General features: G+C 44.1%; 7 protein-coding genes and 1 long non-coding RNA gene across 13 annotated transcripts in view; 2 read left to right on the top strand and 6 right to left on the bottom strand.

Annotated features, from left to right (window-relative positions):
* Positions 1–30,638: 30,638 nt before the first annotated feature.
* eml4 (EMAP like 4) lies at positions 30,639–84,616 on the bottom strand. Of its 4 annotated transcripts, none has more exons than XM_018766239.2 (24): positions 84,278–84,616; positions 56,182–56,361; positions 54,087–54,225; positions 52,128–52,313; positions 48,816–48,956; positions 48,323–48,348; positions 47,704–47,736; positions 45,786–45,909; positions 44,982–45,131; positions 44,437–44,506; positions 43,909–44,019; positions 43,261–43,356; positions 42,974–43,108; positions 42,650–42,785; positions 40,881–41,032; positions 40,669–40,794; positions 39,891–40,022; positions 39,419–39,486; positions 39,147–39,235; positions 38,921–39,018; positions 37,044–37,131; positions 36,454–36,552; positions 33,803–33,933; positions 30,639–33,656 (listed from the first exon to the last, which is right to left on the bottom strand). In XM_018766239.2, the coding sequence occupies exons 1-24, from the start codon at positions 84,300–84,302 to the stop codon at positions 33,204–33,206; spliced, it is 2,988 nt and encodes a 995-aa protein (XP_018621755.1). In that variant the 5' UTR covers positions 84,303–84,616; the 3' UTR covers positions 30,639–33,203. The 4 variants fall into 4 exon arrangements, with proteins under 4 accessions (XP_018621755.1, XP_018621754.1, XP_018621753.1 ...); XM_018766238.2 differs by lacking the exon at positions 84,278–84,616 and adding an exon at positions 65,669–66,027 and having other exon boundaries at positions 54,087–54,222; XM_018766237.2 differs by lacking the exon at positions 84,278–84,616 and adding an exon at positions 65,669–66,027.
* A 102-nt stretch (positions 84,617–84,718) lies between these two features.
* On the top strand, positions 84,719–129,034 carry LOC108942757 (uncharacterized). Of its 2 annotated transcripts, none has more exons than XR_001966740.2 (5): positions 84,719–84,984; positions 85,117–85,248; positions 114,088–114,312; positions 115,717–115,757; positions 128,564–129,034. It is a non-coding gene; the product is annotated as an uncharacterized LOC108942757 (long non-coding RNA). The 2 variants fall into 2 exon arrangements; XR_001966741.2 differs by having other exon boundaries at positions 84,719–84,785.
* Positions 122,238–144,043, bottom strand: pkdcca (protein kinase domain containing, cytoplasmic a). Its single transcript, XM_018766243.2, has 7 exons — positions 142,981–144,043; positions 134,201–134,323; positions 129,698–129,966; positions 129,164–129,243; positions 128,533–128,640; positions 124,200–124,376; positions 122,238–123,483 (listed from the first exon to the last, which is right to left on the bottom strand). The coding sequence occupies exons 1-7, from the start codon at positions 143,737–143,739 to the stop codon at positions 123,398–123,400; spliced, it is 1,602 nt and encodes a 533-aa protein (XP_018621759.1). The 5' UTR covers positions 143,740–144,043; the 3' UTR covers positions 122,238–123,397.
* Positions 144,044–193,671: 49,628 nt separating this feature from the next.
* On the bottom strand, positions 193,672–204,097 carry LOC108942574 (BRD4-interacting chromatin-remodeling complex-associated protein-like). The gene is made up of 12 exons (XM_018765997.2): positions 204,001–204,097; positions 200,003–200,048; positions 199,723–199,771; positions 199,308–199,370; positions 197,702–199,213; positions 197,279–197,360; positions 197,026–197,105; positions 196,886–196,935; positions 196,406–196,551; positions 196,226–196,320; positions 195,492–195,594; positions 193,672–194,668 (listed from the first exon to the last, which is right to left on the bottom strand). The coding sequence occupies exons 2-12, from the start codon at positions 200,041–200,043 to the stop codon at positions 194,157–194,159; spliced, it is 2,733 nt and encodes a 910-aa protein (XP_018621513.1). The 5' UTR covers positions 200,044–200,048; positions 204,001–204,097; the 3' UTR covers positions 193,672–194,156.
* Positions 204,098–207,270: 3,173 nt separating this feature from the next.
* On the top strand, positions 207,271–212,198 carry prph2b (peripherin 2b (retinal degeneration, slow)). Its single transcript, XM_018766175.2, has 3 exons — positions 207,271–207,851; positions 209,728–209,974; positions 210,690–212,198. Exons 1-3 carry the CDS (start codon positions 207,271–207,273, stop codon positions 210,903–210,905), a joined length of 1,044 nt encoding a protein of 347 aa, XP_018621691.1. The 3' UTR covers positions 210,906–212,198.
* Positions 212,199–214,126: 1,928 nt separating this feature from the next.
* Positions 214,127–237,717, bottom strand: ubr2 (ubiquitin protein ligase E3 component n-recognin 2). 2 transcript variants are annotated; one of them, XM_029254221.1, is made up of 47 exons: positions 237,599–237,717; positions 233,653–233,912; positions 232,841–232,919; positions 231,737–231,847; positions 231,139–231,269; positions 230,857–230,995; positions 230,628–230,690; positions 230,398–230,518; positions 230,140–230,247; positions 229,839–229,927; positions 229,078–229,176; positions 228,492–228,655; positions 228,223–228,322; positions 228,012–228,140; positions 227,594–227,777; positions 226,721–226,782; positions 226,465–226,575; positions 226,247–226,312; positions 226,029–226,151; positions 225,766–225,829; positions 225,383–225,507; positions 225,044–225,096; positions 224,847–224,949; positions 224,688–224,736; positions 224,284–224,438; positions 224,084–224,186; positions 223,709–223,818; positions 223,075–223,155; positions 222,792–222,973; positions 222,312–222,511; positions 222,050–222,143; positions 221,626–221,784; positions 221,325–221,416; positions 221,093–221,171; positions 220,777–220,925; positions 220,524–220,579; positions 220,266–220,362; positions 219,031–219,098; positions 218,688–218,823; positions 218,461–218,557; positions 217,986–218,116; positions 217,765–217,873; positions 217,596–217,652; positions 217,401–217,478; positions 217,101–217,271; positions 216,891–216,992; positions 214,127–215,937 (listed from the first exon to the last, which is right to left on the bottom strand). In XM_029254221.1, exons 1-47 carry the CDS (start codon positions 237,680–237,682, stop codon positions 215,796–215,798), a joined length of 5,265 nt encoding a protein of 1,754 aa, XP_029110054.1. In that variant the 5' UTR covers positions 237,683–237,717; the 3' UTR covers positions 214,127–215,795. The 2 variants fall into 2 exon arrangements, with proteins under 2 accessions (XP_029110054.1, XP_018580611.2); XM_018725095.2 differs by lacking the exon at positions 229,078–229,176 and adding an exon at positions 229,243–229,341.
* Positions 237,718–240,279: 2,562 nt separating this feature from the next.
* Positions 240,280–247,874, bottom strand: LOC114909054 (transient receptor potential channel pyrexia-like; the record flags this gene model as incomplete). The annotated part of the gene is made up of 14 exons (XM_029254094.1): positions 247,740–247,874; positions 247,512–247,598; positions 246,476–246,626; positions 246,046–246,207; positions 245,794–245,903; positions 245,449–245,563; positions 243,974–244,070; positions 243,018–243,132; positions 242,583–242,753; positions 242,086–242,156; positions 241,683–241,850; positions 241,248–241,366; positions 240,892–241,096; positions 240,280–240,460 (listed from the first exon to the last, which is right to left on the bottom strand). Coding segments are annotated over exons 1-14 (1,887 nt in total), but the record flags the coding sequence as incomplete, so codon positions are not given.
* A 3,342-nt stretch (positions 247,875–251,216) lies between these two features.
* The window catches only part of prkn (parkin RBR E3 ubiquitin protein ligase), a 54,796-nt gene continuing 17,654 nt past the window's right edge, over positions 251,217–288,358 (bottom strand). Inside the window, exons 3-12 of the mRNA XM_018766189.2 lie at positions 287,915–288,134; positions 285,989–286,107; positions 283,160–283,243; positions 282,682–282,797; positions 281,082–281,218; positions 262,948–263,009; positions 260,523–260,672; positions 252,563–252,649; positions 252,059–252,179; positions 251,217–251,713 (exon numbers count right to left, since the gene is read on the bottom strand). Coding sequence (XP_018621705.1) covers positions 251,604–251,713; positions 252,059–252,179; positions 252,563–252,649; positions 260,523–260,672; positions 262,948–263,009; positions 281,082–281,218; positions 282,682–282,797; positions 283,160–283,243; positions 285,989–286,107; positions 287,915–288,134 — 1,206 coding nt within the window. The 3' untranslated portion in view covers positions 251,217–251,603. The remainder of the gene's footprint in view (positions 251,714–252,058; positions 252,180–252,562; positions 252,650–260,522; positions 260,673–262,947; positions 263,010–281,081; positions 281,219–282,681; positions 282,798–283,159; positions 283,244–285,988; positions 286,108–287,914; positions 288,135–288,358) is intronic.

Consider the following 288,358-nt stretch of genomic DNA (forward strand, 5'->3'; position numbering starts at 1 on the left):
AGAGTTCGCTGGAAGTCACTTTGGGGAAAAGTGTCTGCTAAATAAATGTAAATGTAAACCTGATGGAGAGATTAATGTGGCTGGAGCAGCGTCAGTCGTCACGCTGAGAAGTGGGGGACAGCTGCCATATTTGAGATAAGTTCCATGTTTGCAGAGATCTGTCTTTCACTTCTGACACCTGAGGGACAGGTAACCTCACACAGACTAATCTTCAGCTTTGAACACAGGCCGTCCCAACTGGCCAAGCGTGACCACTTTTTGAGAATGTTTTTGTGAGAAGTACATTTTGTTCAATCTCCCATTCACTTTTTTGACATAGAATTTGATTTCGGTTACATTGTTAGACATGCTTGATAAGCTTGCATATTTCTCAGATTAAGACAGTGTTTATTAATCAAATCACTGCTCAGGACTTCCAGTAGTTCACTTTGCATTGCTGGAAAAGCCAAAAGTCATATTTAAACATATTCGAATGGTGCGATAATGTAGCTTTGAACTTCGTACCCTGTTATTTAAAAGCAGTAATGTCGGGGGTTGAAACAACAACCATTATTTTCTGCAAGCAAACAGTAATAATTTCAAGATTTCCCTAATGATTAACAAATAAATTCCTCTCCCAGTTAGAAAAGGAATTCAAAATAGGGAGGAAATACAGGCTTTTCCAGCAGCATTCTACCAAATGCTGGTAAAAAAAAAAAAAAGAGAAAAAACGTGAACCACAGTGCATATCTTTCCACGGAGAGCAGCTCTGCTTTACAGTTCAATTCATTTGACGTAAATTTGTTTGGACGTGACGATGCCAGGTAATTGACTGATGCTTCGTCCGCGCTGACCTCGAGAGTCTGCCAAACATGTCTTGGATACGCAATTCCCATGACGCCCCCTTCCCGCCGTCATGCCCCCACCAGGGAACTTGGTGTCCCCTGTTCAACTCACACGCATGTCACTCTCAGCCTGTTTTGTGAAAAGGACGTCTGATCCGAGAAAAAGCCGTTCTGTAGTAAACAAAGGCACTGGACAAAACAATACGAGTCATTAATGCCTTACAGTGAGGTGTATTCTCCTTTTCCACCTCGCCTCCATTTCAACTGCGGAGGACCCTGGCACCATCCCTAGGTCGGAATGAGGCACCTAGGAATGGTAAGTAAGAAGAAGCTTTGCACTTTATAGGTTCCACCCCCACAAGCCCATGCAGGTTTGGTGCTCCTCTGTTGTCCAGCATTCAACATCCTAGAGATAATTTGCCAAGTTGCCTTTTCCTGAGGTTAACAAAGGGCCCTTTTAATCCTACCATGTTTATTAAACAGGGATGGAGTTCTGGCAATGTCCTGAAAAAGTGAAAATGTGCACATTAATAGCAAACTCCGAGTGCCACTTGGGTTGATGAAGAAGAAGGGAGCAGAAAAATGGGATGAGGTATGAGGGTCTTGAGGGAAGCAAAGCTGGAGGCAGTGGGGAGGTAAGAAAAGCAGGGTTATATCACACTTATAGTATAGGCAAGGAGAAGAGGGGGGTCAGGCTAATTCCGACGAGCAGATTTTCCACGTCATCACATTAGTCACATTGTCAACTATTTAGATTTTGATCTCATCCAATAATCGTAGCGCTTATTGGCAAACGCCAAGTCTTGTTCGCTCATGACCCTCCAACCAGACTGCTTTGCTCCTCCAGCTCTGCCCGGTTGGTGGTTCCACACACAAGAGTTCCAAAATCAAAAGCACAAAGGTTTTCGGTTCCGACTCCCGTGTGGCGGAACGACCTCCCCCCTCTCACTCAGAACTGCTGAATCTCTCTCTACATTTAAGGAGGGTGTCAAAACGCTCCTCTTTCAGATTCACTTCTCCCCTGATCTTGTAAGTTCTTGATGAATATATACGCGTTTGCTATGTTTCATCATTTTTAAGAAGTCGTTTAGCAATGGAAAGGCGTATATGCAGCTAGTCATGTGATGTATAGTGGGTCATGCGATGTTATGTGATCCAAATCTCTCCTTCTGTTGCTATAATGCACCTTTTTGTCTTCTTCTCTGTCATGCGGGTCGCTTTGGAGAAAAGCGTCTGCAGAACGAATGAATGTAAATGTAAATGAAGTTTCTTCAAAAGCATCTAGACCGCAATGCAGCTCTCGCACAAACTCCACAGCTATAGTTCTGACGGATACATGGTTGCAACGGAAGTTATGATCACATTTTTACGGTTGAAACGAGGTTGTCGCACAGAAGCAAAACGTTACTGCATGATTTTAAAGACTTTAGGGGAACGTTAAGAGTCAATGAAATTTCCCCGCCCTGAGATACTTTCTTCTCGGTTTCACAGTACATAGCGGTGGCCTCTTATAAAGAAATAACTTTCTCTGCACATCTCCTGGGATCTTGAGTGACCTGCAGTGTGTGCCTTTCAGTAATTTGTACCTCCCACGTGTGTGCCTATATTTCGTAGCTGCCGTATATTTCCGCTTGGAACGACGCGTTAGAAGAAAAAGAAAATTCCCCACTCAGACTGAGTGGGACTCAAAATGCAGAGTGAAATTCAAATGTGAAATGTTTTGTGGCTGTAAGAAACCTTCAGTGATTTACTTTTTTGCGGGTGGAAGGAAGAAACGGCCATAAAATATACCATGAAACTGCTGACTGTAGGTTTTATCCATTGTTTCGTACCCTGCCTGGTATATGGAGGGATGACTTGCGCATTTCGCTGTGCTCAGCACAATGTGAGGAAACGCTCTGCGTGGTGTACAGCACAATCAAATGCAATTTCTAGTAAATTATTTTATACTTTAGAAGACGGTGGGAATTGCTGCCAGCTTTGCTCGTGTGATAAATGTTGGCGAAAACTAGGAGGCTCTGATGTTGGCCTTGGTGCCAAACCCCTGCTTGTCTTATCTGTTGGGTTGTTGCAGTTTTCGCACTGTGCTTCTCAGTAAAAGCGTTCCCTGGAAAATAATTATGAGGCTTTTTATTCAAAACCGCATTGAAAAATCAGCTAAATGAGCTCTTGCTTGCTGTAGAGGCCCCGGTTGCCTTCCTCCTTTCTTTGCCAGGCTGGACGCAAATGCACAGTGAATTTACATTGGTTTATGTGCTGCAGCGGTGATGCCGTAGCATGACCGAGGAGTTTTGGAGGGAAATATTAGCCTGACATCAGCAAAGGGAAAGCACTCGAACTCCAGTGTGAATTGCACTGGAATAAAGAAATAAATGAATTCATCTACAAATTCAGAAGTATGACCGGTGCAGGAGCTCCAAGCACATGAGTGAGAAATAGAAAATGTTGGCTATTCAATCTTTTCTTCATGAAGCGCCACTCTTTTCTTTATAAAGCCGGGAGCCCCGCGGTTCGCGCCACACATGATGTCCTGGAGTCACAGAACACAGACAACGTCATCTCAGATGTAAAATAATTAATACTGGCCGTCTTCTTTGAGAGGCAGAGATGGAATGAGAGAGGTGAGCAAAAAACTAGCAGACTGGAGAAAAGGGATTATTGAAAACACAGGGAATCCTGATCATCTATCCGTTCGACACAGCACCGTAGATAGGCCAGAGCCATTCTAAGACGAGTTGGGAATTATATAAAAGCATTTCCGTTATTTTTTGGGGTCCGGAATATAGTTTCAGGTTGGGGCCTGAGCATGTTCTCTACACTCGCTCCCATAACACCTGTGCTGCTATGAAAGGGGCTTCTCACAATTACTGCCCTTATAGTTACCTGGAATATATATCCTGTATATAAGGTTTGGTGAGTGCAGTGGGTTTGGCTTGTGCCTGCTCTCTGGCGGGTCTGGGGTTCGAGTCCCATTTGGGGTGCCTTGTGATGGACTGGTGTCCCGTCCTGGGTGTGTCCCCTCCCCATCCAGCTCTATGCCCTGTGTTGAAGGGTTAGGCTCCAGTTCAGCGGTTTCAGTCAGTGTGTGTGTGTGTGTGTGAGTGTGAGTACAGTCGGAACAACGGGGCCGGATGGTCCGTAGGACTAAGCAGCTGAGAAAGGGCAGGTTGCACACAGCTTTATTCTCCAAGCATGTCTGAAAATTATTACCATCAACACGAAATATATTCTTGAAAAGAGTAACACATGCATCAGATTAGGCAGTGTTATATTAAAACCATAAGGTAGAGAGAAATTAAAAAGCACAAATATAAGACCTGAAGTGTTTTCTCAGCCAACTAATGTGCACTAGGGTCAAATCAGCCATGAAAAGCCACCCCCCAAAATAAAAGAGAACCTCATCTATGCCCCCAGCCCATTTAAAATAAATTTACATGAAAATTTCTAAGGATACTTTACTTCTCCAGCGTATTTGTAAACTAACATGTATGGTTGCCGATATATATCACTGATTGGAGATCATCGAGAAGATTGGCGGTCTTCGTAGCTCGGGTTGTTGATTGGGGCGTTCGGCAATTCGCCGAGCTTGGCATTTAGATTGCAGACGTTTCATCGCTAGTCGAGGCGACATCATCAGCGCACACGAATATGAACAGCTAGGAGTCAAACATAGAACCAAGGTTTACTGCTGCAATCTGGATAGAGGTCAGGTTGTGAACTGAAACTAAGTGAACATGTTACCCGAGCATGTTTCCAAAAAATCTGAAATCGATAATAAGACTGAACCTTACTTCTTAAATGACAATGACAATCAAGGGATGCGACAGAAAACGGCATACAGGTGGTCCCTGACTTACGATGGGGTTACGTTCCGCGAAACCCGTCGTAAGTCGAAAATGCATTTAACACACCTAATACACACCTCCGCATGACAGGCTGGGAGATGCGGATCGCTGTCACCGCCAAGCATCGCGAGAGAGTATCGCTCCGCGTATCGCTTGAAAAGATCAAAATTCAAAATTCGAAGTAGAGTCTCTAATGAATGTCTGTCGCCAGCTCACCATCGTAAAGTCAAAAAGAATCATAAGTCGAACCGTCTAAGTCCAGGAGCATCTGTATTTTTAAGAGTAAAAGTGTTAAGGTTGTTGCTGATGGGAGATAAGTGAAAAAGAATGACATTTAATATTCATATTTTTTAGAAGAGGACATGGAATATTAATGAATCTTTCCAGTGGTATACGACCATTCACATGTGAAAATGTGCTATGCATTTTTCCTAGTTCTGCATACTGTTTAACCCGGTTATATTTATTTATTGATCAGACACTTTACTCCAAGCAACTTACAATGAACTCTGTGTAGTGTTATGAGCCCACACACCTTAATCACCATGGTGACTTACACTGCTAGATACACTACTTACACTGGGTTAGTCATCCATACATCAGTGGAACACTCTTTCTGTCACTCACACACTATGGGTGAATCTGAACAGCATGTCTTTGGAGTGTGGGAGGAAACCAGAGCACCCAGAGATAACCCATGCAGACACAGGGAGAACATGCAAACTCCAAACAGGCTGAGCGGGGATCAAACTCATGTTCTGTTGCACCACCCCGGCACTATGAGACAGAAGCGTTACTTGTTGTGCCATCACCCTTATGCCCATACTTCCAGCATAAAGAGACTGCTGGGTCTTATAAGAAGTGTGCTGAATATTATGCCACTAGGACTAAAAAGAAACGCCCAGATGAGAAGTTTTGAGACAACACCCATATTTCTGTTTCCCGTCAGCTCTTTGTTCTTTTTTTAACCACTGGAAAGTGATGGATACATATCCAGGGCTCCATTTATTGCTTTCAGTAAGCTACGACTTCATAATTCAGAATGAATAATTCATTACCACTCTTTATAAGATCTGGAGTGTGCTGTTCAGCTTGTCAGATATTAAAATGGCCTCCCTCTCCATTGTGTCTCGCTGTCGTAGGTTATTCATCCTGGAGAAAACTTCTGGCAAGTCCATCACAAACAGCACTCAGAGTTCCAGTTTTCTACATTATTATTTATCTCAAGCCGGCAGCGGCACGGGCAATTTTTGTAGCAAAGATCAAAGTGTTCCGATAAATGACAAGTATATTATTCAAATGTTCGGAGAGAGGTGTTCGCTCCCAAATTGATTTTTTGCAAATTGAACACGAATTTGTGCTGTACACTTTGATATGTTTCAAGCGTGTTATTGATCACTATGGAATATATCTGAATGATACATATATCTGATACACAGTGTCTGCTGCTGAAGGGCGCTGAAAGACTGATCCGATCCACTTAGCGCTGCACATAAATTGTGTACTCAGAATCCGCAGATGTTGTCAACGTTATCAGTATCGCATCAGATATGTCAGAAAAATGCATGTTCATGCATTTCTTGCTTGGTAGATGTGTGTATATAAGATGTTACTGTATCTGCATCCGTTTAGGCAGAGAAACGTTTGAATTAACGACGAATATAATGACGTTGAAGCAATCCACATAAGGCAATTTGCTGCTTCAGCCACAGAAAGTAATTAAAGCAGAAATATTCATCACAAACATTGCTTTGCCCACAGCTGCCTCAGAAGGACAGGCAGCAGAAGAATTGAGCATCCTCGAGTTGCGCCTGGAGAACTGACCGCGGTCGAAAAGCGGAGGGAACGAGGGCGTCTCTCGATCAGAGCTGCTCATCTTTACAGGATGCAAAGGACCGTCCGGGTACTTTAACTGCTGTGTGGCCAAACACCCACGGGGAATTTCAGCTGGAGAGAAATGACAGAACAAAGTGCCGTGGATGAGAAATTGATGTCTCGGGTCAGACGTTTGTTGAGTTTGCAGACAGAGCGCTGCCGTCGTGAACGAGATACCGAAGAGGTAGCAAGGGGACCGAGTGTCCGCACCGCACCCTAAATAATAAGAGCGTGTTGGTGCCAAGAGGGATGCTCCTCTTTCAGTAGAGGGTCAGGAAGAGGCCGCTACGTAAAACACTTTCCTCCGATGAGAGGTTTTCTTTCTCCTCGTGAGACTGCCGCTGGAACTCAGGGCCTCCGGGTGTGGCCTCCACCTCACCTCTTAGGCAGCTACCTGAAGGTATCATTCAGGAAAAAAAAAATCACCTTTCTCTCTGTTGAGCGACTTATCGAGTGACGTCAGGAACCACAAAGAAGAAAAGAAACCGGCAAATTTCGAGGACCCTGAGCGCCACGTGCCTGCCTCGGGCGATGAGCACGTCGCTTTGCTTCTTTACTTCGAAAACATTGCGTCGAACCTTTCGGAAAACGAACAAATAAATAAGGGGACGATCTAGCCCTAATCCTCGCCGAATCCCGATCGCAGCTCTTTTCCACGAGGTTGAAGGTTACCAGACTCGGAGCGCGCAACTCCGCAAACAAGGCGCCGGCTGCCGTCGATGGGACCGAGCACCTGCAGCTCGGCTCGCCCCTCCTCAGGGAGCTTTCATCACACGGAGCATTTGTCTCCCTCTTCTCCCGGAGAGACAAGAGGAGCTGCGCCAGTCTCTGAGCCCGCTCTCCAGCTCCGGGAGACAGCACGACATCCGGAAGCAGGATCGCCGTGGGAAGGAGCCGGAGAGGATCGCTAGTTTTGCTCTCTTGCATGTTAGCTGAAAATAGCTTCTCCGACTCTTGAGGACAAAGCCCTCCGCTCACCTCTCTTCAGCCCATTTGCCTGATTTAGCTTTTCTGTTATACATATATGTGCTCCTTGTTAAATACAGAGTAGAAGAAGCAGATTTCTGACTGGTAGGGGGTGCGGTGGCGCCGGGGGTTTGACCAGGTCCTCCTCTCTGGTGGGTCTGGGGTTCGAGTCCTGCTCGGGGTGCCTTGTGATAGACTGTTGTCCCATCCTGGGTGTGTCCCCTCCAGCCCTATGCCCTGTGTTGCCAGGTTAGGCTCAGGCTTGCTGCGACCCCACTTAGAACAAGCGGTTTCAGACAGCGTGTGTGATTTCTGACTGATGACACATATTAAACACCTTATGTGAAGGCATTATATCTCTGAAGCACATAGCTGTATGGCTACCATGAACAAAGGACTGGAATTTGAATAATACTTCTTTAACATTCTCCTGCAGTTACTGTTTCAAAGTCAGAAAAGAATGCAATTTTTTTCCCTACAGCAAGGTATATTCTGTTTTCCCCATGCCTAAACACCCACCGTTCTCTCAACTCTCGACACGCGGACGCTCTTCTAGGATCGAGATGATCCGTTTTATCGAGGTTTCATTAGCTTTTAACAAGCACAGTCAGGGGTGCGTTAGTCTTAATGATTTTTCTCCAGACATGGCCCCTTGGTGAGATCTTCTGAGAAGGCAGCCCTTCGCAGCAGATTTACAAGAAGAAGGCAGGAATTAAATTGAGCCCCCCGTGTTTACAGTGAGAAAGAAGCGACTCCCTGTTGAGATGTGGGCCATAAATCAGGCTGATGTATGAGTAGAGGCTGGTCCAATGGCTTTAAAGACTCGCCAAACTCTCTTCATAAATGAATAAATGATTTCCTTCAGTTGCCACTCCTTCAAGCTGAGGGATACATTAAAGAAGAGAGAAAGCATGTGAGACTAGAATGAAAAAATCTGAAGGGGGATGTAATGTGAAAGAAGAAAGAACTAAATCAAGATGGGGGGGGGGGGGTGGTCAGAGAATATCCCAAATACTGCTTGAGAAAGCTGGGAACTGCCATATGTGGTAAGACACACGTGGACTCAGAATTATGACTACAAATCTGTGAGGGGGATGTATTACACATCCCACTGACTGGACATGATTCACGAGGTCAGGAAAGATGCTCTCGGAAAAACTGTGCATGTTTCCACCTAATATTAGCTCTCGTTCACTTACATTCAGATCACAATAAATTAATACTGCTGTTCCAGCGCGTGAAACATCAGGGCCTGTTTCATCCAGCCAGTAATGCGTGGAATTTACTGGTGTAATATGTCAATACTACAGACACAGAGCAAACACCAGTGAACACCAAATAACCAAATTGACATGAACTGAAACAAATACTAAGAAAGAAGAATAAAAGGATCTATCAGATCCTGTAAAATGCAATATCAACTTCAGCACAATGCAATATCACTCTTGGGAGCCTACGAATAACCAGTGGAGATTCTCCAAAGTCCATCCCAAGCTTAAACCATTGTTTCTAAGCAGGACCCTTTAATTGGTGCATTTTGTGCTTCCTTCCTCCAGGCTTCCTTCAGGATCCATCAACATATCAGCTGCCAGACATGCGGTAAAAAACAGAAAGGAAAAAGGAGTAACCTTACATAACAGTGACGGTTGCACATCTCAAGCACCCGGCAACTTCCGCAATTTCGATGTTTTCCAGAGAAGGCCTCCCCTAGCAGATGGCGATAGTATCTTCTTACATTCAAGGTGACAGATTTAAAGGAGGAAGGTCGGGGAAGCTAAGGAGGGTAATTCAGATTCAGAGGTGGAGCCCTGGGTGCCACTAAGTCAGGCTTTGAATAAAGCGATAGAGTAACCAGTATCCCATGAGAGGAGAAAGGAGCGAGATACTGGAAGAATAAGAAGATCAGAGGTCACTGTCGTTTTATTAACCTCTTCTTTGGCAGAAACTTTGAACCAAACTGTTGGTTTACAGTTTCCATTACTATGCATTCTTCCAACACTTAGTTTTGCCGTTGGTCCAATAGAGGGAATGGATGCGATGGCATGACTAGTTCTAGAATTTTGAATCGGTAGATTGCAGGCCACTGCGCCACCTTCCACTAGAACAAGAGCAAGGGTGGGGTTTCCAGGAAAGAGATGATGAAAAAGAAGAGAAGGTGGGGAAAGGGTCTGTTGCTTGGAAGGCTTGCATTAGTGGCCTGAATGCTGTTGTCTAGGAACCCAGGTCCTCTCTCCCATTACCGCCCTTTCCAGGAAATGACCTCTTGCCCCCGTATTTATATCTATTTACAGTCTCTTCAGGGCTCACGTGGGGAGCTATAGTTCCCAAAGCAAAAGTCACAATAATGGAAAGTGCTCTTGGACAGCAATTCTGATCTGCCTGGCAAAGGCTCTCTGGGACTTTTTCTATTGCCTGGCAACCAAGAGTGTTCTGCAATAGCTCTGTCAGTGCTGAATGCTGGACTGGCTACGTGATGCTTCTTTTTGAATGTTTGACAGAAGGCATGAAGTATCAAAGCAAAATTCATCAATGCCCCTGCGATGTATTGCTTTGTGATCGTACAGAGCACGAAATATGATACTAAGGCATTACCGCAAATGATCTCAACGATGAAAGATATCGTTTTTAGTGATGTAATGACCTCATGACAGGAGCTGTAGTCGGTGCAGACAAATATTTGCTTTAGGAAAAATTACACATAGCGCTGTGTCATGTTTTAAATTCTTTTGTGTCTCAATCGACCGGACGTTCCGCTGTTCCGTTGGTTTAGGGGATGTTTGCTACCTCACTTATGGCACAAAGCAAATAGCATAGTGGGTAAGCTACAGTATTCGTGATCACATAGACCTGAAGGTCCGATTAACCTTTGAGGAAAGAATTTTAACTGCATTAAACTTCCAGTAAAGAATTCCCTAAAGTGGAATTCAGCGTAATAATCAAACCGAACCAAATGTAGTTCAGATTGACGAGGTTGGGAAAAACATTTAATGAGCAGCTAACAAAACAAGAAGAGCAAACATGAAATCTTTCCCATATACTGTTGACCGTCTCTTTGTCTGATTGTCCTGATGACTTGCTTTGGGGGAACCACATATTTCTGAGGGATGTGCTTCTCTCTTCTGCCACGATTCAGGCCACCATCTTCTCCCTACCATTCAACTCATCGTCTGGACTGAACCGTTTCTGGTCCCCTTTCGAGTTGTCGGTGGCTAAAGAAGATCTGGAAGCTATTGGATTTGGTTCTTCTGGAGTATGATAGAAACAGTCCTGCCCAAGGCAGCGTCAGAAAAACGGTTAGAACCGGCCAGGTTTCTGTTTGTCTGTTCACCACTCCGCCTCATGGGCCAGGAAAAAGTGTTGAGATGCTCCCACGTAGTTGTATTGCCCTCCAGAAATGAATGAAACTTGGGTTTCTCATTGGCTTTGCAGCAGGTTGTTCAGGTTTCACAAGGGTCCGACACCTGGTAGAAAACCACTAAGGGGATTCTGGAAAAGAGAGCTCAGAAAAGAGACGGTTTGAGAGAAAGGGAGAGCATTACGACTGGTTCATGGTTTTATGCACTAACTGTGCTCAGCTGCCGCACAGAGCAGACCGAAGGGTCAATGTGGACCCAACTGCGGGACCGGGTTTTAGAAAGATACTCGGGGCTAGGCAGCGCTCTGAGTCGGGGGCAAGCGTGGTTCAATCCGAGGCGCGAGGGGAGAATCCGAAGACGTGGTCAATGGCGCGAAGCGAGGTTGGTTGCCGTAGGAAACAGGAACAGGGACAAGGAGACGGCTGAGGGGTGAGGGAATGAGGAACTCAGAGGAAGATTGGTAAGGGACTCAGAAAGAGTCATGACTGCTGGAGGGACAGTTGTCTCAAAGAGATTCCACAAGTGGGAAGGAGCTGGGGATGGTTTTCATGACTGACCGCTCCGATCGGCTTCAGATGCTTAACTGGAGTCAGGTGCTGCTGGTTTGTGATGCAGGCGTGGTCGTGACATCAGCTACGCACAGTACAGAAGAACTGGTCCGTGGCACAGACTCTGAGCAAAATATTTTTTCATCATTTAGGAGACACAAATAATGCTCTCAGACACATACCACCGACGAGCTTTCCGGAATAAACAAACTTTTAATGAATATATTTCACTATTCACTCGACACATGGCATTTTATATTACACGTCAGTCCCTGCTCACTGGTCTTTTCATAACTCCTTACTGCTTAAATACATCATGTGTCAGTGTTTTGTTCGCATCGCGCTGGATGAGGCTTTTTGCAGGGAAACGTGAACAACATGGTTAATAATTAAATAACCCTGACTTGGCTGACACCTGACATTTTAAAGGGGCCTGGCATGACCCCCAGGGGCTGCCTGAGGCCATCAGTGTCCCCCTCCTAGGGAGGAGAGAACGTGTCAGTTGGCAGGATGATGAGGGAGACTTCACGGCGGCAGACAGAGCGACCAATGTCACGTGATCCAAATTTCCTCGGCGCTGCGGTCGATGTTTCAGGAGCTGCAGCAGAAACCAAGAGCGAATTCAACAGTAGCCTCCGTCCGCATTCGGCCTAATTCAGTTCAGTTTATTCTGGGACGTGCTAACATCGCACAGCTAATGACACAAATAACTACATGTGATTTTGAAGCACGTATCAGAATATGCTGAAACTCTGCTGACATTCAAGAAGGGTCTGAAAACTCACCTTTTCCGGACCCGCTTCGCCTAAGATCTCTCCAGCTCATGCATGGTGTAAATGTTCATGCACCGTAACGTCATGATCGTCCCCAGATAAGCCTTTACACAGCTACCCCTGCGTTGTATGTGAATGTTTGTTTGTTTACCTTATTATAAAAAAAAAATTGCAGAAGGTTATCAGGATTCATCTATCCTGCGTTGTATGCACCTACTCGAGCGATGAGCACAGGTGCATCGAGTGGGAAGTAACAAACTAGGTTTATTTAAGAGTCACATGTCTGGAGCCATGTCTCTTTCTCTTAATGTAAAGCACAAATTGTATTTTCTATGAGATGTACATCGCTTTGGAGAAAAGCATCTGCTAAATGAATAAATGTAAATGCAGTAAGAGTAAATGTAGTGTCTCTGGAGGGGATCTCCGTATTTACGCATCGTGAATACAAAGCCCTCCCGGTTCACTTGTTGTCGAACCCGCTTCTGGTGTGATCTTTTTGGCCTTCGCAGCTCATGTGTTATACCACTGAATCTAATGAGCGCTCCTCATACGACCTGGTCAGCGGCTGTAGAGAGCTGGAGGTCACTGGCTCACAGCAGGTAATTGTTGCACCGCTTCAGGTCTTGGACCAAATGACAATTTAAAGCATTTTTTTAAAAAAATCAGCTTTCAACGACATGCAGAAACACTCAGCTCTTTCGCCTTGTAAAAATTACCCAGAGTTCCAAGCTGCTTTAGTTCAAGGGAATCAACATGAATGGAAAGTAAAGACCTCATGAGGGTTAAAGTGGACCAACGGTCCAATTCCTCTTTCAATAAGAGGTAGAGTGTGAATATAAAGCAAGGTGGGCCCTTTTTCTAAAGACCTATTTAACTTAATCGCTTGACTCGCTCGCCGAAGAGAAACATAAATTAAATTTAAACTGGCCAAAATTACTTTAAATGTGGGGTTTTTATAAACTTTTGTGGCTTTGTCTCTACTGAGTGAATTCTTTAGCTTAGTGAATAGGAACAAGAGACAATATCATTTCAATATTATGATATGCAAAAAAATTGCGGGATAAAAAAAAATCACAGTCCACCAAAAGATTTGATCTAAAGTTGTCTTCTCACAAGAATGCATCTAAAAGAACTGTTCATTTGTAAAGTTAAGAGCTTAAGGGGCAGGAGTGTTGCTTTCAGCAATTCAGGTTCCACTCAACTAAAGCAGAAAATCACAACGTTCTTACAAGTCTAGAGTATCAGGCGGTGGTTCAATATTCGACCCATGTGCTGGACTGATGTCTCACCTCTAGGGAGGGTTCATTCAAAACACACAGTATCTGAAACCACTCATCCTGAGCAGGGTCATAACAAACCAGAGCCTAACCCAGCATTTCGGGGCATAGGGCTGGAGAGGGAGGGGACAGACCCGGGATGGGATGCCAGTCCGTCACAAGGCACCCCAAGCGGGACTCAAACCCGATGCCCGCCAGAGAGCAGGCACAGGCAAACCCACTGCACCACCGCACCCCCTCATTCAGTACAAATGGGGCCATTTAACCCTAATGGAGATTCCTAGTTAAACAACATTTTGGGATGAAGAAGAGGAAGGGGTTTTGAAGAAGGTTGATTCAAACTTGCCTGGTTCAGAGGCATTAGAAACACAATCGGCTTTCTTTCTTTACCAGTTGAACTGCTGTTTTGTGTTTCGTGTCTCAACTAGAAATGCTAAAGCTGTAAATGGGACCGGAAGCGGCCCACTGTGTCACATTTTATTAGTACAGTCGCACCTCAAGATATGCCCATTTGAGTTAAGAGATCACGAGGACTTTTATTTAAAATCCATCTTAGGCTTATGAGACATCCAGGCCGAATTTGGATTTCGCGTGCCTCTCAGTAGCTGACTGGCACAAGACATTTGCACTTATCGAGTTGGCTTTCGCTTTTCTTCTGAGCGATCTACAGCGATTATCACGTAGTATTTATTCCAGGTGACTTACGATGCGAGACGCAAAGCAGTAAAATCCTTCCAGTGGTTCACCCATCTATACACCAGAACCATGTGACACAGACATACGTACACACTATAGGCCATTCAGAGTCACAAATTCACCTGAAATACACGTCTTTGCAGTGTTAAAGGGGCCCGGAAAGCCAAGGGGAGAACATGCAAACTCTACACAGATGGAGCAGGGATAAAAGCCACTGTAAATCCCACAGCCCAGCGCTGTGAGACACCAGCATTACTTGCTATATCACCGCACAGCCCAGACCAGTGAAGAATGCCACCCTCTTTTTTCCTTTGTTTCTCTTCACTAGTTTGGCTCATGCCGCACTGAAGTTCTTAACTCTTCATGATCCCCCTATTGGCTGGATTCACTTGTTATAATCTCAGAAAATACGGTCCCTGTTCGACTATCCAAATTTTGTCAAATTTTAGTGTGTGACTTAATATGTATTGTTTTCATTGACTGATTCTTCACAGGTTTTTTTTTTTTGCATTAAAGGTTGAATGTCCAACACAAGGTGGGTGAGGTGGTGCAGTGGGTTTGGTCAAGTCCTGCTCTCTGAGAGGCCTGGGGTTTGAGTCCCGTTGGAGGTGTCTTGCGGCGGACTGGTGTCCCGCCCTGGCTGTGTCCCCTCTGGCCTTGCACCCTGTGTTGTGGGGTTAGGCACCGGCTCACCCCGACCCCCACTTGGGACAAGTGATTTCAGTCAATGTGCGTGTGTGTCTTTAACACAAACACCAAGTATCATATGTTTAGTGTGTGTTAATTGGATAGCACATTTTGATCATGATAGCTTAGAAGTGTATGTTCTTGTGATAATATGCCAGTTTTATTTTATTTTTACAATTCTACACATGAGACCTGCACTTATTAGTTAGTCATTGACAGCAAGATTAGTAGCCAATAAAAAAACACTGTAATCATGATACCTATTCTATGTAACATCACTTGAGTTAGCTTGCTGAGCTGCTGTTAATAACCTTATTAATAACAAAAAGTGGATATGATGAGGAGATACGTGGTTCTTTCTGGCTCTTGAAATCCAACGTCAACTGGAAACCACTGGGGGAGAGGAGAGGGTCAAGAGAATAGGAGACACTACTTGTCAACGGTGGGAAAAAAAGTTATTAAAATGTATTTAATGTGATGACATTATACTGCATGCTTCAGTAGGAAACAAAAGTGGTTTACAGTTAGAAAAATAAAAACAAATTCAAGAATCACCAGTTGCCTCTCAGCATGTGAACTGGCACAGATAAACTGTGTGCAAAATAAAACCAGCTAAGTGATTTACTGCAATTACCCACATGTCTGACATCAACCGTTGAAGTGGCAAGGCAGGGTTGGCAGGAAGAATTTTTGTAAGTTCTTATGTAAGTAAGAGGTGATGTTTAAAAATCAACAGTTTCTCTCTCTGTGATTAAAAACTGGTTCTAGGAGAGAACTTTGACATGAGATAGCAAAGGGATAAATGTTGAAGCATTGTTGGAGTACTGATGGAGCACTGATGGAGCGCTGGTGGAGCGCTGATGGAGCGCTGATGAAGCATTGGTGGAGCACTGATGGAGCACTGGTGGAGCATTGATGGAGCACTGTTGGTGCACTGATGGAGTGCTGATGGAGCACTAGTGGAGCACTGATGGAGCACTGGTGAAGCATTGATGGAGCACTGATGGAGGACTGATGGAGCACCGATGGAGCACTGGTGGAGCACTGATGGAGTACTGGTGGAGCACTGATGGAGCACTGGTGGAGCACTGATGGAGCACTGATGGAGCGCTGGTGGAGCACTGGTGGTGCACTGATGGAGCATTGATGAAGCATTGGTGGAGCACTGATGGAGCACTGGTGGAACGCTGGTGGAGCACTGATGGAGCACTGATGGAGCGCTGGTGGAGCACTGGTGGTGCACTGATGGAGCATTGATGAAGCATTGGTGGAGCACTGATGGAGCACTGGTGGAACGCTGGTGGAGCACTGATGGAGCACTGATGGAGCACTAGTGGTGCACTGATGGAGCACTGGTGGAGCACTGTTGGTGCACTGATGGAGTGCTGATGAAGCACTGGTGGAGCACTGATGGAGCACTGGTGAAGCATTGATGAAGCACTGATGGAGCACCGATGGAGCACTGATGGAGCACTGGTGGAGCATTGATGGAGCACTGATGGTGCACTGATGGAGCACTGATGGAGCACTGGTGGAGCATTGATGGAGCACTGATGGAGCACTGATGGAGTGCTGGTGGAGCACTGGTGGAACGCTGGTGGTGCGCTGATGGAGTGCTGATGGAGCACTGATGGAGCACTGATTGAGCACTGGTGGTGCACTGATGGAGCACTGGTGGAGCACTGTTGGTGCACTGATGGAGTGCTGATGGAGCACTAGTGGAGCACTGATGGAGCACTGGTGAAGCATTGATGGAGCACTGATGGAGCACCGATGGAGCACTGATGGAGCACTGGTGGAGCATTGATGGAGCACTGATGGAGCACTGATGGAGTGCTGGTGGAGCACTGGTGGAACGCTGGTGGTGCGCTGATGGAGTGCTGATGGAGCACTGATGGAGCACTGATTGAGCACTGGTGGTGCACTGATGGAGCACTGGTGGAGCACTGTTGGTGCACTGATGGAGTGCTGATGGAGCACTAGTGGAGCACTGATGGAGCACTGGTGAAGCATTGATGGAGCACCGATGGAGCACCGATGGAGCACTGGTGGAGCACTGATGGAGTACTGGTGGAGCACTGATGGAGCACTGGTGGAGCATTGATGGAGCACTGATGGAGCGCTGGTGGAGCACTGGTGGTGCACTGATGGAGCATTGATGAAGCATTGGTGGAGCACTGATGGAGCACTGATGGAGCACTAGTGGTGCACTGATGGAGCACTGGTGGAGCACTGTTGGTGCACTGATGGAGTGCTGATGAAGCACTGGTGGAGCACTGATGGAGCACTGGTGAAGCATTGATGAAGCACTGGTGGAACGCTGGTGGTGCGCTGATGGAGTGCTGATGGAGCACTGATGGAGCACTGATTGAGCACTGGTGGTGCACTGATGGAGCACTGGTGGAGCACTGTTTTTGCACTGATGGAGTGCTGATGGAGCACTGGTGGAGCACTGATGCAGCCCTCTATGCCCACATGCCTGGCCGTAAGGGACAAACCACTTTGGAGTGACCTGTTGTCTCTTGGCATCATGATGCACCATTAACCAGCAAGTTTAACGCACTCCCCACTTCTGACCTCAAACTGCAAGAGAGTGCGTTCAGTGACCACACTGCCAGACTGATGAGCAAACGGACTGCGCATTAATGCAGGAGAGAGACACCGAATGAACATGTGAGAGAGAAAATGATCACCCACATTATTTGGAACTGACCCGGGCTGTCACGATGAGCGGACCAGCGCGGATCCCCTGCTTCTCATCGATTGCTTCCCACCAAGATCCCAAATAAGGGACTCAAAAAATATTACTCAGACAAAGCCATTTAAAGAATCCTCTTGTGAATTATTGATCACAGTTGGATCTTTAAAAAAAAAAGATCAAATATGACTTTGCATGAGGGATCTATGTTGCTGAGCAGCACTCTGATGCCACCTACTGAATGATCCAGCCACTTCCCATTTCTCATTAATAAGATTCTTTTCAGGAAGAATGTCAAAATTACCATAATATAGTGTTCTAACACAGAGTTACTATGGAAAACACCGGAGGGGGTTGAATCACAGTCTTTTGAGATGGCCCTCTGTGTGATTCATTCTGACCTGAAATGCACCCGAAAATAACAACAAAAAACATTGTTTTGTACAAAAACATCTTTTGGGAGCTTCAGTCCGCTGTGATTTAACAAAATGTAAAGAACTAGGAAAACTTGAACATGTTTTGAGCTAAGGAAATATAGCAATTAATGTTACTTTCAAGAGGGGCTGTGGTGGTGCAGTGGTGCAGTGGGTTGGACCAGGTCCTGCTCTCCAGTGGGTCTGGGGTTCGAGTCCCACTTGGGGTGCCTTGCGGTGGACTGGCGTCCTGTCCTGGGTGTGTCCCCTCCCCCTCCGGCCTTACGCCCTGTGTCACCGGGTAGGCTCCGATTCCCCACGACCCCGTATGGGACAAGCGGTTCAGAAAAGGTGTGTGTGTTACTTTCTGAAGAGGGATTGAGATCATCTTTAGCTTTACAGGTGGTCCCCGACCTACGGTGGTGTTACGTTCCGCGAAGCCCATCGTTAGTCGAAAAAATATTTAACCACCTAACACATACCGTCACGTGACAGAACGGGAGATGGGGATCGCTGCCAGTGCCCAGCATCGCGAGAGAGTATTGCTCCACATATCGCTTGAGAAAAATCAAAATTCGAAGTACGGTTTCTACTGACTGTCTATCGCCACCTCACCATCGTAAAGTCGAACCGTTGTAAGTCGAAGAGCATCTGTAATTGGGTTAAGATTTTGGTGCTGCAGAACCCAAAGCCAGTGGATGCAAATGATGCCACACAGACTTCACAGGAGTTTGGGAGTTGTTGTCCCTGGTAGTGTCATGGTTAGAGCTGCTGCCTTTAGACCCAATGGTTATGGGTTTGATGCCCACCTCCAGCTGTAGTACCCTTGGACAATCTCCAACCCTTAACTTACTCCAGTAAAATTACCCAGCTGTATAGATGGGTAAATAATTGAAAGCTTGTAATAATTGCAACCTTTAGAGAAAAGCATCAGCTAAATGAATAAATGTAAATATAGTCCAGGTGTCCAAGAGTTATACCTAAACTATACTGTATACAACAGTTGTATATGGTGCCAGTATTCAATGGTGAGTTTCAGAACCATTTTGTTCCAAACATTGTCACTGAAGACACCAGTAAGGTGACACAGAAGCAGGAGTTCTTGGTTCAGAAGGATTTAAAAGTATTACAGATGTTACAGAGGATGACCCCTCTTGTACATAATAAAATTACGGCAAACATTTCAACTGCGTATTTCTCGAGGTCGCCTTCTGCCGCGGTGCATTTCGCAGCATAACTGCAGCGAGGAACAGGAAACCAATGATTAATTTCTGCTGCTTAAATCTGCCAAGGTCAGATTTACCAGAATATGGGCAAAAAAAAGTGAGGGTAGGTCTCGATCACAGGCGGATGTGAACCGGTGACGTGATGATGGACTGTGATGAGGAGAGAGGAGTGGAATAAGGGGGCAAGCAGACGATGGGATTCCTGCAACCAAGAAACAGGACGGTGCAGTGAATGGATGCCCTGGAGGACCACTTGTACCCCAACGACTTTTTCTGCTTCTTCCAGTATGTGAGTCTTGCGTGGAGACGAAACTGCACGAAACTGCACGCCCACCACGCACATATGCTTCTGGAACAGGCTCGGCAGGAGCGCAAGGTAGAGACACCGAACGGCTTTCGCCTCTCGGAGGATCTGCCTCTCCCAGCAGATACGTAGTCTCAGCTCATTGTCACATTTTCCACTGCCTTTTAAATCTAGATTATATACTTTTATCCATCGTGAACAGCTTACCTGTATGTAAAGCAGAACAGCTGCAGCTGTACCGCTGCAAACATTCGCTGCAGTTACCGTGCTTCGAGATACAGCAGCAGGGCTCCTCCTAGAACATTAATCCTTCTCATTGTTCAGTCAGAAAACCCGTCTCCAAACTATTATGAGAGCAGCTGCACCACCGTTTTCTCTCACTACACACAGACTCGACATTGTTTACGCTTCTGCACGGAAAACATTCAGCATAAATGGAACTGCTCCCAGATATCTACAAGACCCGATCATCCGCTACAAGCCCAACCCGACTGCTGTGCTCCTCCACCTCTGCCCGCTCGGTGGTCCTGAAGCAAAAGCACGGTTCTGGCTCCGATGTGGTGCATGGACTGACCTCCCCCTCTCACTCAGAACTGCTGAATCTCTGTCCACATTTAGAAAGGGTCTTAAACTCACCTCTTCCAGACTCACTTCTCCCATCATCTCTTAACTTCATGTAATGTGTAAATGTTCATGCTCTTTTACATTGAGATCATACCTGTTGAACAATAGATGAACTTCATGCAGCTGCTCCTGTAATGTAACGTAAATGTTTTAAAAAAAATTCCTAGGAATGTAATTTGGATGTTCAGATAACCCTTTACGCAGCTACTCGTGTGATGTACGTTGGTTCGCATGGTGGGAAGTAACTGTGATTTAGAATCACGCGTCTGCATCTAAGTTTCTCTTGCCTGCTAATGTAATGCACACATTGTATTTTCCCTGAGATGTACACCGCATTGGAGAAAAGCGTCTGCTAAACGAATAAATGTAAATGTAAATGTCAAACTGGTCTCCAGTTATACACGAATCGCAGTTTCCTGTCTTCTTTTCTCCTTCCTTCGCCTGTCAAATTCTGACATTTCCTCCTCCCCTCTCTTCTGCTTCTCATCTGAGCTATAAAACAGTTGTAAATTCAGCTCACTGAGGTGAATTAGAAATGAAATGCCATTTAATGATCAGGAGTGTAAAAGAGGTCACGTCATGTCGCACAACAAGGTGAGCGCTGAAACACTCATAAAACTGGGTTCATCACCCAGTCCAAAAAGACTGAAAATGATTCCCATAACCAATACAATGCAGTTTCAGTGCAATTCTCAGTCACCGACCAATCACACCCGTTGTCTGAAACCACTTCTCCCATGCAGGCTCACGGGGAGCTGTAGCCTACCCCGGCAACCCAGGACACAAGGCTGGAGAGGGAAGGAACACACTCAGGATGGGACGCCAGTCTGTCGCAAGGCACCCTAAGCGGGACTCCAACCTCAGACCCAGCGGAGAGCAGGACCCGGTCAAACCCACTGCATCATCGCAACTCCCTGACCAAACACCCAGAGAGCTCTATAAAGCAGGAATCCCAGACAGTTTAGCACTTTCACCAGGAGGAAGAAGAAAGCAGACTGTGCATGCAGAGGGATGAAGAGAAGCAGAAAAATTCAATGGCTATAACCCAACAACTCTTTGATGGAACATTCATTTTGGCAGAGAAGCATGTCAAATGGAAATGATCAACATCTCATTGTTACAATGCAGCATTGCTGTGGTCTTGTAAGAGAGAGCTCCGACTTAGGTACTGTGGTACAGCGGTTCCTAACTGAAAAGAAACATACGGCGTTCAAAAACACCACTGAGAAGCTCTCTCTTTACTGAATTTACATTTATTTATTTTGCAGACCCTTTTGTCCAAAGCGACTTCCAATGAACTCTATGTAGTGTTATCAGCCCACACACCTTATTCACTGCGGTGGCTTACACTGCTAGATACACTACTTACACGGGGTCACTCATCCATACATCAGTGGAACACACACTATGGATGAACCTGAAAAGCATGTATTTGGAGTGTGGGAGGAAACCAGAGCACCCAGAGGAGCCCTGTGCAGACACGGCTGTTCTATAGGCAAAAAAGTGAGACCCAATGCTAGCTTGGCGTATCTAATAATGTGGCCAATGCAGTTTCATATATATATATATTTTCAAAAGACTCAACTCATTATTTTTGAGAAGTTCTGTTTTCAATTATTTCAGTTTTCATGGCCAGAACATCAACTTTGTACACCACAATAGGATATGTTCAGTGCAACATAAACACACAAATAATGACAGTCATTAATTCTCAAGATACTTCAACACACACACCATCTACAACCACTTGTCTCAAGTGGGGTTGCAGTGAACCAGAGTGTAACCCAGCAACACAGGGCACAAAGCTGGGGAGGGAGGGGACACACCCCGGACAGGATGCCAGTCCATCGCAGGGCACCCCAAGCAGGACTCGAACCCCATGCCCACCACACAGCAGGCCCTGACCAAAACTGCCGTACCACCTCCCTGTTCCCTAATTCATAATATGTACAAGTTAATATATTTTTACATTCGCTCATTTAGCAGATGCTTTTCTCCAAAGCGACATACATCTCAAAAACAGAGTGCATCACATCAGAGAAGGAGAGAAATGGATAGAGACACATGATTCTAGAGTACAGTACAGTCAATTTGTCACAATCCACAATATGAAGAGGTATAAATCACACGAGTAGTTGCATAAAGGCATGCATTTTTCACGCAGTACTCTCGGTGGCTCCAGCTGAATAATAAATCATCACAATAATTGTTCTGGTGCATTTAGAAAATAGAGGGAGACATGTCAATACATCACTGGGTTCGGCGCATGACGAACACGCCCACACATCCATGCAGATCGCAGGCTGCATGCAAATAGCTTGTGCCGAACGATGGAAAAGCCCGAAAACCCATCGGAATTGGAAAAGCGGCCCAAGGCGATGCAATTTGACAGACGAGCTTTTGCACCAGGGTGTACCAGTGTCTGCAAAAACATTTCTTTTGACCAAGCATGAACTGGAGACCAACTTTTATTTGCAAACACATGCAAAGCTTGCTGGCTTTGAAGAGGCGGTCTGTTCCTTTGCGATTTTTTTGGCAGTTTCACTTATTTTACTGTTTTTTTCTACTACTTGTGTGTATCTTGGGAATTAAATAATATGTGTTTTATGTGACATGAGCGCCCTGCGCGGCACATCCCCACGACCCCGGGTATGATCCGTGAGTCCTCGGCCTCGGGCAGGCACCACCGGGACGGGGCGGTGGGCACCAAGGAGGCCTAAATCAAGGGCTTTGCACTCATTTCCATTGCCAAGAAGCACATGGATCCTCTGAGGACGCAGGGCGGGCCGCGAGCAGCCGTCTTACGGAAGGGGATGAAGTATGATGTGGACACCGGTCCCCTGGGCATGTCTCTTGCACTGAGCAGGAAATCCCAAAGCGACACAATATAACTGGACAGTGACAAAGGGGAGATGTTTATTTTAACACCAATGACAGGACACACTTTGAAGGATACTTTACCAACAGATACCCACATACAGACTGAAGTCGCTTGTCTCGAGCACGGTCGAGCACAAGGCCGGAAAGGGAGGGGACGCACCCAGGACGGGACGCCAGTCCACCGCAAGGCACGCCAAGCGGGACTCAAACCCCAGACCCACCGGAGAGCAAACACAGGCCAAATCCGCTGCGCCACCGCGCACCCTACCGGCAGATATCTTTCCCATATTTCTTTCCAAGATACTAAATCAAACTAAATCAAAAACATAAATATTGGCTATTATTTTTGGGAGCATAGTAAGAACAGTTACATCTGGAGATTTCCGTTGACACTTCTGCGCTGTTTAGGACCTGAAATTATGGGTTTAAAACGACCGGGCTATAAAACAAGGAAATTGGACTGTCAGCCTATGCAGTTACATTATCACCGCCGTACTGTACGCAGGATTGAAAGTATATTTTCAAACACACTCCAGGCACTGGTGTGCTGAGAGAGCAGAGATGGATGAGCTGATGGTTCCCTCGGAGGATGACCTCCACTGTAGTCTGGTAGCTCATGGGGAGGAGGCAGCCTCTAAACTCAGCCAGCCTAACTATCCCATCTGCCAGCGTCAGGTCCCTTGCCTTCTACACACACATCAACCTGACCCTGAGGAACATGGTGGAGATGCTGCAAACCTGCCAGAAAGAGCAGTGGGAGGAGGTGGGCATGAAGCACACTTGAGGAGAATTCCAGGGCTTGAAGATCCTGAACAGGGAGATGCTGCTGCTCTTCCAAAAAGTTCAGCAGTATCTGTGTGAGGCAAAAACATACCGAACTCCTACTGTGGCCCCTGGCCAAAGATGTGGTCCGAATATACGTGGGCGCTGTACTCTGTCGGATTTCTATATCTTTAGCTAGTTCAGTTGCTTAGAAGATGTCCTAGTCCAGAGTTACTTACACTTACAGACAGCTATACATTCTTACAGTTATACATTATAATAATTTATGCAGGATCATATATTGTTTTCTATTCGGTCTGTATGGAGTTTGTATGTTTTCTGCATGGGTTTCCTCTGGGTGCTCTGGTTTCCTCCCACACTCCAAAGACATGCTCTTCAGGTTCACCCCTGGTGTGTGAGTGACAGAGACAGTGTGTTCCACTGATGTACGGATGAGTGACCCATTGCAAGGAGTGTATCTAGCAGTGTAAGTCACCGCGGTGAATAAGGTGCGTGGGCTCATAACACTACATAGAGTTCATTGGAAGTCGTTTTGGAGAAAATTGTCTGATACGTGAATAAATGTAATGAAAACGTAGATATGCCGAAGTCAGTCATGTAAAACTGAACGTACAGATCTAGCAGCACTACGGTACAGCAGGTAAAACCAAGATGTTCCTGCTCGTTGAGGTAGGGGTTCCCATCCAAGTGAGAGTGTGCAGAATTTGTTCGTTATACCCATGTTTGGAACCCAAAGACTCCCTGTAAGCCCACATATGTTCCCTGAATCAGATGAGACCAAAGAAGTCCGGGGAGCTATGCGACCTCCTTCGGGTGGAAACGAGCACCAGGTTTTGCTTCCTGACAGATGAAATGGAACTGCGAAGTGGCACATGGAAAAGAGGCTTTGAGCTTGTTAGGTGGCAAAAGACTTTTCCTTTCTGCAGGTAATGCCTACACATTACAATGTCCTGTTGCTCTTGGTGTCATTCCTCCAGATGATCGACCACATGCGACTGTTGCTCTGTGTTCTGAGATGAATGCGTAGCCGTGAGAGGCGTTTGCTTCGTCACTTGGTAAAAGCTTCACGCAGACCACTTTTTCTGGAAAAATTCTCCAGTAAATCGGGAAAGTTCTGAACAACACAACTCTAGTAATTGGCTTCGGTTCCCAATGGCTCGTAGCGTTGAGTATATTTACATTTATTCATTTAGCTGATGCTCTTCCCCAAAGCAATTTACAATGTTAATTTATTTACAATTATTTACCCATTTATACACACACACACACACATTGTCTGAACCGCTTGTCCCATACAGGGTCACGGGGAGCCAGAGCCTAACCCTGCAACACAGGGCATAAGGCTGGAGGGGAGAGGGGACACACCCAGGACGGGACGCCAGTCCATCGCAAGGCACCCCAAGCGGGACTCGAACCCCAGACCCACTGGAGAGCACCATCACGCCCCCCCTCTGGGTAATTCTACTGGAGCAATTTTAGGGCAAGTACCTTGCTCAAGGGTACTACAGCCGGAGGTTAAATTTGAACCTGCGACCTTTGGGTCCGAAGGCAGCCGCTCTAATCACTACCAGCTGTTCCGTACAGTAGACACACACACACACACAAAAAAAAACATTATACACACATATACATACATACATACAGTGCCGGGGAATAAGAGAGAATAATGAGGGATGGAATAAATAAATAATGAGTGGGGGGGGAGATTATGAGACGATAATTCATATTTTCAACTCGATTGTGACCACAGCCACTTTTGTATGAATAGTTTTGTGCACAAGGGATGTCAGCTTTCTGTTTTTGTGCATTTAGGTGTTTTAAGTTCATCTGTGCAGGATGAAACCATACATTTGAAGGATCGCATTGCATTTGTTAGTACGAAAATCTTTCCGTGCTTTTGCGTTATGAATAGTTGGATTTTTTTTTTTTTTTTTTTTTTTTTTTAACGTCGACATCATATTTGTTACCCATTTAAGTGCTCTTTATGTTACTTGGACTGAAGGTTTTTTTTGGAATAATGAGAGAAGCGCTTACCTTCTGTGGACTGAGCACATGGTCCTTTATGCAAATTATGTTTGTTGTGCAAATAGAGCTGGTTTATGTTTATTTTTTGCTGTAACTATTTATGTGAGTTCCTTGTGGGTATGTGTTCTGTTTGTGTTTTTGGGCGGAGCACTACCGTATTTTATTTTGTTTTGTTCTACTTTATTCTAGCGGACTGTACTCTGCTCTACCAGGTTGGACACAACACTGTTTTGATTTCTCTTCCATTGCACTTTGTCCCAGGTGTTTTTTTTTTTTTTTTTTATGATTTTGTGGATGAGCTGAATTTTGCTTTTGTTTTATAGCATTAAAATACACACACACACACATTTTCAGAACCGCTTGTCCCATACGGGGTCACGGGGAACCGGAGCCTACCCGGCAACACAGGGCGTAAGGCCGGAGGGGGAAGGGGACACACCCAGGACGGGACGCCAGTCCGTCGCAAGGCACCCTAAGCGGGACTCGAACCCCAGACCCACCGGACAGCAGGACCGTGGTCCAACCCACTGCGCCACCGCACCCCCCAGCATTAAAATATTATATTTTATATTATTTTATAGATTCAACATTTCTTAATATTTAATAATTTCATTAAATTTAATTTACATAGTAAGTTAAATGTTTAAAAACTGCCTTTCTTATATAAAAGTTTTTTAAAAAAATCATGTTTAAATACACAATGCATGAGTGGCTGGAGCAGACTTTTTTTTTGGATGTTAACTTTATTTCATTTGGTGAATTACTTCTCTTTCCTCAGAAGTGGTTGCACCCAAGTTGTACCCAGAGGTGGGTAGTAATGTGTCGTGCTTTACTCCATTACTTGTTCTTGAGTAAATTTTTGGAGAAATTGATCTTTTCAGAGTGTATTTAGACTGATGCTCTATACTTTTATTCAGGGAAAAAAAGGTACTTTTACTTCATTATGTTTTTCAGTCTGATTTTTTTTTTTAATTTTCCACTTTTAACATTTATCCTTAAAATTAATCAAGTTAGGACTGCTGTGACCCATGACATCTCTAGTGGCTCACTCTGGTTTTCAATCTTGGATGAATACTTTCATTTGTTTTTTAATTTATTTTTATTTATTTATTTATTTATTTTTTTTTTTTTAAGTATTTTAGAATTTGCGTGTCTTAATCTAGCCAAAAACTACAAGAATCAATGACATTGCGATGACGGATCTTTGTACACAGTGACATGGAAAAGCGGGGACACCACGTCTCTTACCATAAACACGCAGTACGTTGGGAACGTAGCTGAAGAAAAGGACACAATTTCATGTCAATACCCTCTCTGACTCATTCGGATAACGCAAGCAGTGCACCTTCGGTGCCCCCCTGACACAGCAATCCTCATATTTGCTTTGTTCCTGCGTGAACCTGCGTGAGCACGTCAGAGGCACCTTTCCCTATATAAACAGAGTTAATCTCACAGCGCACCACGCACTGCTCCAAAAACCTGCTCTGTCTGCTGGAGACGTCGCAGTAGCTCTTCTACGCGCCACCATGAGATCCTGGATGCTGCTCCTGCTGCTGGTGGTGCCTCTGTGCGCAGGTATGTGTTGCGGCAGAACGCAGGCTGGGCCAGCATGGGACGCACTTCAACGCTTTTACACTCCACACCTTCTTCACAGATACGTATTTACCTTTATTCATTTAGCTGATGCTTTCCTCCAAAGCGACTTACAACGTTAAGGTCACAATTATTACATGCTTACAATCATTCCACCGATTTATACAGCTGGGTAGTTTACTGGAGCGATTTAGGGTAAGTGCCTTGCTCAAGAGTACTACAGCCAGAGGTGGGGATCGAACCTGGGACCTTTGGGTCCGAAGGCAGTAGCGCTAATCGCTACGGTACCAGCTGCCGCGCAACACTGACTCCACTATGTTGGAATGAAACTCTGTTGTACCATAAGGTAGACAAGGCTGTTTGGAAGGTAGGAAAAAAAAAGTGCTCATAACAGAGGCGGAGGATACTCATCAGAGATGGAGGGATGAGCGAAACTGAAGGGCCTCTCTGCGTTTTACAGCTGGCTACAAGATCGAGTGCTATGGAGAGGACTTCCTGATGGTGAGGAACCAGCTCTTGCAGTGCTCCAGCCGAGTGCCGCAGGCCTGCTATAGCAGGGGTGAGTCTCTCTGTACGTATCTCCCCACCTCAGGTGGTGCGTTGGAGACAAACAAAGGTGGGACAGCGGTGATCGGTGTCAAAACGAGCACCGGTCGGGAGTTCGTCGTGCCGGAAAATACAGTCAGACATTCATTTATTTACAATCTATCTATGCTCGCTGTTATCACAACACACTTTTGAAGGAGGAAAAATACTGGGAAAGAGGCTGGAATCTAAAATATCGATTCGTTTTGTGTGGTCTAAATAATGCAGTTCATCGAAGATCATGTCGATTAACTGTACGTAAGGTCTGTACTATTGTTGTACCCAGTTGCGCCACTTTAAACATGCAGGAGATGGTTTACTTTGGCATTTTCAATTTTCTTATGGTTCGGGTGTTGTTATATTGTATAATGCAATCTCCGAGAGTGAAGAGTGCGTTTCCTGGTGTGCTCTGTCCTCAACGCAGCGACTGGAGAGAAGGGCTGTGCCACCCTGGAGTTCTGCAAGAGGGAAGGCTGGAAGTGCTGCCATGAGGACCACTGTAATGCCTGATCTGGACCACTTGGGGAAGCCACCATCAATGTGGTCGCTCGACTGTTCAACACCTTGTGTTCTTCTTCTCGAACCTCAGTTACAGCTGGCCTGAGAGGCAGCAGCAGCAGCTTGTATTCCTTACAACAATTAAAAGTCTTTTACAAGTCTTACCAAACTGAGTCCTTCTTCGGCTTCTGTCTCTATCAGGCGTTGAGAAATTCTGGGTGTCGAGCCGCCTTCAGCGCATCGGCTAGACGTAGAATTAACGGAGCATGAGGGACAAACTGTGTGTTGCAAAACCAAGCACTGGCAAACAGGGGAAACAAAATATGCGAGACAGGGCCTTGCGCCATAGCTCTCAAAGCACTCCCACAGATCCTGCTGATTCATGCAGGCTGGGGCAGTTATGTTGGTGGTGGTAAACAAGCTGCGGTCTTTGCCCCATGCCAGGTTGCTTCGTGCTGGGACAGGCCAACTATGGAAGACCTTGCGTAGGGTTCACAGACCTCTGTGACGCATGGGAACACCCTGGTGGCAGAGAGTAACACACAGAGCGAGCAAGGCCTTGGGTATAAGCTCCCTACACTTAAAAAAAAAATTAGTTTGTTCTAACATAACTACCTGGTGTAATCAAACCTAAAAACGTTATCCCAAAGGAAACTGCAAATGATGTTTGACAAAGAAAAACAACAGGCATACTTTTGAAAATGTTTATTTTTTTTTCTTCTTCTTCAAATCTTCATTACTTTTCTGCCCTTTTGACAGGAATGCATGAGAAACATATTGGCTCAAACATCTTCACGTTAAACAGATTCCCCCCATATTACACAGATACTTGGGTTTGTTGTCTTCATCGCCAACATCCCCACCGTTTAATCATCAACATTGTTACTGTCTTTGCAGACTCTGCGGCAGCCTGCTGTCCCAGCTCTTGTCAATTCCCGCAACTGCAGTCACGTTCAGGCTGCTGTTCACATGACGCAGGCTGGTACAAGTCATTCATTTGAAACAGTCTGCAATTTGGACCCAGGGACCTAAAGGGAGGCCTCTGAATGCTGGGCTTGCTCCATGGTGTTCGTGATTCCCCTGTGCCCCCCTCCCCAATCCTCCCCCTCTCCTGTGTGCTGTGATTTGGATACTAGCCCATCTGGCCCCAAAGCAGCAGCAGCGCTGCAAGCCCTTAAGCTCCAAATATATTAAAGACAAAGGAAACAGTGACATGGTCTGACCTGGGGGAAGACTTGTGGGACACCAGAACCGTGCATCTGCCACATGCCGGGGCCTGCCGCGCCAATGGGGTTATATGACTAGGCGGGTGGCCTGTTCCAGAGGCTACAGGACTTCAGATGTTGTGCACTGGCTACAAACTGGCAACAGTATCAAATCCCACTTCCAGTTTTGTCTGGTGATGAAGCCAATTACGGGACCTAAAGACCCACCGCCCTTCTTTGCGAAGGCAATTCACTTTGGACACATTCAATTGAGGCCTCTGAGGACCAACTGGAAGGGCATCCAGAGGGCCAAAGGTCACTTATGAATTCTGAAACAAGGTATCTCACCCCCCACCCCCCGTAAGCGTGACGAGGGTGTTCAGCCTTCCTGTTGAGCGGACGAACGCCCGTTACAGGCCTACCCCATTCCACACTTACACAAGACCGACAAGAGTGCTCTTATTCAGATCTGTGCTCCTCCTCAGTCCGCTCCACTTGTCCCAAAGATAGTTTACCACAGCGCTCTGCTAAGACGTGCAGGAACATAAGATCGATGCCAGTTCCAGCTTTTCGAATGAGACGGCCACAGACCAGTGCGGTTCAGTGCCGAATTTTAATGGTGCTCTGCAGTGAATAAAGATCCGAGCTGCAGGCTGTCTCCCCCATGCTTCACCTGACATCTGCATGGGAATTGCACCTTCCAGAAATGTACTCGGGGAGCAAACAAGTGGATCTGCAGACCGCTGATAAACATATATATACAGACAGGCATACCATTATATACATAAAGTTGTCACACCTGAATGTGTTTCTGGAGAGACAATGAAGAGCAGCTGGACATCTCACTTATGGAGTAAGATGGCCACTTATAATGAGGCAGCGCCCCCTTGAGGGTGGGAGGAGGCACACAGGCAAGATGTAGGCTCTGCAAGTGGAACAGGATGATGGCTAAGCGTCTTTTTTTTTTTTTTGTAAAGAACAACATTCTTGGTCTATAAACCTACCCAACAAAACTACTGGAAACTAGTGAAAACATTCCCCTTGGAACAAAAACAGATATATAAAAAATTATTTTGGCTGAAACAATTTGAAATGTGTGTTGTACAAAGAAAATAAAAAGGTTCTTTGCCCACCAGCTGGAAGCTGGCATTTTGAAGGTGACAAGAGTGAATCTACAGCACTGACATCCCCAAAGTGCTATGCTGAAAATGTCACTTCACTGAACGCATCATATGCAGTTAATTCATCACGTTATCAATCTTCCTCAAAACTTGCCGGAGCACTGTTGAGATAGCCATGTCAAATTACTCACAACACTAACCCCATGCATGTACCCAACCTACAACACCCCTCCATCTAACTGTCCATGCAAAAAAAGAAAAAAAAAAAAAAAAAGAAAAAAAAGAAATTCTTACTGTAAATCTCATGCCTTTGTACAATGTACACATCATGTCAAAGCAACCCATGAGATAAAATGGGAGTGAACAAAACTGCCTCAGTCTTCCTCTTTTTTTTTTTTTTAAATCCATTAATTTTCCAGATTTTCTCTTGGTTAATCACATGTCGTCTTTATAAGGCCTGGACCAAAGCGGCTGGTGCTTCAGTTATAGGTTAAAAATGAAGCACTGAAACTATAAAAGAGAGTGGATAAACACCAACCAGAGTAAGGACATTACTTCCAGCTGTAGCCCAAAAAATAAAAAACCCTTTCCAAATCGCTACGCAAATTGCATTAGATGCCAGGGCATTTCTGCAGGTTTGAGGGGTTGTACTTAGGGGCGGAGCTGGGGATGGTGGGCTGGACAAAACAGTTGTCCCTCTGTCCATGTTAGCTGCGTTGGTTGTATCCCTGGCGGATCCATCCTGAGTTTGTTCAGTAGGGAATGACAGCGCAGATGCCTTTCTGGAATGAAACAAGTCATGCAAGCAGCAGCTCACATACTTTAAGACTTAAAAACAAATCAGTCCAGACAGAGAAAACAGAACTCGATCACCTTTAAAACAGTCCAGTCCAAAGAAAAGAGCATCTCTAATTGAGTCTAAAAAATGCTAAACATTACCAAAAACAACACAAGTCTTGATTTCTGGAGACATGAGTAACTCCAAAGCAAATGCAAACAGAGAGGATTCAATCTCTCCCTCTTACATCCAATAAAGAAGTTCTGTGCTCTTGCACACTTGCCCTCTGGCAACTGCCAAGGGTCTTGTTTAAAAAGCCATTTTGAACATTATTGTCTCTAGTTTATTAAAAAAAAAAAAAAAAAACTTGAGGGTTAACATCATGCAGATATTAAACCAGAAAAGTAACGCAAACATCCTATTCTTAACAGGAAACCTGCTGAAATTACATTTATTGCCACTTGTACTGTTTCTTGAAACTCACTGAGTCTGTTAACGTGTTGCTGGACCACGCTGAATGAATCTGAGACAAATAGAGAATCCAGTGACCATGGCAACACTTGCATGTGGAGAGAGCAGTCCAGATTGTCAGCTGAGACATTTTTGATAACAGAAGTTCCACTGTACTATCACAATAACAATCAGCACTTACAGGTTGAACTCATGTCTGAATTCACGCTGCACCCAGAAAACATTTGTAAAACAGTGTAACTAGAGCAATGACAAAGACAGCGGCTATCTAAGTGGTAGAATGTACACGATGTCAATCCAGACAATGGTCAAAGTGAATCCACAGATCTCACACCTAGGGTTACAAGTCCACAGGAGGCAAGATCAGCCAGACCATGACTGTGAAGCATTGAGCCACACTGCTCCAGCCACGGCTACCGAAAGGCAGGTCTATTGATGCTTGATACCCTGCTGCATCTTGTATCTTTTACGGTAAACAGTGGCGTTTACACGGATTCCATCGTCATAAGATTGTGGACATGGGAGTGTGTGTGTATGTCGACTCCTTTGAAAGCAGAGTTTGTGTTGCAGCTACTTGTCTTCCCAAAAACATCAACAGAAATGCACCTCAAAACTTTTACGAGATTAAAAGGAGCTGCATTTCCTCTAATAAAGCAGGGAATCGCATTTTTCCCATTGTGGACCCGGACATCCACCTGGAGAAGGTATGAGCGTGCTTGGTTCTGTGTGTGCGCGTGTTAGTGTTCGTGTGTTAGTGTGTCTGTCTGCGTCAGTGTGCTTTCAAGTGTGTTAGTGTCTGAGTGATAATATCTTTCCATCTGCCTTTTGCTCATGCTTTGCTGGACAGCTCAATATATGTCAGCAGCCCCCACCCACCCTCAAACAACCAGGATTACTCTCTCCTCAAAGCTTTCACTTCTTTAGTGAAATTTTAAAACAATAATGAACTCTTTTTTTCTTTTTTTTTTCTTTTTTTTTTTTTAAACGATGCCCCACCATGACTTCAATGAGAAAGAAAAAAAAAATATAAAAAAAAAATATCAGGAACAACAACACATGTGCACTCCCCTGGAAGGCTAATTGTCACCCAGCAGCCTGGAGGAGGATCTTGGAGGAGGACAGGGAGCGAACTCTACGCTCAAGCTTCCATCCTTATGACGGCGTGGATGGTGCATACTCATCACTCGGCGTAGCCGTGTCATCGCTGGGTTCTAAGCTGTCCTTGGGGCTCAGTGTGCTATCAGATGAGGGCAGGGTGGCATCAGAGGGAGGCGGACTGTCGGGGGAACTCTGCTGTTCTCCATTGGGAGTGGCCTCCTCAGCAACTACAGGAGGGACCGTGGCCACGGTGGCAAGTGGAATGGGCTCAGTAGGTGTGGGCATCTGGACAGGTGCTGGGGCCATGGCCCGGGGGGTGGAGTTGAGGTGCAGCCCTTCACCTAGGGAGAGGCTCTCACTAGGAACCAGTGAGGGGGTCTTCTCCACAAGGCGCCACTGCATGATGCTAGTGTCCTTCCCTCCTGTGGATAACAGGTGGCTGTCGCTGTGCAAGAAGCTCACGTTGGTCACGTGACTGCTGTGGGCACTGTATTTGTGGCTTGGGGCCTGGATAACAACATAGCAGCACGACAGCGACAAATCAGTACCGCTATTCCAGCATTCATATTAATGTTCATCAACATACTCCAGGGTCTGATAAATGGCACTAGGTACAGACACCTTCTTCCCATCACCGACCAGTCCTGACTCACCTTGGGCCGGGAACAGGGGTACTGGAAAAGATGCACTTTGCAGAAGTCGTCAGCCAGCGCTATGACCTTCCGGTTGTGAGAGCGGATCAGGGCATTGATGTCTGTACCGTCTGACCCCTCAGGCCAAACCCCTGTAAGGAAAAATGAATATATGGGAAGACTGGACACACACACAAACAGTCACAGAGGTCATGTATATATTGCTGACAAGTGTGCTTGTGCATACTGGTGCATGTGCTTGTAACCACAGCACTGCCACATGGCAGCCAGTCTTAGAAGATACTGACTGTACCACGTAGGCGTAATTCAGACATCAGTTAGTATGTATGAAAGGACACATGGCATTCAGTTCAGAGAATTCAGTCTTCAGCACAAGCTACCGAATTAAGTAAACAAAAAGTTTCAGAGAAAAAAATTCGGTGAACTTCTGTACCCCTGTATCGGAAATCTTTTGTTTTATACAAAAAAAAAAAAAGGACTGCATATCCAAACATGTAATCTAGTTTATACATTTGAGCCTTTATGTTTGTTCACCGAGACCCTACTGACAATTTTAGGTCAGTCTGAGTCTAATGCTACCACTCATAATGAAAATGAAACTAATGGGTGACATATAATGTGCTGGCGGTCATAACGCTAAGAAAACCCAACTGTAGCAACACAATCAGTGTGCAGCTCCAATATACTATACTTTGCCCAACCCACCGGCAGGGGGCAGGCCAGCACTGACAAGTAACCTCCAGCCACTGATAACTTTGCACCCCAGAAATCCCCCAAAAAGTTCTCTGGAGGGTCAGTCGCACTTTTGTTTCACTTTCCACCTTATTGCACAGCAAATGAGCTCCTGCACATCAAGAGTTAACTAGTTTTCCAGTCTCATAAAGCCATGAAGGAATGCAGGCATACGGGTACAATCTGCAGCCCTGTATTCCAGTCCGTGTGTGTGTATAACACTTAATCAGACGTAGTAAGCAACAGATGAGAGAGATATTTGTTTACTGAAGTAGGGTGTCATTCCTGGAGGCCTATTTAACTTCCTTCTTTGCTGTGGCTTCACTACCCAGCTATGGTGGCAGAAGAAAACCATTATCGCTGTATCTGAGAATAACCGGAGTATATGCGCATTGTGTACTGTGCGCTACTTTATTTTAGATGGTCTGGCAACGAGGAATCACGGCCAAGACAGAAAATCCTGTTTTGGAATTGACTTGGAGAGAAGACAAAGAGACAGAGAGAGAGTAGAAGTGAGGAAAAAGAAAGAAAGGGGGAGGGAAGGAGGGGGTGCAAAAATTCCAGGGAGTGTTTTATTTAGTGCAATGGCCCCGACAGAACCTAACCACAGACTGACTGGCACGAAGGGTCGCAAAGAAAGGCGGAAACCCTAGCCAGATATGTGGAGGAAAACACAACCCCCACAAATGGGACAGCGATTCAGTGTGAGCACAACTGAACAGATGACAGAAGATGAGAAAAACTTTATTCAGAGAGAACCTTATAAAAATGAATCAATACACAAAGCCCAAGGTCTCTTTGGTGTGGAGATCCCCAAGTTTTACCATTTGCATTTACACTTATTCATTTAGCAGATGCTTTTCTCCAAAGCGAATACTGAGCATACCGTGGACTGCCAGAAGAACAAATAAATCAGTGTTATAAGAGATACAACCAAAATTTTCCTTAAAGGTGAAGATGACTACTTAGATTCTCATACTTTGGGCACACTGTCAGAAAAAAGCAATCACGTGAAGAGGACATCGTGCTTGGTAAAGTCGAGGGCCAACGAGGAAGAGGCAGACCTTCAATGTGATGGATTGATAGAATTGCCGCAGCAATGAATGCAAATGTTTGAATGACCAGACATGCGGCGCAAGATTGGGCAACATTTCGCCCTGTTACACATAGGGTTGCCATGAGTCGTAAACAACTCGACGGCAACTAACTTTCGCCAAAACAACGTACACCTTAGAGAAAAATACAGTGAGTGCATTACATTTGCACCCTTCCAAAAAAGAACCTTGACTTTGCACTTCAGCTTTTGGAACTTTGCGATTTCATAAAGCCCTTTAGGAAACTGGAGCTTTTATCTGGCATCCTTTTTTGAGACTTACTTTAATGAAATCAGTTACGTGGAATATTTTAAATTGTGTTCCAAAGGCTGCAAGAACATGTTTAACTGAACAAGATGACACAGCAAGTGTGAACAGAAATAAATATTCATCACTGCTTATAACTAGCAGGGCCCTCTGAATGCAAATCACTGCTACGGATATGATTCTGTACAAAATTTCTTACATTTAAGTCTTTTACATGCATTATATGCTCAGTGTTTTTGTTTTTTTTTTTTTTTTTTTTTTTTAAAAAGATGCTAGTATATTGTGTAAAGGACATGCTTTACTATTATCTGTTATTAATTTTTATTACAAAGCCTTACTGCGAAAGCTGATCACCATAGTTCTGTCACCATTAAGCATGTAGATCTCCCATTCAAGAGCACAATTACTGCCAAAGAATCACTGAGCCTTCTCAACAAACTGGAACCTCTTCAGGAGGACTAAAATACCGGCAATAAAACCAGGCCTTTACAATTGACAAGAGCCCCAGTGACAACACAGGCCTTCAGCATGGAGCACAGAACACTCACGAGTACTTACCGAAGACATGGAATCCCAGCACACACGTGTACGTGGCCCAGTCGATGTCCTTGCACTCGGAGCGGTTCCGGATCAGCTTACAGCCGTTTGGAATGTCCCCTAAAGTGAGGACATGCGGACAGGATGGGATATTTAGTGACATGACCTTTGCAGCCAACTGTAGCTGTGTGCATTTGCAATTCCTGGTGTGTACTCTTAACAACGGAATGTGTGCGTGCGCGCACGCTAGACCTTTGTTGCTTGGGGTGAGTGGAAGGGTGGGCGTGCATATGTGCGCATGTGTGTTTGTGCATACAAATAATCATTTACTGTTGCAAGAATTATAAACTACCAACCAAGCACTAATACTGTATGTGATCTATAATAGAAATCTAACAATCTGTTGATGCAATTATGTCTAGTCAGAGGAGCTAATAACTCAAATGTGTGCACTGATGTGAAGCAACAGTACGTTATTATTAAAAGACACACACACACACACACACACACACACACACACACACACACACACACACACCAGTTGTCTGAACCCCTCAAAGCATCTGCTGTGGTACAAATGTCACGAGTGAGTGTGCCGGTCAGCTACTCACAGTAAAGGATTTCATAGTCGCCTGAGTTGGACATGATGAACTTATTGTCGGGGGACCAGTCAAGATGTGTAATGTAGCTGGAATGTCCCTGGGAAATTGAGCAAGGGAAAGAGATGACACAAAGTTCACACACAAGTAGCGAGCGTGCAGAGATGCTTTTGACGTTATTGAAAGAAATGATCTTCGGTGTTTTAGGATCAGGCATAAGAGACAAACTCATCTCCCTGCTCGTCCCTGTGCTTCCCCCCTTTCCCTTCCACCCAAATGTCGCACCTCCCTCAGTCAGGGTCAGAACAGGAGTCTCTTTTGTCTCTCTTGGCACTTTTTAGAGTTGATACACACACATACACACACACAAACCTATGACACGGCACCAGGACCGATCCAGATGCTTAACAGCTGGCTTTTTTTCTTTTTTAAATGAATATACTTTGCTTCCAGCTCATATTCGCATACACTTGGAGGAATTACAAACAGGCATGATACAACAGAACTATTGTCCACAATACCTATAAAAGACAGACAGACACACGCAGTCCCCTGCTGCATCCATGCCACCTCCCTCCCTCAGGGCTGACCGTAACACACAGCTGCACCTTTCATCTGGTGCTGCTTCACTCACTCCAGGCCCAGAACCCTCCTGGGGCCGAGCCTGAGCACCGTCTGCCAACACCAATAAAACCAGAAACCAACATTCCCACAACATTCCCTTTTAATTACATCTTTTCTCTTTCCAGTTCTCTCTATACCTTTCAAGGTCAACCGAGAGTAAAAAGAGAATGCAAGTCTACTGTCTCTCCTGTAATTGTTTCCCCCCCATTTTAGGTGTAACTTCTAGGTAATTGAACCCTCCTAAAAAACAAATCCCAATGAGCAAATATGTAAACACTAACAAGGACACTGAAGAGTCCAGCTCACCAAAAAAAAAAAAAAACCTGGAATTTACTGCAACTAAATACTCTGATAGCCTGAACCTGCAGACTACAGGGAGATGAAAATGGAAGGGATTGGGAAAAGACGGAGGAGAAAAACCACAGACTGTGCAGCAGCCAAACAGTCAGTCCAGAAAAAAAAATTTTGAAAACCAACGCAGTTGACAATAGAGCAAATGGGACCACTCCGTAGGCTCTGGACTAGGTCAGGTCAGGTCAGGCCGGCACATGCCCTTAGCCTCCTTGTCATGGTCTGTGACTGTCCCCGTTTACTGAACAGAAGCCTTTAATCAGCATCTCAGGGAATAAATAAGCCTTTTTACACAGGAGACGTCTCAAAAAGCCCCGTCGTGTTTGATTGAATCACCATGAAAAAGATCTCCACAGTGCAAAAACCGCATTCCTTCTGGGCTTCGGACATAAATTAAACCTCAGAGCATCGGCGTGCCAGCTGTGGTAATGGTTCTGCTTTCATGGTGAATTCTGAATTCGGCCTCAGACGCACCTCTGTCTATCTAAAACTACTTCCTCTGAGGACTCAATACCCGCTACTCATTACTACCACACACTCACTGCCGGCATGCTAATCATACAACTCAATTAGAAACTGAATGAAGATAGGTAGAATGAGTCCGGAAAATTTTCCAAGAGATCCAGGCCATCCAAGTCTGACTGTTTATAGACTGCATCAAACCTGTTTTCCTTCTAAACCCTGAAATCCTGGGAAACACCAGTCCTCTAGGTGGACAGAACGCCTCAGCTAATGTTAATGGGGCATAAATCAGTGGAACCCGCAAGCCTCCATGTTTGAGGCCGTTTCTTGCTTCCAAAAAAAATGGGAGAGGTAGGGTCTTCAAAGCTATAGCGACAGTTTTACAAGGACTTTAACCCTCTCATAGTGGATGGAAAAAAAGTATTATAAGGAAGCAGAAACTGGCCACTCACAGTGCACTTGCCATATCTGCTGTACTTCCTGCCTTTTTCTGACACAGTATAGAGGTAAATGAAGTTATCATGTGATCCCACTGCCAGCAGGGAGCCATCTGAGGAAGAAAGCAGAGAATTGTGGGCATTTTTCTTGTCACATTCCAACGCCAGGTCTCAATACACATACATGGAGAGGACAAGGGTGAGGCACTGGTCACTTGCATGACACCCCAACTACACCTACCTACAGAGTAGCGCATGACAGACAGCTGCTCATTCCCATCTGTGTGGATGGCGATCAGGTCCCTCGACTCAGCATCGAGAACGTACCACCTAGACCACACGTAGGGAGGGTGGATGGTGATCAGCAGAAGTGCCACACAACAGTTGAAGTCAGGTGAAGTTTGGAATGAATCCTGCCCTCTTTTATAATATTACATTTCTTCCGGAGATCTACAGAAATCCACAGTGCTGTATTAGCAGGACAGCATGTAGTGAGGGTGGGTGAGGACATACTTTCCTGAGTGGGTCCCGATGGCCACAACTGCACCACTAGGGTGGAAGTCTGCACAGTGTCCATGCTCCTGTGGGCAACAAATGAGACAAGAAGAAGGTGGAATGAACATTACAGGAGAAGATTTACAAAAAAAAAAAAAAAAAAAGGTAGATAGAAGTAGGACAAATGCCGTACAGTCACATCTGATTCTTGGCACCCGCTCTTAGGGTTTTTATTGCTAATGAAGGGCATATAAAAGGATTACCATTGCCTTCTCTCATGCCTGTCTTTGGACTGTGAACAGGGAAAGCACACGCAAAAAAAATAAGCACAGCCTGATTTGGATTCAAAACTATGCTCGAAGGCACAGCCCAAGTACTGTGAAACACCGACATTACCTGCTGTGCCATTGTGCTGTAGGAGAAGCATAAGGTGAAATCCTGCATGACAAAACACATGGCTCCCAGAATGCAGTTCATCAAAGACACTTACATCCAGAAGCCTGGTCCATTCCAAGGAGTGGTCCACTGAGTTCCAGAGGCACACCTGTCTGTCTTGAGCACAGGTGAGAAAGAGGTCCTTGAAGGGGTGTGTGGCTAAGCCCCACAGCTCATCTGTGTGCCCCTGTAGGAGAACAAAGCAGTCAGACACCTTAAACCCGAATCCCCTGAGCTGCTCTAGAGGGGAACATTGATCTATTCCACATGATCAAACAGGAAGAAAACATCTTCTCAGAGATGGCTGAACATTAAGTGGTAAGAAGCGTAGTTCACGGCAGGAAACATTTGCTTTGAAAATGGAGGACAGGAAAGGGCCATATCTGATTCTTAGAAAGCAGAACATCTAGAGAAGTTCACTGAATAGACAGACTGAGAAATATTCTCGCCTGCACACAGATACTGCAGTATAGGAAGGAACCATCCCTAAAGACCACTGCCCATTCAAGAGATGAGAAAATTCCTCCACCATTGTTTATTTAGGCTCAAGAATGGAAGATGACTCTCATTCCCACAATGGCCGTGACAGTCCGTCTCCAGAAAGACGCAGTCTCACCTACGTTCCTTAAAGACCAAGATAATCAGGAAGGGTTGTAGAACAGACAGAGGGTGTGATCTGACCACAGTAGCGCCCCATGTGCTGCATTTACCTGTTCTCTTACAGCGTATAAAGAACCAGTATGTGTAAAGTAGCTCTCACTACACACCCTCATATGGGGGAAAAACTGAAGAGTGAAAAGAGGGATAGACATAGAATTGTGCTGCTCTCTTACCTGTACTTCCACCTGGAATCCATCGTTAAATGTCCCCCTTAGGATGAAGTTGCGTGATGTACCCACCAAGAACTGCTCCCCTTTGCCCTCAGCCACTGCTCGAATGGATCCATATTGGTCAGGGACCTGTGCGATAATTCACAAGTCTTACTGCCTTGGCTAAAGAAGACCTTAACAGTAGAGCGTACTATCACATGGTCAGAGCCTCCTACCTCTATCTCCCTCTCTGGGTTCAAATCGTGGTCCCAAAGAATGATCTTGTGGTCCTTTGCCCCGCCAGTCAGCAGTGTGCCATTCCGCATCTGACATAGGGTGAAGACACTGCCATCGTGGCCTTTGATCTGACGAGTGATCTGGTACACACCTGTGTGCGGAATTGCAGGTGAGGAAACAAAGGGGGAAGCAAAGGAATGACACAGTGTGTTGGGTTGCGGGACTGAGGACAGTTAAGGTAGGTCACTGATAGGGAAGACACAGCAGGAATACAGGTGCTAAAGAGGTTTGGGGAAGGTCATGCAAGGGGATGGTGGAGTGGTCCTAAAATTAAAAGGACAAGGTAGAGATAGACCTACACCTCAGCCAGCTCATAGCCCACTAGAGGATTAAGACAGAGCAAGTGAGAAAAACCAAATCGATGCTACAGAACAACCAGCAGCCTGGATTTCTGGGAAGGGAATACTGCAAATACTTCTCCATCCTTAATGTGGTTTACTGCAGAAATTAAACACAGACAACCATTGTGTGTTCAGAGGAGTGATATGTGGTTTTGGGGTTGGTGTGTGTGCATTTGTGTGTGGTGGATGTATGTTTTCGAGAGAGTCTAAATGTCTAAATGTATGCAACTGTGTGTGCGAGCATGTGGTTCTTGAGTCTGCATTTCCTGCACTGCTGCAAATTATCACTCCCACTGTAATAACACAACAGGCTCTTGTGATGCTGCACAGGCACTGAAAGGGAAAAACCAGCCTTCTGCAACTGGAGTGGGAAAACAAAGCTGGAAAAGTCCAATCCCCCACCCAACACCCACCCATGAGGCACATCTGAGTCTCGCCAAAATCACAGGTACAAGTCACAAGTACTGGGGGAAGACAAAGTGAGACGGTTGAACAACCAGTACTTCATAGTGTGGTGAGAACACAGCTGGTATTCCAGAGTGAGCAGGGGGCAGACGTCCCCTCTTAGGACAGGAAAGAGGGTTTCTCTCACAGACAACAAGAAATGATGGAGCCCTGGTAGAGCACATACAATTTGCTTATTCAGCAGTGTTTTTTTTTTTTTTTAACCATTAAATCTCAGTCCATCTCATAGCTGCCTGCCCATACGAAGCTCTTTCCAATGTAACACTGCGTATGTGTTGAACTCTAAATTGAAGATCCTATAGCAGGACTATAATCAAGTCTGTCTCACTGGTCACAACTCAGTAAAGAGATGAAAGCTGGGAATACAGATTGAGAACTGTAGTTCTGTGTGTTCTGACCTGTGATCATTTGCCATAACAGTCTTGCTGGTGGTGGAAGCTGCAGATTTACTAAGCAAGCTATAACAACCCTCCTGCAAATCGCTGAAATGTGTGCTCCCTCCCTCTCTGTCCTGTCAGCCTTTCAATCAGCACAAAACTGCAAATGCACACGTGCACAAAGAACCATGGAAATAAAGCCCCATCTAGACCTAACAGGTCCCTGTGCACCCTGGGCACTCGGCAGTCCAGGGCTGTAAATAATGAATTACCATTGAAAAGTAGCACCTCGCCCTACACCTACAACCCAGTTATTCAACATGCCAGCAAAAACAATTATCATTCGCAAAACGAGTTTTCCTTCAGGCTTTGCAGCCAACAGCTACCCCACCCTTCTCCTCCAAAATACCTAGCTCCCAAGTCCAACTCCCCACAGATGCGCAGCTGACTTGATTTGGAATAAGGTGCTACTGAGGTACCAGGTCAACGGGGTATTGGTAGAACGACACATGACTGGGGTAATACCTTTGGGCCCCTTGCCTGGGGCAGGTTCCACAGTGCTGCGGGTCCACACCAGCATGATTCCACCCGAGTCACCCGTTAGGATGTCACCGTTGCTGAGGAACGCCAGGCACTGAACAAATTTTGGCTTTTCATATTTCTGAGGGGGGACAGGAAGTTAGTTCTACCAGCTGTACGTTCAAAAGAAAGGCTACTTGTGCCTGTCTTTGTGAATATGTAAAACAAAATTGTTTAACCATGATGAACAACAAGTACAGCTGTGTGAGTATACAGTATATCTGTGTGAGTACGGATGATAAAGACAGACAAAAGACACTGTATCCCCACCCCAAAGATGCCTTGCTTGCGTGCTAGTGAGGAGCCGCTCCAGGTCCAGAAGAAGATGTGGGACTTGCCGCAGGTGACAATGGTGTTGGCGTCAGTGGGATGAAACTCCACTGCCAGGACCACCTCATTAGTGGTCTGCAGGAGCAAGGAAAGGAGGAAATGCAGATGTGTTTCAAAAAAAGGTCAGGCCATTAGAAGGAAGTGATGGGATGAAGCACCAGAGATGGTGGACGATGAAAGAAAGAGTCTTTTCATTAGTTGCAAAACAGTACCAACAATTCTCTCACCTTTATCTCAGCAATCTTTGACTTTTTCTGCCAGTCCCAGACAGTCAGCATGTGCTCATTCGAGTCATCAATCACACCCAAGTGTGTTCCAGAGTCCTGTGTGGGAGAGTGGGGGCAAAACATGCCAACGTCTATTAGTTTAGTAGTGGACAGCAAACCGGATGCCAAATGAACAATGTATGTTTTGTTTGTATCTGCCATTCTTTCCAAACTCTTGGCTTGGTTGTGCCTGCACAACAACCCTGAACGCATGTGGACACAGTATGTTTGCATGTGAAGCTCCTCTATATCAGCAGTGACTGGAATGTGCTGAGAGTGTGAAAGAGGGGAGAGAGAGAGAAGCAAGATAGAAAACAAATAGGGTGGAAAAATGTAAACTTGTCAGTTAGAGACACTCCAAGGCATTCTCCTCTTAGTCGAGTACTTCGACTCAGCCTGCTGAAGCACTGAGCTCAGCAGGGTCCAAGTACACCACACACTAAGCAGTGGCTACACTACTGTCGTATGAAGTAAGCTGAAGTGCTCCCTCTTGCGGCATTGGGGGGAACATATCTGATAGCAGGACCTTTATTTCTCAGTTGTGTACAGAAGTGGTGCATAGCATGAGCTTCTAAAGATGAGACATGTGAAGCAAGGGTGGGGACTCACAGCTTTGGAGAAGGACAGCGAGCCGACCCCTCTCTCAAAGGTGCCCAGGCCGATGACCTGCAGGGTGGACAGTGACACCGAATCCCATATCCTGACGTGCGGCTGCAGAGGCTGTGGGTGGTTCAAGGGCAGAAGTCACACGGGAGTCACTAAGAACAGTAAGCCCTGATTTATCAAGATTCAATTCATTATCCTCACACCACCAGGAAAGATGACATGCAAAACACAGGTGGCGACAGAATCTCGCCATTCACAGACCTGTGAGAAAAATGGCATCACTTCTGGCTGCATTAAACTCTTGTGAGATATGAAACACAAGCAATTGCACAAAAAAGGTGCAGGTGTACAAAGACAGAAAAACAGTAAGCTGCTAGAAACCATTCCCATTGTTTCTGCTCTTGATAGTCCAACCACATGTATGAAACATGGTCTAATGGTATGCCAGAGCAGGTCTTAACCAGGTCTGTGCAGTGCTGCGTTCAGGGTTGGCGACATTGTTCGTCTTGAATGGATGAGGGGAGAGCTCACCCGGCCATCCTTGTCCACACCAGCAAGCTGCCCTGTGGCGATGCGAATCTTATCAGGATGAACTGCAAGACTGAGAGAATAAAAGAGGTGAGCAGAGGGAAAGGGATGGTGGGAGGAGACAAAAGTAGGAGCTACAACCACAGGTTTCTGTGGGAGGGAGAAAGGAAAATGAGTAAACTCATACATTGGTATAACCACTGCGATGCCCTGAGGCAGGGTGGGCAAAGAGATAATTTTGTTAACAACTAGAAGTTTTATTTCACCTCTGTATAAAAAGAGCAACAGTAACTGCACAAACAATATGCCCACAGCTGGACGAGTAGGAGTAAACAGGGCTGTAAATACAGCGTTCCTGTTGAAACAAAAGACACAGCTTGATATCAGGCCAGGTCATTTGCCTTCCTGGAGGGCTGGGGACAACATTTGCATTTCATTTCCATCAACTCCTTATAGAAAAGCTGTAGCGCTTTCCGCTGCTCCATTTGATCAGCTCTCTTCCCTCAAGCCTCGTCCCCAAGCTCCATGCCTTCGTAATCGATACACACCATTTGACGCAATCAGTGTGGCCCAGGTAGTGCCGCTGTGTGCGCTCCTCATAGTTGAAGAGCACGACCACAGAAGCGATGAAGTAGACAATCTCTCCCGTGGGTAAAAGGTACACGTTGGCCCTGCAGTCACGACCTCGGTACCCATAGCTGGTGATGTAAGTTAAGGGCCAGAACATAGAGGAGGTGAGGAGGTACAGACACAGAACAACCTGGAAGACCAGAGAATACACTGGGATTACCCAGTTTCCAAAAGGGTGAAGTTTCTTTATGCAAAAATATGAAGGTCATTGCAGTAAGTTATTCCAAATAACACCATGAACGCATAGGTGATCTCTGTTCTGATCTGGAGGTCCCATATGGCACTTCCACACACATGATCAAAGGAGGCTCACAAGAACCAGCATGACCCACAACAGGCGAAGCAGACCCCGTTTGCTCTACACTGAGCATACCAGTGAGCAGGGACCACAAGAAAGGAAGTGCAGATAAACTTATACTGTGAATACAGCAAACTTAAGATGTCGGAAGTAACTAGGAGGGACACCAGGTCTGACCAACGGCTACAGACAAGAGATTGCCTAATAAGTTTAAACTAATAGTAATGCTGACCAATGAGATAAGACAGCTCTGTAAGGAAAAAAGACCAACAAAGGAGAAGATGTACACGTAAGGAGGCGGCAATAACAGACTAAAGTACAGGCAGACAAGGACAGAAGCAATGACATGAGCTGAGGGTCTAGCAGGGTGACAAGGCAGCATTTCTATCCAGTTACCCCACACCCAGCCAGCAAGGAAGGATACACCCACTCCAGCTTAAGCCTCTCCGGAGGCAGCTCGGTTCGCACGTCCTCATAGTTCTCTACATCTGACGGGATGAACATGGTGATGGGACGCCCTCGCATGAACATCTTAATGTAGTCCCCCTCTGTAGACAAAAAGTAGGTATCATGGTCATTCCAACACGCCTTTCATCATTCACCTCACCCACTCCTAGAATAGAATAAACAAACATGGTCACACAGTAGAGACGCAGACATAAGCATGCATGATGGCAAAACCCCAGAGCGTAGAAATCCCCAACAAATGCACAGCTGAGGCATCACACCGTAGGCCATCTTTCATTCAACAGCACATTTACTGCTTAGCAAAAGGACACCTTTGTCAAACGACCATAACAGCACAACTGATAATTTATGATACCCTGGGTGCGGTTCTGGGATGTGTGTGTCTTTAGCAGCGTTCAAATATCCTCTTGTTTACTCTGGCTGTGACGATGTGTTCAGCATATCCATGGCTGAATGTGCCTGCCGTGTAGTAAGTCAACATAGGACCTGGCAAATCCATAAACGGTTATCCGCCTCCGTCTGTTTTGCCCATGGGAAAGAACCTTTTCCACATGTAAAGCCTACCACCTAGTTTGGGCCTTTAACTTATCAGAGGCCACCATAAAAAAAGGAAAACAAATTGCTGCAGAGTCTGCAGAATTCCCCTCTAATTCACTCCAGTTGCATTTGGTAAAGTGATGCCAGACAAATCTTCAGAGGAAGCGGGGATCTGTTTCTGCAACGAAAGACTTTGCTTCTGCGCCAGCCTGGAATCACTAACATCACCCAATAAAATGCTCCGGAATAACCTCTGCGTGCGTCGAGTGCTGTTATTGGATATGTTGTATTTTGATTGTAGAGCAGATCTCTTTCTCCTAATCTAATGCACAGATCGTATTTTCTCTGACATGTACGTCGCTTTGGAGAAAAGCGTCTGCTAAATGAATAAACGTAAATAAGTGTAGAGGAGATCTCTTTTCGGGCAACAGATTCAGCAGCCCCCACACAGAGAACTGTGAAAACACAGGGCTCTCTCTGAGATGGTGATGGGGAAGAGGGTTAATCGAGAAGATGTGCTTCATGCTGGCATTCAACAGTGTCGCAGCACGCAGAAGAAAATGGACAGGTGCCCACTGAGGCCATTGGAGTAAGTTTGAGTGTGAGGCAGGAAGGAGAATGGAAGTCAGAGGACAGTAAGAAGCGTATGTTTTATGGAAAGTTATTGAATTTCATCAATAGGCAACACTGGGACAGGCTGCCACATCCCCTACTCAATACTGACACAGGCTTGGACATAAAGATTGGAGTGCCCCACCCCAGGCAGCACAGTGGTTAAGGAAGTGGCCCAAAAGGTTGTATGGTCAAGCACCATGTGGCATAGCAATAAACTTGAAAAGAGATTTTAATCTGATTCACTCCAATGAAAGTCTCAGCTGTCTAAATGTCCAGGTGTAAAATACCCTGTTGAAGTGGACACATGACCTATGTAAATGATGCATTACCTCTTTAAACAAAAAACTGAATCAGTAAGGAAAAGAGCAACAAGTAAACTAATGAAAGTGTGTTATCACATAACTGTACCTGGACCTGGTGACACTAACCTCTAGGTTACTGAAGCAGAGCCCTGTACCTGTCCTGATGACAGGAGATGCTGTGAGTACATAGGATCCTTAAGAACTCATTCTTAGCAGAGCCCTCCAAGCAGAAAACTGAGGTCAAGTATGGGTAAATGCATACTCTTTTTTGTTTTTTAGGTTGCCCAGCAGAAGAAACAAATGTCATGTCAGCAGAGCCAGAGGGGAAGATATAGCAAGGTGGGAAGACAGAGCAGCTTAAAGCAAAGAGTGAGCAGTTGCTGGTTCCAAGGCTACAGGCACCCCACAGGGGACGCTTACCTTGGTTGTTTTTCTCTCGTGTTGACATTTTGGCTGGTTATGAGACAGAAATAAAATCACTCAAAATAAAACCAAAAAAAAAAAAAAGAAAAATCTAACAATGACACTGAAGTAGAAACAAAACAAATACAAACATTTGAAAAAGAACGACAAAAACAGGGTGTTAAGATATGTTGTGATTTTGGAGGGTTGGGTTGTGACTGCAAAAGTCCCAAGTCCCCGCTAGTTTCTTTGTACCCTTGTCATTCTGGCTTTGAACCCCTAGAGAGAGTTCTTCAACAGAACTAGACACAGCTATGCAAGCAACTAGGCATAATATTACGGTGCGTGGGTGTAGAGGGTGGAACTTCATTTTAGCCACTCTGACTGCAGAGTCTGTCACCGCAATGAATCATCGCTCGGGCCGCTGACATTATAATGGCACAATTTCACACAATAGCAGGTGTAATAATATCACTCAGGTTCTCGCTTAACGTAACATGGCTCACTGGCAGTTTCCTCCAGCGTGCATTAAAAAGCAGGTCACTGTCCCATTCTGTGACAAGATAGTGTGAGGACATGGCAAGCAGAGAAGATCCATTTCATCCAGTCAGTGACCAAATATCAGCTGAGGTCTTACCCTGGCTGATGACTGGGTCTTTGTGCCTGTAGATGACAGAACAGAGGTCACAGAATTACAATAAGATCTTAAAATCATGAGTCATAATTACATAAAGATTCAGAGATGTTTGAAGGGAAATATATTCCTACGGGTATAGTATGACTGCTTTTTTGTGAAAACGTTGTTTACTGATGTATGGATGTCTTCAAATCAAGTATTGGATATTTTTCTTCTGGACAGTAAAGGTGGATAAAATCTCCTTATTGAGATACACCTATGTTCATCAGTGATGGGCATCAGCGGAGTGCAGCCAAGCACTCATCATTGCAACGGTTTCACAAAGGGCCTGAACTCAGATTACACGACTGCTCCAAATTAGGGCTTTGTCCACTCAGACCATGGGGGGTAGTTGGCAGTAAAAACCTTCAGTGCCTCCTCTATGCTTAATCATCACCGCAAACCACGCAACCACCGGGAATGCGATGCTCGTTTCCCAGAACCCCTCACTCACTTCTCAGCATTCTTAGCCACCTTGGCCAGCAGCTTGGAGGTGGAGGCTGCCTTCACCAGCTTGTTCCGGCTGTCCTCGCTACTATCCCACGTGGTGCTCTGTGATCGCTCAATGCCAGACCCCCTCTTTGTACTGTGACCCCTAATTCCACCAGGCATGGGGTGGGGGTTGGAGTGGGGAGAAAAAAAAAAAAAAAAAAAACACAGAAAACTTGTTAGTGCAACTGTGATTGGGGAGGTGAAGAGAGACTGATACAAGCTGATAAGGAAAGAGGAGAGAGAAAAAAAAAAAAAAAAAAAAAAAAAAACCACACAGAGGGGTGGCATGTTGGCACTGGATGTTCTGAATGCATTACAATTTGCATTGCTGTTCACTGCACTAATATGACCATTACTCAGACTAAGCTAAAGAGCACTCCTTCAAATGTGTGTTAGAGGAGGTATCCTCCGCATGGGTTTTATTATATGAAGATGAAAGCAACTGGGATGTCATTCTTGGCGAACAGGCCACACCTCCTTGAAGTTTAACCCAATCTGAAAAGGCAGGACAACCCAAGCAAAGCGCCAGATCTCTGAAAGGCGCACGGCTAAATATGCAACTCCACAAGAAAGACCAGTGCATGCAGCAGGCCTGGAGAGTGGGACGTGGGAAGCGCACCCCTGCAATGGGTTAGTACGCAGGGAATGAGGGAGGCATGAGCCCCCAGGCTTTGGGAGAGAAACACGCCAAACAGTTTAGCCATCGATCAACAAAAAAACCACATGAGAGAGTAAGAAGACGCGAGTGAGAGAAAACTATGGGAAAACTGCAGCTGAAAAAGAGTCAAGTAGAGACGAATAGCAAAAGATTCAAAGGGGAAGACAAAGGAGAGAAGGAAAAGAACCGATTATAGTCTCCATGCGAAGCTGTGAAGAGGAGATAGCGTTAATTGCAGAAACAAAAGCCTTGTGGACTGAATCACTTCTGTACAAGAATCCAGTACCACCCCGCCTCTCTTTTTCTCTACTCCGGCTGTGAGATGATGCTCTTCAAGACTCCGCAGAGAGGAAGAGCCCCAGACATCCTGTCCAGGGAGATCAGAGGTCACTGCTGATTCCGATGGCCAGGAATTCAGCAAGAGAAGGCAAGCCTGACAGAAGTGATCCAGACCACGCTGGGTTGTGGGGCTTGTGGATAAAGTAAGCCGCACACTGGGAGCCCAAACGAGACAAAAAAAGCAGGGGGGGGGAGTCTCTCCATGGGTCTGGGTATTGGACTGAAATGCTTCTGTAAGAGAGAAGAGAACATAAGAGTACAATAGAAGAGGGGGCGATGGGAAGATGACTGGAGTGTTTTTGACCTAAAAGTATTTTCAGAACATCTGACAATGCCACATTGCTATTTTTTTTGGCAAATTTGTGACATCTCACGCACTGCAGCTGACCACAACGAGTCAGAGCCCAAAGTACCCATTTGCATGGAAGGTCTGCCTGGCCCAGTAACGCTCCTAAGGAAGTCCTCATCCACCACAGCACCGTGGACTACACAAATGCACACAGTTCTGAGGTTTACACAAAGGAACATTTTGCAAACTGTGGGAAACGGCATTAGAGTCTAGCAGAACACAACAGATGACTGAATAAATCTGCGATTTTACACCTAGAGTGTGAGTATTTGTATTTTCCCGAGACATACGTTACTTTGGAGAAATCTGTCTGCTAAATGAATAAATGTAAATGTGTAAAGACACTATAGGGTTGAACGGAGGGGGTCAAAGCTGTTGCATCAGAATTATACTGCTTGCAGCGGGTCACAGATTTCGATATATTCACTGGATACAGGATGCAGGGTTCTCTGTAATTAAAATTAGTGTTTTAATTCAAGGACTGTGTTGATTTTGATCACCACACCATAACCCTGTACCACACACAATCATTCCCCAACTATAAGATGACCCCAAGTGATACAGAGAAGCATATTACAGTGGCAGTAACACGGGGCAGACAGAATAGTGAAGCTGAACTTCAGCCTTTGGTGTGTTCTCATTAACCGGCTGACATTTCTTTGTGAAGTCATTTCATAGCTTCAGTCGACTGGGGCCAGTTTGGTTTCTGGGCCAACATCGTGTGGGTGTCGTGCGTGGTGCCCGTTTGTTTTCAGAGGTGCTGGCGGGACCGTTATAACGTGTAGCCTTTCAAAACAGAGCACAGCTGATTTGCAACAGACAGAACCCCATTGAGGTGTAATGATTTATGGACGGCCTTCGAGCGGCAGAGGATAAATAAAGATGTGACGCTCTGAGGGACGAGGTCTGCTTCCCATTACAAGTCTCCATTGTGCGGACGGCTTCTCGTGGCTCTGGCCAGCTTTTGGCTGATCTCCCGTGATGCTCCAGGGCCGAACTCCCCTGTTCTCACTTATCCTTGTTAAGCAAGGTCAGTCAGGAGAAAACTGCTTTTATGTTGTAATGAAAACCAGGGTATGAAGATAGGGATGGGAAGTAGAGAATATATAGAGTGCATCAAGTGACGGAAGCAATTACAAGGTCAGGCTGCGAGAGCCAAATTTGAAATCTGGCCACCTCTGCTCTCCGTCAATGTAAGCAGTGGACTCTTAAGGCTGAGTGTTATTAGCAACCTCAGTTCACTGTTCCATCAGTGAGGTGACATTCATGTGTCCAAAGAGGTTGCACAGAAGTGTAACCTGAAAGCTGTCACTTCAAGTGAAGCGAGGGCTTCTGTTGTGGAAGCCTTTGCGTGACGATCTTAACCTCCTGTATGATACAGATATAGCATTCTAAACAAAATAATTAATCCAGTAAAAATGCAAGCAAGTCCTTTGGCCTATTGGCTTTGGGGGGAGCATATACCTCATTGACACATAAATGACTACTAACAGAAAACTGCTTAAGAAGCAACCTTTGCAATGAGTGAACAGGCTGCGCCCTGTTTGGTTCCTGTGGCAGAACTCAAACAAACTGAGCTGCCTCGCTTGCAGCGTGCTACAGTCAACCGTGCTTCTTTACCCAGTGGTCACCCTTCCTCCTCAGGCTAAGATACCGAGATTGTATACATCTTATGCGTCTTGCTGCATGACCCAGAAAGAGGAAACAGAGGAAACATGTCCAGTGAAATGTATTTGTTCCTAAGTGATAAGACAGTACAGAGTCAAGATGAGGACTCTGGCTGGCAGAGATTAGAGAACTCCGGAAGGTAGGAGGCAGGTATGTTGAAGAGTGGCCTTTAGAAGCATTTCAGCCCACCCAACTCACAGCCTCCCACCAACACCCACTACCCCCCCGGATATGAGGCACGGGAAAGGTGCCGAAGGAACCTTTTGACCGGAGAGGAGCTCTTGCTTTCCTGGGGGAGCCTTTGAGTCTGGGGGGGATGTGGGGAGGGGGGGTTGCTGGAGGGGGATGGTGCATGGGAGCTGGCAGGAGTTTTATCATTAGCCAGTGGCTCATCCTTCTCCTTGATACCCTCCATCTGGGGCTTGTCCCTCTTTTTCTCGGGGCCGCTGGAAAACAATGAAGGGGTCACCCAGGAAGACTGGAGGTAGGGGTAAACAACCATAGACTGGGACACAGGAACTGAAGGAGGGCAGAATTCAAAACACACATTGAGATAATGAAGTGTGTGGGAAAGGAGCTGGTTCTGGGACAGCTTGAGCTCCATTCAAAACATTAAAGACACTGCTACACACAACTACCAAAAAAAAAAAAAAAAAAAAAAAAAAAACACATTTCTTGCATGAAGTCCAAATAAGTCAAAACTGATTTCTGCATCAAAATATTCACAGCCATTCTGTCAGCTGACCCATAACTTGCTGCCTTTTGTCCTTTAAGGAAACTGTCTCTCACCAGTCATGACTGGGTAAACATGTGACACATGCTTGTCTCCGATTTGAAATTCTACATTTAATCCACAGACTTAAAGAACAGGCAGGCTTCTGCATATTATTATCCTGCCTAAATCCCTCCTTGATTCATGTACAGGTCGATTCTCTCACTGAACCACAAGCCTGCAGTGAGGACGATAGCGCCGGCAAACACTTGCTCCAGTGCCAGAGACTTGTGTAACATCTTACAGAAAACCCCTTGGTAAATAAGGGTTGAATAAGTAATCAATCCCACAAATACAAGATCAGATTGTCAAAGTCTCTCGTTTAAAAAAAAAAAAAAAAAAAAATCTTAGTATTACAATAATTATCTGAGTGACGAATGTATCTTCATATACAAGTTTGCGACCGTAAATCTTATGGAATCACATTGTAAGCATAATTCAAATGAAATATGAGAATCAGAAATGGAAATGCACTAAACTGCAATTTGTGCACAGTTGTATAATGTTGGTCTCAAAATTAAAACGCGTTTCAGTTTGATTTGAATTTTTATCAATTATGCACATGGAAAAAAATCTCTGAAATTTTTGCCATTTTTTTCAGAACACAACTATGCATTTAAATATTTTTTAAATATCCACTCACATACATTATGGCACCCAATAACAGCTGGAAAGTGGTATTAAACCGATGCTGACTGAGGAACTCATAGCATATACATGTAGAGATTTAGTATATGGGGGTAGAATAGTTCTGTGCTTCTCATCAGATGCAACCCCTTGAAGAATTATTCTACCCCAATATACCAAATCTTGCTACAGACTCAGTCATTTCAGCTAGTTAAGAAATTTAGCAAACTGAAATATACAAGCTGTATACTGCTAGTTTTGGTGAGAATCACCTGCACAACTACTCTTACCACACATCCATACTATTGCTTCATCCTTTCCAGATGTCCCACTTCCTAAATGTCCCATTTCTAAAAAATGAAAACTTACATGGCTGTGCTGCTGTATTGCTTTTCATACAACAGACCACCATGAATTTACGTAAATTAAACTACAAAGACAAGGACTTTGTTTCCTTTTACTAAAGTTAATTCTCATTTTCAGTTTTTACGTTGTACTTTTAACCTTGAATTTCCATTTTATTATTGTGCAACATAAAGCAGTCATTGAAAACGAATGGCATTTGCTTCTAAACTCATTGAGAAAAGTGAGGACTTAATGAAAATTGATGGTCTGGAACACAAAGAACTTCCGCTGTGAGCCACAAAATACACAGATGCACAGGGAAATATACAGTTATTGGATTGCTGTATTTCAATTTCTTCTTTGGTATTTAATTTCAATGGTATCCATGTTTGCGTGTGTACATTTTAACGTATGGGTTTATAAGCACACGAGCATATGGAATGAGAGAAGCTGTTACACTTGTGCCCTCGTGTACCTCTTGGCTGCGGAGGAAAGCGTCTCCTTCCTGGCGATGGACACCGAGGAGCCATCTCTGTGGCTGGGCTTACGTCCACTGGAGCTGCCGTTGGTTATGCAGGACATGGAGAAGGCCTCGCGCAGGGGGTTCTGTCCTGCTGGGGGTAGAGATGGACAGGAAGAATGTCACAGTGAAAGCATGTGGGAGTGGGGTGCAAAGACGGACAGAAACCAGGGTTAAATATGGCTAGAAACCTTCCAGCCCTCTCTTAGAGGAGGTAATTGGATGCAGAGGCAAGGAGCTTTAGGAAGCTGCACTCATCTCCCACCATAATGTGCTATTTAAGAAAGCCCCAAAACAAAGTAATAAAACCAAACAAGCAAAGGCACCTGACACAGCCACGCCCAAGATGAGCCACGCACTTGTACCACCTAGAGCTACACCTCCATTATGAGCAGAGAGACAGCGTCTTGATTGTATGCCGGTGACGGCACAATACCGTGGGGCTTAGCTTTGAATAAGCCTTGCGACAGCAGACCCGTTATGCCCGCTGTCACAGGGGGGCTGCAATAAATCGTGCAGGATAGAGGGGAGAAACAAACCCCTCTCCAAAGCGTGTAAATGTGTGCTTTAGGAAGAGGAAGAAGACCGCTTTGGGGGAGGGGTACAGGAAGGGTCTTGTCACACTCAGTCAATCAGGGCATTAGTCTCTGCAGCCAGCTGCAGTGCTGCGACTTCCTGTGCACTTCCTAAGAAGTGCACACCTATCTTCTGCAGCGGAGCATGTAAACAGCAGCAACAGACAGAGTCCTGCAAATGCTGGCCTTGCCAAATGGCCATAAAGCCTAGTGACGTGGTGCAGGTCTGCTTAGGAAACGAGGCATGTGGATAGAAGAGGAAATTCTAGTCCAACAGATGGAAATAACGCAGCACTTTATCTGATCTGACTGAGTAATTTACTGTTTTGTATTAAACTGTATGCTAGACATGTCAGTTTGGGGGAAAAAAAACATATGTGCAGCAAATGAAAAACAATTATTTGACCAGGACAAGCAGACAAGCACAGGCGTATGTCAAGGAAAACCCCGGGTCAGAAAAATCTCAGACGCCAGCTTTTCTTTACACGGAGATGTTCGACAAAGTGGTAAAAACACAAAGGACCCAGTGAAACATGAGGCTGAATTTCTTACAAGCCTGGTTCTCCCACAAAGTTGGCTGTGCTGTTCCCAGAGAGATGAAAACCAAGCGGCCGGGAGTTACAAAAGAGAAAAACCCACCCTAGTGTGTGTGGGCATGTTCCATGACACTTAATCTCTCAGAAGAAAACCGCCACTGAAAGATGACTATGAGACACAGAAGCAGTGGCCGAGAAAGGCTTCAGTAAGAATCGGATCAGCAAACCCTGCTCCAATGCAGCTGTGCATCCTCGCCCTGGTTTTGTCGGGAGCGCATAAAGCCAGGGGTGATGCATTCCTGTGATGCCTCTGGACTCCAGCCTTCAGGAGCTGGGGGGCTTCAGCAGGCACGTGAAAATAGCTTACCCCATCCGGTGGCCCCAACGCACTCCAGACACACAAACACACACTGTCTGAAGGGATGGAAAGGTTTAATACCAGAAGCCAAGGGTAGATGGAGATGTTAAGTAATGCAGTCTCCTGCATGTAAGCAGTTATACACTCACTGCAGGAGACACAAAGGAACTCCCCAGGGCTTGATCTCTATCAAATGACAGGCCTTGGTTGCAACATTACCCCTTTGCCTCGAAGTACAGGGAGTACAAATGGCCTGTGCCAGCAAACAGTGTTCAGAAAGGCCTTTTTCAGACTGGATGCCTCCTCCTTCATCCTCCATAAAAACTTTTTGCTCCCTCGACAGAGTCCAAGGCTCTATTGCCCTCGTCAGTTCCATTCTTGTTTGCAAGATCAAACCTGCCTCTTGGTACCCCATCTCTCTAGCAGTTACCCCAATCTCTCAAGCTCTTCTATCCAAATACAGTCTAATTTTTCCTCTAACCGCCCACATCCTTACTTCCACTCACCTGTCCCTACCTTCTCCACTGTGTCGGGTTGACAGTTCAAACCCACTCACCAGCTACCCTGTCCCACTACATTACCTTTGCTGGTAGACTGCTTCTTGGTGGTAGCCGAGTCCTCGGAAAGCGCCAGCCGGCGCAACACATCAGCTAAGGCCGCCTTCATCACGGTGATCTCGTCCTCCTGCTGTTGCACGCGCAGCTCCAGCGATGATAGCCGGTCCTGTACATCTGAAGCACTTGCCGCCGAGATGCTGTCATCTGCACATGCGAATACACACAAACAAGACAGATTCCACGGGTTGAGCTCGTGAATGAGCATGAGACAGCTAAAACTGCATCAGCACCATGTATAAGACATAGTGACAAAATCAAGGTATGAATAGCTGTTTTTAATTAATGCATCAGCTAAGCAACTGGTAATTAAAAGAAAACACAAGGGACCCTGTGCATGATAAACTCATATTCATATTTCCAAGATAATCAGTGGAGTGGACAAACGGCAGATTGAGATGTTTACGCAAGACACCACTGACTGCAGAAATATAAAAAGAAATGATAAAATCTGAAGCGGTGGGTGATTTTCAGCAATGTGACGAGGCTGCAGGATTAATCAGGCTGAAAACGGACTGAGCAAAACAGACCTCTGTTTGAAAGCTGACAGGCAAAGAACAGTTTAAAAACAAGCGGAGGGCATCTTTGTGGTAAAGGTCTGTTTTTGGTTCCTCAGAATAAAACACATTCATAACTGACCAATGAAATGCATTGATCATTCTGGAAGCTGGCAGGGGGTTGGTGGGTAAGCGGACACACAGCAGCAGCAGCAGCTTTGGGGCTGCATTTTTGGGCCACGTTTCTGTGCTCGAGCCCTTTGCCAAACACAGTTGCGGTTTGGGTCCAGATCTCTGCACGGGACCACAGCAATTTTGTGCTGGAATTGGTCGGGGGGCCCAGGGCTCAGACTGAGATGGGCTCCTTACAGCGGTGAGGGCTAACAGCTCCATTCCCGTTCCATAGAGGAAGGTCAAGCGAATCCCAGAGAGCTCCTCACTCACTCGCAAATGTGGCAAAAAAATGGATTTACACAGAGAATTTCAGTGAAACAGGAAGCGTGCTGATATGGCTGTGAAAGAATGTGGCAGCAATGTCAAAGTAAAGCAGACTCAACAATGACCAACACGGCTGATTTATCCTACTGCTATCTGAAATATAAAGGCTAGGCTGCATATCAACATCAAAATGATTCCCATTCACTAGTACAGGGGCTGGGCAATAACAGCCAATGACAGCGGTCAGCTCTGTGGACTTCATGCTGTCCCACAACGAAAATCAAGCAAATAGAAGTCATTGTTCGGGCAGGAAACAGTATGACTTTGATTGCCAACTGCAAGAACCAAGTGAAACGAAGTTCTACTCAAATAAAGCTGACCAGTTAAGATCTATGACACAGCAGATACACAAATCCTGTTGCTCTTGGAAGACACCCTCACCTTGGTCGAGACATAGTCCAGAGCTGAGCATACAGTCTGTAACATGTCTCTCTTTTTGCCTTTACCTCCTGCCAGAAGAGTGAGGCAGTAAATAATACTGTGTATTACAGATATTGTTTAAAGAAAAAAAAAAAAATTCAAGGGCCCTAAACAACATAAAACATCTGGTTTTAACATCTGGTAACATTAGGTTTTCAAAAAATAAAGTGAAAGCATCACACAACCTCCAATGTGGTACATTTTGTGTTTAGAACCCTAGAAAACGTTGAAACAGAGCACCGGTCAAACGACAAGACAAGAGCAAGCAAGTCAACCCAACCACCCGATATAATCATAATTAATCCTCATTAACAGTTTATCCACTAGGACAAATTACTTTTCATTTAACTATGTAATGTTTGCAATCCTGAGTAAATCATTCCTGATATTGTAGCTAGTTAGTGTAGGTAATGGACTAAACTTGTGCTTGGAATATCTCTGGTTCAAGAGAAAAATTTGTTGGACCCTTTAGGAAGGACGTACCCTTAATTGCTACAACATGTCCAGTTGCATAAATGTGTGTGTAAGACTAAGACAAAAATTGCTTTCCAATACTAACATAAGGTTAGCCAACAAGTTAATTTGTATAATGATGATGGCTTGTTTAGCTGGCGGCTTCACTTGTAAACTCCGGACTGCTATCAAAAGATCAACAAAGAGCTAGGAAACAGGCAAATGAAATGATAGCTAAACGAACTGAGGTCCCATTATCAACAACCCACAACGAACCTGCTCCTAATGTTCCTCTTCGCAGAACACGTCACCAAACTCATGGCAATTTGGTTTGAAAAAAATCAATGCAATTATAGATTTCATCGAGCTTGAGTACAAACCAAATTTGCAGTTTTAATGCCAAAGGCGTTGACACACCCATGACAAAGAATTTCAGCTCTGAAATTTGTTCTTAATCAATGCATTCAAACATGTTGTTTTTTTTTTTTTTTTACAGCGCTACCTTCTGTTATCACCGCCCCCACTTTTAAAAGTCTTACTCTTCAGGTCCTCACAGGAACCTAGGACTCCATGCTGGCCTGAACCAAAGTGCAAAAAGGCCGTCAGCTACAGCACCTGGAGTAGCGTGAGTAGTAGTCACATTAGGAGGGATGGGTAAATGTTATTAAAGCCTAGGAACCAAAAAAAAATTGTTTTCTGGGGGGGGGACTGCTGACTTGGAGCTCAGAATTTGGGATGCAACAGATTCTGCTGTGTAAGCTGACCCTGGAGTAGCATGATAGCGGGCAGGTTGAAGACGGAGAGGTTTGTCGCGTTCCCCGAACGCGAGTAACCGCCGAAGCCCTCACTCGGAGGCATCGGGGTCCGCTAACCCGGGAACGGGCTTCTCCAGCCAAGGAGAGTGGGGGGTGGTTTTCAGACAAGCGAGGCATTTCCTCCGGGTGGGCAGTGCCAGAGTGCAGGCCCTGGATCAGTGAACAGCAGCCGACCACAGAAGCACCGAAGGCCTGGGGACTTAACCAACACCACTGCTGAGTAAACAGCAGTAACAAAAAGTCAAACAACAGAACAAAGGGGCCTTCTGTGTGCCTTGGAGCCACCTACCCGCTTTCACACAGGCAGAGACCAGGGAAACTAGTCAAATGTCGAAGCAGCACGCTACTTTCACGCAGGCCGACGAGACTAGGAAAAGCAGTCAAATGCTGAACGTTCACACTGTTTTCACACAGAGAATACCAGAAAAACTAGTCTTGCACCAAGAAATCCAACCGCTTCCAGAAAGACCACAGAGCCTAGGGAAACTAATCACTCGTGAGAGATAACATACTTCACTTAAGCAAACCAAACAGAGGAAACAGATGCACACGTGTGCATACGAACACAGACACGAACACAGACACGCACACGCGAGACATGTGGTGACTGGCAGCGCCCAGCTAGTCAATCTTGCAGTCAGCACTGCAGCCACAGTTTCCTTCTCAGCGACTGCACAAACAAACCTCGGAGAACACGCGCGAAGCACATTTCACCTGTCGGTGCTGCCGCCGCTCCCCCCGAGTTGCTTTTCCTTCCCTGCTCTTTGCTTTGGCCACTGATGCGACTCTGGAGGTAACACACTTGGTGATGTGCAGCAGACGAAATTCAAAATGACCAACGCATATGTGTCGCGAACAGGCATTGAACTTGTTCCCCATTGCCGAGTCTGAGTGGCTGCAGGTACTACAGAGAAAGCATGCAGACACTCATGTACAGTTACAACGCATCTCATGAAAGGGATTCGCGGGTATAGATGTGGGACTGCAGCCTTCTGGATGTAGAGGAACAGCACAGCCGACAGAAGGAGGGCGAGACGAGCCCCATCCAGACTGGAAGTTACACATGATACTGAACTTAGAGCGCTGAACACACGCTGTCCTGCCAATCAAACACACACTGCCATCAATCACATGCACCGTATTTGATCTCTCATACCCATGTGAGTCTCACGCACACAAGCATCAAATTGCACACTCCCCTAGTGACATAATGCTGGACTCCACTCCCATGCACCACGTTTCAAAGCAGAGTCCTACGCGACCCACGCCGTTGTGTGCAAACTGACGACGGCAACAAACTATAACAGCAGGCCTTGCTGCGGCCTGAACGATATCGATAACGACAAAAGGAATGGGTGGAAAACCGTTTAAAATCAGATGAAGCCTAGTGCGTGTAAAAAAAAAAAAAAAAAGGCAGCAGGTCTCTGCACTTTGCCCGATGTCTCTTCATTCTGAATTTACAGTGCCCTTCAAGAGAAAAGGTGATTCTAAAGCATATTTCATGCCCACTGAAAAATAAATCTGAACTGACTGCCTTTACGTGAAAAGCTGAGTGAGATGCACATTGGACCATTAGGCAAACTGGGACTGAACTGGTGCCTCTGACAGCCCAGTGTCCACCCACCTTCCGGGGGTACCACGGTGACGGTCACTGTCAGAAGGACAGGAAGGCATGCTAGCTTGGCACATTTCACGAGCACACGTCACATTCCATTTACTTTTCTCCTTTGATTTCCCGAGAATCCTGAGGGCACTTTAGGGATAAGAGCGCGAGTTTGTGTGCTTGCAGCAGGGAATGTCTGACATTAAGTCTGTTTGTATGGCAACCTACCCTCCGCTGACCCAAAACATGTACAGAAATACAACATCCTTAGAACAGAGAGAGCACTTGCTGAAATTCACCTATTTAGCACTATGCCCCCCTCCCCTCACATTCACCTTTTTACCAGAGACATTCTGCCCAGTTTACATTCTCTTTTTTTTACCACATAATTACCTAGCCCTGAACACACGGCCCAGACGAAAAGCTGCAGACCACACCCACACCCACTCACACAAAAACAAAACAATCTTGATCAGAAACACTAAAAAACAAACGGCAATTACAGACTGGGATGACATGTTTGCAGGTGTAGAGGGATGATGTAAATGATCACCGCGGGAGTCCTGCACACCACAGTTAGCAAATCAGTGGCTTAAAGACATGTCATTTTCGCTGGCAGCCAATTGCAGCTCTGCTATAAATGCTGATGTAGGTCGAAGACGATTAAAATGCTCCGTCGTAGAATGAAACCAACAGGTATACAGTGAAAGTCTCCAACGGGACATCTGGTCCCCAGAGAAGACAACGTAGTAATGGCAGCCCCCCTCAAAAAAAAAAAAAAAAGCTGCTCGCTCTTCCACATTCACTAAACCCACTGATGAACGGAGGAAATTGCGCAAGTCGGAACTGGTTTTTGCAAGAATATGCTGTTATAAAGGAGTGCAAGGATTCTGAAAAAGCCTTCCTCACTGATTTGCATGGATTAGTGCTGCAGATAGCCTTAAACATGTCCATTAGTCACTCTGGCTCCACTGTGAATAGTAAAAGCAATGAACTAGAGTGACCGGGAGATATACGACATAAACAGAACACACTGGATACGCATCTCTTGCTAAGCAATGAAATACAGAGAAACCTGTGAAAAACAGCACAGGAAGTGAGGTCAGTGGTGGAGAAGCAGGACTGGTCAGTGACGAAGGAAACCCACCCACTTGCCACTAGTCAGTTCAAAAGTGAAGTACAAGAGAGGGGGGAAAGAAAAAATCCAATTCTGAAAACATGTCATACGGAAAGTGTTCGGTCTGCATCGGTGGGAACTCATTTCTGCAGTTACACTACCCTCTTCCGCCACACACTCCTCCCATTTCCTTGTAACAGAACTGATACGCACAATGCACATTCTCATATTTCCGTAACGCCCAGCAGGAGACCACCGCCATTCCTCCAGCTGCACCTGCTCACCGAGGCCAGGGTCAGAGGTCAGCGACCCCTCTGGCTTCTTCAGCGTACGGGCACTGCGGCGCTGACAGTGTGCCACTATTCTGGGACCTGCCAATCAAACATCCTGAAATTCCGACACCACTTCCTTTTATAGCGCAGACCGAAGGTCCAACTTCCCCTCGAATGGGGAACTCAGACACGTGCAATGTACTTTGAGTGAATGCAGTCTTTTCACTGCCACTGCTACCGCATCTGTTAAAGGCAGAAGACAGGGGCTGATGCTTTTGTGAAGGAAGGGAGCTTCAGAAGGAGAGACAGGGCTAGAAGGGGTTCAGGAGGGGGGTGCTGAACCAAGGAATTCTGGAACAGCTCCAGTCAGATGCAAAACCTCACTTGATCTGCTCAAACCTCAAGGGGCTCTGCCTGCAGACTCGTGCTCTCCCTCTTTGCATACACACACACATGCGGGGAAACAGATTTCTGACCCCACTGGGGGAATCTATCAGCCCCACACATGCCTGCAGCTCCTTCATTAGCCTCCTTTAGACATGGTGGGACAGCAAATCCAAATCGGATGGAAATGAACCACCACTTCAAAGGGGAAAAGGATCCTATAAGGACACACGCTCAAGACTTTCTGCACGGATACATGGAAAACGCCTCCATCATTCCTCATCTTCTTCCTCATTTACAAATTCTCCTTCCCGGGACTGGAGGGACATTCACATCAAACTATCATATTTCATGGATGACACACACAGCGATGCAGGTGTGCACAAGTGCACACACACACCACTGCTCCATGTCTCTGTATGTATCTCCGCATCATCTAACATGCAGAGGGTGAGGGAGATGATGACTCCCGGACTTTACCTATGGCACACAAGATAATAAGTGGCATCTAAGACATAATTAGTAGAGAGGAGCCTGCAGCTGCCCATAAGGAGCCACAGAAAATGCAAGAAAGTCAGTAGTACCAGCAAATGATTCTCTGCCAGCTCCCCTGCAGAACCTATGAAGATGGGAGCGTATCCTATCCAAACACACAGATCCATACACAAAGACATGCACAGCTTTCAATCCCCCCCCGCCGTCTCATTAGAGACGCCCACCACTTCAGTCTGAGGTATGCCGTCTCTGTAATGAAAAGTAGAGCATGGCTCTGCTTTGACAAGAGCTTTCAGCGCAGCCTCCTTCTTGTCACACAGCTCGCCGTCTCCGTTCAGCTCTGGGCCGGGGGTGGGGGCCACGAGTTCAGACGGAACCACTGTCTGCGGGGGAGCCGAGTACGGCATCCCCGTAGGAGGGGGGTTTAATTTTATAACCACCCCCTCTCCACATCTTGAGCAGGAAGACTATGCATCGAGTGTCTGCATCTGGGGTAGAGAGACACCCCCTCGCATATTTGGGGGGTTTGAAGGAGGGGGGGGGGATCAGGACAGGAAACATGGAACAGTTTTTCACTCCAGGGCCTTTCCAACCACAAAAGAAATGAACCTCAGATGAATACCTTTGTTCAAGTGAAAACCATTCCTTCGGCAGCCCGTTGGCGACAATACTGAGACGCTGTCCCGTGCGGTGACATGCTTGCACGCACGCACGCACACACCGGCATGCAGAAACACACATGGCAGAACCGTGCAAATCGTAGAGCTGCAGCGCTTAGATTCTTACCCACGAGAGCTCCAAATTGTTTTCTGCATGCAGCTACATGTTTGTTTAAAGACATTACTGTGTACAGTCAAGCCAAGTGCTTATAAAGCAAGCTGTAGAGAGAGGCTGACAGCAACGGACTTCCCGTGATGGATGCACTAGGATTAGCACGGGGAGGCTGCAGCACACCCCCCGTGGCACTCACCTGCGCCTCCTCTCATCGTACCCCTCTTTCCTCTCTACGCTTCTCCTGCTTCGGTGAACATAAAGTACCTCCCTCGTTTAAACTCCGGCTTCCACACTTTCGGCAGATCTTTCGTCTCAGCATTGTTCTACTTCTTCACCACTCCCTTGATCACCCTCTCACCCATGACTAACATTTTTGATACGTGATCCTCTATAAGCACTATAGGTACTATAAGCACCGTCTCGCAGACACACTCAGTCAAATAAAAGCTAGCGCTCCCCCACGGACGAGGTCCAGATGTGAGAACGCCGCAAAAAGCCGACTCCCGGGTACGAGCGGCATTTCTGCGACGGAGGCAGCAGGAGGCAAATCGCGCGCTGCTCCGGCACAACTGTCCGGACCTGGTTCACAGAGCCTACCGCCCACCGGCACCTCTGAGAGAGTTTACTGTCCTCAGCGGCACCGGACAGGACATTCCACCTAACGCATGGCAGCTCCTCTTCCATTAAACCTTTAACCGTGCACACAGAGGGCTATTGTACCTGCGTACAACTGTCTGCGTGCATTAGTCTACAAATATGTGCGTAGGAACCGATGCGTAGAAAACATACATAGAGAGGTCTGTAATTATTTATGTGCAAATGTGTGTGTATGTCTTGTATGTGCACAATTCTATAGTGTTTCATCGTTACTGTCTTGGTATTAATGCGTTACGAGCACAGAAGTCCATGCCACATATTCGGCGCGTGTGTGTGTGTGTGCGCGAGACAGAGAGGGAGCGTGACAAAGAGCGAGAGGCAGCGGTGCAATTATTGACTTTTTTCTCTCTTCTCCACCTTTCTGTCACGCAACACAACGGATGCTTCTCTGTTTTCCTTTCATTTTTTTTTTTTTTTTTTTTTTTTGTTTGTTTTTAATTAAAGGATACCCAGCACACAATAAATTCTGTGGGTGTGCCTTTTCAAGTGCCAGGAGGAGATGGCTCTCATGTTCGAGACGGGACGCAGCGGGGCAACTTTCAGTCCCTGCTGGCGAGCACTGAGCACTCTACCCTTGGTCTCCTCCCAGGGGTGTACAGCAGGGACCACCACAAACACTCACACACACATTGTACTTGCTCGCTAATCCCCACACAAAGTTTCAAAACATGCAGCCCGCTCTGTAATGTTTATTTTTTTTGCAAGATGCAGCATAAAACAGCCAAATGCCTCTCAGCAGTGTGAGTGCATTCCGAGCATTTTCCTTTTTATGATCATTGTAGATCTAGTACAATTAGTGTTTATATTTTAAACACACAAACACACACACCATCTGCAGGACTCAGATGGCTGCTGCTATACAGGTGTAGCCCAAAGTGTGGTGTTGACGGGAGTGAGGTGGGGGTTGGAGGAAGTCTTCTGTTTTACAGCCAGTTAAACATTTACCAGCATCACCTGGGGCAGGCAGCATGCCGTGCCACCCCACACCGATCTATCCCCCAGTACAAAGGGAGAAAGCGCAGAGAGGGATCAAGCAGAAACATCCCCCAGGGACCTCCACCCCCACCCCTACCCCTGGCACCCTTTAGGTCATATACACGAACTCGACTCCTGTTCCCTTCACAAACGCACAGCTTCAGCCACCCACACACAGGCTGCATGTATTCACTGCCGACAGCACTGGCGCTTCTCGCACGCATGCTATTAGAGACTAGGAGAAAATAAAAAATGTTGAGATGGCAGTAAAATGGTTTTAAAAAAAATATATAATCTAAGCATGGGACATCCCCCAAAGACCCACTGCAGACAGTAGAGAAACTTATCACTTGCAGAGGACTAGCGCAAGCAGGCTTTCACGCAGATGCTCTGACAGCAACGTGACGATGATTTGTGGGCAGCCAGGAAACAACAAACAGATACCCCCGCCCCTTCATGTCCCACCAAGGCCCAGAGCAACCGAGGCAGCTTACCGGCACAGTGGTTGCTCAGCAGTGGGTTAGAGTTGCATGCCGGACCAGTAGGCTGTGGGCTTTCCTCCATTCTGCTCTTCTGTTGGGACCACACGGCCGATCTGTCTGCGTGTGTACGTGCACGTGCGAGTGAGTTTCCGTTTTTCTCCCCAACTGCTCCTCTCTCCAGCCGACTACGAGGGTCTCTTTCCTGGCCCAAGACCGTGACAGTGACACAAAGTACGGTTTCTCCCCACTCGCGAGTCGCGCTTGCCCTCCGCCTGCCACCCACTCCTGTCTGTGATCGTGCACGCAGCGCTCTCCCCCTCTGACACACGGTACACAAAGCCCAGAGAATGAGCGAGCAAAGAGTGGGAGAGAGAGCAAGCGAGAGAGAGAGAGAGAGAGCGCCTCTGGAGGAGGAGATAAAGATTAAGAAAGAGAATCTTGGTCGACTCTGGGAGGGGCTAAACCTTCACTCACAGATCTTTAACCTCTGGCATGCCGGCAGCAGCCACACTGTTGTCAGCACCTCCAACAGAGGGAGTGGCCAGGGGTGAGGGGGGGGGGGGGTGACAGAGGGGTGTAAACCCCCCCCACCCCTTTGCCCTCCCAGTGAGGAATCCATAGTCAGCTCTTCTTCATCCAAACACCTACGGCACCCTCCTCGGGCATTCTTCTTGCCGACACCGAGAAGAAATGTTCTGACTTGACCTTTTAAAACGTGCTTTGCGGTTTACATTCTGCACAGTCATCTTCAGCACTGAGGTCTTCTTTAAGACTCGCTGGGATTTGGAGAATTCCAGCTGTTGACTTCTGAGCAGCACATCCTATGGCCTTGACGTTTCCCTGCAAGTAGGCTCAGTAAACAAGACAAGGGCTCATCACACTACACCGCAAGGGTATAGCTGTGTGTGTGCATTCGCTCTACAGGGCTTGCTTATGATATCAACAGACCAGCAGGCATAGCATTTCTTAAAGATGTGGACTTGCAGTTTGACAGCTGCTGGTTTAAGAAAGAAAGAAAGAAAAAAAAAAAAAAAAAAGCACAAATCCATGTTATTCATAATGCTCTTGAAAGTAATATGAAAGAGTGAAACTCTGTAAGTGACTTTGGATAAAAGTATATCATTATTATCATCATCATCATCATTCAAATAGTGTGCCCTGTCTCCACTGGGAACCAACCCAGTATATTCATACACCATATATTCATTATATCCTATATTTATCAGAGCCCTGGACAGCGGAGACCCATATGATGGCAGCAGTAGCAGAAATCTTTAATTATCCCGGTTTCTGCAGATGAATGAAGAGCAGAATGTGGACCAAGTTGGACAGCAATGGGAAAACAAAAAGACAAGGTACACTAATGCCAATGCTGTGAAGGAGGCAAGGTTTAATAAACACACTGGTAACTGTAACTTGGATGAAGATGGAAGGAAGAGGGGGTAAGGGGGGGGGACCCAAACATTCCCACCTTGCTACTTTGAATGAGTTACAACAATAGGACTCAGAAGGGGGCGGGGGGGCGGTCAGAGCTCATGCAGAACGGATTAAAGCAGAGGGTGGAGGGGGGGGGGCTGTTGGGAACGCAGCAATAAACCACTCTCACCCCCAGCAAAACAACCCCCGAGAAGCACACAGCCATAACCATCTAATATCAAACAAGATAAACACCTGTCATTTGCGTAGGTTTATCGCTCCAGAGGTGAAAATAAGCGTAAAATATCAAAAAAAAAAGATGTGTGTATAGTACTGCTAAATCTATATACACACACAAAAGACAAATACAGACTCACACAAAACTAAGTGTGCACTTTAACCTGCACTGCAGGTGTGTGAGCTCTCATACCACATTAACATGTGATCCTCTTACCCACTGGTTTCTAGACATGCTTGTAAAAATAGCATATCGCACAGAGGGAAAAGGTGTCGACCTACTGTACATTTCATTCACTTTTTTCTTTAAATATGTTGTGACTGGAATGTGAGCTTGGTACTCCTGTGCTCCGACGTGCATTGTCTCTAAAAGCTTCTCCCATTTTTGGTTTCGTCGGGTCTGCGCCAAACACCACGCTACGCACAGGTCCTAAAGCAGCCACGTGGAGAGCGCGGCTAGTTTGCGCGGGCTCCGAGTACTTGACAGGAAGTGGGCTGATGGGAAAGTAGGTTAAAGGCCAGCAGCGTGCTTTCAGCCCCAGCTTCAGGATGACGGCTGCCATTACATGGAACTCCCCGGCCTTCGTGCGTAAGGGGAACCGTGCGCCAGCCGCCGAGCTGGCGGTGGGGGGGGTCACCGCAGGTCCGCCCATTGGCGTCCAGGTGTCACCACTCTGCACGCGCCCTGGCCAACTTGCAAGCGCCTGCAGAGCAATTGTGACACCAAAACCGCAATGTCAAGCAAGGCAAAAAAAAAAAAGAAAAAAAGAAAAAAAAAAAAACAGCGAGCACACCAGCGCACTGCAAGGGAAAAGAAAAAAAAAAAACTAAATTAAAGAATGCTGTATGTCAGCACACCAGGGGTGGGTCCATCCCTCAAGAGATGTCAGTCACTCAGAGATAATAATCCCTCCAATCAGAATACAGAAAAAACTGTTTCAGCACCAACCTGATGCCAGGCATGAGGTCAGTTTACACCTAGGGTGCCTGGAGACCAATAATGAGCAGATTATCAAGACGGATTCACGTTCAGATGACTGCTACACCTTTTTTAATCTGAGATCTTCCTAGTGAAGGCGGGCGCGGTGGCGCAGCGGGCTTGGCCGGGTCCTGCTCTCTGGTGGGTCTGGGGTTCGAGTCCTGCTTGAAGAGACTTGCAACGGACTGGCGTTCCGTCCTGGGTGTGTCCCCTCCCCCTCCAACCTTGCGACCTGTATTGGCGGGTTAGGCTCCGGTTTGCCGTGACCCCGCTTCAGTCAATGTGTGTGTGTGTCCTTCTACCGAGTGTTCATAGAAACACTTTTTTGTTGTATTCAAACATCTGGCATGTATCAGAGTTTGTACATTGTTCAAAATTGAGAAAACAGTTTAGATATTAACTTCCATTCAGTTTCTGTGGACACACAACGCTTTACATGATCCTTGAAATAGCAGCGGCAAGCCTGTCAAATGAGCCTGACTTACTGGTTGGGTGAGTTAATCTAAATGGCTTTGTTGCTTTTTATGATTATTATTCTAGGAGAAACCACCTCAGGGCTGGTTTTGGTAGATCAGCACCACCAGAGGGACTGAAGGTGGGACAGGGAACTAATACACAGGTTCGCGACCGGACGGAGAGCATGCCTTATGCCACTGCAGCAGCACAACATGAATTGAAGAAACGGGCACAGCTGTTTACACAAGGAAAGGCAGGGTAGTAAAACGGCAATATGGTCCTAAATATAGAGTTGGACATGGCCTTGCTGATAAACATGCACACAAGACAGGCAGGCAGATAAACAGATCGCCATGTTCAGACAGGGAATGAGAAGCTCCACAATCCCTCCCTCTCGTTAACAGGTGGTGCAACGGTTAAGGAACTGAAATTGTAATTTGAAGGTTATTGGTTCAAGTCCCAGAAGCGTAACTATTGTTTTATCATGCAAAAAGATACATCTTACTTGCTTCATGCAAATGTGTACCGCTGTAAGCTGTGTGCCAGTTCAGACAGATGTGCCTGCAGAGCAAACGGACTCTACGGTGCGTCTCTGCAACAACTCATATCAATCTTTTTCAGTCTCACTCAGCAGGAACCGGTGCAAGAATTCAACACGATGTCACTGATCAACATATGCAAGCTGTAGACTAGGTTTTTCCCCTTCAGAGGTGATTCTGGCACAAACAGGGAAGGCCCTGACAAGGCTACATGTGGCGTTGCATGGGAAGGTAGAGGTGATGGAGGGGTTCAGTCTAGAAATTCAGGAGCCCAAGCAACCCTGCAATGATGCCCAACCCCTCCACGGTGGAACCCCCATAGTGAGCCCTCTGCCTTTCCCTAGCACTGCAAACATCTCCTGCCTCTAAGGTATCATGTCACTGAAGATGGCTGAAGATGTAGTCATTTCAGGAAGTGAAACAGCCGTGTCCAGCTATACAGAAACGGCAGTGCACACAAAAATAGAGTTCACAGAAAAACCACAGGTACCAGGAAACAGGGTAAGAACACAAATACCCCACCTCTATTCGCCTGACATTCATGGTAAATCTGTAAAATAATAATAAAAAAAAAAAATTTAAAAAAAAAAAAGTGGCACCATCTAATTATCTTAAGAAGTTTAAGAGAACATTTCTGCTTTTTAGGTTTTGACAAAAACAAAGACAAAAGCCTACTTGGAATACCAGAAGATAGGAAAAAAAGAGCTGCGCTAAGGCTACCCACAAACACTACCCCCTCCGCCTCCCCCAAATCGTTTCCATCTCCTTGCATCCACTGATACGGCAGCAGCTGGTGCGCACAGAGGATGAGGTGTGGAGCTGCACCGTCGAGGATGGGCGTTCTGCTGGAAACGCAACATCCTCTCTCCTAAATGGAAATGACCTCTTTCCTCCACAGCAAAGGAAGCCAGATATTAAAAACAAAATACTGAATTGTGTGCTTTTTTTTCCTTCTTCCTCCAGAACTTTCACAACTTTCTTCTTGGGTGGGTTGCACCAGCAGGAAGCCTGATCAGATCCGGGCCTGGAGGGCTTGTGTGCAGGAAGGTAAAGACCCGGTGGACCACAACAATGAGGCCAGCTGAGAACGATAAATTCCTGGAAGTTGTGGGCACCGCTCAGACACCTCCGAGACGATTCCAAGAATGTGCTGTACAGCAACTGCAGAGGACGATAACCAAGGCACCCCCTCCTGGGAAATGATGGGTACTGGCATCACTGTCTCTACTCTGCCTTCCTACATTCTCTCTTTACCCTTCCATCCCTTGGCAGGCTTCCTGCATCTTTATCTATCTAATGATTTTCAGGCAGGACGTGTATGAACACATCTGAAGAATGAAATACAAGCTGCTAATCTTGCAGAGCAGTGTGTTATTTAAAGAGTAAAGGGTTGCCTATGCCAGGGTTTCGATGAGCTCCTTTTCCAATGTTGATATTGCTGCCAGCGTGTGCCTTGTTGTCAAAATCACACGACATGCTGTGCCACACACTGGAAAGGCCTTTAAGAGTCATGGCCATCATTCTACTGAGGCAGGGAAAACAAGTTGAATGGAAATCCAAGTACCAAGTGGTGGTAAGGACTCTCCTGGAACCCGACAGACTGGCCCTTTTCTGAGGAACGCAAAGCTCTGTAGCAGGTGTGGAAATAAGCTCTGGATCAGGAGCACTTGGAGACTCAGAGGTTTATGAACTTGCAAAAAAATTGCAACTCCTACACAAACACTGGGAAAGAAGAGGCATGCAGAGAGACAAGTTTCACAAAACCCAATATGGTCTGTGATCCCATATAGCTGGTCAAGGGAGAAATGGTTGCTAGGGTCTTGAGTTCCTGCAGAAGTGGAAGATGTTTCTAGCAAATGTGCAGAGGAGTACTTCCAAGTACTGCTTTTAAATAAAACACAGCTTTTAACTGAGGAATTTATATCTACAGCAACAGGTCAATCGGGTTGTTGGGTTGCTTTTATTTTTGAAAGATCAGCAAAGTTTTGACAATCTTCATCAGGTTCAGCAGATCACACCCAACCCTAGCGACCACTCAGTTTCAAATGCATTCTCATTACAGTTACTTTGGTTAAGGGGAAGACGATAATAGAAGTCGGCATATTCCAGTCCAGTCTTTTATAGTCCTGGACTATAAAAATATGCAGTGTGCCCATAATTAATGCTGTAAATTCTTTTTTTAAAAGACATTGTTCTTTGTTAATCATGCAGATCTCAAGTCAGCTCATGCCCTTTGCCACTGGCAGTGATTTCCCCATCTGCCTCCGAGGGTTTGGATGAGAGAGCATCTTTCTGCATATTTTCAGGAAGTCCTCACTGGCAGTCGGACCTCGTGCCAACACGTGAGCCCACTGGGCTGTAACCCTTGACCATAGCTCTGCCAAAGCTGTGCATCTGTCATTCCGCAGGGTGCAGAGGAGCTCAGTCCCCTCGTTTACCCAGGAAGGCGCAAGTGTAGGGGTCTTGCTACCTCTTTTGTGCCCCACCAGACCCCTCAACCTAGCCACTTGGCAATACTGCAAAAAAATTCCTCCAGTCTCTGTTTCCAATTAGCCTGGCAGTGGGCCTTGAGGGCCATGGGGGGGATGGGGAGACCTGCACTATTGCTATTAGTATACCCTTCTAAATCAAACAACAGGACCCCTTCTGAAACACAACAAAGTTTAAGCCCACTTCTACACAATCCCTGCTTACTCATTCTCATCACAGGAAAGACCCTGAAAGGACTCAACTGCAAAAACTTCTTCCTCCGCAGCCCAGAAGTCACTGTGGAATGGATACCCACTTACTGACAGCCACAGTACAGCAGGTACCAAACTCCTCCAATACGTGCGTGATCTTTGTTACTCCTTGGAAAAAGGGCAAGAAACGATCTGGCCTCGATCAGCATAAGACTGGCATTGGTGATCCTCTACATATGTGATTTGGCACTGAATGACGCACTTGATTTCAACTCCATACTTGGTTACAGTCATTACAATCAGAGCCAATCCAACGGGCTTCAAAATATGAAGTCAGAACATTCGGTTAAATGAATGGTACATCAGGAATCGTTCCAGAGAAAACAAGAGTGTCCATTATCTCAATGGATATTACGCGAGTGAGAGAGACCCTCCAGGCACCGCAGATATTTGAAGTGGGAATGGCAGCATACACTGCACTGTACAGTGCCAATCAAACAAAGGAAAAGAGGAGACTGACCATAGACTCTGACTAAGTACACAGATACATTAAAAGTGAGGATGTGGATACCATAGTGAAAGGCTGGAAAGTCAGGATCCACAAATGTCATTATCATTAAGCATGACGGATATATGCATTCCGTTTTGAATGGTCCTTCCGCCTCCCTGCTCAAACCCAATCATCCCAGATCCTGCTGAACTAAACAAAGACAATTATCGGCTTTGAAAGTCAGCCAGAAAACCTCCGCTCACCTAAAAACAGCAGCAGATGGGCTAGTGCTGGGCTCCAGGCATCCTCCGGCTGCAAACTTCACCGACATCCCTGACCCCTTCCCTTTTGGGAGCAAGCACAGTCACAGACTAACATGCTACACATAATGCCAAGTTGTGCTCTACCAATGAGGATATCACAGTCGTAGTTAAATAATCATGCAAGCAACAAAGGCTGTTGGGAGCAGGGGGGAAGGAATGCTTAAAAGAACCCGTCAAGATCTGCCAAAGAACTGAAGTCGACTTGGGTCTTGACCTTGTGGCTCTATCGGATGTCAGCGAAGGGTTAAAATCCACCGCTGCCCCCACAGCACACCACCCCAGAGGGGCCCAGCTGTGGGATGAATGAATTACTGCCTCTTAAAAGCAGCCGGAGCCCTGTTCTGGGGCGGGTGCGCAATTTAAACATCATAACTGACACTCCACTCCGACAGGTTTGTGCCCGTCTCTCTAGAGGACTGCTGTCAACATCTGTCTTATGGGTTTTTATACTGCTGGAATCTTACGCCTTCGTGCCTTTCCTCCCGAGAAAAATAAACCATGTCTACTTACTCTTCGAGGAGATTAAGTGCTACGTTTTTGAGCTTTCTTTACACACGTCTTATCTTTAAAGGCTGAAGGACAAACAGTACAGTTGAAAAGTTAACTCCTGATGCTGGAAGAGGAAATAGAGAGAGGTCGGGGCTGAGGTCACAGGGATAAACCAAACAGCAGAAAACTGTTTTGCCTACAGCATGATACTATTAAGAGAAACTGGGTTTAATAAGATTTTTTTAAAAAAAAAAAAAAGAAAGAAAAACTTGTAGGTAGTATGTCCCAGCTGGACAAAAACGGAAAAAACACGGCATCTATTTCATGTTGCTCCTGCTTTGCCAAAATGCAAAGGAAACAGGAAGTCCAAACCAGCAAATAACCGGGAGGGATCACCTCCACAGGCACAATACTGGTGCTTCTGATCCCATATGAGAGGCACAAGAGAGTGCTACACGACCACTGTTGTCTATACCTCCTGGTGTATACCACTGGAAGGATGACTATAGTATTACACACACTGGTGACTTTACCTGGTATACAATTAAGCTGGAGCCAAAACACAAGCACGCATGCATGCATGCATGCACGCGCACACACACAAAAACATTTTACAGTGGCAGCTGCTCTTGCAGGGCATGATCCCCATTCACCCACATTTTTATAAATACATTTATTATTCACATAATGTGTTTACTACACACTGCTAGGCTGGAAATGAGCCGAGTGAGCATCCCTGGGGCGGCAGGCTCAAGAGGTCCAATACCTGCATATTTAAGACAGGAGAGCTGCGAGAGTATGACCTCAACACTGTTTCGAAGGAAGGCGGCAGAATTCTCGGTCCCGAGCATCATCAGCGCTGAGTGAAACCTGTCACTGAGCGTGGGCAATTTATAAAATGCTTACAGATCAATTAAATAACCACTGATGCAGAAAGGGCGGGAGGAGCCTTGGTGCAGATGTGCCCTGCAGCTGAAAACGGAAAAAGACGTCACATACCCTTTATACTCCATGATGTCAAAAGCAAATACAAACGGAAATCAACAGATATTTACTGATTCGCTAAAACTTTGAGCTGATAATGTCTGACAACTATCAAGTATTTTTGTTTCACAATTGAAATTGTTGCCCTGTATGGCTTACTTTTTAAAACTAAGCAGCATAAGTACATTTTTACCAGTGTTACCTATTAGAGTTACTGGCTGCTTATCTGTATTTGAAACTGATGCAAAAAAAAAAAAATGCTTAATATGTTTTATTATCCGGGGGTGCGGTGGCGCAGTGGGTTGGACCACAGTCCTGCTGTCCGGTGGGTCTGGGGTTCAAGTCCCGCTTGGGGTGCCTTGCGACGGACTGGCGTCCCGTCCTGGGTGTGTTCCCTCCCCCTCTGGCCTTACGCCCCTGTGTTCTCGGGTAGGCTCCGGTTCCCCGTGACCCCGTATGGGACAAGCGGTTCTGAAAATGTGTGTGTGTGTGTGTTTTATTATCCATCTTCTGAACACTGGAATAATATCCTTTATAATCACATGTAGTTTTAACCATCTGTCTGTATGTCTGAGCATTTTAACAGTGTAGTGGATAGAGCTACCGCCTTCATGAAGACTTACTTTGAACGTCACTCCTGCTACAGAACCCTTGACCAAGGTGCTTAATCTGATTTGGTACAGTAAGAAAACTCTCCAGCATAAATGGGTAAAGCACTGTGTAGCTGATTATATAATATGCTATGTCTCCTTTTACAAAAGTGCCAGCTAAAATACAGGGGAATAATGTTATTGTTATAAACTTTGGCATCAATTTAGTCTTTGTAAAGATTTTGTTTTCTTCTGTTGGAAAATTATGTCACCAATTCTACTCATTCTGGGCAAACCTTGCTGGAAAAATAAAAAATTTAAATTGTAACTGATGAACCTTTAGCTAATTTCTCTATTTCACCTCTGATTCACACAGATTGTTTTCCATAAAATCTCACGTTAATAAAAAGCCATAACTTTTGCTCTTGTATTCCTTAAATTGCTATATAAGAATAGGAACTTCATTGATTGTACTCAATCTTTTAAATGACTCTTTGTTATGGGAAAGCTTGGGGATTTGTTCACCACACCCAAACTGATTGGCACCATTGTTGGCTCTGAACTGTACCTTTCTGTTAGGGCCAAAAAAAAAAAAAAAACCCGACACGGATAACTTAATATTTTATAGCCCTTCAAAGCATGTGCAAAGTTTGTTAAACTTTTACAGTAACAAAGTACCAGCTACAAAACAAACTATGGAAAAAAACTACAAAGCCATGCCGACTTGTGACTTGCTGTTTATGTGGCAATAAGGACGATAATTAGGAAGCAGAACTTCCCTGTAGCGCTCTGCTCAAAGGTCAAATTCATATTCCAAAGTCTGCTTTTATGCCTTTTGTTCTGCAATTAACACTTTGTTGACAACTGCTCTGGGTCAGCAAAGTGCAACGGCGCAAGCTTCAGTTCCCTCCACCTGCCTGGTAGGAAAAGTGGATAATTTTCTTCTTGGGTCACTCGGATCGACTAATTACGGAAAGAGGAAGACAGAGAAATTGTGAACTCGCCAGTTTGGTGAGAATTTCGCCGTTTAACGGAAACAAAAGCAAAGACAAAATGTCACTGTATGCTATTAAATGACAGTGAAACCAAAGACAGCAATTTGCACATCAGGACAAATGCTCAAGCAAATGCAAAAAAAAAAAAAAAAAAATTTTTGTTTCTCCAGTGAGGGCACAGTGAAATTTGAATGACAATAATCGAGGACAAGTCAAAAAACAGGAACCCGTTTCAGTCTTGGTCCCGGCACCTTCCCGACTATGTGGATTCTTCTTGCAGTACATTCTAGTTCATTTGTTCAGTTAATTTCTCTCATTATCCTTTTTTTTTTTAATCTGATAAATTTGGGTTATCTCAGAAAGTCTTCTAAAATTATTTCAAATTTCCCCCTTGACATACGTAGTACACAGGTGGTTATTTAAACAATCAAACCAGTATAACAAGGATGAAGAAGCTCAGCGTTATGAAATTAAGTAAATGAGAACCTGGTTCATCTCTACAGATTCATACATATAAACATTTTAGTAATGATTTGAAAAATTAAACATTTTATTGGTGCAAACACACCTCTAAATTAAAAATTCAGTGTCCTCAGATAACAAATTCAGTGCAGTATGAATCATGAAACTTGTTTAAAAACCTGTCCTACAAGTGAGCCTGGACTGGGTCATCCATCATAAAGCATATAATATGAAACACTTTAAAATTCTGAACAAATTATTATAATTCAGAGCAGTTAACTGCAATTTACAAGAAATGTGTCCAGATGTCATTCGATCCTGGAATGCTTTATAAATGACACAGCACCCCCTTTCGGCAAATAGACTAAAAGTTTCCAGTGACTTGTTGTTTTCGCACTGACTTTACTGTCACAGTGATGATCAAATCTAGAGAGCAGCACATGAACACGATGCAGACAAGACTGGGGAAGAAGTGCAACGTGAACCAGAGTCAAACACGGTACAGGACAGACATTAGCAATTCTCATCGCGCATCTTAATTCCGCAGTCTGTCATTAAACAGCCGTTTAAAAGAAATGACAAAGGAGCAGTTCCAACTGTTTACATTCCGGACACGCAGACCTATCACCATACCTTTGCCATAGGTGAGCATCTCGGGCCAGGGTAAAAATCTCCAGTGGGGGTGAGGGTATGAACATGCCCACCTTGTTGGCCAATGTCGAGGGTGTCAGCACAAGAGACCAAATAAACCCTTCAGGCAACCGCAACGGGAGATTCCAATTCTGCCATTCTTTTCTGCATTGGCAGCACGCTACAGCTCATCAGTAGAAGGGCCTCTGGGGTGGAACAAGGTTCACCTCTCTATCAGACTGCTGCCAAAATCGTATACTGTGCCTGCAACACCTCTACTAGTCTACTCTAGAAGTCGTCCAGGAACAGCAACACATGTCTTTTAAAATATTTAGAAAAGGCAGTTTTGCCATTGGGGGGCGTGTCGGCGCAGTGGGTTTGGCCAGGGCCTACTCTCCGGTGGGTCTGGGGTTCGAGTCCTGCTTGGGGTGCCTTGCGACGACCGGCGTCCCGTCCTGGGTGCGTCCCCTCCAGGCTCGCGCCCTGTGTTGCCAGGTTAGGCTCCGGCTCGCCGCGACCCCACTCGGGACAAGCGGTTTCAGACGGCGTGTGTGTCTTTTGCCATTCCTGTTGAAGACGTGTGCCACTGAACTGCAGGACCGAGTGGGGCCGTCACCGTGCACCAGTGTGAAACGGGAGCTTCGGTACAGGTGTTACTGGATGGAACGGACCGGAGGTGGACAAGAGGTGTCAGGTGTGTGAGCGGGACAGCTGTGTAGGGGAGAGAAGCTGATTGTGGACACAGCCATAAAGGTTAGCTGGTCAGGAGAGGCAGGGGGGGCCTCGTGATCAGAGAAAATGCATAGCGCAGCGCATTCGTGATTTGTAGGTGACAAACCGCTAAAAATAAGTAGCTGCAGCATAAGCAGGGGGAATAAGAGCTGGGAGTGTGACGAAGACTGCAGGATATGCTCTTTCCAACTGGTTTACCGCAGTTTTTCTTATATTTCTGCTCTCTGTTATGTTCATTTGCAGACTGTATATCTGTTTGCATACCAGTGACTGAGGTATAAACACAAGCACTGCAAACACAATACACCACTTCAGTGCCAACTTGCCATCACCAAAACAAGCCAAGCGCGACAACATGCCAACAATTTACTCAAGCGGCAAAATAAAGCCAGAGTAAAATGTGGAAATTTTACACTGGCAGGTAATGCAAACATACTTATAAATCCAGGACAAGGGGGGGCCTCACTTGTGGAAAGAAGGCCTGGGGTGAGTCCGGCAGCCCACGAGGTAGAAAGAGAAAAGTTACCACAGTGTAAATGTTGGAGGAGGTACATGCCAGTGCCTAATCAGAGCTCAACCCTACCAAGGCAGCTACAAGTAAACCATGGCTGAGTACAGGTGAGTAACTCAATAAGTAAAGCACTGGGCCTTTTTGGAACAGTACTACACACACACACACACACACACACACACACACACACACACACACACACACTGAAACCGCTTGTCCCAAGTGGGGTCGTGGCGAGCCAGAGCCTAACCCAGCAACACAGGGCGCAAGGTTGGAAGGGGAGAGGACACACCCCAGACAGGACGCCAGTCCATCACAAAGCACCCCAAGTGGGACTCGAACCCTAGACCCACCGGAGAGCAGGCACAGTCCAAACCTGCTGCGCCACCACACCCCCTTCAGTAGTATACCGAGAACTACAATATAGTTACCTGCCTTGGACCATCCCATCCCATCACAGCACAGCACAGCACAATTTGCTTTCTCCAGGGCACCTAAAAGCCACTTTGGTTTACTTCAAGTGTACAGTGCTGTCAAGCCAAATGTCATTTTCCCTTTGTTTCTCTTTTCAGAATCTCCAGCTGACCACAGAAACGGACAGACAAAGTAAACTGTCACTTGCTGTACTCTGCAGATTCATCCTCCGTCAAAATAATAACATCAAGAGGTTTTTTTTTTTTTTCTTTCTTGCATTGCCCCACTTCTACTTGTGTAATACTCTCCATTTTGAAATAGATGGTTTATGAAAAGTGCTCCCCCCCTTCACAAAAAGGGTTGTTCGAATCATATCCAACTAGTAAAGCATAAGAATGAGTGGACAGCTAAACACTCGACGTTACATCCATCTTTAAGCGGAAAACAGGAGCAGCGCCATCAAATAAGGGTCTTCACAGCAAACATCCACAGGAGTATAAAGGAGAGGGGCTCCATCGTTAACAGGCCACCTATCCACATGCCCACACTTTGTCTCTCCTGCTTGGGCGTGCACGTCTCCTTTGGCAATTGCTGTGTATGAACTCTACCAAAACCTTCGTGGTCAATCAATAACAGCAAGGTTTCCACTACATTTCAACTACATATATCTTCAGGAGTGCAGGCTGTGTCACAGCAACGGAGATGTGTTCATTTACACTGCTCTGCTCCTTAAATGTACTGACAGAGCTTTACTACTTAATACTCATGTAGAATTATTAAGAACAGTACTGCTTACGGATCATCGCTGCAACTCCAAAGCAACGTTAACACAAATTTCACCATTTCTGAGCAGTTCAATCTATGATACTTGCAGTGACCCTCCCCCCTCCCTGTGTGCCCCCATATCTCTAATACCCATAGCCCTCTGTCACTAACCTCATGTGAGACATGATTACTGCTCTGCCCCCACACACAGCACCGTTCCCTTGAGTAATCCTGATTAAAGCCCCTATGAAAGAAGGCAGGCATCCAGACAGCAGCCTACAAGCCCCCTCAATGCCCCAATCCAGCCTCTAGTCGAACCCCTTCCATCCACAGAGTTATTTGGTAGCTGCAGAGATCAAACATCAGCATCACATTAAAAAGACCTTCTCTGTTCTAGCTTCTGGGGCAGGGTTACATCAGATCCAGTTGCTAGGGAGACAACAGCAGCCTAATGAAGGGAATCTCTAATGAAGGGATCCTCTTGAGGGTCCATCCTTCCGGGGGGTTTGTTCCAGATGGCCATCTGGTCTGTGTAAAGCCAAGGGTGTGTTACAGGCTGGAGATGGGCAGCCTTGACCCTGGCCAGAAGGCATTGTTAACCCTTTGCAATGCCAGACTCTGGCAGTGAGACACCCCTTTTACATCCTGGACTCTGACAAGGTTAAGAGCCCTATATTCTTTCTATTTAGTTAATCATATGTTTTGTTTTTGTTGCTGGCTTCACAGAAGTCCAGGGTGGGATGGAAATGTGAAGTTAGTGAAGGCCAGAATCTCTCACAAACTCAGGATTCTGCACTACTGCTTTAGTGCAGAAGCTCAGTCAACCAAAACAAAGTCTGTCAAAAGCTCAGCTCTGCTTAAGCTTCCTGCATTGAAGCCTGGAGATTAAGTTCAGTGTTGCTGCGTGTGGCTACATCTACATTTATGAGTTTGTGTTGAAGCGCTTTAGGCTGGAGGAGGTCGTGTGGCGGTTGGCAGCTCCCCTGAGGCCCACAACAGTAAATCAACACCAGACACCACGGGTTCCCGGCCACCTTACTTCCTGTTTCCACCAGAGACCTCTGGAGGAAACACAGCGCAATTTATAAACAAATTAGGCATGACAGATTGCTGATGAACACTGTCCCTCCCCAGCACACCATGAACACACACAATGCAAGTCTCAATGAAACACCACATGTACAAGCCTCAAATCTGCACATCAGGAAGACAGAAAAGTGGAAGTGAAGCAGAAATCCAAGGTGCTGACCCACAATGGCCAGTGTTCAAGTTACCAAACACAATCCACTAGCTTCCTCCTGCCTTAAATATCTCCCCAAAATCTACAAGCCTGCCTTCTCAAGAGCAGATAAAAACCCCACATTATTGTACACATCTACTTAACTAAAAACCCATCCCTCAAAATACATCAAAGCTGTAGGTACATCAAATACCTCTTCATTGAACCATGAACTCCATCTCCTGCATCCATTCTTAACAAGCACGAACGCCTCTCGGGGCATAATGAGCCATCATCAGACGTGTCAAATCCTATTTCAGATCAGCCTAATGTGACACTGCTCTTGTTCTGCTACAACTGCAGTTGGATGCATGTTTATTTACTCTGGTTATGGAGCTAAAGGCATGTCAGCTGGTGGTAAGATGCAAGAGCGAGGTGGTTACTCCCCATAATCTGTGTCCCTGTCCTCTTCTTTTTGGGAGTCTGAAGGGCTAAAGATTCTTTTGGCCTGCAGTTGGGTCCTAAAAAGAAACTTTTTTTCATTCCAACTGAAATGTAATACATTGTTGGTGGGGGGAATTTTAGGGTGGGGGGGATGGGGCTACATTCCTGCATCTGGAAACGTTCAAGAGCACGTGCAACACGCTCCAGATTTCTGCTCGTCTTCTCCGTTTTTTTTTTTTTGTTTTTTTTGCCGTTAAGGAATTCTGTAACCCAATCCTCTACTTGTCCTTCTTTCCTGCTGCAGAAAAAAGTTCCCATCAGGTGTAGGTACTACAAATGGAGCACAAGTGCACATAAATACATACGCTCACGCACGCACATATCAGTAAGCAGCTACGTACACACACATTGTAACTGCCACAGAACGCGTGCAAATACACACCAAATAGTCCTAAAAGGACACAATGGTCTCTTCACATCACTTCACAGAAGTTCAGACATCTGGCATACGCTGCTCACCACTGACATCTCACAATTTGGAGGATCTGTTGCACTCACAGTCCAGTATTGTGGACCCCAAGTTCCATCAGGGTCTACTCACTTCCTCAGTCAGGGTCAGAATACAGAATAGGAAGGCAGCATCACTAAAGATTATGGTGGTGGGAGATCAGAGGTTGCTAGCAAGGCTGAACAAATACCCAGCTCCAGGACTCTTACACACCTGATCACCCGAAAGTGCGGACTGACCGCAGGAGGACGAGTACGGTAAATGGGCCAAGCGGACCATTAGTCCATTTGCTGCAAGAAGCCATCTTTAGTCATCTAACCCTCACGCGGCATATCCTCACGTTCCCAAACACACTGACTAAACATTCCACAATTTACTGGAGTTTTGGAACATTTTGGAGAAAGTGATAGCATGTGCCTGTTTTGACTAGCTGCTTAAGAATGTACTTCCTAAATTTTGGGCAACATCTCCCTTGGACTGTGTGTGACAATATGCTGTTTGGGTTTGCTGTACCCTGCAACATCATACAGAATTGATTTGTAGGGCATAAATTTCACCCTCTGTTGGAGTGTTCTAGCTTTGCAGCAATGCACCAGAAAAAGCAACCATTACAGCTGGAGTTGCTATTGTGTCTTTTATACGTACAATTGTCTGCTCTCTAACTTGATTATTTCAAAACCAACGTTTCTTTATTTTAGCAGTGGGTCTGGTGTAATTCTGACAGCTTGCTATATTGCTTCTAACAAACCATAACAACACATTATAGTCTTGTGCTTCAAAATTAAATGCAGCTGCATCTTAAATAGAAGCAACCGAAGCACAAAATGTAATATGAAATTCGCTTAAGATTTATGTTCAGTGTATTTCACACAATCTATAATTTATTACACTCATTTGTGATATTAGCGGTGGCGCGGCGGGTTTGGCCGGGTCCTGCTCTCTGGTGGGTCTGGGGTTCGAGTCCCGCTTGGGGTGCCTTGCGATGGACTGGCATCCCATCCTGGGTGTGTCCCCTCCGTCTCCAGCCTTACGCCCTGTGTTGCCAGGTTAGGTTCCAGTTCGCCACAACTCAGCTCAAGACAAGTGGCTTGAGCCAGTGAGTGAGTGTGTGAGTGTGTGTGTGTGTGTGTGTGTGTGAGTGATATTAGCCTCCAAAACTGTCCTGATGGGGCATTGTCGTAATATTACGCAAAACTCCCGGATTCCTACACTTCGCAACTTCAAACGCTGATTCCAGAAGTCATGGTAACTGATACATAATATGACAGCTACATGAAAACATGTAGTTTTTCAGCTTTACAATGATTTACCAATCTATAAAGCAGTATAAATGTATCAATTCAGGGTTATTACCTTCAACAAAGGAACCAGATGGAGAATGGAATTTGAAGCAGGGTCCTTCAGAGTATAAGACAACAGCCCCAAACATTGCAGTACCTTCTGTCCTATTATTCTGCCATTATGACTTCAAAATCATCATCCCAGAAAGAAGATCACTGATCATTTTGATCACAGCTTTTTGTACACTGGTAACTGCTAAGTTGAGGCTACGCCATTAAGTCACAGCTGTTGTAACCCCCCAAACTCGCCCAAGCCCTTCAGCATCATTCATTGTCTTCACATCCTCAGACTCCTTACAGCACCAACACATCCTTTACACGACTCTTTGAAACGTGTCGTAAAACGTGCACGGAGCGAAGTTGCAGGTCCAAAGCAAGCTGGTCACCATTCGCATGTAAAAAAAAAAAAAAAAAAAAAAAAAAAAAAAAAAAAATCACAGCGCTGGGTTGCTCAGTATTTAACACACAAAGCCCTCTAGGATGTCATACCATGCGCTGTCAAGGCTGGGATTACTGAAGGACTGCACAGAGTGATGTTCACCTGAACATCTTAACATAAGCACAGGGAACGGGAAGCACTTAGGACCCATCTTACAATCTCAAGGCTGTTAGTTCGAATCCCACTCCTTCATACCCTTTACCAAGACACTTTGAACTGCTTCAGCAGTGACGACCCTGCTGAATAAAAAATGGATCAGTCATTAGAAAGTCGATTATGATCTCTCTCCCTGCAGGTCACCTTGGACAAAGCTAAACAAGGGTTAGTAAACAACAGCCTGGACTTCAGCAGCGATCCAGAAGCAGGAGGAGGCAAAAAAAAAAAAATATGCCATGATAACATCACATCTAAGCGCTTATCTGGTCATCTGTTTATCTGAGCGCCACATCGCCATCTGTAAACAACAATAAATCATCTCTCCTTGATGTCCGCCGCCTGGAGCGCGGACGCTTTGTCTTCGCAGAAACACTGACTGAGCAGCCCGGGATGACAGCGACACACACACACACACACACACACACACACCGTGACGAGGTATTCGGCACGGTTTACTTAGTTTGTCGTTTACCCGCGCCGTTCTGCTCCTATTAAAGCAAAAAACGTGGACGACACGAAGGAGCAGACAGTTACGCTGCGTATAGAGCGTGTCGCCGGATCTTTTACTGCGCTTAACCGTGGTAAAATGGTTACAGACACAGTGCCCCTACACAACACCGCGGTGGAGTGGCGGACAGAATATTATGTCGCTTTCCTCGTTGAAAACGGCGCTGTCACGTGTGTGCGCGCGCTGTGTGAAAACACACCGCCCGAGCGAGCCCCACTTTTGTTTGTACACGTTCACCGTGACCTAAGTGGCGGACCCGGCCAGTGTCCGTCTATTAATAGCGTGGAGCGAGCGGCCGGAGCTCACTCACTCACCCAGGCTGCCGGCGAACCCGTCCATTTCTGAGGGGGAGATCCGAGCGGACGCGGGGAGGCGAACTGTGTGGCTCGCTGCCGCGCTCTGCTTCGAGCTCTCTAGACTAGTCCGGGAATCGCGCAGAAAATTGAGTGGAGAAGAAGGTCGTTCTGCGTGCGGCAACCGTAACTCTTCTTCACTCGGACTCGTGTCGCCGCCGTCGGCCGCCTCTGCTACACCAGGAGCGGAGGGGAGAGGGAGGGAGATCCGCCGAGTCGCAGTGAACTCCGTATCCGGGCTACGCGGCGCCGCGTCGGGCAAGCTCGCTCACACGCTCTCGCTCGGTTCCACGAGAGCGCAGCTCCACAAAGGGGAGGGATCATGGGCAGGAGCGCGAGGCTTTCGCGTTTCCGACTCCGCCCGCGCTCGGCGCGCGCGTTTCCCGCCGGCCGAGGGGCGCGAATATGTCTGATAACGAAGTGGAGGGAAAGGAACTGGGAAGAGCGCGCGCTGTACAACGCAGCAGCAGTATGTTAGACGCAGGCCGTCCTCGTGCTACAATAAAAGAGGCTACAAGAGAGTAGCGGAAAATGACCTACATAAAATCATATTTTAAAACAAACATAAACTGACGAAACCTGTAGGAATATATTATTAGAGGCGGAGCGCAAATTAGTGGTCTCCTGCCGTCTCCTTTTCCAATTGTCCTGACAGTCATAGTGCACCGGTAAGAATTATTACTTCAGGTCCAGCCATTAGCAAGTATTTAAGAGTTTGCATTCTTGTATCGCACTGAATCAAAACCAGGGCTTATTTCTGCACATTTCTCGTCCGTAAGATGGATAATTTTGTGTTGCAGGTGGAAGAAAAAGAAAAACTATGAGGAGGAGCAAAATGAAGAGGATCACCCGCTAAAACCGGTTCAGGCGGTTCGAGAGTGACGCTCCTTTCCGAACGCCTCAGCGTTTTTAGTTTCATCCTCAGCGAAGCGGTACTGTGCATATTTCTCCTTCTTCACACAGTGATTATTACACATATATTTCACTATCGCAACCGGTGGTTTTACTGACAAATTTGAATCTGAGGTAAAAATGGCGAAATTTTTAAAGCTCGAGAAGAAGAGAACCCGAGATTTGGTCTTGTGCGGTGACTGGTGATGATAATTTCTGTAATTAATACAATGGAAAGAGGATCATGAGGCCCAGAAGCTTTGCTCCAGCCAGGGCCCCAAGAATTCCCTATACCCTGATCTGGTAAATAAATCTACAAAAATGGACAGCTGGTGGTGGTGTAGTGGTTAGAGCTGCTGCCTTGGTCCAGAGGTCACAGGTTCAATCCCCACCTCCAGGTGCAGTACCCTTGAGTAAGGTAATTACCTTAAAATTGCTCCAGTAAAATTACCCTGCTGTATAAATGGGTCAATAATTATAACTGACTTAACGTTGCTAGTGGCTCTGGAGGAAAAGCATCAGCTAAATGGATACGTGTAAAATGTTGTCCTCTGTATTGCTGTAAGTCTAGTGGTCGAGTTATATTGCGTATAAATTATTTATTCCGCACACATCCGTATCCATCCCTTTCCGAATCCAGTGTTTCACGATACGATAAATTCATGTAGCAAGAAGTAGGCAGCAGTGGTGATTGTGAAAGCAACTTTTTCGTCAGCGGATACATCAGGTGAAAATAATACTCCCCTAACAAGAGGCGTATGAGGAAACGCTCGGGAATTTGTGGTGTAAGGTTACTAATTTCCGCTCCACGTGGGCGCCTGGGAAAGGACCTGCTCCTGCGGCATCTGCCCGAGTTAAGGGACATCATTGTGAAGCCCTGCGCAGACCACTGAAAGAGTGGCCTGCTTCTACAGCCAAGGCTGACGATGAAAAAAGACCTCATCTCAACTTTGTTTCGCTTAACAGAGCGAGGGTATGCATTTAGGGCATGATCGGGACATTGAGACTGCAAGAATTAACAGTGTTGCCAACAGAGGACAATGTAGCCCAAATCACCCCACTTTCTGGCTTAAGTACTCCACTCCCCTCCCAACCCCCCCCAAAAAAAAGAAAACTATAAAGCCATTTCTTGTTCAAATCTTCTGACGGATGGAAATGGGAATGCAGGAGGACAAGTGAAATCTTTCATCCTCTCTTCCCTTGAGAGCACTGACATAGAGGGGGACAGACAGCCTGCGGTTTTGGCAACAGGCTAGTGGTGTTTCTTCAAGCCGGAGAGCAGTGAGTCATCACGGGTTTAGGTCCGCCTTGTTTCACATGCCCTGCAGGAGCTGTAGTGTTTAACACCACAGTTACCCAACACTTTTGCTGAAAACTCTGCATCATCAGTGTCTCTGGTCATCTCTGAAAGTCAGAAATGGGGGGACCCCTTGAGGTTCCCATTTCATAGGCCTCTAAATAGATGCAATTAATTAAATGTGCACTAGATGGCAGTGTGTGTTGTTTTGCGAAGATCTTTTAGTAGGAGAGCAGCACTATTAATTTCACAAGAAAATTATAAGCCTTTAGTTTTTCATAAATTTCGATTTTAATGCAAGTATCCTCAACAATTATGACATGTCAGGGGGTTTTTGTCCCTTCTTTTCGATACAGTATGTTGAAGAAGCTGTTTTCGGACCGTGCTAGAGCGATGGCTCCCTCTAGTGGTGGAATAATGCCTGCGGTTACAATTGCAGCGACTGCTTTTTTTATTATTGAAATTATAACTAGGGATAGCCAGGTTTAATCCCAGAAGCCCAAGGACCAGTAAAGTCTTTTCATGTAACAAGTAAGGTACTGGAGACACATCAAGTGCTCTATTTTATGGACAGTGTAAGTTGCCATTTATCTGCAGAAGTGCAACGCTGGGTGTGTCAGTCATATTTGCTAGTTTCCCAAGATGCCAGGAACGCCTCTGGCTGGGACCAAATGCCAGAAAAGTTTGGCTTACTACAAATCAATTATTTTTGGGTGTGGAAATGGTGTATTGGACTGTTTTTTTTTTTTTTTTTTTTCTTCAAGCAGACAATGTGGCTGCTTTTAAGTGTCTGCCCTTTTCTGTAGCTGTTTTTTAAGTTTCTGTCCTAGAGGTAAAGGACTGATCGTGGTGTTCAAAACTTTAAAAGTAGTATCTCCATACATTTGTTTTAAACACCACCCATCCATACATTCGTCTGGGGTTGTCACCTTGCTAATTGAAGGCCACTTTTTCAGTCCATTTTAGTGTGGTATTTCAGGGACTACCTGTATGTCAAGATACAGTATTTCAACATGTTTAGTCTTTAACAGTTCAGCTTAGATAAAAATAGGTGCACTGGGGGTGTGCATGATCCAAGGAATAAACAGGTGTGAAGCAATGATTGGCTCACTTAGGGGACTTCATTGCTTTTCTAGCTCATAATAACAAAATTTCCAACACAAATTAGAAAACTAACAAGTAGAAATGGCCCATCAGCTTTAATGCTATGAATAAGGTGACTAAAACCAACTTTTAGTAGTAATTTGCTCTACAGAAATCGCATTGTGGAACCAAAACCTGAAAAGGCTCTTAGCGTTCTCTTTCAAAACACATCAGTTTTTCTTTCTTCATAGTCCCAAAATCCCTCTGTAAAGGAGCTTCCCATAAGGGCTCTTCAGCCACCCCAGGTGCTTCATACTTCGGTTGTGGCTGTCAGCCTAGGATTTGGGGTTTTGCCTACATTTCTGCATGCCATAATAAGGATTTTACATGCGAAATCAATAAGCATGATGAACCAGGGAAAAATCAGATGGAAAATGAAATGTAATCTAGACAAACATGTTTGCTTTAAACGTCTTATGCAGGGCAGTAACCTTGAGTTAATACCTCCATTATAACAACAAAGACTGCAATGGCAGTCACTTATTAAATGTCACTTTAGAACTGCAAGCCTTCCGTCACAAAAACTGTGCCAGTAGTAACATGGATGTTTCAGACCGGAAGTAGCCCAGATGAATTTGAGTACTGCTGTTGCAACAACTTTATGCTTAGATCTTACACGGGACTTGAGGAACATTCAGATCTGCCATCTGGAACAAAATCCACTGTAGATATAAAGTGGTATTTCTAAAGTAAAAATTACAGATTAGAAAAATGCTATATTAATAAATGAAATGAATCAGAGGAAACACCCAGACTTCAATATTTTAATACATTAGATAAGAATGGGGGGGTGCGGTGGGTTGGACCGGGTCCTGCTCTCCAGTAGGTCTTGGGGTGCCTTGCGATGGACTGGCATCCCGTCCTGGGTGTGTCCCCTCCAGCCCTACACCCTGTGTTGCCAGGTTAGGCTCCGGCTCCCCGCGACCCCAAATGGGACAAGCGGTTTGGACAGTGTGTGTGTGTGTGTGTGTGTGTGGATAAGAATATATGCAGTGTATATAACAACTGGTGCAGAAAATCCTGTTTCTACTGCTGGTCAATGGGGATAAAGGTCAAAAGTTCAATGACTATTTTTTTTTTCCTTTAAGCCAACGTTCTAAATTTCATAATTCTCTTTATAATCGTCATCCTCCCAACCCAGTAGGCTTCCTTTGAACATCGATTTCCTGGGCCAACAAACCTACTCCACTATAATTTGTCATCATGAAGCCCATCAGCAGCTGGTGCAACAGTGTTCTGCATTTGAAGGCCCAGTTACTCTTGCTCTACTAGAGCTGCCAGTAGAGAAACTCTTACACAGTTCATTGTCACTTGGCTGGTCCTCAGGTATAATGGGCACTTTGCAAAGCACAACACATCAGGCTGACTGCAAATAGCTCAATACATAATATGTTACAATATAAACAGGGTAGAATAAATATATACATACACAGATATCAACCTCCTCCTCTTGGGACCATAATTACATCTCCAAAATAAATGCCAAGATGAAACAATGGGAGGTAGATTGCCAGGTCTACCATTATCCTCGCTCACTATTTGAGTGAGCCACTGTATTATTCTCATAAGAGTTCTTATTCTTTGTCTTCACTGGTTATTTGAAATTTTCTACAAAGTATTGAGTAGCTTCCCACAATAAAAAAGTAGAGAGTAAAAAGTATAAAGTGTAAGCAAATAATGAAACCATGGAAGTCAGCATTTTGTACATTTATGACACACCTTTTTCCACAAAAATAGGAGGAACAGTATGTGATATTCACTTTGTTTGCCAATGGAATTTGATGTAGAAAAGGTGGCGGGGGGATGATCAGTTCAAGCAGGAAATTGGACATTTCAACAATGGCCTATAATGTGGGCAAAGGAAAGAGTGTTTTTCTTCTGACCCCAAGCCAGCTAACTGCTTTAAGCATGCTCTTGTTCCGAACAAGCAAAGTGGCTCACTATTGTTTGGTTAACTTTGGGGGCAACTGTGTGTGTCAACATGAAGTATGCACTATAATTAGTCAACAGCATGAACAGAGAGCAACTGAACTTCGTTCTGCCCATTGATGCAGCGTTGGAAGTTCTGCTTGTCGGAAGAAATAATTATGGAACCTGCTGTGTTCTCTTTCTGGAGTTTCGGCTTACTTCTGTGCTCTGGTTCAGGAACAGTTTGTTGGTTTTAGTGCTCTGCTTCTTGAGACGGTGATTAGCTTAGGGATTCTGTTTCCGCAACAGTTGGCTCAGATTTACATTTACATGTGCTTATTTAGTAAATTCTCTAAGTAGCGGTAATGACCATTAAGGCAAACGTAGCTTCAGAAGATATAAGATAACTGTAACAGATTCAGTAGTGAGTGAAGTACAAGAACATAGTTTTTCCAAGAGCCCCATTATAGTAAACCTTCCAGCTGTAGGTTTACAGTCACAGTTAAGGAATCCCACTAATGACTTTTGAGACCTTTATTTCTCTGCCTACTGCTTACGCTAGCAGACAGAATAAAGCATTGCACAGCCTACTTGTTCCGCTTATTTGCTCAGTTATCTTTCTCGTCGCATTTAACCTGATGCCCTATCTCCATTCTTCACATGTAGTCCTCCTACAGAGCAACCCCAGCCTCCAATCCTGGTCACCTTAGAAATTTCCAACACACTCACTACTCTTGAGTGTGTCTGGTCAAACTGTAGAGAAGGTTATGGAAAAACAATTGGGGTTTGCATGAAACCTTCTCTTCAGTTTCTGGGCTCCTCTTTCTCTGCATGTTATTCCAGGCCCCACAACAGTTTGAGAGTGTGGTACTGTGAAGCAAACTTGCTGAAAGGCCTGCATTAGCGAGGCAAGAGATTGAGAGCGATAAAGGAGGGGGCTCATCAAGAAAGTGTTGATGGAGTAGTCTGGGTAACAACAAGCCCTTCCAGCCCCAAACCGGTGAATTCTTTGACTTCTTTATTTTCAAAAGCGTATCTGCAGACTTAAACTGAAATACATACATATTCAATGATGAGAACAATACATTAGAAATGGTAAATCAAATGTGTTTAACACATCTAAAGTGTTTTTCTTCCATTGAGTATTACAGGTAGTGAACAAAATAACAGAAACACCTAACATGATATTAATATCAAGGACCTGATAAAGAGTAGGGTCACCTTTTGCCTTCAGAACAGCTCCAGTCCTTCTTGGAATGCTGTCATACATGTTCCGAATTGGGTGTAGTGGGATATTGTACTATTCGTCAAGAAGAAAATCCTCCAATTCTTTTAGGAATGAAGGAGGTGGAAATGTATTTTGCACTTGTGTTCAAGAACTTCCAATAAGGTTAAATGATGTTTAAATCTGGTGACTGGGGAGGCCATGGAAGGTGTTTGACTCCATCCTGATGTGTATTGGGCATTATAATCCCGAAATATGGGAACATCATGAGGAAGCAGTGTTTGTACCATAGGGTGCACTTGGCCCTACAAAATGGTCTCATATTCCCTGGCTGTTATATGACCATGCAAAACAACTTTTGATGTAATGACTCCCACACAAAGGCAGCCTACGTCATTATGGATCCTCCAGAGCTGGCAAAATATGATGTGGGTTGAAGACATCCTTTGGCTCTCTCCAAATCTAAACTCATTAAGACGTTACAAAGAAACAGTGTGAAAACTGGCTCATCAGTCTGTATGCCTTTTCCATTGCTCAAGGGTTCACATTTTCAGCTCCTTACACTAGATTATGTGTCTTTGTGTGTTGGCCTTGGATACAAGCAGTTCCTAAATCACAGCTTTGCAATTAATTCCAGCTTTGTGAAATTCAGAATGTACAGTTTTTGTTGAAACTTGGTTCTTGATTGAATTTTATAGTAAATTTTGAGACCTCGTTGAGCAAATATCTTGTGAAGCGTCCATCTATTCTTGTTGGCGAACTTCGACTTGCAACCGCCCTTCTCCTTTGCCAGCGACCTTTGTCCATGTTTGACATATGCTGTCATTATTCTTGACGCTGTTCTCCCAGATAATTTAGCAGTTTTGTGACCGATGCACCTGCTACGTAGGCACCAACTCTTTGGCCTCTTGTAACTTTGCTAATTGCCTCATGCTGCTTTGAAAACTCTTGTCAAAGTACTAATTGTTAAACCTCTTTTATATCTGCCACATGCTGCCTAACACAACTGACCTTTCTAGCTTTCATTCTTACTGTGATTCATTTACTTCAAACTTAAAATCCTTCTCCATGTGGTGTTTCCATTGCTTCATCCATACCCTGTAGCTGGACAGTAAAAGTGCTGATATGTATTTCCAGTGTTGAGCCACGAGGTGGCAAAGGTGTGCTACAGAGTTCAGGGAACAATGGCAGCAAGCTGTCTTCTAGGACAGGGCTCTGGAATTTGTCCTGGTGTTCATTTCCCCAGAGTGTTGACATGCCCTTGCCACTCCGTTTCCCCTCACGTTCCCTCTCTGTCCTCATACCCACTGCCAGCCCGCACTGATGACCTGTCTTTTGCTGATAGCTCTAGCTCCCCAGTACCTTCCTTCATCTCCATGTTTACCTTAGCATTATATTGGGTTTGAACTGCTCCTCCACAGTGCCTTCATGACAGCACCAGCCTAACATCATCCTCAAACCTGAGGGGCATAAAAAACTACTGACCAGATTCCTTTTACATTTTCTGCTAATCTGGGAAATGTAAATTTGTACAACAAACATGTCTTGGTTTCTAATTATTGCCTAACTGTTAGCAGCTGTGTTTTATAAATCCTGGTTTGGTAGGGATTTGCACTGACAGCTGGGTGAATGGGGAAAATGAATGAGCCAGAGCCTGTCTATAAGTTAAAGATGTGACCTTTATTTAAAAAAGGCAACAAAAAATCTCACTAGGAAATATGACATAACACAGCCTATGTGGAACCAACAGCTAGATTCCTAAACAGCTTTTAGAGCCTAAATTTAGACTCTGGGGAGCACAGCAAAAGCTTTATCTTAATGATATGAGTATTACCGCAAGGTGAATAATTTTCAAAGTGTGAGGTGACTGGATATAGTAGCCTGACGTGATTTGTTGACCCAGGGGGCCATGATGTGGAAGTGAATCTTTTTTCCTGCAGGGATTTGGCCCAGCCTTCCATTCTGGACAAACCCAGTGAAACACTAAATAAAGGACGGCCAGAAAAAGTGACCTAGGCATCTTCAGGTATCCTTCATTTGTTCAAAGCTGCTGCCAGTTAGCTTTCTCATGTTTGGTCAGCAGATTGTGGAGCACTGTGTTAACCATTGTCAGGCCTTCACAAGTACAAGGGATCCTGATTTCTTCATTAATAAGAGGAAAAACCTCTCCCCTGCTCCGGACTCAGCCTGCTCTAATAATACACGTAGACAAACACCTCCATCTCCTCTCTTTCCACTCTGTATTTCATGATCAAGCAACAGGAAATGAGAAATGGTTAAATGTGTACAGAGACGTGACCCGGTCAGCAGTGGGAGGGGTGTGCGTGTGTGTATGTGAGTCTGTCTGTGGGGTTTGGAGGAGGGGGTGTGAAGTGGGTCCAAAGCCCACACGAGCGATCACACTCCCAGACCTGTGATCAAAGTCCCAGCTCGGCCTACAGGCCCTTGGAAAGTGCCCTCAATGTAAACAGGAAAGCAGGGCTATACAAAAACACGGATCCATTTTCCATTTTCACCTTCAGAGCTAGAAGTTGAATATCTTTCAACAATGTACATCACTTTAGATTGCTGAGCATGACAGGACCATGGCTTCAGCGGGACCAAATTTTCACATTTCGCTTTCATTTGGAATCTTGTTAGTGCGCAAAGGGGTATGCACTGTGAATCAAACAGTTGTTTGAGTAAATGGAAGTGTATCTGAAGTCATGTAAATGGACATATGTATTGTAGAAAAAAGATTGTTTGTAGGAATGATGAACGAATGTGTAAGAGAGGGCCAATAAATATTGACTGTACAGGAAATGAGATTATATGTGACAACATGATAGATTAAAATTTCCATAAGTTGTAGTACATGACTATTTGCATGACAGTATGGTAAATGAAAGTAAATAGTAATGCCAAAAGTGAAGCATCATGCGGGCTTGTGTGTGATTGTGCCTGTGCATTAGTATCATTAACGTGTTTGTGTGTATGTATATGCATGTGAGAGAGATATATCTCATAATATATGTGTGTGTAACAGTTTGAACACACTGTGGAGTGCCTGCTTTTGATCAGGATCCCTGTAATAGAACAAGGACTACTGTATAATTTCTTCATCATAACATAACCCACCCAAGTTCTGGCAAATGTGGGGGGTTGGGGGTCAGACTTAAATCCACAAATTATTTGGCTGTTTCAGCATAAACAGCCATCTTAAAATCATTTCTAATTGTGTGCAGAAATATTACACAAGGCTATATCACTTCATTTGATCGTGTTTTCTCCCCTAATCCGTCAAACGGATACATGGGAAAACAAACAGAGCTTCTCTTTGGATTGGTAAGCCGCTTTGACAGCTCTTGGCTCCGGGTACGAGGATCTGGCTGCACCTTGTTCACCAAGACCTTCGGGGAAACCCAATCCACTCAGATTTGCAGATACAATAAACATTTGCCAGACTGGATCAGTTCCTTCATCCGGCTGCCCTGTCCAGTGGCATCAATCTGCAGCTCCAATGGTCTCCCTCCTGGCTGGGCCCTGATGTTCTGACCAGAGACTGTTTGGACTTATAGATGAGTTAACGACAGGAAGTCTAATATTCCCACTTTGCTTTGTTAGCCCCAGTGACCAGCAATGTCTGAGAAGAGCAACAGCCAGAAAACGGATAGAGAAATTACAAGTAATTAAAAGGCACTAGGATTTAATCACAGGTTATATCCTTGAGCAGGGTGCTTAATACATATATTAAATTCATGATCTGTAAATTCCAAGGTCAAATTTGCAAACTGCAATAGCTCTGGGTAAAACGCAATAAAAATGAAAAAATTACTCTGGTTTCTTATTAAATAAAGACCAAGAGTGTAGATTTACTAAAAGGGCATAGATCAAGTCACCAGGCAGACTTTGAGACAACCTTGAGCATTGTCCAGATCACATCACAGCCCTAACAGAAACAGAAGGCACAGAGAGGAGGAAGACTGGACACACCAGAGAGGTCCTCGAGACCCATGGGTGAATTAAAACGAGGGAGGGTGGAGCGCTCAGCAGTGGCACAGAGCAGAGGAGAGGCCAAGAGGAGCACGTTGGATAGAAGATTTGCTACTGAAATCTTTTCTGCTGAAATGTGTCTTGTGCCCCAGTGGGCCCCGGTTCAGGTCGGAAGTGAGCCAAATGCACCACTTCAGTTTGTTCTGCCTGGTGCCGACGGCTGCTGTGCACTCTCTCCCTTTTCAGCTGTCTGAGAACCTCACCATTGGCTGGATTGAGTTCTGCAGAAGACATCATTAATTATGCACCCTCAAGCTTTCACAAAATAGCCCAGACTGCTGTGTAGTTTTCAGGTCATGTTTTCCAGCGATGTTGGAGAAGGCACAAGAGACCTTACACTTAGCTTTGGTCTATTACCCAGCTGGAGCCCATAGACCAGGCCTGCATGTATGCATGTGTGTGCATGTATGCGATTGGTCAGTGTTGCTTTGTGTCTCAGGCACAAGCAGTAGCTGTCCGGTTGACAATGTAGCAGTTGTTTTTCATCTGCCCTCTCGTTCACTGCATCCATTGTCGTCTCATTGTTTTATATGCCATATGGTGGAAACTTAGCGGAAGCAATAAACTATATAATGCAAATTACAGCATCGAATTACAAAAAAACACTGTGGTCAAATGACTGACAAAGAATTCTCACTGGTGTCCATCTTCTGCTTTCTGAGCCCTCACAAAATGCATAACCATATGTGCAGAAAGTTAGGGCCTGTCAGGCCTTGACATATAAATAGGCGCTTTAAAAAATTTATACCAGCTATGACGAGATTTATTGGCAAAAAATACAGCCCATTTAAGCTGAAGAGATCTTCAATATGTCGTCTTGTTTGATTTTGTTTTTGAAAGAAGATGTTCCTTCTGTGATCAAGTCACATGCTTTTCCCTTCTTTGATTGATTCCCCGTGTTCTTCTGATTGCGCCACTTTGGAACACCGAAGGGCCGTCCTCTGCTGAAACTATGCTGTGTGTTGAACTGGTCTTGGAACAATCGTGCATTTGGAAAACAAAAGAAAAGTGGAAGCTCTTCAGACGATTTCTAAAGTGTCACAGAGGACACAGCTCCAGATTTAGGGCTGAAAATGCCCACCAACATACATCACAAGGGTATCTTCAGCACTCTCGTCACTAAATTTGGAGAGTTGCAGTTTTAAAAATCCTATTCAGTCAACCTTAGCAAGCAATATGTGAGAGGTTATGGGTCACGATATTTTCTCTGTTAAACTGCCGTCATGAAAAGAACAGATGAGCTGTATTGGAAAAGCTCTATAATAATATAAATATGTAGTTATTGTAAGTTTTTTGGTAATTTATTATGCATGCTGAATCCCTTTGTCAACTAATTATGAACTTAAACTCTAAACACATAGCATGAATTAACCATTTCTTTTTGCAGTAATTTGTCAGCAGTTTACTGCATGTATTCAGTCAGCAGTTGTCAGATTCACTGCAAGAGTTAAGAACAACCCATGGAACTTTATTAATCTCAGTTATGGTAACATTCAGAAAACCATAAACTTCAAAGGCTGCAACTGCATGTAATTGCAAAACTATTTTTCAATCAATACATTTACATTTATTCATTTAACAGAATAATGCATTTAATATGTGTTTTTGTGCATTGGAAGACTATATGTAACAATAAGGTGGTAACAACTGGCAGCTTTTAGTGAAGGATACTTAGTTAATATAACAACATGAGCCATAGAGACTGTCTAAGAAAAGTTATTCCACAAAACTGGTTGCTGTATTTTTAATAGTCTGGGTAAGGTCAGGAGGTTTGAGTCTTTGGAAAGTGCTGAAATAGAGCATGTCAAGGATAATGTGATAAATCAAGCTGGCTTGGCGATCTCGCCCCCGCTCTTTCTGACAGTGTGTTGATATGGACCATTTCCTCCTCACGCTTCACGCTACACCCTCAGGAGCTGCATCTAATTTAAAGAAAATCGGTTGCATACCAAAGTAGCAACCCAACCCCATTGCTATAAAATGTGCATATAATTTAAATATGGCACACATAAATCATTGTAAAGATTAATTAAAATATATAAAACAAGACCAAGCACAAACAAACAACTAGCCAAGCCAAACATTTTGTGTCCTTGTCATTTTGAGGCTCTTTGCTGTAGACTGTTGACATTTGTGTTAAAAGACAATTGCAAAGCACAGAGTGTATTTTAAGTACAATAAAACCCCAGCATACTCTTTCATAAACATATTTTCTTGAAAAGCGAGCATAATTGGCCCCGTCTCTAAACTGTTGTGTTTGTGGCGGATGCCGGTTTCTGCTGCGGACGGGTGAAAGCAGATGAAACGGGTGTGGCCTGTGGCTTTGCCCAGGGGTTCAAACAGAAGACATGCTATAAAATGAACCGTTCTGTCTCTGTCACAGCTGCTCATGATTTCATGCAAGATGAATGATGCCACAGCTCTATCTGGGTAAAAGAATGAAAGCCTTCCCCTAGTCTGACTTGTTTCCTTATGCTTTCCTCTGTCAGTCTGTCCACTCCCCAACCTCCCAATAATGCCCCTCCTCTAACCTTCACTCCTCCATGAGAGCTCTATTAGCTTCAGTGTTGATACATTTTTATGCCCCTCATTAACAGCAATGCCACTTTTTTCAAAGTCCTTTTCATCATTAGAAAATAGCATGCCAAAATACAGGGTAATTATCACAGTCGAAGAAGTACCATCAGACTGGATGAGTAAAGTGGTAATACACTGATTTTGCTGTCCAGGTGCCCATAGTGTATTACTGGATTCGGTTTCATTCCTCCTCTCAATGTCTGACTGTGCTCCTTGTGTGCTGGGGTCCATACTTCACATGGTAGTAATCATGCACAGCACATGTCCAAGTCTTCAGTTGTCCGCAAACTCTGTTATGATGTCACAGAACATCATAATCCATTTGAATTCTTTTTTTTTTCCCAAATTACTCTTGATTTTAAGTTGTGATCATCTATAGAACTCTATCCATCTAAAAAAAAAAAAAAAAAAAAAAAAAACAACAAAACCCATATGACTGTGACCATCAGAATTTAGTGAGTTCTGAGGAGTTTTTTTTTTTTTTTTTTGCAGAGGGTGGCTTGTGGAAGTATGAATATGTAAAATATGAAAAATAAATATAAAATTTAAATACTAGACGGAGTGTTAGTGCACTCTTGCATTTTTGTAAAAGAAAGTATAGGAGAAGCAGGCTGAGCTTTGATTGTTTAGATAGATTAGTTAAAAAAGATGTTTCTAATTGGCCACCGGTGCAATAATTAGGATGGAGACCACTATTTTACAAGGGCATTACATATTGAGTTTGTTGCAAGCATACAGACTCCTCGAGCTTATTCAGTCCAAACCCAGACTCCAGGAATCAGTCCCACTTCAGGAATTCTAATTATAACTTTCATGTGGAGGGCAAAAAAACAGTGGAAACCAGTAACTGCTGCACTGCATGTAGTCGCACAGCTCATTGGGACTACAGTGCGATGTCCAGGGATGCGTATTAAGTAGTCTGGCGTATGAGTACGTTAGTGTTTGTGTGTTTGTGCGTAAGCCTGTGTGTAGACGGAAACTCTCCTGGGAGGGCAGGAGTCTAGAGGGGGCTCTGTAGGTTCCTACCCCCCCATTGTTCCACAGTTAGTAAATGCTAATTTGAATGTTTGCTGGTGTTCCAAGGCCATAAATAAATACAGCCTGCATGGCGTCATTACGGCTGCTACTGGAGAACACAATGAGCGGTTGCCTCAGGCTGAGCAGTCTGTCACCAGAGGAAACAAGTGAGCTCCAACTGTACATGAGTGCAGCTTGAGTATGCCGGAGAATGAGTGGCCACTGGGAGCTAAGGGAAAACCATATTAAATCGTTTCTGTTCCCACTTGAAGTGTCCCACGGAGACGAGGGCTGTACCAAATGCAACATTTTTAAACCTTTTAATTTCCTCTCCATCTCCTCTAGAGTAAAACAGAAAGGGCATTGCAGTGTTAATGACCAAAGATTTACAGAATAAATGTCATGATAATGGAGCCAATGCAGTTAAAAGGTTTGTGTTATCTGGGTGATTTGACAGTTCTAGTTGGACTCTGGTATACAAAGCAAACCTTGTGCCATGGTGGGCAGCAAGAGCCCTTGGCATACCTGCCATGCTGACACGTTACCCCATCTCGGCTTGTCCACCACCATGACCACACCCCTCCACACAAGGCCCTTCCCACACGACTGGTTATTTTCTGCTACATTACGAGTACTTCAGCAGTGTGTGCTCTACACATGGCCTGCATTAGGATCAAACGGAGCTCTATCTGCCATATATTCTCAGTGTATACAGCTCAAGGCCCATAAGCAAATCATTTTCTGTACTGCAGTTTAACCTGGGGCTGGGCTAACCAGTTGAGGAAGCTCTCTGCAGGAACCTCTTAGCTCCGAGAGACCGGGTCTCAAAGTGCCATGAGGGAGTCCAGACTGTTTGGATGCCAGCTCTACACCGCTTTCTCTGCACGTAGACATCTTCGGAATGAGTCAGCCGTATTTGAACAAAGGTTCAAACCCAGGCCTCCTGGTTGTTCCTCTCTTCCATCTCCAAGGCTCTGTGAAAGCTTTGTTCCTCCAGTCCCTGTGGGGCACTTCATCTCCATTTAGGAATTAGAGATTAGAGTGCTTGGTTTGTTTGCTTCCCCCCCTAATCTTGGCTGCTAATGGGAGTACATTAAGCAGGGGAGGTGGAGGCTGGGGCAACGGCCAGGGCACACTGGAAGACACATTTTTACCATTTGTAAACAACACTACTCTTCAGCCAGGCTGGGAGAGGCCGAAAGCAGCAATGCTTGTTGTGCTGTAGGTCGAAAGTTACTGGTTCTTATGGGACTGAGTATCCAGGATGGGGTAAAAGGCAGTGACCTTCTTTATTTTCTCACTGGCCAAAAATGGATGCCTCTGTGTTATGAATTCCAGTACTGCAAGGAGATGGAAATGCTTAGAAAATGGGCAGACCATTCTGTTTGTCTATCTGGACTGCTGTAGTGTGGCCTTAGGGTTGCCATGCTGCATAGTCTTTGTAGTCTGACACTGCCATTGCAGTTTGCCATCGTGAAAAGGAGACCGTGTGGTCATGAAAAAAGCCAGCAAAGAAATGGATGTGCTCATAATTTCAGTTCACAAGAACATCCACACTCTGGAACACAGGGGTCATTACATTTGGCTCCGCATGGGGAAGTTTTGGGCACCATTTGCAGCATCAGCTTTCTCCTCATTAGCAACATCCAGGAGTCCACCAATGCTTTCTACTCCCTTACAACTGTCCCCTGTCTCTGTGTCACACACCAACACACAAGCAGAACTCCAAACTGGATAAATGACAGATTTTACAATAGTCAGTGTGTAAGAATCTTATTACAGTTTTGTTGAACTGCTTGTAAAAACATTTAAAAAAGAAAAAAAAAAAACTCTAAGAAGCTTTCAGATGCTGTATTTCATCCTCCATCGACAGCCACGAGTCATTTTCTCTCATGAGAGGAACTGCTCGAAGCTGCTCCTGTGGTTTTTTAATCCCCTGTCGTTCTCAGGCATACTGCACGATGAAGCAGGGAAGTTCAGCAGGGGCAGGAAAGGCTCCCTGAGCAGGCCTCACGCCTTCACCAAGACCTACCTTCCTGGGAGAATGCACTTCAAAGGAGGCCGCACGCGGCACCGTGAAACCCAATTCAGCCCGCGGTTTAGATAAACCAAATGACCTTAATTGATGTCAGGTGGATTATCGATTTGATCCCAAACAAATGGTTATTTCTTGGCACGTTTGCCTTTCGCCCGGTGTTGAAACGCACGCTGATTCGATTACAGTAGATTACAGTGCCTGACATGATAATTGTGCCTTAGTTTTGCTCTTTCACGCCACATTGCTCAGGAATATCTTTGACAGATGTTCCGTGTTGAAGCCCGCAGTGGGCAGAGATGAAATTACCTTCCACCCCCAGTTTCACATCTCCTACTGACCCAACTGCACCTCTTGCTTTGCCAGCACCAATGAAAATATGTATAATGATGGGAATAATTCCGGACTGTAATTAGAATGTTGAGTCAAAGGCACTCATTCATGAAGGCTTTCCATAAGTAAAAATGTAAGACGCCTTGTATCAGCTGGCCTATGACTAAATGGATAGCATAAGGCAGGTTTAAGCCTGCATCACAGATCCATGAATGACTCAGACAAGCATAGGTGTAATTTCTAAGGATTTTCTACGCAGCTAAAATGTGCTCTTGTACACCCAACTGGCTGTTTTTTTTTTTTTAAAAAAAAAAAAAACTGTGTGTGTGTGTACATGCACACCTGCATTTGTGTAAACTAACTTCATTCTAGGTTGTTTTCTGAAGTGCTCTGGTAATTTGTGTCACTGCTGAGACTCTGATTTTGCAGCGATGACAAATAGGAAATTGTTTTTTTGTCTGCTGGAGTTATTTGTGTTGATTCTTTTTAGAGACCAGCACCTTCATAGCGATGATGTGGTCCTTCCTCCAACACTTCCATCTTATAGAGCTGGACAGGGTCCTCTTCCAACAACTGATACCCTAGGCTGCAGGAGTTGCCTTTCAGAGGTGGCATATTTTTTCTAAGTAATATTAGAAAATTCACAGCCATAGCTGCAAGCTCAGGCGCATGCATCTTTTAAACAAGGCATTAGCGATTAAACATTCCAGAACAGGATACACTAGAGATTACAGTGGCAGAGCTGCACTGGAATCCTGACTGTTCCTCCATACAGATTATACTGCACAGAGAGTGAGAGACAGAGATAAAGGGACTGAACACTGTCGGTGTTACACAGCAGATCCCGCCAAGATCATGGCACCAATTATTGTTGGTGAATTGTGAAACCATGTAACAAGACATAGGTTATGACTTTAAAGTAGCTCAATCAATTTGAACCACGTAGGTCAGGCTGGGGCACTACAGCTTCATTTAAAGGTGGAATTTCCTATGTCTGTGGTGGTCATGTGGACTGCATGGGGATTTTTCTTCCCTCAAGGTTAGGAAGTTGAGGAAAGGCCTCCATAGACTAACAAATAAGCTCAGCAGCTGAAGTAGCTCAGTCTCTGTGACTCAGTGTCATCTGAGACAGACGTACGTTTTTACTTGTGATTCACATAAGTTGCTCCTGATTGTGTGATGACAGCTCTACTGTAGCCATAGAGGATTAATGGCCTAGCCAGTGCAGAAAAGTTAGGTAATGATTTTAGCTTTTAGCTGTGTCTGTGGGGCTAAATGTGGTCTGTAGAAATTAAATCTTGCTTCAGTCAGTTTAAAAAATATTATTATTATTATTATTATTATTAATTCACTTACAGTAGGTGACACTTATTAAAAGCCATTTACAGTTTGAGATTACTGTACCTATGTGGTTTAAATTATTTACATTTATTCATTTAGGTGACACTTTTCTTCAAAGCGACTTACAATGTTAAGCTACTTACAATTATTTACCCATTTATACGGCTGGGTTATGTTATTGCAGCAGTTCAGAGTAAGTGGATTACAGCAGGAACTGAGATTTGGACATAGGTATTATGAAAAAGTTGAACCATTCGCATTATATCACGGAAGGAAAAACACAGTGATGTCCTGCATAGTGTTCTTACTGCAGGATAAGCAAACCACCATGTTCTTTGTGTGTTCTGTAAGTTAACACATCTCATCCTTTTACTGCTGATGTGCTTCCAACTGTCCAGTCAGCCTGCATCCCTCATTCTCCCAGCCCAACCACTATCATTACATTGTCCAGACATCTCCAGTTTACATCCCTTTTTCCTTCCTTCCTCTTCACTTCCCACTCTACCTCTTTTAGTCCTTGTCATAGTATCAGAACCCCCTCTGCTCCCATCATGTCCCTCTAGCTCTCTCTTACCTTCAGCCACCCCCCCCTTACTTTCATTCTGGCCATTCTGCTTAGTCTCACTACCCTCTTTCCCAAGGGCAGGGACCTGGAGACAGAATGCCACGAACCCCCACTGCTGCTCCTGCAGATGTCTGTTATTCCTCTGGCTGTCACCACGGCAACAGAGCTGGATCGTCTCAGGGTTCCAAGGGTCCTCAGCAAAAATAAACAAGCTGTTGCAACAGGGGAGGGACAACTTTCTACAGTATGGAACTGACTTCCATCACTCAGTGACCATATCCTTCTCAGCGTCACACACATTCCTGTGTCTTAACAAGGGGCATGCTGGTTTTTCCACTGATTGTGCACAATAAACAGACTCATGAACAGAACCACACTTGTTCAGATTTTTGAGAGATAAAATAAGATGCTAGGATTGATGTGGCACAACGTTAAAAGGATGTGGAACTGAAGATGAATATACAATGGCATATTTCTTGTGTGTTACTTCATGTAAGATAATTAAGAGAAATGGCAAACGTATTGCAGACCCTAGTGTGTCAACAGAGCAACCTTTATGGACCCTGTTCTGCACAAACCAGCATCTCAGCCAGACAAGTGCCACACCACTTGTCTCAGTCGTTTATCTGAATAGTAAGCAGACACCACAGTCTGATGAAGCCCCGCAGCTCCACATTTTCAGCTTCCCTGGGCTATGTAAGTTCCAGGGCAGTCTGTGGCATTTGAGAAACACACTGTCTCCCTACCCCCTCTCCCAGTGCCACACCAAAGTCCATCACTTCCCACGGTAGAATTGTGCCATTTCACTTTTTCCTGAGCGAGTGGAAGTAAGATGAAGTGGCTTAGTGAAGATCTGAATGAAAGACTGTATGTTCAAATCTCACCCCCCCCCCCCCCCCCCCCCCCCCCCCCCCCGGCCGGAGGACACCCAAGTAAATGGGGTGTTAATCCATGTTTGCAGTCATGGAGCTGGAGCTGCCCGGCTAGATGTACGGGTCTTGGCTATAGCCAACTCCCTGAAATCCTTCTCACTACCTTTCTGGCCCACCTCATACACGCTTCTTCAGTTTAGATTGAAAAGTAGTGGCTTCAGGAACTGGCTCAGCAGCACAGTCATGATGATTTCCTGTTTTTACTATAAATTTTTCATGCTTCTGTTTTTGGTTTTTTTTTTGTTTTTCCCCCCATGAAAGTGGACTTATCTTTGCAAGTCATCAGACCTTTCTCTCATTCTCTCTCTGAAAGATATGACAGAGTTTAGTAAGAACAGACAGAAATGGAATTTACCATCAATGACAGATGATGGAAAAAATTAAGGGAGGAAGGGAGAGAAAGCAAAAAGGAATATGTTCTCTTTAGTTCTAGATTTAAAATAATCCACCTAACTAGTAAAGATATCACCCCACATAGCCTTAGATGTTGCTTTGGAACTAGTGTGACCCATAAAAATTAAGATGTCAGGATACTAAAGTTGACATTCTCAGATCATCACATAAATCAATCTCCTGTCTATATGTTTTTATTTCATGCAGAAGCTGTGTAATTTGTGTAACATTTAATTTCCTGTTTTCTTATTTTTCTCTTACTTCATTGTTGTGTTATATTTGGTTTTAATGTTAATATACAAGTAAAGGATGTCACCACCTTGCCTTGACACTGGGGAAGTGAACAAGAGGACGGAGGTGAATGCGACATGGGGCTTTATTGTATCTTGCGCTTTGTATATTTGAGCAGATGTTGTTGATTCACTGGAGACAGTCTCCTTACAAAGGTGTTTGCTTATAAGACACTACTGTAAAAAATGTGGAACTATCTGTGACTGTTTTCCTTTAGGAGCTAGAGGTGAGAGTCAGGATCTGTACACTTTGTTTCACTACTTGGGAGGTTTACTCCGGCTGGGAGGAAGGGCAGGTTTTGCTGCACCGTCATTGTGTCTCCTCTCTCTCTTGGGGTGATCGTATAAATAAAGCACATTAGCCTTAGGTCAGAGGTGGATTGGGTTGGGGGTAAGGGTTGAAGTGCTCCAGGTGGGGGGGCAGTGGATGGTAAGGAATGCCAGTGCAGACAGCTGCCGACTGCTTAAGAGGCTGATTTACAGCCTTGTACTGTGGATTGCTAGCTGTTATGCTGCTCTTTCTGTCAGGGTGGAGGCGGCCAAACTAACCCAGCCCCACCAGTCCTGTCAATCACCTCTTCCCAGAGAATCCCAGAACAACCCACCGTCTTCTCACGGTTTCCTCTGGTACCGCCTCAGACTCCTTCAGTGCGCAGCATCTCCCAATACCAGGGGTAGGATATCACCAAAGTGGTCAACCATGAACATGGAACATGACCATATCCTATGAGTGTTCTTCGGAGTTCTGTCTTTAGCTGCATGCAATAAAGCTCAAATGTATTTTTCATTGAAACTTTATTTTCAATATTACTGAGAGAGTTGAGAATGGTGTGAGATCATCGAGGAGTCTTGTTTGGCCTTTTTGGTTCATTTTGACTTGGTACGGTGTTTTGGTACGTGAACAGGCAGCAGGAAACTGGTTGCTGTTGCTGCGCCGCAATATTTTTCAAGTAGTTATCCTATCATTTCAATTGTGTGGAATCTTGCATGTGCCTAAATGTCAACGACTGCCCCCTGTCTCCTCTTCAAAGTCTGGGAACTGACTAGGTCAGCCTGGGAATGAATGGGCATACCCACGCATTAGCTCAGGCTTGGCCAAAGGGGCTTCCAGGGAGGGTCTTTCCACTGCAAGCTGCTAACAAGCCTGGATGAGCAAGTTCTGGAGTTGAGCCTGATTCCACCAAGGTAGCAATACCACAGATGTGCGTGTAATCTCATCGGTGTCATGCCCCTCACATAGTTAAAGTGCCTAACAGGACATGAAGCCAGATGAAATGAAACAGATGTCTCAAGGAAAAAGGAGGAGTCACCTAAACCCCACACTCACCCTCTGTCCTGTCCACTACCTCTGCTCCACACTATCCCCTCCCATCTCTGCTCATATATCACAGTGCCTCTTTTTAAATACTGACTCCATAAGGATGCCACATAGCCTAAAGAAGGGGAGCAGGGAGGAGTGTTGTGGTAGGATGTAGGCAGTGAAGAGCACAGAGTCCTGGAATAATTGAGTCTTGGAATAACCAAGTCCCCCCGAAGATTAGCTGGAGCTTTGTACTGAGGTCACAGGGCTGCCACCCAGGTGTAGAAGTGTGACGAAGGTAGACTCATTCGCAGGGAACACACCCCAACACACCCCCACTATTCAGTCCCCTCTGTGTGGGAGCTCCAGAATCCCCCTGTGAATGTGTAACCTCTTGTCCAAATCTAAGAAACCACCTAGTTTCCAAAGAAACAAACTAGCTAAAGAAAAAATACCCAGCAATCCAGAAGCAAATAGGCTTCATAAGCTAATTTGTTTCCCAGCTATTTCACACAAAATACATGGGGAAACACAAATAATTATGGAGCATACCCATATTAAATATAAATTACTTCCTTTGATTTTGCAATTCAGCAGTTCTCCGAGATAGAGGGCATTTATTCCACCACATTGAATCCAGAACCAAGAACCTTCAGGCTCTTGATTTTGGACTGTTGAAGTCACCAAGCGGTGTGGTTGGAGCATAGCAAGCGATCAAGTCCTGTAGGTATCAGGGTGGGCATCCTTTGACCTTCCTGTAGGTCATAACCAGAGTCTTGAACTTGATACAGACAGATACAGGAAGCCAGTGAAGAGAGACGAAGAGGGGCGATACAAGGGAATGTTTTGGAGGTCAGACTCTGCAGCGGTATTCTGGAGCAGATGGAGTGACTTGATGAAAAGACAGGAGGGAGTTGTGGTAGTCCAGGCAGAACATCACCATCGCCTGTCCAGAAGTTTCAGAGTGAGTTGGAGGATGCTAATACACATCCCTGCGCATGACAAATATCCCCTTTTATGTCTCTCCTTTACTCCTTTCTCCCTTTACTTTTTACATTGTCAGTCCAACAAAATCCACCTTGAGGTCTCACAACCTGGGCCTTAAATCTGCTGCTGTTTGAATTTACAAAGTTGCGGGACAAATATCTGAACACAATTTCAGCATCTGATTTTAATGTAAAGCTATTGCTGGTAGGATGAAATCTTGGAGGGAGAGCAGCAGTGAGTATTCAGTGTCTTTAATGCAGCTAAGAGAAAGAGTTTTATACCATACATGTGACACATTTAGATTGCCTCTTCTGAGCTCCCTAGTGTAAATTCCAGACATAGATTCTTGCTCTTCCAGGGAGCAGCACGGTCTCCCAGGAGCAGCCCATCAACAACACCTCTCCACACGCTGAGCACCAGGGGGTAGCACATGCACTCTCAGGCTCAGCAGTAGGGAGGAAGGGACGGCGGTAGTCCAGACTCACCAGGCTAAAGTCTCAGGACCAAAGGGAATGTTCCACTCTAGTGAGGCAGCACAGCCAAATACCACCCTTGTCAATAATTTCTATTCATTTGCATTTTCTTGTTCTTATGTGACCCAGAAATTCACATACATACACATGGAGGCATTATTAGACATTATTCCAAATACTCACATGAACATACGCATACGTATATTTTGTGTGTACCAAAGGATAATATGTATTTAAATTTTATACAATATGTAGATATTACCAGACACATGCAAGACTAATGGGGTCTCAGGCAGACATGCTTTGCAGGCACGTTCTAGATAAGCGTGGCTCTCAGCAGACACAGAGAAGCCAGATATGTCAGCTGTACCTTGTGATACACGGTTTGTGGTCTTGGGCATTGAGATATGGAGCTGTGTGTATCCCAAGACCTGTAGGTTGGCTAATGATGAGCCAGAAGGAAAACCCTATCCACAGTTTTCAGAGTGCCACCTAGCGTACCAGTTAGGACAAGGGACTCTCAGTGTCCCAACCAGGTTGACAACTCACCCTTTACCTTGTTGGACAGTACATTTGCTGACACAGAAGTGTGAGACAAGCAAGCTACATAGTACACTGTTGCAGCTTGCTGAGTGAAACAGGATTGCTAAAAGCATGATTTGTGCAGTATCTGAAGGCACTGGTACTGTACTCATCACATATATAAATTGCATGTGGTTCTGGGCTACTGCTATTGTGAGGTAAGCACATTTCACGCTTTGCATTTGTGATATTTAGACAGACCATGAAAAGTTTGTAATGTGTAATGGGCATCATCAGTTTTTTTTTCAGACTCAGAACAAGACAGGGCACCCCCATTCTTTCTATTTCTCCCCTTGTCATCCTATGGGGTCTCAGACACTGGTGACACTCCCTTCACACAGTCCTGAACCGAATTTCTGTTCCCAGGCTGTGGAGAGGGCAAGTGTGTTTGCGTTGTTCATATTGTTTGGTAATATTGGACCACAGCAAAGGGGAGCTGCAGCTTGGATCCAACAATAGCTGATCCAGTTTGGTGTCTGATTGTGTGTTTGCAGGCCTGCATTTTGTATCTCTCTGAGTATGGACTTGGATATGAAGATGTTTAAACACTATGTAAGAGAGTATATTTATAGGGACTCCATGTAGAAAAGAACAAAAAGGGATTCTGAAGAATCCATCAGCTGAGAATGTAGTTGTTTCATGGCTTTGGCAAAAATCTTCAATGGGGAGCTGGCTGACCCTGAGGAGGGACGGGTCAGCTCAATGAAAGGCTGTGGTAATGGGGGAATTTCACACTTGCTGTTTGGGAGCTGAGCTCAGAACATCACTGTGAAAGAGATTCTCTGTGTGAACCACATGTCCCACCCCAGGGAGGCAACCCATTGGGTCATCTGGGTGGGGGGGGATGCTGAGTGGGTGATGTCATCAGCGCCTGTGCAGTGACAGTGGTTTCATTGTGGTAATTAGCTGTCCTGAATCCTTGTGTTTTCGAATACTTTGCAAATCACTTTGCAATATCTTTACCGTTGCCATTGTATCCATGCTGCAGACACTGCTGCCTCTAGTCTGTTGGACTACACTCTGAAATCCCTCTAGCCTGACAAATCATTACATGTACAGTACTAAAATTTAGTAAAAATCTACTCTCTATTCATTTTCTTTGTAGTCTCTATGGGTGTCCTTAGTTCAGATTTTAAAAAATGCAGTGGAAATGGGCATGAAAATCTTTACATGTGCATGAGCCATCACTCATCTTTTTCAGTGACAGAGGCACAGGAATATAGGTTTGCACTGAAAGGCTTATTTTGCTATAAATGACTGTCAGTGGGCTCAGTTTTCTTTCCAGCTCTGCTGTTTTGACTTTGAGGAATGTGTTCATCTTTGTTATCCACAGAGCTCAAAGAGCTCCAGTTGTCTTTGAGAGCTCAGGGAACGGGGGGCCATTGCGTGCATCTGGCAGCCTCATCCTCTTCCCCCCTAACATCAGGCCCTCTCCATCTAGCACAGGATTCCCTCCTACACTATACTGCTTTACACTGACTGGACTGCGAAGCAGTTCCTGGCTTCAGACAAGGAATTTATAGGGGTGGATGAAAGACTCTTAATTTTAGGGTTTAGTAAATGGCACTATGACTGTCACTTCATTTTTATATTTTTGGTTAGATCTCAAAGTCAAATATCTTGACTATATTAATCTCGATTTAGCACCACTATATACTGTACATTATGATAGAGGCTCATACAAAGTGAAAGAAATGCTGAATTTCACTAGACAGTCCTGTCCTGGTCACTGAGTGCTGACTAAAGTGGTCATTGTATGAAGTGTGCCAAACCAGCTGTATCAGACCATCAGATCCTTTCATGCTCTATGAATCTCAATAACATGTCTGCTCACTTTGTGAACCCATTTCCACAGTTGAACTGGAGGTGTGTATTGTCAGAACGAGTATTATGTCTTTGCTGCCATTCCCTTCAGACATTAGTCAACATCTTGCTGGCTGGCTGTTCAGCTTTTCCAGGCATAGCAGCTGCAACCTTCTAGAACACTAAGGTGGGCAACTATTCTTAAAATTCGGCATGTTTCAGAGGGTGAATTGAAAGCTACAAGACATAATTTGTAATAAGACATAGCCACTTGTAGTTGCACAGTGCAGTCTCAACCTATTTTCCTTAGTCCACTTAGGTACCTTGGGCTTCCTTAGCCATATTTGGTGTTTATCTCCTGCTCAAATCCAGCTAATAATCCAGGGGGTGAGAGTAATCTGAGCTCCTGCATGCCACAAGGTGTGTTCATATTATCTTGTTGGCATTTTTTTCGTCGAAATCGACTTAAATTTTCAGTGGCCAGATATGTTTTACTGCAGCATGTTGCGGACTGAGTGGCTTTCTTAAACTTTGTAGTAACAAGGCCCCTCCTGAGAGTTAATCTGGCAATTTGCGGGGTCCATGATCTTAACCACTAAGGTACTTGCTGCCCTGTACACTTCATGAATGATTATGTTTTCATTCTTTTTAATTGCGTGTGAATTATCTGGTGGCATTTTGACATTATTTGATGGTCAGTGTAACTGTATTTATTCAGAAAGTTTTACAGAAGTCATTGTGACTGTTTGAATTACCTGACACAGGTGTACCAAGGTATTTGTGCTCCCTGAAGCTGTGTTTGCTCCGCATCTTTAGAGATGGCAGATGCATGATTGATGTGGAGTTGCATGTGGAGGGGGGGAATGCTTGGGGGAGCACGAGCTCCAGTCTGGACGTGCTGCGTGGCTGGTGAGGAAACCCTGGCCGCCGACCAGGCAGATGGAGAGAGCTTCTGGAAAACTACAAAACAAGGAGGATTAAAACGGTGAATGGGAGTTAATGCAGATGGGGAGTGCAAACAGCAGACAAGGAGGCAAGATAAGTCAGGCAGAAAGAGATAGCGGTGAAACCATGCAGATGGATGCTTGAAAGGGACACCTCCCAATATAGGCTAAAATAGCCTCAGAGACTGTTCACCAGGGGCTTGTTGTGAATAAACACATTTGAGCCACTCTTTTGAGGCCCTGCCCCATTTGCTCAAGCAGGTTTGTTGGAACATGACATGACGGGCTGGTGGGGATTGAAACCCCCACGGTGGGAGGACCTGACCTGACTCTCCACAGCAGCTGAGCATTCACAGGTGAGATACAAGCAGCAGATAAACAACAGCCCTGAGAGGCTTTATTAAGGGTGAGCAAAGCGGCTCCCTGCTCACCTGATCGCCATCTGACCCGCAGAGCCTTACCTCTGCTCCACATTCCCATGATAACGGAAAGCAGATAAAGAGGCTGTGCAGGCAACTCTGACAGCGGGGTCAAAACTGAAGGGTGTTTTCGTTGGTCGTGGCGAAGGGGGTTCATTGTCCAGCTCCGTTTTCCCATCTGTCCGGGTACAGTGTTATCATACCTGTAACCCCTGACAGATGGTGTGCAATGTTTGGCCTGTTTGTAGCGTTAGCAAAACATGTGAGACTAAATGTTTGCACCAGAAGACTAACAAAGCAGACACTACAGATAAGTGGACCTGCAAAATGCCCCCCTCTTAAGAAACCTCCCCCACCTGCAGCACACAGTTGTGCAACATAACAGCAGCTACAAACATGAAACAGTCATTAAGACAAAGGGCATCTTTTCACGGCTCCTCGACAGCTTACCAAATCAGCCTCTAAGGAAGCCTGGTCATCTTGAATCAATTAGATAATAGCCTCAAACATTTTCCTGTTTATAATTTTGTGCACAAATCACAATATTCTGGGCCAGGGGAAATACATGGAATCAGATATTTTTTATCCCAGGTGCTGGGTAAGAGGCCTGTTGGGAAGTGGACTGAGGGGGTAAGATGACTTGGAGACCACCTGATTTCCTTACCCACATGAAATTCCTTCTCAGGCAAATCCCTGACACAGTCACCAATACCATGACTGGCTCATGAAAGAAGATTACGTACACCATAGATCTCCTACTGTGGCCTCCTTTGGGAGAATAACACTGCGCTCTCCTTCTTCCAAAACAACTTGTCCGTTCTTAGGAAACTGTGCATTAGATACCATTGTGACTGAATTGCACAATACTTTCCATGTATGAATTCCTTGCTGAGGTGTGATGGGAACATTACTAGTTGAGTAAGCGCCCAAGTCTAAGAGCAGGTATTCAAGTGGGACACATTTGGACCACATGGACAGTGCATTGACTGTTTGTTGCTCTTCTGGCAGTCATTATTTAAATATAGTAATTTGCCATAGGAAAAGATACAAAAGGTTGTTAGCTGGAAACTTAAAAACATTCTGAAACACTTTAGCATAGGGTTCGTGGACCTCTGGACTGTGTGGAGACAGAAGCTGGCTGTGGTGTTACAGGTTTCTAGGTGATGAGCTTCCCCTTCTCCTTTGACTGGAGTCCCACAACAGCCAGAGAACATTTCAGGTACGTAGGTTAAAACTGTTTTGTCGCTACATTCCTCTCCGTAGACCTTGAGAGAAAGTTGGGAATTGGGATTGCTACCTCCGCCCACCAGGAGACAGCTGATCACATGCTCTCCTGTGGGACATAAGGTCATGGAAATTCTCAGCACCCTGCCTTGCTCTACTGAATGAAATACCGTTTACAGCTTTTTTAATGTTCACTTTTAGTGTCTTAGCATTCAGTAGCCTGCAACGTTCAGTTTGGAGTGATGACTAAGAGCACATTTGAAAACTGGGCCAAGTGGCCATGTGAGAGACACTGTGAGATGCACTGCATTATTGGAACGATGCTCTAGGTTGTGGTGCAGCACTCTGCAATCGCAATTCTATACGTTTGTGTTTTTGTCCTCTGTTTTGCACCCTTGCGCTTTCATACTTTCACCTGAAGTTTATGAAATCATTAGTTCTTAAATTTATTTGATATAATGTTAGTATTACTTTTTATCAGTTCTTTTTGTAATGCATACACAGCTTTTTTCCCTATGATATTGGGATGATTTTGGGTTAAATGTTTTTTGAGTGCCTTTAATACTAATTGAAACATAAACTGGTTTGATTTTTCCACCAGTGTTTTGATAACATCTGACATCTGATCACTAAGTTTAAAGCCAGTAAGTCTCCATTGCTCTATTTCTGAAAGAATAATGATTTCCTATTTTGCGATTTGCAAAAAAAAAAAAAAAGACCTACTGTTTCTGTTTCTGTCTCACACACTCACACGCACGCACACACACACACACTCACTAACTTACTAGCAAAGGCACGCAAACACATGCCAGTGCGTCTGCGCTGACGTTTCCCAGTCCCAGTCGGCCCATTATAAATGGGCATCTGGGTTTGCCATAATAAACACACTCTGACTGTACACTGTGCAGACGCCCTCAGTTGAAACCATGCGTGTCTCCTTCCCCCCCACTCCCCCATCCAGGGGAGATGCCCTCCACCAGGTTGGCACGACAACAGCCTGATTGGAAGCTGATAGGCCATGGTGGGTGGCATGGCCATGGGTGCCGGGGCCAGTGGAAGGAAGGGGGTGGGTGAACCGGACATGCATTGTGTCCCGATTGGTTTCTTGTTCAGGATGTGTGTCTCAAGGCCTTCTCAGATTAGATAAGAAGTATAAAACATTCTCGAAAACCTTCTTGGTAGGTCTTTGCCTGTTCGTTGCGCATCAGTGCCCTTGCTGTGTATAACCTCTCATTTGTTATCACCATCATGTCTGCCGTCCCTTTGCTGTATTAACCAACCGGGCACCTATGTGAGGATGATGCAGCCGCTGCACCTTTCCGTTTTAACGCCTCGGCTCTCTCTCACTCAAACACACACTGACCCTCTCCTCTTTTCACATTTCTTCTCTTTCTATTTTTCTTTCCTTTATCTATTCCTCTCATCTCTCCACACTTTCTCTTCCCCCTCTCCCACTACCCTTCGTCTGTGTGTCCATGTCCATGTTTGTCTCTAATTCTGTCTCCCTTTCTCTTATTTTTGTGCTTCTCTCATGTATTTCACTCTGCTTCCATGTGACCTTGCCATATGATGAGGAAGAAAATTAAATGCACACAGAATACTGTCATTCCTTAAATAATTAGTGAAAATTAAAGTTAGAACTCGGGTTCCAAACACACTCCCTATTAATTTAACTATATCTTTCAGCACACAGTGTAGTTAAAACATGTGGAAGTGTTTGCCCGTGGCCAATATAGCTGCTTAAGAGTGTTATGTGAACTGTGTACATATCCCAAGAGGACAGAACACTCATTTATTAAAAAAAAATTAGTATTTGTTTTGGCTGAGTTTTGGACAGTTTAAAAATAACAATTTCAAATTTCTGTTTAGGAATCTGTCCCTAAGGTCGATTAGGATGTATGAACCCATATATACCAATAAACTTGTAAAATGCTTGGGGTTATAGAGTACTTCACATTAACACTGTCTGTGAAGCTCTGTGTACATTTGGCTGTGGCCTCTTCACACATCTGTGTCTCAGCATCCTCACGTGGTCTGTACTGTACACTGTTGTGTTGCAGGAGAGCCAGCTGGGTAAAGGAGGGAGTCAAACGGACCTGGATGACTGCCCGCTGTCCTCCAACTCATTCACCCTAGTCCTCCCATGACTGTGTCAGACACGGAGACCCAGTAGGAGATGGACACAAGCCACCATTCATTTCCTAAATCTCGTCGTACATGCTGCTTGGACCATGGACACATTCTCCCTGGCACCTCTCAGGATATGGGCATTAGTGATTAAAGAGGTAGGCAACTCTCCACTTGCTACTTGCCATTACCACTCACCATGACCTCAGAACACAGCCAGCAGCAGCAGCAGGACATACTCTTTGATTTTTTTTTTTTTTTTTTTTTTTTTTAACTACAGGGTGAAATTTGATTGGCTTGTTGTTTAATGGATGCTTATGGAGGGGTGCAGCAGCGTAGCAGGTTTGGCCTGTGCCCGCTCTCTGGCGGGTCTGGGGTTCAAGTCCTGCTTGGGGTGTTTTATGATGGACTGGCATCCCGTCCTGGGCGAATCATGTGTGAGTGACAGAGTGTTCCATTGATGTATGGATAAGTGACTCAGTGTAAGTAGTGTATCTAGCAGTGTAAATCACTTTGGTGAATAAGGTGTGTGGGCTCATAACACTACATAGAATTCATTGGAAGTCACCTTGGAGATAAGTGTCTGCTAAATAAATAAATGTAAATGTATCCCCTCTCCCTTTGGCCTTGTGCCCCGTGTTGCCGGGTTAGGCTCCGGTTTGCAGCAGTCCCACTCAGGACAAGCGGTTTCGGACAGTGTGCGTGTAGGCGGCGCAGTGGCACAGCAAGTAGTGCGAGAGAACGTGGGTTCAATCCCTGCTCAGCCTGTGGCGAGTTTGCACGTTCTCCACATGTCTGCATGGGTTTCCTCCCACAGTCCAAAGACATGCTATTCAGGTTCACCCATAGTGTGTGAGTGACACACACAGAGAGAGAGAGAGTGCGTTTTACTGATGTATCAATGAGTGACCCATTGTAAGTAGTGTATCTAGCAGTGTAAGTCACTGCGGTGAATAAGGTGTGTGGGCTCATAACACTACATAGAGTTCAGTGGAAGTCGGTTTGGAGAAAAGGGTTTGATAAGTGAATAAATGTAAATGTAATGTATGCTGTGGATGTGGATTATATCCAAAACATGTAACACAGCTTGTAGGAATACTCCTTCCCTTGAAGCAATTCTGGTTAAGTACACCCTTTCGTTGCCCAGTCCTTTGATCCTCTATTCATAGTCCAGCTTCTTCACCATTTTGTTTCTTTCAGCTTCATTTCCATTACAAATTTATAAATTCTCTACAATAGCTTCAGGTTATGTGACTGCTTCCTACTTTGACAATGTGACATGAAGCAAACCAGCTATGATCAAAGTTACTGAGAGTGGTATGAAAATGTTGTAAACTCACCCATAATCCAAAGATCTAGACTGACACACCAAAATACAGTAGACAGAGCCTGTTTCTTATAAGCACACTTTGAACAGTACAGCTGAAATGTAATATAAAAATATACATAAGTAATGACACTGTTCTCCCTGTTAAATACACTTTGTGTCACTGGTTTAACCCCATTCCTCTTACAGGAATATAATCAGTAGACCTCGATGCTGATTGTTGATTTCCCTCTAGGTCAATTACATGGCTTCACGAGGAAGAATAAGACCAATCAGGTAGGCAAAACCGTGAAGTCAGATGATGTGTGTGGGCTGTTTTTGTTCCTCTAGGTTTCCTCACCATCACTTTCTGCATCCTATGTTTATCCATGCCATTAATTCATCCAGAACATTCTCAGCATTGCCTTGTCTGCCAGCTGCCTAACATACACATGTGCTCTAACTGTGTTTGAGTGTGCTGTATGTTTCTGAAGTGAGACTCAGGGGAGCATAGTGCCCCCCAGGCACTGGTGCCGACAGACTTCTGTTAACGCAGCCTCATGGTGGGTCCGATACTGCAGGCTGTACTCTAGATGACTGCCTTTTAGACAGGGTACAAAGATGGGGGAAGCAGAAGGTCCCACGATAGCCTCGACACCACTTGGGCTCTTAGTAGCTGTGGTCGAAGCTGGGATTTAATTTTACTTCAGCTTCTCTTTGGATTGTGGATGTCATAATATTGATGAAAAGCCAAATCAGCAGGCGTTTTAGTAATTTAGAATGTTCGCATGTGCTGGATTGGGATCCTGAGACCCAGAGTTGACCTCACCATGCAGTGATCCCAGTTGAATATGAAGCTGAGCACGTGCGCACACACACACACACACACACACACAGCTCATCCTGTATTGAGTCATAGCAAGCCAGAGACTAACCTGGCAATGCAGGGCACTGGGTGGACACACACCCAGGACAGGACACCCATCCATCACAAGGCACCCCAAGCGGGACTCGCACCCCAGACCTGCCCAAACCCACTGCGCCCCTCGAAAGCTGAACTTGCAACTAATACATATGTAGTTGATGTTTTAAAAATTGTTCAAAAATTGTATTCAATTAATATAACATACTAGTCTGCTAGTCAGGTTGTGATTTACATTTATTGATTGTTCTGACTGGGTGATTTAGAATAGTGAAGAGGATGATCATAGTGACCGATGGCTCTTTCGGGAGATGTGTGTGACTTTTAACAAGTGTCTTTAACTAGGTGGGGGCACAGTGAGCGGTGCAGCAGGTTTGACCACATCCTGCTCTCTGACACGTCTGGGGTTCAAGTCATGTTTGGGGTGCCTTGCGACGGAGTGGCATCCCCTCCTGGATGTGTCCCCTCCCCCTCCAGCCTTACTCTCTGTGTTGTCGGTTTAGGCTCCAGTTCGCTGCAACCCCCCTTGGGACAAGTGGTTTCAGTCAATGTGTGTGTTTTTTTAAATAGTATCCATCCAGTGCCAGTGTTGGAAGAAGCCATCTACATGTTTACAAATATATAACTCAGACTGAGAGGGCTCGGGGGGGCAACGGGTTTAGCCTGTGCTTGCTGTAGGGTGGGTCTGGGGTTCAAGTCCCGCTTGGGGTGCCTTGCAACGGAGCGGCGTCCTGTCGTGGATGTGTCCTCTCCCCCCTCACACCGTGTGTTGTCAGTTTAGGCTCTAGTTCACCCCAACCCCATTTGGGCCAAGCAGTTTCAGTGTGTGTTTTTAAATAGTATCTATCTCCATCCCGTGCCAAAAGAGGCAATCTGGGGCGGTGGTGCAGCGGATTTGACCGGGCCCTGCTCTCTAGTGAGTCTGGGGGTCGAGCCCCGCTTGGGGTGCCCTACGACGGAGCAACATCCCGTTGTGGATGTGTCCCCTCCCCTCTTCCTGTTGCTAGGTTAGGCTCTGGCTTGCATCTGTGCATCTAACCCAGCCTGTGAAGACTCACCCCATCATACTCTGGTACAGGTGTGAGGAGGGTGAACAGGACCATCCCACTGGGAGGAAATGAGCAGCAGTCAAATCCACAACTGTGTGAAACATGTACTCTTGTACCCAGGTGGTCGAACCACAGAAAGCCCCTGGTCGTATCTGTGTCTGTCACCTAAGCTTCCAAAACTTCTAGAACATTATGCAAAGCAGTAATCCAGTAAATGGTACTGTCGTAAGTATACAAGCAGAAGGCTATTATCCTGGAGCTGGTTGACCTGTTGGTCATCAAAGGAGGCATGAAATGAGATAGTCTGATGTGTCTTTTAAACACTCCAGGTACATCAATGGCGTGTTCCCTCAACCCCCTGCACCCCTCCCCAACACAACCCACTGGCCCTGATGCACAGATTAAATGACAAGCCCAGACATTTATATATAGCCAGTGCCAACAATTGCTGCCATTGTGCTCTTTCTCTACCCAGTGAGTCTGCGGAGGGGTTTGTGTGGGGGGGAGGACAGGGCTGTAATAAAGTTCATCTGTGTGCAGTCCCAAAGTGACAGACAATGGTAGCAGTGTGATCCTCTGCCTTGGGGTGAGAGCTCAAGGCTAACGTCAGTAAATCCCCCCCCCCCAGGAGCTGGAGAGAGTGGGGTGGGTAACGTGGGGTGCAGTAACACGTACCCCACAGGGAACCATTTGCACTTCTCTCAGTGACACCGCTCTCTTTCATCTGTGTTCAACAACCCACCCAGTGCTGTCCCCCATTTACGGAAGTGCAAATTCACTCTGCCCGAATTACAAACCTTCAATGAACCTCTGGGAACGAACGTGACTGCAAACATTTAGGTACATAATTCTCTGGTGATCCTGCACCCTCTGTCACCCAATCACTACTGCCGTTTCACGCGCTGCCTCATTCTTAGGAGGCGACTCCCAGCCCTAGTCTACCATGGGAATCTAATACACGGGCTTGAGAATTGGTTACATCCCTACTGAGCCCCTGTGAACTGCCCAGCCCCCTCAGCACCCCCAGCCTAGTTTTCCTGAGCCCTGAACTGAAGCCAACCCCTCAAACTAAGCAGTACTGTGTGTCTGGACTCACTGTGCTAAAACTGAGATAATATATAGGTTAGTGACAGTTCCTGTGTCGTCTCCCTTTCTTTCTATCTGAATTCTAAGCTCCATTTCCTCTGAGCCTTGCTGACGGCTTCCAGCCGGCTTCTGCTTCGGTTTGACTGACATCTCTGCCTCGCCTTATCGCAGAGAATGACATCAAATGCTTTATGCTGCAGATTCCACCTCGCAGCCTTCTTCGAGCGTGCTCGAACGCAGTGGATTTTTCTGTAGAAATTATAAACTGTGGGAAGTTTTACTGGGGGTCACTTGCATCGTATGGAGCAAAACCGCAGCTGACACACCGGCTTTTGACGAATTGCGGAGTCGTACTTGATTTATCTCTGATGGGGCCCTTTCTCAGCATGCTCTCCCACCCACAGCCAACCCATCTCTACATTCTGTATCTTCCAGAACTCCCCCCACCCTGCCTCCCCTACCCGGTACTTCCCAGAAGCTTTTCAACCGAGACAAATGGACTCCAGAGGGGGAGACAGAGCTGCTTCTATCTTGTCTGGATTAGCTGAAGATCTGCTAGGGCTGCTTACTATAATTCAGGGCTACATTTCCAAAGTAATTATCATGCCTATGTTTTGTCATTTGCAGCACACAGAAGTGGTGCTGTACACCAGATGACATACCAAGCTCAGTTTCTAGATAGATTCCGCCTTTCAGAATATACCTATGAAAAGAAATTGAGCCACTAGCTCATTTACATTTATCTGTTTAGCAGATACTTTTCTCCAAAGCAACTTCCAATGAACTCTCTAGTGTTATGAGCCCACACACCTTATTCACCAAGGTGACTTACACTGCTAGATACACTACTTACAAATGGGTCACTCATCCATGCATCAGTGGAACACACTCTCTCTGTCACTCTGGGTGAAGCTGAACAGCATGTCTTGTGTCGGAGGAAACCCACATGCAAACTCCACAAAGACTGAACGGGGATCAAACCCATGTCCTCTCACATCATTCAGGTGCCGTGAGACAGCAGCGCTACTCACTGTGCCACCCCACTTTCGTGAGAAACAACTCAAGATGTAGAAACCAAGTCCTGAGGTGTTCTAGGTCTGGATAACCTACTGATGAGGAGCAGAACTTCTGTATGAGGAAACAGAGGATCCAAGGGGATGGAAGGTGATTCACACTAAAAGGGATACAAATGGAGCAGATCACAGAAAAACAAAACAAAACAAACACAAAAGCAGCTCACAAAGAGGCACGGAAATTTAGCTTGGGCTGCATACCTGAACAAACCACAACACTACGAAACAACCACAGCTGTCACAAAGCCAGCTGCCTCAGAAAAAACACTGTACAATAGTCCAGCTACAAAGAGACAATATTTACCAAGAAAAGGTACCTTCTAGTGGGGCAGCAGCTGGCAACAGGTACATGACCAGCCACAAACTGATGCAGTAGTTTAAGATGCCGCACATTTAGCTAATGAGAGTCGTGTGACTGCCTGCAGGAGCACCGTTACAATCTGCCATTCTCCTAACAACATACTTAAGAGGGGAGTGAAACAAAGTTAAATGGGTTATTATACTATTAACTACTATTATATAGCAGACAGCCATATAGTTACTTATTCCACAGTCTGTAATTTCTGTTCCCTTTTCACATTTCTATGCCCTGAAATTGAAGCAATCCAGGATAAGTAACTTCCACAGCAGGAGATCCACGTCAGCATGGGAACCTGCCACCTTCCAGGTCCCTAAGCAATGAGCTGAGGGAAAACTTTGCCGTAGTTCTCCAATTAGAAGATTGGCTGAAGACACGTGCCACACACGCATTTCAACACAATGAAATAATCTAACGATGATATAGCACAGTGTATTTCGGGGGATAGTATGAGGGGAGATGGTCCAGGAGAGGCCGAAGTAGAGGATGGGAAGATGGAGATAGCAAAACAGGATGGGGAGGGTGTTACTTGGGGGGGCTCAGCACCACACCCCTGCACCAGGAGAACTGTCTGGCTCTCATTAGCAGTTTGGGGCCCAGAGGGAGCCCTTGGGGTCTGACTCCCCACCCCACCAGCCCAGACCCTGAAGGCAATACCTCAGGAAAAGCCATAATCCCCAAACCAATAAAACACAGATGCTGCCCCTCATACATGACGAGGTGCTTTGCAATCCTCTTTCTTCCCCACCTTTCTCTTCCCCTCTAGTTTTCACAGCCCCCATCTTCTTAATCTGTCTCTTTCCCATAAACTCTTCAACAGATCATCTTTATTTCCTCCAAAGATACGGGTCATCGCTTCATTTTTCTAAAAGGCAGTCAAATGCAAAGACCTTCCAAGTACACACGCATGCGCCGTTAGTAGATTTATTTGGCTGCTGTGTCTGTCTGCCAGCGTTACTGCAACCTTTTCCACAGTGGTCCACCTTACAGCACCAAGAAGTTAGCTGCCCTATTTGAAAAGAACATTGGGGGGGGGGGATTTCATATGGCCAACAGCTGGTAGTTAACTTCTGCACAAGTCTATTAAATGTAAGAACCGGTGGTTGTCGTCTCTGCGTAACTCAATCATAACCATTGCTCCAACTGTACCTGTGCCAGGTAGAAATTCTCTCTCTACAGATGGTTGGTGGGTCACACCTGTGTGCCTTTTGTTCATCTTGTCAGGAAGGAGATAGGATAAGAGGAAATTCTTTACTCTGCCATGCGTGGCAAGGGCACTACCCCGGTTATTACAAACCTTTAACAACTGATTCAGTATCATCTTTCACTCCAAAAGCATTGACTATTATGAATTGACTGATTAAACTGATCCATGGTGAGTTCTTGACTGTATCGGTGTAATATAATATCCTGCTTTAACAAAAGTGTTCATTTTAGATCTGTCTATACTGGCAGGATGACACCTAGGGTTCTACTGAGTTAGTATATGCAAGTACATATCTGAATGAAGCTTGCTAGGTAATATTGTTGATGTGCACTGGACAGTTCTGATCTACTTATGTCCACTTTAGTCATCAACCCCTTCATTCTCTTACCATTTAACCGCCTCAAGTCCGCGGCTGCGTGGAGCCATGGAGTCAGGGGTCCAAGGTCAGAGGTCGGACCACTCAGTGTTTCACTATGGCCCACTGTGCTGAAGCAACCAAGCGAGAGGGGGTGGGAACCAGGAGTTCATTAGAGCTAGAATATAAGCTGGAAGACACACAAAAGGGACAGTGCTGCCTAGTTAAACTGCATTCTTTCCTGGGTGCAGGAGAGACAGGGAGGCTGCTTAACCCTGACCCAGCCCCCACTTCCCAAGTGCAGCTGTTTTAGGCAATGAACCATGGAGGGACCAGATGGGCTTACAGCCATGCCAGCTCTCCCATTCTACAGAGTCAAGAGCAGCCGCATGAAAGCTGTAAAGTCATTTAGCGTAAAAACACAGAGTCCCCTTAGCTCTCTCAGTGTGGTTACATGTCACAAATGACTCCATGGGCATCAGATGATGACAGAGAAGAGAGGCAAGTCCTCTCTTTCACACCTCCTGGATTCTCTACCCTTAACCTGTGATGGTTCCAGAGACCATTCTTACCGACCCACGCTGGTCAGTCAGTGGCAAGATTTTTCCATTACCATTAACCTACGTAAGCCTCTCAACCAATAGCTTTGGGCCTTTGATAAATCAGAGACAGCAACTAATACACACAGACAACACACCAGCTAAATAAAAGCATATTAACATGCTGCACGGCTTTAATTTTCCATAAAAAAATAAGAATTTTATCATTGACCATTTTAATCATTTACAGCAATTAACAACAAGAGACTTGACAAAATCATTAATTTTGTCAAATTCATGTTTTGTGTTGTTGCTCTGCTCTTGCTTTCACTGAAAGCGAACTGCAGCTAAACTACTTCTTATATTTCCTTTGGAAAGTTTTGGATTAGCTCCTTTATTCTCTGGTCCTCCCTCGGGTCCAGTTGAAGAAAGATGACGCCCAAAACTGGGCGAACACCTAAAGTGGGTGATCAACCTTCACCACTGAGGCAAAGCGTAGCCCCTTTCATTTAGTTACCTACAGTTAGAAAGTATAACAGTAAGGGAGTTAAAGACCTAAAGTTTCACTGAAAATCAAAGACGGTAAGACTGTCCAACAATACTAAGGGGGGGGGGGACGACTTTGTCAAAAAGCAGTAACGGATGGTATCCAAGTTCTACTTTAGTCTGCTTCCAACAGACATGAATAAGACTGATGTTCAGGTGATTAAGTGAAAATCAGCACCAAGTAAAACTATAAAATCTAACTAACCAGTTTGGTTTAAAGACCCCTCTTCAAAGAAATCTCTTGGGGTCGGAGTTTTGTAGAGCTCAGCTCAGGCTCTGAGCTTCACAACAAATACCTGGGATGAGGGGGTCAAATCTGGCATGACCACAGGTTGAGTGACAGAGGTCACTAGGTTTCAACTCAAATGAAGCCTTTAAGAGGAAGCTAGAGTTCTCAGGAGCTCTTCTGTACAACCTGAGGGTCTCACCCTACACCTTCACAGGAGCAGCAGACTATCCATAAGCAAGCTCAAGCAGACTCCCACTAAGCTACGCTGCAAGCGGTATCAGCCAAGGCAAAGCAAATAAAAAAAAAATTAAAAAAAAGAAAAAAAAACTAGTGATAGTCACATTTTCAGACGGAAGTTATTGCACAATATTGAGCCCTTTTTTTGGTTCTTCTTCCTGACTGGCAGTGCTGAAAGTACTAGACAAGCACACTAGTACCACCAGCGTTCTGTGTCCTTGACCTCTGGACATATACCGTCCTCCTTTGGACCCTGCCTAGAAGAGCTGAGCGCCCCCAGGGCATAGCACTGAGTCCCGAGACACCTCTTGTCCTTCGCGCCCCCGCAGGCTGCCTTCAGTCACTCAGCCTCAGGTACGCAACCTTGCCTGGGGTGGAGGACAGGCTGGCCGAGCCCGTTTTGAAGAACGCAAGCTGGTGGCCTGTGGAAATGGAAAGAGATTTGAGTCTGGGGACAAAAGATGGTGACACTTACATCAAACTCATCAACTGCTCTACCACACCTCAAGTCACATATGAAAAAGCAATACAAATGGACTTTAATATTTCCCATAACAGTAACCCCCGAGTAGATAAAACAGACTCTACGGTCTTAATGGGATGAGAAAGATATTCTCACTTCCGCAGGAAATCCTGCGCAGTACAGTATATTAAATCAGAGGGAAAACATACAGACATTTACAGAAAAAGCAAGAGAAGAATAGAGTGATAGAGCGAGGGTTAGTAAGCAAGAGATGTAGGTATGAAAGGGGGAGGAAAGGAGGGGGAGGGGGAGGGTGAAGATGGAGAAGAGGAATGTGAAAGTGCTCTTGGTCTAGACGGGTCTGTTTCAATAAAGATTAGCAATTGCTGTGCTGACGTCTTCCTTTCAGCCTGCGCTTTAATGAAGTGTGTGTGCACTATGGAGTGGGCTGGGGGACAAGGGGGAGCACACGGGGGGAGGGGCGATGAGAGACAAGTGCAAGGAGGTAGCTATTAATGCAGATGTCCTTCTTTGCACAGGAGCTATTTGAGCAGGGTGATGCTGGCCAAGTGCAGTCACTAAAGCCCCTATACACACATAAATTTACCGCACTATTCATTGCACTATTCACCGTACAATCATTTGGGTGTATCTGCACTCATAAAAACAACTCACCTGTCCAGGTGGTCTGATTAGTCATGACAAAAGCACGGCACTGGGAATGACTCTCACACACGTCAATGGCCTCGCGGACACTGAAAACGGACAGCAGGCAGCCTTCGTGCTGATAGGATGGCCAGCAGCGATAGTTGTCACCTGCGATGGAGGCGTTTGGCACACGCTTGTACTCTCCTGAGGGAAATAAGGCGCAGAGGTAATTGCAGTGCTATAAAAGAAAGAAAAAAGAAGTGATAGAAAAAGAGCATGAGGAAAACAATGGAAATGGGACACTAAGTGCAGGAATAGGAAGAAGGAGGCCCAGAAACCACCACAAGACCAAAGTTTACATAATCTGGAACTACAGATAATGATGAACTTGTAGCCAAAATAGTTTCCATTTTTACTTTTCATTTCTACACTGTGAGCTTTCTGTCCTTCACTTCCTTAAGAAACAGAGACAGGCTTCTGTGATGAATCCAAATTGGTTTTGTGGAAATTGGGACGGTGTTTATAGGGTTCGGGCGATGGGAGATATCCGCCAAGTGAATCCCTACTGTAAACACAGGAGGCTACAAGATCCGGTTTATAGCCCTGATGAAGTGCCTGGACCAGGCCATGAGGGGGGCCATAGAGCCCAGGGAGCAAGAGAATCGGGGGCACAGGGAAAGGGCTGCGGACGACTCTTACTTGGCCCCCTCATTCACCTCTCTGCATTGTGTTTGTGTGGAGGGTGCACGCGTGGATGACAAGTATTAGCACTGTTTGCATGAGGAGGGGGCCGGGCCCCTCATTATGTTTGTGACCAGGGCAGGGGTCCCGGAGTGTAGCGCCGCCCTGCCCCACGATTCCAACAGTAGCAGTCAGGCCCCCTCCACCAACCAAACATTGGCCTTCTCCTTGAAAGCTCCGCTTTACACTCATTGTAAACACCCCTCACCATGGCGCCAGCACAATGCATGTCGTCTCCGGGCAACAGGGGCCAAAGGCAGCCAATTTTGACCGAAGCAAGAGATAAAGGAAAGACATGAGAGAGGACGAACTGAGGACCCCCATTTCTGAGAACTAAACCAACAGCCCTGCCTTTCCTCCGAAAAGCCTTTTCTTTCGCAAACCGAAGGACAATAACACTATCTTCTGCACAGTCATATCTGCAAACATGTACCTACAAGCTCTATAGAGCAGATGCATAAGCCAAATAAAGGACGACGACAGCGTATGTACAAGTAAATGAAGGAGTATGATTTTCTGAGAGTTTTAAAGCAAGAGCGACACGGTCACGTTGCCAGCATTTCGCCTTCTCCGCTGACCTGGCCAGTAGCGTTTCAGTGTTCACAAGGATGTGGTTGGCTCCCTTCCTCTCACATTCCAAGTAAAAGTCAAACAATGGGCGCAGCAGAATTCCCGACAACCACACTGCAGGAAAGAGTCACGTTAGGCCGTGTCTGTCCTGCCGCACTTCGACTCCTGTTAGGACGTAGTGACCGCTACTAAAACAACCAGTTGGTCAACTCCTCTTTTGACCAATGACCATTAAGTAAGCACTGCTCTGTGCCAACGACTTACCGATTATTACACAGACTTTATATTCTTGTCTTTCTGTGTCTCGGTATGCGTATTATATTCTGAGGTGCGTACATATGTGTTGTGTTTAAGGGTAACCCACAGACAAACTTGAATGTGTATGACTGTATATCCGTACATCTGAATTTGGGTGTGTTAAAGTAGGAGCGTGTGTACTGCAGGTTGTTTCACACAGCGTACATCAGTCACTAATGCTGTTAAGATTGACCAAATGCAGCCGTGACAAAGGGTTATGGAGGAAAGCAGCAGTTCCAAAGACCTCCCTCCTGAGACCTCCCCTAAGGGAGGACACGCGTTGGTAAACCCTGAGATGCAGCTGATTTAGGGGCCCGGATTATTCACCCATACGAACACCGCTCCTCTTCTTTTTCGACTGGAGGAAGTTGACGCGTTGCCTCTGCAGAGGACCTCCTTAGTATTTAACTGTCAGTAGTTAAAGGCCCAGCTCCCACGCAGCTCTGACCGTGGAGCTCGTGGCAATAAATATCTACAACTATTAGATGGTTTATGGTGGTAATTAATACTTTATGAAGCTTTCAGTTTTTGTAAATGTCGTCTTAAAGCTGAAGAATGGCATGGCGGAGACCCCCTGCCAAAAATGGGTTTAAAATGGGGAGTGGGTGTACACAGAGGTGCATTAATTGCTCAGGGAGTACATTTTGGAGGTCAGCTCCTCCCTAGGAAGAATGCTAATCAGACAAGAGGGTTTATCCACCTTGCCTAGGTCTTCTTAAGCAGGTGGAGAGATTACACACAATTGTCTTTCAGTGGAGGAAATGGTGTCCATTCCTTTTCCAGTAGAGGAAATGGTATCCATTCCTTTTCCAGTGGAAGGAATCATGCTGACACCAGTGCATCTGCGGCAGATGGCAACCACACCCAACACCTTGGAGAAATGCCTTAAAGCTCCCAGAAGAGCTTAAAAGGAACCCCATTGAGTTTCACAGAAACCACGAGTGTCTATTTAGGGAATTTTCAGCACCTATGTGGGATCAGCCCAAGTTTCTTATGTTCACATACACCACCATTTCTGTGAAAACTTGTTGACTGCAGAGTCTCTTCAGGGTATAACATTAGGCTGTGCAAACAGACCATGTAGCCTGATGGATAAGGCATCTGAGTTCAGCTCAGAAGACTGCAGGTTTCAGTCCCTTCTTGGTTGTTAGTGTTTGTACAACTGCAAACTGCATCATGCAACCTCCTTCAGGATTAACAAAATCCTCAATTATCGGCTAAACAAAAAAAAAAAAAAAGGCAATATCTTTTAGAAATTGAGCGGCTGATAGCGTAGTCGATAGCGCTGCTATCTCTGGACCCGAAGGTTGCCAGTTCAAATCCCATCTGCAGCTATAGTATCCTTGAGCAAGGTACTAACCCTAAATTGTTTAAGTAAAAAACTCGGCTAAATAAATAGATAAGTAATTGCACGGAACTTAACTCTGTAAGTTGCTTTTGAGAAATCATCAGTTAAATGAATAAATGTAACATCCCCCCCTCCCCCCCAAACACCAGGTCCAATAAATCCTCCAAGTGGATGAATTTTGGTGGTTTCCTTAGAGAATGGAGACTGATGCCATTTAAGTTTAAACATGTAACCTGTTCACAACTTTTTTCACAAATACTGTCTCTTTACCGTTTGCATCAACTGTTTTGACAAAATTGGTGCCAAAACCAAAAGAACTCAGGTTCTCCTCAGCACTGTATTAGCTCCAATATGCCCTTTGGTCTCAATGAATGTCGTTACTGGAGTCAGAATAACATCTCCTATTCCTGTTCCGCGTAACAGGACCTGCCCTCAGAGCTCCACGCCGTCGCTAAGACGACCAGTGGCGACACTCCTCATGTCAATCTCAAGACAAGGGCTTTCCCATGAAGTGGTGGCTTCCAGTGGTGAAGGCACCAAAGATTTAAATAGACACATATGAGTCTGTGCTCCGTGCCTTTGTCCATCAGCAACTGTCAACATGCGTCTTACACTGCTGCTTGAGCAAGGCAGTAAGGCAGGGAGGCAAGGAGGGTGAGGCAGTGAACATGGGATGAGGGGAGTGTGGTGTGGTAAAAAAGGGAAGGGAAAATGAAACACAAGAAACACCCTGGCAGCGACCTTTCATCACTAGGAGTCCAACCACAGACAACCTTCTTCCATAAATTTTAATATTTTTCACCACATTTCACCTTGTATAAAGCACATTAGAGGCCATAACCCAAGCAGTCAGTTTCTAAAGCAGATGCAGACAGCTGCAGCACTCAGTGCAGCTCAGGAGCTGTTTAAGGCTCTCTTGCGCTACCCTACCCACTCGCCTGCATGTGACTCAAACTCTTCTCCCAGTCAAAGGTACAAGGGAGTGAGGCCATTAGTGAATAGCAAGAGTGAGAAAGGGTGGAGGCTGTATTGAGAACCTTGGGGGGGGGTACAAAAATGAGGTGTGGCAGGTTAGGTGCTCCCAGAAGAGCGGTTGCACAATACCACTTGATGCCGCTTGTAGTGTGGGTGTGTCAAACAAACGTGGTATTTAACTTTCAGCACAACTGTTTTAAAATGCTCAGCGGCAACAGTGGGAAGACGGAAGTAGATATTCAGAAGAAACATGCACAATTGCTATTGTTTACATTTTATATTATTTCCAACACTTTCATTAATGCTGTTATTTTTAACATTAAAAAGTATTGCACCTCAAAATTAAGTTAATTCATCTTATTAAAATTAAAACTTCATTTAAAAAAATTAAAATTATTTAACACATTATTGGCATTACAATATACTGACCTGTTCTGTGCCTTTGTGTGCTGTTCTGCAGGTAGAGCCCAGTTCTGTAAAGGTGAAGGACCTTCTCCAGATGGACCAGAGTCTCATCTACTCCCCAGATGAGCTCCCCTGTAAAGAAGACAACAGACACACAGAAAATATGGCATGCATACAAGAATGTACTCGACAGAATAACTCGGCATGAACAGGACAGCAAACTAGCACACCGCGATGGTCCGATAATGGCGTGCATAGCATGCAATGAGACACAACCCGTTTGCCCTTCAGTCACAAATACAGAGTAGGGGGTAGTCCAAACATTCCCTGACTTAATTCATAGCTGTTTTAGTTTGTCATGAAGGTGTAGGGAGGAAGCAGGCCAGCTCAGAGACCATGTCATCGTGGGGGGTAGTTGGGAGTATGAGCAAGTCGTCTCTGAGCGCCCTCAGCAGGTGAGATAAGATCGCCCACCCATGCAGACAGCCCCCCGTTCCTTCACGGCCTGTTGTCTCCAAGAAAAACAGCTCTCAAAGGGCGTCTGACATACCATCACCTTGACAAACATGCTTGGAGATTTCTGGTACGCCAGAGCATAGTGAGCCATTAGGTTCAGACGGAAGAAAAGCAAGCAATGCTGACCCAGTATGCTCACCTGTAGCATTGACAATCTTGTCTAAAAGCGGTCTCAGGGTGGGAGGGGCACTGTGTGGCAGCAGGTAAGTGAAGAAGAACCTAGAAATTCAGAGGGACAAACAGTAGAGTGTCACCATGTAGGATAATGGAAATGTTTGTTAAACCGTGGAAAATGTATTTATGTATATTGTTGTTCTTACAACAGTCATTTTTGTTGCATAGTCTACAATATTAACCTACATAAGTTTGTTATGATTTAGTTATTGGGGGGTGTGGTGGCGCAGCAGGTTTGGCCAGGTCCTGCTCTCTGGCGGGTCTGGGGTTTGAATCCCGTTTGGAGTGCCTGTGACAGACTGGCGTCACATCCTGGGTTGTCCCCTCCCCCTCCAGTCTTGCGCCCTGTGTTGCCAGGTTAGGCTCCGGATTGCCACGACTGCATGTGCGTGATTTAGCTTTCAGCTATTATTGTACACATTCATTTCACCAGACATTCCATCGTCAACTTGTGCGCTAAAGTGCCTGCCCGTATGTACGAATTAGACTGCACACTCACCGGTAAGCATTATACAGGTTCCTCTTTTCACTGATTCCCAAGCAGTGCCCCCGGTGGCATGGCAAGATGAAGCTGCGTGCAGGAAACTCCATGATGCAGTCCTCAGGCCTGGAGCATGTTGCCTCTCCAGTACTAGCATCATCCAGATCGGTGACCTTCAGCTCGCCCTGGACCAGGACAAACTGCCGCGGTCGGAAGTCAAGCAGCGTAACGGAGCCCAGCGGCGAGTGAGCCAGGAAGTGCAGCAGCCGCGCCAGGCTCAGGCAGATCTGCAGACAGCAGAGGATTCTGGGTGAATCGTGGCCAAGCTGTATCAAATCCATTCATTGCAAGAACTATCCAGCACTGCCCTGCCTAAATGTTTTCCTAGTGACCATCTTCCTGCACCTTCAAACTGACTGGGCATAACACCTCCCGCCCATGGTGTGTGAGGCCCAGGATTTGTCATCTCCCATTGTGCCTGGGAGGTGCAAGGAGGTGCAGAGGAGGCGAAGGGCCTGGCACACTGACAATACCTAATATCGGCAGCCTAGACAACAGAGAGAGGTGGCTGGGGGGAGAGAGTTGGACGCTGCTCCTTTGAACCAGACAAAAGTGGCTTTTAAAGTACTCAGCATTAAGAGTAACATGTAGAGAGTCGAAGACTGAGAGGCTCGCTTAGGGTTGTGGGTTGATAAAGCCGGAGGAAGGGTTTGGCAGGTCACAGCCTAAACCTTAACCCACATTCAGTGCCACAAGTATGTGTCAGAGCAGAAATAAGTGAAGCTTCGATGAATCTTTTATTCTTTCGTTTAGCTCTTTTGATACCGGATACCACAAACCCTGCATATGACGTGGCTGTCTGCTGCATAATCGGAATAACTGCAAAAAAAAAAAAAAAAAAAAAAAGGCTGGCATGCATAACACATATTAATGAAATCAGTGTGCAGGCCTACCCTGCTGTTTGCTGGTTGGCTGGTCTATGCAGAGTGAATATGGGTGTGGCAGGTGCTGGGGGGGGGGTTGGGGGCACGCTCAAGCATGAAAGCATTCATCACGGGTTGCAGGAAATGGGTCCAGACCCAAATGGCCTGCTTGAAATTCCCTGGATTTACTGTGTCCAGTCCTCAGAGTCCATTAATACTTCATATGAATTGCAAATGCTGCGAAAGTGCCTGTTAAGCATTTGCACTCAGAATCGCGGTGGAGAAGGGCCTGGCAGGCGACTTTCGCTGGGAAGGCCTTTTACTGGAGCTCAGCGTGCTGATGGGAAGGGGACCCGAACACATCCGATGCATAAGCTTAATTATAATCGGTCCCATAATGCTTTGGTATATTGTAGCAACATGCTGTTAACGTAACGGCGCAGAAATGTTGTTGTGTCCTTCTGAGGGGGAAGAAAAAAATGGGTCACTTCCTACTAATTCCAAAATCCTTTTTCCCCAAAAAAAAAAAAAAAAAAACAGACTTACAACACATTCACAGAGACAGGGTTTTATGAGCTACTGGCAGGATTTCAAAATAGCTTTCTGTTCTAGATTAAAAAAAAAGAAACAAGTGTATTACGGCTATCGTAATAAGTCCTTGAAATCCCTCCGGAATGTGACGCTTGAAAATGTGTTCACCACCAACCCTCCAAATAAACTGGGTTGCATCCCAGCAAATGTTCAGATAGCTTAATCCCTTGGCGGCCCAAAAGGCCATTGTTCGTTGCTGCAGCGTAAATGTACAATCTGGTCACCGAAGTCTAACTTGATTCATGATGACACAAAGCTTGTGGTTGCAAGCATGTTCCATTGTGTTGACTTACAGACAAGTTTATTAGATAAGTTTATTACAACTCATTACATTACATATAAGTCAGATGAGTTACGGCCCATTGTGTTGACATACGGCTGGAGGTTTTACGTTATGCACACATGTGCTGACGCATTTATCAGCGAGACGGACGGGTCGCTAATGACCCACTTTGTTATTCTGTTCCCGCTGTTTGATTTGAGGCAGCAAACACGTGAGAACAAAGACTGCAAGGGTTCAAGGAACGTGAACTTGGCTCCAATGCTGGACAAGGCCGGCACAGCAAACTGGATTTCGCCGACTGTAAGACTACAGCGCAAAATAAGATCTACGGTGCTTATTGCAGCAGCCTCCAAAAATGAATCCTGCACCGTTCCACGCAGTTTGGAAACCCAAGAGGCTGAAACACCAGATGACCCGATTCCCCCCCCCCGAAGATCCCACTGACCTTTGCCCTTCAGATTTTGCTCCATCGGACCTCCGTAACAAACCGCCACATTTTCCTATGTCTACACTACCAGACGCCTTGCATCCCCCAGCTGAGACCGCAGCAACAGTGCTTGGCCTCGTGATTTACAGGCCGGGGGGTGTTGCCTCCACCCCTCCCTTGCAGGACACTCCTAGGCCACAGGAAGCAATAGGAAATAATTAGAGCGACTGCTGCATGATAGCAATCGGCCAGCCGGCGCGTCGAGACCCTCGCGGCCCGTCAGCGGGACAGGAAGCTTTAGGGAGAGGGAGGGGGAACACTGGTGGACAGGAAGTGCCCCATGCGACCTCCCACCATCTTGCCCCTTCAGCCCAGCATTACCCCCCAAAACCCTGACTAATAAGCACCACTCACAGACATAAATTCTGCAGTATCTGTGCTCTCTTACAAAATCCCTGAGTGTGGGTGGGAGTGTAATGTGGTATGACATATATCATCATTATGGACTCACAGCAGATATTATAATATTTCTCCTGAAACAGGTTACAGTGCTAAAATGAGTCCATTTGTTTACAGGTAGTGACACAAAGGATAAACAAACAAAAATGTGTAACGGAAACCCACACATTAACTGAAACCACTTGTCCCAGCAGTGTTGCGGCAAGCTGGAGCCTAACCCGGCAACACAGGGCACAAAGCCAGAGGGGAACGGGAAACACCCAGGACGGGACACCAGTCCGTCGCAAGGCACCCCAAGCGGGACTCGAACCCCAGAACCACCAGAGAACAGGCAGAGGCCAAATCCACTGTGCCCCCCCCCCGTAACGAAAAGCTAATATTTTTTAATCAGAACTACTGCGGCAGTTGTGAAATGCTGGAGACGAATGTCTGATCCACAACAGCGGTCTTTTGAAGTTCTACTCAAATCCCATTATCACAACTACCTGAACCCATGAATCATCCACACGCTACTACAGCTGCCGATTGAAAATACCAGTGCAGTGCAATTACAATAAGAGTCTGGTCACACAAACTTTGGGTGACCCTTTTTTCTGAAGAGTGCAGCTAACTGGTTGGTTAACAATTTTAACAGCAATCTAAAGAAGACTAAACTCATTTTTAAAAAGCCCACAATCACAGGTCCTTTTTCTTTTCCAGTCCTTCTCAACAGCTCACTGTGCTCCTCTGATTTATCCCAAACTCCTGTGCTGTTTCTCACCTTCAACTGTGTTGTGTTCTGATAGCAGAGACTCTCAGTCTTGCTGTGATGGTATTTAATACCTTTTTAAAAATCTGAAAGTAAAAAATGTTATTTCTGAGGCTGGGTGATACAAGGTATTGTACATATATGAACTCTTAGCAAAACAACAAGCTGAACAACATTTCACAAATATTTTTGACATTTAAGTAGCCAAATATTTGAGTAACTTCAAGTCTATTCATACAATTAATAACTGCAAAAATTAATTTTATATCATTTCCCTCCATCGCTGTCATTTCAAAAGTGACAAACACTGATGGGCAATTTAAAAAAAAATAATCAAAACTCCCGCTCCACTTCTATCTGTTTAAATAGCCAATACATATTTAAACAAGTTTTACTTCTATAACAGCAAGAATCCCTGGTTTGCTTAAATGTCAGGTTGTCTTATATTGATTGTGATTGGCATGGTGGCACAGCGAGTAGCGCTGCTGTCTCACAGCTCCTGGGTGGTGTGAGAAAACGTGGGTTAGATCCCTCCTCAGTCTGTGTGGAGTTTTTGCATGTTCTCCTTGTGTCTGCATGAGTTTCCCCCAGGTGCTCTGGTTTCCTCCCACAGTCCAAAGACACCTTGTTCAGGTTCACCCCTCGCGTGTGAGTGACAGAGAGAGTGTGTTCCACTCTGATGTATGGATGAGTGACCCATTGTAAATAGTGTATCTAGCAGTGTGTTACCTTGGTGAATAAGGTGTGTGGGCTGATAACACTACATAAAGTTCATTGGAAGTCGCTACAAAATCATCTGCTAATAAATGTAGGTATTCTAATTGATTATGACTCAACCATATCTTTTCACTGACAACATTAGCATGTAAAGTACCAAAAAACGCTGCAAAATACTTTTATAACTCCTATAGACTTTATAAGATGTATGAACTTCCATCATCATCTGGGGGGGGGGGGTGACGCGTTACTGGAACGCGACGGCGCGTTTTAAAACTAAGGTTAACAATGAATGACTTGTACATATCAGAGATCAACGAGAGGCACGAAGGCTGAGGTCAACTCGCAGATGGACCGAGGTGGACCTACTTACCCGAAAGCGCTCCTCCCAGGAGGTCTGCAGCAGCTGGATCATCTCCAGGGGGCTGCCGAGCTCTGTGATGGCCGTCACCGTGTCCGCCACCTCAGTGCTGTCCTGGTAGCAGTAGCCGTACAGCTACAACAAGAGCAACACGAAAAACCCGATCAGCTCTCGGCGGACAGTTGCTCACACGCCCAGAACCGCGCTCCACTCTCGGCGCCCACGGGGTTTGAAGGGCTCGCTGAGCGGCGCGTCTCCGGAGGCTCCCGCGGCCGCGCAGCGCGCGCATGTCCAGCTCGACGCCCGGCGACATTTCCGAAATAGATTCCCTCCCCCCGCGGGTGCGCGCGCGCTCCGAAAAAAGCAAGCGTTGATAAATTGCCATGAAATTTAAGTAGAAACAAAAACAGAGAGCAATTTGTAACATAGCTCTACGTAAAGGACAACACGACAAGGAAGCGCGGTCCAAAGAAAACCGACCTATACTATACTATAGCCCCGACTCCGGGGTTAAAATGCAAGATGAGTATTTTTTCTGGGGCATTTCCTTATTTTCCAACGATAAGCATTAATTCTAACGAATGCAAAATATTGTAGGCCGTTGTTTGTAAATTGCGACAGCCTATTCGTTTTAAAATGCAATTTTAAGGCCAACGGTAAACGACATAGCCTAAACGGTTAACCTCGGCTGATGAAACAGCCAGCAAACAATGAGATAATCTTTGTAGGTTGTACTTTAAAATTAAAAAAGGTATTTTGAAACATTCGGCAGTTTATCTGAGAATCCGAATATTCAAGATTTATTTTGTAGGGGGAAAAAAAAAAAAAAAAAAACGAATAAGAAAGAAAGATGAAGCGTCCACTCAGTTTAGCATTAGCATGCGGTATTTGGCAAAGTTTAAACATTTCTGGCGAGTAATGCCCAGTTCCATTATATTAAATTCGTCAGAATTACCTGAATTAGTAGAATTACACTGTCCTAAGGGCTTTTTAAAAAATGAAAACTGCATCCCCCCCCATGAATCCGCTTATATCGTAACGACCCCCGTTATAGTGTTTGAGCGGGAAATGTGTTGATTGTAATTGGTTAGCGTTTGGTGACGTACGGGGAATATAAGGGGGTGAGAAAGAGAAGAGTCTCGGGGCGCTAAGCACGCTGGGAAGGCTAGCTAGACGCGCAGGTCCTGGAAGAAACGGGGTTCTCGGACCGAGGGCATTATTTCCTTGTGTTCAAATAAATCGTTCGACACGAACGCTTGAAAACAACATAAAATACACCAAACCATGATGTAATTGTGGTACCTCAGGCGATGAGCTTTCACAGATGTAGCATAGAGATCTCGTCTCAGTATAGAACAGCTGGTAGTAGAGTGATTAGAACTGCTGCCTTTAGACCCTTTGGCCCAAAGGTTTCAGATTTGAAGCTCACCACCAAGGTACTTACCCTAAATTGCTCTCGTAAAAACACTGTGCTGTACAAACAGGTAAATAATTCTAACCTTAACACTGTAAGTTGCTTTGGAGAAAAGCATCAGTTGAATGAATAAATGCAAGAGACCCTGTGTCCTGCACCTCAGCAGCTAACTGCAAGAAACCTGTGAAACTCCTCAGCTGGTGGCACAGGCGTGAATTAATGACAAATGCTGTGTCACCAAAGACCGGTGAAAGTAATAAACTGGAAATGGACATTTCGTTTCACTTCAGCTGCATCATAAGGCCTCGAGTGTCTGCAGTTTTCATTCTTCTCCTGACATTACTAACTGTTGGCAGCTGTAAGTCAGAACGGGTCAGAAAAGTCTTCTAGCTCTGTTTCAGCTTGTGTCTGTTTGTTCTCTAACACAACTCAGCTCCTTATAAGGGGGTCATTTTTCTCTTACTTTTAATTTTGAGAGTACTGCTTTTAATTTACAGAGCGCTGCTATTACACAGCCTGAAGCTGCATTTGGAGACTAGGCTGGTATGGAGAAATTGTACATGCAGGATTGGTGTTCTGAGTATGTAAAGTTACCCATCTTGGGTTCCAGTGACGTCTCCCCTACCAAGGGTCCCGAGCGACGCCGCTGACGTCGGTCGCTTCATAAAATATCAGTGTTTCCAATGAGAAAAGTGTTAACGTATCACTTGAAGAACATGCTACTTTCTTTTGGTAGTCATAAACAATAAGTTGTCTCCAAACAATATGTGTTTGTACACTTTTTGGAGTGCCAGCTTTTAAAGGTGCCGTTGACACGACTTTGCATGTGCAAGGAGTATTTTACCAGCGGGGTTGGCTGCGCAAGGACCGACGGACTGGACAAATTTAGGTGGTGTTTGCGGAGCCATTTTTAGGTGCCGTGCTGAGCTCCCAGGCGCATCGGTGGGGGTGGGGGACTCCACGACAAGGGCTGGCCCAGTCCCACCCTCGTACAGTTCCTGGGAATCACTTGGCAGAGACACTGTGGAAAACACACCTAAAACTTAACTCCTCATTGATATTTACTAGGCCTTTTTTGATGGCCTCATTACTCAAATTAAAGCACATTAGGTTTATTGCCTGCACATATTTGTGGGTTTGTGTCAGAGCGAGAGGAGACCACTGAGCATCCTGCAAAAAAAAAAAAAAATGGCTTCTTGTGTATAGCTGCATTGCATCTCTAAGGGTTCACTTTCCACTGCATAGCGTACCATCTTGAGTGTGAACCCAGATATATGAACAGCAGCAACCAAGCAGTGAAAATTGTAAAGGACATTTTGATGAGATTACAACACCCAGAGCATAGCAGGGAGAACGTTTTGCTACTCCAGGACTGCTGACACGTGAGTATGGCAGCTGGTAGTCTCCTCCTGCTTTCGCCAAGTGCAGCAGGTTGGTCTTTCAAACCTCAGCTGTGTTATGTAAACGTAAACTGCTGTGGATGGGTATGTACTGACCAATGGATTTTTATTGACTTCATTATATGGATTATGTTTATTGTAAATCCAAAAGCATAATCATTCATTACAGATGTCTGTTGTCAACAGAAGGTGTATTCATACAAGTGTTTAGAAGACCTGGCTAAGGAAAGCCGTTTCTTTCAGGAGTGAAATGCTGAGAAAAGCTAGGATGTGAGGTAAGCGTGAAAATGAACTTTTTATAGAGAAGTCAAGTTGAAAGGACAATCCCTTTGGCACTCTTATTTTCTCCTGGAAAGAGAACAAGTGAGGCAATGAGGCTGCCATGGCCAGGGGAGAGCGAGAGGTGTTTGGAGGTAAGACTGATCTGAACTTGAGTCTTAAGAAGGTCAGTAGCTCAAACCCAGACAGACAAGACCTTAGATTAAGATGTAAAGCTTTGGCTACAAAAACGATGGAGCTGCAGGTCAGCAAGACAGAGCAAATAGCTACAGGGTCATTGTCACGATAATCCCGAATGTACACATTGTGTGTCTGGACGCACTGACAAACCGCCGTTGTTCAAAGCCATTTCTGTGACTGGTGTGACCAGTGTGTACATAAACCAGAGTCCCGGGTAGGACCAGGCAAGACTGGCTGTTACTCCTCAACACTTTTTAATGAGGACGTCCTGGCTGCAAATCAAAAACGGGCGAAGGAACGGGCGTGTTTGTTCAGGACAGAAATATCCAGTCTACCAGCAGTGTATGTGTGTACCATGCTGCAGAGTTTAGGTAAGAGGTGGGGGCCAGTGGGGTGCACAGGACTGACCATCAGGCTACATAAAAGTATATTTATAATATACACATATGGCTGCCATTAGAAATCTGCTGTTGATGACGGTTCGGTATTATTTCTGGTAAATTAGACGTGTGCGTTTTTGCCTTTGGCTGCAGTCTAAAATTTGCACTATACTCTCATAGAATCCACTTTTTCATTTCCTTATAATCTTTATTTTACTCTGTTAAATCTATAATTGAAATGGATTCAAGGTCATTCAACTGATATGAAACACGTTTAAAAGGGAAAAAGGAATGACAACCACTTGGGGAATAGGAGAACACTTTAGCAAAGACCTTTGACGAAAAAAGCTTCAAACTTATTTACTAAGTGCTTTAACCACTGAGGGTGACGGCATGGGTGTGAAGCCCAAGGCCTGAGCAGTGGGTGCAGAAGCAAGATTTCTCCAGCGCAGGAGAATCTGCGCGAGGCCATAAGAGTAAGAGAGAAAGAGGCCAGCGTTCACATTAGCACGCCTTACCAACGGTTGCTCTAACCAAAATAAACACGCATTTCAAACAGTGTCAAGCCGATGAGGAAAAAGGGGACGCGCGACTCATAAAATGGACTGGGCCCTTCACCAGAATTCACTCCCATCCTCAAGCGTGAACATTTCCACGAGTTTACGTTTCTTTCTTTAGTATAAGGAAAAACTCATGACACGCACACGATGTCACTTTTGCCATAAATGTTGGGTATATATTTATATATTTACATATTTATTATCTGTTACAACTTTGTGTATATATTTAATTGCAGAAATATTTACATATTTTAGAGTAAACGGTCTGATGTATTTGATGCATGTGACAAAGCTGTCAGAGTCTTTGGTGCTAATGAGGGTTCTGTGGATTCCTAGTGTCAACCCTACCCTACCCTACCGTGGGGTACACCAGAGGCGGGGGCTGGGGGTGCACAGCCGAAACAGAGCAGGGATTAATCAAGAATCAGACGGGGTGATTGAAGCAAAGTCCATGTTTTTGTGTGTTTATTTCTTTCTGCTTCCTTCCCATGGAAGCCGGAGGTTAAAGTGTTAGCCCTGCCTTAATTGCAAGTACGGGTTGACTACAGCTAAGACCCCCTACACATACATACTCCCACCACCCACCTTTCACCTCTCGCCAATGATCTCCAAAGCCCCTGCAACTGGAGCACCCAGTTTCTTATTAACACCGCCTGGTTACAGATTTCAGAACTGATGGTACAGCCTGCCGGGAAAAGGGAACGCCACACGTGGAATGGCATGCAAACGCAAATATAATCTAAGTATCTAGTGCAGTCAGGTTGTCGGGGGAGGGGACTGCTTTCTTAGAGGGCGCCCGTGTCCTGCCTGAGGACTCCTGGTACCCCAAACCTCCCTCATATATGTGACCCAGGGCTCCTTCTATCTTCCTCCCTAATCTACTTGAATTCATCTTGTTCACACTCGAACTAACTGGGAGGAGGGCAGGGAAGTCAGTTCTCACTGCGCATGGCATGAAGACACATGTTTGCACCCCCCACCTTGCCTCACGCTGTGAACCCCACACTCCCAACATCCAGTATCAATCACGGCTATTTATGCAACAGGTGTACTGTTCATTCCGGAGGAGAAAAGCAGGACTTAAATGGCCTCTAATATGCTCCGCAGCCGCAATTCAGTGATTTGTGTTGCTTCCTTAACAAGTTAAATAAAATACTGTTTAAGATCATCTCAGCTCTGCTTTCGAATACAAAAAGAAAAATTTGTCAGAATACAGTAAATGTTAGTTTGAGTGAAATCCTGATTTCAGGAGGTAATTATATTTTACCATTTTCCGTGGTTTATTTCAGTTGTGGAATTTTTTGCAGACTTGTACGGTACTGGTACGGGCCATTCAAGGCTGAATGTGGCAGTGAAATTTGTTTGATGAATCGTAATCCAAAACCATGAACAGCTTCAATTCACAGCAACGCTATCCACTGACATTCCCTAAATGTTAAACTTCATTGTCGTTTCCTTAATTTTTGCGGGCAATTCTTTAAAAAAAATCTTTTACCTTTCTCCTTTCATTTTTTTCTACCAAGGTATTGTTTAGCTGGTGACGTGCAGAAATTATTCGGAGGACTCCTTGTCTTGTTTTAAATTTATACATGATCGCTCAAAGCCAATAAGACCAACAGTTTCAAGAAGTGTGAACTGCAGCAGAAAACAGCAGCTTTCTTTGTGCAAACATGTCAGAGTTCGAAACTTTGTGGGTGGATGCACAAGTTTTGCTAATGTCGGGTTATTCTAAAAGCAAAAGAGACCCAGTGTGAATGCCACCACAAAATAAAATGCTTTTTTTTTTTTAAATTTAGTTGTGAGGATTAATAAATAAATACACAAAGGTTCAAAAACACAAGAAACTTTCATGTGTTTTTAGTTATGCTGCAGTGGGTTAGGTACTGTTTATTTAATTAAAGCGAGAGTCAGTGATACGTGTCCAGAAATATACGTGCATACGCGTGTGTGTATGTGTTTGAAAAACTGATGAAGAAGAAAGTTTCGGGCAGCGGGGCTTTGATAGTGCAAGTGTCACCCATAGCTTCAAGCCAGTCTGTTCCCACAGCTTCAGACTGATGACCATTTTGGTCAGCCTTTGCTTTCATTTTCAGTGTGACTAACATCAATAAAGTCACTGTCAATAAAGAAATGGAATTGTAATACTTCTCTGCTTCTGTTGCAAAGTAAATAGAAAACAGCAGGAGAGAAGGGACAGCTGAATCAGGCCTCTGTCTGTGCCTCCAGGACAAAAAGCATACACTTGAAAAACAGGCCTACTGTCCAATCTAGCCTGAGATAATAAATATGTAACTGAAAAACAACAGCTCTATTCATGGAAACTTTAACCAATATTTCTTTTTCATATCTATACATCAGCATTTTCTAAATTAAGAATAGTGGTCTACTTAGCCCACTTCAACTCTGTAATAAGCCTGAATCACTGAAAATTAGTGGGTAAATTAAAAAGGTATGTTGGTAAACCCAAATGCATAAGGTCCAAATACTTTTTATCAGGCTTATCGACATTAAGATGGAATACGAAACTATGTGTTATGGATATCAACTGTCAAACTATACTGAGCGCTAATTATAGTGAATATGTGAACATACAAATTTATGCCTAAATTAAATCGGTCTGTCATAATGTAAAATGTCAATTCCTTTGTATAATTTCAAAAATATAATAAAGTTTGGTACAGTTTATTGCAGGGTAAGGAGATAATGTAATTAAGAAAAAAATGTAATTAAAGGGAAATAAAAGATGCAGTTAATTAGTAACCCAATTCGTGCAGAAAGATTTTGTGCAGAGGAAAAAAAAAAATGTGTTTTAAAATAAACGTCTCGAACTTGACATCATTGTATATAATTATTCTGTAATTTTATACAAATGAAAACAAAATGGGTGCTGAGAATATATATATTTCTTTTTAAAGAGTTTTATATTAAAGTAGTTCAGTAATAATCACAAATATTTAATAAATCACCTATAGTTCAGTTTATTATTAAGTCATTCATAGAAAAGGGAGTTTTGCTGGACTTTCACGTGATCTATCACTTTATTTAATCGCGGAAATTTATTTCAGTTTAGCAAGTTTAGACACTTGCCCATTATCAGCCCATAATTAATTAATGGTATTCTGCAATTACATTATAAAGAATACACTCATGTATATTATTAAATATTACACATTTTATTTTACACTAGATAAGTGTATATTTAGTATAATTTGTGTCGTGTGTGGGGCTTCAGTCCGTAGGTTCGCTGTAGGGCGAAGGAAATTTGTTCCTGAACGCGGTTCCAGCGCGGTATTAACACGGTGCTCCAGCACGTCCAGCTCCCTCGGTTCCCTGCCGGTACATTAGCTGGGAAAAGGGGACACCGGTCTCACCGTCCGTCCAGACAGATCAGTGCATGTCCACCAATTGTTTTGCTGTATTCTTATTTACGGTGCTGCTCATAATATCCAGCGGTCGCTGCGGAATAATTTAAAGGTCTACATGATGTAGCTGCACTCGCAATGCGCGCAACAATGAAGCGACATCACGCGAGCGGCGTTTCCTCGATTGATACGAACACGCAGTTCAGTATTCATACGTGACTCAAAGGTTTTTCGGGTCGCTTTTACGAAGACCAAGTTGAGAGACCTTGGACTCCCTTATTTGCGGCGCTTTCGCTTCAATCCCTGCGCCACAGTGCCGCAAGTCCCCGCACTGTCACGTGCCACCGGCAGTCGCCGCACCCCTGGGCTGGTTCGGGTCCTACGACGGTCACCTTGCTCTGAAACAATACTCATAGGGAAAGAGAGGGAACACGAGAGCGCTATGGGGAACTTTGCTGTTGGCCACACTTGACCAGGATCCGCCGAGCGCCGCGGCGCTTCTCTCAAGTAAAGAGGCGCGGGACCGCGCGCGAGGGCAGCGAGCGGCTCGCGCCCGTCCTTGGCGCTCGCTCTTCTGCGATGTGATTCAAATCGGCATCGGAGCCCGCGCACAACAGCCATTAGCGTTTTCGTAATATAATAAAACACAAATATTATTGGTGCTGGTCCTAAAATCCTGCATTCCAAATATTCCAGGAACTTTGACGGCCGCAGTTTGCTTTTTCTTCTTTTTTCTTTTGCGGATCTAGAACATAGAGGGACGTGTTCGACCTGAGGATTCATTCATTTTGACCCGGATTGTGTAGATTTTCACACTACCAGTCGTTAGGCTTCACGGGATTTGCGGCGCGCATGTTTACTTTAGTTTATTATTCGTCTTATTGGGTAAACTCTAACTTGATCGGCATTTTTATGCAGGCTACTTAATTTTTCTTGCTGCTAAGATCAAACCATCTAGAAATGTACCTTCCCAATTGGAACATGACACATGCTCGGTGCACATTAGTTAAGTGTAAAAAAAAAAAAAAAAAAAAAAAAAAAACGCGCGTAATAACATTAAAGTGAAAATGCGCAAAACCAAACGGCCCACGTGATTCAACTTGTGGCAAACAAACATCTGATTAATATTTTGAGGAAAGCCGCTCACGCGCTGGATGCGAGCACTGTAACCGACTACTCAGGTGGATCCCCCCCAGTGAGAAACTGCAAAGAGGTACCTTCAGGACGTTGGAGTGCCGCAACCGCTCCATTAATGTCATCTCCTTCACAATTTTGAACGAGGCGAGCCTGTAGCAGTCTTCCACAGAGCTGTACTTCTTCACGCAGTTCTCCATATCGTGTCCCCCGAAGTCCACGGATTTGAGAGCCACTGCCAGGCTGCTGTTCAACACCACCTTGTACACCGCCTTGGTGTAGCCGGAGCCCAGGTACTGCACACTGGTCACGTTTTCTATGCTGCTACAGCCTAGAGCCTGTGTGCCGTTATCCGGCCCGGGGTTCAGGGCCAGATCCCTCTGCGGCTGTGAGTGCATGGGTGCCAAGTGTGACAGGCGACTGTTAGACTTCTCCGTCCCTTTATTCGAGTCCCAGCTGTGCCGCTGCGCGAGGTCCATGAGCCGCCTCCTCTCCAGGGGCCGAACTGGGTCACCTGTCCCCGTCCAGGACGCATGGTGGCCGCGGTATCGGAGCACCTCCTCGTATCTTTCCTGGATCTGCTGCTGGAGGTCCGTTTGCCGCTGGCTGGTGGTCGTGGGTTCGATGTTCCCAGCAGGAGCAGCATCGGAATCGCCGATCCGGAGTTGCGTGTCGTCCGCGAGACGCTGCTGCTGCTGCTGCTGTGTGCGGTAGAACCGATGCACCCTCTCGGCGTGGTTCTGGTGGTGATCGAACCCGGGAATGAAGAGCAGATTCATCAGCGTGCCCAGAAAGAATGACACGCAGAATCCAGCGGCTACCGCGATCTTTCTCCGCTTCATCGCGATCGATTGGTATTATTGCAACAAATATCTTTGTCCTCCCGCAGCCTCCGCCTACCTCCGCAGCTGTGCGAGGGCACGGAGGCACCGAGGAGCTGTGCTGTCTAAAGCGCTTTTTCACACTGATCAAGTATCCCGATGCTGTGACGGACGCGGAACGCGCAGCGCTCACATCTTCACCTCGCAGCTGTGACTGAAGCAGCGGCGCAACCTCTGGATCCACTCCACGAAGCTCACCATTGTGACACTTGCCTCAGGTATCTGCGAACCCTGCTACTGATTCAGCACGAGCACATCAGCCCGAGACCCACTCTTCGCGCAGAAAATCCCTCGAGCAAACGAAACAGGAGTGACGTCTTTTGACTGACGGCTTCGGTTGCGATGGCCGGACTGTGACGGCTGTAGTTGAATGATGCGGCCGTTCCGCCGCGATCAAGCCGCAGCGTGAGTTTTGGAACTTCATTTCCCAGAGTGCACCGGGTCTGAGTCGCGTAAAACAGCAGTGGTGGGAGTGCGGTGGGTGGGCGTTCCTAGAGGTGCTTTTTTACTGCCGTTTCTTCGCCGTACCGAGAGTAATGGCTCAGCTATTTATTTAAATTTTTTTGCCAGTAGTTTTATTGTGTAAGGAACATACACTGAGCATTTTGTGAGTTTGTTTCAGTCACTTCACTGTTACCCCTTTTTGTTTTCGCCCATAGGTTTCCACAATTGATATTAAATCATTTAAAAGTATTACTGCAGAAATTAATTGCTCTAAATAATAACCTTCTGTCGAGGATTTTTTCCGCCATATACTCTATTAGATGGTACTGTTTGTTGTAGAAAAAAGATGTATGTGACATTAAATGAGCATATAGTGACATTCAATCAAGAAAAAAAAATGTTAGGTTTGTCCGATTGAGGTATCGATATAATTAGTACCACAATAAACCTTATCGGTTTAATTCCTAATTAATATGATCGGTTGCATTTTTTTCCCCCCCAAAAGTTTTATTATTAAAATGTGTAAGATTAAGTCTTTTGGCTAAGTTTAGAGTAAAAAAAATACAAACAGGCATTCGGGAAATAATGAAATAATAGGGCGTATAAAAGGCTGTTATGCTGGTTTGAGATAAGGCATTCTTTAGCTGGGATCCCACGTTAATCGCGCTCCTCAGATATGTGACCCCTGTTAAAAGCTGTGTTTGTCTACTGTAAATACAGTGCGGGAGCGCCAGTAACGCGCTGACATTAATGAGGGGGCCCTTTGGAGGCCCAACGGGGAGTTCATCACAGGGGCAGAAATCCTACTACATCATAAAAGAGTTAGTGACGTAAAGAAGCCTGCGAACGCTTTTTATTTATTGGAGAAAATATGGGGAAATAATACAGCTTTTAAGAAGCAGGCGAGTGGATTCGGTGGATTTCACAGAGAGGCAATCAAGCGGCTGTAACACACAGGGAGCCCCGAACACCGCTGGAACCCCGGGCCGCAGGGCCGAGCGCCAGTGACACGGTGATCCATCACCGCCACATTACCGCGCTGTTAGCAACTCATTAACAAACACAATCAGCGTGGAAAGTGGACAAACAAAGGCGGGACAGCGGGACGCAGCGGCGCGGCGGCCCCTGGGGGCAGGGTGGGGTTGGGGTGTCGCTGGGGGGGGGGCTGCAGGGGGGGGCTACGCGCGACCTGCATAACTCACTCTCAGTTAATGGAGGGAACTGAGCGCGGCAGAGGTGTGGTGAAATGAAAAGGCAGTTTCTAGCGAGGACAGCACTGGCGGGAAAGCCATGAGTTATTCTACAGTCCCCTCCAAATAAAATAGCTCCTATTCGGTCTCTGAACTGTATAAACACTCACTTCTCCTTATTTGCTTGTCTAAGTGGGGGTCGCGGCGGTCCGGATCCTATCCTGGAAGCACTAGGCTCTAGGTTAAAGTGCACTCCATCACAGGCCACAGAAATACCCACCCGGAAAGCATCTATGTCAGATAAAAGTATACTTTTCATCATTTGTGATGTTACTTTATTGCGGTATATGTAGGGACATCTACCTTATGAAATTAATACCATAGTATACTGAAAGCTTCCCACAGCGCAAAATAAAACCGCTTTAAGGTTTAACAATTAAAAAGGCAAAAAGGGTTCCTCCACAAGATTACAGACCCAGGATAACACCCAACTTGAACATAAGTGTTTTTTTTTAGCAAACTGCTGTCCCATATGAAAATTGTCCTCTCGGTTTATGGTGTATTTTACACCGCTTAACGTCCCAAACTGAACTGTGACTTGGGGGCGCGCCGCGGGGACGCGCGGCTCCATCTTCTGGACACAAGTCTTCAAATAATAAATTCTTACACTGGAAAAATTCTCATGTTTTACTTTTGGACAACTACCATATTTATACTTTTGTTATTATTTCCATTAACAGCACAGTCTGGAGAAGAAAGTTTTAAAGAATTCTTTTTTTTTTTAAAAAATAAACTTCTAATGTGATTTTGAGCATTCTCCTGATTTATTCAGTATTTACTTTTTTGACATTTTTTAATAATAGGAAGAACCGGGATAAATGAAAGCAACAGGCTGTTTTTAAAAAAAAAAAAAAAAAAAAAAAAAAAAAAAAAAAAAATTGTCACCGAGGAGGACGATTATTAAACTGCCCAAAACATCCTGAACTTCCTAAGGAAAAAAAACATTTTCTTTTCCTTTTTTTCCATCGTAAATCTGTTAATCCGAGACAGTACTTGTCCGATCCAGTATATTCCAAAGAAGCCAACATCGTCCAATAACGCAAAGGCCTATAATATGAACATTTATTTTCGTTATTACGCAACACAAACTGCGCCCATGATCCTCACATTAAATTAAATATATTAATTACAAAATTACGTAACGCCTGCTGTAGTAACTGTTTCACCAAAAAAAAAAAATTGTGGCTTTTTTTTTTTTTTTTGTCAATATTGCTGTGACCAGATGTTGAGATGCTCGACTACTGTGCGTCTCCAGTCGGAGCGCGGGGGGGGTTCGCGCGCCTCGGGGGCGCAAACACGCGTTAATCCCTCTTAAATAAGTTCATTTTCTCGAGGATTCCGTGTGACAATGGAGTAAACACTGCGCTGCCCAAACCGCTGTGCTGGAGGTGTCCTTTCAGCGCGTGTTTACATGTGAATCCGGCCGGTGGGGGAGGGAATCGACGGGGGACACGGCAGGAATGTTCCAGACCCCCGGAAAAACTTGTGTCCACAGTTTGACACACAAACACATGAGCACAGCACTCCTGTAACGGTGATACTGGATTCAGTATTATTTTACTTTCAATCTCTTGCCTGCCTTAGACAGCATTATTATTATTATTATTATTATTATTATTATTATTATTATTCAGCATTTATGAATTGTGGATCGTCTGTAAAATGGTCTAATCCAAAGGGACTTGTAATGATTATTATAACTGACATAGATGGATATTTTTACTGGGGGGGGGGGGGGGGGGGGAAAAAAAAAAAAAAAAAAAAAAAAAACAAATACCAAGCGTCAACATCTTTAAGAACAGCTGGAACTTTCCTAAAACCTTTCAGTCGCAATAATCTAGGCATCAGTAAAAGAAGTGCACATATATTCATTATTTTATCTACCTGAAAAGAAATGTATATTTATTGCATATTGTTAATTCTTTCCTATATTATGATAAATGAAAGGGAACTGCCTTTTCCTTAGTGTCTACAATATGTGGCAAATTTTAATTATCATTATTGTTGTTGCTTTGTTATTAAATAATAATAATCTTCATTTATTTACTGCCTTTGTCCAGGGCAACTTATATGTTGTTAGGTTGGTGCAAATCAAGAGTGCTCACAAAGTCATAAAATAATCAATGACAATGCAACATGAAGTATTGTGCTGCAGCAAACCAAAGATCAACCGAACATCACACTCTACTAGACAAAATAAATTAACTAAATGAACTTTTTAAACACTGCAAGAGCAACATAAAGGCAAAGCCAAGCTACTACAAAGAAACAAGGACTAAGAGCGAATTGCTGCTGTGCTGTGTTGTGTTGAGTTGTTTCTCACAAGACAGAGGTCTCGGGGTGGATAGATGTCAGGAAGGAGATATTGCACAGTTTAGTTGCTCCGCTTGCTTTGCGCGCCGCTACTTGTGAGCTGAACTAAAATACTCTGTCGCTCTGCCTTCTTTTCAGAACCTTTGAATCTACTGTAACTCCCACTGAAACTTCTTGCTTCTTTTTGCCAAGACTTAAATAGAATTATCAGAGTGAACAGAATACCACGAAGACCTAAAGAGAATAAAGGAAATCACTGTTTCACCACCTCTTGCTTTCTCTTTTCCACTCTCTCAGGTGCCAACAAAAATATAAACCGAAGGAAGACTTTTCTCATGATCCTTAAAACCATCAAATGTGGCGAAGACAAGGGTTTGCCGGGGACATAGTTCAGGGTGTATGGTTGGAGAAAAGTTTTCAGTTAGAAGGTTATTTTGTGTACATATTGCTGTAATGTGATAAATAATAAGAGGCGAAAATTTGTTAGATTCACTGAGGGGGAATATGACATCTTTTTGGATCTTTCCAGAAACAGGAAACTGTAAGATCTGCCAACTGAACTGCAGCAAATACATTTTTTTTTTCCCAGTGTCTTGCGATTGTCCAAAAACTTTTTTTTTTTTTTTTTTCCTTTGGCGGGACTGACTTATACATCTTTATTCTCGGTCTTGTTTTCAGAAATTTGTTGCATTTCATTTGAAAAGTAATGTTTGTTTTGGACGTTTACTAGATATATAACCGCTGAAAATAGTTCCAGTTCCAGGGGATGTAGTGTTAATTTTACAGTATTCGTCCTTCCTCTTCCTGGCTTCATGTTCGTATATTAGGAGTCACCCGCTAATTTATGTGTTTTGGTCCCTGGTTGCGAATGAACAAAGTGGTTTGTTTTAAGAGCAAATTTCCATGAGGCTCTAGTCTGTTATGTAAAGGACAAGCTGTGGAAGAGGGTGTTTGTGCGCAGTGTATTCAGTCCCTCTCACCGAGTTCACGAGCCTCAGACTGCAGTGTGAATGTACCCCTGAAATGAACGCACACTTTTGTAGGAGCCATTACCGCTCAACCTGTGACTGGAGGCCAGCCAGAGAGCCTCTGTGTTTGCTTTCGCAGGTTAACAGTCCTTCCTGTTCAACGTGGAGACAAATGACGAGTATATGTTATAAATAATGCAGGTCTGTGAATAGCAACACTACCTGTGTAAGCGTTTTTAAGGAATGGATAGAAATCTCATTCAGTCACTAATAATTTCTCCTAACCATTATTAACTCTTTTCAAGTTAGAATTTAGGTAAAGTCATAGCAGGCTCCTTCACTTAATTCCTTTTGTGTGCTGCACACCCTCATCATGTTTTTTGTAATTAAACATCATCTAGAGTATGTATTGCACCTACTGGATGAGAACTGTTAGACGACCTGCCGTGAAATAAGGGATCATTTTATAATCCTGTGAATTTGTATCTGTTAATCTCTTCCTGAGGAATATCTGTGTTTATTAGTTAGAAGTGCCTCTTTTCATTTTAGGTTTGACTCTAAAGCTCAGATTCCTGACAACTCTTCAAAGGTGCCATGCAATGACGGGCAATTTATGATTTTCAGTGACGACATCATCATTCGGGCACCACCCCCTTCGACCTCAGCTCCTTGCAATGCCCAGTGCTCCACTCCTTTGTGAAAGAGGTAGAGCGCAGACCAGCAGTGTTTGGACTATGTGGTAGGTCAAAGATCAAGAGGAAGCTTTTCAACACATTGTGGGCTTGAAGGGTCAGTCTTCAGGTTTGTCTACCTGAGTTGCTGGCAGAAAGTTTTATGTCCCTACGGAAGCACTACTGCACAAAACAGGTATGAAACACCTGCAAATATCAAACATGTGCCGGAGCCTACCTGGCAACACAGGGCGCAAGAGTGAGGGTGGAGGGGAGACACTGCGGACGGGACACCAGTCTGCCGCAAGGCACGAAGCCAAGACCTGCCACACAACGGGCACAGACCTAGGGTTGCCAACCCCTGCAGAAGAAAATAAGGAACACTTTTGGGTTCTTTATAGGAAAATAAGGGAGACACACAATTTCTTTGTAGCTCATGCATGTAAAAAAAAAAAAAAAAAAAAAAAAAAAAGTGTCTGCTTGAATGAATTAAATGCTAAAATGAATCTGAGACATTTGCTTTTAGCTCACTGAAATCAGATGTTTTATACTGGAAATGTATTTTAACCAATGGATTATACATTTTGATTGAAAAGTAAAGGTTTAAAGAAAACGTGTCTATGTAATACATACAAAACAATAACTACCATAATATATCAGCATCGGCTGAGGTGGTGCAACAAAAAAAAGTGGAAATTGCTCCTTGGGGGGGTCGTTCCGTCCACGCTTTTCCGTGGACGATCTCGTTTTACGTCGCATGCAATTGCACCGTGTCTGAGAGAAAAATGTCTCTTACAAACAAAGTTTAAATTACAGTTCGCATAAACTCATTCTCCTTGACTTTGCTAAGCCATCGGTTCTCCATCTCCAATTCTTTTTTATATTTTTACGTCTCTAATCGTTTCCGTTTACGAGCTGGACTATTAGCAGCCATGATGACGTCTAGTCATCTAGTGAGTAGCTACCTGCCTTGTCCCTCTTGACCCTAACCCTCTTATGTTTCACATCCATTTTTGCAAAGTTTTCCTAATCTTCTTTTAACACTTTTATGTGAACTGCAAAGTTTATTTATGCAGTAAATATATGTAATAAATACCTTTACATATCTCTGGGTGTGAAAGGTTAAAATACGGGGCAAACTGCGTTCCGTATGGTTTTATTATGAAACGCAACTCATTTATCCCTTAAATACGGAACAATTCCATTTCATCCGGGACGGTTGGCAACCCTACCCACACTCCCCCCACCCTCCACATGCCCAGTGCCATATCAGGTATTGCACAGAGTAGTCCTGAATAAGGAAAACACCTCAACAGTCCAGCAGCCTCCAGCCCGATACTGAAGCTTTAACGCCAGTGCTTTTGCTGAACGCTGAAGAGGTATAAACAAAAAAGGAAAGCATCCTACAGTCTATGGTCAGAAATCCTCTCCTTCACAGTGGGATTGAGAGCTGCACACCACAGATGTTTCCACTCAAGGATGTCCCATAAACATGGCCTGGGGGTCAACACAGGTCACTGTATCTCTACACCATATCATTTCATCCTGGCAGTGAGGCGTAAAATCAGATCGTCGCTTTTCCAGTTTATGAGTTCTTGCACCAGTTCGTGGGGTTTGAAAAAAATCTGAAGCAGGGGCCTGCGAGTGTTTGCAATCCCAGGCATGACGGCAACACTCCCCACCAGTCTTTTCCTCGAACCTGTCACTGCCACATGCACTGCGCCTAACTTTATCTGACTATCTCATGCATCAGTTTCTTTCAGATGTAAGGATACTCTCCCTGTCTATCTTTGCCTATCTCTTCGTCCCTCTCTGTCCAACACCATCTAGACTTCTCTTTTCCTCCATCTTTTTATCTGTAAGGAGCCTCCTGCTTCCCCTCCTCCTGTCTGGAACTACAGTAGCTCTCTCTCTCCTCCAATCATCTCCAATCATCCCCAGCTTCCTCCATTGTGTCCCTTTCACCATCCCCTCCACCAGCCTTCACAGACACAGCAGTGAATAATTGTTACTGACAGGTGATGTGTATGTGTGTATTACTGGGAAATTTGCAGTCAAACATTTACAGTAGTACTCACATCTTGCTCTCCCTCAGACTGACGCAGAACCGCATTTGCAATTTTCTGATTGCGTAAAATATTTTTTCATGTATTTTGATGGAAGATCTGCACTGGCCAGCAGTAATACACTCTGTTTATACTCCTCCTTGGGTGAGATTAACCTCCACCAATTGTGAAATCCAACCCATGGGATTTGATGGCCCATCAGATCTGATTTTACATCCTGGCATAGCTAACAAGAGAGATGGTGGTAGTATAGGGAAGGGTGGAGAATAAACACGGAAGGGGGTTCACCGCATTGTATAAAGCTAATTCTAAACAAGTGGGATTAAAAGCGGGAGGAGGTGGATTTCGTATAGGAGGAAAGCCCTGGAGTAAATATATGTATCTAACCTCAGGAGGACTAAATCTCTCCCCCTCCCACCAATAAGCCCTGAAAGCAAATTTACTCAAGAGATTCCCTGCTTCCCTCAGATTCTCGTCTCCAAACGGCAACATGGTTCCAGTGACAATAGAAATGCCCATTTTGTCCTCAGAGATGTTGGGTGATGTGTCCACTGGGCCATGACGGTATGGCAAGTTCAGCCAGGTATGTCCTCAACTCTCCTTCTGGACTCAAGGGAGCGTCTTGCTGGGAAAGCCTAGCCATCCGTATTCTCTGTGCTGGAAGGGCATCCAGGTAAACTCAGTGCACAATAGGGCTGTTCTCTATAAGGCCTGGGTGGTTCCAGTTGAGGGCACAGGGAGAGAGAGGCATTGTCATGAGTGCAAGTGCTCAGAGAGCTGTGCTGGTAGAGGTCTGAAAGGCACAGGCATCAGATTAGGGCTTGGGAACATAGAGGAGGAGAGAGTCAGAAGGGAAAGAAAACAATAAAAGGTATAGGATGAAACAGAGATCAGGCTATGGCTCTCCAGCACAGCATAGACATACCGTGTAAATAATGTCTCAGCTCCCCAAATTAAACCCGAGACCCCTGTCTAGGTGAGACTATGGATCAGGTTCTGAGGAACGGCAATAGAGAGGGGCTCTGTCTTTGCAACATTGGAGCTCCGCCTCTGCATGCAGTTTCCTTCCCAGCATTAGAATTTCTGGTTCTCAATAATTTCAGCCAAGAAACAGTGTAGTCCTGGATGATGAGACTGCAACTAAACCACATCACATTCATCACTGTCGATGACTGCCCCCTAACTTTGCCTCACAGTTGTCTGGGGCAGGTAGCAGTTGTAGTTGTCTACTGCAGAAATCAGGATAAGCCCACTAAGCTTTTAGGGGTATGGCATGACCCTCCAGTGCCATCTGTCTCCAAAAGCCTTGCTCAGTAACCAAATGCTCCCTCAGGCTAAGACCTAACCGGGGTTCAATTTACTGGCCCCACCACATCTTTCCACTCCCACCCTGAGTAGGCCAACCCACAATCAAGCAGCTGAAAACTCGCCGTGGCGCCACGGCTGTCGGACACCTGCGCTGGGTGGCAGAGATCGACGCAGGAAGGGTTAAGCGCTAAGAACCAGAAAATGTTGCTTGAGGTCCAATTGCTGTAACTCTCAACACCAAAGGTGGTGTTACAGGTCAAGTTGCACGTAAACTGGAACAATAACTAGAAATAATAAGCTCATACATGGTGTAAATGTTCACGCACCATAACTTTATGATCATGCTCAAATAAGCCTTTACACAGCTACTCTTGTATTGTATGCAAATGTTTGTTTGGGTACCTTAAAAAAAAAAAAAACTTGTAGGAAGATGACCAGGAATAGTCTATCCTGAGTTTTGTGCAGCTACTCGTGCGATAAACATCAGTGTATAAAGTGGAAAGAAACAAAATAACTGTATTTAAGAATCAGGCATCTGCAACTATGTCTCTTTCTCCTAATGTAATGCACAAATTGTATTTTCTCTGAGATGTACGTCGCTTTGGAGAAAAGCGTCTGCTGAACGAATAAATGTAATGTAAATGTAAGCTGTAATACTGTGCAATATAAAAGATTTTTAAAATTACAGATTGGCTGTAACTGGATAAGTCTGTGTTTATAACAGTGAAGACAACTGTAAAACTCTTCTGCAAACCTTTATGGCCGATGAGATGAAGGATTTGACACTTGGTGAAGAAATTAACAGGATGTGCCAGGAGAGAAAGGGCTGCAGGCCATGGTGTGGAGAAAGAAAAAGGAGTTAAAGCCATACACAGCTAGGTAGGGAAGAGGGGTGGACGCAGAGAGAGCATGCTGTGTAAAGCCAACCAGGACAGAGATGGATGTGGCACAGCTGAGGGACGTGCAGCCCCATGATGGGGTGACGCTAAAGAACGGGGGTCGTGGGGGGGGGGGGGGGGGGGGTGGAATTACATGCCTGTCTGAGCGCAGCGCACAGCCCACCAGGGTAACAACAACGGCTATGTCGGGCATGACGCAGGAGGGTATGTACGCATCCATACGTACCATTTTCGGTTAAAGGAACTCACCCTCCTCCCTTAAGGTTCAGAATTCAATACAGACCACATTCTGTCCTGATTAGAGAGCAGATAATTCACTGGTCACCGGTAATACGAAGGATGTTAAAGTGCTTCCTGCTCATCTGTCCAAATGGTCAAGTGGCAGGATTAGGAAAATAGAGCTGACATTTCAGAACATGAAACAGGGCTTGCTTTTTAATGTAGGTAAATTGCAAAATAAAATAAAATAAAATAAAATGAATGAATGAATGAAATTTTATGTAAAAGTTCAATTTGTAGTACTGTGGCTTACCTTACTTATGACACAAAGGATAAAGATAAAATATATCCCTATTCTGAAAGGCTTGTAATTTGACAAATTAAAACGAAATGCAACTGCTTGGTGCCAAGAATACTTTTTTTTTTTTTTTTTTTTTTTTTTTTAAAAACATCTCAGGACAATAGCTATTAAGTTTTTTCTGGAAAATGGAAAACGTAAACACGGGCACATCATCTTCAAAGAATTCTGTCATTCCTTCTGGCCATGTTCTTGATTAGGAACATGATTATTGTATCAGTACATGTTAACTTTGCCCCAGAATGTAATGATACATGATGGATCCTGAAAAACCTTTAACCTTAGTTAAAAACTTTAGAGTGATCTGTGCAAAGTCTGTCAGGGAACTCTGGTTTGTTTCAGGAATACCAACTTCTACATACATGTGTGACTGCTTGTACACATGTACTCGGACCACAAAGTGAGATGGTTGCGTTTCCACATCTGCCAGAATGTTGTGTCTAAGGAGATGAATACAATCCATTTATGTGCCTGTTATAACCATCCCTTGTGTAAATGAAAATGACGACCTGCTTCCTCTTCCACTGTTGTTGTCACAATCTATTTAAATCTGTCATCACCACTTACTTGCACATACTTTCATTTTCAAACACATCAGTATCAGGTGTAGACCCAGGATAGAGACCGAGCCGGAGAAAGAGTTGTCCTCCTTTTCGGATCTTTGCGAACATACTGCAACAAACCTAACACACCAGTTAATTGGATGCTTGCGTAGATCCAACCAGTTCAGAAGGTCATGCACAATAATCGTAACAGGAATCTTAAGTGTTCGCCTTTGTTCTGCTGCTTATTTTCAGTCAATCTTTACTGCATATGGAAGATTATGGGATCAAAAAGGTTAGAGGGGGGGAGAAAAGAAAAAAAAAAAAAAAAAGAGTGAAAATGAAAACCAGTCCGGGGTCTGAAAGCTGGAAGAATCTTGAGCTCCCCTTCCTACCGAGATACAAAACTTTATCGAGTTCTGTTTAAAAAATTACCGCAAAGGCCGTGAAAGTCTTGCTTAATAAATAGCATGTCTTTTCGGGTTAATTAATGTTGGGCAAACTACCAAACAGCAGCACACTGAGCTTAAGCTCTACAGCTATGTCCTGCTGCTGCCAGTTTATACCGAAGAGTTTATCGGAAGCACCTGACACCCATTAGTCTCTGACACACAAACTGTCGAACCACACCGTTAATTCACCTGTAAACTCATTTTCACACTCCAAATCTCTGCGTATCTCAGTAGCTAAAAGGAATGGGCTCACTTACGGCTCAGCGGCGCTGGACCCCAGCAATAAAGACCTATGTAGGGATGTATAGGATATATATTGGACATATATATATACTGTATGGATGAGTGACCCATTGTTAAATAGTGTATCTAGCAGTGTAAGTCACCTTGGTGAATAAGGTGTGTGGGCTGATAACACTACATAGTATCCACTGGAAGTTGCTTTGGAGAAAAGCATCTAAGTGAATAAATGTAAATGGAAATAAATGTAAATGTACAGAACTTTCCTTTAATATTCCAATTGTATCTGCAACACAGAAAATAGCTGGGTGTAAAAGTTTCCCCAGAAATTATTTGAAATAAAGTGGATTTATATACTTTTCTCTTTATTTGCTTGAGGAAGGTGTTGAATTTGAAAAAAAAATCCAGGTCATTTTCTGCACATTTGCGTCTTTGGTTAAATTCCTTAAGGGAACAACAGCAGTAGTCCACACTGGACAAGAAGTGCATGGTGATTTCAGGCCCTTCGACATGAAGGCTTTACACTATACACGCCCTGAATACTCCTAACATACTTCAACGTTCTGCCAGCAACGTTGTCGGATGGATCTGTTGTTCGAGGTTCAGAAAACCGTGACTAAAATCCTAAAACTCACCCTATTGTAGAACAAACTCTCCTTCTCGAATTTGGACCACGGAGGGGGACTTGACTTGTTTTTTCGTTCTCCTTTATTTTTCCAAATCTCTGAGTGCCTGGATTCCCCCTGCATGTCCCTGTTGTGTGTAGAAATGGCAGGGTGCCCCTATGGGACATGGACTAGGGAGGGAGTGTGGAGCTCACTGTCAGCAAGTAGATGCATATGGTACAAACCAAGAGCCCAGAAGAAGTGAAGCAGACAGCATGTCAGGCATCCCTCTCAGTCAAATGCTGTCGTGTTTTCTTTTTGTCCATGCCTTGCAATTTTTTTTAAACATTGCAGGAGGAGGGGGGAGCTCAGGACCCTCATCTCAAAGCCAAAAATGGTCTATTAATTAGGGTTAGGGTTACAACATTACCGTTAAGGCATTTTCACACAGGCACTTTGAACATGGTGTGAGATTTTCAGCCTTGCCTGTCATCAGGAGCGAAAAGTTTCACCTCACCTTAAGATTCACAACCCAGGGTGAAAACTTGAGTGAAATGAACAGGGTGGAATTCATCCCAGGGTGTCTCATGAGCAATAACTTTAGAAACACCACAACAACCTGGGAAAAAAAAAAATTTTCTTCTGGCCACAGTTAAACACACACACACACACACACACACACACACACACACACACAAACTAGCTGAAGATGCTTGATCCAAGCAGGTTGTGGTGACCTGGAGCCTAACCTGGCAACAGAGGGCATAAGGCTGGAGGAGGAGGAGAGGAAACACCCAGGACAGGATGCCAGTCCATCACAAAGCACCCTAAGCAGGACTCGAACCTCAGACCCACCAGAGAGCAGGACCCAGCCAAACCCGCTGCCCCCCCCACAGTTAAACGGCAAACTTTCATTGATTCCTACCCAATAAACACTTTTATGTCTCTAGGTATTTATCATTTTCTCTTTGCTATTGATATCTATTTTTAATTTTACATCTTATATAAAAGATTTAGATCCATTTTTTTTTTAAAATTTTTCTGGAACTGCACCACTCTGGACACGCATATTTTGTTTTCCTTGTAAAATCAGGCTTAAACTGAGCTACTTTTCAACGTCATCAGCACTTAATAGTTAGTTTTGGGCCATATAACAATGCTTTTATTTATGCTGCTACACCCATAATCTTCTCCTTGCAAGATAATCAAAAATGCATGAGGAACAGTTTATTTGCAGTTGACCACTGATCGCCGTTATTTTATTTTGAAAGTGTATTATTATTATTATTATTATTATTTCATACTGCCTTTCAGCTGATTCTATTTTGACTCTTCTCGTGGGCTGAAAAAGTACCGGGTGAGATGCTTTCCAACCCTGGGCTGAATTGAGCTGTAAAATGTTTAGTCACATGGAGAGTAATAACAGTATGAAAACATGGAATGCTGAAGGATCATTTGTCCCATGCTGAAATGGTCCTGTGTGAAAATCTTCTCTGAAAGATTTTACGAGAGACGAAAATACAGCTGCGATAGTAAACTGCAAAAAGAAAAGTATTTTATTATTAGTGTCAAACCACCACAGATCGCAGCGGTAGACTGCTAGACAGCAGGAATGCAAGAAATTATTGTTCCCAAGTAACTTTGATTTCTTCACGAGGTTATCATACCTACTTTATTAACATTTATGGAATGTGACTAGAAACCTCACAAAGACCTATATAAGTGATTATATTCCGTTTTGCCATAGTTTCACTCAGGCTGGTAATATGAAGCGGGTGGCACAGTGGCTCAGTGCTGCTTTCTCACAGGGCCTGGGTGGTACAAGAGGACATGGGTTCAATCCCCACTCAGTCTGTGTGGAGTCTGCATATTCTTTGTGTGCTCTGGTTTCCTCCCACAGTCCAAAGAGATGCTGTTCAAGTTCCCCCATAGTGTGTGAGTGACAGAGAGAGAGAGAGTGTGTGTGTGTGTGTGTTCCACTGATATATGGATGAGTGACCCAGTGTAAGTAGTGTATCTAGCAGTGTAAGTCACCGTGGTGAATAAGGTGTGTGGGCGGATAACGCTACACAGAGTTCATTGGAAGTCGCTTTGGACAAAAGCATCTGCTAAACATGTGCATCAAATGCTTTTGGTCATGCTCTGCTCAGCGGAATTTCTTCAGAGCATTACTTACCTCACAAAAAGCAGAATGGCTTTTTTTACAGTCTCTTAAAGCAATTTCAAAAGAAGGGAAGCTGAACTAATACTGCCGCTGCACATGTCCTTATCAACTAGCTATCAAAAGCCACTGTGAAGGAGGAGTCCATGTCCATCAGCCACCATGTAGGAAGACCTACATGACCATCATGTGGATAGTGCTGAAACCCAAAGGTTGGAAGCTCCACCATTAAATGTTCTGGGGATTACTGCGGATGTTCTGGTTTCCTGGAAGCTTGAGAGTGTACTGCCCACCTTTCTTTCAGAACAATACGCAGATATTTGCAGCGCTGAAAGGAAAGACAGCTTTGTATCTTCTTCCATTGTTTACACGTTAGGGGGCGATCTAGTGTGTGGGTGGGTGTGAAAATGACCTAAGCACATATGCACACACCGATACACAAACACATGCACACACTGCAGGCCCAAGGACCCAGTCTGCGTGAAAAAGGTGGTGAGAACCACATCTTCACTGCTGTAATAGCAGCCTTAGAACTCAGAGCTGAAGCGATGCCTCGGAATCAGCACCAGAACAGCACTGTCTAGAACCTTTTCGGTGCTGGAGAATCCTTTCCTCTGTGTGTGTGTGTGTGTGTGTGTGTGTGTGTGTGTGTGTGTGTCCATACTGTAACTGTTATCATCTGTAGATGTTAATTAAGTGGACTCTAAACTCATCAACCTATCAGAATGTAAAACAACAACCCAGATGTAGCAGCCCAGGGTCTTCTGAAAAGTCACCCACACAAACCTGCCCCCGCCCCTTCCCTTAGTCCTCAGTACCTGTCCCGACACCCACTTCCGCACAGGTCTGAGCTCTGCTGCAAGGAGCACTGCAGTTCCTGCAAATTGTTTGCACTGCAAGGGTCAAAGGGCACACTCACCACAAAAGGAGGGCTGTCATTTCTGATAGACAAGTACTAAGAGTCTCTTGTAGGTCACACAAAAAAAAGACTGGCCTGGAGCAATCCCCAGTCCACCCTAACCCACTCAGAGCCCAACCCCAGGACAGAACTGACATTTGTGGGGGTTGTCTCTTTAGCTCTTGTTAACGGTGACCGGGATGTGGGTGGTTTGTGAACGCGTGCGCACGTTTTTTTTTTTTTTTTTCTTTCTACGTGCACCTACCTGTGTATGTCTGCATGCTTCTAAGTCTCACTTTAGAGAGCATGTTTGCCTGATTATTTACAATGAATGAACGAGGACTGGGAAAAACCCTCTGGAAAAACTTGCCATATGGAGAATCCTCTAGGCTGCCAGGAATTCCACAAACCGCTACAGACCACTGAAAGGACTATAACCCAAAACTGCTAAAATGTCCTTACACTAACACACTGTCCTCAAATAAGTGTGTGACAACTCAACGCCACCTGGCCAAGCGTCAACCCCCGCAACGTAGCGGCCGGTCTGCATCACACTCATCTCACTCTCGCCTGCAGCTCACCTTGCCTCCCCGGTCAGACATTATGGCGCTCTCTACTCACGTACATCCACTCTCGCTGACCGCATGTGGTCACGGATGAGTTAACATCTCACACTTTGAGGCTTGGTTCACGTGAGCCAGGCCTCCCCCTGTGATTTAGTTTCCACTGTTTCGTCCAGGACAATGAATCACACGCGCACAAGCAAAATCTCATAAGTAATTTGGTTAACCTTGCATCCTCCCATAGTTCCCCACGACTTCAAAGTGCAGGCATGTGATTGTGAAGACAGAGCGTCTTTCTTCCTCCTGTCATCGGCTGAGCAGCGTGCTGGTGGAAACCCAACCCATGGGGAGTGAAGACTAGAGGAATCTTTGCCCCACTGTGAGCCCCCCCCCCTTTTCAGACTCCTTCTCCTGAGTCTCACTCCCAAGGAACTCCCTGAATATAGATAACCTTAACTGAAAATGTGACACCGTGATAGTGCATTAGGCAACTCGTTGTTGAGACAGTGGAGCAGACGGTACTGGTTACATCTGCTGTCAGTTAAGACAGTGGGTGGCATGGTGGCACAGAAAGTAAAACTGCTGTTGTCTCAGCACCTGGGTGGTGCGAGTGGACATGGGTTCGAATCCCATTCAGTCTGTGTGGAGTTTGCATGTTCTCTCCATGTCTGCGCGGGTTTCCTCCCAAAGACATGCTGTTCAGGTTCCCCCATAGTGTGTGAGTGACAGAGAGAGAGAGAGTGTGTGTGTGTGTGTGTTCCACTGATGTATGGATGAGTGACCCATTGTAAGTAGTGTATCTAGCAGTGTAAGTCACCTTGGTAAATAACACTAGAGTTCACTGGAAGTCGCTATGGACAAAAGTCTACTAAATTAATAAATGTTAATGTAAATGTATGAAGTATACATGGCTGCCTTTCCTTTGACTGCCAGTCATCTCCGAAGCTTTCTAGACTGGAGTTTTACTTCATTTGCCAACCGTTATACAAAAGACCCAGTCACCTAACTTTACTCTGTTCATTCATACCATAGATCAGTATTTCAAGAACAAAATCAGATCATTTCTATTGTAAAGTGTGCTATACAGTAAAATTATAATGCAATTTTAAGTTTTACTGAATTCCACATCATCAGTTTTGCAATCGAATGATTACTTAGGCTTACGGGTGATGGAAACTATGTTTCCCCTTTTACAGTATTGCTTTATTAAAAACATTTGAGATTAGTCACCCAGTCCTGGACGGCTTAGACCGACTGGACTGATGTGCCAGCACGCTTGATGGGGTGATGTAGTCTCTGTACAGTTCCACTACAGAAGTGGAGCTTGGAGTGTATGTGTGGGTACACAGGTATATAAGTGTGAGTGTATGGGTGTTTGTGGAAGACTGTTGATGTGGGTTCACATTTACAGAGTGTGGGTTTTTTTTTTTTTTTTTTTTTGCTGTCCGCCCCATAGCTCCTCGGCTAAGATAGACGGTATTAGACGGTATCCTTACAGACGGTACCTCATTATTAAAACATTATTAAATTAGACTGTCTGGTTTACACTGTCAGCCTCACTTTTACCCAGAGAGCAAGAGGGCCACATACATGTTGAGAAAACAATGAAGAGTAGTAATAAAAACCTTTCATCCAAAAAAAAAAAGAGAAATCTAATTAGGTTTTTTTTTCCCTCCCCACAGTAGTCCTGTGGAGATGGAAGCCCCCGACAGGCTTAATCCTTGTAAGGTTACCGAGGGTTCAGCTCACAGGTCTGGTTCAGGCAGGATAAGCAGGGGCTCGATTCTTGAGTCTCTGACCGAGTTAAGCAGGAAAGAGCTCCTAGGTTCGAAGGAGCACTGGCTAGTGCCACCTCTGCCAATATCTGGAGGACATGCTGTAACTGTGGAGTCCTGTTTGCATGGGAGCGAAGTGTAGCATCAGCATTCTCCTCAAATGGTTAACTCAGCAGTTATTCCAAACCAGGGGAAAACAAGTGCATTTTCGAATCCTACAGCCAGCTGGATGCGACACCTCTGCAAGGAAAGGAATAGTGGCACGTTCGATTCATATTTCACTTAATCCAGATTCTGCTCGGCATTTAAAACAGCACAGATGATTTTAAAACTGAAGATGCTGGCTGACATCAAGGACTTTCAGTGAACCCGAACAAATTCTTTGCCTGTTGCACCCTATAAATCAAATCAGAGTGAAGAATTTTAAAACTGGCTGCAGTTCAGCTCTATCACACCGACGTCTCCATTCTTGCTAGAAGGAGAAAGAGAGCGTAGCGCCCCCTGTCCATATTTCCCTATCATCGCACTTCTTCTTCAAGGACTCGGAACAAGGACAGAGATTGTTCCTCTTATCGCGGACACATCCCTGCAGCACTTTAATTGCGGTATTGTAAGTCAGAAAACTTGTTGCACTGCACATTTGAGTTTTATTACAGAAATCCTTTTTTCTGTGCAGAACAAACAAAGGGATGGCTCTGTTCTGGTCCTGCTGTGGGATCACGGGCTCCAGATGCCTACTCTGGTTTGCGTTTGACCGTGTTTCCCGTGGTTCCGGAGCACCGGCACGCAGGAACCATTGTGTGCGTGACAAGAGAGCCGATCTGAGCAAACAGAGCAGGGTCTTGTCCGGCACAATGACCTTTGACCCTCACCCCCAACACAAACCGGCCCCTGACCCCATGCATTGCAGCGCTGACCTTGCTGTGGCTGCGAGCACTCTGTCACTTCCTCTTTGAGAGAAAAGGGTCTCTGGTGCTACAACACTGCACAATATCAATGAAAAGATACAGATCCACATTTCCTCAAAAGTCAGATTTACACTCATTACTGTGGGAAGGAGACTGTCAGCTCTGACCATGGAAGCAATCATGGTCGTCTGCTTTGGTAAGAAATGATGGGGGGGGGTTTTGCTGCCTGATCTTCCTTTTTCAGCATCACACACATCTGGCTGCTTTTACAAGCCTGTCCAGTACACAGGATCTTGAATCAATGTAGGCACTTTGATTGGAAGGGAAACAATTGCTCGGCCAGGTCTCCCTCCTACAGTGCCTGCTAGGCCATCCCATGTACCCCATGTTTCATAACAGCCTTCTGACCATTTCCCTTTTCTACAGTTATAGTAAGTCCCTGATACATGCCAACTTCGACATGAGAACTCACAAATATGTAATAACATAAGAGTGGGGAAAAAAAATTCTGAAGAATTCAGAAGAAAAAATAATTGTGAAATTGTCTTTAGTGAATTTGGTTCTGAAATATTAGTCTACTAACAGTGAGCATTTGAACATTATTTTGTTAAAGACTACTAGGGTAAACAGGTTCTGGGATGAGAAATATGTCATTTAAACTTGAAAGAAAAAATAAAAGGTATTTTTATGCACTACATTGCCAATATGTTTTATATTTTTTTTTGATTTCTAGATTCTTTTAATATTTTTATCAGCTATCATAGTGGTTTTTCAGTTTATGAGACCATCCATCCATCCATCCATCCTCTTGCCCACTTCTCCTACTAGGGTCGCGCTGGCAATAGGGAGAGCAGAGAAGCCCAGGCATTCCTGTCCCTCGCAACTTCCTCCAGCTCAACCCGGGGATCCCCAGCCACAATCTCTCCAGCGGGTCCTGGGCTGATCTTAGAGTCTCGTCCCAGTCGGCCGTGCCTGGTATACCCCAAAAGGGAGGCGCCCTGGGGGCATCCTTCCCAGATCCCTGAACCACCTCAACTGGCTTCTCTCAAAGTTTATGGGACCACGTTTTGTGAAAGTTGAGCGTACTTATAAAACTCTGGCATCCATTTGACACATGCGTATGACATTTTCTCAGCTTGGTGATTTCGACCCCCAGGGGCAGCAGGGACTTGAGACGAGTGAGGCGAGGGAGATAGGTTGCGTCTTCGCTGTCCCACCAGCATCACATATAATGGAACATGTCCTGATTGGACTACACAGGTACACATGGGTTAAGTAAAGAAGTTGAATATTTCCCTGTTGACCGACACACACTGGCTCTGCCCTGCGGCTGTTGCTGCTGTATTTTCCAGGTCAGAAAAGGTTAATATTTTGTACCACACTGTAGACCCAGAGACTTCTGTTACGCTGTACTGGGGTCATCCAGAGCTAGGATTTAATACCACACTGAAGACCCAGTGAGTGCTGTTACATGGTTGTCCACAGCTATTGTTTAATGGAACACCAATGACCTACAATGTATCAATATGTACTGGGATCATCCAGAGTTAATTGTTAATACATCTCCAACTAAGGGTTTATTAGCTAAAATGGCATTATCTCCTCAGATGGCTGCCTCCATTGAAATTTACAGTAAGTAAAATGTCACTTCAAATTCAAATTCAAGAGCAGCATGGTGGCACAACAAGTAGCGCTGCTGTCTCACAGCACCTGGGTGGTGCGAGAGGACATGGGTTTGATTCTCCGCTCGGTCTGTGTGGGGTTTTCATGTTCTCCCCGTGTCTGTGTGGGTTTCCTGTGGGTGCTCTGGTTTCCTCCCACACTCCAAAGACATGCTGTTCAGGTTCCCCCATAGTGTGTGAGTGACAGAGAGAGTGTGTTCCACTGATGTATGGATGAGTGACCCATTGTAAGAGGTGTATCTAGCAGTGTAGGTCACCTTGGTGAATAAGGTGTGTGGGCTCATAACAGTACATAGAGTTCATTGGAAGTCACTTTGGAGAAAAGTGTCTACTAAATAAATGTAAGTTCAAAGTCAAATTGAAATTCAAGTTAAACCTCTATTTCTCCGCTCACACATCATCATCCCATATCAACTTGTTTTAACAAGAGAATGGATTCCCCCAACTCATAGACAAAGCAGAGAAGAAAGGAAAGAACTACATGCTTTTTTGGATCATCAGCCTTTTGTTTACGCAGGCTCTCATTGCTGAAAATCATAAAAATATCCACTCCAAAGCAAAGGTTACACTGTCACTGGTAAAAAGCCCAGATTTTAATAGCTGGATTCAAAATGTGGAATAGCAAACTTTCGCAGTACTCACACAAACATGGACACACCCATGGATACCCAGTAACACGGGGCTTTAAAGTTCACCCTCAATTTGCTCCAAGTCATTAAACTCAGAGTCCTTGGGCTGACATCCATCGCTCAGTTTATTTCATCCTCAGCTTGATTTTGAAATGTCAGATGACTCTTTGGGGTGATCTGGAATTTTGGAAGCACCTCACTCTTACTCCTCAGTCCCACCCCCTGGACTGAGGAGCTCTCTGTTGCAGTGCCATCTGGGAAACTCATCTGGATCCCTCTCATGCGTTCCTGCCAGGGTTAAAAATGAGTCTCATCAGAGGTGTTTGGTTCTGGTTTATGGTTTTCTTTTGATGAATACTCTCGGCTCTGAGTACCTGAAGGAAAAATGGTGTTTCTCCCCTCCTCTACACCCTAGTCCCAGCCAGCAAAGCGTGAAACCAGGGAAGGCTTCCTCACAACACGACAGCCCGGATGCTTTGGTTATGGATCGATCACTCAGCGTCCACGGTCATTTCGCTGAGGCATTCATGCCACCCTTCCTGTGTGGCAGTTTGGTCAATGGAGCAGTCAGTGGGCCCTTCCTGTGTCACGGTTTGGTCAGTGAAGCGGTCAGTCCTGCCGGGAGCCAGTTTCCTGTCTGCACTCTAGAGGGAACAGCCAACGTGGGGGGCAGTTGGGTGAAGGAAGATTATGTCATCTTCCAACACTGAATCCTAGGATGCTTCTCAGACGTGGTAAGCTAAGAGTCATTTCAAGTTATTGCTCAGACATTTCCTTTGGCTCTTGGTTCTCATGATCAAAGACATGAACAAACCCTGCTGACCCCCCCGAACCCCACACACGTCAGGCCATTATTCCAGAAGGATGTGGGAAGTGGATGGAGGTTTCCAGTCATGCTCCATTTCTACTTCTCTTATGGGCCTCCAGTTCAAATAGAGCAGAGAACGGTCTCACCACCGTCTCCACCCCTGAAGGTAACGTGCTCTCTATGTAACCACAGCCAGTGCAACCCATATGACCAAGCTGTGGAGTGAAATGAACACCCACACTGAAGCATGTATCTAACGGAGTGCTGTTGCAGGGGACAGGGAGATAAGCGAGGAGGGGTTTGACACTCTCAAGTCTCTAGGAGAACAAGGTAGTGAAACTTGACCTCATCCCCCAGGACCAGGGTGTCCTGATGGACCTTCCAGCTGCACGAGAACCAGACTCCAGGCCAGCAAAGTGTCATTCCAAATCAATAGAAAGCCGTTTTCAAACCTTCATAGTCTCAGATTTCATTCTAAATCTATTTAGTCATCTGCTCTTGCCATATGTGCTACTTACTCCAAATTTTAAGAGCATCTTTGAGGGCTTTGTCAGTTAGTCCCTTGGGGAGTGGCATGTTAAAACACCAACTTCTGACCAACATCTTGCCCATTTGCTGTTTTGACTTTGTGTCTTACAATGGCTGTACGTGTGCATTTCTTTGCGACAAGTACCATGTTATGTATGTTTTCGGGTGGGGGTTGAGTTTTGCGGAAGCTTCTGTACTGCAGTTTGCTGGATGCTGTGTTTGTGCGTCATATCGGGAAGTACAGCCTTTGTCTTTGAGAGGTTTGTCAGGCCTTGGTGCGTGCCTGCTGCTCTGTGGTCGACTTGCAGTCCTGCTGGGGGCCTCATGCCAGAACAGTTTAATTACAGCTATTAAAAGCTCAGGCATCATCAAACACTTTGCTGCTTTACAGCTTCATAAACACTTCATTTTGTGGTATTCACCTGTGAAGAGGGCTCCTGGGAAGGGATGTCAGCATGCTAGATGCAAAAAACCAAGAAAACGTTGCCCCTAGCACTTCTGTTCTCACAGGACCTTTCCTGAGACCCCACCACTTTGTCCCAAATAAGGACCAGCATTTAAAGACCGTACAGCGAGCAGAAACAATGTGAAAATGGCCAACAATGCTGTTGCCACTGAAAAAATCATCTAAATGCGCTGTTTGTTTCCATGTCTTATGAGTAAGTCTTCACTTTTTCCGGCTGTACATGGACACTGTGCCTCCTTCATTAAATCTAAATATAACACCCGCCCCTTCTCATCTCTGCCTGACCACATTCACCCACACATAGGTGGATCTGAGTTTTGTAGAAACCTGGAGGTAATGCTTCTGATAGGGCTCTGGACCAAAGATAGAGACTGTAGGATTCCCAGACAAACGAAAGTTCCTTGTCCAGAACCCAGCATCATCCACACTGTAGTGACTCACAGCTCTGTGTTCTTCTCAGCTGAGCCTGAGTTCCAGAAGTGGAACCCCAGCTCAGATCCTCAATCAACTCACAAAAAATGATAGACTTATTAGACACTTCCTCCTTCATCATCTATTTCCCTCTCTTTCCCATTCTCTTCCCCTTTCCAATGGCGAGAAATCACTGGTTAGGTAGCCCCAGAGATGCCCGTCAGCTCTCCCCACACTGGCCGGATTCAAAGAGAACAGCCCAGCATAGAGACCCAGTGATTTATGAGCCAGATTATAGATGGCAACACACCTACTGCCAGTGGGGGGAATTGCATTGAGCCCTGGATGGACCACATTAGGTCTAACCATGGTGTGGTTTTTTTGGGGAAATTCAACAAACGAGTGAGGGATAAAGCGGTGGAGGGAGGGGCAACTGAGTGATGCTATGGTTGAGATCGAGCAAGCCGGAGACATCAGCTCTATCAACACCATTCCACATCTGCATATACTGCAGTCCAGATGTACTCCCCCAGGCAAACAGGCAACACCCTGCCATTTCTCCCTTCAGCAGCGCCACCAAATGGGAAACAAGGGGTTACTGCTACCCATCAATAATAAGGGTTACCTCTGTGTGTGTAAGTGGACATGTTTGTGAGTGTAACAGTATTACTTGTTCATGTGTGCCTGCATCTGCCTGTGTCTGTTTTCAGGTGCCCAAGTTGGGAGGATGTATTGTGTGTTATGCATATGGCTATGTTTATAGTGTATACATTTAATATCTGTTTGACAGATTACATCACAGTGTATGTTTATGTATTCCTCCAACTCTGGCCACTTGGTGGTCTCAGGCATAAGAGGTCCAAAATCAAGGCCCATAAGTTCTCATTTAAGGCTCCAGTATGGTGCAATGAGCTCCGTCACATTCAGAACGGCCTCTAAATACTGAATAAGGGTCTCAAAACATCTCTTCCCACTTCTCTCGTGATATCCTACATGCTCCAGAAACTACGTGATGCTTTTTAAAAAAATTTATTCCCCATCAACTACATATGCAGCTATTTGTGTAAAATAATGATACTGCATCAAGTGAACGCACTTTTAGACTGGGACTGCCTCTGCATTTATCCATTACATTTACATTTCTTCATTTTCCAGATTCTTTAGTGTTTACTGTGAGCTGTACATCACTTTGGAGAAAAGTGTCTGATAAATGAATAATGTGTGTTTGTGTGTTAATTTCTCTCTCTCTCTCTCTGCATGCAAAAGAGGGAGGGAGAACAGAGGGACAGTGAAAGATCCACTTTACTGTGCAGTAGTTAGTCTTCCTCTTCTGTAGCCCCAACACTAAAGACAAATGAGATTTTTGTTGCTTCCTATTAGTTTTTATTTCAGCCTACAAACAGCAAGGGGGTCTTTTACCCAAGAACCATAAACACAAGCGCCAGTGACTCACTTCTGGAGTTCTTACGGACTACTCAAAGGAGAGCAATGTTTAAGTTCTTTCAAAAACAGAGAACAATGAGTTCTAGTGGATCTTGTCAGTATTCTGGATATTTTTCATTCAAATTTATATTTCAGATCTAATAGTTTGCATATTACGGAAATCCATATTTTATTAGTGCTCCAGAATCTCCTCAAAGGATTATCCAATGAGTGCTGCAGATAAAGTCTATTTATGCCACTTAGTAATAAAGTGCAAAACCAAAAAGCTGGCTGACCATTTGTCCTTAAGGTTTAGATTTAGTGCCCCTGTGCTAGGGGTCAATAGCCGTGCCATTGGCAGCCCCCTTTCCATGATATATTACAAACGTCCCTCATAGATGGAGCTGGCAGACCAAAAGATTTACAAGGTAGGTTTAGGCAGCATGGATCAGTTCTGTGTTCCATTACCACACAACTGAGCAGAACCTCCTGTTGCATCCACCACCAGAGACACACTGCTTAGAGGGTGGAATTTTCCAGGAGGACGGGTGGAGTGGTTAGAGGGAGATGTGCAAGTGTACTAGTACTAAGTTCCCTTCATGCCTTTTGGGTGTGGGTGAGGTTAGGGTATTGACTACGATCATAGCAGTGCATCATGTGTGGCAGTTTTGACCGCAAACAATTTAGATGTATCTTGGATGCCGTTTTCCAGAAGCTGGTTTTCTTTTTTTTTTTTTTTTTTTTTTTTTTTAGATGGGAGCTCATGTTTTAATTTACTTAGGTGAAGGCACTGAGAAAGGAGGCAGAACAGTCCAGTTGCCTTGTAAACACACTCATCAGGTCAGCACCATGTGCGCGAGTCATTTCCACCCCAATCCACCAAGGCCAGTAATGACTGGAGATATTAACTGCAATCCCTGACACACAAGCACAGGTCCTCCAAGGAGTTGTGAGGCTTTTTCTTGCCAACTCCAATAGTAAGAGTAGCCAACAGAAACAGAGAGTGAAGGACATTAGTGTGTGAAAGGCTAAGGATGTGTGACAAGGATTCTAATGTCATGTCAGGGAAGGAATTTCATGAGTACAGAAGTTTCTTGGTCCAGGGCACAATGGAAGTGTTTGGATCGTTTAATGACGTGACTCGGGAGGAGACCCATTGGAGAGAGAAAAAAGGCATCTTGGGTTTAGACAAAGTGTAGAGAAGGGTGTGGTAGGAGCTTCTGTGGAAGAACTCGTAGTGTCACAAGGTCCCGGTATCCAAGACTAGCCCTTCAGACAACCACAGCCTGTAGCCTTTCACTTCTCCACTCTGCTCCCATAGTTCGGCCAACAGCCATGCTGGAGTGATTTATCAGCACAGAGTTGTAAAAACAATCTTATTAGAGAGCAGAACGTTTGGTAAAGAAGGGGGAGAAGAAGAAAAGATGGATAATTTATGAGATAATTAGGTCCATGGCTGCAGGCTGGCTGCCGAGAAAGCCCCCTTTCCGTGCCCCACCCCACCCCACCCCAACACAAAGCCCCAACACTCTCCACGTGCTTTTGCCGCACTGTGATATGCTTTATAATGAGCGATGGCCAAAGGGTCACGGCTGGCATCAAGATAAATGGGCTCCTTGCCATGATTCCACATGTGTCTGGGGGTTTGGTCACCTTGTAGAAGGTCTGTTCCATTCCCCTCTGATCCATGTATAAATATTTGACTCCTGAACTGCACCTACCTTACGCTTACATGGCAGAATATACCTTTATACATGACCCCTATGTGGCTCATGCAGGAGAAGCAGTGCTAGCAAGGAGTCACCTCGCCATATATTTCTGTATTTATGATGACAGCCCTGATGTTGGATCTTATGTTGCACTTTTGAATTGAATCATTGTCCCCGCATAAATAGCCTAAATTATATTACTGAGGCTGTAAATCTTGCCATCGGTTCACAAAGTCACTCAGAATGAAATATATATTTTTTCTCGGTCACACAACAGCGGCCTGCTTCAAACCTTCTTCTGGAGACTCATGTTACAAAGCAGCCCTGTCTACACATACTTCTCGGTGTATTTCATCAAGACAACCACAGGACTACAGCCCTTGATCTTGTCACATTTCTCATATATAATTTTTAACGAGCAATGCACAGAACGGGCATGGAGTCAGACAGGCCAGCTGAGAGAGCTGCTCGGTGAATGACGGCAGTGAGGGCTGTGGAGAGTTCAGCGTCAAACACCATATACCATAACAGACAGACCAGGCAAAATTCATACACAATCACAGATACATCATTGGTCCCAACAAAACCAGAAATAATTATTTAACAAGCAGCCACTTTCACTCTAAGCCACATAATATTTTTTTATGTTAATTTTTTTTGCAAGATTTTTTCTGAAACACAATAGCAGCTTTTTCCAGGGATTGAAACATGGGATCTTCCGGCTAAGAGGCCAACGCTACCTCTCCTGCTATGCTTTCAAGGAGCACAGAGGTTCTCCATATTAAAGGCAACAGGGATAGGCAGGAGGGTACACCTGGGGGCCATCAAACCTTGGGTTATGCTTTTACATTGGCCCGCTTTCTGTGTGATCTGCCTACTTCTGTTTGAGCCTCTGTTGTCTTTTTTATTCTCTATTTATATCATGCTTCTGAGTGTATATATCCACTCCTCTGTGTTTTCTGGTTCAGATGAGTCAAGTCAGCCCTCGGTGTATATTTTTGTTTGGTCCATTTTGTGTTCCTTTCCCTGCATGTGTTTTGGTTTGGTTCTTTGGATCTCCACCATCTCGGCCTCAGCAGCGAGATCATGAGGTATTCAAGCATACGGCCTGAAGAGGGGCTGATCCACTTCGTGGAACAGTGTGTTCTCGAGATCCCGGCACGGCAAGAGGAGACAGACTGAGTAAACTGGGAATAATGAAGGAAACGGTGAGAAGAGCCCAGCCCAGAGACACCAGGGCTGATGACATCAGCCAAGACAAACAAGCCCTCCCTAGCTGTCTGAGAGGTGTCTGGAAGGCAGCAGGGGCTTTTGAGTAACAAATGTCTGTTCTACAGGTTTTTACATTAAACCTGAGAAGATACACAAGTAAGCAGCTTGCACATGTTAAGTCCCCAACCCTTCCCAGTTGGCTTGTCAGTGCTAAATGCCAAAGTCAGAACCCTGTCCTTTCCTCTTGTATCTTCGCTCACTCTTGCGTGCTTCTTTTCGAGACGTGAACTCTGATCTAAGTGCATTAACAGCAGCAAAAGAGAGAGCCTCACTGTGCAGCTCAACCACAGGAAAGTGGGGTGCACCTTATGTCCAACCCAAATGTGATCGTGAAAGAGAGATGGAAGCACAAACTGTTTTCTGCCCTGGGCAGCGGGACTATGTCAAGGATATATTTCCTAATTATCTGTTGGAGCAGAATTAAAATTCCCCAGGAATCAACACTCATTCTGAATCCCACGCATTTGCAACTATGTCCACTTTGTTGGCTCTGCCGTAGCTGTGGTTGCCATAGGCCTGTAACACGCACCAGCCAAGTGGAAAAATAATATTACCGTTGAGCCTTGCAAATGTTCTTACACTCTTAAATTTAAGTTATTTTTTATTCTTGGCATAGAAAAAGACCCAAATGCTACAGCTTGGCAATATACCACAATTTTCCTTTCAGTACTCTTAGTACTCAGTTCCATCCCTAGGCTTTTTCTCTATATTAAAAAAAATTATAGTACAGATAGATTAATTGTTCTATTCAGAGCATAGATAATATAAACTTTATTTTCTCCAAGGTGGCATATAACGAAAAGTAAACTAAAGCACATCTCATTGCAGACATGTGATTGTCAAAGTACAGTCACTCTGTCCTATACCACCATTTTTACCAGCGTTCATTACTTAAGTATCTCCATAAAGAACCAATACTGAGTATTGTTCTTTAGAGATAAGTCAGTGAACATTTATAGAGCAGATAGATCAGGAGAGAAGTATGTCTGAAAGAAATGTGTTTTGAGACCCTTTTTGAATATTAAGGGGGATTTAGTAGTTCTGAGAGAGAGAGAGAAAGAGAGGTCATTCCACCCCATTGGAAGCAGAACCAAGAACCTTTGACTTTTTCCATTTGGACATCTTAGGTGTTATTTTTAAACTTTTTGCATAACTAAATTTATGGTTAAACACTTTTGAGTTGCATGAGGTGGTACTGAGCCCTAATAATGCTCTGCTGAATCAGCTGCATTTCCCAGCAGACTGCTTTGGCTTATGTCAGATGGTTTTGACTCAGTCAGATTCACTGTCGTCTCGATAGATTCTCATTCCATCTGTTCAATACTTAGAGCTCTCCCTTCACCCAGAGTCCCATCATCTGCTTTTTACATAGCCACTTGGCTCCACTCAGAATGAGTACCTGTAAATCTCCGCTTGCCCATGCTCCACACCTGTAACTCTTCACACTCTGTTCTCCTTTGTGTAACTTGGCCCGTAATCTTGCTTCCACTCTTTAACTCTCCTGTTACCTCACATGTATTTCACCTCTCACCTGATGTCCTCTGTAATATTTATTCAAGGGTTCTTGTGTTCTTTGACATTAGAACCATCACAAGCTTTGCCATAAGGTAGAGAAAATTCACTCATTGGTTTGTTCATTCATTTGTTTCGGAATAGAATTAGGCAGCCTGCCTACACCGGACTTTCTGTTCATCGTTGTAATTATTTTTGAGTCAGCTTCTTTTCATCCAGAACCAACAGCCATTTGTACTTTTAACTGGTGCATGACAGTATGCTGATTTCTGCTGTAACCTGGAAAGCCAAAGACAGTGATTCTGTTACAAGCAAATGACAGAAGACATCCTATAGCCTAAACTGTATTTTATGAAATCATCGGGGCTGTTTGGAAGAAAACAAAAGTGCCAAGACCTTTATTGTTATTAACTTTGTATGTTTTTAATTTTGTTGGGATGGGGTTAGGAATCATTTTTTACATTGAAGTGAGGCTCCGTGTGAAGTCCCCACAATGATGTGTATGTTCTTTGTTTCCATGCGTTCGTTAATGCGTGTCCAGGTGTGATGTATTAGCCCTGGCATGACTGTGATTTTTTTCCAGTTGGTGTGTCTGAGATTCTCCAAGTGATTGCTCAGGACTCCCCTCCAGGGACCTTCAGGTCGCACCACGATTCACCTTCCGCAACAAAGAACAGCATTGTGAGGGGAGGGGGGGGAGAGTGTGAACGCTACCCCTCACCCCAACCCCCATCACTCCTGTCACCCTGCTCTTCTTTATCCCTCCACCTTCTGTCAGTTCAGCAGTTGAGCAAAAGTCCCAAGGGGAATCGGAGTGTTTGCTTTTCTGGGATCAGTTAGAATCATGCATGTAATAAGGAGAAAATCGCTTTTAAGCCTGCCTGTAGGAAACAGTGCTCAGCCAGGGCATTATTCCTTATTAAATACAGACGGGGGTGGGGGAAATAGTCATAGGAGGTGGGGGGGGGGGGGGGGGGGGGGGGTTGGAGGGGGATGTGGGGTTTGCACACCCAATTCTCCACTTCTTCTGTTCACTTTCACCCCCCATCCCCCAGCATCCCTATTCTTTTGCTTCCTCTCTGATTTATCTAAGCAATGCTCCCTTCTACTGTAGTGCATGAAAATCCAGTTCACAGGCTTACTGCCTCCATCTAAATTCAGCAGCCACCTAGGTCTGTTGCCTGACACATTGAACCTAGACAAAGCTCTTGAATGACCTTTCAAAATGTTCTTGAAGTCAGGCATCAACATCACATTTTAGTGAATGATTATTTACTTATGGGATTATTATGAGATCTAAAATATTACATTTAATGTTTCAGCAAGGCATACGCTCTTACGACATATCTGGAAAAAATGATGCTGCGGTCCTCAGAATGTGCTCCGAGGTACACCTTGTGGAGGAAATACGAGCAAGTTCCAGATGCAAAGTATATTTGTCGGGGAAAAACACAAGAACCGGACACACCGAGCAAATGTAAATACTGTTTTTTTTCAGGCAAAATATTTGTTTTTGCTGACCATGTTCTTTGGATGCCATTTGTTGGTGAGTTTATATTTTGCCAACTCCTGCTTTTGTTTGGGAGTTTTCACAAGGACACTACAGATGAGCTGCCTGAATTTCCAACTTTGGATTTTGATGTTCTTCCACTTTTTTGTTCAGCATTTTCTAGTCCTTGACATACACAATTTCACTTGTAGAATCAATGTGTATTGTTGCTATAATTATGTTATATAATGTCTATTATGTCAAGTGTGCCGAGGAGTTTTTCGTACCATTTCCTTGGGGGGGGGTCATAACTGGTTGCTCAGGCTTCATGGCGGTAAGAATTTTGGTCAACCTGGGGCAGCGAAACCCAAAATGTGCTTGTCCTCTCTTCAAGAAACATTTCTGCTCTCTCTCTCCCTCTCACACATACATATAAGACAATGGGATAACATCTGTGTTGTTGATAAAAGATAAAAAAAAAGGCAATTACATGAATAAAAAGGCTAGTTATTTGATAAATGTTTCAGCATTGTAGTCATTATATTTGCTAATAGTTTTTTGTGTCTATGGAGTTGCTCAGTACCCCCAAGGCTACAAAAACCCATTAACTCTTATGTGCTGCCAGTGGAATTGTTTATCCATTTTCAAGAAAGACTTATCTTTATATTTCTTCTGTTCCTTTAAATTCTGGAAAACTTCACAGTATAGGTCCTGTGGGTATGGTGCTCATAATTAATTTAATCTCCCCACTATCTAACTACCTTTTAAGGAAATTTTTCATCTCGCTGCATTTCTCACAATGACTGCATACAAAGATAGCCTTTTCCTTGGTTATCCTGATTCTTCATATTTGACTAGGCTGTGATCATACAGTCTACTTATTAGAAGCTTTCTGTTTTCCATCTCAAGCAAGGAAAAGATGGATTACCTACAGGACATTTTTTTCCATTCAGGCAGATAATTTGATTTGTGTTTCTATGTATGAGCAATCTTGATAGAGGGATCTGATTAATAATTAAATTATTTGGTTTCCACTAATTTACGGCCCCTGAGCAGTCCAGGGCTGAAACTGGTTTCTATTCACGGATCTCCCTTTTATCTCAGAACTAGAAACACATTTTTCTTACAGTAGTTGTCTGTATGAAGAGTTGTGCGGAACCTTCCCATTCAGTCTGTCGGTTTCTCTGGTGGCACTGCAGGCACCTTTCAATCAGCTGCCAGTGAGGTGACATCTAAACTCAGAGAGATAATGGCCCAGGAGTGTTCAGTCACTCCACACCTGTTATTAACAGCTTAAAGTCATTCATCCTGGTAAAGGCAATGCTGGATTCCGAAGGGAATCCTCAGTGTGAGTAATTTTACTGAGAGCGAATGACAGTCAAGCTATTTCCCAGTTCTCAAGGTTTGAAAATTTAAATGTATAAGCATGAGACTGGTTATGCATTCTGTCACGTGGTGGGTTCAGCTGGTGCCCACTTTGTGGCAGGTCTGGGGTTTGAGCCCTGCTTGGGGTGCCCTAGCATCCTATGCTGGGTGTGTCCCCTCCCCCTCCAGCTTTGTATCCTGTGTTGCCAGGTTACGCTCCGGCTCCTCACGTCCCTGCTTCAGTCAGCGTGTGTAATAACTGCACACATTCTCTAGTATCTAAACTGTGAACTGCTCACCCTTGTCTGTAAAAGGAGCGTCAGGGTGCTGAAGACGCTATAGTACCGCCATAATTTCAAATTTTAGTTTGACACCTGTAAAATGACTCAGACCATGGACAATTAACAACTTTAAGTTTTATAATGTCCTCCTTATCAGGCTAGTTATCCCTATTATCAGCCTTCATAAGGCCCTATTATCTGTGTCGTTTGGTATGACTGAATGGTGTGTATTCCATCACAGAAGGGCAAGTTTTAAGACAATTTACAAAGAAAGATTAATGAAAGACTACCGTTTGTCCACTGGGGCTTGTTTCCACTCTGAGCACATGGGTTTATCAGTTTCCATGGGTGTTTCACCCCCAATTTGTTGCACATATGGGCAGGAAGAGGGGGAGAGATGGGATGGTCTTGTACTGGAATGAGTGTGCAAAGTCTCGTCTGGATTGGCGAATGTTTGTATAATGTGTCTATATGCTTGACCTATTTTTCACACTCACACACACACGAAGTACTTCACTCTCTGAAACAACAGATGTATGAGCACACACTGCTGACTCACAGTGCTTGACATTCACATCATGTGCCTGTACTACACGGGCTCGTACGTTATCACCATTTAAATTCACACTGCATTCAGATGTGTGCCAAGTTGTCCAGTATACACGTGTGCACACATACTGTCCACACTCAAATACAGGGGAGACCAAGAGAGGTCTTGCTGCTAACACTGTGCCGTGAAGACCAGCCAGAAAAAGCACAGCAGTGTTCCGGCCAGTGGAAATGATTTATTTGAAGACGAGGATCGGAGTGTCGCCCGGCAGGGCACGGTCTGTGCTTCCTTTCACTCTGCTCACACAACAGAGACAGAGGGGCATTTAGCTGGGCACGGGGCCGTCTTTCAGCAGAGCGCCATACTCAGGAGCGGAGGCGGCAGTGGGGTTCATCAGGAACCTCACAAAACCCCCCTAACACAGCAGTAGGAGACACCACAGGCATTGCATTCATGAGACCGCCTTGCACTGAGAGAGGGGGAGCGCGAGCACACATACATAAGCCTAACACAGTTCACACATCTGGATCCGATGAAATGAATCACACATTAAACATTTATTTTCTCGGCTTCGGCATCAATCGGATTCAATAATTACTGCTGATGCAGCCAGTTGGAGCTGTGTGGCTTTCTGTGAAAGACACAAGGAGATACCAGCATTAGAGAGGAGTTAAAAATGTGCATGAAAGGTAAGAGGTCAGGGGTTACCTGTCATGTGGTGAGCAAGCCCTGGGCCACAGAGGTTTCCCCCCTCCCCGTTGCAGGAGAAAAATACCAGTTCATAGTGGTCTCTGCCACGCACCTGTTAGCCAAGAGAACTGGCCGTGTCCCAGTCATCTAGCTTTTCCCAAACTGCAAGAACGGCATTACAATAACCTTCAGGTCTGACCAGCGTATTGTTACAATGTCTTACCCACAGGAGGAGTTTTTAAAAAATAAAAAATAAAAAACTCATCCGTTGAACTATGTGTTGGGAACTTCTCATACCGTCACATCATTGCTCAGGGACTAAGGTAAATGTTATCTAAGTAATGATTTTTGATCAAAATCACTCAAAGGATTAATAAAGTCAGCTTCCATTATTCTGACATCAATAGACCATGGCTTTTAGCTTCTCACTGAGACACTATAATCAACCACAGCTGAGGACACCGTCTTATCGGCGCTGATCCAACCTGAGGATCCAGCCTTGTCATCCTCATTCTCACCGGGCCCACATCTCTACCATCTCTGTTCGGTCTTGTCTGACCGCTTGTGGAATTTTGGAGCGTTGACAAAGAATATAACTTAGAACTCATAGGTGGATTAGTTTCCAAGGCCCTTTTGCCAGAGTTGGAACTTTTTCCCCTTCTTATTCCCGTCTTTCTCCATTTAGCTCTTTACCAGAAAAACAAGCATAATGTAACACACCTTTGGCAAATGACCAAGTGCAACAGTATCTTCAGCCTTCAGATCGGATGTCTAAGAGCAGTTTTTCCCAATTTATTTTTCTGTTATTGCACTATCACACGTTTTCGTACTCTCTTTGAAAGCAGAGCACCATCAAAGCCACGTGGCATGCATTTTGTGCCCCTTGAAAGCACCCCCTCCCTCCCTCCCTCCCTCCCTCCCACACACACACACACACACACACACACACACACACACACGCACAGCCCTCATGCTTGCTCAGCACAGGACCCATCAAAGCAAAATGACAGAACTCTTTCACAATGAACTAGGAATGTATTGTCTCAGGGCTCCTGGTTCAGAGGTGGGGTGGATGGGTTATAGGGAAGCATTATTAGAGGCTGTGAATTTCAGCTCAGTATTTGCCAGGGTGCAGCGTTCGCTGTGCTGTGCCGACGGGCTGCTTTGAAGTGTTCTCCCCCCCCATCCCCGGCCTCTGCTGCCTCACCATAACAGCACAGGTCCTGCTGAGATGACCACTGCCTGCTCCACATTAGAGCTCATCTCAAGCACAGCCAAGGCATGCATGTATTTTTCACATCTGGGTAAGTTTCAGTGCACACATGCTTTTGTACCTACATTGTGTGTGTGGGTGTGTGTGTGTGTGTGTGTGTGTGTGTGTGTGTGTGTCTACACATGCATATATTCATGTTTGCTTGGAAAAATATACAGTATGTCTGTGTATTGGTATGTAGACATGTATAAAAGTACATGCATGGATGTATTTGTATGAAACTACATACCTGTGCTTTCATGTGTTTGTGTGTGTCTGAGCTTGTGTGTTAATACATATGCATGCTCGTAAGCCTGTGTGTGTGTGTGTGTGGGCACTCACTGCTACCCCAGCAGAAGTTCATGGGGCTGTAGGAATGTGCTATAGAGATGTTATTGCAGCTGGAGAAGAATAGCAGGAGACAGCAGCGCAGTGTACACCCTGGTTCTACATAACAGAAACTATAGGAAAACTGGAGAAGGTTCTCACCATTTAACTGCTCAATTTCACATTTCACCCCAACTTCCAAATAACTGTACTTTTCTTTCAGTGCCACTTACTGTTCAGCATCATATTTTACAGTCTTATGCCTCATGCACCCATGGCTTTTTTTTTTTTCCCCTCCAAGCGTGTTCAGATAGCCAGAAAGCTGGAGTTCATAAGCCTTTGAACGCATGTTCAAGCTTAGAGTTCAGAACATGAACAGAGAGAATGAAACCAGGAAGAGCACTGAATGTCTTCAGTATGCAGGGCTTCAGCATGCCAACCAGGGTGCACTACCACCTCAGTCTGGGGTCAAAGCTCCAGCAAGACACCTGCCACACCAGAGTTCCAGTTAATGCCGTCACCAGACTCTCAACATCTCCCCCATCTGTGGAAGTGAGTAGTTTATAGCTGCATACATCAGGCACAATTAAATAATGGAAAACTGAAATGTGAAAGACATCTACTTTCATTTAGGTCAGGCACTGATTTAGTTTTCTAGCAAGAGGAATAATGTGGGAGAGCTGTGAATCTTTATGAAGCACTGTTTTAGGTGGCAGCTTCCCAAGAGCTGTCAAATTGCATGAACAGTAAAATTACTCAGCCCAGTCACTGTAAACCACGCATTTTGCCCATTCACCTTTGGCCTTGTATATTAAAAAACCTTGACTCATTCTGGAAAAACCCTCCAATTAGTAAGAACAAATAAGTTCTCTCATATGCGTAGTGTCTCCCTACAAGTCTATACATTAACTGAAGTGACAATACACTATACTGTCTTAACATAAAAACAGAATTTACATTTATTTAATAAACGCTTTTCTCCAAAGTGACTGCCAATGGATACTATGTAGTGTTATCAGGCCACACACCTCATTCACCGCAGTGACTTACACTGCTAAATACACTTACAATGGGTCACTCATCCATATATCAGTGGAGCACACACTCTCTGTCACTCACACACTATGGGGGAACCTGAACAGTATGTCTTTGGCTTGTGGGAAGAAACCAGAGCACCCAGAGGAAACCCACACAAAGAAAGGGAGAACATGCAAACTCCACAAAGACTGAGCAGGGATCGAACCCATGTCCTCTCACACCACCAAGGTGCTGTGAGACAGCAGTGCTACTCGCTGTGCCACCCTGGAATTGAAAATATTAATCCAAATTACAAATCTAAACTACATAGCTCATGAACTGTCTCACTCATACTGAGCACGTGAAGTGCAGCTGTAATATTTTGAGGCCTGTGAAGTACAAATAAACTATTACATAAACCATTTTAGTATTAGCACAGCCCTTTGGACAAGCTGGGTCAACACATCACAACTGCCTATCAGATGCCTCGAAACAAGAGGTCAAAGGTCAACGCAAGCAGTTTATCTGTTTCTTGTAAGAACAGACAGGCAGAGTGAAAAGCCCACTACTCCAGAGGCTGCTGAAAGCGAATAGAGTGTTCTGCTCTTTTTCAGGCCCCTACACCCTCATCTGGTGAGACCCCATAAACACCAGTGGGGTCTCTGTGGTTAGAGTAGAGCTGTAGCTGTAGCTCTGTCAGGAACCATTAAATCTCCACCCATGTCGGATCCCACCGGAATAAAAGAGTTCCAAAAACCCAGAGTGACAACTGCTTGTAAAACAATGCAGATGGATTTCCACAAAAATCAGATTTCAGTTCCACAGGCTCTGGAGAAAAGGCCTAATCGTGCCATTCTTAGTTTCCTAGCTATTAAAAGTCCAAAGAGGGATGTGATTTCTGTTCCACAGAAATGTCTCTCGCACGCACGCACGCACACTACCTTTTTCATAGCACAGAATTGCCTTGCTTGTTTTTGCTTGAGACAAATTTTCCTCAATTGACGCAATTCAATTGACAAAATAATGGCCGTCTTCCTCCCATCAGAATGAACTCTAGCTGTTGGTTCTAGCGGTACGACACCCGCACAAGGTGGAGCGAGCGAAGCACTCATGTCAGTCATGCCAACAATTCGTCAGTGAAGCCCACTGGCCTTTTCTGCAGGCGTTCGGCTAGGTAGGGCTGAAGCGATTCTCCTTGCCCCGCGGAACTAAATACCTCCGAACGCACGTCTGCTTGTGAAAACATTGCATGCTGTACAGTCAACTGTGTCTTTAATATTCACTGTGCATTTGGACATATATATATGGAGCATTCATCCCAGCTGACATTTATTTTTTCTTTTTATTTTCATAGGAACAGGTGAATAGTTCAGGTTATGCAACTTCCTGTTGTAGCTGAGCTAATAGCTGAACTTCCTGAACTAGTGAAAGAGGCAGCAGACACCCTTGATCTTATATCACCACGCATGAACGGTCGGTCAAGTCAGCACAAGAGGCACGTGCAATGCCACACTGGGAGAGGGACAGAAGAACCAGCCAATAGGAGTTACTTTTGACCGCATGGGCCATGGAGAAAGGACCTGAAAGAAATCAGGAGCAGAGGGAGTAGGAGAAAGAGGAATTCTGTGGACCATGGCAACAAGCTTCACTACCATCTTGTAAAAATAAATCACACATCTGGTTCCCATGCAGCCTTGACATATTAATGGTTTTATGCTTGTAATGAAATTCGTGTAATGCAATGCTCCCTTACCCCACCCATCCTGACATCAGACGGTTTGTGCACCTATCTTCTCCTCAGGGGTTCTAATGCCACCTTACCACCATCATTTTCTTCTTCCACAGGAGATCCAATTTTCATTTTCCAGCTCTCTGCCCCCATCATTTTCTGTGTCACCTCTACACCCCCCCAGTCTCACATTAAATGCAGAGGTTTGAGATGCCATGAATAATTTTTTTTTTTTTTTTTTTTTTTTTGCATTTAATGTCAGCCAAAGCAAGAGGAGGTGATTTGTCTATACCTCAAACACTGTGAACTCCTGCCAGGCCACAGTCTTCTGGACTCGAACCACAACCATATACTGACTGCAATCCCGAACCCCATGGTACTCACTCCACAGCTCTCTATACTCTGCAGCCTCCCAGATTCACTCTGTAGCCCTGAACTCATCTCCGGGTGCAATGTGTTTTCTTATCTCTGCTGAGGAACGTATCGATGACAGATGTCTTGTTATATTGCTTTAAAAACAGATAATCTGTCTGAAGGTACTCAGACACATGGGGATCAAATTCCAGAATTATCTGGTTCTCTGGATAAGTTTTTTTTTTTTTTTAGAATTTATACATGGCTGTCAAACCTTAATTTGCAAAGGGTCACTGTTCCAGATTTCCCTCCCCTACATCCACTAATGCCTATCTGAGGAAAAAAAAAAAAAGTACGTTTATTAAACACAAGCAAACCAGAGAGTATAGTACAACACAGTACAATACAATTTATTCTTATACAGCACCCTGTCTGTACATGTTTATTATATGTTTAATAATTGAAAAAACCAAAATGCATCAACTTGTGTAATATATATTGCATTTTGTGACAAATGAACTGTACTGAACAATCACATGTCTGCATCCAAATCTCTCCTTCTGTTGGTACAATGCACTTTTTGCATTGTTCTCAGAAAGTACATTGCTTTGGCAAAAAAAATGTCTGCTAAATGAACAAATGTAAATGTAACATATCTGGAAGAGAGCACATTCACAATTGTACAGATTAAGCGAAAGACAAGCCTTCAAATGCTTATCAACCCATATTTTGAGAAAGCATTGTATAATTACAACTAAAATAACAGGGACAAAAGCAAACAGATGAATGCACACAAGATACTATATGATAGAGTCATCATTAAAGAAGAAAAAGAAAATAATAAGAGTACAACAGTAGAGATGAGCACCCACCTCTGGGGAGATGATTAAAAAATATATATATGAATAAAACGCAATTTTGAATAAACACATTCCTCTGTCCCCCGTAACCCGCACCACCCCTACCCTCTTTAGCATTGGCTGGGAACACAGATCGCATGTGGTTCCAGTTAAAAACCCATCACACTGAAACAAATAATGGAAAGGAAGGGGGCTGCGCCCTTTGAAGTGTGCGCAAATCGAACTGCAGCTCTTAATTAGCAACAGACAATAGTGAACCTAAGGCTTTATTCACAAGGGCGAGGGGTGTGTGCCTTCTGACACCGGCCAAGTGAAAACCAAACACATTTTCGGAAGAGATGAACTCAACGTACCCCTTTACCACCACAGGCAGAGGTACCACTCCAAAGTACAGCTTCCGACACCATTGAACCATATGGTCCATCCTCTCTTCAGGATGGAACCACAGGATGCAGTTTCAGAGCTTGGTCCAGGTCCAGCTTCGGCTCCGAGTTATAGTCCTTCTCTCACTCCGAAGGCAAGCTCGGCATTTTGTTTTTAGATGAAAGATTTGATTGAAAAAGGAAATCATCACTTAATCATCATTTATTTTAAAATTACACGTGCATCTATTCATTTGGCAGCATCTTTTCCCTAAAGCAACAGATGAACGAGGGTAAGTAAGAGCACATGTAACAACAGATGAAGAACTTTATATGCAGATATACAGTACTTTTTTATTTTAATAGTAGTTTGTTCGACGGGGGTGCAGAGGCGCAGCGGGTTTGGCCTGTGTCTGCTCTCCGGTGGGTCTGGGGTTCGAGTCCGCCTTGCGACGGACTGGCATCCTGCCCTGGGTGTGTCCCCTCCCCCTCGCGCCCTGTGTTGCCAGGTTAGGCTCTGGTTTGCCGCGGCCCCGCTTGGGACAAGCGGTTTCACTCAGTGCACGTGTGTGATTATGCACAAGTGGGTGTTGGACTTTCCTCCTCAACTCCCCCCCCGTCCTGCCACACACTCCTGCTAGGCGAGTCACACTTCTCCACTGCCAAACAAAAACCCACCCCTGACTGAGCACTCATTTTCGAACCACACACCATATCTCGATAAAACAGAATCACTTCTAAATGTAAGGTTCATCCTAAACATGTCTTGAGAGGTCACTTATGTTTGTCTGGAACTATGTATACTTTACTTTTGCTCGCTGATATTGTACTGAATTTCACATTCACAAAATGCTTAGTTAATACAGAGTTGTTTGGGAAAGGAGTCATGTGCAGTATTGTAATGTTTTGCTTTAATAAGTTGTTTGGGAAAATTGGTGCATTGGAGGATCATGTTAACTTAACAATTAGATAAACTGAATACTAAGTGGATTTGATTTCCACAGATAATCTGATCTTGTCAAATTCAGCTTCGGTCCATCCAGACCACACTATTGCCAGGGAGAAGCCAAAAACCAGCAGTGGAGATTTGAACACAGTGACTACTGTCACTGCCAAAGCTAAAGGACAGACCACCACCACACAGCTCACTAATTGACTCAGTACATTTACTGTTACACTTGGATTTATTTATTCATTTAGTAGTGTGTGTGTGTGTGTGTGTGTGTGTATTAATAGTCCTAAACTAAAGCAGTCCATTACCAAGATGGTTTAGGGAGGACATTGTATATAATAGATTACACTCCTTAAACGATTAGTAACCTGGCATGAATTCAAAAACATAACAAATGTTAAAAATTTGGGCAATTTTTGGGAAAGGCTGGCATTTTTAAGATAGATGGCCTACATCTAAATAATTTAATTTTAATAAGGGATCTTTTGTTCTACTCCCAAATATGTCAACAGTTACCTGCTATCTAATTAGAGCATCATTCAGATTACAGCCCTGTACTCTTAAACTGAGGGCTGTATATCATGGTTTGTCTTGTGCTTTTTGCTGTTACCCTAGAAATGTGTAGTTTGTCTTCACGATAGAACGCTATTGTGACCCTGATTCTTCTCACAGGACAATGCCTGTTCTCAGGTCAGTTGAAGTCAGTATTAGGCTTTATCTGCAAAGACACAGGACCACAACATGGTCCAGAGAAAAGCCTGAGTAAAGAGCAACCATGCAGTAGACACTTCAGAAATAAGGTCTCCGCTCTCTGTCTTTGTCACATCACATGTCAGCACCTTCTTGCTGCAAAGTGATGGTTTTAAACCCTAAACCTGGGAGCAATGACAAGTAGATGTTTGTTTACTCTAACTAACTAGGTGCATGTGTGAGGGAGGCATGGTAACCAGGCACAGGTGGTTTTGTGTTTTGGGGTCTCCCTTCATGTGCCACACTGCTCCACTGCGGATTCTGCCTCACCACAACACGAGAGGAAGTCGGGCGGGTCGACCACCTGAAATTTACATGGTGCCAAATGTCATGACCCTTGGTGATCTGGTTGGCATCTGTTTGTAGTGCAAAGGGAAGAGAGAAATCAGAACACACTAGAATAGGTTCGCTGCAGAGGGTTTCTTCATTTGAATGACAAGGAATATTGCGGCTGCTGCATCCGCTTGAGCAAATTGGGTTTTCCAACTTCTGTCCAAAAGCGAGCTGCAAGTTGGGAAAAATTTGGAACAAACATTCGGTAATAATGAGCCAATCCCAGAAAAGACCTCACCCTTTTTGGTCTTGGGCATTGGACGTGAAGAAATGGCCACCATTTGATCCATTTTGGAACTGACTGTGCCCCAGCTCATGAGAAACCCCAGATATCGAACCGTCGTTCCTTCCAGCTGCACACTTTGCTGTGACCCTGGCCCACATTAACGACTTTGAGACATCCTTGTGGTGTACCAAATGCCTCTGCAGTCAATGCTATAGATAATAAAGTCATCTAAGTTTGCAGCAGCATAAGCCACATAAAGATGGAGGATCTTGTCCATAAACCAATAAGATGTGGTGGAGACGTTTTGAAGTCCAAATGCAAGAGTGACAAATTTATATACAGCAAAGGAATCAATAAGAGCAAGATCTCCTCAGACTTTGGAGACAAGGAATCTGCCACTAGGCTTCTATTAAATCCAGTGTTGAATAAAAGCAAGCAGTACAATGACAGTCCAAGACCTCATAGACTGGACATGTGTTGAACTTGGTGATGCCATTTACCTTCCTGTAATTAACACATAAATACACCAAACCATCCAGTTCAGGTGCAAGAAATATAGGGATAATCAATTTTCTTTTCAATTACTCTACTACCTTCACCTCCATCCTTATCAATTTCCTCCTTCACATCATTTTGATTGTGAACAAGAAGATGACTGGAGTGACTTCAAAATGCACCAAGTGTGGGCTTTTTCCTGATACTAATACCTTTTCATCCCAGAGGGGGCAAAAGCATCTAGAAATTCTGCCTGTAACTCATGAACGTCTGTCTTTTAAGCACATTGAGGAGATGGGAGTCACCCTACTAGTATGATTCACTTCCGTCAACATTCCCGACTCGCAGCATGAACACAAAGGGCCTTCGCCACTTAGCAAGCAGTTTAGAATGGGATATCGGAAGCACCACAAGAACTTCTGACTCAAACAGTCTGAACCATTTGCCTATTGCAAGATTGGACCTAACATTCTTCAGCCTGGAGCAAATATTCCCTTGCAATCTGTCTGAGTAAATACAGTTTTTCTTGTAAGTTGATGATATATTACACCTAATTTTTAATGGAGCTGGAACTCTGCTCCCTGCTTTCTTTAACAGTGTCCAGAATACCCTTAGGTTGGTTCCTGCTGAGCAGCTCAACCCAGGAAACCCCCTGGAGGCTTCAGGAACCTTCAACACAGCCAATAATAAGGGGTCCAACATGTTATCCCAATTGTGTGCAACAATTTACAAATTATATTTTTTAGTGTTTTGTTAAACCATTCTACATCTGTCTAATGTAGAATTGTTGTTAAACTGCCCTACATCTTGTTAAACCACAACCCATGTGTCTGGGAGCGAAAGAGCCATTTATTCGTTTAGCAGATGCTTTTCTCCAAAGTAACTTCCAATGAACTCTATGTAGTGTTATCAGCCCACACACCTTATTGACCAAGGTGACTTACACTGCTAGATACACTACTTACACTGGGTCACTCATCCATACACCAGTGGAACACTCTCTGTCACTCACATGCTATCCGTGAACAGCGTGCCTTTGGACTGTGGGAGGAAACCAGAGGAAACCCATGCAGACACGGGGAGAACATGCAAACTCCACACAGACTGAGCGGGAATTGAACCCACATCCTCTCGCACCACTCACTCACTCACTCACGCTATGGATGACTTTTTTTTCCTTTTTGTTTCAGAGAGTCACCAACCAACCTCAACAGTATGTCTTCAAACTGAGTGGAAACCCAGACTGCGAGAACATGCAAACTCCACATGAACTGAGTGAGGATCAAACCCACAACCTCTCACACTACCCATGCACTGTAAGACAACTACACTACCTGTGACGGCTTTAACCTTTAATAATTTCTACTGCTCATTCAAAGTCTATGATATGAAAGAAATTCCTCGATAACTGAAGATTTCCTTAAAACAGATGAAGCATATTTCATGATAAAGTGCTTTAGATATAGAAACATGCTTAAGTGCAGTCAGTTTGTTCATTAACTCAGGTTTTTTTCTGGCATACATTACACAAAGGTGATGGTAACAAATGATGTGATGCACATTTATGGAACCATTAGCAGATCAGGAGAGAATTGGGTCTGTATAGGGTGAGGTCACTAAGTATGGTTGCCAACCCCTGCAGAAGAAAATAAGGGACAGTCCCAATTTCTTTGTAGCTAATGTATTGTGGTGCGCAGCGGACGCAAAGGCACCGTTCATCTCTAACATTTTACTAAAACACTCGCACACAAGGAAATAATTTTTTTTCAGCTGATCAGAATGGATCACCAACCCACCCAAGGCACACAGGAAATTCCCCCCTACAGATCAGAATGGATCACCAGCATACCCAAGAGTGTCAGGCAACACACACTGTGCAAGCTGACAAAAAAATACTATCTCCATTCATCATTTTCGGTAATTAAAATCTTTATTCAATAAATAAAGCCTAAAAAACTACCATGCCAAAAATAAAAATCAAATAAATGAAACAATAAAATCAATATAACAAATCCATTTCCTCAAGGATCTATACCGCAAACCAGCCTTCCCCCCGAAAACCCACTCAGAAACACGATCACACCATCATTTCCTCCAGAAGTGACCCCAGTGGTTGCACACCCACAGGTCACATTTTTCCCACAATGCATTTAACAATTTTCCCGCCCAAAACAGTAACGCAGGTCGTTACAAAATATGTGTAATAAAACAAAGTTAACCGAATTATTAAATGCTATAAGTCACTGAATCTGAGAATTTTGTTTTTAACTCACTGAAATCAAATGTAGTTTTATACTGGAAATGTATATTTTTAAGCAGTAGATTACATTTTGTAATATATTTGAAAAATAAAGTCACTGCAAAGAAAACGTGTGTAATAGAAAACAATAGCTTACCATAATATATCAGCATCGGTTGAGATGGTGCAACAAAAAAAAAAAAAACGTGAAATTGTCCTTTGGATCTTGTGCCTTCGGTCGTTCCGTCGATGAAATTTTTTCCGGCGTAGACGCATCTTGTTTTACGTCGCATACGAACTGCACCGTGTCTGACAGAAAAATGTCTCTTGCAAACAAAGTTTAAATTACAGTTCGCATAAACTCGTTCTCCCTGACTTTGCTAAGCCATCGGTTCTCCGTCTCCCATTCTTTTTTACACTTTTTTCTACGTCTCTAAGTTTCCGTTTACGAGCTGGACTATTAGCAGCCATGATAACATCTAGTCATCTAGTGAGTAGCTACCTGCCTTGTCCCTCTCGCGGGGACGGGGGTCCCCTTGACCCTTGACCCTTAACCCTCCTCTGTTTCACATCCATTTTTGCAAAGTTTTCCTAATCTTCTTTAACACTTTTATGCCAATGCGAAGTTTATTTATGCAGTAAATATATGTAATAAATACTTTTAAATGTCTCTGGGTGTGAAAGGTTAAAATAGGGGATAAACCGCGTTCCCTACGGTTTTAATACGGAATGCAAGTCTTTTTCAGTATTCTGGACGGTTGGCAACCCTATCACTAAGTCACCCATACTGTGTGTGTTCCACTGATGTATGGATGAGTGACCCAGTGGAAGTAGTGTATCTAGCAGTGTAAGTCACCACGGTGAATAAGGTGTGTGGGCTCATAACACTACAGAGTTCACTGGAGAAAAAGCATCTCCTCAGTGAATAAACATAAACATGATAGAGATGAGTTTGGAGACCTTTCTTGAATGTTTAAAGGGATTCAGCAGTTCTGAGAGAGCATGGAGGTGGAAAAGTGTAGCAGTCTTGCTGGGGTGTAGGGAGTCATCAGACCCTATAAATATTGGTGTTGAGATCCTTTTCCATCTTGTAGGCCATGACCAGAGCTGAACTTGTCACAGGCAACTACAGAAAGTTAGGGTAGATACCGTTGAGCTGAACAACGGGTTGCAATTGGCTGATCTGTTTGCCCCTGACCTTGACCCCCTGTCGTTGACCTTTTCAGGTTCCTGGACGCTGTGATCGCATGTGCCTCAGCTGAGAAGTTTTCCGCACAAGCTCCTTACCTGTCATTGACCCATAAACAGTGTCCAAATCCACGTGCCAGTTGACTGAATCTGGTGAGGAGACCCAGGCTTCCAGAAAGCCCCTACCTTGTCTACAGCTGGATCAGCCCAGAACCTCCTTCATGACCCAAAATGAGTAAGAGTGCGTCTTGTCTCTTTACTCTCAGCTGATGTTCTTGGACTGGTGTTGAAAGTTCTCTGCTGATCTGTGTCACCACGTGGTGACACTCAGGCTGCTCTGTATCCTGTAAATGACATTGCTCATCTTGAGGTCCCCGATGGTCTCCTTGGCATGTGCCTGTGGTCCGCAGTGTGTTGCCTGCCGTTTAAAAGCCAATAAAAGGTAAGTCTATTCAAAATCTATGAGTTTGAACTCAGGGGACGTCACCAGCTGTACACGGGGAGGGCCCAGTTGGCTGTATTGTGTCATGATCATGCAGTTTGGGTTTAAGGTCAGTTTTGCCACAACTTCCATCGGACTGCTGTGTCTCCCACGTCCTGCAAACAAATCGCCTGCTCTCTGTGACTGTGGACAGAAGCGTTTGTGGTTTTCCATTAGTTCTGGTATTGAATGCCAGCCCTCCACTTGTAACACTGGTTGGTGTTACAGTGCGGTGATTTTTAGCTAAGCAGATGATGTGGAGCCTTTTTTCCATTCTGCTTTATTCAATCCACAGTGTCCCTGGGTTTGCGCATCACTGTGACAGATCTTTGACACTTCAACTCAATGTTAGGCTTTGTCTACGGGAGCACAGGACCAAAATTTAGTCTGGGAGAGAACTAAAGCAAAGTGTAAACGTACTGTACAGAATTGAACTTCAGTAACCAGGTGCAGATGTTGGTGCACCTTGGTGTCTGGAAATTTTGCAAAACTAGTCAAAAGTTGATTATAAGTAAATTAATTCTTATATTCCCTATTGGCATCATATTCATCTAACAGTGTAGTGGTTAGAGCCACTGCCTTTGGTCCCAGTGGTTACAGGTTTGAATCTTATGTCCGACTGTAGTACCCTTGTGCAAGGTATGTACCCTAATAAATAACTGTGGATAGATTAACATTGTAAGTTGCTTTGGTGAAAAGTGTCCACTAAGCGAATGTAAAGTTCTCTTTGTTTTGACCCGTGTACTTTCATAAATCAGCCACAAGGTGGCAGTAAGAATCTAAACTACATCACTAGGAGTAAGTAGTTGGTAATGGGACAGGACTGGTATTTTATTATTCCCTGCAGGGAAATTCACACCAACAGCAACTTAACATATGGCACAAAACAAGGTGCACAATTATACCAAAAGTAAATAAATAATAATACATTAAATGACAAAAGAGACAAGTTAGAGTTCCACTACATTTAGCAGACACGTTTCTCCCAGTGAACCTCCAATGAACTCTATGTAGTGTTGTCAGCCCACTCACCTTATTCACCGTGGTGACTTACACTGCTAGATACACTACTTACACTGGGTCACTCATCCATACATCAGTGGAACACACACTCTCTGTCTGTCACTCACACACTATGGATGAACCTGAACAGCATGTCTGTTGAGTGTGGGAGGAAACCAGAGCACCCAGAGGAAACCCACACAGACACAGGGAGAACATGTAAACTCCACACAGACTGAGTGGGGATCGAACCCACGTCCTCTCACACCACCCAGGTGCTGTGAGACAACAGCGCTACTTGCTGCGCAACCGTTCCACCCATGAGTAACGATGAAATTCCAAACACGTGTAGGAAAACAAAATAAAAGGGTAGAAAGCTTAAATTAGACGTCGGTCACTTGCACTTGCAGTTGATCGTCACCTGGGATCAGCTGAAACTGGTGAGGAGGCCATTCCCAGTGACCACCTCACTGTGTTGCTACTGACACCACACACTGCCATGGCTAACCCTAACCCAATGTGCTGGGAGCGACAGCAACAAAGGCACCTACAACCTCCACTTTGTGCAAATTATGTGAGCATAGGGCATGTTTATTTTTTTCTCCTCTTTTATTGCCACAACACAGCTGGCAACAAGAAGCAATAGGAACATTTTCAAGAACTGCACAGTAGATGTCAAGGCCTCTACGCAGCATAGAGGTCCATCAAAGACACTGTCCGCAGGAGCACAAACACAGATGACACAGGTTTCTACAACTCTTTGGCTGGATTTGAAAATGATTTTAATCTGTCTTTTTTTTCCTTTTGTACATGTAGTTGTTTTACATCCACACAAAACAAATGTAAAAATCAGGACAATATGTCATAACTTTTTTTTCCTTTAACAGTAGACAATAAAAAATAACCATTTTTCTTTTTTTTTTTTTTACAAAAAAATTATAAATATTTTTGTTCTGTTTTACCCCCCCTCAATGTTTATACAAAACAAAACTATACAAATCAAGTTTTGTGTGAGACTGATACCACACAAATGATATATAAAAATAAAGTGAAATGACGGCAGATCAGTGAGGAGACTGGAAAACATCACATCACAGAACAAAGTCTCATAAGGCCACGCTCATTCAACAGACAGCAAAAAAGCAGCAAAACAATGACAGTAAAATGATCAGTGTTTCACATGTTCTCTCCTAAGGCAAGGAAGCCCTGCAAAACATGGGCCTTCGGGTTTTATTATTATTTTAGCTCTTGTTTGCAGAGTGCAGTCACAATTAGTTTCCCCTTCCATCATTTTGGTTGGATTGAGAAAGGCATTTATCTGGATTTCACCTAATAAGTAAAATATTTAAATCAGATACTTATAAAATGTATAGTACACACAAACAAACACGCACATACACACACTCACACACATAAATTCACAACATACAATCTGCTGTCTAGGTCAGCTGTAAATTGTAATTCTATCTACATCCAATCTGACGGTCAGCTCTACAAAGTGTTTCCATCCAACCACTCGGGGAGCTCTTTGAACACATATCCACACATCTCCAAACCCAGTGTTACTCTGATACATCAGTATTCATTGCTGGCAGCATATATCTCTGAACTGATGTACTTTAAATCACCCATATCACCAATCTGTAGAGCGTGTCAACATGCGTTTGCAGTTACGCACTCGGTTGTGTTCTGATGCACAGCTCCCTCCCTACCCATACATTTGGATCAAAGCCCTGACACAGAACTTTAAAGATGCCCAACCCTCCTCTTCCGAGAAACCGCATACCAGAAATGCAGTAGTTGTATTTCAGTCTCTTTTCTTGGTAAAAAAGGAAGCATTTTTTCCTCCTCCGAAACAAACTTTGACAGAAACTGACCCGACATCCTGAGAAGGGACCTCACAGCTCATTGGTTCACAGCGCAGAAATGTAAGTTAGACGATGCCGTGTTTGCAAACCAGACAGGATTTCATTTTAGTAAGGATCACTTGCAGCGACATCTTTTCTGAATCAAGAGGACCCCACGAAATGAATATCATGGTTTAGTGGCACTAAAGTACAATTGAAGAACAATTTCCGACCTCAATACATGCTGGTTCTGCTCAGTTCATGAAGCCAGGCCAGGTACTGAGTGGAATTAACTCTTTGTGTTACAGTGCTTAACATAGCTGTGCAGTAATAAAACCCAGCTATTCCCAACAGCAAAAAAGTACACAGTAAAAAAAATTTGTTCAGAAAATCACATTACTTGGTAACTCTTCAGTTCACATCAATTCTTCAAGTTCTGCCATCACATTAGCTGAAAGCACAATGCTTGCAGTTCTGAGATGACGACCTTGTGCAGGAATTGGAATACAGTGGTGAGTGTTGTATAAATGCCTTAAGGATTGTACATCTGTTTTCCGCATTACAGCGACACACCCATGGGCAGCTAAAGGTAGTGAATGTGCTGGGTTCACATCTGATACTATATCCACTCAACTCTTGAGTGTCCACTACAGCAGAGTATACCGAAAGCCCTGCTGCAATGATAAGTGACAGAGGAGCAGGTCACTTAACAGGATCACGACATTGGACAAAAAGTTGCGTCTTTCAAGCAATATCTGAGACTGCTACAGGACACATTTAAAAGCAAACAAGGGCAAAAACAACCTCCAGAGTTAGGGCTGCATACACAACCAACTATCAAAAATCACAAACTCATTCAAAATGAAGGAAAATAAAACAAAAAGACAATACATTAACATGAATGTGGAAATATCACACCTCAATCTGAGAGCTTATTTACCCCAGTAAAAATGCGCTTGTCTTAGTTTGGGGTGGCATACCTTTAAGGTACAAAAAAAAAAAAAAAAAAAGTTATTTTAAAAATAAAAAAAACTAACAACTCACAAAAGTGAAAAGTACTAACATCAACAATACAAGAAGTATTACTGAAAATGACATTTTAGCCAGAATTCTCCTGGGTGTGGTTCACTTCAGTGTTAGGCAGGCTTTTTGTCAGATAGGACTAAACAGACAGAATCAAAAAGAGACGGATTACCACCTTTTTCAGCCACTGGAAGGGTGGCGTGTGTTGGCACCTGACGACACCAACACAAAAATGGCTGGACACTCAACAGTTGTGCACACAAAGTCCTGGATGAGGTGTCATGTTATACAATTCAGGCAACAAATTGTTAAACAGCAACAAGAGGAAGGCAAGACCCACCTACAGACACCATCAGGCAGAGAGCTGACAACAGTTATGTGAAGGATAGATAAATAATGAATGACAAGTACTGGGGAAGAGAGTTTTTTTTTTTTTTTTTTTTTTTAAAAAAAAAAAAATAAAATAAAATAAAAATCATGGCACCAACTAACACTCTAAAATGCTATTGACAGCTGCCTCCAGAACAGAGTCTGTGTCAGCCACTGCCTCATGTTTGGGCTCTGCAGCATGAGGCTTCAGCAGGCTCTGGGCATTCAGATGCGGGGTCTGTGTCGGGTGCGGGCTGCCGTCACTGTTCCTGTTGACGACAACACTCAGTGAGCACCTCTGGGTCTTTTTTGGGTCCAGAATGCTCTTGATGGCAGTCTCCAAGTGGGTGTTGATGGACACCCCTGCTTCACTGTTAGGGTCCTTGCAGCCAAGTTGTGGATCGGTCCTGCTGGAAGGGTCCAAATGGATCTTTGCCACCCTATCTTCACCACTTCCCTTACATGATGCATCATCATGACCACATTCTCCTCTGGAAACATCTGGGTGATCCTCTGAGAGGTGAGTACTGCTGGCTGTATGAGTTGTCTCAGCAGGACCCCCAAGCTGCTCCTGTCTCCAGACTGTCTGCCTTGGCTTTGGCGGACAACAGAAGTCCTCCAGGTAACCCTCTGCAACAGGAAATACTCTCACCTCATTTACAGATCAGTTGCAATGTACGTACATACCATGTCATATCCAGAATATGTGAACAGTCTCACCGTGAAGAATTACAAACAAGTTAAATGTTCATAGTTTACTTGCAGTTCCTGTATTGCGCATTGTTCCTGTATTGACCTGAATATATTAACAAACGTTCTAACAAATGTGCATGGTAAACATACAGAGCATCAAGTCAGGAACCATCTAAGAACGCAAGCCCTCGAAAAGGACATCTCATTACAAGTTTCCAGACTGATGCATTTAGTCAGTATCAAAGCACAACTTAGCGGGAGCCCAACATCTCTTCACTCCTTAATCAGCAGTCAATCTACTGCCTCATTAATCTAGTATTTGGATTCCGCTGTTAACAAGGAGTGGGCCCTCACACGCTGCCCCACTGGTCCCTTTCGAACCAGCACCACGTACGCGTTTGAACTCTAGGTCTAGGCTTGTCAAAAAAGAAACTCCAAACTCCTTACTACTTCACACAAAAATTCCATTCAACAAACCTATTTCAAGATATACTTCTGAACAGGAGTATACAGGTTTGCTTGTTTTCTTTTGGTTTTACTTCCTTTTTCAAATACCTTCAGCATAATTTTATACAGCACCTTTCTTAGCAGAGTGACACAGAGTGCTGCACAATAAAAAGCAGGAAAGTGGGTGGGTGTCCTACTTGTCAGGCAGGACTTTCCTAAAATGACTACCAGACAGGTATTCTTATTTTTCTCACGTGGGCATATCGATGTGAGCTGAATCTCCAGTATCACTCTTGCGCTCTGCTTGACATACCTGGATCTACAAGTGCCAGCCGCTTTTCCTGTGTCAAACAGCGCCGCTCTTCCTGGTTGAACGTCCTGTCAATCATCACTATTTCCGATGACAAACAAGGTCGCTGGAGAAAAACCATAACAGACAACAGACTTGGTTAACAGCTCTATGCAAGAAACCTTATGCAGTCTCGTACAGAAATAAAATCAAGTTCACAGGGGGAAAAAAATAGGTTTAAATGAAATCTTCAATCAGTTTGCTAAAAATCACCTGGAAACAACTGTAATTTTCAATTAAGGGGTATGCATACAGACATGGGCTTCAGTCAGAGATCTGTGTTATTAAACAATAAAAGTACAGATAAAAATAATTGTCCAAAAAACAAGAAGCAGCAAGCCAAAAAAATACTTACATTACATTGATTCAATCATTCATTCAACATTGCAGTAAACAGCAAATGACTTTGCAGAATTAGTAGTCATTGATTTATACTAACATAATGCTTAGTGAACATTTATATCACTACCATGGGTGCTAAAGTGACAAGGAGGGGTAACCGAAAGGTAATTTTTTTTCTTTGCATTTGTACCTGACACCCTTCCAGTGGCTCAGAAAAAGCAAAAAAAGTGTCAATGCCAGAAACCACTCTGAACACGTGGCCTCAGGCTTTCAAGTTATTGTCTTCTTAGGCTATTCTATTGTTCGATCAGCTGTGTGTTCTGCGTGATGTTAATGTGTTACAGAGCAGGACTTACTTCAGCCTCAACCAACAGCAGGCGCTGGTATTTGTTCAGCATGGACTGGGTCCGCTTCAAGACCTGCGAGGCTACCTCCTCGAACTCCACATCGACTGCAAAGGGAAAGAAGAACCACTGATGTTTACATTTTCTTCAGGGATCTCAGGTTCATCAGAAGGGAGAAGCACGAGAAGATACCTTTCCTGAGGTCATTGCTAGAAGGCAAAACCCCCTGAAACACGTGGTAGGGCAACAGCCTTTGGACTGCATCCCCAAAAGAGGAGAAGGGAGACCGATCTGACACCAGGGCCCTGGCCTGATCTCGCCGGAGCTGTTGGAGGATCCTGCAATACATCACAGTCAAACAGTGACATTCAGCGAGAAGCAGAGGATTCAGAATCAGCCTGCATCCTAGTAGGAGTTTCTCTCCCTGCGTGTAGAAGAATACCACCAATATACAACGAGGGAGATCAGAAAAACTTGACTTTTATCTGTGTAACAAAGTTAGAGTCAGAATGAGTAAAACAGGGTTACAATCAGCTAAAATTTGGAAGAGAGACAGCACCTGTGTGCCAGTTTCATGCTTATATAAAAAGCATGACAGGGGACAAAAAGCCAGCAGATGAGGTGGGCAGAGAAGGGTGTGAAGAGATAGTAAGGCACAAAACAGATACTTACATGCCTCCTTTAGTCAGTTGTTGAGGAGCAGGTCTCTTTAGTGTGGTGAGCTGTACAGAAAAGACCAGGATAACTAAATTTAGTCATCTTTTGTACCCTTGCTTGTTAAATAGTGTAGCTTTTCACACTGATGCACTCACCTGTTTGTTTGCAGAGAGGACAGATGGCACCTGGTCAGGTTGATACACAACTGTTTCTAGGGCTTGTGTTGCTTTTAAAACTGAAAAAAAATGTTTAAGAGTAGATTTTAAACTGCAATTCAGGTGTGATCTGGATTCGAATGCAACAAACATAATGCTGACAAACTGCAGACATACAGTACAGCCATCTACAAAGGCACAATACATACACGTGCTATTATACACCTACATTTTCAGCTTTAGAAGAGCCTACCCTTGTTGCCAAGCAGGTTTGCCAGCTGTGGTTGCCTCAGCCCATCCTGTACATTAGCGGTAGATGAAAAAGTCTTTGAATCCTGGGAGGAAAAAGATAAAACCCAGTAAGGAATACAAGAGTAAGCTCAATATGAATCTGCATGTCACGTACATTGCTGACGAGTGCTTCAAGTGAAACATGGAACAGTTTAAAATGCTGCTTCTCGGTCCTTTCCCTGGAGACCCCTACAGATTCCATATACAAGTTTTATACCATAAGCATACCTCACTGCAATAACAGAGGACTTAATAATCACTCACTTAACCTTGTGATCCATGGTAATGGAAAAGGAGATATTCAGAACAGCTGTGGGTCCATAAGGAGTTTTGAGAGAACTGCTAGTCTAAAGAAATGTAACTAACTGAATCAGTGGTAACTCACCTGACTCTGCAGAGACAACTGTGTCTCAGGTTGGAGCTGGAGCTGGAGCAGCCCTTGAGCTCCCAGGTGCGAAGTATCTGGCTGTCGGGCTGCTGCGATGTGCTGTCTCTGTTGGAGGTTCTGGAGGCCTGCAGCCCCACCTCCTTTGGCTCCTTGTAATTGTGCTGTGTAACCAATGTGGCTGGAGTCCACGGAGTTGACCACTGTGTAGCGAGCCTGGATCTGTGCATCCGGAACAGGGTTGGGACCAAGAGGGGTGCTGGTGACAAAAGTAGGCGGGGGTTTTGCAGCAGACTGGGACACCTGAACCGCAGAAGGAGAGGTCTGTCCAATCTGACCACTCATAATTCCCTGGTTTACAACCAAGTGTCCTGCTGTGGCAAAGTTCTGTCCAGCAATCAATTGCACAGCTGTCCCCTGATTGGTCAGGAAAGCCCCAGAATAGGTGCTAGTGGCAGAACGAGTGACAAAGGTCTGGTCAGCGGTGCCTTGGACCTGTGCTTGCAACACTTGCCCATTTAGTGTCTGGACACCGTGTGTGGTTGTACCAGGAGTAATATTGAGTGAGGAAGGACACAGGTACTGCCCTGAAAGCATGTTCATCTGCTGCTGCTGCTCTCCTAAGGCTGAGTGGATCATGATGCTGTTAGAGTGATTGGGTACTTGGGGGCCAGAGGCTATCTTGTGAAGGCCAGTCTGATTCACAACATTAACAGTCATCTGCTGGGGGGCCTGGCCAGAGTTGGTTGGGGTTACACTTTGTGGCTGCAGACTTAGGCTACTGATGTTGTATACAGCCTGCCCCCCCACCTGAAGGGGCTTGGGCTGGATGGGTTTGACAAACATCTGTGGGGAAGTGCCTCTCTGAATGATGATGTTCTGCAGGGGGATGGGTGTTCTGGAGCCCTTGAAAGGCATGGACATTTGTCCCCCTGCAGTGGGGTTGAACATAGAAGCCTGTGTTGCCCCAGATGTACATGTTGGTCTCTGCATAAGCACACCTCCTCCCAGACCAGGCGAAGCAGCTTCCCCTGGCCGAAGTAGGATCTGAGGTCTCTCTATGCTGTTTATGGTCATCATGGGGGTGGGACCATTGAAGGATCCCAGCAGCTGGATGTGTCCAGAGGAGCCATTCTGCAGAGGAGGGGGTGGGATCTGCCGAATAAAACCTTGGTTCTGAACTCCAGGGAACTGTGCACAGCCCTGGGTCTGCAGCACAGGCAACTGGGACACCTCAGTACCACCAGAGACTAGCTGCGGGGGAAAAGACAGAGACGATGGTGTAGCTTCTAGTAGCGCCTCCTGAGCCAGGGTCTGCTCTGTAATATCTGCTTCCTGCAGAGACTTTTGGAGGATATCAAATGGCTGTTCCTCTCCCAGCTCCATCCCCGAGGGCGAAGCTCCACCCAGCTCTTCCTCAATGAACTGGAGGCTACTGGGAAGCTGGAGCACTGCCCCTTCCATATCACCCAAATGGTTAGTGCCATCATTCAAAATGGAGATGGGGTCATCCTACAAAGTAAGAGGCAGAAGTAACCACAACAGAAAATTGTGTAACAAAACACCATAGGTTTCAGTAGTAGGGAGAACGGAATATGACCCTTACAGTGTTGCTGGTAAAAAAGCTGGCAGAACCAAAGGTTGCATTTGTCACATCATCTTCATTGATCTACAAAAGCAAAATGCAAAAAAGAAGCACAATCGAGCTAAGGAAGATGCAATTTGCTCTGAGTTTAACTCAAATTCAGCTTTTAATTGTTTTAATAAAAAGTATTTGGATAGTATGTCACCTCACTTGAAAAAACTGGAACGAATCAAGCATTAATCAAAATATGCAGGTTAGTTTTCAGTTAGAGGCGGAGTTCTTTACAAGCCATCTGAGCAGCATGTATTACGATACATCACTTTAAAATATGTCCAAGAACACACTGAACTATTATGTACCATCAACAGCAACAATAAAGCTTGCATGACTTCTGTCAGTTTAGAAAATTAACACAAGGCTTAAAACAAACGCTTACCGATTTGTTGCTGGAGCCATGAAGATAATCATTCAGTGCTTGCACATCTCTGTAGGACACAAATAAGAAAATTAACACAGAATCTGAAATGAGTAGCCCCAGGCTGAAGGAGGAACTGGCAGATAAGAGAACAGGTAGAAGTGACAAAACTGGGATTAATCTGGACCCTGTTTACATCTAAACATCAATCCCTGAAACAAGACCTCTAAGACAGTTTCAGCAGGAAGCATGGAAGATTTCACTGTAAAAGCAAATGAAGAAAAAAAAAAAAACATCTCACCCTATAATATCTAGAAGACGCCGATCATCTTCATCATCCATGACAACTGCATATAGAAGTGGTTCAAAGGAAAAAACAGGTAATCATTCCCAGTGTTCATGTTTGTCATAATTGTGTGACATAGATGAAAAAAAACTCACAGAGGCTCTCAGATGTATAATGGCGACCAAGGGGTTGGTCATTTAACACCTTTGAGCTCCTGTGCCGAGACAATGGAAAGATGCTGGACAACGGTCGAATGAGTGTACCAGAATGCAATGACACCATAGATGAAAGTCACAGATCAGCCAAAAGTGGGATCTGAACCTGGGTCCTTCAAGTGCAAGGTGGTAGATCTAAGTACTACACTATTTTCTGTCCCACATTCTGAAAGGGCTCATTTACCACTAAGTTCAATATCTTTAGTACCTTTAACAGAGATACAATACAAGTCAAGACTGTACATTAATTAGAAAAAAGAAAAAAAAAAAAAAAAAAAAACAACCAAAACTCAAAAAATTGGATATAGAACAAGGGTTCAGAAAGAACATGTGAATAATTAAAATGTTCCACTACTTTCTATTTAATCAAAGAATAACAATATAATAAAGTGGTGTACAGCTCAATGTTACAACAAAAAATACCAGAGAGCCAGTTATAGTTACATAGGAACTGGATAATAGCTTCAGGACCTAGAAATATTCTCTCACAGAAACATCTTTGGTCATGCTGAAACCTTTACTATTATGTAAATACAGTCATTTCACCAATAAACCAGAATATCCTAACAAACATATAGAGGTGCTGGTAACCCATTTGCCATTGACCACAACTGGCCATTTTATTAAAATGTGCAGCCAACTTGATGAAGTTTGGTATAGGTATATACCGAACTGTCATAACTATTTCCACAAATTTTTGCATTGTTGGATGAGTATACATCACCAAGCTTGTTCATCAGAATACTTGTCCACAGAGTTGAAAAAACATTAACTTTCCACGACAAGATGCCCATGTTCAATAGTGCTGCCACATGATAGCTTAGCGCAAAGCTAAATGTCAACGTTGAAGATGATGGACTCCAACTACAAACCTATCAACGCTTAGTCATTCTCTCGCTAACATCTTGACCTGGTCAGGAGCCTATCCCAGAATCACTGGGCATGAGATGTTGATACACCCTGGACAGGTTGCCAGTCCATCAGAAGATAGCCACACACACTCACTCATTCACACAATACAGGCATATTGCCAGTTCCCCTGAACCTCATGTCTTTTGAACATGGGAAGAAACCAGAACACCGAGAGGAAACCCTTGCTATCTCCACAGTTTGAAACCTATATGAACCTACACCTGAACATCCCAAAAGCTGAGGCAACAGCGCTACATGCTGTGCCACCATCAAATTTTCTGCTTCTGTCAAGTTAAGGTGTTGTGTATATATTTGACTTGGAATGTCATTAGTGTCCTGAAATAAATTTATGTAGATTTCCCCCCACCCCCCCAATAGTGTCAACTGCAGGAATAGTAGAGGAAAAAAAATGGCTGCCAGCCCTTGTCATACAGCAAATGAAATGTTTAGGAGTGAAAAACTCAAACAATTTGGACAGTCATGTAGAACAGCTGTCTAATATAGCAAGTAAGGTGTCTAATATTACTATTTTGAATTTAGTTGATGTTGAAACTGAAACTAAATGACAGAAAAGAGGGAAAAAATAAGATCTGGCAGTTTGGGCTGAAACTACAGGAGTATTTCAGGGCCAAATGTATTCAAAATAAAATGCAGGAACTGCTTGTCTAATGGACTATATATATATTATATATATATATATATATATATTTTTTAAACAATTATGCACAGTGCAGGAACCAGTAAAGGTTTTTAAATACAGGTTTAAGAGCTGAAAGTCCATGAGCAGTAACTGGTGAAGAAGGTACCAACACTAAGGTGTCACTTTACATACACATTGTGTATTTTACAGCTTCGGGCACCATAGTGTGGTGTAATCCGAATTTCTAAACATGACCGTACAGTAAAAGGTCTGTGTTTACGCAAAAAAAATACCTAGAGAGAAGAATTTTAGAATGATCTTTAAAAGTATTACAAGTAAACATTCAAAATAACATACAGAATATATCTACAGATACAGTACAGTAAGAATTGCAATATATGTCCGAATATAGTTAGTTTGGGGCCGATTTACAAAATGTAATATCCCTATTTTTGTGGATATATTTAGAATATATGTAAAATATTTCTGCTAATGTCAGTAAACGGCAGAAACTCTTGACGAAGAAACGAGTCAAAATGGCGGTTTACGAACAAGTACGGCTGCTGCGCCACTCGTTTGGGCTGCATGCCAGCGAACAAACTCCACAGTGAGAAAACAGATAAATTTTACTATAAATTCAGTTTATGTTCAGTATAAGTAACATGCCACCTAGGATATTGTCCTTTTTTTCCCCCTCTTTTTAAATAAAAATGACAAGGCCCGGCTTCGCAGTGTAAAAACGTCAGATTAAAATGTTAGCTTTTTGCTAACAAGATAATATGTTGTCCTTTAAATTAAAATGCAGATTTGTGACATCAATTAATCTCTACCGTAATTGATAATTCTATAAATAAATTTAATGCAGCTTTTCCTTAGAAATGACTACCAAGCTTCGCGTTCATCTTGTTGCTGTGTGCCTCGCTACCTGCTTCAATTATTCAAAATAATAACCCAAACAAACACATTTTACCCTTTTATTCGCATAAAATACACAGTTTACTTTACAGACATCAAAACAGTCAGTGCTGTACTTGCACCACACGTAGAAATGAAGAGATGTCATGGAAAAACGCCAGTTTCACCGAAAAGACTTTTGTTACATGAAGCCAGAAACAGACACAGGCAGCAGGAGGAGTCAAATTCCATTTTTAAACGATTAAATGTGTGTAAACGTGTTTACGCGGTGATTGATAAACATCAAAACGCAAACCAGCTTCTCGGCTGCGGGCAAAATTAACAAGGAAGCAGATTAAAAATACGTAGAAAATCTTATTTCGTTTTTTCACGGAACTTCACCCCAGACGGCGATGGGGGAGGGGGCGGAAAACACACGTAACACCGAAAAACTAAATTCAAGCCAGTTCAATCGCACGGAGTCACTTAAATATTGTGTTGTTGTTGCTACTGCTGCTCAGTTCTGCTTTGCCTCAGTGTTATCTCACTGTGGCCAACGTGCCCGGCGCTGCTCGGTCTGCTGCACTGAAACCCATTATCCTCCCCGCCTTTCTCAGGCGTAAAGGCGCGCTTCAAGTCCGAAAATAGAGCGAAATGACGGATAATGGAGGTCCGTTCACTAGGACAAAACGCCTTTCTTTGCCGTCCTCACTCGCTCTTTCCGCGAATCGATCCTCTTTTCTTGGCGTTTCGTCGCCTCGCTTTCGCTGTGCTGAGAAAGGCTGAGTGCCGTTTTCTTTTTTTCGTTGTTGTTTTTTTTTGTTAGCCACAATTAAAACCCTGGAAACTGCGCGGTTCTGTGCGGAGGCATCTTGGCGTCCATTTCAAAGCGGTTCGTTTGCCCGGTCGCCGCCGCTGTCGTCCGGCGTGTGGCCCTGACCGACCCAATGTGAGATGATCTTTCCCCTCATTTATATGGAAGTCTTTCTGTTTCTCGCATCCAAAGACTTAGATAATGCCAATCTATAAATATTTATTTGAATTTGCATAACATGAAGACGGTTAAGAAGAGGCAAGCCCTTGCTTTCGTCTCACCCCTCTTCTTGAAACCTAATATCTCCATTTGGCAACTTTTAATTTGCTCCCCCCTCCTCCTTCTCCTCCTCCTCTCCCTCTCTCACTTATAGCTAGCTATATATTTTTTTTCTCCCTCTCCTTTTTTTGCTCGCAGATAGATTTTTCCCTCTCTCGCTCTCTTCCCTCCCCGAAGGAAGGGGAGGAAGGAGGTTGTGTGTGTTTTTTTCCTTGAAATTTTTATCACAAAATTATAATACACTCAAAGGGGAACTCACCGTCATGAAAAAGCAGTGCCTTGTCAACGGGGTTTCCTCGCCATGACGCCAGGGGCCGGCGGGGCAGCGCCGCTCCTGCACACGGCGGCGGCTGCACGCGGACGGCCCCGAGGAAACTACCGCAAGCATGGCACGCGCGGGTGAAGAAGGCAGGGAGACTGTTAAAGCCACGCACACTGCAGGGGCTCTTTTAAAATAACCAGTGGGTCAGTACGTTTTCCCCGAAAGACTTTCACCCCCCCCCTGAAGAAAATATGTGTGACAAAATATTACTGTCCGAAGTGAAAGTGTTGAATTGCTGAGACCCAACTTGAAAAACTTTATGGAGTCGAACGCGAGGGGGCATAATATCGGGAAGCGGTGCTGGTGACAGAAGTTTGGCAAATAAAAACGAAGCATTCAAACTGTATTCGAACAAATAACTGGCAGTTTCCACTTTCAACTGGCACACCTTTTTAATTATGTGTAAGGTCTCAAATGAATCAATTTGTGATCGTTACTTTTTAATGAGTCCTATTAGTGGGGCAACTATTCACGCTTTGTTAGTGTCAACAGTCCTGTTGAAACTATATTTATTTTCCCCAATACATACTGAGAATGAGTCTGGTGTAAACACCTGTGTGCAGATGTCCGGGTTCACCTGGTCAGTCGGCTGTGATGCAGTCAGTGGCACCATCGTCACTGACGGACACATCCTTCTCCCAATCTGAAGCAGATCCTGTATGAAACACTGGACTATGGCCGAATTACATTTCTCCTTGTACTAAAGTCATAACTTGGATCAAATTATTTTCATATCCAAGCGTAACAAAAGGGTGAGGTGGGCGTCTCCCCCTATGTTCAAAAACAAGCCAGGCGTGTCCCCTCTGAAATGGGTGTAACTACACTGAGTTCTCTTGCTATTCCCGCCAGTATCGTACACGTTATTGTGTCACCGTTTTAATAGTTTTGCGCGTTTAAAATGAACTTTACATTACAACTAGTGTAAATTAATACTTTGTAGATCATTTGGCTCGCACGGGAAGCAACATGCTTGCCGACACCTTGCTAAACTAGTGCGGCGTCTTTAAAAATGCAGACCCTCTTCTTCTGATCCGGGGCGAGATGGTGCCGAACCTCCGCGTTAAGCCAATGGGAACAGTGCATGTTCGATGGAACATGAAAAATGATCAAATCATACAGCCGTTTGCTCAGACGCATTGTTACAATTATAATATGCTTCCGCTAATGCGTGATCGAAGGGTTATTAATGAAATGTTATTCATGAAACACACCAATGCAGAATGGGTTGAGTTAATGTCGAGGGAAGGGGTTATTGGAGATAGAAACGATGAAAACTACACATTTCTTCACGAGGTTTCCCGAAAGTGATGAATCCCGAAAGGATCAGGCTCGATTCCCTGAAACTAGAAATTATTGACTGTCTAGAACCCACGTGTCTGCATCCAATCTCTCCTTCTGTTGATGTAACTCACTCTTTCAAAAGAATGAATCAGAGTCTTTGTATTTTCCTCTGAGATTATGAACATTGCTTGTAGAAAAGCGTCGGATAAGTGAATAAATTTAAATATACTAATACTAAATAATTCCGCCTTACCATTACGGATGTCAATAACTGTGTGTAAGTAACTGTATAGACGAATCGGATTAATAAACACTTGCTCTGTGTGCGGGTTACGTGAATTCGACCATTTTGTTTTTCAAAGGTAAAAGTATTAATTTCATAACCGAAGAGTGAATGACATTGCCTTTTTTTTTTAAATAGAAACTTTTGTGTCCTTGTACTAGGCTCATTACTGCAGTTGCAGCGAGCAAGCTGAAGTTTTCATGGTGTGCGTCAGAAAAATTACTAATTTTGTTACAATAATAATCTGTCTGCGGTGGATTCAAAATTGGCATTATTCAATAAATCACACGTTATTTTTCAGCACGTTGTAGAGAAAGTGGAATTTTTACATGTGTGTGTGTGTCTATCACATCACGCCCCCCTGTCCTTTCTTATCATGTTTAAGCGAAGAACTTGAACCAGTTTGCCCAGTAAAAGCTTACTAGCAGAAAAGTGTCTACATGATTTTCTTGTGAGCAGTGTGATCCTGTGAGGTATAAAAGTAAAAGCCCTCCTAGCTGGCATGGAAAGCAGTCAGCGCTGTCGCTAGCTAGCTTGTGCTAACAGGCTGGAATGAGTGAGTGGCTCGTGCCTTTGGCGGGCTCAGGTATTTCTCTCAGGCGCCGCCGCGAGCTTTGTGTCACTAGCAGCTGCATAAACTGAAAATAATTAAATGAGTTACGTTCAGACCATATCTTCCTAAACTAGCTTTACCCTAGCACGTCACAGACTTTTTTTTACTATGGCTTTTGATCCTCTACCTCAAATAGTTAAACTTGGTTTCTCTGAGCAAAATATTTATGTTCACATGACATATAATATACAAAGAAGGTCTTTTGAAGCCACCCCAGTACATTACATTAGCCTTAACACCCCGTGATCAGGCTCTTCCAGTTGTGAGAGTTGCAGCTCTTGTAGAATGAGTATACTGAGGAAAGTCTGCGGAATGGATTGCAGGGCAAGTTGGAGGTCTCGCTTTCCTCCACCAGGAAGGGGAGAAGGTCCCTCAGCTCCTACTCTTCTTTATTTACCTTTCGTTTGTGTCTGACCTGTGAACGGAAGCTGAGGTCTTAAAGCCATCATTTCGGGCCCCTGTCCTAGACTGTCCAGCGTGAGGAAGCTGACGTGCAAAAAGCAAACCAATTAGACCGTAAGACAGGAGATTAAAGCTGGGGCATAACCACCAACAAGGATTTCCCCAAATGGGATCAGGCTGCTTAGAAGATTTAGAATGATGTGCTGCAACAACGTCCACGACCCATCTCCTTTTGCAGGAAAGGAAATCTCCAGTAACAGTGACAGAGCCTTTGATTCTATCCTTTTCTGAAAATTCAAGTTTTTAAAAAAGAAAAGAAAAAAAAAATTGTTTCAGGTGACAAAATAGCCATCTGCAAACATGGGCTTTCCTGCCATCGGGGTGGTCACCATGAGTATGAAGTGGAGGACCCACTCAAAAGTATCTTCTGCAATTCCTTCTCGGATTGGATTACACCTTTTTGTCTAGATTGCTCCACTGTGATCGCTCTTTGTTTTTTGTTGTTACTGAACAAATCATTGAAAAACTGTATACTGAAATTGAAGACTAGAGGGGAAATTTTACAGAGAAGAAAAGAATCGGAGAGTTCTGTTAGTTTTGCTTTGGGTGAAGGGAACAAGGATTGAGAATGGCGCTGATGAAGGTGAAGTTTGATCTAAAGAAGCGCGTGAAGCTCGCGCAGGGCTTGTGGCTGATGTATTGGCTCGCCGTGATGGCGGGTATTTTGGTGTTCAGCATGGGGCTTTTCTTCAAGATCGAGCTGCGCAAGCGAAGCGAGATGATGGACAATAATGAGAGCCACTTTGTCCCCAACCTGCTGATCTTGGTGGGGCTGATGGCATGTGGTGTCAACGCATTCGGTGGGAAGATCTGCCACGACTCCCTGGTCCCTGCCAAATTTGCCAAATGGCAACCTATGTTGAAGTTCTTCCTGGGAGGTTGTGTTCTTTTCAACGCACTACTCTTCTTCACAGCTTTGCTGTGCTTCACTATGCGGATTGCCCTGCAGTTCACATTGGCTGAGGGCCTGAAGAATAGCATGAAGTACTACAAGGACACAGATACACCCGGCCGCTGTTTTATGAAGAGGACCCTGGACCTGACACAGATTGAGTTCCGCTGCTGTGGAAATAACAACTACAGGGATTGGTTTGAGATTCAGTGGATCAGCAACCGCTATCTGGATTTTAGCTCCAGTGAAGTCAGGGAGTGAGTATTCTTAATTTAGCCACAGTTTAGTAATAGAGTATGTAGGAATACATGAGGATATTCTGTAAAAAACTGATGTGAAACAAAAACCTGACGGACTTTGATTTTTCTGTGCTGAGATTGTTTTGGAAATGCGTCATTTCATTAGAAGTTACTGAGAGGAATTGCAGAAAGGACATGAGAATTTTTGTAGTGTGATTGCAATTTAAAGAGGAACACTTTTCCTTAGTGTAATGTATAAGATCAGTCATATTGGGAAACAATGATAAAGAGCCAAAAGGGATATTAAAGCCTGCATTCTGTATATATTTTTCAATCATAAGCCATGAAACATATTCACAGGTATAACTTAAGATAACTTAAGAGCTGATATCTTTTTATTCCTATATGGATCATTGGTTGCCAAGGAGGCCAGGAATGCAAGGTGAGATGAGGTGTGAGGTGGAGGAGGAAAAGGGTTCATGTTCATGAGCCAGCTTCTTACTGGTAGATAATCTCCTCGGATCCCATTCCCTGTCCTTCACAGCTTACTGTCCATTTTAATCATAACAACTGCAGGCAATGCCCGTAATAAATACTGACACGGTGGCCATCTTGAGCCCCAGTTTTCCCGATCATCATTTATATGTATATATGACACACTTACATCTACATTTATTCATTCAACAGAAGCTTTTCTCCAAAGCAATGTTCAACTTGGAGTGAACAAAAGTGGGCTCCACCAACAGATGGAGTGATAGAGATGCATATGCAGTATGGTCAGTTAGTCAACACCCCAGTTTTGCCAGCAAACATTACAGGAATAGCTGTTTACTGAGCTGACAGTAATTTTTTTTTTAGTGTAAAAGATTATGTAGTGGCAGTTTATGGAACAGGAACAGATGGTAGTTTAGGAGGGAAATGGCTCCAAAAGATATGTATATATAACATTTTCCTACCAAAATACCACCCCACACACACACACACACACACACACACATATATATATTATATATACACACACACACAAACAAACATTAGTTGAAATGTGGGGTGAATAAATGGAAGAAACTAAATGAAAGACAAATTGCACTGTAGTACTGCAAATAGTTATCAGATACCAAACATTTCTGCTTTTTTGCGTGTGTATGTATGTGTGGGGTCTCTCTTGAAGGGATACATGCAAACGTGTGTTTGTCATTGGGGCAGGAAATGGGAAACTTTCTGACCATGTGTATTTGCATGAAAAGCCATGTTTGTGTTAATATACAAGTCTAAACACAGGACAGGCTGTAGAAGATTCCAGAGAGAGTGGACACTGAGCTCACTGTGCAGGACAATCAGGATCTTTGTCCCTGTCACCCTTGCTCACCGCCTATCTTCGTCAAGTGGATATTCTCATCAATCGCTTTAGAGCGCACCCGTTTCCCATTAATCTCTGAACGGGGCACTGAAGCTCTCCCAGCAACAGGGTATCAGCCAAGGGACACACTCAACAGCTTCACCACACATTTCACTGCATCTCAGAGGAAACACTGAGGGCAGAGCAACTAGTGCTGAACAATTTATCACTTGTCACTGCAATTCCCGAATTCAGACACACATTCTGGAAAACTAAAATAAAGGATCAAATTTCAGCTAAAATGTTAGTGGGGTGGAGGGGATTTCTGGGTCAATTACATATTTCTCTTGTTCTAAAATGAAAGTAAAAAGCCAAAACCAGAAAGTTATTCTGTTTTGAAAAGAAACAAAAGTTACCATCTTAAATGGGGCAACTTTAGCAAGGTTCACTCTGGTCACGCAAGTTATAACATTTCCATTTATCCTTTTGGTAGACACGAGTGTATATGTGTGTACTTGTGTTACATGTCTGGTGAATCATTTTTCTGTTGGGCAGCCGAGTCATGAGCAATGTGGAAGGAAAATACCTCGTGGAGGGAGTTCCATTCAGCTGTTGCAACCCCAGCTCACCACGGCCCTGCATCCAGTATCAGCTCACCAACAACTCAGCCCACTACAGCTATGACCACCACACTGAGGAGCTGAACATCTGGATGCACGGCTGCAAGGAGGCCCTGCTCTCGTACTATGGAGGCATGATGAACACAATTGGAGCCATGGTGCTCCTGGTCACCATTCTGGAGGTGAGCAGTCCATCCAAAATCTGCGTCCTTAAGGCGACATAACAAAGAACCCACTTAGTTGCAAATTCCTAATAATCATCACAGACTATATTTTCGTTGACAAATAAGCAGTTAGAACCAATGAAATAATTTCCTGATTTAATTAGGATTCACCTTGCAGTTGGCGTTAATACAGTACAAATTATGCAAGTCTGTCAGAAAAGGTTTACAGCCAACTTGAAACAAACACCTTCAGTGTCAGGGTATGAGATGAAGAGGGAAGGGTGGACAGTGAGTTCGTTTTCTAGCATTTTATAGTTTATTTCCCAACGACATCACAGAAATCAATGAATAACTGCAAGTGTTCTTTTGTTAGCTCGTGATATCAGTAAAATACTTTTCTTCCCAAAGTTAAAACTTGTTACTTGACACGAGGAAGCGGAAAAGATATAAATCAAGAAGGCCCTTTCAGAGTTTGAACTTTCTGTGCCTCTAGCTGACAAAATACTGTAGGCTTTTAATGATGAAAGAGTTATTGCACATGTATCCTGCAGCTGACATGGATTTTGCTGCCCAGGACCAGCCTTGGACAAATCCAACCTTGATTCTACGTTTAAATCAGACAAAATGAATGGAGAGATTGGTTGTTTTTAACATAGCTAACGTAAGGAGCATGTGTCACTGCAGTAGTACGTCTGCTGCAGCCGGTTACATAGTTCATTCTTCCGGCCCACAGGTGGGGGTAATGGTGGGTCTGCAGTACCTGAGAACATCTTTGGAGACTCTGGCAAACCCTGATGAGCCAGAAAATGAAAGTGAGGGTTGGCTGCTGGAGAAGAGTTTCAAGGAGACCATTGCCGAGTTCATGGAAAAAGTGAAATCGCTGGGCAAAGGAGCCCAGGTGGAGGCTGGGGAGGACGGGCAGGAGCAGGCTGTTGCTACGGTGAGCTGAACTGCCTTGGCCTGCTCTGGGAGCAAAATCAGATATGAGAGAAATTGTCTCAACTGACAAAATTATCAGAGCAAAAATCAGAAAGCACCCATCAAATTGTTCCTTTAAGCACAAGTTCATGTATTTTATTTTTCTAAAATTCAACATTTTATACATACCATTCTTTATTGCCTGGCTGAAATGACAGAATACAGGTGTAATTTTATATTTTTAAAAAAAAAAAAATGTAAACCATGTTAAACTGTTAATTGTGTATTCTAACACAGAGCACAAAGAGGTAAACAAGCTATACATTTTCAGCTCAGCAGTTTAATATTTCATAAATGTACTGTGACACGTGTTGGTAAGTGGATTTTTAACCTGATAGCTGCAGACTATGTGCATTATGAGAATGACAGCTGTTGCTCTTTAAAAAAAAAGATACGGTCCTCTTCAAATAGAATGTGTTTTCGAACAAAAGATGAAAAGAACAGTGGAAATGACCCATAATGCCAGCCACACATTTTGGAGAGGGGTCCATTAGGCTCTATTTTACGGCAGCTTATACCAGGCAGCTGTTCTTACCTCTGACCCCAGCCCAGAAACTGCGGCTCCACAGGCTGGAGGCTCAGCTGGACTCAGGGGAGGCTGGGGTGGCACCGCTTACGAACCATCACAAACGTCCTTACGTGCTCTCAGACAGAACCACTTCACTCACCACCGATACACACACGCACACACGCCGCCACCGGGTTAAATATCTGCAGGATGCTCGGAGAAAAGGGAGCAATCACAGAAGTTGTGGCCAGCTGTTTAAGGCTACATGACGGTGCCGATGAGGTGAAACAAGAGAACAGGACGAGACTGCGGAACTGGAGCCAGACGAAGGAACTTTATACAGTTTTCAGCACATAGATTCTACAGGTTTTTATTCCTGTTAAGATGGGAGGAAAAGCATTGTAAATGAGTTTAATGTTGCTAAGTCTCTAAGTTACACACTGTAAAGTTCTGTGTGGATGTTAATTTCCGTATTTTGAATCTTGACAGGTAACTTTCTGTAAATTTTGGTTTTGGTCAGCATTACTCTGTGTTTCGTGGATTAGGTGGAGCTGCTAGTTACTGCTCCAACCTGTAAGATAAAGATGTATAAATAGAATGCGAGTGTGTGTCTTTCTTCATTTGAATAGTTGTGCTTCACATTGTGTTAAAATTCTGCCTCCGAGAACATCTTTTTGCAAAAAAAAAAAAAAAATAAGGTCCAAATGCTAGATTACCAGCAATGCCTACACAAATGTACAGATGTGTAAATTATAAACCAATGCATGATTTTTCAACCATACCTATCAAAGGTTTAATGTTTTACTCACAGCAATCAGTGAACTGGATGTTTTCATCCATTTTGCTGGAGAAATATTTAAACTTTTCTGTTGCAGACAGAACTTTAGACCTTTAATAACACAGCAGGATGTACCGATAGCCTGGTGCCTTGGTTACCATAATCCTCCACAATAATTACTTGCAGCGATCATTCTTATATCTGGATAATTTTATCACCGAATATGTGGAACATATCTAGCTGAACACCTGGCACATTTTAAGAATTGTTAAAAAAGCTGTGAAACAGTAGCCTTATTACCAAGTACTTTAACTAAAAAGGTAAAAGTGAACACAAAGCTGTTAGTGGTTTATGTAAACATGGTAAAGAGCCTTACAGGAGGTAGCCTTGACTGGGAAATGTGCATGGTCCACAACGGTGTTGTACTCCTGCTGATCAAGTCACGCTCTTGGATTAGAAGTTGTTGAAACCTTATGACTGAGAAACCAATCTCTGTGCCATGAGATGAGCACATGGAAATGAGTGCAATTAATGACGCACATTTCAGGAACTCTAAACAAATCATTTGTATTTATAGCTTTCAATGAATCCGTTTACCTAAAGAAAACCGGTCTTTACTGACAGTCTTGATTGAAACACATACCTGCACCGCAGGACCATGTAGGCGGCAGGGGCCAAGAAGTCCCACAGAATAGGATCAGAGGGACAGAGAAATAGGGACAGAGGGAGGTTAAGGTCTCAGCTGGAGACCTGCTTTGCCTGGCAGGATCAGGGCTTGTAGTGGGAGGATTTCCTACCGCAGGGAGGTCTGGTGGAGACTGTCTACTGCAGGGTAACTGTACAATAACAAAATCTTACTGATATTTACCATCAAGACATATAAACTGACCAAGCTCCTTAAACTTATTTGATTTCTTAGATTTTACACAATTTACTGCTATCACACAACTGGATGAATTAGGGTGCGGTTATTATAAGGACACAGCAAGGACAGAGCCATACATGGATCTCTTCCTGCGTGAGAGTTGGTCAAACTAGGTGTAACTGGAAAAGCTAGCCAGTTTTAGATGGCCACACATCAAACTGGACATGTAACCTAATTTTGACACTTGTTTTAAAACAAATTATGAGAGGGAATGAGGCACTGAATGGGTGAAGGTTTGGAACAGTGGGAAAGATATGAGAACTCAGAAAAAGGTCTGACTAGTTATAAAGACCTAAAGAACTTGTGCGTTTAGCAGAGAAGAGGGCAACTTTCTTCTAATTTGTCTGCCCAGAGTACATAAACAGCACCTGGGGAGATAAAGACAGTTAAGCTGCTTTGTTGGACAGATTAGGCTCCTGTCACATGACGTTCTGAGATGGGCCACTTTGACGCAGGAAAATTTCCAATTTGAATTACACAGGGTTGTGAGGAGGGCCGGTGCCCCGTAGGAAGCACCGACGGGCCTGTACTAGTAAAGCAATATCAATATCCAACACTATCAGATTATGCAGAAATATGCTTCCTGTTTGAAACAGGTTTTATAATAAACAAAACTGGACAGAAAAAAAATTGGTTAAGGTACTCAAAATTAAATATGCTATCCTTTCCGTTACACAATTGGCTTTGCAAACGCCATTAACCAGGTCACCTTATAATTTTAAATCTTCCTGAGGCTATAATCCCCCATACAACTATGTAAAGGTGAAGCCCTCTGTCTGCAGGATAAGTGTAATCCCCACAGGCTCAGGTGATGGGTCACATCGAGCTTCACCGGAACTGGGGCAACAGGGAGAGCGATCCCGCCAACAGCACCGGGGTGACTGAGGTCACTCACATAACCTGATCAAGCACGACTGGGACGGCACGGCCTAAAAAAAGACAGAAAACAAACAAAAAAAAAAAACGCATTCCTTTTTCTGCACTGCTTTTATTTCTGTTTTACAATATAGTACAATGTACCCATTTATACAAGAATTCACATATTAACAAGTCTGCCCATGACATATAACAACATTTCCTTGATATTGGAAGTTTGTCACAGTATGGAGTGGGCAGTTGGGGAGAAGACTGCAAAGGCTAGTGGGAAAGTCAAGGGGGGGGGCGAGATTTGTAGGGGGATCAAGAGAAAGGAGGAAAAACTGGAGGAGGCCAGGAGAGGAAGTACCTGAGTGTAGCACACACACATCCTGCTACACCAAGGAGTTTATTTAGACCCATACAGCATGTATTTATCGCTATGGGATTGTTTCCAGTCATGCTGCTGCCTGATTCTTGGTACTTGAATTCCTGGATGGTCTATGGACAATTATGTCGTCTGATCATGAAATTCACGTTGTGTAAAGCAATAAGAGTCAATGCGAAACAAAATCACCACCAAAAAACTATCAGTCGGCATATTGCTCTCACTGGGAAGGTGTTCTGCACTCGGGAAGAAGCTGTTCATATTTGATTTCACAATGAATTTCGTGCTGAAGACCCCTACTTAGTGAATTATATTTGCACAAAAGTCTGAAAACATTCAGAAATGTACACGCAAACTTTCAGCCAAGTAAACAGCTACTCAGAAGTTGCCAATCAACACAAAACATTTAAAGTAACAGGGGGTGATGATGCAGTTTTTGAAATTATTCTACTTCAAGCTGTACCTGGTTCAAGTCATTTTGTGACTAAGTGGCAGTCAAGGACTTTCTACACATGAGCGCACAGTTCCAAACCTTGTAACAGCGTGACTATGGCGCCTGTAGGGAGGCCATGGTACTGTGGCACCTCTCACATCATTCAAACACACGCACTAAAATAAAACAAGTGAGCAACCAAGTGCACATCCTCATTCAGAAGACTGAGAAGCCATGTCTGTCATGTGCATTCACACCTATAATGAAAACACACACGCACACTTAATACATGAGCTGTTGCGGGTTTCCAGACTTCTGTCTTAAATTGTATATAGTTAATGTTTTGCGTTCTGAGCTCCTTTAAAATAAATACGCATTTTAATATTGCAACTCATTTCTCTCTTGGCAGGCTGCATACACACACATGCTGACCAAAAGCGGGCATCATTATGGTCAGATCAACGTTCTTAATAGAGGGGATAGTTACCTTTAAACCAGACTTCTGCACAAAGAGAAAAAAAAAAAAAACAACATAAAAACAGCAAGTATTGTTTCATTTAAAGCAAACTGAAGTAAATAACTCATGACGTAAGCCACCTAACTTCAAATAATTAAATTATATAGGAATAAACAAATGAAATACCATTCATACAGAAATGTTACTGTTGGTATTTGTGTAGCATCTGAACCAGTCTCTTGCAGCTGAACGCATGGCCAAACACTTCATATATTAAATTTCAAGAAAGGGGAAAGCCATTTTGCCAGAAAGAACAGCAAAATAAAAAAGGAAATTTACATGCATTCTCCTTTCAGATGTGGAAGGGAAGGGCATAGGGGTGGGCCCAGCTTGCCATAGCAACCTCTGTCTTTACAACCTACCCAGAAAGTGGGCTTGTGCAGCCAAAATCCAGTCTGAACGGGTGTGTGACACCTGCTGAGTGAGGCTCGTGTGCACTGAACAACACTGTATGGTGTCACAAATGTTGCCAGTCAATGCCCACCAGGGTCTGGTTGGCTTCCTGCGCATGACCAATCTCCTCTGTGATACCATGCTGACGCCACAACTTCTGGATTTTTCTGTACCGCTCCCTGCACAGGTGCAGTGGGTTACCCCGTCTGAGAAAGAGGAGCAAAAATGTGTGAAATGTTGCACTACAGGCTTCATAACTTCATAATCTTGTGACCATAGACTGGCTCCTCAACTTAGAAACAAAACGTACGGGAAGTCCATTCTTAACTCGCTTGCTTTTAAAACCAAAATCCTTTTCACAACTGAGTCACAACCGAAGTTTAATACTGATGTCCGTCAATTTATAGCCTAGGTTCCGTAAACGTTTTTGGAGCCAAAATATATATTCCATTCATTCGACAGAGGTTCTTCTCCAAAGCAACACAAAACACAGAATAAACCCAGTGCATTTTGTGACTGAGCACTTTAAATGGAGACACGACCTTCAAACCACAGCTTGACAACCATTCATGTTGCTGCAAATGACACAAGCAGCTGCCTATAGAACTGAGTCTAAAAGGAAACACAAAGGAAATCATGACAGAGATGCGAAATTAAAGAGCTGTTGCGAAATCACGAGAAGTCAGTTCAAAAGAGATGCATTTTGAGACCCTTCTTAAACGCTATATAAACGTAAGAATGCTTAAAATTTTTAACTACTAACTACACTACAGTTGAAACTAATTGCAATTAAAATTACTCAAATGCCGTCTTTCCACAAACTTCAATTTTTGACCAATGTATTTCTTAAATATGTACAACTTCTCTCCTCTCCTTGATCACAAACACCAGAAACGATAGGCACTGAAGTGACTTGAACCAAGGCACTTCAATTACGTGAGTGTGACAGCAAGTGGAAACAGGTTTTGTTCCGCAACAGAGTTTTTTTTTTTTTTTTTTTTTAAGAAAATAGGCAAGTGAAGAAAAAACACTTAAAAATAATCTGCGGGAAAAAAGTGTTGCTGAAAATTTCTAACAAAACACAACTGAAGTTTATTTATAAAGCTATGGTAATTATGATGTATTTAGGTGAACCTTTACACGTCACACATCCACTCACCTAAGGCCCTGGTCTGTCTCACCATAGTCATCGAGATAGGGTGGAGCATAGAAACAGCCCTTTGTCTTACCAGCCAGGAACAACACCTGGCTCTCTCGGACCCTAGACATCAGGGATGGTGGCAGTGAGTCAAAACTGGAGATATAACATTATGTACTACATGTAGCAGCTTGGTAGGAGCAAAGTCAAAATTGTGATGGAGAAGGCTACCTGAGGAAGATCCCAACACCGGACCCACAGGTGAAAGTGTGGGCTGTGCAAGCCCCGACATCCTCGCCATCCAGCTCTGCCTGGCAGCAGTAACTCTGGGAGCACAGCATGGTGCCACACACTAGGCACAGTGTGGGGGCACGGGATTTATCCCCACCCGATTTTGGGCACCTGAGGAAAAGGCCAGAATTTTCACTAACTGTCCCATCCCACAATTAGGCAACAGATGCTGATTCTCAACTAGCAAACCAGCACCACCAACAGATGTTAAACTGCACCAGTACGATGTAGAACACTCACGTAAAGCTAGAGGCCTGATTGATGAGAGCGCTGTAGTCATCCGGAAGGTCAATCAGTCGATTAGACTCCCGGGGGAAGCTGAGATTGGGGAACGAAAAACTCAGTCAATACAAAGCACAACAACTTGCCGTTTCACACCACTCTGTAGTCTAGAGCAGCTACATGTCTACGAGGGTCTGAAAGGGCAGAACTGACCTCACAAGTGGACCACTTCCATGGAGACATTCTCGTACACCTGGATGAGAGCACCACCTACAAGAGAGGAGGAGATATGAACAAGGTTTCAATCAAGCACATCCAATCAGCCATGCTGCGCTTACGCAGGGGGTATGGGCTGGTGCTAAGGAGTAGATATGCATAGTACCCTTGACAAAGGGGGCCCATGAGATCTTGATAACTGCTGTACAGCTGCAGCAGGTTGGATGGCAGACCAAGGTATGCACATAAATGCTCCCAATGACCAGGTCCCTGGGCTGCGGAGTTTTAGAGAGAAGGGGAACTGAGAAGGATATGAAACTCTGTATTCTTTATGGAAGTGTTCACTAAGGCTCAGTGTGTATGAAAGGTATGCTGTGCTACTCTTACCATGCAGCTCAGGAGGGGCAGGCACCCCATTCAGGTGGTGGAAGAACAAAGCTGCACTCCTCAGGTATGGTAGCACACCTGCCTTAACACAGCGCCACAGGTGCCAGCCAGAGGTGACTTCATACAGGTCACTGTAAACACAAAGTCACTACTTTTTGCTGTACTAGTATAGAGAAACCCACACGCGGCTGTGGAAGGGTGTCACACAGACTTTCACACAGTTTTCACACTTTATTCAGTCAGATCAGGTCATCAGAACCTCTCTCTTTATAAAAGCACGTGCTGAAGCTGAAATTTAACTGATAATCACCTGTTATCCTTGTACTAACATGAAAAAAATGACTTAACATTGGGACCAGCATAATGACTACAGGGAAAACACAGCCAGGGTGGACAGAACACTGAGCACTGGAACTTCTTAGCACTGCCATATATGATGTTCCCTCAGTCATCAAGGAACTCCGGGTTCTCCTACCTGACAAGATGTCTCCTAAGGAGGCCATAGAGGAGGCAGACAGCTGCCTCCTCCTCACTGCTCCCCGCTCCAGTCTCCTGGTCCATTGTTGTCTCGGCTGTGAGCGCATACTTAGGTTAAAATACTTCCTGAGACATTCAGCAGCTTAGTGTTTGGATATGGGTTAACAACAGTAAAAACCTCTAACAAAAGCAGGGGGGGGGGGGGGGGGTGTCACATGTTCTTACCTGGTATGGAGGTGAGAAGGACCTGGACCACATGTGCCAGAGTGACCACCTGGAGGAAGTGTTGCTGGGCACTATCAACATTGAGTCCGGAGGAGTCCTGGCAGTGTACCGATGAGTAGGACAGTACCAGACTCACCTGTGTACCAAGGGACAGCAAGAGAAAAGGGGTTGGTTCAGAGATGCAGGACAAGGATGGAGACACTCATTCCAGGAAAAGCAATGAAAGTGTCGAATGCAAGTGGGTTACTGAGATAGGGTTGTATATAAAGCCTTCTGAATGCCCACAGCCTCAAACCTGGTAGTCAGAAATGGGTATGCAGGTCAGGTTTAGAGGAGGACTCACCAGCAGGTGGAACATATCCACATCCAAGATGCTAGGGTGGCTCTCCCCTTGCGGGTCTGGAACTAGTGCTGCAGAAACACAATCCCCCAGCACACCAGAGTAAACCTGTGCATTGAACAGCTGCACCACATAAAAACGCGACATCACTGTTTAACTGCAGGAAAAAGCTAAGGTCACAGGTAGTGCAGAAAGATCTGATGTAGCTCAGTGTGATGTAGTGAGATGACACATGATGAGGAAGTGCAAATATAGGTTTACCATAGTGCCCTGACATAAATGGAGAAGAATCACAAACTATTTAAGAAGTAAACCTGAACGCTATAGTCATACTCTGCGCAAAAAGCTATTTGAAATACTTCAAAACATTACATTACTGAAAAAAGATTACTTTTTTTTTTTTTTTTTTAAAAAAAACCTTTAACAAAACTGCTATGAGATTTCCGCGACACTCATTTCTTCATTCGTCTTTCTGAATAGTGAGAACGGAGACAGTTTTCCTTATGTTCTAAAGGTAAGCTATAGTATTTTCACCAATCTAAGACAAAATAAATTCAATTACCTATATTTATTAAAATGACAAGTCACACATACCACATTTCTAAACAGTTGTACAACACTAGAAAATATTTCTGCTCAAATTAAATCTCAGATTCTAAGATCTGACTAATACTTGATTTGAATATAGTACACTGCCATCCTTAATGCTGTGATGGACATTATTTGTCCACAGATGCTAGACTGATTACCTGTGATCTCTCCAAGACAGACTATTAATGGTGAATTATGTCAGCTTCAGCTGTGTTATTTTCTGTCTGCAACACCCTGTACTTTATTTTACACTCATGAAGGTAATAAAAGGAAAATTTCTGAGTAAAAGGTTTCTCACCATCTTTCCATGTGGTAAAGGAAATATGTCCTGATCATTCAGCCATGAAAAAAAAAACCTGTTTTCTACCGTTACTGTGATCATGTGGTATCAGTACTAACTTCAGAATTTTTCAATATTCTGTGCGTTTATTTTTCAACATTTTCATATTCAGATGGTGTAGAGAACCACCTGTTCTGTATATAAGTGTACAGGAAAACTGGAGTTAATTTTTACTGTTAAGATTGTTATGTAATGGTCAATTAAGAGTCAATTCAAAAGGATCAAACATACATGTCACATTTTCAAATGGGATGATTCAGTCTAGTTTAAACTATCATTCTGGGGGTTTATGAACTACAGGGCCTACCTGCTAATAGTCTAATGAAGTGGTTCTGCACCGAGGGGAGCGATGATGTGGTCCAACAAGCAGAGCTAAACCTTATCAGTGACTGCAAACAATCATCCTGAAAAAAGGAAACGGCACAAGGTGGATTAGGGTCCCAAAACCAGGAAAGGACCATCACTTGCACCGTCTTATTAGACATAGGCTTTTCGTCTTTGCTCCCATTCTGCCTCCAGAGAGGGCAATCCTACTCGGCCTCACACATTGTCACTAGTCTGTTACCTGTCTGCAAGGTAAGCTGCCAAATAAAGGTTTTTCCTCATCCACCAGCAGTCGCTCTGGAACATGCAAAGAGTACATTTAATAGATGTCACTATACATAATCTAATACAATCAGTAAAATCACAATAAAAATGCACTGCTTACACCTTTACACTGCCTACAAAGGAGTAAAAGAATGAAGAAACTTAAATGGTCTATATTAGTAAGCAACAGTGGTCTGGGGGCAGAACAAGTGCTGTTGGATAAGGCTCACCGATGGACTGGATAGTGTAGGCACAGCTGGTCCAGCACATGATGGGCACCCGAGGATCCTGCTCATTGGGGTGAACTTTAAGGCCAATTTTGTATGTTGCTGTCCCAAACGTGGTCAGCATCTCCTTTATGCTGCTGGAGTAAGGGTCCCTGGGGAAACAAAGACTTGTAATTTCCAGGAAGAATCATCAGCTGAAGAACACCAAGAGCAGTAATCAGACCAGCTATACTGGAGCCAGAGTCTGAAATGGACCAAGGTCACTAATAAAACCAACCAGTGTCACAAAATGAGCTTTGAGTATCTCAGTGGGTCTTACTTTGGAACATAGTTGGGTTTGAAGCCATCTGGAGGAGGAGACTCGTCCGTTCTGTCAGCTTCATCTACAGCTCCAGCATCTACAATTACCCACAACCATCAGTACTCCACAATTGAAGACAAATAGAACATCTTGTACATAGACATACAAATATCTCAGATTCAGTTCCAGGGCCTCTGTAACAAGGCAAGTAACACCTTATTTGGGTAAGTAACAGGAAATTCAGACTCACCAACAGGTTTGAGCTTCTTATGAGCTGAGTGCAATGCCTTCACTTGCTGACCTATTACCCCCAGCCACTGCCCAAGACCAGGATGGTCACTGCTAGTAAGACAGAAAAAATTTCATATAAAAAATGTCAGCTGAACTGCAAATTAACATCCTTATCCAAAAGTGCCCATTTAAGATAACAGAAGTATAATTTTTATAACAAGAAAGCCTGCTGTTTTCCACACAGTTATTGTATTTTCTGTGGGTTTATGGAAAATTACATTGCAAGGTCTGATGACTGCAGGACAGTTGCTGTGTGATACCTCTTTGAGCCCCTTGTGAGCGGCAGGAGGGGGATGACTGTGTTGCTGAGACACTCGCACAGTGGACACAGGAACTCGCCATTCTCCACATCATAGCTGGTATGAACACGGAGACGCTGCTGTCGTCTCTGTTCCTTGGCCTGCACTGCCTCAAAGTACCTAGAGGACCACAACACATCAGCAGGGCTGTTAGAGATACTGGTGGAATGGGTGAGAGATCCTCATAAGGTCACTGTAGTCCACTCACTGCTAGGCTCCTCTGTGTACCACGTCAGAACTCATTTTCTACCTAGAAAACCACATGCTACACCAGTGCCTGCTCCTCTTGTTTTCTAGCTCTGAAGTCTAGAATCCTTTCCTCTGTGTTCTCATGTTTCATTTGTCCCTACAGTTACAGCTATGTAGTGCCATCCACACCGCTCACCTCTGCCAGCAGTGGGAGTGCATGATGTGGCCACAGCTCCCTGTATGGGTGCCAAAGGAGAGGTCTGGGTGCATAAAGAGAGGGTCGTAGCGCTCTGTAACAGGAAGCGTGACAAGCACGATTAACACATAAACGGGAAGGACACTCGGGCAGGAATGAGGCCATAATCACAAGGCCACACAGCTCCATGCTACAGAATAGCATCTACAAGAGAGAAACAGAAGGTTGAGGGTTCTGAAACAGATTAACAGTGGATGCCTACCTGGGTTGGGTGAAGGCCTCCGGCGGTTCTTCGACATGACGGTGGAGCGTTGTACGAAGGCAGCCAGCACCATGGCACGCCCATCCTCCCGGACCTCTTGCTCCTCCTGGCACAGGATGCAAGTCACAACAAGCCGCTTTTCGCTTGGCCGGCTCCGCCGGGGTCCCACACATACCGACGCAGTGTCCGGGGATGTAGGGCTTTGAAGAACAACAAATATCCACAAGCAAAAAAAATGGATAAAAATTTCTAACATTGCAACATATGCAGCAAAAGGCAAACAATATTAACCAAAAATAGTACCGCTTAATCTTAGCTTTCAAATAAACACCATTTCCTGAAACAACACCAGTTTCCCTACAGTCACAGGAAATGGCCAGATTAACGCTGAACAGAGAGCCATGTGCTAGTTTTCAATGCAAAGCTTTTTCTGCCAAAAAGAGTACTAGTAGTGAGGTCCGCTGCACAAGAACTAACTACCTGTGCTCTAGTGAAGCAGAGGTAGAAGCCTCCAGCTCCTCCAGGCTTTGCTGGAATAGTTCCTTGTTTTCATTGATGAAGTGGCGTTGCATCTCAGACATTTGGGCCATGATCTTTTCCCGCCTCAGCCGTGCCATCTCTGCCTTGCGCTTGCGCTCTGCCTTGTCCTTGTCCCGCACTGTCTGCAGTCACAACACCAGCTCTTTTTATAGTTGAAAGCCCACACAGTGACTACATTGGCTGTCATGCTGCAGACCACTGATTCAGCGCCATCAGCACATACCTCCTCTTGGCTCTGGCCGACAGCGTCCGTCTCTGGGGCGGTAGTGGTACGCTCCCGCATTGTCTTAATAGCAGCCACTGTCTACAGGGGGACACAAAACACAAACGCTGCTGAAGTCTCAGAAAATCACTGTCTATTTTTGTCACTTCACATTCTTCAAATTTATTAACCTGAAAACCTCCTCTTAAACACAGTATTGTTGTTACTGCTTTAGGACAAAAAATGAAAATCCAGAAATAATAATAATATTACTTAAACCAACCTGTTGCTTGCAAACTTCAAATTTTTCCCTACATATACCCATATCCATTTGTCCACATATTCAATTATCAAAATTACTACCCAACCCTGTGATATCCAGACACCTGGACACTAAGTTATGCCAGATTTTAAGTCTTTAAGTGCCCCAAATCCCATATGGAAAAGTTTTAAATTGCATACAATAAGCCTCTGCATTCAAATAGAGGATCTGCATGTGTCAGGTAGCAGGTAGCTAAATGCCATTGGGGGGGGAGGAGGGGGGGAGAGAAAAAAAAAAAAAAAAAAAAAAAAAAAAAAAAAAAGGATATATTCTGCCTCCTGGTGTCCGCAGGATGCACTGCACTTTGCTTCAAGAACGAAGTATTTGTCATACCTTCAGGATCCAGCGTATCATGTCTTTGTGCACCTCCAGGTGGGGGGCATTCTGCAAGGTCTCTAGGAGGGCAAGGATGCTGGGGGTGTTGCTGGGGGCCTCTCCAGGCCCTGGAGGAAAGGAGGCAGTCTTGACTAAAGTCACAATACCTCCAATTGCAGAAATCACTCAAAAAGCCTCATCCTTACACTACAGTCCCAAAAACAGAATGACATTATTTATGCAGCACAACTGAGTCTGTGCACAGCAGCATGGGATAGAGAGTTTAATGTGGTGTAGGAGAGTATGTTTAAGGGTGAGGAAGACTTGGTAAAGCTACTTCAATTTTGCCCATCACTGGCATAGCCAACGAACAAATGGATATCTGGGACTCACGAGAGATTTTGAGGGTGAAGTTGAATCCAACATCATTTTCCTCAATGCTATTCTCCAGCTGCTGCTGCTCCTCCAGAAGAGCCATCCCTATGAGGTGTAGAACCTGTTCATTCACAGAAAAAAATAAGGTAAGAGATGCGAAAATGCTGTCTCACCCTAATGTCTGTGCACACGCGGGTGCACACAACACACTAACTCACCCTTTGCAGCATGGATTCAGACCAGTGACCCCCGCTGGGTTCCACAGCCCACTGCAGCACAGTTCCGAGCATGGCAAGCAGTACATCGCACTGCAGCAAGTTAACCAGGCTGGCAAAGAGCGGGCACAAGGGCGGCAATACCGGGGGTGGCAGAGCTGCAACCAGCACGAAGAGGGCAGCAACACAATAAGATACACTAGATAATTTCACCTGGATTAGTCTTGCAGTGCCAATAGACTCAGGAACTATACATCATACAACAGAATCCACACAATTGTCAATAAGTGTTAACGTGTAACTTTTCTGATAATCATCACCCCCAGAATGGATACACCACCACACAGTTCTAATTTTTCCACTTTATGAGCAGGTGTGACAAATATTCACCAAGCATGTTTCTATACCTGAATCTTCTCCATTCTGTCTCTTAAGCTTTCTCTGGGCTTCTTCAGCCTATACAAAACATAAAGGGAGAAATATCAGGGAAAAAGTTTCAATCCAAGAAATTAAAACACTGAATAGGAGGCCAGGAGAAAGCTTGTAATAAGGAGGCACAAACTCACCTTTGACTGATCAGCACGGGAGTAGTGATGGAAGTAAAGATTAAATTGCTTGGCGCACTCTGGACGCAGCTCATATAGGCCTCTGCCTGTTACTCCTGGCTTCCTGTAATAACAGAGGTCAAACATCTTCAGAAGAGACAAACGGAGGAAGGGGTTAATCCAGGAAAACAGTCTGAAGCAATACAGCCTAAACCTACTTGAATGAGGCAACAGAGTCGATGACCCTCTCCATCCCAGTCTCCTTGTTTTCCTGTAGAAACATCAGAGTCAATGAGAAAGCTGACAGTGGTGATTCTGAAGTCATTTAGGTTCACCACAAAGGTACAGATGAACTGCAAAAGGTCAAAATGAGGGACTCATTCATAGACTATAGCAGAATTAATTAGGGGACAGTGATAATTCATTTCCCTTCTTCACAGCTTTTCAAGTACTTTTCATGTTGGTGGACATCAGATTTAACTATGATAAAGGATGCAAATGCATAAGGGCATTGAGACAACTTGTGATAAAATCCACTTAGTAGCTGGTCAACTCACATTTTCAGGCAGTGCCTTCACCAGTTCACTGTGGGCCATGGGACGGATACATAGCTGGTGGATAATCTCACGCTTGATCTCGTCACAGCTCTGGACCATTCCGATGCCCGGAGCGAAACGTTCACCTTAAAAACAAATGAACACACAGACTGACTTTGTATACATGCACGCACATTTGTTTTTCTATAACTGTGAGGACTCCAGAATTTTAACTAATAAAATCAACAACTGCTATAACACCAACCCAAAAAAATAAAATAAGGAAAAACCAGGAGCATGAGTCTTTTTTATAATTAATTATGGCAAGTTTGGCTGCAAGATTAGGAAAACAAATACACAGGCGAAAATGTGGAAGGGAGGAGAAACAACACATAGACACTTACCCACAACCATCATTATTAAGTGCAGCATCTCCTCAATCAGTGTGTTGTTCTGTTGAATGATATCCTGACAGTGAAATTGAGAGGAGTCTGGTTACAAAGCTAGATAGCCTTATGAAGATGTTGCAACAAACATACAGATAATCCAGCAGAGTTACTACTTCATGTGTACCAAACAGCCTTTGCAGTATAATGGAAATACACACTAAGGCTATAGGAAGTTAGACATGTGGAGATATAGGAAATAGATATCAATATTTGGGCACCTTGTTAGCGTTCTCCCGATTGTATCTCTTCCGATAATCAGCGGAGCTGAAGATGTGATAGAGCTCAAAGCGGCTAAGGACAATCATCAGGAAGTGGTTGGGGTCCATCATAGAAGCACCAGCCTGGGGTACAAACATATTGTGGTGCCGATGAGCAGGTGAACGTATCTGTAGTTGCTTGCAGAAGAGGACATGGCCAATGGCTGTGAGAAACGCACCTGCAGCATGATGAGGTCCTTGTCGAACATTTCTACCCTGCACTTCACATTGTGGTAGTAATAAATCTGGAGGTGCACAAACGAGACAACAGTTGAGGGTGCATTTTTTGAGCAAGTGGAAATTAAATGTCCTGTTAATATAACATTCCCTATATAATATTAAAGCGTGTAGCACCAAGAAAACACTCAAGACCTTGACACGTCATCAACACTCCTACCTGATTAACCAGTGAGAAGCCATTTCTCCTCCACATCCCAGCATGCACCTGAGCACAGAGTACAAGGCAGCGCAGGGGGTGTTCGATCAGCATGGGGGGGCTGAGCTCACTCTGTGGAGGAGAGGAGGGGTAAAGTCAAGAATCTGAAGATTCAGTAAGAAAAAGAAAGATCAACACAGAAGCAGATAAACTATACCGGGCAAAGGTTTTGTAATAGAGGTGGTGGCCTTTAATGACAGGCAATTTGTTTACTTACCAGAGGTAACTGTTCAGGAAATCTGTATGCTACCTCCGTCTTACTGAGGAGAACATGCAAACCTGAAGAAAGAAGATTCAACATCTACTTAACTCTCAGACCAACAAGTCTTTGCTGGGGTGTAACATGGCTTTCAAGCAGTTTTGATTCAGGGCTCAGGCCTGTGTAAATGTCATGGCGAAATACAGGCCCTGAGGTTCAATTAGGGTATAATTAGTTTTACAGCTGCATAAGAATGCAGATATCCAACACAGCATGTTACATTTATTCATTTAGCAGATGCTTTTGTCCAAAGTGACATACATCTCAGCAAAAATACAATTTATGCATTAAGAGAAAGAGACATGGCTACAGACATGTGACTCTCAAGTAAACCTAGTTTGTTACCTTCTACCTGCTGCACTGATGTTCCTCGTTCAAGTAGGTGCATAAAGTTATGTTGGCCAGTCAAGAGACACCACACCATGAGGTGTGATGACAGCAAATCCCACACCAGTTCACTAATCCACCCTTCCCTCAGCCATTCTGGCTATTGTAATATTTTGGTACCCCTAAGACATTTTAAAAAAATTCTCTTTAGCCTGCACCAACTATGCAAGTCTTGATGTGACCTTCTACTTTCATCCACTACCTGGATGTACATGAACCTTGACACTGGTTTTAAAGTGCACTGGATCAGTAACTTTACATTATACAATTAAAACACTGAAGGCCCTACATGGGGCTATGTTGTAACCATTAACAGGAGAAATCAACTGAAAATTGAAAGAGTGCTTTTGTTTTGATATGACTTCCGTTACATGGATTCAGTTCTGAACACACATCCCACCCACCCCCAAATACAAATGGTGTGAAGCTGGATCTGTGGCGCACCTGCAAGCAGGCGAGATACCGGCAGGTGAATGCTGACTTTCTCCTGGGAGACACAGTATCGGATGGTGTCCACCGAGTGCCCACTCATGCTCAGTGTGATGGGCTGCTCGCCATCAGTGAACCCGCCATGACAATGGGTCAGAGCGGCCAAAGAGAACTTGTAGGCCTCAACCAGCACCTTCTCCTTAATAGAAATATACAAACACATACATGTATGCATTATAAAGGCAGGTATACTGACGGCACGAAAGTATACGGGGGTGCAGATGGATCAATCTCTTTACTGGGAGTACTGCTTTGAGAGCAGAATAAAGGATTAGGATAATGTCAAATGTGGGTTCAGCAGAATAAAAGTTCCCAGATATAAGAAAGTTTGAGTTCACAGATTAGTGTGTGGGAATTGGGGTCCATAACTCACATCAGAGGCACACCACTCTTGCATCATGGAGATGATGTGTGTTAGCTTCATCTGTAATGTGAAAGCTGCCTCCCACTCTGGCTCCATTTCAATGTGCTGACCCACTTGGCGCACCACTGGGTCCATGCCCTTTGGGGAAGAAAAGGCTATCAGACGTTTCATTACTGGAGAGAACCCTTCCTCTCCAAAGTGCACCAAATTACTGAGTTACCTGCATACACTTCAGCAACTCCAAGAAGGCACTGAACCCCTCCAGGAACTTCTCCCTGAGTTTGTCGCTCCACTCTGTGGGCCGGCTGATTAGCACATACCTGTTGACACACACCTTAGCACATCAGTGTTCAGTCACTTCTTCCAGCCCATTGTTCATGTATTCATTCTCACCTCCAGCTTCAATAAAACCCTATAACTAAGCACACCTACTCATTTAGAGCTGATAGTAGTGAATGGGTCCCTTCTAACACACAAATACACACTTACTTGAGGTCTCCAATGAGGCTCTGGACACGGCGGAACTTGAAGGCCTGTTGCGCGGTATAGCGTTCAAACTGGAAGCGGCCCCTTTGGTCACGGTGGCGCAGGTGGTCCACAAACGTTCGAATGATGGTGGTCATCAAGTTCTCCTCCATGATCAGCATACGAGCCTGAAAAAGAAATGGGCATTAGGGCAGATGGTCACTTTCACACTGGAGTTTGAGACCAAATGTCCTCCATTTGCTGCATTTCATTCAATGGTCCTTTTATCAAAAATTCTGAACTCATACACCCTAAAACTGCTTTGTAGACTACTGCAAGAGGAAAATTATTCACACTGGTGCATCTGTATCGCTAATGAATACAGATGCACATCCAGCAAAGAGTTGGTGTAATGCAAATTAAAGAAATATATCTAGATGGCCCTGCTGACCTAAAACAAAATGCACAGACACCGTGTGTGAATATAAAGATACTATTTAACTGCAAGAGTTTAGTGGTAAAGATCTCCATCAATGCTGAAGGTTACCAGTTCTCACTCTACAACTACTTGCTTGCAATATGCATCCCGCTCCCACATCCAAACACTCACCAAGGAAGGCACTGTGAACATTTGCACTGAGAGGTCCGTGACCGAGAACTCTCTGTCGTGGTCGTCTTTCACATAGTCGCTCTGCAAGCGCTCATAATTCTAATGGAGGGAGGAGGCAGAAGAACAAGGCTGTGTGTGTGTGTTGGTGGGGGGCTGCGTACTCACCACAGTAGGGACGGTGAAGAGCTGGACAGACAGAGAGGTCACTGATACTACACGCTCATGATCGTCCTCCATAAAATCTGTCTGAAGGCGCCGGTAATTCTAAACAACAAGGGGGGAGGGATGATTCGCCTCCAGCTCAGCGGTAAACTGTTGCCCTACCAGTTCACTGCAACTATCCGGCGCCCATCTTGCTATAAGCGCTGTCATGAGAGGCTGCTCAGAGGGAGTCTAAGTAGGAACTTTGCAGGATTTATAGGAGGGCATCTCAAACATTATTGAGAACACTGAGGTTGAATGTTCATATGAACTCAAATGTTCTAAAGGCAGCTATCTACAAGGCCAAGAATAAGACAGTAAGAGGACCTGGATCATCCTTAGGAGTCCCAAACCTGTTAAATTCCTTCTAAACTGCAATCACATTCTAAATGTTTGAACAAATTCAGTGGCAAATAAGAGCAGCAGCAGTGTGGCTTTACATTCCTGAAACCAGAGATTAACAAGTTTTCTTGCTAATTCAAACAAGTTCAAAACAACAATTCTTTACATGCAGAAACACACATAAAGCCACAGTACCACAAACTGTTGTGAGAACTGACTTTTGCAAACTGGATGGCAAACAGCTTCTTGTACTTCAGATCCATGAGAAGGCTGCTCATTAGGAGCTGATGGTAGACATTCCTTGCACCTGTAGAAAAACCAGGTTTTTTTTTTTTATATTGATGTGCAAATGTATGTCATCAAAATCCAGTTATTCCATTTGAACCCTACTGTTTGAAAGCTGAAACAGAATTATATTCCAGTGTCACAGAATGGGAAGTGCTGCTTCATCCAACAATACAGACTGCATCTCTGTGTTGTGTTTTGAGAAGGAAATGAGGGTACATGTCTCAGAGTCACCTTTCCACATCTTGGAGTCACAAAGCATGAGGGTGTCCACCAGGGAGGAGTTCTCGCCTTCTAAGGTTTTCTCCAATCCCACCTGGCACAGAATTCTCCTCAAGGCATCTACCAGGATATGCGAAAGACAAGACTTTACACTGCATGTGCGAAGAGGCAAGGCAGTAGTCAAAGTCAACCCAAAACCACAACGTAAAAATTTTAGGCAGCTTGTGGAAGTGGACAGCGAGAGAAAGGGGTGGACTGAAAAAGACTGACCTGAGTACCCAATGACGTGGCTCAGCCAGCCAAGAGCTTTGAGGGCAAAGCACTGGTGGGCAACTACTGAGGAGTGCATCACCTGCACACGCAGGGGCTTGGTCTGCCGACTGGTGTTCCTCTGCACAGTACACAAACACAGATCTTAACAAGTCGCAGTTTGGATGATTATGCCTTTCTGCTCAGGCTCAAACCACACAGTAATGAGCAGGTCACTTCCGCACACTCACCACAATGACTGACTTGGCTTGCTCACAGAACTGAAAGTCGCCATAGCGAACAGACTTGCGACCCTGGAAATTGCATTCATACAACGAGAATCCATAAAAATCAAGTTTGGATGCTGTTTTGCTCACATTTATATACTGGGTCTGCTGCATTTCGAGAAACAGTGACTAAAGAGAAAAGATGCCGATTGCCATGTGACCCAAAGTAAAGGCCAACTACACGACTACCTACATCTCTGTCCACGGTTGTGGCAAAGCTGACAGCCTCTTTCTGGGTGCAGTTGACAGCCTTCTGAAGGGTATAGATCACTTGTTCGTAGGTGTGGACCTCGTCGTTAAACAGCATGCAGTAGTATGTGTCCCCTCGTTCCCTAGAACAGTACTCGATATCAAGAGCTAGTTCTCCACATTGTTATCAAGCTTATATTACTCATTGTACTATAACAACCTTGACATGCCATAAAGCTTTTAAGTGCAAGTTTTGACAAGAAACTTAGGGATACATGGTACATACAGTGGTTCCAGGCCAGAAGGGAGCTCATCCTCCTTTTCCCAGGTGAGCATATCTACAGAGTACTTGAGCACAATAGAGAAGATGCTGCGGGTGCGAGCGATCATGTCACTTGAAAGATGAGCCAGAGGGTCCTGCATACCAGCATGAAAGAATAAGACTCCAGCAGCAGGCAATCAAAAAAAGTGGTCTCAAATGCTAATAATAAAACTAGGGTTTATAATCCAGAAACAAAGTAAGATCTTGTATTACACCACCATAGAGAAGTCAATTAACTGACAACAGCCTCCAAAAAGAAAACCAATTTTTTATATTTCAAAATGGATAGCTTTCCTAGCTAACTTCTGAACAAACTCACATAATACTTTTGTTACAAGATGTCCAAAGTAAATTTTAATGACAACATTAATGGGGGGGGGGGGGGGGGTTATAGCTAATTTACAAGTAGTACTTTGTAGAGTTTCCGTAAACTAAAGCTTCAGGTGTGAAGAATTTTGAATCGTGACTCTTCGTTTTGAAAACCCAGTTCCCTATGAATAGATCCTGACCCCCCAGCATTTGAGAATGTCTTAACATTCAAAATCAGAACTCTCCCACTCACCTCCTGTGAGGTGTCACTGATGTTAGGCTCATGTTTCTGACAGTATGGACCCTTCTTCCAGGCCTCAGTGTCCCCACAGTCACAGAATCCCCCTCCTCCAGAGGTTGTCATCTGTAAACATAGGCACAGTGGTCAGACCAATGCCCCTCATAAACACATAAACCATTCAGTACAAATGAAAGCTCTTGACCACAATATTCAGGCACTAACTCTAAAAATTCAAACCGCCCTCATCTAAAAGTACTATTATTGTTATTTAACTGGACTTGGCCCAATGTGATTCAAAACATACAGTAATAACCTATTCAGAATTATTGATTATCCAACTACACAGCTGAGTATTTTTACAGGAGCAATTTTAAAGTCACTACTTTGATAAAGAGTACTATGGCAGGAACAGGGATTCACATCTGGGCCCTTCATTTTTCTAGGCAGCAACTGTAATCATTATGCTACCTACTGCTCCACCACAGAGTTGAAAGGGAGCAGAGCAATCAAATTTCACGGCTAAAAACTTCTAGCAGTTTAGAAGGTGATCAATGTTGTCCTTCAGTGGCACCAACCTTGCGCAACAACACAGAAATTAAACCTATGCTGTATAACAGTGTATCATACTTTGTGAAAACCAGACATATTAAGAGGTTCCCAACTGGAAAGGCACTCGAGATGGCTCTGGCATAGCACTAGAGTGACCTAATACAGTAAGGACAACCACCTGTGACAGCTGCTGCCCGGAACAGGATTACCCTGATCTAGCCCAGAGCTCCAACAACAGCAGCCAAGGACCCATATGCTATGCATTACCCCAAATGTACAGCAGCAGCATAGCCTGCAAGACAGGAAGACACCTGCACCCCAGGGAAGACTTCTACAAAGCATGGAGGATGTAGCCATTCTTCTCCTTTCATGCCAAATGTATTTTCCTTAAGCACAAATCTGCAGCACTAAAACCACAAGTGGACAAGGATTTGTAATCTGAGGGCTCTCAATTAAACTCCTCAAAGGAATTCTACTGTAAAATCCCTTAGCAAGCAGTATAAACTGGCAAAAGTATAAGGTGCAAATTGTGTCAGCTAAACATCTATTTAGTATGTTTCCTCCTACCCTGTAGCGGTGCTCTTTGTGTACACTGCCCAGGAAACACTGCATACAAAGCACACAGGTGGGGTCCGCAGCACATTCTCTAAAAGTAAAACAGAGAAACAAAGAGCTCATGAGAGCACAAGATTTGCAATCATGTAATGAAATGCACAGTCAAAAAATTCAGAAAAAATTCAGAGCAAAAACCCAAAGATACTTATTTTCATAGCAGATGTTTCATTGACCCTACATAAGATAATCCACTCTCACACTCCTTTTACTAACATAACCGTATTATACTAATATTGCATTACAGTACCACACTTGTGTTTAATGTGTGTCATGTACAATCACCTATCAACAAGCTAGAAAAGCAGTCCTTGGACCAAGGTTTTAATTCTTATTTTATATCCCCTCATTATCACTATCTCTGCATGTATTAGACATGGAACAACATGAAGGAGTTAAGGCAAATCAACTGACCCAGTTGCCATCACAATTCTCTGCTGTGCAGCAGCATGCTTTGCAACTTAGCCTTTTTGCCAGGATTCCTAGGAGCTGCTCCTAGTGACCCCATTCTATAATCCTTTACGTCAGGGTGTAGTTTGTAGCCGTAGAACCGCATGCCAGACTTGAGGCAGCTATGGGGCAGGGCCCAGATACAGGAACACACCGGCTGTGTAAGGACTCATTCCAAAGTCTCGCACACTTCCTTCTAAGAAGCTTATGGTGCGTTCTTTGCAAGGTGATCCAATAATTGATCTGACCTACACCATCGAAAAAAGATGGTTGGTGGGACAAAGGTAAAGAAATGTTGGGTGGGAACTCGGCCTTACCTGCAGGAGTAGGTGGGTTCGCCCACCTTGAAGACGTGGCCACAGAGTTGGGACGGCTGGTTACTCTGCTCCAGTTTGGCCAGGCCTGCGGATGGGTCCTCATCACATAAATACCACTCCAAGGGTGCCAGCAGAAGAAGTTGGGCCAGGAGCTCCTCATTCTGGGGGTTCAAGTTGGGCCCAAGGCAATAGATTTTGGGCACGTAGCATGCCAGGTGCTGGTACACTGTTCTATGGAAATCGGACGCATGACTCCATTTCTGTCAACACAGAGACAGGGAACTGGCTGACTAGGACAGCAGAAAAGGCATGAGGAATACAACTGTCCTCCCCTCCCATTCAGACTCAGCTCACATAACGCTTCCTCCATGTCTCATGGACAGCAAACCTGAGCGCTGTCATCAGACAACCAATCAAGATACAGTCATCCCTCAGCTAACAAGGTTAATTCATTATTGGGGATTGAATAAACATTCATTCTTATGCAAAAAAAAAAAAAAAAATCTACTGGTTCCTGGGGAAAAAAACATTACCTGAAATTGGACATAAAATATTTAAGCATGACAATGACAACATATTCCCAAATATTTGTAAAAATTATTGAACTCATCACTTATCCAAATTAGTAAAAATATGAATCGTACAGGACAGTGTTCATTTTTGGACTGTGTCATTTCAGGCCCAAACTACAATACAAACTATTCACAGTAGCTTAAGGGAACTCATTTTATAGAAGCTGTTTATATGATTAAAAAAAGTTAACATTTATAGGAATATATTATTTGTAAAAGTTAGCACTGAATGTGATATTTCGGTTGTGAGTTAGGCTTACCATAATTGATTGTGATTTCAGACAGAATTTGACAGGAAGTAGGAAGCATGTACAGTATTTAGTTTTGTTATGGAAGATGCATAATGTCCACCTGCTTTGCAGAGTGAAACACATAGTAGGCATTGAATAAAATAATTGTTGTGAATGGAAAATTTGGTAACTGGTAAAATAATCTCTTCTACTGAATAATGATGCCATTGCATGGAAAAAAATTATATATTTCCCAATGCCATTGTTGGTCTACAAGGGAAGGTTGTAAATAGTGCAAAATTCTCTTTTGATTAACATGGGTCAGCAGTAGCTTCCCGGGTTTCAGTTTCAACCACAACAAATGGAAATGCCCTTCATCAGAAGAGATCAAATTCAGCAGTGACTCCAGATGGTAGCTGGAAAATAGGAAGATTGGCAGACAGCTGGCTATGTACAAGAAAGCAATGAAGGTTATTCAAGACGTCATTTTTTTAGTTGTTGTGTTAAATTATAAAAATGAAACATGATAAGAATGGGTAAAATATTAATGCACAGTTTAAATACCCTAGACTATACGAGACATAATCAGGGCATAAACTATTAAAGCCTAGATCTATCATTTAATTTGAAAATGGTCATGCAGTTCTATGATAGATTATGTGTCACATAAAACAGCCAAAGGGCTTTCAGTGGGTCAATTCAAATCGTAAACACAAAGGCCAGAACACTGCACTTTTGGCCAAAATGTCTGTGCTAACTTTGGTTTCACCTATTTATCCAGATTAATTGATATTTATATCACAGGGAATACCACATTATACATTAACTTAACTGCATAAGTGGCCAGTGAGCTAATCATTGCTTTTTTGGGTCATCATTTAACAAATACAGTTAACTGGCTGTCATGTTGGTCTTACGTTCACTGCAGACACCAAGAAATTAGTGACAAAGGAAATACACATAGCGGGGTCATTTTATCTAACGATCAGCTAATCATGGGCTGCCATGTCACATCTTGAAGTCAGTAAAATGTCAGAGCTCCCAAAGGAAGGCATCCACTGGGAAATGTATATCTGAAGTGCGTCGATGCCTTGTTAGGGGGATGTCACCAGGTGAGACATTTAATCTAAGAACAAAAGTAGCGCTGCTTTCATGTCACAAAACTTCTGTCAGCTATCCAAATTTGGGCTCCTTGTTGACATATTGGTAAAATAAAAGTTTAAAAAAAAAAAAAAAGAAAAAAAAAAACAGAACTCACTGACTGGGATACACAAAGACCCTAACACATCCTGCTCAGTGACATTTCAAGCATTAAGAGTCCAGAGTAATCGCTACTGGCCCTGACTCTCCTATACAAAAGACGGACACACACTTCCATCCATCCGTCCATTGCCAAGAACCGCTTATCCTGAGCGGGGTTGCGGCGAGCTGGAGCCTAACCCGGCAACACATTTACATTTATTCACTTAGCAGATGCTTTTCTCCAAAGCAACTAACAATGGATACTATGTAGTGTTACTAGCCCACGCACCTTTTTCACCAGACACTACTTCAACGGATCACTCATCCATACATCAGTGAAACACACTCCCTCTGTGTCACTCACACACTATGGGGGGGACCTGAGAGCACAGGGCCGAAGGGGGAGGGGGGACACGCCAAGGACGGGACACCAGACGGACACACACTTACACACTATGTAAATGAAATTTAAAATGCCTTCTTTTTACAGCACATCCAGCATTCAGACTGATGCAAATAACACTCCACAAGAATAGATGACCAAGGCAAAAAAAAAAAAAGCCATCAAAACACAACACAATGAAAATTACTACAATACAGCACATTACATAAAACACACTTAAAGAGCAAATACAAAACTACATACCCTGGCAAGCTTTGTAGAGAAATCATTAAGAAGAAAAAAAAAAAAAAAAAAAAAAGACATCACACTTGACTGCACCACAACAAAAGCAAAGGAAGAGCTGGTAGCATAGTGGTTAGTTACAGCCTTTTGACCCAAAGGTTGCAGGTTCAATTCCCACCTCCAGCCATAGTACACTGGAGTAAGGTACTTACCATAAATTACTCCAGTAAAAATTACATAGCAAAATAAATGGGTAAAGAGTTGTAAGCTTTATGGTAACCGTAACATTCTGACTCGCTTTGGAGAAACGCATCAGCTAAATAAGTAAATATAAAAATAAACAAAAACCTGCAGACTAACCCTGGACAAACACCCAATGAATAACCTGGATTTGTCATGTCCTAGCAACTACTGAATAACCACAAACCCCACACACCAATACAGACAACAAAGTGTGTTTAAATAAATGCTCTCCTCAAACTCCACTGTATAACACACTAGCAGGTGTCTTTAATACACATGATGATTAGAAAATGGGTGTTGTCTCTCAGTCAGTTAGCTCATTTAAAATTAAAGTGTTATAATCCGGGAGATGAGCACAACTGCTTTCTCTCTCTCTCTCTCTCTCACACACACACAAAACATACACGACACACACCTTATAAGTCTGACAGACTGACGTGGGCTGAACAGAACATCTACGATCTAGGGCTCAATTTAAAAAAAAAAAAAACTCAGATTTGTCAGGCAGTCTTTATACGCAGGAAAAAGTGTTTGAAAATTATATTAACAACAGCCTATAATATATATATTTCAACGCTGGACTTGAGTAATTATTAATTGTGCGAGAACCATCATGTCTTACTGCACTACGTCGGCCGTTAGTGATGAAAAAGCGTCGTGTTTTTGTGCCTCTCGCTGCGGACAGAGTGAAAAAACACGGCTGAGTCGGACGCGCTAGTACTGCGGCCAGTTTTCCAGCTTTAACACTATAACAACAGCAAGATATTTCTACACGCCAAGTTAATCGTGTGGAGACTGACGAAAGTACAGGAGGAAGAGTATCGGCGGAGAAACGAGCTTGTTCGCAGGGGCTCCGTCTAACTCCTGACTCGCTCGTCCAACCACAGATCCAGCGCTGCGGGCCGCGATCACATCAACAGTCGGCCCGAGAAAAAAAGCCAATATTAATTGGCCACGGGCGCCCTTCAATCTCCCCCTCCGACTGTCACTGCACAACAGAGCCGGCTGTTTCGAAAGTGCCTGCTGTCGCCTACCGATGCCGTGTCCCTGGGCGAGAAATCCAGGAATTCGCTACACAGAGCGGACGGTACTTCGCGATCAGTCTCGGCCGCCGCCATCTTCGCCAGCTCGCGCAGACTGGGCGCCGGAACCGGAAGCGGAAATCAGCCGGTCCCGCAGCTCACGCGCAAGCGAACTTTCACAGCTGATTAACGCAAAACAAGCTGTTGCTTCCGAGTAAATAGATGTATGTGTTGCCAAAACAGGCGCTGTGTTACACATCTTGATGTACGGAACTTAACCAAAAAATGGTTCAATTGTAAATATTTCACATTCCAATAACATTAACAGTATTATATTTATATCTGACTTTGAAGTGGGCGTTATTGTTTGTACTATTTTATAAGCATTTTAAAATCAAAATGTGACCGTTATTGTGCAAAAACCACGGTCTTTTCCTGTCAACAGTTCTATACATTCCATTTTATTTTATTTGTTTTGAATCAATAATTATGTTTTCCACAAGGCTTGCCTTGTTCTAGAATTTGGACTTCTGTAGATTTTGACCCAGCAAGAACTGCCAATATGCTTGTTGTTGTTAAAAAAAAAAAAGAACAACAAAAGGAAGAGGCAAAAAGTGCTAAAAAATGACAGGAAAAATTTATGCTGGTATGTATTTTTAACGTTTTAACTTTTTTTTTTTTTTTTTTTTTTTAACAAGAAACGTGATTATCAGCAATAAATGTAACATAAAAACCTACAAATGGTATTTTAAAATAAATGCAGCATGGGTCACCTTAATAATTACAATGACTTAACGGTAATAAACCTAAACCAATACTAATATTGTGTTTCATATAATGTTAGTACAGTATACGGTAGATAGTATGGTTCAATACATAGAGACAATTATTACTGCAAAGATAAAACATCTAAATGTATATTTTTAAAAGTAATTTGTATACCACAAGGCTACAATATATTCTATATTTCAGTTACACTGTATTCTATACCTTCAGTGTATTCTATATTTAGAATACATTGTTTACATTACTGTTAATACATTTAACCATATAAACAACATGGACTTATAACAGATGCACTGAAAAATACAACATAAAAACCTCTGAGAAGATTAATACATCCTTAAAATGAATATGCTTTCCTTTGCAGCCACACAAAAGTTATCGTGTAGTTCATTATGAGTTGAAAGACTTCTGTCTGGAATCTGATGGTATGTTTGAAGTTATGCTTTGCATTAATAGTAGCTGTCAGGGCCATGCTTGCATGTGGCTGGTGTGTGTCATAGGTCTGGCCTGTGCAGCAAGTGCTGTGATGGTGCCTACTCCACTTTAGGAGTCCTTCGTGTTTTCTCTCCCACTGTCTAGTTGCTGGAGTTCAGTCATCTGCTAGATCATTGGGGGCCTGTGGGAAGTGAGAGCAGCAGAGATGACACAGCGAAACTGCAAAAGATCAATGGTTGTCAGCACCACATGAGCAAATAAATTCATTGCATCTTTTTCAGAGCTCTGCTTCTCTGCTTATTCAATATAGCAATGCTATGACACTTCTAAATACAAAACTCATTTAAACAAAAAATCCATCTGCTTATTTTTAGTAATCACTTGTGAATTCTGGGTTACAATGTGAACAAAGTGTACCTTAAAACCCCAATGATTCCATGAAATTGATTTGTATTTTTTTGTTGGCAGTACAAGGCGTTTGAAATGAGTCTTTACAGAGAATACAAAATATCTAGGACCAATAAACAAAGAAACCAGACTCTATCCTATAATTTCTAAGAACAGAAGCTATGACAGCACTCTGCACCTGTTGCTTGGTGGATCCTCCTTTTTGGTGTGCTCTAAAGAAGACATCTCTCTCCCGTCACCTGCAGGGTGATGCCATGATATAGCTCAGACTTATCAGGGGAATCACAGTCAAATATTCACAGTAATACTCCCTGCAAGGTTTGTGTCAGCTGAGTTTTGGTGTTTTTAAAGGTAGCTGAGGAATAGAACACATTAACACATTTCTGTTTTAAATGAGGGTGACTGCGATACGTTTGGTGACCTAGACTGATTGCCTTGTCTACACATAGTTTCTGACCCAGACTGAGAAGTGCTCTAGTCTCAGCATAGAGCCGTCTCATCTCATTGGGTTTGACCCACAAAAGGCACTGTTTGGGTTTCTTTCACAAAGTTAAAAAAAAAAAGCATAGCCTGCATACTATGTTTTTGTATGGATCTTATGAGAAATGTAGTACTGACATAGACTGGGCTTGGACTGGATCAGGTGTTCCAACAAAATTCTTAGCTCCTTCATGTCCTCCTTCAGTACACTCAGGTCTTGGTTCTGCAGGATCTGGTCCCTCTGCAAGTTCTGTAAAATCTTAAGATATTCCTCCTTCTCCTGGGCTGATGTCCTTGTCACCCAAAAGAGAGGGAGAAGAAAAATTCTTACTGCTGGATTTTAAATCAATACCTACTGAGACCAAGTCATTACCTACCCTGCACTTCTGCTCCCTTCATCCAGCTTAACTGCATCTGGTGGGTACATCTCCTTGTTAATCTCTAGGAAGTTATCCAAAGTTTCCTGTAAAAACAAGTTTCACTGATGATGTCTGAGATACACACACTTGCATACCTTCACATGTGTATATGATGAGGTGTATGTCAGGCCCATCTACCTTGATCTCTAGTGTAATATTCTTCATCTTGGCATATTGATCTGGATTGGTGACAAAGTCTTCATCATAGAACTCCCCTAGAGGGGCGCAGTGGCGATGGAGGTACTGGTTATCACAGAGTCTGCGGAGGTGGGGCATAGACTCCTCCACCTGCAGGATGATGGATGCTTGCTGCATCACTGCATTGGCTAGTGCATTTTCATAAACCCTGAGAGAGAAGGACAGATACACACACACACACAAAACCTGATAAACACACAGTGACAGAGACATATAGTGCTTACATTCCAGGAGTGAGAGAGGCCCACACACACACAAACACAAATGTTCATATGGATTAAACACAAGGTATTCAGTGTATACATCTTCAGCAAAAGAAGCATAAACTGTGACACACATCCACAAGAAAATAACACAATCTTGAGGTATGCATTCACTAATTTACACAAAGCCTTTTACAGACTAAACAAATTGACAGGGATACGCAGTAAATATACTCTGACAGAGCAGACCAATAAACACAATGTGAGACAAACATATAGATATAGCAATCACAAACTCTTAGAGAACGCAAATACTGAAACACGCATGTTCCGTGGGAAACAGAAGACACACACATACAGAAACACATAAAGCTACCTTTGAAAGGTGTCTGAGAGAAGGGCGATCAGCAGATTTACACAGAGGATGGCTGATAGGCCCAGAAAGGTCCCACACAGGAGATAGGCCATGATAGGGTCTATGCTCAGCATGGCATCAAACTCGTACTCATCCACAAGCGTGATGCGGTACAGGCTATACAGGAGCTGGGGGACAGTTTGCATGCTGGGCACAGCTTCCATGCCTGAAGAAGGTGTAGGTGGCAGCGGTAGACACAGACAGATTTACTGGCACCGGGACTATGCAGATTCTACGCTAAGATGCCCTGTGTCATCAGTGTGAAATTAGAAGATGCAAAGTGAGAGACACAGTTATCCAGATGATATCCCTCCTACCTCCAAATATGATCCAGAAAGCACATGCGTAAGGAATGAAGATTTCAATGTACAGGAACAGGAAGCGAAGGACATCCCCTACAATCTTGCCAAGCATGACAATGAAGGGGCCCATCACCCTAATCGCACAACATAGCACTGGATATTACTACACTGTAATAAACCATCACACAGGTGTACACAATCACACAACACAAAAACAATACACAGTGCACCAAACATAATACAAAGTATTTACTCCCTGTTTCTGAAGAATGTTTCCCCTTCACTGATGAACGTTATGACATCTCATGTTAACAAGCCAGTGGAATTTAATTACACACTGTTAACAGGGTGATGCAAACCCTATGAGTATATGGTAAATGTATACTTTTGGATTCTACCCTGCATTGTCAACAATACCTATGTACACTTTCAATAAGCCATCATAGTTACCTAAAAGCCCTGACGTGTTTCATCAGCCGCAGCCAGAGGAAGATGATCGTTACAGCAAAGAGGCGGAGACTATAATCTCGTAATTTTTCCTCAATGAGAAAGATGTCAGCCAAGTGGATTCCAAACACCCCAATCAGCAGCCCATATACCAACCAATCAAACACATTCCTGTTGAAACAGTCAGCAGTAACAGCGAACAATACTGACAATACACAGTATTATATCTAAAACGCAAATACAGCCTCAGTCAGGTTGTTTGAATATTACTGGTTTAAGAGAAAATATTTTGAAAATTTTAAAATTGTGTGCACTGTTAGAATCAAAAAATTTTTAAAAGCAGATTTGATCTGAAAGAAGATAAAAAGGGTTTTAGCAGTACTAAAAGAAATATATGGTCATTTACCAGAGATCTTGGAAGTAGCTGGGTTTCATTTTCTTTACCAATTTAATTTGCTCCTCTAAGAAATGTCTTTCCTTTTAAAAAAAAAAGAAATATTAAAGTTCTTCTGTATGAATTCAGTGCGACACATCAAATTCATTACCCTACAGAAATATCAATGTTAAATGTGGTAATATTCTTTAAAATTTACGGCTATGGTGTTAAAAAAAAAAAAAAAAAAAAAAAAAGCACAATTCTTTAATAAAGCCAAAAGCTGACATTTTTCTTATGCAGACTACACTTGAAGAACAGCAGTGAGTGAAATGTGGTCCCTTCATCTCTGTCTTTGTCCTTTTTGTTGTTTGCTGTGTGCATTTTCCTGTCATTGTTATTCAGAAAACGTTGACTCAAGATAGCTTAAAATACATAGTACAGTATGGTAAAACCTAAATGATGGGCCTAGAGAGAAGAGCAGAAGTAAAGTGTGTTGGGCGTGTTAAGCTGCAGCATTTAAAAACTACCTCGGGCCACATCGGATGTGTGCAGCACAGGTCTTCGTGGATGCGATGTTCAAACCATAACTGCCACCTTCGCAGTTTCCTGTGGGAGAGCAGCAGCTCAGCCACCTCCCGATAAACCTCTACCACAGTGAGAATGAGGGCAAGCACCACGACCAGCACACGCCACCAGTCCTGTGAGAAAAGGAGAGAGACACAGGACAATAGAGCTGTTCATTAGTGCACTGAGCACACCGCAAGAGTCATTCTTCAAATGCTCCAGGTGTCAGTCCCCACAATGCAGGTTTCAGTGCCAAAGTGCTGAAAGATTCAGTCTCCAGATACTCAAAGCTTCAGTCTAAAACACTTAAAGTTATGGCCGTCATAAACTCAAGGTTTTAGTCAGTGACTTTTATCTCTGTGATCAATACCCCAACCCATTTCTTCTCTTCCACTCACATCAGGAAAGACGTAAGGATGCTCTTCGTCTCGGACCACTGACACAGAGATGGCCACTGTTGTCCAGGAAATGATGAAGAGGAAATTGAGGAGTAACAGAATCCAAGCACCAGTCCTGCCAAAAAATAAAACCAAACCCATAATAATACAAGCAGATTAGCTATCATCCTATGAGACTCTTACACAGTACTGTATATTCCTTCCAGCCAACTGGTCCTGATGCTCTCATAACCCTCTTTTAACACCAAGCAGAGGAGTCATTTGATAAAGGCAAAAAAGACAGAATAGTTCAGTCAAGCACTTATTCCTCAGCACTCCTTTTCAGGATGATTTATAGCAACAGATTCACTTGTACATGTAGGTAGAAAAAAGTAACTTGGATAGCAATTAAAGCTGCATGTCCAAGTTGCAGGTACACAGATGCTACTCCTGCACTGTACGTGAATGTTTATGTACCTTATAATAATAATAATAATAATAATAATAAAATTTGTAGGAAGGTGATCAGGATTCATCTATCCAGCATTTTATGCACCTACTCGAGGGACGAACATCAGTGCATAAAGTGGAAAGAAACAAACTTAAGTTTACTTAAAAATCACATCTCTACAACTATGTCTCTTTCTCTGAATGTAATGTACAAATTGTATTTTCGCTGAGATGTACGTCGCTTTGGAAAAAAGCGTCTCCTAAATGAATAAATATAAATGTAAGTCCTGGGAGGGTCCATCTTTTCCACAAATAAGTAAAAGCATGGATGGAGGGGGACAATGGTATATTTTGGTGGTTGCTTAGGAGAAAAGCTTATGCTAAACACAACAATAAGAACATTAATTAATGTATCATCTCTATTACTAATAACAACAACATAATTTTTGCCATCATCATTGCATTAGCTCAGAAAGCATGAACTAACCAGTATCTTCTAGTGGTGCTACTAGGAGGAGGAGACCCACCTGCCATACAATTTCCACTTGACTGTAATGAGCTTGAGGACCACCGGGTGCATGATAAGTTCCAGCTTCTCTTGCTGCACAATGAACTCCAGCTGGCAATGAGATCACGATTACATATACATTTATTTATTTAGCAGACAGTTTTCTCCAAAGCGACTTCCAATGAACTCTATGTAGTGTTGTCAGCCCACTCACCTTATTCACCGTGATGACTTACACTGCTAGATACACTACTTATACTGGGTCACCCATCCATATATCAATGGAATACACACTCTCTCTGTCATTCACACACTATGGGGGAACCTGAACAGCATGTCTTTGGAGTGTGGGAGGAAACCAGAGCGCCCAGGGGAAACCCACACAGACACGAGAAGAAGATGAAAACTCTGCACAGACTGAGTGGGGATCGAACTCACGTCCTCTCGTACCACCCAGGCACTGTGCCACCACGCCACCCACATATCACATTTTGGCCACCCCATCAGCTGTTACTCAGTAACCATAACTACCTAGTCAGTAGGTTCCAGCCACCCAGTGCACAAAATCTTCTAGGCACCACTGTTGTCCCACTGAACAACAAGGCTACATTCATACTCATTCACAACCTGCCCTTTCAAAGGCTTACCGGAGACATGGGTTCATTCCTGGGTTTCTCTGAAAAAAACCAAAAAACTAAAATCAACATGACTAACACAAAGTGGTTACTTTCAGTGTAAGTGTCAAATCTGAAATATTTGGCAGACTTTAGGCCTTAAAAGTGAGCGCGCAACTGACCAAGGTTCTGAACATACAAATCAAAATATATCACTTAAAATCTACAGGTTACATAGTATGTGACTGCTTTGGATAAAAGCCTCTGCCAAGAAGCTGCATAATGCAAAATGGATCAGGTTTAATTAAAAAAGGGCCAATTTTGGTCCTATAGCTTACTGGGCAAATGTTAATTCTTGCTTTTTGCTTCTTTTGCTGTTTTACATTTATACTTATTCATTTGATAGATGCTTTTCCCCAACACAACTTACAGGTTGAAGGCATTAAACTAGGCATAAATTGCATTAAAACTACAGGATGTAAGAAAGCAAACAGGTACAAGTACAAAAAAGATCAGTTAAGTGCAAACACACTCGAGTGTATCAAAGAACCTAAAAAGGAATAGTTTACCATCTACTACATTATCTACTTAAATCTTGAAAAAGTGAACCAAATTAACATAGCCATAGCCTAACCTGCAGTTATGCGCGCACCAAACACAAAAACAATACATGCTCATGTGGGTGCAGAACATCATGAATGCACTGCTAAAATGATCAGTTTTACAGATTATCAAGGATGAAAAGGATTCATGAAGATTTTCTCTTCTTCAAAATTCCTCTTGCAGAATCAAAGAGGCGGAAGGGGTTTAAAATTGTATGTAATACTGTACAATTGGAAGTAGCTGGTGTAGTAGTGTGTGATTCTGGTACTTTTTGATCCCGGTGCCTGTAGGCTTTGTTTGGAGGGTGGTTCTGGCTCCAATAGGTGGAGGTAGTAGAACTGCTGACGAGTCATCCGGTCCTTCACATGGAACTGGTTTAGTGCCAAGTGGGCCTTCAAACACATTGGTAAAGAAGAAATATCAAGAAAGAGGGGATGAAAGGAATGAAAAGAATAAACAGCTTTAGGTTTAGTTATCCTAGAAGAAGAACAACACATCAAGTACATATTGTATCTCATCAATTAGTGAAAGGCTGCACAACTTTTGCTGTATATAATGAGACTTCACAAAAAAGCAAGAGAAATCGAAATATGGTCTCGGTACGTCTGGCTTTTTGCCATACCACAGGAGTCATCCGGCCAATCATTGCAGTGATGCAAAGCTGCCCGTCAGAGTCTTGTACTCCAGCATCTGCCCCAAGCTCCATCAGGGTCTGAGCTGCCTCACTGCGGTCTATGGACACAAAGGATGCATTCGCAGTGTGGCCAGCATCTCAGTGCACATGGGACATGCTGCAGACATTCAGCATGGCACACAAAGATACTCTAAGTACTCACAAGTGTTTCATGCAAACGTGCTACACGTGTAAATACACCTAGATTAGCAGCCAGTTGCAGCGGCGTTCTCTGCTTGTAGTCGCGGGCGCTGATGTCTGCACCAGACTGCAGCAGGATTCTCACAGCACTCGCAGCATCGTTCTTCGCAGCAAAGTGCAGGGGAGTTTGCTGGTCCATGTGGGTTCGAGCCTCCATATCCGCTAAATAGGCCAGAGATTACAGAAGGCACAACTTTGTGACTTATAATCATGTGAACTTCACACTAATAAATGATTCCAAAACAAACCCAAATAAAAATACATGGCAACAAGCAAAACCTTCTTTATTTGGTAATTTCTTCACATCTAATTTTTGGGGGAAAAAAAAAAAAAAAATCTCATGGTTTACAATCTTTATGAGGAAAGTTTTCTCAAAAAAAACCTATAAGGCAAGTGTGCGTGCACACACAAAATTGAACACATCTCTAACCTTTCCTCTCCAGTAAGAAGTGGATCATCTCCTTGTAATCAAGGGCAGCAGCTACATGAAGAGGCGTTACCCCATAGGTGTCAGGACACTGGATGTTCCCACCCCTCTCTAGGAAGAAGCGCATCACATCCACGTTCCAGGACCAAGAGATCTGTCCCATGGTGCAAAGAGTATGGTCAAAACTTAATGCCTGCTTTTGTTCCACATCTATCACAACATGTGGGATCAGCAGTTTTGCTTGGAAACCAGGAACAGAACAAGTATTCCTGGTACTGGTGCCAATAGGCCATGGTGGATATGATCATCTGGCTCAATCTGTGCAGTTTGGGTGTTCTCTCTGTGTTTGCATGAGTTTTCACCCAGAGTTAGGCGGGTGGGACAGCTGGTAGTGTAGTGGTTAAAGCTGTTGCCTTTGGGCCCAAAGGTCGCAGGTTTGAATCTTACCTCTGGCTATAGTACTCTTGAGGAAGGTACTTACCCTAAATTGCCACAGTAAAACTACCAGCTGTATAAATGGGTAAACAGTTGTAGGTAGAATAACAGTGTAAGTCAGGACAGCTGATAGTGTAGTGGTTAGAGCTACTGCCTTTGAGCCAAAGGTTGCAGGTTTGATCCCCACCTCCAGCTGTAGTGCCCTTGAGCAAGGTACTTAAAAATTATCCAGCTGTATAAACGGGTAAATAATCGTAAGCTTGTAACTGTAATAACTGCCACCGTAACATTGTAAGTTGATTTAGAGGAAAGTATCTGTTAAATGAATAAATGTAATACATGTTGCTTTGGAAAAGAGCATTGAATAAATGTACAGAGCAAACACAGGTGTTTCAGGTGAACTAGGGAATCTAAATTGCCTGCTGTTGTGTTGAGGGCTACTTAATTTTATATAGCTTAGTGGAGCGTATCTAGCAGTGAAAGTCACCTTGGACAAAGGTTGTGGGATAAATACAAGTTATTATTAATAATACCAACTACAGTGTTAGAATTAAAGAATAACATATAATCAAAACCAGCAGGAGAGAAGGGCCCTACATCCCACCTCATGTAGGCAAGTTTGTCCATATCCGTCTGTGGTGTTGACATCTGCTCCTTTCATGATCACATCATTCACAAACTGAAGGTCCACCTGTGAAACACAGCCATGCACAAATCTGTGAATATCACAGCAATCATCAACTCCATTTCTATTCCTGGTGAACAGATTCCTCTTCCAGCAACAAGCCATGCCCCTCTAAGGTACCAGATTGCTTTTCTAATTTCTCCTGACCTCATCTGTGTCTTGGTTATTTGCAGCAAGTGCTCTGAAGTGGTCCAGCAGTTTTTTATTGAAGGGGTTATCTCTACAGAGGCCATCTGCGACATCGGCATCATGCTGATCCAGGCCCTGGTACTTATTCTCCATCAATATTGCTTTAAGGTGGTTTCCAAGGACAGAAAACAGGGAAGGAATGAACCAACAGATCTTTAAAAAACGAAATATCTCTTGTAATTATGACCTGATAATACATCTTTCACAATCAATACTTGTCACCATGCCAGTGTTGCGATATAAATCTGGGCAAGAAAGGTGATAGGAAAGTTAATGTATTAGGAAAGGGACAGTGCCCTTGGTAAACCAAAAAAAGAAATGTTTCTTGTATAAGCAGGTGGTCGAGGTTCGGCAGTTACCTGTGGGTTTATAACGCCTGCAAAGTTGAGATGGCCGTCGCCAGCGGGTGCAGGTGTAGGACTCCCACTGAACTGCCTCCTGTGCTGAACTGGTCAACTGGGTTGCGGCAGCTTGGGAGTCCAAGGCCTGCCAATTTGACTTTAGATTAGTCACACCCCTGAACATGCACCAGTATGCTGACACAAACCTCAGAGTCTTGTACTTTCTGACACAGTAAACCTGAGGCTCCACAAACTGATGACATGCTGAGATGTGCCACTTAAAAGTACACAGAAAACAAAATGCACATTGACTGGACTGGACACTGAGATAAAGCAAGTAACATCCAATAGTGGGGGTTTACCACTATAACCTATGTACGTTACTCGGATTTTTGTGGTACCAAAAAGGTTTATTTTCTTTATTAAACCAAAGGTAAACCATAAAAGTCAAAGAAGTGATCAGTAGGCTACTGGAGAGTGCTAACCTTGCCTCACCTGGTCAAAGACTCTGTCGGTCATTTCGAAGGCTGTGTTCACATGCCAAGCAGACCCAACTCTCTTTGTGCGTTTCATCTCCTCTCGGCACACACCAAACCTCCAAAAGCGAGCTAAGAAAAAACCAGCTGTCACACGGCTAAACTCTGGAGCCAGCCACCACAATTTCCCAGAATGCCCAGAATTAAAGAGGTGGTATCACCCGTTCTCCTGTACAGTTTGAATGGATCTGATGATGGACATCTGATGTTGGAACACAGGCAATGATGTAGATGCAACCACTGAAAGCTCTGCTCCTGTACATAGCACAACAGTGCGTTTACATACCATCAGTCTGCACTGTTTACCTACGCACCTGACCATAAAGGTGAGCACGTGTACATGACACAGTGCAAAGCTGGACTCACTCATCCAATGTTTAACAGGATCTGTGGAGCAACACAAACCAAAACCATGTTTTATGGACCTTATCTTCTGACGTGTTCATTCTGATGGATTGTGATCTGCTGTCACATAGGTAATTGCTGGGAAACATACGCAAGCAAAGTAGAACTTTATGAGGAATGAAAAGATGTGTGGGTCTCCAGGCACTCACCAGGTCAGTGGACCTAAGGGCAACATGCTGCCAGCTCAGGCCAGGTGTTAAGGATGGCTGATGGGTGCCTGGGGCTGACGGCATGGGACTGGTCCGACATGAGGACTGACATCAAGTCCTGAGAGATAGTGCCGGCGTTTGGACCCACACCTAGTGATAAAGCTCTGGGTGGTGTCCATGGGAGCAAAAGTCCAGAAGAGTATGAAGAATGCTGACAGGGCAAAGAGCACTGTGAGCAAGCAGGCCAGGATATTCCCTATCCTGCATGGCAGCTTATGAGGACTGCTATATTAGAATCCGGGACAAAACTGTGAAGATTCCACACACACATTACACACAAATCTAATGTCTGGAAAAAATTAGAAGATTTAGGACCAATTTCCAAGATTCCAGCAGCTGTCCCAGTTCTGTCAGCAGTTCAGACAAATATAAATTCTAAATCGGGACCATTTTAACAGTCTTTATTCAAATTCATTCCAATGAAAATAAATGTTCTACATACAACAAGCACATGCAAAACAATTCATTTTTAGAAATATCATTGGAAATACCAATTTTCTGTTGATTTCCCTGACTCCGAAGCACTACTTCGAATCTCAAATTACCACGCCTGCAAAGCTCATGAATTTATTACACCTGATTATGACTTGAACTGAAGACAAAAAAAAAAAAAAAAAAAAAAAAAAGACTTGGTCAAATACTAAGATGAAATTTCTATAATTCATTGCTTTATGTACTATTAATTGTATTCCAGTATCTACAATTATGTCAGCATTTTCTACATACATTGCATAAAATTAAAATTTGTATTCTATCTGGCAGTTGTTACTTGATAATATATCTCTTTAAGACTTTATATTTAAATATTTACATCTAATATTTCAAAATTTGCATTTTAAATTATTTTTATTTTAATTCCTGGGTGGATTTTATGTATTTTCAGGCAGTACACTGAAGTAGCTCAAACTGGAATAACAAATCAGCACAATAATAGACCTCATCACATATTAATAATATTCAGACAGCCGTTTACATCAATACCTCAGTTCATCACTGAAGTGAAAAGGGTGGCATTTGGTTAACAAGCTTCCAAAATGAATCAATGTCATGGGGTGCATCTCAATCTGAGTAAGCAAACATCTATCAACAGTACAAGCTGTTGTACATGCACCTGGGGAATATTTTACAAAGGAATATTATACAAATTAGCTGGATAACTTCAACAAACATGTTGACAAACACAGAATTATCAAATAAAAAAAAATGAAGTTTTTTTTTCCATCTAGACAAACTTTGTTGGTTTACAAAAGTTATCTTCAGCCATATACTGGAGACAGGTTATTATCTGCAAATACAAAGGCGGCTTAACAATTTTTAAGAGACAGTCTATTTCAGACAATAATTTATTGGTAGTTTTATGATTTCTATTTTACTATTTTCTCTGTTTTTCTTGATATGTTCACACATGGTCTTTAATATTGTGTTGCTGACATTCACGTTACCGTTGCATTCAAACAAAATGGAATTTATTATTATTCTTTAACGGACTCCTTTGTCCAGGATGACTTACGTGTTAGCTTGTACAATAAACAATATAGATTTTTTCACCCATTTATGCAGCAGGATGGTCAAACCACACCGACTGAGGGTTAGGGTACTACAGTAGGATTGTAATACAAAGCATTACAAGCCAATGACCCAAACTACTACACCAGGATTTCAAAAACAAAAACCAAATAATAAATACAAATAAATAAGTTTCTCAAATCCTACCTAAAATACCCAACTTTTGACTGGGACTGTTGATCAATACTTGTAAGAGTGATTTCCTGAAAATGTTGTCAAACACAATAATATCAACAATTAATACTGATAATTACAATATTTTGTTAAAGCATTTGAAAAAACAGAAAACATGTATTTGACCAAGGTCTGATGAAGGTCTTTAAAACAACAGGATCGAGTTCAAGTTGTAATTACAGTGAAGACACACATTGTACCTGAGGTGACATGACTGTCCGAAAGCACTGCAGTACTTTCCTTAAAATATAACTGCATGCGAGGTTGTAATATCGCCAACTCGCAACTTGAAATACGCATGCACAGACATGTGCATGTGCGCACACACATACACACGGTTTATTACTGGTTTATTATACACTCTGTAGCAGCATCCGAACTATAACTGAAAATGAGCTTTTATTTCAAATCAGGTGACAGTCTCAAAAAGATATTTATGTTTAAGCAGCATCACTTTGAGCTCAGTCTGAACAGGAAGACCAGAATTCACAGAGATACATGAGGACTAGGATTATGAAATATGAATGAATAAATTCTGAGTGGTGGCACAAGGGAGCCTCTGGCTTACGCCACTCCCCAAACGTCCAGTCCTCAGCCGAACCAGTGGCTGCCCATACACTCCCGGTTCCATTCCACACGGCACAGCCAGCACCACTCAAACCTGCACTGAGCGATGGGACACACCATGTGCATGCAGCCACCTGCAGAAACATACATACACAACACACACTTAGAACACACTGAAAGGAGAGGCTGAAACAGAGAATCTGTAGACAGCGTAAAGTGTAGGTGAAGGGGGGCAGCTAGCGAAGTGTTTAGAGCTGCTGCCTTTGGACCCAAAGGTCGCAGGTTGGAGTCTCAACTCCAGCTGTAGTACCCCTGAGTAAGGTACTTACCCTAAATTGCTCTAGTAAAATTACCCAGCTGTATAAATGGGTAAATAACTGAGAGTAATGTAACATTGTAAGTTGCTTTGGAGAAAAGTATCTGCTAAATAAATAAATGTAAGGTGCAGGGAGTCTGTGGTATGTATAGGAGACTCATACCATTCTTCTCCACAGGAACATGGCATCTTGGGCAAGGACGAGTGGTCTCATCTATGGTCTCCTGGGATGCCTGCTCCCAACGGGCACGCCTAGCTGCCTCCTCATCCACAACATAGTCATGCTGAGGAGGCATGAGCAAAATCACCACAAACTTCAAAACTTCTGGCAACCTGACTGTGAGAAAATTTCAAGTAAAAACTGGTTTGTGGCTGAGGTTCACAAATAACTGCCTTGCAAGGCCATTTCAGCATGTATAATGTTTGTACATAGTATATGATCGGTGTGTACATATCAAAATACAAGAAGCGTTTCAAAGGGCTGAATTAATAAGTAAGGTCATATGTTGGACAGTGAGGCAAAAGTGTACTTCAGAGAGAATGGGCTCCTCTCTACATCTTTTTCAACGGCAACAAAAGAAATCTGGCCACAAAGCATTATGGGAAGGAAGACTGATTGGGAGGCACAAAGACAGGGAGGCATTCTGAGAACTCCCTGGCAGCCTACCTGGTGGGCTGCCCCTGCCTCTGATACTGGTCTTGTCTGACATGGTCCCTCATGGAAGCCCTGTTTACACTCGCGGCAGAAGACAAACTGTAGGCACAAAAGAAGAGAATCCAGGAAAACGTACAGTACAATGAAACACAAATTGCACTCATTCTATACTATCAAGTCACAACAAATCAATGTCTGATGTCAAACAACGATAGGGATTTCTATGTGTATTAACAGACTATATATAATTACTGAATAAATGTTAAACTAAAAATAACATTACTACACTGAATAAATACTAAATTAAAAATAATGTTGCCATGATAAATGTTTTCTTTGTCTTCAAAACACAAACAAATTGTACCATGTGCACATATAGGGGACACGGTGGCACAGACGGTGAATCACAGCTCGCCGAGTTGCTTGATGAGCGTGGGGTTCGAGTCCAGCTCAGGATGTGTAGAGTTTGTATTTTACTCCCCATGTTAGCAACCTCCCCCAGACATTCACAGAACAAAGCACTAGCAGACCACTGAAAACCAACTGGAACTGACTTGCTGCCACTTCAAACCATATATACAATATATAACTTCAGCATTTACTCTGATTAAGCACACATGGATACTGGGATGCGCCAGAGTAGCAACACCGAAAATTCAGCTAAATCCTGGCGATAAGCAGAACAATTCTGTTGAACCGGAGCTCAGTTTGCACGCTTTCCGTACACTCTGGTGGATCACACACTAGGTGGAGCCGTCCCTCCACTGTTCCTCCAGCACACCCCATTATGACTTCCTGGCACGCCAGCGAATGGACAAATTCCCCGCAAAAACGTCCGCCTCTACAAGGATTTACACAACTGTTATTATTACAGGCTCAATCACATGTCTGAAGTGCAGCATCTGCGCCGCTCTTGATCAAAAAGCGGCGACTGGTAGAGGAGGCGTCTTTCATTTGATTTAAGCAGACAGGGACTCAGCAATGCCCCTGATACGAAGTGCTCCTTTCTTTTCCCAGCAGAGCAGTTAGGGTGGAACAGAAGAAAAAGGGGGCAGTTTTGACAAGCGTTCTTGTCCTCCCCCGACATTGGCTCTCAGAGATGGTGCGTTTTCCTGTATTCCATTAGCCGCATTAGATTCTCCTGCTTAGCTGAACGAACCACTTCCGTCACCTCCTCAAACGGCTGTCACCTTAACATCCTTTAAGTGAGGGAAGAGAATATGCATAAAGACACAAGAGGCCTCACGAGACTCAATTACCTTCAACACACCCCCAGGGAGGTATCGTACGTGTCTGTATTGCACTGTCTATGTGATTTAAGAGTCATCCATATGGTTACGTGTACAGCTCAGGGGACGGACGACGGCATCTCAGGTTCGGATCAGCCGAGAAAGGAATCGCCCGGTGGTTCATGTTGGCCCTGCAGATCACAGAAGATGCACGAGCGTGCTTAGCTTGAGTCACGGTAGAGTCGGGGTGGCTGGCAGCCCCATTTCCCTTCGCCTCTCTCCAGCGAGCAATGGGGACAAATGGCTGCACTTCAGACATCACTCTTGGGGAGCTGGAGCGTATCCACAATCACCTCATCTGTTCAAAACAAAACTGTTCTAATGGATCAAACTTTATTACTATCCAATCTAAACCTGTTTGAACAGCGAATAAGGTGCACAAAAATATCTAAAAGGATCATTTTTAAACAGCCAAGAATGAACGCTATGTACAAAATTCACATTTGACCATGAAAGAATTGCAGTGTTTTCACCACAAAGTTCCACTTGTAGAGAAGTAATGTGCCCTAATTCATGCCATCACTGTCAGCTCCCTGCTGCAATTCATTCTCTCACACACACACACACACACACACACACACACACACACACACACACACACACGCAGTCAAGCTGCTGTAGTTTTCCCTATCACCTCAAGGCTCACACAGTGTGCCTTGGAGAAGAAGGCCCTGACTGGGCCATAGCGCAGTCTCCCACACTGTCGAGCGGAGATAACGACTGCAGCAGCAAGCACACCCTGTCTGCGTGACCCGTCATTTCCCCATCCAACAAGCCCTGCAGACGGTGATCTCTGCTATTATTCTGCTACCGCGGCAGCGGGGGCTCCTGAACCCATTTTGAAGGAGAAGGAGAAAAAAACACCGGGATGTATCAGCGAGCCGCCGTATTGATTTCTGTGTAAGTGGAATCTGTAACAGGACACAGCGTAACCGTGTGGCGCTCCCCAAACACATTTAAAACCACAGAAACTCATCAGGGCATTTGTGATAGGACCAACTCTCTTTCTGGCAGGACGGCCATTTGTGATTGGGCACCTTCTCGTTCCCGCCATCCGTCTCCAATAAACTCTTTATCTGCACCTCGCAGGCCTCAGGACAGACAGCGTGCTCCCCCATGGCTTCCCACCTCCCCCACCTCCACCTGAGCTTCATAAAATCACACTACACAAGGACTGCTGTGAATTCTCGCTTACTCCCTGTTCAACAGTGATCAAAACTCAGGACAGCCAGGCAGAACCGTGTGATCGGAGGAGGGGAAAGGCCTAATTAATAGCACACTTATGACAGGGTGTCAGAGTCCTGCTGGGGGCTTCTGGGAGAAATGCAAGACAAACGAGAGCGCTGCCGCACTCACAGAGGCACACGTTACCCTGCCTACACAAAATCTGCTGTGCTTCTCCCAGTGTAATTAACTAATTGGACATATGTTCTTCCCGCAGTATCACATGAATATGTTTAACTGCCTTGTGATGCAATTACTGATGATTAAGAGCAAGCTGAGAGAAGAGACCGAATTCCTCTCCTTCTGCACGCCCTGCTCCGAACAGCAATGCGGCACCGCCAAGCCGGAACGTTCCCGTTTCGCAATGACACTGTAGTCAGAAGTCTAAGCGGAAGCTCACTGGAAGACAAGGCACGGCTAAACATAAACTGGAATTAATGTGGAACAACAATAACAAAGTGTGAACAAAGAAGCTGGGAACAAGCTCGCGTAGAAGTTTTGTCTCCTGAAGCTCTGTTTCGGGAGAGCAAACGTGGCGTGGCAGTCAATGAGAGGGAAAAGGTGGAGACTTGGCGGAAGATTAGCGCTTGAGGGACTGGGCTTCGTGACCAAGACACAGCCTGTTGGAATCCCAGGAGGTGAATCTCTGCCTTAACCTTGAGGCAGGTACTTCACCTCAACTGTTTCAGTCAACTTCAAGCTTTCCATACTGAGAGAGCTGCGAAAGTTGGAGCATGCAGATTTCTGTGGGTAATATTCCAAAAATCTGCAGGAAACTTTCCAAATCTGAGATTGGAAAAACGACTTATATGCAAATATTCGACAGCCCTGAAAACAGCAAACCCTGCACTACACTCTTGTGTAGAAGGAGACTAAAAATAATTAGACTATATGAATTCTGAATTTACTACAGACTTTTTTTGTTGCTTTACCAAAATAAGACTGTGAAACCTGCACCTACTCAAGAACACTTAAAATCCTGGAGTGTGATGAAACGAAAATAATGTTAAACCTGCTTTTAAACCAGACTTTTAAAAAAAAAAAAAAAAAAAAAAAAACTTGTATCTTTGCATGCAATCACAGTACAAGCCTTCTCTCTCTCTACGTGATTCAGAACAACATTGTTCACCTCTATGTCTGTACTCTGGACCCCGGAGAACATTTTAGTTGAAACTGGAATACCTTCACGATGACTGTCTCCGAAAGTGAGCATCTTCTATCTTGTGGTGCCACTGAATCCTGATGGACCTCGGCACATCAGCAAAGTTTGTAACAGTCTTTGTACGGTTTTAACAGCACTGTAAGTGGCTCCAGCAAGCTGCTACGAAAGGCCTGTGTCCACTACCCCTAAAAAAACATGCTTTGACTGCAGATGGGCCAAACTTGGCATTACACAAGTGAATCTCCTATTGCAAACACCTTTGAAGTCTTCAATGTGAGAAAAGTTGTCTCTGTCCTCACTAAAACATGATGGTACACAAGGGATTGCAAATTGTGCACTCTTTCAAGAACTCCATAGCTGGTGATGGACGGACTTTTGATATACTGAACGTGGAAAACCTCTGAATGTTTAGTGTTTCCTTTGAAAGATTTAAAAAAAAAAAAAAAAGTACATTCAGGGGGAAGAAGGGGGGAAGAAAAAAAAAAAAAAACTTCTGCAAGTGTGGCAGAAGTTTGCATGTGATTTATACTTCATTTCTTTGACGAAAGCAAATGTCATCTGCAGATTGTCAACCTAATCAATCAACTGTAATGTGTCTGGCTGGTTACTTTCACAGCTTCCAGAATTTCAGAAGCATACTTCTAGGCAGAATGATATCTGCCAAGGGAAGTGTTTGTCATGGCAAGATATTTTAGAGATCGTGAATTTCATCTTTTGCAACAGACGTTGGGAGTCATTGTAATTTTCCCCTCACAGCAGCAAGAGAGTTTAGGAATTTGGTTTTCTTTGCTCCAGCCATGTGAAAACCTTGTTAGAAGTATGTCACGAACACATTCACCTTGTCAAAAGGCTTTCCGACTCACTGCTCAACAAAATTCATTGTATGTGCCAGACAGGTGATATGAATGGAACTGGGATGGACAGCTTCCAGTCCAGTGCTGTTTGCCTTAGTCATTTACACAGTGCTGTGCATATCAGGAGACATCATCATCTCTTGAGCTACTCGAAAGTCACTGATAGCACAGCTTGCACTTGACACTGTTGAAATGCATGCATTTATCAAGGAATACAGTATCAGTGACATTTGCCCTGATGTGCCTTTTGGTCAGCAGTGATACCAGTACACTGAGAAAACACCGTCCCTCCATAACAGGGTCTGATCAAAAACGAGAGGGACAGGTTTCTCAAAGGTGGTTTCTATGATGAAATCTTTTACCACTGCAAGAACTACAGGAAGATATTAGCCTCATAATTTTTATAACCGGGAACTACACCTCCATTTATTACTCTCACTTCTTAGAAGCTTTTCATTATAGATTTTCTGGTGTAGATCCTTGTGCCGGTTATGCAAGATGAAGAAAAAAAAGGCCAGACCGGTTTTGCTGTGCTGGAAAATTATTATGGCTGTATATTAGCTCTATTAAAATAATTACATCAAGAAACTTTCAAGAAAAAAATTAAGATCACTAATGCAAGTTCTTCTGAAATCAGTACTTAAAACAAACACACAATATAAGCATAAACTTGTGAAACAGATAATGCAGGTTTTAGAGCTGTCACCTTCTAATCTCAAGATGCTGGTTCAAATCCCCTCTCCTGACCCAGAATCCTTGATCAGCATACTCATCCTAAATTGATGTAAAACTATCCTGGCGTATAAATAGGTATATAATTGTAAACGGCTTGTTGTTGTACAAACCCAACATTGTTAAGCTACTTTGGACAAAGTTGTCAGCTAAGTGAAGGTTAATAACTGCAGTTCACATGTTGTTACTACACTTTTGCTATCATACTAGAGTACATCTGTGGTTTTGAAATCCATCCATTTTTGATAACCACTTCTCCTAACCAGGTTTATGGTGATCTGGAGCCTATTCCGGAATCATTGGGTGCAATGCTGAGAGTGGTACACCATGGATGAGACCCCAATTCATCACAAGGTGGCCCCACACACACACACACACACACACACACACACATTAAGTAAGGCTAATTGAGCATCACTAATTCACCTGAACTGAATGTCTTTGGACTGTGGAAGGAAGCCGGAGCACCTGGAGGAAACCCATGCAGACACAGGAAGAACATGCAGACTCCACAAAGACTGATCACAAATCAAACCCACGTTCTCTTGCACCACCCAGACTCTGTGAGGTGGCAGCACTACTTACTGTCACCGTGCTGTCCTAGTTTTTAAATATTTGACGTTATATACCTATATGTGACTTAAAAACCGGTAAGTACAGTTGACACAATGAAGCAACTCTTTGCCATGGTAAAAATGGCACAAATATTCTAAGATTTATTTTTATATAGTATTGAGTTTTAGTAAAAGCATGAGAATTGTACATTTCACTGACGTAGCCACAAGGAAAATTAAAAGCATCAGACTTAAAAGCTGTGCTGTGCTGTTGCTTTCATTCACAGTCGATACAGTTCTCACTTCATACAACAGGGAGTGATAATTAAATAGAGAAAGGCATTGCCAGACAGGGAAAATCATCTGAGATATCGTGTAAGTATTTATATATTAAAAACTGAGTACTGTGCACATCAATTTTGCCATTTTTCTTTTTCTAGAGACCAAGTGTAAATGTAGTTAGCTTGCCTCCTAACGGAACATGCTACAGCTCTTCTGTTACTATCCGTCTTACTTTCTACTTTCCTTCTCCAGCCAGAATGCTACTTGTGGTATATGTAATGGGTTTTTTTTTTTTTTTTTTTTTAACATTTCTGCAGAGATTTGATTAATTCTTCCTCGGGATGACCTTGCTTTTAAAAGAAGAGCTAATTTCAGATGTTTGTCAACTGGTGACCTTCCTCTGCAGCCAACCACTTTTGTTACAAATGGAACAAAATAACAACATTAAATAACTGTTATTATGGAGTTTTTTATAGCTTTCTCAGCCAAAATGTTATGAGTATTTTGTGTTGCTGTGTGCACTGCCGGTGTATGAGAGCATCTCCATCTTTCCCAGTAGCTAAGTGACCAACTACATTTACGTTTATTTATTCAGCAGATGCTTTTTTTTCAAAGCCACTTCCAATGAACTCTATGTAGTGTTATCAGCCCACACACCTTATTCACCAAGGTAACTTACACTGCTAGATACACTACTTACACTGGGTCACTCATCCATACATCAGTGGAACACACTCTCTCTGGTCACACACTAGGAGTGAAGCTGAACAGCATGTCTTTGGAGTGTGGGAGGAAACCAGAGCACCTGGAGGAAACCCACACTAACAAGAGAAGAACATCCGAACTCCACACAGACTGAGCAGGGATCAAACCCATGTCCTCTCGCACCACCCAGGCGCTGTGAGACAGTAGTGCTATTCGCCTGTGCCACCGTGCTGCTCTAACCACTAACTAGCCAACCCTAACTAACTACCCAACTAACCCTAACCCCTAACCAACCACCAAATCTGAACAGTTGAGTGACATCTAACGGTGCGAAGCAAAAACATAGTTCACAAAAGCAGATTCAGCATCAAGGTAAAATCAGGTTGGACAGATGAGCTCATTTTGCATGAAAGACCCAGGAATCATTTCAGTAAGTTGCTCTGGGTGAGTGACAGCAAAGTTTCTCAGTCACAGTGCACCTGCTGTTCTAGGCTCTTCATTGGCCTTTTCTCTTGTAGCTGCGGGAGATGAAAGATGTCCTCTGAGCAACTTACTTTGCATCCCCGCAGCGACGATATTTGTGTTTCCAAACATGCAATCAATCAGCACTGATGGATTATGAGCTGCACCCGGTTCCGTAATCGACTGGGTAATTAGAGAACATTACGCACACCGTGTCATAATTACATCTTAATAGCACTGTGATTGCGTTCGGCACCCACAGAATGATGGAGGGCCAGGATGGGGTGCAGCGACATCGCTCCAGGCAACGGCAGTCTGGCAGGGAGGTGGCCATGGAATTGGGGCGGGGAGGACATGCTCTGCACCAAAGTGAAGGGTGGGCAGGGGTGGGAAGTTGTCACTGATGTGTGGTTTACTATAACACTAATTAGACTGCTTCTTGTTTTCAGTCTCTTACTGCAATATGAAGGGAATTTTACCTCTAGACCATGGTGCCTCAGCTGTCTCATGATCATACTCACCTTGCATGCCCTCATCTGCAAGCATGCTCACCTACTGTCCTTAGTATATACTCCACATGTGTACTTTGACATTCAGGGCTAGCCTCCCCTTGCTGACTCATCAAGCCTCAGCTGAGTCCGTGCCACCCACTTCAGGTATGTTCTTGCACTCTATGTGAGTGTCACTGCATACGATTGTGCATCTTACCCCGCAGCCCAGCCCACTGCTGTGGTCACACTGAACTCGTCGTTGTCCATTCTCAGGAAGCAGACCTGCTCCACAGCCTGGGGCGGGACAAAGGACTCCGCCCATCCGTAGTACGCATTCCTCTGCACCGTAGCGCTGGTACCTCTCGTACTGGCAATACACATAAAGTAGATCTGTGTGAGCTATCAAATACATGCAGTCAAAACATAAACATGACCGAACACAACATGGCCCTCAGATTACCCAGCAGATTTTACATTGCTGCTTGAACACCCCTGCAGATAAAAACAGAGGGAAAAGAACACCAGAGGCAGGCTAGTTGCAATAAACCATGTTGCTTTGGGTGCAGTGTGGCTGCTCATGACAGCTGGCTCTACATAAGCTTTCTCTACTCTCAGAAAAGGATGTTTTGCATCTTGCCTGCCAATGCTAATATTTGCCTTGTTGCAGACCAGGGTGCTAGAAATGCCTTTACTTGCCTTGATTAAAAAAAAAAAAAAGACTTGTAATGTACAATTTGCATTTATGTAGGCTTTAAAGTACATGGGTAAATAAGCGGAGACTAGTTTGAGTTGAGGGGGGGCTTAATCATATACTAAAAGAAACCTGTACCTGACCAGACCTTCCAGTAACAGCGTTCACAGCTGTGGTAGTTGGTTGGTGAGACGGTACTTGTTGCATCGAAGATAACACAAGGGAAGATGCTACAGTAAGCAGGTGTGAGGCAGTGTGGTGTAACAGATGTGGCAATTAATAGACTGATGTCGATATACACCGATCAGCCACAACATTAAAACTACTGACAGGCAAGTGAATAACATTGATTATCTCGTTATAATGGCATCTGTCAAGGGATGGGATATATTAGGCAGCAAGTGAACAGTCAGTTCTTGAATTTGATGTGTTGGAAGCAGGAAAAATGGGCAAGCATAAGGATCTGAGTGACTTTGGCAAAGGTCAAATTGTGATGATTAGACGACTGGGTCAGAGCATCGCTAAAACGGCAGGTCTTGTGGGGTGTTCCCGGTATGCTGTGGTTTGTGCCTACCAAAAGTGGTCCAAGGAAGGACAACCGGTGAACCGGTGACAGGGTCATGGGTGCCCAAGGCTCACTGATGCGCTTGGGGAGCAAAGGCTAGCCCATCTGATCACACAGAAGAGCTACTGTAGCACAAATTGCTTAAAACCTTAATGCTGACCAAGACAGAAAAATGTCAGTACACACAGTGCATCGCAGCTTGCTGCGTATGGGGCTGCATAGCCACACACCGGTCAGAGTGCCCATGCTGACCCCTGTCCGCTGCCAAAAGCACCTACAATGGCCATGTGAGCATCAGAATTGGATCATGGAGCAATGGAATAAGGTGGCCTGGTCTAATGAATCATGTTTTCTTTTAGATCATGTGGACAGCCAGGTGTGTGTGCGCATCGTTTACCTGGGGAAAAGATGCACTATGGGAAGAAGGCAACCCAGCGGAGGCAACGTGATGCTCTGAGCAATGTTCTGCTGGGAAACCTTGGGTCCTAGCATTTATGTGGATGTTACTTTGACACGTACCACCTACCTAAAGGTTGTTGCAAACCATGTACACCCCTTCATGGCAACAGTATACCCTGATGGCAGTGGCCCTGCCACACTGCAAAATTTGTTCAGGAATGGTTTGAGGAACATGACAAAGAGTTCAAGGTGTTGACTTGATCTCAATCTGATCGAGCATCTGTGGGATGCGCTGGAAAAACAAATCCGATCCATGGAGGTCCCACCTCGCAACTTACAGGACTTAAAGGATCTGCTGCTAACGTCTTAGTGCCAGATACCACAGGACACCGTCAGAGGTCTTGTGGAGTCCATGCCTTGGCCGGTCAGAGCTGTTTTGGCGGCATGAGGGGGACATACACAATATTAGGCATGTGGTTTTAATGTTTTGGCTGATCGGTGTATGAGAACAAAAAGGTAGAACAAACAGGTTTCTCATAACTCCCTGGAATCAACAAAAGGGGTCAAAATCAAGGTACCACTGATGTCTTGATGTCATGATCTTAAGTTCATGTAAGGTATACATATTCATGATCGTGCTTGGATCAATCCTTTACAAAGTCACTCCTGCAATGCAATGTAAATGTTGATATGTATCTCCAAAAAAAAAAAAAAAAACTACTAGGAACATAAGGAATCAGCAATATTCTGGTAAAGTTTTGTGCAGCTACTTGTGTGATGAACATCGGCGCATATGGTGAAGCAAACTAACTAAATGTATTTAATTACACATCTGCAGCTATGTCTCTTTCTCCTAAGGTAAAGCACAAAATGTATTTTCTATGAGATGCACGTCGTTTTGGAGAAAAGCATCTGCTAATTGAATAAATGTAAATGTAATGTCTGATTGATTCCCCCACCAAAGCAAGCCTGTAGTCCCCAACCCACCTGCTCTTCTCCAAGGACTCGGAAGTGATGGACCTCCTTAATCAGAGAGTCGGGACAACCGGCTGAAAAGAAGGAAAGGAAGAGGACATTAGCACACACTGAGTCCTGGTAACAGCACAGTGGACAGCCTGGTTCAACACCTGACCCTCCCTGTGACCTTAAGGGTTTTACAGATATTCTTCAAATTAGTAATAAACTGACATCTGGAAGAAAAAAAAGCACGCTGTCACACTATTAACTTTCATGAATCTGTTAAACAGGTTTTATGTAGTACAGCAAAACCTTCAGTTAAGGAGCATGTGAACCTCTGGTCTGGATAGACAACGGGCCTCATTAGCAAAGACTCACACACAAACATTTAGATGCTGAAAAAGTAACGAATGCAGAATTAACAGGCACACATGCACATGCAATGTGCATAAACAATGACTTCATGAAAGCACGCCCTCCACAAAGTCTTTCTACATTTACATTTTACATTTATTCAATTAGCTGGTGCTTTTCTCTAAACCAACTTATAATGCTAAACTACCTACAGCAGTTTAGCATTATACAGCTGGGTAATTCTACTGGAGCTATTTAGGGTAAGTATCTTACCAAGCAGTCTTTAAAGGACGTAAAACAAATTTTTGAGAACGCACTCGAGAAGCTCACCAATTGCACTCATCTGAGGGCAACTGCTCAGGCAAGAAGTCCTTGATCAAAAGCGGGACTCTTTTCTTTACACATATAAAAAATACACCTTAATGAGACATACTGCCGAAGAGGTTCTTTGAATCCAATGCTCATCAGATAGACCGAGACAAAATGATAACGTTACACAGCAAGATTTGCACATGGTAACTGCGGAGCAACAAGTAGCAACACAAGTACATATTATATATTTGAACTTTTTCTTTTCATCGGCTCATTTCTCATTTTAATACGCTGCAAATAACAATATGATTCTTTAACACGTAAATGGTGCGGGCCAATGGTGGCCACTCAGTGCAGAACATCGATCTTCAGGGACACGGGGGGGTAATGAACCTTTATGCCTGCGTGTTATATGATGTGGCCGAACAAATCGAAGGGCAGAGAACACTTTGCCTCGAAGACCAGACAAAGAGACATGCTTTGCAGAGGAGAGATGACCCACAATGCAGCAAGCAGTGACAGATGCACAAAGGAAGGGATACACAAACAAACAGCCGGCAGAGAAATGGACTCCTGGCCCAAGCCTGGACTGTGGGCTGAGAGAAAGCCCAGGTGACCCTAAGAGGTGAATGCAGACAAAGATGCTAAGGCAATAAATTTGCTACCTGAGGTCCCCAGTGTTGACACAATTCTCCAAACCCTTCCTGGTAGCGCTGCTTCTGAGAACTATACCACAGCCTTGGGGCAACGCAGGGACACATCTCTGTGATTTCCCCTAAGAATTCCAGTGCCCCGAATGCAGTTTTGCTTCATGTCAAGTCAAGAAAACATTTACGTACACCTCCTCAGCTGCCATGGGGACATCAGCCTGAGCTTTGCTGAAGTTAAGTGTTTCAGAATTAAATGCGGGGTATGATTTACAAGATAGTGACGCCAGATAAATGTACTGATGTAAAACATAGCTGCTCAAAACTCCATGTGTTCTTTAGATTCAGATAGGAGATATTTCTGACATAACTGACTGCTGCATCAGGTTACTTCCATATTTAAGTGTGACCTGCAAGCAGGGCCTTCATTCAATACTGATCATAATGATACTGCAAGCTTGCTTTATAGATGATTTTTTAATGTAATACCTCTTGTTGCAAAACTGGTTTCTTCACCAACAAGATGAACTCTGAAGAATGTTCAGCTGCAAACTGGATTTGGCCAGTTCAGATTTATTCCACAGTGCAACATTTTTAATCCAGCACAACACTGCAATTAAATATAACTCCTTATCAGAAAAATCAACTAATTATTCATTATGCAATCCAGTATGCTCATTATTTTAAAACAGATTCACAGTGGAGTGCTCCCTGAAGAATGTAATTTTCATGAATGAACTTAATCATTAATTATGTGTTTGTGTGAAAAAGGCTGCATACCAGAATGACAGAGTGGACAATTATGTAAATTTCACTGTACTAGACAATCCAAAAACAATACATGGACCTCTACACTTCTTTGCAGTGTTTAACATGCAGATCATTTCCTGTCGGATCTTTTGCTGAAAAGTGACTGTACGGTCACAAAGGCAGGACCCCAAGAAGGATGTGACAGCCATGCATTTGGTCAAGCCTATCTGTCACCAAAATAACCAAATGGAACTCTAGCCAAAAAGCAGAGGAGGGAAAGAGATTTGAAATCCTCTGCAGATGGCAGAGTTTGGCAGAAATCAGAGGACAGCAGAAGGACATCCTACAAAACTCCAGTGTACGAGCGGCACTTCCTGAAATGATGTCTGCCCACCTGCTCTGCAGCGAGGTTAATGAAGTACTGTGTGTCACTAGTCTGACTGATCATCTCCATATCCTCATCATCTTTTGGGTGGGATGTCTCAACAGAATGATAACTCCCTGGTTCAAAGGGCAAAGTGTTGGTAGCTGGCATTTTGAGGGCCGCTAAAATTACCCATATTTCATTATCCCCATTCCTGCAGATCGCCTCCGGCAACATCAACAAAATGTATTTCACCGTTTCCAAGACAATCATCTATCCAGTTATTGAAAAGCAACTTATTAACAAAATATTGTAAATCATAAATGAATATGAGTTTCTTGGAATGGATTGCCAATATCATTTCAGAAACTTAAACGTAATCATTACTCGCACATTTGAGTTTGGGGAAATAACTAGAAGTGGGAGTTTACAAAGAGTGCGCTGAGGAACAGAAAACACTCAAAAGTTTTGGAAGTCTGGTGCAATGCATGGTCCAGCAGAGAAGGCCCACGAGCCCACTAGCAGGTGTGGCTCAGCCTAAGGAAGTCCAGCCTGCAGCAAAACCAGAGCCAGTAAAGTGCAACACTGAGCTCCTTCCCAAAGCTGATAGCCTTACCGCAGAACGACAATCCAGCACACAAGCGCCTTCGGGCTCCAGAATGCTAATGCAATAATCTCTCTCGGGTCGCTGTCGCTTTGCCTTTATTATGCAAATGCTTCTGACGAATGTTAATCAGACAGACAAGCTGGGACATTTTGGAGGAAAATGTCTCACTTTTGTCTAAATGTAATTAAAGATACAAGGAAAAGAATGACATGATGTTGCCATGGTGACATGTTGACAGCACATACTGTAGACCATGGAGGAGGAGAGACAGCCAGAGAATGAGTGTAAAGGACAAACACTATGGGATGAGCGGGAGGGAGTGGGGATGATGGAGTAGAAGGACAGACAATGAGATGGACGAGCAGAAAAGTGCTGAGGGGAAAACTGAAGAGACACAATGGAGAAACAGAGAAACAGATGGCAATGGAGAGAGAGTCACAAAATGGTGAAATGGACTGTGATGCAGATGGGAAACACTGCCAAATCAGACAGGTATAGCTAGACAGGCAGCTAAAGGGGGGGATACAAAGAAGGTGAGTCAAAGAGGAAAAAAGGGAAGGGGGCAAAGACAGACCAAGACCGACAGACAAGTAGAGAAACTGTCCTTGTTTTCCAACCCAAGACCAGAGTTTGAATTGAGTAGCGCTGCTGTCTCACAGTGCCTGAGTGGTGTGAAAGGATGTGGGTTCGATCCCACTCAGTCTGTGTGGAGTGTGCATGTTCTCCCCATGTCTGCTTGGTTTCCTCCCACAGTCCAAAGACATGCTGTTCAGGTTTACCTATAGGGTGTGAGTGCCAGAGAGATTGTGTTCCACTGATGTATGGATGAGTGACCCAGTGTAAGTAGTGTATCTAGCAGTGTAAGCCACCTTGGTGAATAAGGTTTGTGGGCTGATAACAGTACATGGAGTTCATTGGAAGCCGCTTTGGAGAAAAGTGTCTACAATAAGTAAATGTAATGCTCTGCAACTACGGAAAGGTACCAATAGTTTCCAGTGTGTGTGCTTTGGATCTGAATCTTTCAATCTTCTCCATAAAGCACATGTCTGTCTGCAAGTTCCTCCATGCTCTCCATGAAGCATGTCATTTAAGGCATATGTTTCTAACAATGACCACGTGAGATGAAAATATCTCACGGCAACCAGTTACCGTGTGACACATGCTGACAGCAGGACTAAGGAAGGCCTGCCAACCTGAAGCAGGTGGAGTGCTGCTCAACCAACCCAATCATCATTATTTTCTAGCTAAGTATAGACCATTACCTCGGGTAACAAACATAAAGGGGTGGACCATCACCCCAAGCCATTAGGTCGCGCTCTTGATCGAGGGCATTATCTCCACAGTCTCATTGTTCTTGTAATCTCTCTGCCTATTTCATGTGAGCGCACATTCTCACACACGACTCCAAAGGATCATTAAAGTACCATTTAGCATATTTTTAGGCAATTAATTACTATTTGGTGCATCTCTGGTGAGGCCACAGTGCTGATTTATTGGACCTCCTGCTGGCATGCTTGGTTGTTATGACATTGGGGATATGTTTTGTGGAGCGCAATAAGGAAGGATGATGTGTTTCGAATGGCTCCTTCCCGGGGTTCCTGCATGCTGCTATCCTAGTCCTGTGTGCTTCCGGAGGACATTAAATCCCACCCTCACACCGAGCATCTGCAGACACCCCCCACACTCATTATTCCATCTTCAATCTAACATCACACACATTCATTTCCAAGTGAAGAAACAATAAAACGGCTACAATGTAACGGGATAAACAAAGAGAAATAAAAACAGCAGAAACAGCGGTAAAAATTAAGTCTCATGTTGGTCATCTCTTCAAACTACGAAATCGAAAACGCAATTCCACGGTCAGCTTTGAAATCACCTCATTACTACTCCACAAACCGTGTGTGTGAAATTTACAGCGCTTACAAAATGCCTAGTAAAAATCACAGTAAGGGTCGAACCAGTTAAGTAACAATACTGGTCGCGGTTGCTGTGTGAATGGCTCTTTGCCGACGCATATAATCTTCACCAAGTCAACCCGTTCTTTTCATTAATCATGTTGATATCAAGAGAGTGGTGCTCAAAGTGCTCTCTTATGTGTAGCATGGACAGAAAGGGATGAGTGGACATGCAGGCTTCAGGGAGACACAGAAAGGCTAGCTCTTGCGACCCGAGGCAACCTCAGGAGCTTGACAGCTAGAAGCGCCAAAGTAAAGGCAAACATTCTGAAAGATGAACGGAGCAGCCAGGGCGAATCAAGGGCAAATCTGAACAAGCTCCTTGAAAAGTAGGAGAAAGCCTGCCTGCCAGCTGCTGTCCAGCTCCCTGGTGCGCTTCCCACTCCCACTGTGATCACTGTTGGGCCACTTCACTTGAAACCCCAACGTGACCCCAGCACTGCCATCACCATCCCCTCAAAATTCCCCATCACACTGTGAAATGGCAGGGTTACATCTACTCTGGAAAAGTTCATTGAAAAGTATTCAGAACACTGCTGTACTTTTCCCAGCAGGGCAATCCCTAGCTACTGTCTGTGATTTATAGGCAAACCTAAATTTCTGCTGTCAGCTCTTAAACCACCCCAAAAAGTAACCTTCACATAACAAAGGTGGGAGTAAGTCATACCTATGTAAGTCATAAGCAAGTCTCGAGTCCTGTCCTTTAAGTCTTAAGCAAGTCATGTCAGTACACTTAGTCAAGCAAGTCAAGATAAGTCAGTGTACATAAGTCATATTTAGGAATCTATGAGAAGAACTATTGTACATATTTCCTATGAATGAACTGTTTTACTGAGAAATTACATTTTGCATATGCAGGTATCCCTTGATTGTTGATCGCTATCTGCAATCGCTATCCATTTTTCATTTTACGTAACAAAATATATTTCAAAATGTAAGTCTGTCTAAATCTTAAGTGTGAAAATAGCTCACATTCAAATTATTCCATTGTAAAAATGAACTTGGAAATTCTAAGATTGTAAATGAATTCCCTTAAGGAACTTTTTCTTAAAGTTGAAAAAGAAAAAAAGTAGTAGAAATGTTAACATTTTGCAAATTTACATTTAAATTTATTCGTTTAGCAGATGCTTTTCTCCGAAGTGACATACATCTCGCAGAAAAATGCAATGAGTGCACGACATCAACAGAAAGACAGACTTGGATGCAGACACGTGATTCCAAAGCACAGTTCATTTGTCACATGCCACTATATAAACCAAGGTACATCACACAAGTAGCTGCATAAAGGTTTAACCATAATTTTAGAATGTCTAATCACAAAATTATAACAAACATTCACATCACACAAGTAGCTGCATAACAGTTCATCCACTATTCAACAGTTATGATCACAAAATTATTGAACATAAACATTTACACATTTAACACACGCTTAAGATATCATGGGAGAAGTGAGTTTTAAGATCCTTCTGAAATGTAGAAAGGGATTCAGCAGTTCTGAGTGAGAGGAGGAGAGCATTCCACCACAGTGGAGCCAGATTAAATTAAAAAAATTTTTTCCATTTCTGTGTGCACAGCATAAAAGCTGGAGAATGTAAACCCCTGACTTATGTAAAATGACCCTTTCTCAACCTATTAAAATTTACTCATGCTGAATGGATTTTATGGTCTCTATTGTTAATCTGTCATCTTGCTTCCATTGTCCAGTGTCAACTTTTAAAAAAAAAAAAAAAAATAAATAAATAAATAAATAAATAAATAAATAAAAAACAAAACACTTTCGCTTCGTAACATCCAGGTTAAAATATTTCACAGGTGCCATTAGCCATAGTTGCTCCTTGCCCTACGCAGACAAAGTTCTTCCTGTCAGCATGCACCGAATCCTAATAACATATCCCATCACCACTGTTGCGCAATGTACCGTTTTTTTTTTATGTAGGCTTCAACACAAGCACGTAATAAGAATGGCTGCATTGATGGAATATAAAGTTTTCGCAAGCTATTGGTCCAATTCAAGCCTCAAGTCATCGATCACTAAGTCTAACAAGTCGAGTCATTCTTTCATGCACGGTTAAGCATGTCTCAAGTTTCAAAAACTGCAACCCCACCTCTGTCACACAGCACCTAGTTTGCTCTGTCCAGGAACAGGTTCAGTCCATCTGTGGGACTGTAATAGCACCTCTAGGAAAAATGAGCTTTGGAACTGTCAGCTAAACTCATTAAGGTTCACATTAACTCAATGCCACTTGTCTTGTTTATATTAAGCAGAGGTGCACATATGGTTGGAAACGACACTGATGTAAAAACCATGCATATTCCCTCTGCCTTTGCTGATCAAAGCAGAGAGGAAAAGAGAAAGATGGAAAGTCAGAGAGAGAATTGGCTGAAATGATACAGATACACACTGACAAAGATTTATAATCACACCCTACAGCATGGAGTAAAAGGAGCTGCGAACAAAGGGCTGGCTCTCCCCTGAGGCAGGCTCAGCTTGTGGCAGAGGAGATGGGTGCTGATTGGCAATGGTAAGAGGTTTAGTATCGTAGGCTACACCTTCCTGATTGCTACACACTGAGCCAGCATGTAGATAGCGAGCAGCTATACTTGTTTTCACAGAAAGATATCTGGATCGTTTCCCCATAAAACGGCATCAGTCTCCATCCTGCACTTGGGTATCCCACCAGGAGATACACACAGGGTTCCCGTTTATCAGTACGTATCCTTCATCTGAAGAACGTTTGGGGATCCAGAGACCCTTCCATCACAACCAAGATCTGACTCTTCAACACCAACATGAAGTCAGTTTTACTCTGTGGAGCGGAGACACGGGGGACCACTATAGCCACCATCAAGAAAATTCAGACCTTTAGTAACACCTGTTTGAGAAGGATCCTCCAGATTCGCTGGCCTTACACCATCAGCAACCAGTAGCTGTGACGATGTACAAGACAGCAGCCAGGAGATTAAGAGATTCTTTAACAACCTTGGAAATAGAAAAGCCACACCCTTCGCAGATCAACTTCTAGCATTTCTAGACAAGCCCTCACATGGAACCTCCAGGGGAAGAGGAAGAGAGGCCGTGCAAGAAACACTTGGTGCCGTGACCTGGAGGCAGATGCCAAGAGGATAGGCTATACCTGGGGCAGCTGGAGAGACTGGCTCAGGCCAGAGATGCCTGGAGAGCTCTGGTTGGCAGCCTATGCCCCAGGAGGGGTAGTAGGCATAACTACTCTGTGTGTATCAAAGTTGGCACTGCTGCTTCTGGCCTTTGACTTGCTCATTTTCAGGCAGCGAATCACATTGGACACACTCCCGAATTTGGTACACACATCCACGCAATCTGATGGTTCAAAGACACAGACGTTCTTAAAATGAGCATCTTTGTGGTCTTCCCATCATGATGATATTCCCACTGGTGATAAGCTGATGCCCCAGTCTTCCCAGGTCAGGTGCTGATATGCTAGCCTCAAGTGGTCTTTGATAGCCCAATTTTTGAATGAGTTTGATAACCCCATTTCTGACAAGCTTCAGTAGCCCTGGTCTCTGACACATTTCAACGGTTCTGTCCTTGAGACTACAGTGAGTCCTGTTTCATGCCTCGGAACTTTGATGTTTTCTGGTGATCCAGTTGCAAGTTTGCCCCAGTTATCAAACTAATGGAGATCAACTGTATAAATGATCAACTGAAAAGGCTGCAGTTTTCCCTACTTTTGATTTCTAAGACGCTTTTAAAAAAACATGCAAGTAATTTCATGCACATAATCTTATTTCGTAATCAACATCTGATTGTGGATTTGCAGAAAATGTAAATCTGCATTAGCATTTGAAAGCACAATCAAAAGCAATGGATTTAAAGGCTAGTAAATTATGTAGACAATCAATACCTCTAATCACACGCATTTATCTGCCCGAGCTGCAGTAGGTATCAAGAATTTTCCACTGATATCATTAATAAAGAACATAAACTGAAAATAAAACACACAATTTTTCTCCTTGTTCCATCATAAAACCATCTGAAGCATTGATGTTGAACAACCTCCATTATGAATTACTCATCCGCTGGGAGCGTCCAGTTTGAGGACCAATACAATATAGCATACGATGGAATAACAATAAATACAACCAGAAGGTTACTGGTACAGCTCCCTTAACCCCTGCTATTGTACCCCTGTTGTGGATACTTATTACAGAGAAGTACTAAAGGCATGTGTAAACAGCAAACCTCTGAGAAAGGGTGTTTGGTATTCACATTGTCATGTAATATTATAATACACCCATCATGACTGTTTTGATGTTTGAATAGAAAAAACACAAATTACATAAATAGATGCACCCGCCAAGAAACCATACAAAATATGCTGTCATTCAAGTAAACGTGAATAGAAGAACAATCTCGTAATGACAACACCGCAAGGTATACAGTTGTACACTGTTTAACGTGACTTTAAAACCGGATTGATAACCTGGGTACGCGGAGCAAAACCCTTTGAGGTGCTGTTGGGAAGCAGGAATTCCTGTTCTGCCTGTTTCTGCTATTTATAAATCTTTCAGGAACACAGGGCTTGTTTTGGGATCATGCTGAGAGCAAAGCAAGCACATCTAATGGCTATTATATTAACAATTGTACCTCCCACGACCATCTTCAGTAGACCAAGGACATGTACCCATCTCTGATTAACACCTTATCCACATTACAGCAAAAGGCAGACATTGTGACCCCTGTGCTTCACAAACAAGAGAATATTGTGGGCAGAAATATAAATACAGTTTTAAGAATCAAACCATAGACATGCAAAGGAAAACTGTATAAAAACTGCCCTGCAACTAAATTAGAGTGAAAGCCATCAAGCCAAAGTCAGAACGCTCTACACATATGATCTCAAAAAAAGACTGATTGAAGCCCTTGAAACTAAGATGATTTGTGTAAAAACACACAATGCATGCGCATGCACACACATACACGCACACCAATTTAAAGGCTCAGGCAATTTTGGACAAGGTCAGGGTTTTGACAAATGAGTTCTATTACCAGCCTTCAACTTTCCTTTGAAACCGAAAGTAACCACATCGGCTGTCTACTAAAGCTCTGAGGAGCGTGGTTTATACATTTATAATCCCTGCACATGAAAAATTACACAGCTCCTACTCCTGCCACACAAAAGGCAAAACCCACAGAAAAACAGGCCAAAAAAATCCTCTATCTAGATGAGATCACACGCATTATTCCCCAGAACAGTGCTGTCTAAATGCTCTTTGAAGCCACAGACAAGGGGAGACACAAAAAAAAAAAAAAAAAGGACACACAATAGGAAAGGGGAAGGAGTAGCATCACATCAAATCCTCCGGCATCTGGAAAACATGCAAATGTGTATCCTTCTCTCTACCTTGCCACCGTATGCAGAAAGCTTATACTGGATCACTTCTGCACCTTCAAGGGGTGTGAGATAGGCACACTTACACTCGTGCCCTGGAGACTGAAGGCAACACACCTTTCTTCACACTCCTCAGTGAGCGGAGGTGGGGACAGAAAGACACCTGAGACACAGGCAAACTGACACATCTACCCCTCGGAATGCTCATGGCACCCTTCATGGACAGAATCCAGGAGTTTCCATAGCGATGCAAGAAGCAAAAACCAATTGCCTCACTTCAAAGGCTCGGAGACTTAAAAGCAGTACCGCAAAGTGTGCCTTATCACAGCCCCTGATGGCAAAGCGCTTTACTAAGCATTACTTCCTGGTGTAGGCTCATTTTCAGAAACGTTTTACTGCTTGAAGACCCCCCCCCCCCACCTCCGCCCCCACCCAGAAAAGATGCAGAGCGTGCAAATGCATGTTTACAAAGAACTGAAGAAAAGTACCGAAGCCCAAAACTAGCCATATGCAGAAGCCGAAAAGACAGTGCAATGCTTTGCTTTCCAACAAACCAAAATGGCACAATACGAGGGGAGGCCGAATCAGCGGCGACCATGTACCACAATTCGGAGAGGATCTCTTCCGGAAGCACCAGCAGCCTGTCACTTGCATGTGGCTTTTTCCAGGAGGAGACTACTCTGAGCTGTGGAGTGCTCTGGAGACTATGGTATGTGGGCTTTGCTTTTACCCTGGCAGGTAAGAGGCTGGAGGTGGACATCCTGTATAACTCAGAATGACTAAATGGAGCGAAAAAGCCCAGTCCCACAGCTCACTCTGCTCACTTTTGAAAGCAGCTATGGCTTGAGGTCAAAAGAAGGCCTGACCCTAACCACACAGCAGGTGTCAGAGAGGGATTGTGGGTCGCTGTTAGAGGGTGATCTGGGCTCCTGTCCTCCGGTAGTAATGCATGCGGGCTTGTTACATCCACAGTCTCCTTTTGACTAATGGAAGTGTGCCAGATGCTTCTTCCATCCTTTCCGCAGCTAAAGTGAGTGGGTTAGAAACCTGCGCTTTCTCATCCTGGGTAATGGAAAAGAGCTCATGCTTTCTCCTGTCCATTCTCAGGTAATAGAAGCAGCCTCTCAAGTGAGATGCTGTACTTGCTTCAACTCCGAAAATCACGACATGTGTCATTACAGCACACTTCACAAGTTGGAGATTTCCTGCTTTAATACAATTAAAACATGACTCCCACTGGCTCATACTCTTCTTTCCTTTTCATCAGCATCTGTCCTATTTACTTCGACGTGATATTGAAGCTCCAGGCTACCTTTGTTCCCCCTGCAGTGGTTACAAGGCACAAATGCAGGGATGAAAACACAGGGTTCCGCTACCTCCCAGTCATGTCTGAAAGCTTCTATATTTAACTACAATTCTGTTTGCTCCCGTTGTGTTGCCAAAGCCTCTTATAGTGAACAGGCCTCAGGATCCCACCTCTCCAGGGTGTCAGCTTGTTTGCAAACAAAAAAGTAAATAAATAAGAAGATTTCTGGCAGGATGCATGAGGGGGCCCATTCAGAGATGGATCACAGTCAAACCTATCAAAGCTGTGTGGCCAAGATGTGACCCATTACCTACTGAGAATCTCGCTCACACCCCAGGCTTGCAATGTTCATCCACCTCTCAGACTTCGAGCTGAGCCACAGTTTCATTTCAGCACGCCATGGATTTCATTATGTCACAGGTGTCCGTTGTATCAGCAAAATGTGACCAGCCAGAAATACAAAAAAAAAACGACATGTAGTCCGCAGCCAGTTTCCAGTGTATCAAAACACTGTAGAATTTTATTTGAACCATAACTGGCAAAACTTACTTTACCATTCCACACCCCCCCAGGGGAGGAAGAGAGAAAAGCAGGTCAACTTGACTGGAAGCCAGAGAGCATGAAGAAAAATACCACAACCTGCCCCAAACATGTTGGAAAAATCCATCAGAATTATAACTCAATTTCCGCTTTAATAACTAGCTGAAATAGATAACAAAAAAGGGCCTTTTTCATAAAGAGAGGAGCAGCGAATCAATACTAATATAAAAGCACAGTTAGTGTCTCCTCAGCAGATATAAATATGTGCCATATTTTACCCTCCCCACTTCGCCTGGGGCATTCAGAGTCTGATAAACAGGGACCGAAGGCTTCCAAATCTCATTTTTAACGTCCTTGTGGATCATGAAGGGCAGCGAGGTGGATGCACAGGCGGATGATCCCAGAACGACAACAGTAAACAAGGCCACTTACACACACACACACAAGCAGGGATAGATAGAGCAATTTAAGACCTAGGGGTCTAGGTGAGGTGAATTAGTAGTCGTCGCTCATGCTGTACACCCCCAACCAGATTGTCAATCACAGACACAACCAGGCTTGTAACCCCCACCCCATAACTGTCACACTTTACAGACCGATGCACTTTTCTCACACAAAGTTCTGCTTTCCCCATCAATGCAAGATTTACTACATCAGTGTATGTTTGCATCAAAGTCCCATTACTCCTCTCAACTCAGGATGTATTACTCAGTACTTCCTTCAGAATTAAGTAAACACAGAGGGAAACTTCTGCTGTGGGGGATCAAGGGACTAAAAAGACCCAAGGCACCTTTTCTGTTTGATGCTGTTACACACAGAGGCTCAACCATTTCAACTCTATCATTTCAATTATTTCCCTGCACAGTGAAAACCAATACCATCCCATCTCAAACCAGACCAGCAATGGATCTCTACCTTCTTTATGGTGTATCTTCTCCCAGAAGTGCACATGTAGAAGGCCAAGGCAGAGCGTGCAAATGCACATCTGAGAAGGAGGCATGCCTGCAACTGTAACTCAGCCTCTTCACTATCTCGCCCTTCTGTGCTGCATCTGGCTTACTGAGGCTCTCACCTTTTCTCTTCCTGACTCGCACTCTCCCCCTTTCTCTCTGACTGTCATTCTGCTGCAGGTTCCAGCAAGAGAGATACAGAGTGAGAGCAGAGCCACTTCACAGAAGAGGGAGACCCAGGAGGCAGACGTGTGCCAGTGGGTTCTCGTCTCCCGGAGACCCCAATTACTTGCAGAGACCTTGTGGGAGAGTGCAGCATCAAGTGCACCTCCAGCTCAACTCCCTCTCTCCCTCTGTTTCTCCCCGCTCACACCAACTGGCTGAAGGAGGCTGCCCAACCCCTACATGAGGCAGTCCACATCAGCCTGGCTCAGATGGTGGAAGTATTAAAAAAAAAAAAAAAAAAAACAATTTAATACGAATCTCCACCTGCTAATTATCTCCTAATTATCTCTTTGATTAAGGAGTGTGTGGTGCTGTCCTGGAAGTGACTAGGCTGTTGATTAGGATTAATGGGCCTGCCGTTTCTGGCACCGGGATGAAATGGGTTTATTAATGCCTGGGGCGAGAGACGAGCTGTCCGTGCAGGTGAGATGCCTCACTGGTCGGGTGAAACGGAGCTGCGTCAGATTCAGGCCACTCCACCATCCTCCTACAATTAAAAACTATGAAATCAAGGGATGGCACATTGCAGAATAGTGGGGACTAAGACTCATGGCCATACTGTTACAGTTTCAAGTGAACAGAATTCTGACCTATTTTAGCATCATCATCAAGAAACAAAAATTTTATAGCAGACAAGATATAATAAATAATAATTTAATGTGCTCTTTACCTTCAAATTCTGCCGCTTCCTTAAGCAAAATACAAGCTATCCTTAGCCCACAGACCCATGATAAACTGGATATTACCGCTGTGTAGTCTGATCTCCAGCTGGACTCAGCACTAATGGAGCACAGACCCAACCACTGCACCATCCTCAGCAATGCCCCCGCTTGTCATCCATCTTTTATCGACATACATCTGGGATATTCTAAGTAATGTTTTATTCTATTATTTAACCTCTCGCGTTTTCTCTCAAAATTCCCCCATTTTATCTAACAATACATGACGATAGAGGAAGAGTGCCATGAGAGAATGGTGGGGATCTCCACTTTAAGGTTCTTTAGCTGAAAGATTGCTAGGAAGAAGCACAAACCACTCTCCACATGCACTGATCTCTGGAAAAAATTTGCTTCAAAACTCATATCATTCATTTATTCATACCAGAAGCAACATGGGTCAGTTATCAAAGTTTTCCAGCAGGTTGAGAGCCACTGACAAGATAAACAAGGTGTCTTTCTTTAACCACTAAATACAGGTACAGCAGGTCACAGTATGACGGGTCAGTTGGATGACATGGCATGTTGGGTCAGGGTAACTGCTGGGAAAGTCTTTGTTTGAACACTGGGAAAACGGCCATGCTGTGGTACCACTGCCAGCAATGAGGCAAAGTCTGAATGTCACAAAGACTGCTCAAAATGCAAGACGGACCCCTCTGCATCTCCCAGAACAGGCTGGTTTCTTCAAATAGAGCTAACTTCAGATTTTCTTTTCCCTCTTACAGCGCCCAGCAACCACAGCACTGATTAACACTGTCAACGACTTGCTGAAAAGAATATATTTCCAGAGCTGAATAACAAAAGACACATTGCTCATCAGTTTCATGAAAACAATTTCACATCAAAATTCTGTCCCTCTGATTCTATTAAAAGGGTATTTTTTCCAGGGAATCTCTCCTGATTTCACAAAGACAATGAATCCCTGTGGCCTGCCAAGCACACTTCACAGGCAGTGAGATCACGCCTGCCAATTTGCTCACTCCGTTCTACAAGCCTCCTCCATCTCCCTCCCTCGCTGAACTCATTCCATCCATCTGAGTGTTACCATCACGCCTCCTTGCCTTTGTCAGGTGGGCTGTAACACATGTACAATGCACTTTGTGCCATGCTACAAAACTCAGTGATGTTTTATTTTTCATAAACATGGAGCCATCATTTTTAAGACCAGTGTTACTACTTGGTCAGTTCAGGATTCCTGCAACTTAATTTTCAAACCGGCCAGCATGGATTGCAGAAGCACGTGTCCCAGCAACTGGTGAGAGACAGAACAGTACTATGTTTTTTGCCATGTTTTTTGGTGACAACCAAAATCTGGCTGTGAAGGGTCTCACCAGGAGCTCTCAGAGACTTTTCCCCACAGAGGTTCTCAGATTCACTCTGGCTTCGCTTTTGTATTCATTGTCTTCACCTTTCTGTCTTTGTTCTGGGTCTCCCAATGCTTTCTGGAGATGCTGATTAACCTCTGGAAACATTTACATTTACTCATTTAGCTGACACTTTTCTCCAAAGTGACTTACAATGTTAATCTGCTTACGTTATTTACCAATTCATACAGCTGGGTAATTTCACTGGAGCTATTTATGGCAAGTACCTTGCTCAAGGGTGCTACAGCCAGTGGTGAGATTTGAACCTGTGACCTTTGGGTCGAAAGGCAGTAGCGCTAACCCCTAGGCTATCAACTAAAACAGAGACAGTGGCGTACATAAGACAATGCCGACAATCTTGGTGCATTCATCAAGTGGACTGGTCATATTCTTCGCTATCCTGCCCCCCTGTAAGCCTCCCAGTGGCCCAAGCCCTTCCAGAAAAACATGCTGCAGATGTAGCTTCAATCTCCTGCCATAGTTCTGACCCAAAAGCAGGTAGCTTCTGACATTTCAGAACAATTATTCCTAGTAATAAAAATTCCGTATGGTTACACAGTGCATAATGTTTTACCTCGCGGTGACTACAATCTGCTCATTTACTACACTCCTTTATTGAAACTACACAAAGAACAATAGCAAAAGGGAGTTTGCAAGGAAAAGGTAAGTGCTATTTAAAAAAAACACTAACAAAAGCCCATTCATATCATTTTGAATTAGTGCACTACTTTTGCACAAAAGTGAAAGAGATACTGAAAGTCTCTTCACTGAAGAAAAGGAAGTTTGCAAGAATTCTCCCAGCACCCTGTGGAGTACACATCAGTCACTTCCAGACAAACTTTGGGGGCTCTGCTCCTAACTAGGAAAAACTAAACCAGCCCATGTGGAAACACAACTTTCCTGTCACTCTGCAAATAAACCAGTCACTATAAATATGCAAATAAACAGAAGATTATCTCTGAGCTAATGGAAAATTAACAAGCGAAATCAATTTGTTCTAAACTTAAATGTCATATTTAAATGTAAAATATTGGTGTGAAGAATTTCAGGGAGTGTTGTGTCTGATGTACACTGCTTGAACCTAATTCAGTACAGGTGATCAGGTGTTTACAGAGGCGTGGGCCACCCGCCATTTCCATTTTCTATTCCCGTTTGTACCTCACAGACAGGAACGCTTGGGCAGAACTGCTAAAAGTTACTTAAAAGTGGAAATGCCATTTCATGTTGAAGTTTGACCTTTCTGCACAATCTTCCATCTGCAGTTGCACAAATGCTGATGGATCACCTGAAATCACCACATCAGAGAGCTGTTTCGCCTCTGGAAAGGACACACATTCTGAAAACACACTTGCACCACGCAGGCACACACACACACGTACTGCAGGTGAGTCGGTGTATAGGCAGGTAACAGATTCCTGGTGGTACTTGTCCAAGGACAGGCACTGCTGTTGTGCCCTCAAACAAGCCACTTAATACAAATTGTTTCAGTAAAATATCTGCACAACAACTAAATTCTAGAACAAGAGGGTTTACTAAGCAGATAACTGCATACTGACACCCAGCACCAACTAAAAGCCAACGTAAAGGTGAGCATCTGAACACATATACACATGAAAAACAAGAAAGATGTCCAAAATGCCTACATACACACCATACATAGATATGAAGAAAGAGAAGACCATGATCAATCTAAATATTCTGTAGGTATCAACTGAAAAATTATAAAAAACTCCATGACAGTCGTGAACATCCGGTGCAGTGAAAATGTAGATTTTTTGCTAATTTTTCTGTGAACACTTCTGAAGAAAAAAGTCCTTACAAGGAAAACTAAACCTTAGCAGGGGATGTCAGGCTGAAAGAAAGAAAAATAAGGAAAAATTGCAATTAAAAAGTCTGTTCTTAATATTCAAATGCTTCTGAGTTTTGGTGGAATGGCATTAGGAATCATTTCATGAATTAAAATGAGACACACGATGATAGTTAAATACGTGTTCTGTGTGCGCGCGCGCTTGAGAGAGAGAGAGAGAGAGAGAGAGAGAGAGAGAGAGAGAGAGAGAGAGAGAGAGAGAGCGAGGCAGTGACAAGACGCATAAATAAGTACATGAACAAAGATGGCGAAAGTCGGCCAGCAAAGCTATTTATTTCACTGCTGTGTTCAGAAGAAGATGGGAGAAAGAGAAGAAAAGGAGGGAGGAATACTGTCAGGAGACGGCAGCCCCCCCACCTCACAGCGCAGCCCCCTGGGCCCATTACGCTCTGGCAGTTACGGATGGAGCAGGCCAGCGGGGGGCAGCTGGAGTGTGTCTCCGAGGAGGGTGCTCTGATACCATCGCCCCCTCTCTGTAGCAGGGGGACTGGCACCATCCATCACTGACGGCCACCCCTCACCCCCCAACTCCCCGCTCATCCTCAATACACTCACACCACGCGTACGCCACTAACCCTCATCTTCAGTGTTTTACACATACATACAGTGTTGATTTACTCACATTTATAAAACATATAAAACTGCTAAAGAGAAAATAAATTATGTCAGTGAAAGGCATACAGTACATAAATAATATAAAGACATATCAATAATTAAACAGAGTTTCATCCTCAGTATCTTAAACTCTTTGCATAAGAAATTTCCACAATCTGCACAGATAACTGTAAAAACTCAAAAGCGAACAGGACCTAAATGACAGACACAGACTTACCTGGGCAGGGGAGGGAATAGCCAACCTCAGGATTGTGAACAAACTGTCGCTCGTTCAGGCGTATCACACAGTACAAGTGGAAGCACTCCAGACAGATGACATGGCGGTCAGGACACTGATAAACCAACACGGGGCTCCTGGATGGTGAGGACAAGGCAAAAGTATACTTACAATGTAACCTTACTGTGACCAGCGAAAGTAACCTCACTGTGCTGCTTGATGGTGCTCTAGGAGCTCAAGTCTGTGCTGGCAGAAAAAGCAAACTACAGTTTCGGGCTTTCACACTAGACCCAGGATTGTGTCATCTGACAGGTTTTGGACTGTCAAAATTTCCACTGTAACACATTACTAGGTCCACAGACTTGAGTTTGTGTGCTACTGAACCTCAGGAGACAATACAGACACAGTTTGACATGTTATTACAGCACTTAACACTCTCAACTGCTACCATTTAAACTAATAGCAAAAACTTCAGCATCTGTGCTGACGTGTGTCAACATTACAGCTGCAACAGAGTCACGTTGGATGCCTGTCATCGTCAGCGCCTGTGTTAGAAAGCTGATACCTCCCAGCACAGCGGCAGAAGATACAGCAGATCAGATCAAGTAGAAACAGCAATGAATTGCTGCAGGGCCCCGAGGAGCAGACGACTGGAAGGATGATTTTGTTCAGATATGGAAGACGGCGGGTGGCACTGGCAATGAGGTGGAGGGAGGGGTGGTGATGCTGTTCAGTGGGGGTGTGTCTGTGCAAAGACATTATTGATTGCCCCTGAAGGGGTAGGCAACTGCATGTCTGCCTGCCTCGCTCCCTCGCACCTCTCAGCAGATAAAAACAAAGAATGAAAGTCTTTATAAAAGGGGATGCTCACCTCCCTTTGTCTGCCCAGAGCCCCTAGTCCACACCTGACACTCGATAACTCAAACTAGTGCCATTTCTTACTTTCCAAAAGGCACGATTTATTTTGGACACGACCATCTAATCTAACCTCCACCCTGTCCCTCACGACTAATACGCTCAGTGACTACTTCCAGCTGCAAAAGAATGACTTGACGCAGCCCAGTAAAGTCCATACACGAGGGCAATTCAGCACTAACATTTTACAGTAATGAAGCTTGCAGCTTCTTCAGAGAGACTCAAGTGCAGTTTGACCCAGAATGTTGACCAAAAGACCTTCTCCTTGCTTTTTTAAACAAACCAAGGATCATCTCCAAGAATGAAATAGAGAGATTGAAAGACAACCTCTTACAAGTAAATTGCGGCATCTTCTCTGCATCCTTGAATGACAATCAGTGAACCAGTTCATTTGAGTATAGGTTTCTGTGACTCAACCATCATTGTTTTGGCTCTGATTGTAACTCCTCCTACCAATCTCTCTTGGTAAACAACAGGTAGGACGGGAAGAAAACAAACCCTCTACAACTCCTCTCTGCGTTCAATAAAGTGCACTACTCACTTCTGTGTTTGTGACCTTTCTCTGCACATTTTGCTCCTCAAGCATTTCCAAGTTTGCCCACCTCAATGTGGGAGTGTCAGCCTACCCATTGTAGTGACAGGTATGACAAGTGACTGATCTAAGAATGACAAGAGGGAAACTTACAAAATTTCAGTGCAAGCAACGCAGGGGACCCCTCGTGAATTAGGAGTGATGAGGTTTAAAGCAACAGACACATCACCATCGGAGGTGGGATGGACTGCACATTTCAGATAGAACTCCTGCAGATACAAAGCAAACAGATTAGGGAAGAAACACATATCACCAGCATTCCTTGATACACGCAGTACTTCCTGTACATCTTTCCTACCAATTCCTCTACTGGAGAGTGTTGTTCACACAGACTCAGAGCACAAACAAGTTATTGGTTTGACTTCAAGGTGTGCTGAAGAATTTCTGGAGAATGATTAGAGGAGAATTGTAAGACGACATCTGATGGAAGAGGTAAAGTAAAACGAGCTTTGGAGTATTGGTGAAATTCAGTGCAGGTCAACCTGAGAAGGCAAGGTAAGGAAAGGTGGGATGTTACGGGGAAAGATGTTTAGGTTGTAGAGGGTTATTAACTAGAATATAAGGCTCTCACCGCCACTGTGCCATTGCAGTCCTGGGACTGGCACACACCGTGGATCCGATCTGGAAGAAGGACATCATCCCAGCAAGATGGACCCTGGGGAGATGTATAGGATAACACAGACCCTGAGCCAAGCAGACTAACCATTCCTTTCAACAACTGCATCGTAGCATGCCTCGATTTAGTGTGAAAAATATTTCTGCTCTATTAATAAACCTTTCTCCTCAGTCCAAACACATCCTACAGGTGTCTATGCTTTCTATTACTGTGGTCTTAAATTCATTCTCAGTGTGCCCACATTACCTTCTTTGAAAACCACAATTACATTCAGGTATAAATTCATAAGACAAAATAGTAAGACAGTTATCAAAAAGAGTACTGGAACCCAGTTTGACAAAACTGTCATCACATGCAAAAGGCATTCCTTCATGCACACCATCAAATAATTTCGTACACAGTTATGCATAAAAACTGTGATCCTCTTTGGATCATGTTCTTCCACACACAACCTGTACCCCTACATGGGTGTCATCTTCACCACAGTTCAACAATACCCCATGATGCTACAATAAATTCCACCTTATTTAACAATGAACCCCTCCACAAATTCTTCTTTAATTTGTGTTCCTCTGCACAACTCCAAGGATTCCTCCCTCCCAGAGTCAACCTCCACTCCACCACAGACCCCCTCGTACCACAGACTCCACACTCTACCACCCTCGCAGCTCATGAGATCAATGAATGAACTCTGTGATGTTGCACCAAATCAACCAGTACTCCAACCCCCTTGAATGACCAGATGAGGACTGCCATGATTTCCTAACTATCCGAGGATGCTCTCTTCTCTTCTTTCCTTCTTCTCCTGTGGTCCAACATGGTCAGACCTTCATTAGCATAAGCATTTAAACATTCTGACAGGCACCTTAATAAGCCTCCAAAAGGTTAAGAAAATCATTAGTTCCCCCATGCAGGGAGGAGTGTGGCTGGGTGTTAATTTGGCAGGGCCGGATCCAGCTCGCAGCGGCGGAGCCCAGAGATTACACACAGACACCTGCTCAGAGACAGCGCAGAAAGGTCATACGGACCCCCGGCATTCTCCTCCACACAAAGAAACAACTCCCCTGAATGTAAATGATTAATGAGGGGAACCAGTTATGAATTATTCACAGCACACCACTCATTGTTGCAGGACACACGCCCCGCTTCCGCCCTCTGAGTGTGATTGTGTGCGAGAGAGAATGCACGTGTGTCCATGAGCATCTTGATCTCTAAAGCCTTAATTAGATTATCGTTTCACAAACAGACAGGTTCTCCTGCTAACCGACTGCTTGAGTCTTAAGTGTTGTTAGGTGCTTGCCGAGTGGTCAGCAGAAGGCAGCATCAACTCAAGGTATCCTTTTTCCCAAAAACCCTCAGCCCCATGCTTAGCAATTACCACAACACCATCTCCGTAAAATTACAAATAAAAAGCACCTGCGGGGGGTAGGAGCTTACGGTAGTTACAGTCACGTCTCAGGACATCTAATACTGCCAGGTCTGAATTAAGCCTAGAGGTGTCAGGAGGAATTCATCTAATCAGCTCCTTTTCAGATGCATAATGAGATGGGGGACATGTTTCCTTTGAAAAATGATTTGGCATCACTATGTTCTAAAGTGCTATATCCAAGTGCTTTCAGCCTGGAATCACTGCCATATTAGCCATTATGAATTATGAGTCAGTCCATTTGTGTGTGTTTGTGCGCATGTGGGTAGGTGTGATTGAGTGTGCACAAGCATATTCCGGTGTGGACACTGTTTAATAGAGTATTAGAATTTGAGTGTGTACAGTCTGTGTGTATATACAAGACTGTCTCCCACGGGGACCATAATCCAGATGCAGGTTTGCCGGCTTTGCCCACAGGACAGAGGAGTTTACTCTCCGCACATACTGCCAACCTCTGTGGATAAGAGGACGAAGCAGAAAAGCAATCTCGATACTCAGTCTGGGGCAGTCTTAAACACCTGAAATGGCTGGCGGGAGTATGGGGGTGGCAAGACCAAACTCTATTTTTGGCCCCATTCCCCACTGCTGTGTTTCCACCTTTGATGGACGGGTGGGTCTCGAGAGCCAGAATCAGGAGGTGCTAGAGCAAAGTCGCCCAGGGCTCGGAGGCACTTCTGGTCTGGATGCTGTAGATCAGCTTGTGCTGCACGAGATAGCGAGTGACTGGCAGCCAGCGGGTCACCGGTAAACACCGAGCTAGACAGCCAGAGATGTCGAGCCTCATTGCCATCTTGCCCACCCGCGGCAACAGGCTGGACAATAGGCGGTGGGTAGCTTGAGCTCTGGGATGAAGCCAAGGCCCCAGAAAAGTTGCATGAAGCAGAACGCTGGCACAGAATTACCAGGCTAACAGGCTGCAGCCAACACAGGGACACTTAAAAGCAGGTGCAGTGCTGTAACCTGTCAGTCAGTGTGAGAAGAAAATCAAACAGGTGAAAATTTCTGATCTTCATCTTGAGGGTGTGAAGCTCTTTGCTCGCTGCTTCAGAACTTGTGAGATGTTAGGACCTCAAAGTTAATCCTCATTTTAACCTCGCATGACCAGGTGTCAAACATTACCAGCTGAAAATAACTCATTTGAATATTTGATTTTAATGTATCTGGAACTCAGTGGGATAGCTGGACATCTTCAAGATGTTAATAGGTTGTAATCTGTGTGCCATGGAATTGGATTTCAATTAATTAGAGTTGAAGGCACACCAGGTGGAGGCACAGAGCTCAGTAAGGCTGGAAAAGGCAGAAGCTAATGTTGAGAGGAATGCGCTGCCCCTTCAATGTCTTGATGGTGTGGTACTCACTCGGCTCAGAGTCAGCGTCCCCTGTTGGCAAGTCTGGCACCGCACTCTCAGCTTTCCTGGCTGAATGCTCCTGCAAATGCTCTTGCAGAACACATAGAAGCTGCTGCGAGGCTTGGACTCTGCAACATATGCAGCGAAAAAAAAAACTGGAGCAATCAGAATGCTCCAACCAACCTGCACAAATGTCACATGTTCTCTTAAACATCTCACAGTCTCTACATGATTAAGGAGCAAAATGCAGATAAAATAAAAGGAACCTCAGTTTATTTAATAGAAGGTTACATTTATGCATATATTAGATCTTATGCTTCTCTGATCTCCCTAGTATTTTTCTCCTACATATTTTTCCGATTTTTAAAAAGGTAGGAGTCAGACAGCTTCAAAACTGATTTGCTCTGCCTTGCTGTTCTACCTCCGTGGATTTTTCCAGCTCCTCGCTCCACTGCCGCTGACCTCGGCAGTAACTCACTCTCCTTGGTCATACAAGGCTATACCACTGAAGTGGTCTATCACGATGCTCTACTGAGAGACTGTCATGCACCAAACCATCATCACCGTAATGGTTACTCTAACGCTAATGTCTGTGCTGGAATCAACAATGACAAAGCTCTGACACAGCTCTAATAGCAAACCTCTGGCTGAGCTGCAGCTGAAATAGTGGCCTGACGGGTAAATCGTAAAACTCAGACAGGTGAAACAGGAAATAAGGGACACCTAGAAGCAGATTTTGCCTTCCCTCTTCTGAGAAATCTTTTTGCAGAAGGCTGCTGCCATTTGGACTGCAGACATGGAGAAGTAGCAGGCGACTAAGGGCTGAGACACGACGCAGATGCAGACCGCCTCCAGAGGCGGGTGGAGTCCATGGGATACAGACACTGGCTCCAATTAGTCAGAAAGGAGCTGGCGACAACGAAGCAGCTGGACATCTTTATGACAGATAATTAAGAGGAAGAGGCTGTCCTTCCTCCTCGTAGCTGTCCCCCCCGAACACCAACACGCAGGACGGGGTGGAGAGATGGAGAGGGGTGTGTGGGGGGTGTAACGTTCTCATTAGAGCTAAAAGCCTGGGACAGAGGAGAAAACCGTGATACTCTGACACAATTCACAATAAATCCAGCAGAGTGGATTTTATAACCCTCCGTCTAATTCATCATTTCTCTGAAAGGGCTCCATTATGCTAATACCTTTAAAGGCAAGAGAAGGCACTGCAGTAGGAGGTTAGATTAAGGATATTTTACAGCTATGCTGAGTGGTGTGGAAGGGCGAAGGGCAAGCAGAGGACAGTTTTAAAAGGTATGTCATTGCGCTGAGCTAAAGCAATGGCACTGAAAAACACTCCAGTAAGGGACCCAGGGACGGCAGACAAGGAGAGCCACACTCTAAGAATCGCATCTCAGCAGCCATGATGGGTGCTGCAAACCTTCATGACTGGTGAGCACAGCACCGCTGTAAGGATAGGATGCAAAACATGCCTTCATAAATAAAAAATGTTCTCCTGCATGAACTTCTCATCTCTGTATCCTACAATTTTATAATATCATATGTGGGTTTTTTTTCCTTCCAGTTCTCCATTCTGGAACACACCGTTTCTTGCACACACGTACGATATGCACAGTCACACAAAACCAGTTTACTGCCTGTCACTTTGAGAACTACAGTGTGACTTTGAAAGTTTATTTCCATTCCCTCAGAAAAATACTTTACAAATGTAAAATTTGACAACCTTCGGTTGTCTAAAAAAAAAAGAGATCAGATAATTAAAGATTAACTGAGGATCTCATGAGGACATCCCCTTAAGGGCTTCTTATGAGGTGTTATTATTCCGGTTGATATATTTTCTCCGAAAATGTACCCAGAGGTAAAGAAAACATTTACCCACATACACCTATTCTCACATCCACACACATATAAAACATGGCCTAGTACCTGTGACCTGAGGTGCCACCACCTGAAAGTGCTCCTCCGTCTCCAGGACGACAGGCAGTCCAGTGGATGCCGTCGGCAGCCTGGACTCACTGAGATCTAGACGGGTCAGACTGTTCACTCCATCCCCAAGCCGGTTCTGCAGGAACGCCTCTGACTCAAGGGCAGGCCTAGATGAGGGCAGCACCACGTGAACTGTAGTTTGCTCCAGAAGGTCACAAGCCTGGAAGAAACATACCAATATGGGCCTTACCACCTTCCCTCCCTTCCTTGCTACACACATACAGAAATATACACACAAGGAAATGTCTCATATTTATTGAGACTCAGGGCTGCAATAACTAAAAAAATACAGCGATTAAAGGAATGCTAGTTTAGTCAAAATTAGAACCTGTTTTTGTGCCCAACTACTTCTGACTGTAATACATATGTAGCCTTTTTATACTA

Source organism: Scleropages formosus, chromosome 8, assembly GCF_900964775.1.
Source record: "Scleropages formosus chromosome 8, fSclFor1.1, whole genome shotgun sequence".
In the NCBI taxonomy this organism is placed as follows: domain Eukaryota; kingdom Metazoa; phylum Chordata; class Actinopteri; order Osteoglossiformes; family Osteoglossidae; genus Scleropages; species Scleropages formosus.

What these genes read in the sequence shown, in the direction of transcription:
- pkdcca (XM_018766243.2), bottom strand. Translation starts at nt 143,739, where the DNA reads ATGAAGCGGAGAAAGATCGCGGTAGCCGCTGGATTCTGCGTGTCATTC. An exon ending in CCTGGGAGGAGCGCTTTCGG is followed by an intron (nt 129,967 to 134,200) that starts GTAAGTAGGTCC and finishes TGCTGTCTGCAG; the next exon opens with ATCTGCCTGAGCCTGGCGCG. An exon ending in CAAGATTGTCAATGCTACAG is followed by an intron (nt 128,641 to 129,163) that starts GTGAGCATACTG and finishes TCTTCTTTACAG; the next exon opens with GGGAGCTCATCTGGGGAGTA.
- prph2b (XM_018766175.2), top strand. Translation starts at nt 207,271, where the DNA reads ATGGCGCTGATGAAGGTGAAGTTTGATCTAAAGAAGCGCGTGAAGCTC. An exon ending in AGCTCCAGTGAAGTCAGGGA is followed by an intron (nt 207,852 to 209,727) that starts GTGAGTATTCTT and finishes TCTGTTGGGCAG; the next exon opens with CCGAGTCATGAGCAATGTGG. An exon ending in TCCTGGTCACCATTCTGGAG is followed by an intron (nt 209,975 to 210,689) that starts GTGAGCAGTCCA and finishes TCCGGCCCACAG; the next exon opens with GTGGGGGTAATGGTGGGTCT.
- LOC108942574 (XM_018765997.2), bottom strand. Translation starts at nt 200,043, where the DNA reads ATGGATGATGAAGATGATCGGCGTCTTCTAGATATTATAGG. An exon ending in CGTCTTCTAGATATTATAGG is followed by an intron (nt 199,772 to 200,002) that starts GTGAGATGTTTT and finishes TGTGTCCTACAG; the next exon opens with AGATGTGCAAGCACTGAATG. An exon ending in AGTTGTCTCTGCAGAGTCAG is followed by an intron (nt 197,361 to 197,701) that starts GTGAGTTACCAC and finishes TTTTCCTCCCAG; the next exon opens with GATTCAAAGACTTTTTCATC.
- eml4 (XM_018766237.2), bottom strand. Translation starts at nt 65,738, where the DNA reads ATGGAGGAAAGCCCACAGCCTACTGGTCCGGCATGCAACTCTAACCCA. An exon ending in GCAAGCAAGGCATCTTTGGG is followed by an intron (nt 42,786 to 42,973) that starts GTGGGGATACAG and finishes GTCCCCCCTCAG; the next exon opens with AAATATGAAAAGCCAAAATT. An exon ending in CCCAGGCAAGGGGCCCAAAG is followed by an intron (nt 41,033 to 42,649) that starts GTATTACCCCAG and finishes TTCCGCACACAG; the next exon opens with GTGTGTACCAGATCACTCGT.
- ubr2 (XM_029254221.1), bottom strand. Translation starts at nt 237,682, where the DNA reads ATGGCGGCGGCCGAGACTGATCGCGAAGTACCGTCCGCTCTGTGTAGC. An exon ending in TCTGCTTCACTAGAGCACAG is followed by an intron (nt 222,512 to 222,791) that starts GTAGTTAGTTCT and finishes TGTTCTTCAAAG; the next exon opens with CCCTACATCCCCGGACACTG. An exon ending in CTCACAAGGGGCTCAAAGAG is followed by an intron (nt 221,417 to 221,625) that starts GTATCACACAGC and finishes CTGTCTTACTAG; the next exon opens with CAGTGACCATCCTGGTCTTG.